We start from the raw sequence: 288,358 nt of genomic DNA, 5'->3' as shown, positions 1-288,358 counted from the left end.
TTGCCTTTATTGATATCAGCCCTATGGCCTTTCCCTTTCTGATACATTCGAAAACCTTTGAATACACCTTCCAGCTTCCATTATGGGTACCTGAAGATAGAAGACATTTCAGCCTTCGATTTATTTTAGTTAATTAATTTTAGGCTTTTCCTCTGGTAAGGTGGTTCACAAAAAACAAACAGGATTAACAGGCTTTTCCAAAGCAAGTAAGATCTTTGGTTCTTCCATGTGCAGTTTTCTGTCAGGTGTCTGGGATGAGCAGGGACATGCATCTTTCTGCATGTATTAGATCGGGCTGGTGGTCCATGATGGTTCAACATTGCACCATATATCAAGTCCAGTGTCAGGAAGAGGAACAAAATGCCAGGGCCTCAGCCAGGACAATCTTCACAAGCAACACCAGCTGGCAGCTTCACTCTCCTCAGGTGCTTCCCAGGAGCCCAGGAAGTCTTTTATCACCTGCTCCAGGAAGTCTTTTTCAGGTGAGGACTCAAGCTTTCAGCCAGAAGGGGATGGTGTGAGGAGCAAATAAATAGGTCTCAGGGATGTTCCTTAGACATAAGAGGTTGGGAAGTTGCTTCACTGAGGTATGGGCGTGGCCCTTTTACTGTGGGAGCTCAGCACTTTCATTACCTTCCCTTGCTTCTTCTTATAGTGTCTTCCATCTGGCAAGCAAGTAAAGAGGAAAGTTAGAAGATCACAGGCAATGTGGTCTCCCTGGGCACCAAAAAAACCCATCAGGCATATCTTCATCCTGCTCAGCTGCTGCCTAAACTTTGAGAGAGACATGAACTAGGCAAGGGGTTTGTTCCTCCCCTAGCCAATGTGCTGCCCTGGAGTCTGTTCCCTTGCCTCTGAGTCAGATTTGAGTGATGGCCAGTTCTTAGAATGACTGAGGAAGACATGCTTCCCTGGGTAAAATGACCATCCTAAAGTTAGTCTTACACTAGACTGTGAGAGGCAACCAAAGATGGTCTTCAGCCCTCCTTCCCATGCCATCTTGGGTGACAGCCCTTGCAGCTGTGACTCCTAGACACCTAGTAAAAAGGCTTTTATTTCTTTCCACTTCTACCTCTCTTTCAAGCATCCTTCCTGGTGCCACATGCATGACTTCTGTGTTGGTCTGCTGAAATAAGAAATGGCATTGGATAAGTGGAATTTAACATCAGACTGAATGAAGAAAGAGCAGTTAGTTGTGTGATCCACTCTGCTCTTTGCTCTCTTGCCTCACCAAAGTTTGAAAGCAATAGTAGGAAGGTAGGAAGGCTGCAGATCTGCACTGAGAAGGGCGAAAGTACTCATCAAAGGATAAAATTTGTCCATCCCAAAGCAAAACCAAGCTGCACTCCTGCAGCAATGAGAGAGGGACCGAGCACCTTCCCAGCATGCTGACACAGGGCTGATGAACATCGTGCTCCTGAATTTGTAGTTCCGACCAAGAAATTCCTGACGGTAACCTGCCAGACCACGACACAAGGTTACATAAAATGTGTTTGCTCCTGCCCCTAAATAATTTCCAGAAGCCTGACTGTAAGCTGACACTGATTTATTAATTGGACTATGCTAATTATAAGACACCCCAGAGGGAGAGTAAGGAGAAGGTGTGCTCTCTTGGGCACTGAGAGCCTTGTGACTGGCTTAGTTTCTGTTTAGCAACAGATCTTTTTGCCACAGTTTCAGACTGTGGAAGCTGCAAGTCCTTTGTGCACAGGGAAAAATGTTAAGGGTCAGCTGTGGTTAACCCACAGGTAGCAGTAACAAAAGCAGGTATATGTCCATCTCAGTGAACTGCAGAATCAATTACACATTCATGATAGGGGCTTGTCTCATGCTGCAAACTGGGGTGTCACAAGAAGGGGTGACAGATGCATGCTGCAGAAAGTTGATGTGTTTTGTTTTGTTGTGTGCTGCTTTTGTGCTGATAAGGTTCTCAGAGGAAACTCTTGCCACCACAGCACAAGTTTGAAGCCTCTCCTGATGAGCAATGGACAAACCTGGCTTAACCCTGACATAACCAAGGTCAGAAACACATCAGGGAAATTCACTTGTGTGCTGTACTTAAGGAATCTCTCTGATTTCCTGAAAAAAAGTGGTGTATCTCTATTTCAAGTTGGGTTGGGTTTTTTTGCTGTTACTCAGTGGGACCTTAAAAATACTGACCCATTTGTTGTGATCAGTCACTAACTGGCTGTTTAAATTAAAGAACAATGGTACTGGTCAGGTGGCTTTCTTAAATAAGAGAACCTGGCCTTTGAAGTATGTTAGATGCTGCTTGCTTCTGAAAAGTCAGGAAGAGTAAACATGAGAGCAACCACAGTGGCTGCACATTGCCTGCATGGATGTGGACTGCCTGCTGGGAAAGCCTGTGGCTGTGGTTCTGCACAGTGCTAATGACCTGGGCAGCAGTTTGGTTTCCTTCCCTGAGAGAACTGCACTGGTCTGGGTGAAGAAAGGTGCAGAAACATTTCCTTGATATTTTCATCTAAAAGATGGAGTTGATCTCTAGGAATACATTATTCACTCAAGCAACAATGTCCTTGGTGCCTGCCTGGCCCAGGCTCTGTGTGTTTGCAAAGTTGCAGATCAGATGAGTTGTCTGTTTCCCAGAAGGAGGTGAGGCAAAATGATGAATTAAAAACATTCTTACATCTTCAGGACCCTTTCTGCTTTGAAATAGAATATGATATTTGGTAGAAGAAAGTCAGCTCAGGGTCAGGCTTTCCTAGCTCTATCTAGAGGTAGCTTTGATCAAAGCTATCCTTTTTTTTTTTTTTTCTTTTGTGAATCAAAACCACAGGCTGTAAAATATCAAACATTGGGATAGAGTCTGAAAGCAGATAAGTCTTCTGCTCAGCTCAGGTCACAGCCATCTTTGTGGTTTGGGGGATGTAAAGAACATCTTGATTTTGAATGTTTTGGGCGGAGCAATTCTGGAGTGGGAGGGGCTGAAGGGACCACAGGTGGTCACGGACACAAAGCTAGTCTCAGAACTGCTGCAATTAATTCAAAGAAGGAATTTTCTCCTGACTTCTGCTGAAGGGTAGTGATGGCTGGGGCAGATGTGTCCTCGTTCATGGTCCCTGATTTGCAAAAAACCCTGACATTTAAAGAGATGAGATGAGTATCCAGGAGCCAGAGGACTGCTCAGCTCCTTCACCCACAGAGTGATCTCTGCTGACCTTTTCCCATAAGGGAAGAATGGGAAACCACATGTGCTCCTGTAAGAGGTGGTGAGGATGTAGTTGCATCCTCTGGGGACCTATTTTCTCCTCTGCAGGTGAGCCTGCCCTAGCCTGGTGAATTGATTACTTGCTGATTTGTTGAGAAGGCTGGGAAGGGATCCCACTGCTCTTGGTGATGTTGAGGTGATGTGGGATAGGACCAATCTCTGGGATTGTCCATCTCTATGTTTAGCCAGGCTTTGCCTTATTTTATCCAGTCATCTAACATATTCTTCTAGACTCAGAGAGTCCATGTGATATTATTCTCTGAGCTATTTTACTGGACAAAAGGGAAAAGGCACAGAACATGAGAAAAGCAGGAAGAAATAGTAAAGGGAAATCACTTATGTTCTGGTAACAGAGGTCTGCTCTCTCCTTCTAGGGAAATGTCTCTGTTTATCTTTTTGTAAATTATCCTCTTTCCCAAGGAAAAGCCTCACATTCAGCTATGCCTTCAGTAAGTGGAGCAGTGGAATGTTGTCTGAGGATGAGATGGTTGTTATCTGGGCCATTAGTGCTAAAAAGAGTCAGACCAGCTTAGTAAAGAAGTTAAATACAAGTGCTCTATAATCTTAACTTTCCTAATTGGAGCTATATTGTGACCTCCGTTGTGAGACCATCCACATCTCTGCCTTGGCTCTGACTGTCCCAGCTTGCAGCAGTGCCTGGCCATGGTTCAGGTGGAACAGTAGGCAAGGAGTACTCCCAGGATGTGTAAACAGAGAAAAGAGTTCTGTTGTTTGAATGTAAACTCTGCTGTGCTGCTTGCCCTCTAGGCCAGACAGGGAACCTTGGCCCGCATTATTTACCAGCCCAGATAAAGCTACTCAGATTTCAGCCTACGGTCAAGACCTATTGGAGAAGTAGTGCCTTTGAGTCACACTATAGAGTTGGCAGAGCATCACCTTCTCTACTGAGGGACAAGCAGCAGCATTTCCAGCATGCTGCAGGTTTTTGGGAGGGAACTTTGGCAGCTGAGATATGGAGAGCTGCAAGTGTTGGTGTAGAGTGCCACGTGCCATCCTCTGGAGGCACACCTTGGCATTCGAGTCAGAATGAGTCCTCCTCTTCTTTCTCTTTCTGAGTCACCGCCACAGTCTATTTCTGACTTGTACTTTAGGAAGAGTGGGTTGATAAGAATGTGATAAAGAGGTCATAGCTGGTACCAAGGGGTACATACCAAAATGTTTTCCATAACTAGATCAGTCCAGTTGGGCTTATACATTGTGATGCTGTTGTATACCCTTAGTATGTTGAGGCAAAAGTCCGGCACTCTCTGGGTTCACTGAGGCAAAAAATTGGGATGAGATTGAAATTGCCACCAGTGGTGGAGCTTTTTCAGGTCCCTTAGTGCCTTGTCTGCGAAAAACATGTGCCTGACATAGTCCCAGAGCCCAGCCTTAGCTTGGAGAAATCCTGAAGTAATCCAAGAAAAATACATCCATTACTCTCTTGCCAGAAGGTGACTCTGGAAAGAGGAGACTGACTACTATTAGGTCACTCGTAGAGGGGTTCAATCTTTCTCTCCTGTATATATCAGGTAGATGGCAAGATTCCTCGGCTGGAAGTTCCTGGATCTGTCTATAGATTTCACAGTACTTAGCTTGAAGAAGACGACCGAAATCAAGTGAGAAAACCCCTCCATCACCCTGGCTAATGAGGTGGCAGCTGTAAGACTCAACATTCCAGTCCATCTGCATCAGAGGTCCTGGATAAGAGGAGGACAGGTTTCTGGGATCTAGTCTTTTGGGGAGCAGGCTACAGACTCTCTAGGGTCTCTGCCACTGAGGCAGCACAGGGCCAAACAGTCTGGAGGAACTGTGAGAGGTCTCAAGGCTTGTGTCAGGTTTTCCTCTTGGCTGCTGGTGGATGCAGAAGCTGGTGGTACTGTCTGCTTTTCAGGTAGCTGCTTTATGGGAGCTGAAAGATAAAACTACAACACGAGAAGAAGATGATGGCTGCAAAGATGGGTCGCAAGAAGCATGGTGGGACCAGAGTTTTTGAGAGACCTCTATGGTGATATGAGTCCTGGTGATACAAAATGTTATTTACAGTGTTTGAACTCGGTCTGATGGCTGTAATACCCTGGCTAAGCACAAACTGCATTAAAAATGGCATTGAGAATAACCTTCAGGCAGTGGAAGATCTCTGCCCACTCAAGGAATGAGAGATTGCTCCTCATAAAGATATACCTTAATGCAGGCCAATACAGCCTTCAAAGTGGTGGTCACTGGGGCTTCCATTCTGCTCCTTTGGAAAGGAGCAGAGAGCAACTGAGAGGCTTCAAAGTGATCTATCACTTTAAAATTAAGTGATGTCTCCTCAGTTCACAGGGGAGCTTGGAAAGTAATTTACCACCAATAAAAAGAAGAACAGAAAACAGCCCTGAGAGAGGCAGACCTCTGAATGGGCTCTGCTAATGCTCTCCAGCTGTGTATGCCGTGGCCTCGGTGTTCAGTGTCAGCAGAGTCCTCTCAGTGTGTCCCTACTCTGTATTCACCCCACTACCACCATTTTACCTTTGAATGTTCATTTACACAAGCCAGATCAGGTGTGTACATGAGCTGCCCCCTCAAGAAAAATGACTGAAATTGTTGTTGATTAGGCTATAACAATAAAGAAAGAAGGTGGCTGAAGGGTCTGAAAGACAGATAGAGAAGGCAGAGCTGGAAAACATCAGGCAAAGCACAAGGTGAGATACTGATATGCCACGGCTAAATCGAATCCAAAACACCTCCCAACACGCACAGGGGAAGGTCCTGCAAGAGACACCCTTAATTTACTAATCTATCGGAAATGATTCTTTCTAATTTTGGCTCAGCATTGCTGCCTGCACGTGATAAATGTTCCTGCGTGGGAGTGCACTGAAACAGGGAAGCAGATGCTTGCTGGAGGGGTAGCGTTCGGGCAGCGGATGTGACCCAGCAAGGAGGGGCTGTTCCTGGGCTTCCCATCGGGGCTCAGCAGGCTTCACTGCGCCCCTGCTGCTTTGTCCCGAAGCTGGCTGCGGGAACAGTGTGAGCCTTCCTGTCAAGAAACAATGGGGAAGGGGGGTCTGAGAGTCTCAAAATGGATTCCCTACCATATTAAGGGAGTGCACTGGGACTTGTGCTCTCACGGGGCCAGTCAGGCACTGGTTTTATTGGAATAAGAATTGATGTTAGGAAGAAGGAAAAACATTTATGTTCCGTGTCAAAAGCGTGCAATAGAAACACAGCATGCCAAGGCGAGAGCCCTGTCCCCAGTGCAACATACATCTCCTCTTAATTAAATCTCCTGCAGCCAGCAAGCTTCATTCAGTCCCAGCAGTTAGCTGCAGATGATGTATGAGGTAAGCCCTTCCAACCCACCCACTCTACACTTCTCTGCTGCTCTGTGCTGGTGGGCTGCTCAAGATAATAGCAATGCCAGTTGCAGGGGAAAAAGGCAGAAGAAATTGGTCCCTCCACTGGTAAATAAATTATTTACCGTATCATTTTTTTAGATCTGCTCCCTTCCTACCCTCTTGGAAGTAGTGAGAATGAAGAATTTTAAACCGTTAGAAGGTTTGGGAATGACTCCTTCTGCATCTGTACCACTGTACCACTTTTGGATTTACTTTATTTATTCTGACCCAAGGCTTCCTCATCCACAGCCTTGGAGGAAATTTGTGTTTCACAACTGATTCTGGGAACGGAGAGCCAGTTTGTGTGCTTTGGGTCAAGAAAGGGTCTCTGAGCCAGCCAGCCACCTTCACTGGAGCTTCCTCTCAGTCACAGAGGCCAAGGTCTTCACCTGCCTGTTACCTTACATTTTCGAACACCAAGTGCATACCACAGTTTATGCAAGGTCAGATAATCTGTCCTGACTTTTCGAAGCAACACTGTGTTTTGGAAATAATCCCTTTCATTTGATGAAGAGCAATGTTGTTCTGAGGTAGATGCAGCATCCTGTCTCCTGGAGGAGAAGTATGGAAGCAGCTGAAACCTCTTTTCACCAGTATTGCACTCAAGAAACTAAATTCCTCTTTTTCAGGGGTCAAATCCATGGCTTTGGCTCTACTTCCTCACTGTCTTCTCTGGCTGCTTATGCAGTTTTTTCCTGCCTGCATCACACACACAGAGCCTTTCCAATAAACCCTGTGAAGCCCTCTGTGCCATGCTGGACATACTTTTCAATAAGCTCACATCTAGTTTGCACCATGTTGTCTCTGGTCCTTGTGTTCTGGATGGAACACATCTAGACAAAGTTCAGGAACACTTTCCAGTGTCAGCCAGTCTAAGTCTACCTGAAACAATAGTAAAGATAATTAGAGTCTTTTTATCGTCCCCATTTGCTGCCATTCTTAGGATCAAAGCTCCTGAAAGCACCTGAAAGCTATATTACTCTGACATTATGACTATTTGGGCAGATCCATTTTGCATGGTGGTTACAATAGGACTAGGCTAAAGATCTTATGCTTGCTGAAGTCTGCAGGTGAGTATTTGCTGGTTTTCATTCATCTTCTTTGCCTTGTTCCTAATGGAAGTCTGCTTCTCACAGGATGTAAACAGCATGCCAGATGTTTCTGCAAAGTTAAGGCAATTAATTGAACCAACCACTCCTACTGCCCAAACAATTTAAGGTAGTTTTTTGCTTTTGCTATTATTGCCTTGAAATAATTTCCTGAAAAAAGATTGTTGTTCTCAGTGGGAATGAAGAAAAAGAGACTCAGAAGAAGGTTTGGGGCAAGCAGATTTATTTTTTTTTAAATAAAGGTTTAAAAAGCTACCTTGGTCTTTCTTTTTGGGTGATTCCACTGGAGTTTAACTCTTTCCCTCCAGTGGGGATACTTTCTCGTTTATGTCAGTATTAAAATCTCACTTGTTCATCCACTTTTTGAGTGGCAGAAGCAAGGCAGTGTAGCACAACTACATTTCTCTGCTGTTAGATCTCATCTCCAAATTTGATGAGATTCGTAACCACGAAGCATTACTGGTTTTGTACTTGCTTCTTTTAAGCAGGTGCTGAAAAACAAAAAAGTACCATTTCTGAAGGTTATGATAGGACTGTAAAAACTGATACCTGCAGAGAATGAATCATCCACCCAGCTTATACATCCGCCCTGGGATAAGAAGCCCATCTGGAAAGAAATACACCAGTTTTCTCAGTTTGGATGTATGCATGTCAGATGATCCATCAGACACGAGGGAAAGGTTCACAAGCAAATCCAATGTTATAGACTTACAGCTGTTACACTGGCATAGCAATCTAGGCTTTGGCTTTTCTGTTTTCTTTTTGCTTTTGAAGAATCCATCAGTTGTAAATGTGGATTGCACTGGTGAGGGGAAAGATGAAAGGAGTGCTCAGTCCAGGGAGAAATCTGCCACCACTAGGAAACTTAACCTCAGTGCTCAGGTAGCAAAAAACCCATCACCTCTTCATGGAGGAAAGGGATTGCCTGGTGAGCTGAAGCAGTATTAGAACCAGGTTTGTGATTTTGAGTTTTTTAAAATTGATAATTTTTTGTATGAGAAAGCTGCACATTTGGTGCACATTCACAAAACTAAAATAATTGCTTGTGTATCTTCAAATGAAGATAAAGTGAAATCAAAGTCTCACTTTGGCCTGTGCCCACCTTCTGTGTCTCCATAAAAGACCTCGCAGCTCCTTGCAGGCTCCTGGAACCAACTGCTTGGCTCACAATGCCCAGCCTGATTCTGATGCTCCTGATTTTCCTCACTACTAATGGGCCAAGATGTGACAAACCTATTTTATACATTATGCGAACAACAGCTAAGTCTAGGAGAAATCCTGAACAAGAATATAACCTAAATGGTAAACCAAAGGCAGCCACATGAGGGAGAACAACCACATACCTGTCTGGGTTTTCTGGTGGCTCAGATTTGTCTTAGGCTCCAGTTCCCACCCATCACTATTTGTCACACCGAAAAACCCCAGAGCTAAAGCAAGTATGGATAAGAACAATTTCCACCAGGTGATTGAGGACCTCAATCGCAGCGTGAGTGTCCAGGAGCAGTGAGGGCCAGACTTAGGTCCTCAATAAAGGACAGAAGCCAAGAGTGGTAACACAGCCAGCAAGGCAAGGGCTTTGCAAACCAGGGCTCTGGAATCCATACTCACACCCAGGCATGGCAGGCCTAAATGACAGCCAGGTTCAGCCAAGAGTGAAGATCATCAGGCAAGTTCGTGGTGACATGTCCAAAGTCTCACTGCAGGCAGCAGTGCAAGGCCTTTGGACCATACCTGCCTTGCTATGCCTGCTTGGGAAATGAGTTCATGCCTGCTCTGTGGTCTGTGCATTCCTTCCCTGGCCTTCAGAGTCATTGTGCCCTCTCTTAGGTGTAGAGTAATAGCAGAACCAGTGATGAATAATCGGAGTTAATAATAATGCTTGCCTAAGGTAGTTGGTGCACTTTGCTCCCAAATAACTGGAAAACACCCTGAGTGCTGGGGACACGCCGTGGCTGTGCAGCGCTGTGAGATTTAACAGCATCTGACAACAGCCAGCCCCCCTGGCAAGCTGTAGGTTTCAGCCAGCCATTGCTGATCCCCCTTTTTTTTCCATGGAAGTGCTGAGAGTCAGCTAAGTAATGCTCTCCCAGGGACTGAATTTCCCCAGCGGCGTGCAGACCAGAGTGGATCTATTCCCTGGGTGCTCACCCAGGAAGTCATTAGCGGCTTGCAGGCAGAGGTCGATCCCATTACCATGGTTTTGTAACGCTTTGTTGAAAAAAATAAGCCAGTGCTGAAGCTGACCTTGAATGAAAAATAAGGAAAATCCGTCATGTCTGGAGCTTGTCTCTTTATGGACTGAAATATGCTACTGTTGGGATGCCTATTTCAGGGAAAGCAATTTAGGGAAAGGAGACAAGGTGGGAGCAACATTTTGGAGGTGGAACAATCTCTCATCAATGTGTTGTCTGCCCCTAAAGAAGAGCATTTCTGTGACTTCATGTATCCTCTGCAGTATGACTGAAAGACAACTGGAAAAGGACCTGATTGAGGCCTTGCTCATAGGTGTGATGACCTTTGTGCAGATGTTCTGGCTGTGAGTGTGTAGCAATCAATTGCACTCATGGACAGCCTCCATTTCTCTGCTGGCAGGTAGTACTCATTTTGGTGGGTTTTGTTTAGGGCTGAGGAGAGTACTTTCCATGAATGGAAAGTAGATTCTTTCAACCAGTAGATCCTGGTTAACTGGTAAGCACTCAGACAAAAACAGAATCCGAAAGAAGTCAAGTATAGTATCCAGCTACATAACTTGCACAGTAATCCGTGTTCCTTCTCAGTTGATTTTTCTTCTCTCCTCAGTTTTAGTTTTCAGAGTACAAGTGCTAAGCACTGGAGGTGGTTGTGGAGAGGGGGAAGGCTAAGATGTCTCTTGCTATGGGCCCATTTGTCTTTTCTGTGGTTTTGATGGATTAGAGGCAGCTCCAGTCCAGATAGCTTCATGGTGTGCAAGGGGATTGGAAGAAAGACACGTGTTGTGGTTGATACTTGCACAGCTTTAGAGATGTCTCCTGGTGTCACTAGATGCTTTCTCATCCACATCTGGACTTCCTCTTTTCTGCCTAGAGGCTCTTCTCTGCGACGGCCTCTATTAGGTGAGTCAAAGCATACCATTCACTTCGGTGCCATAATGCAAATATAAGCTGCTTCCTGCTAAACGTGGGTCCATTTGCTTCCATTTACGACGAATTAATATTTTCTTCCGTGCTGTGAACGGTAGCACTAAGCATACAGCAGGTATGCTGCTAATTTTGTCAACAAAGCTGGTTAGGGAAGGAGATAAGAGGGAAAAGAATGAATCATTGAAGGGAATAGCTGGCTCAGGCACTGCCATGTTATCATCGCGACTGCACAGCAGTTGCCGTGCCTACTCACCCACTCCGCATGAGGTCCATTTGGACCTGCAGAGACACACTGTGACATGAAACTGTCTTTCCTTTAGGCTTCCCAGAAAGCTCTGGGCACAAATGAGCTGGCAAAAAGGTAGCTCGGTCACGATCTCTATCCACTGGGAACCTGCAGAGTGTTCCTGACAGCCAAGTGCTGCTTGATCAAGTACACAGAGGCAAATGTAAGGGCTAGATCCAGATGTAAAGCAGGTTAGGAAAAGACAGAAGGTACCTAACTCTATTACCTGGGAAGGAAATTAAATCCTGGGACAGCTCATTTGGTAGATTCTCCAAAGTTCATGCATGGAGGACAGGTATCACTTTCTACATGATGCTATCAGAGGAGATCTGTCTGAAGGGGCACACTGTTATGGGTGATTAGAGAACAGGGTTTGAGCAGCTGGCATAAATGGGAAGAAAATTGAACACTATTTGTTAGTTCTGAATCACCGAAGATCTCCGTAATATTAAGGTGAATAAGTTGTAGTCGAGTTCTTATCATCTCACCTTAGCATTTCCTAGTGCTGCTACTGCTCGGTCCTCCCGGCTCCCGAAATTGATGTATTAGATATTCCAGATTTCAAAGTGGTGCCCACCCACACATGGTTTTAACTGTGTAAAATTGTCTTTGGCAGTAAAGAAAGGCTTTATTCCAGGACAAACAAACCCTTCAGCTCAATCAGAACAGCTTAGAGATAACCACACAAATTTGCTCATGTAAACAGCAGCAGATACTACGTGATACCAACCCAGGTCCAAGTCCAGTACCTCCAAGTTCATCTGCAAATAACCTCGAATTGCTGCAGAAGTGCAAAGTGTTGTTTGTTTTTGATAAACAGCAGAGCAAGTTTCCCTGTTCTTTATTTTTCTTCCTCCTTCTCATCTACAAGTTAAAAAACAAGGAGGATAAAAAGAGCATCCTAAGGGGGAAAGTTACCACATGCTGCTGTCAGTGTTAGGAAAACAGTACTGAGTCACACAAATAATTTTAGATGCTTCTAAATACACTATGCTCTCAGCAGGCAGCCTTTCCAGCTATAATCTCACCGGCTGTCCCTAATTCTGGGCACACAGTATACTCCACTTCCTTCCTGGTTGCAAATGAGTCAGAATTTCTCTCTGTTGCTCACCTGAGCCAAAAGGAGTTCACAAGCTCAGCGCTTGCACACTAATACACAATTAGAGGATGTATTCCCTTTCTCTGTAAAAAAAAAACCCTCTCACAACCCCAAACAAAAAAATGCAAGGTGCAGTTGGGATTCCCCACTGAAATGCTTTAGCTGCAGAGCAGTTTTGGCTATCTTGGTGTAGTAAACTGGGAAAGCTGTCTGGGCAGCCTGCTTAAATTTTGTTTGCTATTTGAGGAGATGTCAGCTCTCAATGGCAAGAGGGTTGCCCAACAGAGTGGACAGCATGGACACTGGAGCCCCCCGAGACTCAAGCCATATAGCTCTCATTAGCTGCATAAAAAAAGCTAGGAGCAGGCCTCCGAAGAAAAGAAAGTGGAAAAAGGAAAGACTCAGTCCAAGAGCCAGGATGAGCTTAGAAATCTCAGGAGACTAGCTCCTGCTATGATCCACGGAAAAATCTCAGCTGGTTTTGTTTACTTGTTTCATTGGTTGTTTTTTAAATAAATAATATTTTAAGGGAAATTTGAAAAACTCTGTCAATCCCAATATGGAAAAAAAAAAGAAAGGCAAAATTCAGTCTTAGGTGAAGTGATGCATTTGCCCAATTCTATATTTTTATCGGATTAGAAGAACTTTGCTTTATTTTTGTCTGTAGAAGTTGGCTAAGTGAAAGCACTCCCAGATCTTGCTTTCATTTGCTCCTTTTCTCTCCTTCTCTATGCACCCCCTTAAATATAGTCTTGTCTACTTCTTCCTTATATTTAACCTATATGATTCTTTAGGTTTATCCATATTTGTCCCTTTGTGCTTGGTATACACAAATACCTTTCATTGTTCTCAAAGAAAATCAATAAAAAGCTAATTAGAAAAAAAAAAATCTAGAAAACTGTTATAGGTTTTATTGTCTTTGTTTTTCAAGGGCAAAAGAAAGGGGAGTGCCAGAAGTAGAGATGTGAAGCGAAAATCAAGGAAAAAAATTGAGAACACACACCAAAGAAAAAGAGGAAAAAAAAAACAAAGAAAAAAAGAGTAATGCTAAGGGGAAAGATGATCTTGGGTAGTAGTAAGCACTCTCCAGAAGAATAATAGGATCATGACTCAGGCTTATGACTTGCTCTGTCGTCAAATGCGGACCAATGAAATGGCAAGAGGGCAGGTGAACATTAAGCCATGGTAATGCACAGAAAGAGCAAGAGGTCACCAAAGGAGATTTAAGTGGCTCTAAGGGATATCAAGAGCAATTTATTATGAAAATATGTTCAACTTACTTAAAAGAAAAAAACAGCAGTAAATGAAATGTTGTCCAAGTGTTCTCAGGGGAAGGAGAAGGACAGATGGCAAACAGACCCAATAGCTCCCTGGAAAGGCTGGAAATTGCTGATGGAAATGGCAATGACGAAAGAGCAGGTGATGAAAAAGTAGTGCATCTGAAGACAGACTGAGCTCCATGAGCAGATGGGACATTGGGTACCCGCTGGCAGAGGCTGAAGGCACACTTTCAGCAACTGTTTCTCAAGTAAAGTGAATCAGATCTTGCCCACATTGTGCACAGACTGAACCGGGAATGTCCCTATGATGTCTACACATTATGTGGTCCTGTGAGGCTTCCATGTGGGGTCACGCAGCTAACCTTCATCACTGAGAGCTGAACTGGCATTGAAATTCTTTCTCAATCCCTGTTTTGGAAAAAGCTATAACAAATTACTAGAAAAATATGTTATATCTTTTCAAAGGAAAAAGATACCATTAGCCCCGCAAAGAGCATATTGGGTTTGTATGGCCAGGTTTTGGTAGTGGGAGGGCTACAGGGGTGGCTTCTGTGAGAAGCTGTCAGAAACTTTCCCCATGTCCAACAGAGCCAATGCCAGCCAGCTCCAAAATGGAACCTGCCAAGGTTCCAAAATGGATCCTTGCCAAGGCCAAGCCCACCAGTAATGCTGGTAGTGACTCTGTGATAACATATTTAAGAAGAGGGGAAAAAACCTGCTGTGGAGCAGCGGCAGAGAGAGGAGTGAGAATACATGAGAGAAACACATCCCTGCAGAGCCTAAGGTCAGTGGAGAAGGAGGGAGAGGAGGTGCCCAGGCATCTGAGCAGAGATTCCTCTGCAGCCTGTGGTGCAGACCACGGAGAGGCAGCTGTGTCCCTGCAGCCTGTGGAGGTCCATGGTGGAGCAGATATTCACCTACAGGCCATGGAGGACCCCATGCCAGAGAAGGGGGATGCCTGAAGGAGGCTGTGACCTCTCGCTCATCCTGTGCTGGAGAAGGCTCCTGACAGGGACCTGCAGACCTGTGGAAAGAGGAGCCCACCCTGGAGCAAGTTTGCTGTGACCCCATGGGGGACCCAAAGTGGAGCAGTCTGTTCCTGAAGGACTGCACCACATGGAAGGGACCCACACTGGAGCAGTTTGTGAAGAACTGCAGCCTGTGGGAAGGACTCACGTTGGAGAATTTCATGGAAGAGTCCCTTGTGTGGGAGGGACCCCATGGTGCAGCAGGGGAAGAAAATGAGGAGTCCTCCCACCGAGGAGGAAGGAGCAAGAGAAAAAACATGTAGTGAACTGACCACATCCCCCATTCCTGCCTTCCTGTGCTGTGGGGGAGAGGAGGTAGACAATCAGGAATAAAGTTAAACCCTGTGGAAAGAAAGGGTGGGACAGAAGGTGTTTTTTAAGACTAGGTTTTTTTTTTCAGTATCCTACTATAATTTGATTGGTAATAAAATTCAGTTCATTTTCCCAAGTTGAATCTGTTTTGCCCATGATGGCAATTGGTGTGAAATCTCTCCCTGCCCTTATCTCAACCCATGAACCTTTCAACATATCTTCTGTCCCCTGTCCAGCTGAGGAGGGGAGTGATAGAATGGCTTTGGTGGGCACCCAGCATCCAGCCAGGGTCAACCCACCACAAAGAATTTCTGCTAAAATATGAAAGACAAAAGTACCCCTAAACATTGGTGGCAAGAGCTGAAACCTTTCTGATCACCTCAAGTGCATGATTAGAGCATGGAAGGCATAGGTATGAGCTGGATACTTTATGTAAGCAGTAGTTTATATAGGGAAGTGTTCAGAGCCAACCCTACTCAACCCCACCATTGTGATGACTCAGTTTTTACATTGCCACAAGAATCCTGACATCAAGATAAAGGACTTTTTAGGGAGCAGCACCAGAGCCCCTTTGAGCATTTCCCACCCCACAGGACTCGCTCTGAACAGAGTCCCTCATGATCACAGATCCCCCTCACAGCCTTGCAGCTCTCTGTAGCCAGGGCACAATCAGCCACTGTCTCTGTCACTTGGACTCTGTGTAAAACCTGCTCTAATCTGCTCATGAACACCTCTGTGTGCTGCAAACCTCTTCCTCAATGACCTCTGCTCAAGATCTCATCATTCTTCCTAGTTGCCTGCAGAGACAGAAATTTACCCCAAAGAGCTCACAGAGGAAGGAAGGTACTAGGGGATAAGCTGAAAAGTTGCCAGCCAGTCCAACAGGAGCTTAGCTTTCTGACATATGTATGTTCAGAAGAGATAGTGGAGGATGAAGGACGTATTTTAGCTCCAACATACGGAAATGGGTATTTTTCATGTCCTTGTGCTTAAAAAGAAATTCCAGTAACTGAACCCTAGACTGGGTTGTTGCCTAAAAATTCCTGTGCATTGGGGTTCTGGCTGAGTCTGGGTTTCACCAAACCCAGCCCAGTGTTATTCCATATGGAAATGATGCAGGAGAGAGGCATGAGATTCTGCTGGCAAGCAGGAGGCTACTACTCAAGGCCATTTTCCATATCAAGCAGGCAAGGGATTTTGAGTTAGAACATCAAATAACACCAGGCAAGTGCTTTAGAGACTAACTGGAGGCCACAGAGGTGGAACAGACATCTTCCTTTCACAGTGAGATGCTGGTCAAAGAACTACTACACTCTTGTGGAGACATAGGACTGAGACTGCTTTTGGAGCACAGTAAATCCTTCCTGTCTGTGTTTTGTGTGTTGTGGTTTCTCTCCAGGTCAGGTGGTGCAGCACAACCCTATGCTGATTTCATTTGTTTAGATGTTAAAAGTTGCTCCAGCTAGATGTGGACTTTTTTTTCTGATGTACCAGTGAGCTGACAAGAAAATGGCCCAGCAATCACTCTGGGATAGCAAGCTGTATGGGAATTGATTGTATTACAGCTATATTATAGGCTGCACTGGCTGCAGTGCCTCTTATTATGATTACCTGGTGCTTCTTGTAAGAACCTATTCTGCTCGCATCTAACTTGGTCAGAATATCAAGTCGAATTCTCAGTGTCACCTTCTGCCTTGGGATGAATTTTTTTTCAGTCAAAGCAAGCTTGGCTAATTCTGAAAGTGAGGTTGGGGAAAAATATGTCTCTTGCCCCAGCTAAAAAAAAGAAATAAAAAACTTCTAAGGTTTGTGCTGTGATTTGCAGTTTCTAAGGAAGGTTGTGAAAAAAACATCCCAAAATGTGGGATGATAGGTGGATGTATAAACTGCTGGAAACGCTCAAGAACTTTCTTCTCTGAGTCTCCATATAGGGTTGGCTGACAAACCTTCCCCTGTGTTCATCAAAACCATGAGCTGGGGCAGATGAAATGAAAGTATAAGTGGGTAGCTGAAATTTTTCAGAAGAGAGTCTGGAGTGTCATAACACTGACCAGTGGCTTGATTTGTCCTTCGCTTTGTTGTTGCAAACATCTGAAATGGTTGTGATGAAGATTTCAAAATAGGTGTGTATCTGGCAGGAAAAATGGCAGCTCAGCATCTGGGAAAGCTCTGTGCAGCAGAGCACAAGGGTAGTGTTCAGGTCCCTGTGCATTGCAGCTTCTTCCTTCATTTTGAGAATTAGGCATCAGATTTAATCAAGTTGGAATTACTGCCTCTTTAGTTATCTGCATGCTAAGAGCTTCTCAAACCTCCCTGCATCTAGCAGAAAATGGAAAAATCTAGTTCACAGAACAGGACTGGAAACCACTTCCCCTCATGCTCTAATTATATCATAAAAATGGGAAGCATTTTTTATTTTTATTTTCTAAGAAGTGCTTCTCAGTGTGATTGATGCCTCTGTCTTGGAGTGGTTTTGTGCATTATCAGGGCACTATCACTCAGTAACAGATGGAAACACAGGAATTATTTCCATTTGTAATGGGAAAGAAAAATCGTTTTGCCTTTAAATGGTGCAGCATAAGAAAATAACCAAGCCTACATTTTTTTCAGGCTTATTTTTTGGGTGCTTTTTGATGTGAGGTTGAAGAATGCTGGGATGAGAAGCACTGTGCCCATTGCTGGCCTGTGGTGGTCATAGATGTAAAGGAGAGCTTCACACTTTGCTGTACATCCTTGTTGGTGACTTTTGAGATGTGGAGCAAGAAGGAGTGGGTATCATGTGGGTGAGCAAATGCATAATCCATTTTTCTCCAACTCCATTCTACCATTTATTGCACCTACAAAATGGACAAGGTCAAAATCCAAGCCTATGCTTCCACCACAGCATTCACTGAAAATCAGCCTGACTACCACAGCAAATGTTGCATGAATCCAAAATCCTGTGGAAACATTTTAGTGCTGCCAATACATCTATGGTTAGTTTGGGAGATTATATCAAGTTAACCAAACTTTCTCCTATGGTAGATCAGCTGGCCTTGAAATTGGGGGAGATTATAAGTGTGATATGCCTTAACAGAAAATGTTTCGATGCTGCCCCAGGTGACAGTCTCAGAATCAAGTCAGGAATGATAGCAAAGGTTAGACTGTTGTTAAAAGTACAGAATAGCATAGAAGAGAACAAAACAGAACAGATTAGTTCAGTCTGAAGAGACCTACAGTGAGCATCCACTCCAACTGCCTGACCAATTCAGGGCTGACCAAGAGCTAAAGCATGTTGTTAAAGGAATTGTCCAAATGCCTCTTAACCACTGACAGTCTCGGGGCACTGACCACCCCTCGAGGAAGCCTGTTCCAGTGTTTGACCACCCTCTTGGTAAAGAAATGCTTCCTAACATCCAGTCTGAACCTCCTTTGGTGCAGCGCTGAATCATTCCCATACTTCCTGTCACTGGATACCAGGGAGAAGAGCTCAGCATGTCCCTTTCCACTTCCCCTCCTCAGGGAGTTGTAGAGAGCAATGGGGTCACACCTAAGCGTCCTTTACTCTAAAACAGAAAAACCCAAAGCCACTCCTTATTGAGCATGCCTTCCTTATGTGAATTTATTAAAAAAAAAAAAAAAAAAAAAAGAGAAAACGTAGTTACCAGTAGTTTGCTGGTAATTATCAGACTGGAGGGGCTTTAGAGATCCACCTTCAAGGGATGCATAGCAGTCTAGCTGCCATTTCAAATTTGTGTTCATGATTTGGACAAAGGTCAAAGTGCCATGCTATTTAATTTGTGGGGCCAGATTACAAGAACTTTGACTTGATTAGAAATTCAGCATGAGATACTGAACTGGAGAGAAGGTCTGAAATCAAAGAGATAAAAGTTTGATTAAAGACAGGTGTAGCACTTTGCACTTCAGAAGAAGTCAAATTCTTTGCTAGCTGGATGGAATTAAAAACCTCGTGAGCATGTGAGCATGATTTTTATATGAATGGAAAATTACTGTCTTAGCAGTACTTCAGCAAAACATTTGGGGGTTCTAGAAGAATGTGGACCAAATGTGAGCTGTCAGTGTGATGCTGCTACAAAAGCAAAGCAGGACTCAGAGATACACTAACAGCATTGTTGTCTGTCTTCTAGCAAGTGTTCCTGAAGAGGCAAAAGAAACTGTCATTCAGGAGGAAGAATGTAATACATTGCCTAGAAAATTTATCCTCATCTCCATTAAATATAAAATTTCCCTCCTCCCGTGATCAGATGATGGTGGGATTTCTTTGGCTTACAGAGGTTGGACAGGTAAACTATGGATGTCTTCACATCTCTTCAATCCTGTGAAATAAAATCACAAGAATCTTATTAAAAAAATGATTCACAGTAAAAATAAATGTAAACCTGCATCTTTAACAGCAGACATTTAAACAGTCACAGGAAAACCACACCAGTATGGTTTGAAGAACACTTTGTCCCGTGGACTTCTTGAGTCAAGACCAAACAGTCTTTATCTTCAGTTCCATCTGCAGATTCTGGTCTTCCTGCAGGGATTTCTTCAGAACTGACTGCGAGGATAACAGCTTGCTCTGTGTGCACCTTTCCTGGCAGATCAAACTGTTCTATGTAGAAAAATGGCAGGTTTATGGTGCTTCAGTAGGAAGGGTGTTTTTTGATCAAGTACATTTTTTCTGGATCACTGTGCTAAAGAAGATGTTTTTCTTGGTTGACATTGCATAGATATAACAATGAGAGGGAGAAGGAATTCCTGTGACACTAACAGTTCGCCTTTTGGGCAAAAGGTGTGTTGCAAGCCCATTGTCTACTGCTTTATTTACCTGGCAGTGGAAAAATTTTCCCCTTTTAATGGCAATAAACCTTAAAAAAACCCCACAACCACTTCTGTATAAGCTGCAGAAGACCAAGATGCAGACCTGTGTCTTGAAGTGGGGGAGGGCTATGAATTGACACCTTCCTTGAGAGTCAGACCTGCAAGGCTCTTAGGCATGGTGTAGGAGCAGCAGGATGCTCTCAGTGACATCACACGTCCCAGTGTTCATTATTACTCTTGTAGCAGCTCCAGGAGCTGATGTGAGTGTCTCGGATCTGTTTTTTACCTGAGATATGGTATGCCATATATTCATCTGTAGAAAGGCTGTGGGTGAAAATCTGGGGTGAAGTGTAGGTTACTCTCTGGCTGAAGTAAAGTTTGAGTCCTGACTGTCTGTGCTCACACATAGATCAGCCTGGAAATGCACTCAAACCAGATTAAGCCGATGAGGCATTTCTGTTAAAATTTATGAGCCTCTTCAAGCTCCCAGCCCATTCAAAATTACTGCATTGCTTCACCTTTTCTAATGTGAAGCCATGAAAATACATTGGCAGCATCAGCTAGAACATCTTCCCTGGCAAAGCAAGAGAGGGATGGCAGCAGATACCCAAACACCTGAGTCTTGCATCAGCCAATCTGTGGTGTAAATATTTCTGCTCCAGCCAAGCAGAGATGTGTCCACTGAGGTCAGCTCTGAGTTCAGCCCTTGGTGTGCCATCACGGGATGGCAAAACCCAGGCAGGGCACCTCCCCAAATCCTCTTGTTTTTCAGGGAGGCAAGGGCCTTTCCTTGGCTCTCCCTCATTGCCACAAGAGGGCTCTGGAAAAGCAGCCCAGCAGCCCTCAACAAGCAAATGTGCCCTCCAGTTTGGACCTTTAAGCTGGGCTACACACTTGGAGGAGTCTGTAGAAAGGCAGCTGAGATTAGGTTGGCTAGGAGCAATATATTGGCAAGGCTCTGGAATAATCCACCAATTTTACACCTGCTAGGTGTCCACACAGGTGTTGCATGTCAGGACAGTAGTAGAATCAGAGTGGCTTGAGTCAGACAGAGGAGTCAAACAGAGGTGTTAGTGCCTGCAAACAGGGACTTTACACAGGAAATCTAGAAGAAACCATCCAGGGTGGAGACCCTGGCTTCTCAGGCCTGATGCTATTTGTTCTGCAGTGGTTTGGCTGCAGTTCTCCATTTCCACACACAAGCCATGGCTTAGAAATGTTATGTTCACAGCTCAGACAGCGAGGCCACAGCTGGGCTTTGACTGTTCTTATGCCTTTTCTTCTGGAGATTGATTTCACAGAGCAGCCAAGGCACAGACCAATATCTGGCTGCACTGGACTTCCTCACCATGGCAGGACAATATGTTGAATGATGACTTATGCACCCATGGAGAAGAAGCTTACACCTAGGTGACTGTAGTATGGTCTAGGGCAGGAAGGAAATATGCACCAGATGCCATTTTAGGAGTATGAGTTTGGGAGAGGAAAATATATCCTTTCTTTCTCAACCTTCACACTCCAAAAGTAGGAGAAACTTGGATTAAATAAGTGATTTAAAGCATATGCATGTCACTCTCCTTCCTGTGTCTTGAACACATCAGAAGATGTAATGAAGTCATAAATTTGATACTTAGGTGGAATACTGAAATTGAAGACAACAAGTTCTTTTTCTCACTTCTCCCCATTGTAATTTAGTTCAATTCACTCATTCTATAGTAATTTAAGTAAATGACTGGGAAATTATGAGCTCTTTACTGAACACCATATTGTGGTGATGAATTCATTCAGCTTTTTCTTGAATGTCACAGATGTTTGCAACAAATGAAAGCCCAGAGTGAGGTGGACTCGCTCACTAGAGACATAGGCTGAAGAGGAGAAATTCCCCTCACTGTAGAAGTTCCTCTTCACTCAGCAGACTTAAAACTATTTTCAAACCCTTTAAGCCAGGTGTATTGGGGGAAATACCAACCAAACAGGATGACGTGACCAAAGATAACTTTGCATGCAGAGTTGTTTAAGAAAAGCTCTTCTGTCATGTCCCAAACTGGTATCGTGAATAAGATGATGGACAGAGGAGGAAGATGATGGATAGAGGGAATGAAGGCAGGCAAGAGAAGGAGGGAGTCTTGAACACAAGACATGCTGTCTAGATGATCTTAAGACATCAGAAAGTGTTTGGAGCAGCACAGGGACAGACCATATCTCAGCAGTGGCATCTCAGGAAGATGAGCTGAGAATGAGACCTCCTTCAATCGTCATGGAAGTTGATAGGAAGCTTTCCACTGAGTAATGCTGTTGTTTGTGTCACCTACAACATAAAACCTGCAAGGTTAGAAGGAAGCCATTCTCATGAGTTGGAAAACTAGCCACAAAATCACCATCTCTTTTGGAGCAGGGAACTTCCCCTTCAGAGGCATGGCCTCTGGGATGCCTTGTTAAGGAGCAGGTTGGTGAGAAGAAGGGACAGGTTAACTCTTCAGCATTTCAGCATCCTGTGTCATTCTGAGAGCTGTGTTAAATTGCTCCCTTCTCTCTTCTCTGAGGTTTTCCTGTGGCTAATTAATTACAGAGAGAATTCAGAGGCCTTTGTGGGTAGTTTGTCAACTTTGTGCTATGACTCAAGAGGAGTGAACCTCAACGAGTCCTGGAATGTGGGCTGGGCTCCGTGAGGCATTCCCAAATTTGGTAGTTCATCTGGATTTGGCTGGGACACTTTGCATCCTCTCTGTATGGCCAGTCCATCTTGCTTTCGAGGCAGCACATAGCATGAATCACGCAGCAGGCAAAGAGAGCGGTGGCAGCCATCATGGTGTCCCAGGGACCTTGAGCTGTTTTCGTGTTCACCAAACCGGTGCAGTATTGCAGCATCTTTCTTCTGGCTTGCCCTTGACATGGTAAAGAACAGCAATGGACAGAGAAATTCAGGGTGTGATTCTTCCTTTCTTTCTATTTTATCTACAATAACAGTGGTGACAAGAATATGAAAACCCAGACTTGACATAAATATTCTCCTTCTTTCCTAATAACCAAAAGACTGAAGAGATAGCCTAGTATGAGCATACCTTTGACCTCCAGACTTCACTGTAAAGTCCAAGACTACACAAAACATTAGCCTAGAAAAAGCCATGTCTTTCCAAACAACTGGTGCGTTTTTTGTCATGACATGGGTTCATCTCCTTACCATCTGTTCAGAAGCCATTTCTCCAGGAAGGGTTTCCTCCTGCTTCTATATAATCTTGTAGCTCAGGCTCATGGCATTGCCAGTGTGGAAATTCAAAATACTCAATGTTCAGCTTGCAGGTGTTTGGTCATAACTCACCAAGTATCCCCTGGGGAGAGGCTGGCTTATTTGAAGAACCTCAGGTCTGTGGGCAAGCTCAGGTTGTTTCAGCAGGAACTGGTCTTATTGTGGTTTATTACTATGCAGTGAGCTGGAAGAAATGATGGGTGACTTCAGTGACCGATCATACAGGCTAAATAACAAATGCACTGGCACTCAGATGAAGTTGAGGGTCCACTGCTGGGTACACATCTAGCAGATACTGGAGAAAAAAATAGGTTTGTAGATAGTTCACAAGCAGCAAATTGGTGAAATTATGCCAGAGGGAATTCAGCAAGCCCCATTCCTTGTCTCCCCCAATTACTTGAACAACGCAGTCTATGTTACATGTGTTTGCCTTCTGCCCTGCTTACACCATTGCATAAATCCAGCTATGTGAAACAGTCTTAAAAAGGAAAAGATTATAAGAAACTCAAATTAAATAGCTGGTGTGTGAAGGAAATAAGGATGTTTAAGGATCAATATTAGGGCTTTGGGAGTAATTCTCATTTGGGGGCTTCTGTAATTTTGGTGCAGTATAAAACAATCTTTTATATGTGAGATTTTTGGATGTGTTTCCGTCTTGAAATTTTTAGTCTTGGACCTCAAAATCACAAATAGGAAAGAGAGGTGACAACGGGAGGCTTAAAACAAGAATGAAAATGTGTTTGTTTGTACCAGCAGTCAGCTTCCAGGCTTTAGATTCAGCCAAACCCTGACCATCTCTCTGAGCAGACTTCAGCTGACAGTCACTGCTGATTTGGGCTAGTTGTGGCTGTACTGTTTGCACATGGTAGGGCTCGAGTAAAATCCCAGTTCTCTGTATGCTCTTGGCTGCCCTTTCCCCATGACTGAGCTTTCTCACAGGAGCCAGGACTTTTCCATCTTTTTCATACTTGACTTACTTGTGGGATCCTGGAGTTTGCGAGACAGATCCCTGTGACTTCTCACTTGAGAGTGCAAGTGTGACAGTCCCTGGGGAAACAGGAGCACAAGACTTGGATAAAGCACCAGCAAGAGATGGTGATGCTGGTGTGCATGGAACGGTGGCTGACATTTGAATGTACGAGTGCAGAAGCTCATGTCTGAACCCTGAACCTACTTTCCAGTTTCCTTTTAAGGATGATTTACAAAAGCCTTTGAATGGAATGGCATTGTCAGAGGGCCATTTCAACAATGTGGCCTCATATTCAGCTTCTTAAGGTGCCAAGAGGATGGGATGGGAACTTGAATGTGTAAACAATCCATATGTTAGGGGAAGGTTGTGAACATGTGTTGGGCTTACTTTCCTGGTGCATAATTATTACAGATTTTTAAGTACCAGCGAGGTTGCACAATACCTTAATTACTGTGTTTAGATAAAGCCTGCTCATTGTAGGAGTCATACTCTCTGGCTCTACTTTCTCTTCAAGGTGTAATTTAAACTGTTGTTACTGAGGTGCATGGGTGGCCAGCATGCACCAAAGTTTTCTGTATGGTTCATACAGATCTTAAATGGGCGTTCTTCACCCTGCTTTTCAAGGTGCAGCACTTTGTGAGCTTGTGGCCTGTGAGTGTAAAAGTTGCCAATCCTTTGAAGTAGAAAGGAGGCACATCCTTATACATGTGGTGATTCCTATTACAGGCACCTTTTGGTTGTTTCCTCTTTGTATCTGAACCGTATGTGTTTCTGCACATACTTGTACTACCAAATCTGATTGGTATCCAAATTGTTAGGGGAGTAGAAGGAAATTTTTAGATGAATCTGAGCAAGATTCTAGGATGGTCCACTACAAATATATCTGGTACCTGGTGGTATACCTGAGTCAACTGTTTGTTTTTCCTTTGAAAGCCTGAATGAAATTAAATCAAAACAAAACAAAAAGACAGACAGAGAGAAAACAAATGGATTCAGTTTCACATAAACTCCATGATGCAGGTCTGGGAGAGGGGATCATTCCACCTGGCTTCAGGGATCTGCAATCTAAGGTTGGTGCCAACATAACTATTGGTAAGAAGGGGTCATTGTAGGAAGTCATTTCTGTGAACTTCCTCCCCTTTTCAGGGACTTGCCTCACCCAACAGCAAATCTTTTGCAGATGAAGAATTTACTGCCCTTATCCCTCCTCATCACAGTCTTCAGTAAAATTAAATGTATAAACCAAAGAACCTTATTCTTGTTTCAATCCCTTAACTCCACGCTGAGGATGCTGAAAGAAGGTATCTGAAAATGAAGGATTGTCAGGTCGTTTCTCACTTCTCAGCCTTGGGGAGCAAGTGGACAGAGCTGTGTCTAAGGAATTTTGGCAGGGGGATCAGTAGGCAAAAAGGAATGCAAATGAGCTGTGGCAAACACCTCCTCATAGAGATACCCATGGCTGGAGTATCTGCGTTGGACCTCAAGGACGTATTCCAGCTTCTCTCAATCACATCAGTGCAGTCAGCCACAAATAGACTCAGCCACATCTTAGGCTCAGTCAGAGGAGCTTAATAACCACAGTTTTGTTGCTTTCTCTGTAGCCAGTCCATGCTCAGATCCCAAAATGGGCCATTTCTTAGACCACAGCCAGGTAGGAGTGATTCCCTTTGGGGCTCCTCACTAGGAATATGCCTTCTAGACCCTACTGCATGGTATAGACCTAAATAAAACATTGGTGTCTCACATCATCTCATGCTGTTTGCTTAGCTGTCTCTTCCCTCAGCTATGTTTCTTCTAGCTGAATGAATAAACAAAGCCACCCAGTTTAAATGCCTGTGTTACAATTTTTATCTGAGCAGGAGAGTGTTTCCCAGTAGCTATAGCCACGTGCACAAGAGTGAGGACCTGTGGCAATTAGCAAGTATGGGGAGAGAATATTGGGTCATGTTGAGGCAGGTTTTTCAGTAATTGTAGAGGGGCAACAATTAGAAGAGGCAGGAGACTCATTAGATATGCTAATCCCCCAGAGTAGGCAGAGGATTGCAGAACAACCTTCCAGTCCAAATGATTGCTCATAGCTCATGGTGTGCCTGAAGTACAGTGAAAAAACCTCACCCTCTTCTGAGTGGCAACTCGTATGGTACACATCAGTGACGGGGCTGGGGGAAGCAGTGTGGGTCTCTGACTTTTAGTCACAGCACTCAGCTTCTGCAAAAGCAAAGGGATCCCAGAGCAAAGACTGCCATCAACACCTCCTCGATGATTTCATTTGTTCCTCTTTCCCTGGTCCCTTAGTCCCCAGCTCTGTTGCCCTGTGGTGACATTCACAAACTGCAGTGCTGGTAGGTCTCACAAGCAGGGCAGATGCAGTCAGCTGGGATATGAGAAGAAGATGATGTACAAGAAAGATGCTGAGGGAGCTGGGCATGCTCAGCCTGGAGAAAGGAAAGATGTGTGTAGTGGAGGGGTCTAGGTGCTGTCTCTGCCAAATGGGGGACTACAAGAAAGATAGAGTCAGACACTTATCCATGCTTAATGAAGACAAGTCCCTCAGCCCTTCAGTTCTCTCCACATACGCTACATGCTTCAGGCCCTGACCATCTTGGTGGCCTCTGTTGGACTTGTTCCAGTTTATTGAAACTTCTCTTGCACTCAAAACTGGACACAGCCCTTCTGATGCTCCTTTATCAGTGTGAAGCAGAGAGGAATAATAATTTCTCTCATTCTGCTGGCTGTGCTTTGCCAACATTAGCTGAGAGGCAGTTGGGCTTCATCGTTGTGAAGGCACTCTGCTGAACCTGTGCTCCACTTCTTGTCCACCAGGACCCTCAGGCCCTTTTCTGCAGAGGTGCTTCCCAGTCTGTCCTGGTACAAGGGGCCAAGTGTAGGAGTCATCTCAGGTGTAGGAGTCTGCCCTTGCCTTGGTTTAACTTCGTAAAGTTGCTGCTGGCACAGTATTCCAGCCCATTGCAGTCCCCCTGAATCACAGCCCTGCTTGCCTGCCAGCATGTCAGCTGCTCCCCCTCAGCTTGGTGCCATCCTTGAAACTGGAGAGAATATGCTGGGTCTCATAAATCCTGCTGATGAACAAGATGGCTTATGTATTGGTAGCCCCTAAAAACACAGATCTACAAGAGGTAATAAATATGCCTTTAGAACAAACTTTTTTTTTTTTCCCCACAAAGCAGGAAGAAATATCTATCTTCTGGAGGTATGTTAAAAAAAAACTACTTAGATTTTTTCAGAGCCACAGGATCCTGAGGCCTCAGGGTTTCAGATGTTGTAGGAAATGACATGAGACCTCATTACATGTTAACAATTAGGCTTATAGTTTAACTACATGCCTTTTGCTATTTTCTAGTTTTATAGTCATCTGCTCTTAGTGGGATTACTATATATCCTGAATATATTGCACATGGGCTACAGTGATGCGCAGTGGGGTCACAGGAAGGTGAAAGCTGTTTACCATGCCACTGCCCTGACCAGAACTGGTTCCTGTGATTTTCACAGGACAGGTGGTTTTTTTGTTCTCCATGAAAGAGTTTTCTGGGAAGTGTCAGTGCTGCTGTTTTGAAACTTCAGTTCCTGGGGATCTTTGGTCTCTTTTTGTTAAGAAAAAGTCTAGTATCACCAATGGGCTTGTTCATATCCCTCTACAAAAGTAAGATGCTGGTTCATGGTAAAGCTAATGAGGGGTACTCTACCAAGGACATTCCAAAAGGAATTGTCTTTGCATGCCCTGGGATGCACTTCATCAGTGTCTGAGGCACTGGCCACAGTTAGGACTGCTGCATGAAAAAGACAAGCAAAACTAGTGCTGAAAAGAAAGATGTGAAGCACACTTTGCTGGAGCATTGGTGGTTGACCACAGCTAAGTATGGAGGATGATGCTGCACTTATGGATGCTAGCAAGTTTCCTAAGTGCCTGGCTGGCACATCTAGACCAGAGTTAAACACATGTGGAGTCAGGAAGGAATTTCAAGTCAAACTGGATAGCAAAAGCAGGATGAGGATATTTATTGTTTTGCCTTCTGTTACAGGGATGTGGTCTATTTACTAGGCACAAATGGGAATTCCACTTAACAAATTTCTCCCCCTTGCAGGCACTGAGGGCATTGGCAATAACCTTCCTCTCTCTTGCTGTCTTCCTCGAGTAGGAAATTTTGTTGCTTTTGAGGTAGGTTCTTTGGGTAGAGAATCTTAAGCTGTCTTAAGAGCATTGGAGTTGCTCTACAGCTCATGGAGTGCAACCCTGTGTTCCTATGAGGACTGAATGATTCCTCAGTGGTTGCCTCTGACTGCAGGAGGCTGGATTAGGCAGCCCTAGGGCTCCTGCTGTACATCTACATCAAACCAAGCAAAGCATATCACACTCTTGTATAATGGACAAGTGCAGCTCTTCAGAATCAACATCAGAAAAAGTTATGTCTTAGGGGGTCCCCAAGACCAAGCTACCAAGATCCACTGCCAACCCTTGCTGAATTGCTGCAACAAGAACAAGAAGTACCTTTGGCTATCTCATTACAAGCATATAAACTGTTTGCAAAGTTTTGTCCTGGGCTCTAGACCATTTCCCAGCTGTCTGATGACCTGACTGGAATGAAAATTTTAATGGCCTCTAGAAGAGATCTTCTCACAGATTTTGTCCAGATGGAGTGACAAACGTGTTACAGCACGCGTAAGCCCCCTGTGTTTCGGAAGAGAAACGTGTATGCCACCAGGTTTCCAGACTGACAGTTCCCAGTCTGTCTGCACATCCTCATCACCAAAAAAAAAAAAAAAAAAAGGAAAAAAAAAAGCCCAGATGCTTCTTTGAAAGGCAAACAGGTATATGGCAGACTCCATCTTGTGCAATACCTAATAGAAAGTCTGAGCCACCTCCCAGAAGATGAGTGTCATGTCTCCCCACCTTTGATAAAACATTGTTGACAAATAGCAGGTTTGCCATAATTAGAAGCATAATAATTAGGAAGTGCAGCTCAGAACCAATTCAGGCGTCTAACTCTCTCCAGCTGCTATTAAAGCTGATGTCTCAGGCAATCAACTGCAAATGGGTATTATTTTCTAATTGAATCCACAGCTCCCTACATGTGAGATGTGAATGAATGAGGTAAACACACGTGCAGCCAGCAAAACTCGCAGCTAGCTGTAGTCCCTTCAGTGCCACTAACATGGCCCTCATTCATCCCAAAAGCTGTGGGGACCTTGCTACAGTTTTCCAGAGGCCTCAGGGTCCAATACAGTTAGCTAGGGAAATTGCACCTACTTTCCTTCTGATGTTTCGATTAAGGGCCTGCTTGAAGCTGCATGGATATTCTGCAGGCACGGGGGACTTCAAAAAATATCTGCAAGCCATGCAAAAGGACTGAGCTAGGAAATATGGAATAGCTATTCCAGCCTGACAAATCACTCCACCTGCTTTATCTGGTCTTCGCTGCAGCCTTCATTCTGGTGGAGGCTGTCCCGCCTTGTCAAAACTCTGTCAGAAAGGAACTTACAAGAGATGTTACAGTGTTGTAGTCCCATATCAAGCACTGTGGGGACATTAGCAGCACCAGACTGGTCTGTCCTGGTTGGAATACCCCAGACATTCCCCACAGGAAGTCTGCCAGTTCATTCTCCACATGTTAATGGACAGAGGTGTTAATCTTCACTCCTGATAGAGCTGTGATGCTTGTGTGGATGCAGGGCTGTGGGATTAATGTCACCTGACTCTGGCAAGTGCCTCATCCCTTCTGGGAGTGGTTTAGAGCACAGCTACCGTGCCTCTGGTATCCACCAGCATAACACAGTGATGTTTGAACAGGACAAAAAGAAATAGAATTACATGGCAGGGCAGCTTCTGAGCCATCATGTATAGTGTACCTTTCTCCCTTCCATGAGAAGTTCTCTGCTACCTTGTTTAGAAAATGTCTTGCTTTTCTTTCATCCTATATTTGTCTGATATCCATGTCCAACCTCAAGATTCTGTTTTGTGTTTGCCTATAAAATTATAAATCTCAGCTGTCAGAAACCTTCCTTCCATATGGATGTATGTAGATGCGTGAGGTCTCTTTCTAAGCTAAGCAGATGAGCCTCATCCACCTCCCATTGGGAGAGAGGTTATCCAGCCTGCATCCTACCATTCTTGCCACTTTCCACCTCAATGCTTTCTGTGAGTCAGCAAGCAGTGTGTGACTCAACGAAAATACACGTAGGGCAAAACAGCCACGAACTAAATTCAGTGCTTGCTAAAGAACATGCAGGTGTTATTCTGGGGATCAACAAACCTTCTAATGATGGTACTGGGTGGATTCTGGCCAGAAAGGTGTGCTGCGCTGAAGAAAGGTGGGAGGAGAGCCTGGAAGCAATGCAGCAAGATTTGGAAAGAAGAGTTGGCTCCACAGAGGAACATGAAGAGCTATTACAGGAGGACTAGGTCTGTCAGTACTCCTAAATGGGAGAGCTGCACATCTTGGGGGCAGTACAGTGGCTTATGCCTTGGAGTTGTGCTCTCCAGATCAGCTGTAAGGTGCTACCATTGCTCTGAAATGGTCAGAGACACCTAGAACCCATCCAGCTCCCACGGTACCATAGGGCCCTGCCAGGCTTGCTGAAGTCAAAGCACAGGGTGCCCTGTAAGCAGGGAACAGAGCCTGAGAAATCCACAGGAAAACCCTTTTCGTTTAGAGGCAAGCAAGTCAATATAGAGAAAGACATACAGAAACAGCTGTTTTGGTGAGATACTGGTGTAAAGGAGCTGATGCAATCACCTCAGCACAGTTCCTCCTGGCTTGTGTGAGTGTTTCCTCAACACGAGGCATACATTCAGAGGGCAACACCACTCCCTTCTCTACCCTTCCCATGCCCAGGAGCACTTCTGACCGTGAGAAAGTTCTGACATGCAAAGAAGACTCCTGTAACAACGCCTTGCTTGCTGTCAGCTGAAAGCAAGTGACACCCTCTCTAATGACTAGTTTCAGAAAGAAAGCAAATACACAAGGATGCACTCACCTGTCCCAGGTGATCACTGCTGTCTCCCACGGGTGAAATTGCTGGGGTTTTTCAACATACCTGTTGCTAGCCGTATCACCAAGGTGAAGTCACACTCCTAGCTGGGGGATCAGAGGGACCTTAGGGACAGGTGCTGCTCTGAACATTATGCATCTGGGCACTGCTGTGTACCACGGGGATATTTCCCAGAGACTTCCCAGTTCTTTGGTAGAAAGGTGCAAAATGCCTTCAAGACGATCCACCAGTGGGAAATGGAGCAAAAAGCAGCTCCAAATGTTTCTTTTCCCCTGTTTTTTGATGTTGCTGCCCCATAGACTAGAGTACACATTGAAGTCCCTAATGCCACCTTTGCTGCCTGTCCCCCAGTACTTGGTGAATTGCCCATGGGAGGCTCTGCCTGGCAGAATGTGAGAGAGCCACGTTGCACATGTGAGGGTGGTTTAGTAGCCTGGCTTGTAGCATCCAGAGGGAGTGTCTGCCTCTGTCGATAGCATTTCCAAAGAAAGGAGCCAAATCCACCCACATGGGTCACGGAGACTCTGTCTTTCTGCCACATGCCTTCCCTCTCGCCCAGCCCTGGCAGGGCCCTGTTGTTCCTCACGTGTTGCCCTGTGTGAGGAGGAGACCCGGCAATGCCTGTCAGGCTCTGCAGCCCATGGATCTGCCTTCAGATCCAAAATATCTGTCCAATCCAGCCATTCTGGGAGAAGGACTTGGATTTGGTCTTTGATTTGGTTTGATGGGAGGAGTGGGAATTGTAAAGTCAATCCAAAATCTGTAAAGTACCATAATGGGAACAAGAGGATATATTTAAAAAAACAAACAAACAAACAAACAAACAAAAAAACACCCACCAAAAAACCCACAAAAACAAACAAACAAAAAAACCCCAACCAAAACCCAAAACCAGTTGCAGGCTTGTGGTTAATGAAAAATACAAAATAGAATGGAGCTTTCTGGTCAAATTTTGTGATTTTTTTTTTCTCTGTTCTTCAGACTTCCTGTGTTTGTTTCCCCTATGGATACAGCTTTGTGATTCTCTGTAGAAATAAAATCATTGTCATTTCAGCATCCTCTCCAGATGCTGAAATCCCCCCCTCCCCGCCCGCCTTTGCTCCATCCTCAGAGGTTGGTAGGCACTTGTAAAACACAGAGAGTTGAGAGTGAATGCCAAGCAGCTGACTTGCAGTGTTTATTCATCTTCTCAAAACCTGAGGCTTTTAAAGAGATCTTCCTTCAGGTCTTCCAGCAATCCCCATGTGGCTTTTCTTGCTTTGGGTGTGAACTCAAAAAAACTCTTCTTTTAGGCAGGGTGTATGTGCTTTGAAGCTAAACCAATAATTACCTTAAGGGTTTAAAGTGCTGATCTTATTTCCGCAGAGGGGGCCACACATATGTACAGAGTCAGTCAGGAGTGTGGGCTGGAACAGAGACCATAGAAGTGGCCAGGCAAAGCAGTGCAGAAATCTCAGCTCACAGCAGAAACCTCTCCCTCTCCCTTAGATCCAGATACAGCAATGTCCTTAACTATGAGTTTAAATTAAAGCATCTGTGTCAATTAAAGACAAACCCATGCTCTAATGAGCTGCAAACCTTGGTCCAGCAGAAGTCGGAGTTGCATGTCACACTGCTCTCTGCTTTCCAGAGAAAGCAGCACATAGGGCAAGAAAATCCTCAGTATCAGAGCACAAAACTGTGTAAGATCTCAGCATCCCTGTTTCTTGGTTTAATTTGGCTGAGAAAATACAAGTGAAAAAGTGAGAAACTGTTGAGCATGACATCCAGGGCCTGTTTCATTGCTTCCCCCATCTTCAGTGCATCAGCTATTATGGCAACTGGGACCAGTTCCTTGAGACTGGAAGAAAGCACGTGCCACTCCTGTCTTCAGGAAGTTATGGGGAACTAGAAGCCAGCCAGCCTCACCTCAACTAATCCTGGAAATAATTTTCAGGCTCATGAAGGACAAGAAGGTGATCAGGAGTAATCAGCACAGACTTACAAAGGGGAAAGGGTTCTTGACCAAGCCACTAACCCTCTGCAATGAAGTGAGGGCCAGAGCAGGGTGCCATACCAGCTGTACTGCTTGTGAGCTCTGCCATGTCACTTGTTTGCATGACTTGTGTATCTTTGTGTGACAGAGAAGGCAATGCTGGGACCAGCTAGTAGTAGAACCCAAGGGATGAGACTTGAGATGTTGATGCTGTGGGGAACTGCTCGCAAAGGGCAGGGCCTTCCCTTCACTCATTTTGCAGTGAACATGAATTGTTCATCTCCACTTTGCCTCCCCGACACCTTATTCCTGGGGCTGGGGCATGACTGCTGCTCTGATGTGTGCTCTGGCAGTGGCAGCAGTTCATCATGGGAAGTGGAGCAGTGCTTGGAGGTGCTTTTAGCCAGATGGACTTGAGGAGAGCAGACTGGTAGGAACTTTCCCAGGGGACTTCCAAGATGCCTACAAGCTCGTCAGACAGCTCCTGATGGCTGTTTGCCTGCAAGAAAAACTAGCCAGCTGCTGCATCTCAATGATTTTACTGCTCCAGTGTCAGTTGTTTCTTCCTTGTCTTTCAAGCACTTCTCTCCATTGAGTGGCTTTCCTGAAAGGATGACAGGTTTTCTCCTGTGGTGGAGAAACCTGGGTATCCTCTGCCAGCCCCTTCCCAGGCTGTGCAAGGAACCTGAGACACGCACACAGAGCAGACTGACACCAGTTCAGCCTCTTCTATTTGGTGAAAAGAAAGTGAAACATCACACCAGACTGGGGTTTAGCCTTCTTGCTGGGCACAGAAGAACCGCTCCTGCAGGTGAAGGAGTGACTTTGTCCACTTGGGTCCCTCAAAACTTAGAAACTTTCCTATTATCCCACATTAAGCAACAAGTCCTGGCTTTGTTTTGAGAAGTTCTTTCCTCTCAGGTACCCTGTCCTTGCAAGGCCATTAGCTGGGGCATCCTGCACTTTTGCTGATTTACTAGACAAGGTTTTGGAGCTAAATTACTGGTTCTGTGCTGTCTTGACAGCAGCACGGTGGCACTGAGCAGTGTTTGCCTGCAGATTCAAGGGACGTGGATGGCACTTAGTTTATGTTTTATTTTTCTGGCTTTCAATTGATTGAATCTAGTGAGAACAAGGATGCTGTTACCTGTCCTGAATGCTGAGCTGGCAGACCAAGCTGGCTTCACAGATCTGGTATTTTTCTGCTTCCTCTAGAGAACGTGATCTGGCAGTGGTGGTGCTTAAACAGCATCAGCCAGAGAAAAGACAGTGCAAGAGACAGCTTTTGTGAAACAGCCTATGACCCACATTGGAGCCTGCTACAGAGATGGGAGGTGTCCAGGATCACCACGTTTAGGATCATGTTTCTGTTTTTTCTTTCACAGGCACAGTAGTGCATACACAGAAACTTGTTATACAGGAAGCAATGTCCCTAGCACTGTCAGACTTGCTCCATTACCAAATGACAGCACATATGACCCACACGCTCGATCCCATTCGTGCAATTCCCAAAAAAATCCCAAGCATTTTCACTGGGAAGGAACTGTTCATACTTCAGCTGAAAGGACAGAGATGTTTCGGGCAGAAGTAAGGGTGTTTCAGAGCTGGGAAGAATTATCCCATGAAAAAACCATCCATTTTGACATCACCCCCACCACCCTTATTCTGACAGAGAAAACAGGCAACGAATGCCATGTTGAACAGTGGAGTCAGCTGGTCCCACATTTCTCAGCAGGTATCATTTTTTCCAGTCCTGGACTTCATTTTGAAGAGTTCAACGAGGTGAGAGCACGCTGAAATAGACATTGATGATAAAATAAAGAGGAGGTTGTACACCACAGCATAGGCAGCCACTCCAGAGACTGGTCACCTGTAAAAAGGTAAAAGAGGCACTTCTAACGCTATATGATAGATACTCCATCTTCAAGGAGGCAGTCTATCTCAAAAGTGGGCCTAGAGATAAAATCCACTGATGCAGCCAAAGACAGTGCTGGACTTAAAAAGATCATGTAATTTACCCTTGATTTCTTTTAATTTGCTTTACCTGGAATGGAGGTAGTTACTGCAGGTATAGTCCGCTAGGGATTCATGAGGTGCCAATCTTTCCATACTGCTTTCTCAGCTGCACTCAACCAAGCAAAAATAAAGATGTGAACCTCAGGCAGGAGCCCTTTAAAAATACCTTCTCTCCCTTCACTTAAACAAGCATGCTCCCTGGTTGTTGCACATTACTGAGCATTCACCCACCTTCTTTCTCCAGCACTGATTTTCTCTACATTGACCAAATTCTGTGCAAAATTTTGAGTAAAATTTGCCTTTGTTTCTCAGGTTGTCCCACCCCCTCACTGCTTTTGAGTTGAATCCTGGGTTTGGGCACCCATTGCTTTTATGTCAACCCAGATGTTGTCCAGGTGCCTCGAAGAACTGAAATGTCTTAACTGAAATGAAAAACAACTTGTTCATTAAGAAGTCATGCCATATTTTACTTAAGACTTTCATGTAGCACCAAGATTTACTGCTGGAAATCACTGGCCCACCATATCCATCTTCTTTGTCTCATTTTGCATGTCAGGATCTTGAATCTTATCAGCAGGGCAGCTTGTGACAAAAATCTAAAGAGAGAGGTGGCAGAGCATATAACTGTAGTCTTTTTGTAAAAAAACAGCAATGTTTCATGCACATGGGAAACATAATTTTTCTGACAGTTAATTTTGGTATGAATCACAGCAAATCCTTTTTTTAATTTTCTGATTTTTCTGTTCAAATGTCCTTGCAGGATTTCTCTTGTACATGTCCCCCAAAGGCAGAGATATGGCAGTGACTGCCAGGACTTCAAACATGTGCTTACCCAGTGTTGGTTTTGGTGAAACTCTTGAGAACCAGAAGCGTTTCAGATTTCTTAGTAAATATACATTTTCCAATGAAGCTGAGTAGCCGTCTACATATACCTGAGGTGTCATTAGCACACACAAACACACCCATACACACTGATAATACTCAGGTACTCATACAGTAATTAGAGAGAGCTATTTTCAGATGCACAGAGATTTATTTATTACACCAGTGGAAAATAAAATAAACAACTATTAAGAGCAACCCAGTAGAGCTCTTTTAACTCTGCAGGAAATATTTGTTCTTTCTGACAGAAGGAGAGGTTTATACTAATGCTTAAGCCAGTCTCCTAATACAATCATTTTGCTTCGGTAGCTAATTTCCATGATACTTTTAGGGCCAAAGTTTTGCTGCTTAGGTTTCATTTTCTAGTGCACTCAACCTTTAGGGTAAATGTGGGCAGCTTACAGGCTTGTGAAGTTACAGAGTGTTTAGGCTGGCAGAGAGGTCTGGGGACCTCTCTGCCCCTCTTCTCCCTCACACCCTCACAGATGGGTCAGGTCTGATGGTGGATGGTCCTCAAGGATGGTTATGCCACCATGCCCTCAGGCCCTCAATCCGGGGCTGTCCTGCTCTCCTGCAGCAGATTTATTTCCCCCTACCTTGTCAGGGTTTGCCTTCATATCTTTTCCCAAATCTCAACTGGCCTCTCGAGCACGGGCTGTTCCCTTCTCTTCTAGATCTAGCAACTCTGACTGGACTGCCTTTCACCTCCTTTCTCTTGACTTTTTGGAGAGGAGCTATGAAGCTGTTGTAGCACAAGGCAAATTGCAGTCCACATCTATTCGAAAAAAGAAAAGCAAGGAATGTCAGAGAGACCACCACTGAAATCTGGTCAGTGGTGTGAAGATCTGAACCCAAGATGCATTTAATCTTCCACTTCTATCTGGGCAAGGTGTATTTTCGCATTTGGACAGCTCTGTACATAGCCTGATTTTTCTAATACGTGAATCATCTAGGTACGCTTGTTAAAAATGAGGTCATTTAATTGAAATGCTAAATATGGCCGAGGATTCAATTTCTATTTTTACCACATCTGTGTTTAGGACAAATAACATTTTTCCCTCTCTTGATGGTGAGCAGAAGGTTGGTCAGGACATATTGCATAGGAGTTTTTCTATCACTTAACAGAGTTTTGCTAGAGTTTTTCTACTACTTAACACTGACAGAAAATTCACTGCTCTGGTTTGCGTAAGCTCTCCATTACTGTGCTGTTGTTTCAACACTTCAAGCCCAGATTTCATTTTTGACTGTGAAAGAAACCAAATTGTATTTAAAAAAGAAAAGCAGAAGAGCACCTCAAACCTCATCTGTGTACACTCAGACCTGCCTGCTTGACTGTGCAGACCATATCTGGCAAATGGTGACCGAGGAGTCTGGGAAACCTGTGTGGGGAAAGAAAGCTGGGTGACTATATTTGTGTGACTCCTTTCTTCCTCACTCACTGAAAACACAATGCCTCTTGATGCAGAAGGTCTGCCTTGGTGTCAGAAATGGGTATGCATCTCTCGTGTTGTACAGAGGGGCTCTGCACCCAGGGAGGGGTGCATATCATCTCGGCCAATGTCACACATGCTTTTTGGTTGCATGGGGCATGTGCCTGCTGACTCTCAAGAAAGAACAAAAAAAAGATCAATAAAAGCTACAGACATCTAACCCAGTGCCTGAGATGCATGGGGAGAGACGGGTATCATCAAATTCAACATTTCCAGCCCAGATCCTCAGCACTTTACCGAGACCTTTCAGATCTGTCTAGATCAGTGGCAGGACCAAGACATCCATAGCAGATGGATGCTAAGCAGGAATTAATAAAATTGCCCTTAAGGAGGAAATGGTCAACAGGGTTTTGATGTTCTCAGAATGCAAATTTTTGCATTCAACAGCAGGAGTGTCTTAAATTCAATGGAAGCCAAACCCAGACAGCTCATTTGGGCAATAGTATTGGAGAAATCACAGGCCAAATGCTGAAGAGGGGTTTGCATAAAATGTAGCATCTGAAGCATGTGCAGCTTCCTCCCAGAGCTGAATATTCTGAAATCAAACCAAGTTCTGGAACTCAGATAAAACCTAAGTATCACATCTACTTGCTTCTGTGTGTCAGAGTGCAGATGGAGGGAGATGAGAGGACATGGACTTCTCTCCTGTCTGGGACTACAAAGTTACTTCCTTTTAACGTAGCTAGTTTCCTCTGCTTCTCTCAACAAGGATCTTTCCGATAAAGGTGACTAAGAGAAGATGCTAAGTAAAGGAACTGCTTGAATAGCTGGAAAGAGCAAAAGACCAAAGTGTTGGAGATGTCTTCCCAGGTTCTAGAAGTGATGCCTGGACACCAAAACTCATCATGACAAACCTGATCTGCACAGGAGTGATGATGAATCCTCTTTCTCAGAGAGAAGAGTCACTAAGACTTCGAATCATGATGCATTTCCTCTCATTCTCGTCTGTTCTGCGCAAATTTGCCCCTATCTATAAACCCTGTATATAACTCCTACTGTTGTGATCACAGGCATATGCAAATATGCAGATGCAGACAAACAGAAAATCCAGCCCTACTGCAGGTAACAGGAATTTCCACCCCAGCAACAGCAGCTTTATTAATTCACCAAATCACATTGGTTCAGGATTAATTACGCAAGCAATGATAGCATGCATGGACTCTACAAAGCTTGTTAATGATTCATGTGCATTTTAGCCTCTGGGAAGAAAAAATCAACAGGAGCTAGGGATGGTGCCTTCAAATCAGAGGGGCAGTTCAAGCAAAATGGCATAGCTTTCTGCCTCCTTCCATAAGCAATAGATCTTGCTCTGGAGGACTTCCATAGGGCTCATAGATACACTCCAAGATAAAAAGAAAACATTGTGGGTTTTTGGTGGTTTGTTTGGGGTTTTTTTATTATGCAATTTTGTTTGTAGTCTTACAACATTGCTACTTTTTCCTCACAGGCAGGAAGTCCTGTGTAGGTCTGTGTAGGTGTTTCCAACATCTCAAGCCCACACATTGACGAGACACTACTCAACCCATCCACCCTCTCTCTACTAAGGGCTGGGGAAAAAAATGCCTATCAAGAAGTAAAAGCATGAGGCTAACATGTTCTCTTATTATCCCAAGGTACTGTCCTGGCCTCCAGGTGTGTGGGACTGAGGGAGTTCCTGAAGCAGAGGCTCTGCCTTTGCAATTAATAGCCCTTGATGGATATTTCTGTCATGAATTTGTCTAATTTTTCTTTGAACTTGTGTGAGCTTTTGGCATGCACAACATCCTGTGGTTCAGCGTCCATGCATTAACTATGCACTGTGCAAAGACGTCCCTTCCTTGGAAACTGTCAGCTAGTGTCATTTACTTCTCCTGAGCCCTGAACCATTCGGGCTCATCAACATGTGAGCCAAGGAGCATAGGCCTAGGTGTGCTCTGAGACGCTTCTCCTACAAGAAATTAGCCACAAGCACACACACAAGAACCTCTGTTGGATCCAAGCTAAATTTTATACGGAAGGGAAAGTCAACATATTTTTAAGACAATTGATCAGTTTTGCCAGCTTGGATCTGGACATCACTGTGGGTGTGATTCAGTCAAGTGCTAAGACTGTGCATTGCTCTGAGTCTACATTTTTTCCTTTTGTGGTCCCACTGCCTAAGTCAGCTTTTGCAACAGGAATCAGCTTGTGGAATGAGTGTGTCAAGGGCAGTATCACCAGAATATTTACAGATACTAGAGAAGGCAATCTTTGAGCCGTGAAGGAAATTGAATTGCAATGAAACATTTTATTAAGAACATTCTCTTCTGAAGGAAGCCCGATTCCTGGGCTGCATTTCTGGGACCATACAGAGAGTCCTGGTAGGTCACTGCACTTGCAGACTCCGTAACCATAGGTGTAACATGAGTCAGAGTTGTCACATCCATGGCTTGCTGATGGCAGATTGAAAAGGTACATGGTAGGTGATTTGAAATCGTAGATAAGGATAATGATTATGATTATGATTATGGCTTAATCCTCTTTTTGCAGACTAAACCTCATATGTTATTGGTGCCATCAGCTACAAGCAACCCCTGCATAGCAGTTGCAATGCACTGTGTGGTAGTAATGGGCCAAGTGCAAAGCTGAGCTGCTGCAATACTCTGTCCTACTCCCATCAGTATAGGACTAGGATCAGGCAAAGAGAAAGACCTACCGTAGAAGGAGATTTGTCAACAAGCCTAAATATCCATTCCCTTCGGAAAAGGTGGTTTTCTAGGGTAGTTAAAAGGATTAGCCTGGCTTTCACAGGTAGACCTCATGATATCCTCCATGTCCCTGGCTTCCTCTCCACACAGTTTCTCTGCCCTTTCATTGTCTTATAAACTGTTGCACTGTTTTACAGAAAACTTGTTGTAAATCCTAATCCATTTACACAATCCAAGAGATTTTACCATGCCACTGATGAGGATTCATCTATCACATGAGCTTTCTGGGGCTTTCTGGGGACATCTTCAAGGATCAGGCCCTGTTGACATGCATTTTTTTATTTCTCTATACACAAGGCCCCTTACCAGAGCCTGAGAGACCTGTGCAAGGATAACTGCTTTTTGGGACCCTGAGTTTTAGGGGGTTTGGGTTCTGTTTTTAATGACTCAGTTGTTTTTCCAATAGGTTTGTGAATGCTGTGCTGACTAAACAGTGTCACAGATGGGATGAGTTATGCCAGGGAGAGCAGGAGATGTCCAATTTTGGGATTTCGTATTCCTGTCTCCTGGTGAGCCTGGTGTGCCTACCTCACCTTGAGGTCCTGCCTAGCTCCCACAGAAGTTTAAAAACAGTGTTTTTAAAATAGTTCTCACTAAAGGCAGAGCAAAAGACAATACCTCTGTAAGAACTACCCTCAACCTCTGTGCAATTCTGAATTTGGAGAAGTTACCCTTACTGGACAAATGGGGAAAGTCAGGTAAAGAGTCAGGATATGACGAACTGAAAACACCCAGCAAGCCATAATGCTGCCCACAAAGGAGGCAAGACTTCTAATTTCAGCCAGCACTGGTTATTTATACTGGTATCTGACCCAAAGCAACACAGGCCAGCGGTAGAGATACTCCAGCTGTAGCCAGAGAAGCCAGTTTATTTGCATTAATAGTAAACCTTCAAAAAAGCCTTGCATGGAAAATAGTGTTGGTTAAGTGAATGAGTTTTCTACTGGTCTGAGGAATGCTAAATTAGCCACCTCTTCCCAGCTTGTCTTCCCCAGCAGGTCAATGTGGTTTGTAACTTGAGTAACACCTCCAGCCTAGGTCCCATCCACAACGCAGGCCTCTTTGACTGAAGTGTGGTGGGGCTTAACTGTGATAGTGTTAAAGGCTAGCCTCCAGCTAAGCTGTTTTGACATCACAAACCCACTGTCCCAGCCCAGGGCTCAGCACCCTTACACTTGTGTGAAGGCCTGTGGGGAAGGTCGAGTTCCAGTAGTTCCTCAGACGCTTTATCTTGCTAACGGTCTCACATGAGATGGGCAATAGCAAACGGCCAGTGTCTCAAAGCAGGACAGCTGAACTCCTGTTGTGGCTGATGCAGAGGAGCAGATATCTGCATCGGATGATTCATCTGAACAGTCTTAGGAAGAATGAGTCACTGGCTGGCGGTGGCTCGGTCTGTCCCTTGCCTATGACATGTTGAGATGGCAATTGCAGTTTGGGCCTTCAGTTTCCCCCACGTCCACAGATGGATCTTTGCTGGTCTCCTGAGGCACAGCCTGAACTACCTGTGCTTTGCTGCTCTGGGGGGGACAGCAGCAGCCTACAGGTCCCAGCCATGACTAATTTCTGGGTACTGCCTTCTCCTCCAGTGCTGAGTTTTCCATCCTAGGGTAGAGAGGGATAGCACACACTAGGGTTTGAAGGGAAAGAAGGATAAAATGAAAGATGAATTGAACCCATGAACCAACAGCTCACAGGACTGGGAGGGGTCTCTATCTTGCAGGGCCTTTACTAGAGCCTGCACATTTCTAGACATGGCTAAGCATTTTATGTACTTTAATTAAGTAAGTGAGTAATAAGTCTCCAGTGACTTTTACCAGATGTCTGATTTAATTACCTGCATATGTGTAAAAAGACTAACCTGCCTGATTTTGATGAGTGGCTGGGTGCAACAGAACATTGCTAGGAGCCCTGTCTTTTCACTTGTTCAGCTTTGAGTCAATGCTGTGACAGGGACTGAATCTGCCTCTGCATGGTCCTAAGATTAATCAGCTGATTTTATTTTTCTTCATAACCTTCTCTTTCTTTTCTCTTCTTCCACCTCTCTTCTTAGCTTCACAGCTGCTCTTTGAGGAGCCATGTGTCGCTCTGTTGCTCCATGCTGCATAAGGAGCTGGCAGATGTAATCCTGGTTCCTTTGCTCCATCATCTTGTTATGGGTTCCTTTTATGGTTGTTACTTCGTCTAGCCTACAGAGCAGCTCTCCCATTATCTTGGTGAGACTATTTCAGTGACTGTTACGCCAGTGATGTCTATCATTACTCTTCAGTTATTTTCCCTTGGGCAGGAACAGCTGTGGCAGTGAAGACCTCTTAAAGCTCAGTTTTGTTCCTGTGCACACATTTCTATGCACATCTTACCTAGACACAAGAGCCTAGCTGTCTGCATAGAGGCCTGGTGCTGGCATGTTCAAGAAAGTTGTGAAGGTATGCCTGCAGCCAGCAACTCAGGTGGTTTAGAAAGTGCTGTAAAGTCTTGGTGCTGTTGGAGGCCAGGATGAGGCAAAATCAAAGGAAAATCATCCAGAAGAGTAGGGAGATGGAGCACATGGAAAAAGAGAGTGTCACAATGCACTTCAGAGTACAGCCCAGGACAGTGGCTGTAAACAGGCTGAATAATATGACACCTGTAAAAGAGTGCTTATTTCATATTTTAAGTGACTCTTGGATAACATTACCAACTCATCAGTACAAGAGAAACTAAAAGCCACCTTCAGGGAATGGTGATATATCTGTACTATCTCATGACAGCAGTTAGAGCACAGAGCTGCAGCACTCTGGAAGCCCAGATTCCCTCCAGCTTTCCCTCAGTTCCCCTCCATCTTGCCTTGAGGTACATTGTTTTGAGGGACAATTTAACTTGCAGTGTTTTTCGGCATGCAAAAAACACATCTGTCCCCTTGTGTCAGGACAGACCCTTGCATGTTGATGATCAGTGTGTCAAGGTTGCAGAGAGATCTTGTGTGTCAAGTCAAGAAAGGGAAGGATACGTCTGCCTGGCTTCAAAAGGGGGTTTACTGTTAAAGGGAAGTGGTGACATGGGACGCTTCATCCTTGGAAGGGTGCAGTACACAAGGACACAGCAGTGTGCAAGAGCATGAGCACCTTTTAGCTCCTCTCAATCTCCCCTGTTCCCAGAACCTTTAAATCGGTTGCACATATTAATTAAGTGCGGCTCACACACCCTATGAGGCAACTAAGTGCTACTTTACTTATTTTATTACAGATGGGGAAACAAACGTGTAGAAAGGCCTGCTGACACGTGGCTTCAAATCCTCTGGCAGAACACAGAGTTTGCCCGTCTTCGCTGTGCTCTCTTGGCCACCTTCCTCCTCTGTTGCTCCTCTGGGTGAGATGAGCCCCCTCCAGCTGCACCTTCCTTCCCACTGCAGAGGTGCCTGTCTCCAGAGCGTGCTCTAGGTCCTCCTCACGTGTCGGTGGCTGAGCTGAGGGTGAGCCCCATGAGGTCTCAGTCACTCCCACACAGTCTGCTTTTCTCGCTCAGAGGAGCAGCACCCACCATAGAAGGCAGCCTGTGTTTGGTCCGTGCCTACCATGAGGGGGCCTGGTGAGCACCAGTGTCGCCCGTAGAGGCAGAATAATTGGTTGCACTGATTAATTCTGGGCCTAGTGGGGGTCACATATTAACAATAAACTGGAAATGCCAACTAGGCTGTGTTCATTCTTGATTGATGTGGCACGATTTAATTAACCCAGGCTTATATTTGAGCACTGCCCATTAGCATTTGGTGTTAAAAACTCTCTGAACTGCCTGAGCTTAGCAGCCAGCTTAAGGAAGTCATTTGACAACTAGTCAGAAGATTTAATTGTGCCATTATGTGCCTATATATGGTACTGAGTGCCATTTAACCATTGCCCTTACTAGCTGATTAATTACTAGGCCCAAGTGAATAAGTGTGAGAGCTCACTACAAGGCTCTCCATGGCTGAAGCAGAGACAATACTGTGTTCAAGATGAATGCCAGCCTGTTTGTGTGGCACGCAGTGGATAAGTTGGGATCTGCAGGCAAAACCTGTTTGTTTTACTGGAGAGGCAGAAAGAATGAGGAACTGGCATGAGCCAGAGAGGAGCAGTGCATGAGGTAACCCAAGAAGCTTTCCAGCTCCAGGGCTTTTTGGAGAAAGAGGCCAGCACTTAAAATAGCTAATGCAAATGAATTTCAACACCAACAGACTATCCCCAGGGAAGGGGAACATTTTAAACGACATATTATGGACTCCTGTGAGCCGAGACTGCCAAGACATCTCTTTCCCATTTGCTTTCTAGTCCTGGGCTCTCGGGGTGAAAGAGGTGGGTTGGTTCAGCAGCCACTACGGGGACTGAAGCTGCTGTGATGAAGATCCCACTTGGGCATTGGGGTAGAGACCGAGGGACCAAGGGCATTGCAGTGGGGCCCTCTTGCTTGCCAGCTAAAGCTGTTGTTCCTGCAGGCGGTCCCACTCTCTGTGTTTCACCCATAAACAATGCACCTGTCGGAGTCTGTCGAGCCACTAGCCTCAGTAGGTCTCCTGGTATCACCAGCTGACACCCACCATGGGGCAGAACCAGCTCCAAACATCCTTGCCAAACATAAGCAGGTCCTGTCCCAGGCACGTGGAGGAGCCCAGGTGGCTGCACAGACTGTGGGAGATGGGTGGGAGTGGGGTGCAGCACCTTGGGGCTGGGGCCAGTGCACTGTGGAGGTGTAGTGATAGCCTCCCACTTTGAGGATCTGACCCAGAACCTAATGAAGAAGCACAGGCTGGAGCTGGCATGTGTATGAGGGAGGATTAAAATTTAGCAGGTTCCTGCAAAAGCAGGTAGGTACACATGCACATGTCTGCTGGGCTGGACACCTTCTCCCCATATGCCTTCAACTTTCCTCCTCAGATAATGTTATCCCTCCTTTAATTTTGCTGGAAGGAAGCAGATAGCTATTTGGCAGGTCACGAGAGAGCTCAGCATCTCCCCGAACCTTCAGCAGCCCATTTCCGGCTGTGGTTTGATCAGGTTTCTATATTCATCACTGTGTTTCCTGTGGGGGCATTTCTGATAAGCTCTGCACTTCACATCCTGTGGTCTCCCCCCTCCTCTGGCACTCACAGGATGTTCGCTGCACTACGAGCAACAAGGGGCTGCTAAATTACTTGCCAAAAATGAGTAATTTCTGGGCGTTGTGGGCATCATCCCAAGGATGGGATGAGTGGAGTGAGCCGAGACACTGGCAGGCAGGGTGGACTCCAGGGGCTGGGGTCTGGAGGTTGTGCCAAGGAATTGGTGGCCCTACAGACTGAGGGAGGGCTCAGGAGCCCATGACTTCAGCCCAAATTTTGCTCAGTCCCTCTTGGGTGTCCCTTTGATTCGTCTCTGTGGAGGCACCCTACTCCTGCTGCAATCGAGGGAGTTGGGCTGAGATGAAGGTTTCAGTCTGGACTACTAATGTACAAAGGGAGAGGCAGAAAATTGCAGGAAGCAGGGATATAATGCAAAGAGAAGAATTATGACCACATTTTCAGATGAACCCGATTCTCTCCTGGCAGGTCCATATATCAGTGAATTCCACTGATTTCCTTTCATTGCAATTCCAGCAATGTTATTTAACAGTAGAGCTAAAAGTCATTTCCAAAGGGAGATTTAGGGAATTGATATGATTCTCAAATTGAAGACTGGGGAAAAGCATATGACTTGCTCACTTAATTGACTTTCAGTACAATTTTTTATTTCTCATCAGTGAAAAACCACCATCTTCCTTTGAAACCTATTACATTCATGTGGGATTTCCTTGATTTCTTTCTTTTTTAATCAAAGCCCAAATTTTGTTCTGCTGTGCCAGTGTAAATCCAGGCCGGCTTCATTACTGCTCCCAGATGTGGCTGAGTGCAGTGGCTTGTATGTCAGTGACCCGAGGCACATCTGCACCCTCCTGCAAACACTTCGCTATGCACTGTCAGAGCCTGAAATGAGGAATGGGTTTTATCTTTGCAAGTCACTAGGGAAGGAGTTTCCCAGATCTGGACCTAAGTAGTGGGGCACAGTGTTAGGCAGTGGCTCAGAAAGAAACCCAGTCAGCAGTTTGAGTTCCCCTGCTCTGGAGTGAAAAGAAACTTAATAGAATGGATGTGACCAGACTTCAACACAGGCTGATCTTAGGGACAGAGGGAAGGGCATGAGAAGGACCTGGCTCTTTTTTTGCTTTATGAGGCTATAAGTAGCTGTAGTTCACCATAGGTACTAGGGTTATAGGCCCATATGAGAAATGTCATGCCAGAAGTTGTAGTTCCCATTCAAAAAAGAGGAAAACATCATGAAACAACTTCTCCTTTGTCGGAGATGATCATGGGAAGAATCAAATAAACAACAGCCAATTTCCAAACAAATGCAGTCTCCCAGTTTTCCAGGGTGTAACAAATAGCTGTCACACCACTCAAAATCTTGGCGCAGAGTGCTAGGGACTTAGCTGGTGCCAAATATTGTAAGCATTTGTGGAGGAGTGTACCTTGGCCAAGGGAGCCACCTCTTCGGATGGGAGCCAGGGTGCAGCCAGCTCCGGCACGGGTTTAGCCACAGCCCTGCCTTGATCATCACGTTTCCAGTCCAGGCAAACCTCGCACCCCAAATCCCTTCAAAATCTGTGACACAGGGCCTGGCATGACCTTCAGGGTGGCTGTGGATGGTTTCATGCTGGGCAGCAGGGTTCTGCTGTACGGAATGGTGCACACAACCAGGGCATAGGCAGGGGACTGGTGCCTTGCACACGTGGGGCACAGGCACCTCACCGTCCTGCCGGACCCTGCCAGCACTCTGGGCTGGGTCCCACACGCTGGGCAGGTGTGCCCAACCTCACCTCCTGGCTTGCCCGCAGAGCATGGATTAGTGCACAGACACCAGTAATTAGGGCCATGTGCACTGAAAACATAAACAGGCCGTTTCATCAGCACCCGGCCCTCAGCCCTCGCTGTGGTCAAATGCCTGGCAAGCCGCTTGCTGAGATGTGTGGCCTCCTTCTCCCACGTTTTACAGCCTGTGGGCAAGAACCACACTATTTGTTTGCTGGCTCCATCGCTCACAGGGTTTTCCAGAGGCTGGGAAGAGCCAAAAGAAGGTGGCCCTTTATAGCTGCCCTGCTGCAGGGGGCTGTGAGCATCTTTGGGGTACACAACAGACAGTGCATGGGCATGGACATTGTATAGCTGTTGGCTAAAGCTAAATGTCCTCCATTCAGCAAAAGTAGAGCTGGAGATGGGTCTGGGATAACCTGGATGTTGCCATGTGTCGGTACTGAGTCAAACTGCACACTTTGCAGCCCTAAGGTACCTTGTACCTTTAGGGAAAATAAGTGCAATCTTCCCCTTCTCTGCCCCTCTCAGTGGATTCTTCCTGGGAGCCCACCATGCCTTGTGGGTAGGCTCGGACTTTTTTTGCTGCCCTGCACCTGAGCCTTGAGTGCTGTAGCCATTGGCTAGAGGTGTTGAGACACTTAGCTGAATTTGGGATCCCAAGAGACTGCAACAAAGCATGGTGAGAGGCAAGTAAGCCAAGGACTGGCTGCAGGGGCCAGAGGCCAGCCAGGGGCCAGAGGCCAGGCCTTTCAGGAAGCCACAGAAATACTGCACCGGGAGCCAGAGAGACAGGCACGCAAGTGTAGCTGGGGACAGAGGAACAAGCTGTGCCTTTGGGCAGCAAAGGGAGGTGAAAGCAAGACTTGATCTGGTTGTAGGGCCAGTCCCCTACAATATCCTTCAAGATGTGATGGCTGAGGAAGTACAATGAGTTGGACGTGGAAAATACAATTGGGATGGACATTTCACCCCTGGGAATTTCCCTTGGGCGGTGGAAAAAAACCGACACCACCATGCATAAAATGGAGCAAGCGTGTGACTATTTATACTGCCACCCAGGGCTGTTCCTGTGCTTGGGATGCCATTTCTGCTTGCTGCCACTTATCCGTGTTTCTCATCTCTCCTTTTCGACTGTGGTTCAACACAGTGCTGGTCCTGGGTTTGGAAGAGGAGAGGTTCATGCCAGGCACAGCGCTGAGGTTGCAAACAGCGACCTGGTGGGCACAGTCATTTGAGCATTTCTGAGGTGCTTTTATTTTGGGCTACACGAGTGTCCTGACTCATGATAGTACCTTTCCATAGACGGGAGCAATGAAAATCAGTAACAGCCTGCTGAAACCCATCAGCAGGCAAGCAGAACAAGCTGTCCCATCGGCTGTTTTTCCTTTCAGTTTCCCCAGAGGGAAACCTAACTATGGGATAACGGCTTCACAACCCCAGACCCCCAGGCTCATCTTGGAGCTGCTGGGGGTCAAACCTCCCTGCAGAGCTCAGGCAAGGCCTCCAGGACCTTCCCGGTGGAGCCTGGATGATAGTGCCTGGGACAGTCATAATTTTGTGCCTTCAAGGGAAGCCCTGGGCTGAAAAGCTTCCCTTCTTCCAGGTTTTTTCACACAAGAGAAGCCCAAAGCATCACAGCTCCATGGCTGTGCACATGTGCATCCCAGAAACAAAAGCTCTGCAGTCAGCCCTGACAAACCAAAAGTGGGTCAGGTGGAAATGCGGGAGACCAGTGACTCATCTTGTGGTTGACTGGGCAATTTGGGAGGAGAAAAAAGCCGCCGTCTCTAGGAAATGGAGCACGTTTCTAACCCTTTCTTTCCTCTGTCCCTAATCCTAACACCTCTTCCATCAACAAAATTATAATGCCGGAGTCAGCCCTTAATGCCAAAGAGCACTGTCCCTCAGAGGGAGCACCTATGGCCCAAATATGCCAGCAAGGCTGAATATCTGTTTGAGTATCTGAATAATCACCCTACACCTGAGATGGGCATTACACTGGTCTGGGTGTGTGGGTGTCCTGGCTTAAGCAGATGCATCCCCACACCATCCCACGCTGACCTGGAGTTTGCAGGGCTAAGGGAAGGGGGAAGGGGCCACGCTGGCTGGTGCAACTCCAGAGAACATTTCTGCTGGTCCTGGGTAACAAGCAGACAGGGTGTCAAGGAGGGACACGTCTTCCCTGACACTACCTCTGTGGGTGGAAAGGGAGGGGGGGGAGAGGAGGGCTCATGCAAAGCCAGGAGATTACAGCTGCTTGTTAACAATATTTGCTCATTACAATCAAGCAAGCAGCGGTCATTCATGAGCCCGGCCAGCCTTCCCTGCTGGGACTTTGTGTCTCATGGCCGGTGACCACAGCAGCTATACAACCTCCCTGCCAGCACCTGCAGTCACGCCAGAAAACCTCCTGCTGAGCCATGAACAATGCAGGATGGCATAGCTTCTGGGGAAAAAAGGGACAAAGAGGACATTTTGCCTGCCAGGGATTTCAGACTAAGGAGGGGATGCTGTGGGAAGGCAGGTCTGTAGCCAGCATTGCTGGGCAGTGAGGAGCCATCTGTGCTGCTGTGACGGTTAGATGAGGATGAAGAGAGTGTGTTGCAGACAGGGCTGACCCTTGGCTGTGTGGTGGCAGGTTAAAAGCTGAGCCTGACATGCCTTGAGCGGATGCAGTGATGAAGTGAGGCCCCTCTGCTGCCTCCCCTCTGGCCCCAAAACCCCCTTCACTGGGGACAGCTTTCAGACAAGGGGATGTGGCCACCACCCACTTCTTCCTTTCCAAGGGGGTAGGAAACAACACTAATGCAAGACAAGTTTCTCCTTGTCAGGGAAAAGGAAATGGGCTAATACAAAACCTGTCCTCGCTGGCTAAGCGTGCCTTTGCTCCCCATGCAACAGGCACTGGCAATGCTTAAGCGTATCTGTGCCCCAAAATAGCACTGAATTGGTAAGACTGGGGCAAAAAGTCGTGCGTACAGTTAAAATCACTGGTTCATCCCAGTCCCTTTCCCCATGAGAGCCTGACACAATGGGCACACACACACCAGTGCTTGCTGTATGCCCTGGTTGCACTTTGCTGGGGAGGCAGGGTGCTTTGTGCACATGGTTTTGGTGTTTCAAAGTTCTTTACAGTCCCTAGTGCTTTGGAGTTTTTCTTCCAACAGGCTCAATCAAGGAAGTTCAGTAAAAACGAGTGGGTGGTATTAGAAATTCCCTGATGGACAGAACAGGGTAAGATGAGATGGGACATCTCAGTGATGCAGGGTGGGTGGGCTTTCTCAACTGTCCTGCAGCAAAGGTGAGAGGGACATGTGTAACACAGGGAGGAAAGGGTGAAAATGACCACAACAGATTTGATGAGAATTAGAAAGCTCAGCTTTGCCCTGAGACCTCTGCAGTTTTTCCCAAGCACACAGAAAGAGAGAAGAAGGAAGGAAGGAAGCAAAAGAATATCCTTTCCAATTTGCTCTCCAAATACAGGGAGAGAAAGTCAGGCAGGTTTTCCCTTGGCCCAGGACATCTGCAGGAGAGATACCACTGTGGCCCTCAAAATTTTTCTGCAAAATAGTTGTGTGACCACATTTACAGAAATTTTGCTTGCAGATGAAAGTGAATTTTAACAAGGCCAAACAAACACAAGGGGCAACTCTGAAAAACCCTTCAGTCAGAAATTTTCCTTTTCTCTTCTGACTTATACCACACATATGAGTCCAGGAGGAGTTTGGGTGGAACTGAAACCAGCACATGGTGCAAGGGGGTTGCCAGGACAGCCATAGGTTGCAATTGCACCGCTGACATTTACCTCAACGGGAGACCCCAGGCACTAATCCTGATCAGTGAGGTTCCCTTAATGTGGTGATAACCCTGCTGAGGTCCTTGGTTTGGGCAAATTGTCTCAGTTTCCCATCTTCAAACAAAGCCTCCTGGTGGCATCACTGGTGCTTGCAGAGGGGCCCATCCCTCCCTCACAAAAATTCCCATGAGCCCCTATTTTATTGGGACAGTCTCAAGGTTACTTCTCTCAAAAAGTGTCTGGCTATCTTTTTAAGGCAACATTTGAAATTATAGTTCAGATCAACTTCTACAGGCAGTGCATTCAGACCTAGGTCAGTTCCACCAGCTGGGTGTTCCTCTATTCAGGAGAGCCCCAAGGATGCTGGTAAGTTGTAGAATGTTCCAAAGGCAGTGACTGGGGCTGTCTCTCCCAGAAGGTATGCCAGGTCCTTTCCCTGCATGAGGAAGCCTAGTAAATACTGGGAAGGAGGTGGCCATCCCCAGGGGATCCTGTGGTTACAGACCATCCCTCTACCCTTGTAACAAGGCATGTGAGATTAACACCAAGCAAAGAAGGTTCACGTCTGTGGTGTAGCAAGGGCAGTGTCTCCCAAAAAGGCTTCCAGAAGTGGCACAGGATTGGAGCAGACAGCTGTGAGGCCCCTAGTCACCAGCTGGCCACACATTGCTGCATAACTCACTCTGGGGATTTGGTCTTGCATACCTTCCCCAAAGGATGTCAAACGGAGGGCTGGCAGTTCCCCTTTTTTCCTTTTTTTTGTTTTTTTTTTGCTTCCTCTTCTGTGCAATTTGTCACCATTGCTCTGCCCTTTGGAGAGCCTGTGGGGCCACATTGTCTGCACCCCTTCCTTCTGCTCACTTCATTTCCTACATCAGTCTTTCCTCACACCCAGTACCATTACTCACCACACTCACTCTCAGCCGCTGAGCAATGGTCACACCAAGGATGCTGAAAGAGAGAGAGAGGGAAAGTCTTCATTTTTCAAAAGAAAATTACAAAAAAATACAAACAGAGAGAGTTCACACAGGGCAAACAGCTCTGCTGTAGCTTCTACCTGCCAAAATGGGGGGGGGGGGTGAAAAGAAAAGCCACTGGGCTTTGCTGCCTTGCAGCTCAAGGGGGATGTGGTGCGAAGGTGGGAGAACCTGGTGTCGTGGTGCCCACACGTGCCATGCCTTTGACTGGGGCAGCAGGTGGCTTTCATCTGGCATGGCTGAAATTGTTTTTCTTAGCAAGTTTGGCTCCAAAGGAGGCAGACTATTCATACTGGCCTCTGCTAGCTGCCAGCTGTCATGGCAAAACAGATGGCCTTGTCACTGGAGCTGTGTATTGGAGACTGACAGCACTGATGCTGAAAACAGGCGAGAACGACCCCCAGACATGACGTACCCATTTGTGTGTGTACATGACTTGTCACATCCATATATTTTGCCTCCTATGCAAAGTGTCCTGTAGGCTATCTTTTAATTTTTCTTTGCCTTCAGAGGTGATTGCTTGACCACTATTCCCTTTACTATCAGTCACTGTGAGGTGTGCTGGCAGCACAGACCAGCAAAAACGTGCGTGGGCTTCCACGTCAAGCCAAACTCTACAAAAACAAAACTTTCTCTTTGCTAATCATGTTACATGCCATGAGCTCACTGAGCTGGAGCTAAGAGCCCAGAATGACAGAGCTTGAATGACCAGCAAACTGGGGAGCCCTCACTTCCATAAATCGCTTCCATGCCCTGAGAAGAGCATGGTGCTATATGGTGTCATCCTCAGAAGACGATCTCCTGACACAATTATTTAGCAAGTCTTGATGGAGAGGAGCAGTCTACAAATGCTGAGTTCAAACATGTCAATGCATCCTTCGTGTGACAAAGCAAATTGTCCTGCAAAAAGAGAAATATTTTCCTGAATCTGTTAGGCAGAATTACACTTTAATTTTATTAGGTGATTCAGTGCAGTACTGTTAGGCCCCCAAACAGGGCAGCAAGTAAGATGCCATTTCTTCTGCTCCCATAGCTGGAGGGGGATGGGTTTGAAGGGACTGACTCTTCCAGGACAGAAATGGAGAAGAGCAGTGAAAGAAGGAGGTGGCAGGTTCAAAGCAAGCCCAAGGAAGTGGCTCTGGCATAATGAAGCAGTGGAACTCCTCCCTGCAGGATGTTGTGGATGCTGAACATTTGCATGAGTTCAAAAAGCACCCAGGCCTATGCATGGAGGAAATACCTATTAGGGATTATTAGGGGCACAGATCCCTGTGCTGGGCTCAGGAAGTCCCCCAGGCACATTGCACAAGATGGGAAGAGTCGCCTGAGAAGTACTGGCTCACTTGCTCAGGTTCATGCTGTTTCCAAGTTGCCTGAAGCAGGTTAGCTGCCCTTGCAGCCAGGTCATTCATCCAGCTGGACTTTTTACATCTTTTTGTTATGGCTGGAGCACAAACATCCTTTGAGTGTTCCCCAGGTTATTGGACTGGCTGGGGCATCTAGTAAATGCACCTATTTAGCACATAGTTTTACTGTTTCTGATGTTCCTGGTGTTCTACTGCTTACTGTCTTTACTGCTTTTTTGCCTTATTTCTGCTGAGTCAGTGCTGCTGGTGCTTGACAACACTCCCAGGGTGGCTTAAATCCTCTGGCTGCTCAGAGAGTCCCCAGGTCAGTGATGGTCTCTGGCTGGCAAGTAGTCTGTTGGAGTGTGTCCTAGTCTGCTGGGGTTTTCTTTTCCCTTTATTTAATCCACTGGGCAAAGCAGAGTACAGAAAAAGTGAGCTTCCTGGAGAGATTTTCAAGGGCATAAACTCTTGCCAGCAAGGCTGTGACATGTGCCTATTGGTGTGCGTGCCAACTGCTGCAGAAGTTGATTTCAGCCATGAGAGCATATGTTTGGCAGCAGCCTGAAAGCCTGAGATCTCTGCTGCTTCCTCTGTCCCTGATGGAGCTATCAAAGCAAAGGCAGCAGGATCAGGCCTTTCTCACATAAGGTCATTCTTTTTTTTTACAGAAGACACCTCACATTGGCACAGGAAGCAAATTGAAGAAGGCTGGGAGAGTTGTCCAGCCCCATTTCACATTCCTCCAGAGGCACAGATCATCACCAGTAAAGGTCTCCTATCTGCCTCCCCCACTGAAAGAAGGTCTAGCTTTAAAGTTCAGTGGGGACACTTGGGGCAAGATCCGTGAAACCCTTCACGGACACAATCATCTGACGCACTTTTGGATGTGAGTCAATGCCTGATGCACCAAGACAGGAGGTGAATCAGTCACAGGGCTCTGCTGGGGGTGTCTAGGAAAAAATCACGGCAGCTGCGGTCACTTCTGACCCCCTGGGCCATCCACACTTGACCCTGTGGCTGCCTCATCTCCGGCAGGGGACAGCAGGGCATGACAAGCCAGGGCCACGCGTCCCCGCCGGATTTGTGTGATCAGGCCGCAGCGGGAGCTGAGATCATCTGTGAGGCAGGGGAGGGAGATTAACTGGAGGCGCAAAGAAGCCCCACAGGGATTTCAGACTTTCTCCTCTTGCCACAGCTTTCCGTGGACGGCTGTGCTGCTCGGGTCTCTGGGATCCTCAGCTGCTGGCACAGAGGCCACGAGAGGGATGTGCGACTGTTTGCTGTGAAGAGACAGCGCTCAAGGCAGAGCCTAGACTGGGAGGCTATGGAGAAGGAAAAAGCCTGTCTTTAAACTTAAAGCTCATTTGGGGTTTTGCCTTGTCACAATTATGACGACTGCTTCTCTGTGCCTCAGGAGTAATTTCTGGGTTTAAATCTTCCTTTGATTTTTTTGTATACAGTTGACATTATCTTGGTCCCAGGCAGGCACACAGATGCATCAAACTAAGTGTGGCCAGTTTGGCTCTAACTGCTCTGCTCGGAAACTTTACACTGAGAGACACCAACATTAGGAACAGATACACATAAACAGGACTTTCAGCTACACTTCTAGACTCTGAACAATCTCCCTGTGTTTATAACCACGGACGTGCTTTATTTCCAGGAATGCATCCTTTTACTTTTGAAACTTTATAAACTCAGAGCACACACTACTGTTGTAGCAAGGTGTTCCCCTGATTAACACTTCACGTGAGCTGATGCTCCTCATGTGGCTTTGACCTTGCCAGCTGTGACACTTCCAGTTCCCATGTCCTGCCACCTGGGTGACTGCTCAGCATCTCCACGCCTCACAACAGGGCACTGTCGTGTTGAGAGAGCCTCCGAGGAGCCCAGCTCCTGCCTGGCCCACTGCTTGAGGGACAAGAGCCCAGGTTAGTCCCTGGTTCCCCTGTTCCCTCGGTGCCTGCCATTTGGGCCTTGGGATCAGGAATGGGTACAAGGGAGCTGCCTGAATGCAGCTGCACCTGCTGTGCCTGTACAAGAATAAGTGCCAGACAAAAGTCGCCCCTCCCTCAGTATAACGTGGAGGGGTGTCCCAGTTACTGCTGGCACAGAACAACCTGCATTTCCACTGCTGTTTCAAAACTCATACAGTTACCACTGTTACATTCATAAAAATTAGTGGGACATTTTTCATTCATAGCCTGAGTGTATGAGTCTGACACTATGTATAAATAGGTTATAGTCACACTTACATAACACTGCCTTATTTATGATCTTAAGCCCAAGGGAGAAATGTCTCATCCACCGTCCTTTCTTCCTAGCGAAAAACGTCATTCAAAGCTCAGCTTCAATCCTATCACTGAGGCCGGATGCTTAACCAAACACTGGGAAATTCGAGAGAGGCATTTCTCTTTCAACTTGCAAACAGTGATGTCCCCAAAGAAGGCAGCTGCTAGGATCTTCGTGCCTGTAATTAAATACTGCACCAGGGCTGGAAAGCTTTCAGGAGTGATCCCTGTCTTCACAAGCATGTGGAGACAATCTTTAACAATATATGTTAAAGACAAAATGTTACAGGCTGTGTTAAAAGTTAAAATGCCACATCCCTGACTGGCTTCAATCTAGTTTTCAAAGCAGATCCCTTACACTGAGTCTGTTTAACAGCAAACTGAGAGGAGAGGATCAACTTGCTTTCACAGATTCACTTCTCTGGCTCTGCTGCATCCCCAAATCCTGCAGCCAAAGATATGACTAATCCCCATGGCACTTAAAATTCTGGGATTAAGAGACCCATGTGCCTGTTTTATCCACCTCACATACATCTGCTTTATAATCCGTGGTTGTAATAACATGACCACAGACCATGTGTGTCCTGACACCTGGGGAAAGCTTCAGGGCTTTTGTGGAAGGCAAGAGACCAAAGGGGATGGACACAGGTTGCTGATGGGGTCTGACAGCTGGCACAGCACCACAGTTGATAAAAAATGACAAAATGCCAAGGACAGCTCCTGCAGATTCTTATGTCAGGAAGCAGCTTACAGGCGTGGGTTACCCTGGTCTGCCAATGCTGCAGAAACATTCAGCAATGACCCTGCATCCAACAAACCACCACCTGATTTGAACCACATGCTGGAAGATGCTGTGCCCAAGGGATGAACAGACTGGCTCTGCACCTGCTGGGACCCATATCAGAGCTGGTCTCTGGGACCTGGTGCTGTTGTGGGGTGATATCAAGGGGCAAGTCTGCCACATCTGTGGGATCATTGGTCTCCTAAATCCTTCAGAAAAGGAGTGATGCATCAGATCTGTGCGCTCTTATCCACCATCCAGTCCTCAGGAATCCCACCAGCAGCTAACCTCCAAACCCTGCAGTCACCTCACACTTCCCACCACAACCAGACAGGTCAAAAAGAAACAGTTTTGGGGAGGGACCCTCCCCGTTTCTGCAGGTAGCATTTAGGCCTAATGGCACACCCCTCACCACACCACCTGCCCTAATTAACTGCATGATCTAACCATCTAGCAGAATGTGTCGATCTTCTTAAAATCCTTCTGCCATTCACTGACCATCCTGGATCAGACTTCACATTTCTGAGGGCTGGAGCTGCCCTGACTTTTAGAACTAGAGATGAGGAAGTGGCAAAAGGCAGGGAGGTGACAGAGAGGGGGGAAACCAGACCTGCAGCAGAAAATGGCTTGGGCCACTTTGTATCCTGATAATTTGACTGAGTCCTGCCCTAATCGCATTTGCATGATCATAAACCAGCTGTAGCCATTGAGGTACATGGAGCACCCCACTGTTGTTCTGAAGAAGAGCTCCTTTGCTTTCAGGAAGAAAGGCTGCTTTTTCCATCTCCCAATCTAAATCAGATCAGGGGCCCACTAATAAGTCTCCTACCTAGTGTTTTATAGCTCTATCTGATACTGCAGGGCAAAAGCAACAGATTATTTGTCCTTCTTGAGATAAAATCTGTAGGGCAGTTCACTGGAGTGGGGATTACACACTGAGGCCTCAGCAGAGAGCAGAGAAAGCAGACCTGGCAAAGCTCCTGGCATTTTTCATGCGCTGTTGAAGGCTTTTGGGTTGGCATGCGTGTCTTCGGATCTTGAGGCAACAAAGATTGTGGCAGGGTTCAAGCAGCCTGGTGTGAAGGAGCAGGGATGGGAAGGGGAAGCACTTCAGCCCAGTCTGGGACAAGTCTTTCCTGGCTCCATTGCCTCTTGCATCAAGCACATACAGTGTTGTTGAAAAGCCCTGAGGGACTGTCTGTTGAAAACTAGATGTGGGTGAGCTGCTCTTCTGACTGCCCACTAAGAACCGAATTTTTTCTTGATGCCTTGCAGGACAGGGTGATGATCTGGGACGTGCTTGCTGAAATATGCTGTTGTGGCCCTGGGTTTAAAACAACGTCTGGGACAATGTGAAACTTAGCCATGAGAAGTCCCTGCAGAAGGGATGCAGGTGGGTCTAAGTAGCTACATGCCCTCAGCTGCTCCCAGGATGTCCCACGGTAGGCAAGGCGCTGCCCTGGAGCTCAGGTTGCTCACACGCTTTTGCAGCTGAGGGACTGGAAAGCACTGGAAATGAACATTTTCCCCTCCTCCACCTTGTCAGCCAACCTTGCATAATTTCCCCTTTAGCCTCCCTAGACAGGTTCATTACAATTCCCCTCCATTAATATGCAAATATGCCCTAGAGGAAAAGAGAGCCTGAATGTATTAACATGAATCTTTTAACTCTTTCACTGCTGCACTTCCTTTTGCAGACAGGAGGATGCATTCCCCGTTCTGGAAAGCTGAGAGAAAGAGAGATGCCGTGAAAGGAGAACTGAAAGGTGCTGTATGAGGACAGAAGGGAGCAAGGACCCTGCGGCACTCCGGGAGGGACGGGTTTTGTCGGTAAGTGCAGACTTGCAAGTTGCTAAGACCTTGATTCCGCCTTTCGTTTCTGCCAAAGGCTTCCTGCACATGCCAGGGCAAATCACTCAACCCTTTGGCTAACTGCTGCGAGCTGTCAGAGGAAGGTGGCAGCATCCTTTTGCTGGGACCTCTGCCACGTGCCGAGAGTAGTGGGGATATCCCTCTGTGCTGTGTCTAGTCCGCAGCCGTACGGACTGGCTGATCAGGAGGACAGAGGGAATCAAGCTCTTGGGAAAACCCCAGCATAACAAAACCCTGGCCAGTGCTCCTGGCCAGTGGCACAGAAGCAGGCACATCTGTCAGGTAGCTGAGGCTTGCAGCGTGATGCAGCACACCGGGACCCCACGTGTGCACACTGCAGCCAGGAGCCAGGGGAGCAGAGACAGGAAAGCCTGGAGAAGCCCAGAGGGCTCACTGGGCTCAGCAGCTTAGAGGTGCCCACAGCAGCTATTGCCCACCCGGGGGGACTCACGCTTCAGCATTTCTCTGGGAAGCAAAAGCCTTTAGGTAGCCAAACAAATTGGTATCTATTGGCTGACAAATTTACAGCCTGGCTCTAATTTGGTTTTCACTGCCACAGTGAGATGAGGTGTAAATTCCTTTTTCTTAATTCATGGTACATATTGACATTTAATCATCCAAATATGTGCCTCCTTTGACAATTCATTTCCCTTCAGCCTCCTTCAACAATTGCCTCTTCTGGCCAGGGCCCTATAAAAGATGATTCCTTGACTCTGCTGGAAAGGAAATGAACGGTCTCTTGCTCTGCCTTTCTCTTTTCTTTTGGTTGTTTGTTTTCCAGCAGCATATATTTCAGTTTGTACTGTGCAGATGCTGTTTGACAGGAATATTAGCTTCCACGCTTCTTCAGGTTTGCAGAGTCAAGACATGAAGCTCTATGGCCTTCTCACATCACCATCCCCTATCCCCAGTCCTTTCCACACTCCCTGTTCCTCCACCCCACCTAATTGTGTTGCTTTTTTTGTCTTATGGCTTCTACCTTGCAAGCATTTTTAGTGGCTCTCATTTTAACACCTCCTTAAACAAAGTTAATTAGATTTCCTTCTGAGCTAACTCCAGTGAGGGAGTTCACTCTTTATCCTGGCTGGGTGGCACTGGCTTGGTTAATTTTGGGCACTCTCACCTTTGGGTTCAATTCCCTCAATTTTTATCTCTGAGCCACCATCCCCAGCAGAGCATCAGCTCCAGACACGACCAGCCGGGAGCATAGCTGTGGGAATGCCTGGTGTGGGTGCACAGTGGTATTTCCATTAGCCAGGCTGGGTGGAGTTTATTTTCCAGGAAGAAAGAGCCAAGAACCTGCCACCTCCAGACAGCCAGCAGGAAGGGATGAACAATAAGGAAAGGGTTCAGGAACATAGAAACACTTGGAAATCTCCACCAGCTGCACATGCATACACATCCTTCCACACTCCATCCTGCCATAATGTCCTGCATCAATGCTCATGCAAACATCGAGGGACAGCAGCCCAAATGCCCCTTCCTGCATGCATGCCAATATTGCCTTCCTCTCCCACCTGAGATCAGTTTGGCCCAGTCACACGCTGGATCAGAGAGGGAAAAATTAGGATGTCAGGCCCTGCCCCCAAGGACACATGCTTTGTGCCCTTGGTTATCCAATTTTAGTGTAAAAGCTGGAATGAATAGTGCAGAAGGCATTGCAGACAGCAGGATAGCTTGTCACATGATAGTGGCCAACATCTGCCCAAGAGGAACAAAGAAAACAACATATTTGGGCATCAGCTCTTGAATAAAACTTTCTAAGACATTTCTGATGATCCAACTCGAACTCAAGTCATGTTGCTCTGAGAGCATAATTTTCAATTAGTTTGTAATGAGATTCTCAGTTTGAGTTTTTTGTCTCTGATGGCCTTCTCTAAAGGAAGAAAGAATGTCCCCGGCATGTTGCTGGCCAGCCAAATTCTGCTTTATTCAGTAGAAATAGGATTTTTGCTATCCTTATGCTTGATGCAGGTTGTAATGGGAGACAATTAGCCTTCTACCCCTGCTGTATTAGGCAACAGGCTCAAATGTATTCCTGGAGTGGGATGTATTGCACAAATGGCAGACGTGTTTCCCCCATACCTCATCTGATTCGACTTGGCTGGCAAAGCGTTGGCACAGCACACAAAAGCCAGAGGTGCAAAGATGAGGCTGACTCAGATGGAGGGGAGAACCTGACAGCAGTCAGAGAGCAGAGTGTAAGGGAGAGGCGGCAGCGGGACACAGGAGTGTCACCAGCCATAGCTCTTGAACGTGCACAGCAGGTTGGATTGCACCCAGGTAGGCACACACCTGGCGCAGGTGTTCCCCTGCCTTGCCCAAGTAAACAGCTACCAGGCACGCAGTGCAGGGGAAGTCAAACTGCCTGTTCAAACACTGCCCTCTGTGAAAAGTAGTGATGGGGCAGATGGGCTTGAATATCCATTGGGCCCTAAAACTCACCCCCACCATGTCCAGGTCCACACTGACCATCAACATTGTCCATCTGAGCACCTGCAGGTCTCTGAAGCAGATTCACCTGGGACTGGCCAGTGTCTGTTTGCAGGGAACACCCCATGCACAGTCACTGTCATGGGGGTTTTCAGCATTGCTTCATTTGAAAGCAGCCCAAAAGAGGACTTCTGGATGAAATGACTGCTCGGTGTTTGGGTGTTGGTTATGGGGAGACTCCCTTGGGACCCTTCAGGGCTCCTTTGGCTTTTAGCTGAGTTCCATGTGAGGAATCCCATTGAAGAGCCCTCCACAGGGCCACTTCCCAGGCAGGGTGCTGTAGTATTTTTAAGACTCTGCAGCTAACGAGATCCAATTTTGTGACAGGGAAAACGTGGCCTTGGCAGATACGTAGTCAGAGGGACACAGAGGGACCCTGCCAGAGCTAACAGTGGGGCCTGCTTAGTGCCTGCCCCCCGCAGCAAGCATTCCAAACAAAACAGAAGCAGCGGGACAAAGGGAGAAATAGAAGCGTGCACAGCGTGTGCCCGGCCACGCGTGTGCGCCTCCGTGCGTGTGCTCCACAGCGTGTGCCTGTACACGCGTGTGCACACGAGTGGGCGCCTTGCAGCGTGTGCGTGTGCCCCGCGGTCCGTGTGTGACCCGGGGGAGGGGGTCCCGGGGAGGGGGTGACAGCCCGCTGCCCTGCGGTGACAAGGCGCGCTGCTCGCGCCCATTCACGGCGCGGGGCGAACATGGCGGGGCGGGCGGGTTTCTTTTTTTTGTGAATGGAGGCGGTGACGTCGCCGCTCCCGCGCGCCGCCCCCCCGTCCATTCAAGGCGGGCCCGGCGCGGGTGAATGGGCGGCGCGCGGCGGGGCGGGGCGGGGCGGGGCGGGGGCGCGCGCCGGCCGCCGCCGGGTAGTAGCGCTGCGGCGCGGCGCGCGGGGGTGCGCGAGCGGCGCGGGCGGCGGGCGCGGGGCGCGGCGGGCGCTCCCCCGCCATGGTGGCCACCGAGGGGCTGCGGGAGATGGAGGGCAGCGCGCTGCGCCGGCTCGTGTGCCGCGACGAGGCCGGGGCCGGCGGCGCCGGGCGGTGCCTGGTGCTGGACTGCCGCCCCTTCCTGGCGCACAGCGCCGGCCACATCCGCGGGGCGCTCAACGTGCGCTGCAACACGATCGTGCGGCGGCGGGCGAAGGGCGCCGTGAGCCTGGAGCAGATCCTGCCGGCCGAGGGCGAGGTGCGGGCGCGGCTCCGCGCCGGGCTCTACGCCGCCGTGGTCGTGTACGACGAGCGCAGCCCGCGCGCGGAGGCCCTGCGCGAGGACAGCACCGTGGCGCTCGTGGTGCGCGCGCTCCGTCGCGACACGGCGCGCGCCGACATCCGCCTCCTGGCAGGTACCGCGGGGGAGGAACGGGGCGGCGGGGGGGAGCCGGGAATGTCCGATGGGACGGGGCCGCGGGCAGCAGCCCCCGCCGCCCCCGCCTGGGAATGGGGGTCCGGCCTCGCTGCGCCCCGAGCAGGGCGCTCCCGCTCTCCCTCCTCCGGCGGTCCTGCCAGAAGTTGGGAGCCGGCGGGAAGGTTGGGGGGGCCGCGCCCCCCCGAGGCGGTGCCCCCCTGCGGGTGGGATCCCGAGGCGATCGGCAGCGCCGGCGTTCCAGGGGCGCCTGGGTGCCCGAGCGGAGCGCGGTCCGAGCCGGACTGGGGGGAGCGAGGGGTGGGACAGGCCCCGTGTCTCTGCCTGGGACCGGCCCTGGGCAGGGCTGGCACAAGGGACTCCGGGAGGCCAGTTACAAACTCAGGTGGAACTGGGGAGGGGGATCCCCCACTCTTTGTTTGAGTTCATCCCCAGCCCCGTGGTGCAGAGAAGGCGTTTATGCAAGACCAGATAGCTGCTGTCACGCCGATGTCCCATTGCGGTGGGCAGAAACCCCGGGAATGCCTTTTGGCACTACAGCAGGGATCAGGGTTTCCCCCTTCTGCCGTGTGTTAAATGAGAAGCTGTTCGCGTTTGGAGCTGCTGGTCCTGAGAATTGCCGTGAGGTGGTTTAGAGGAGAGGGATGCTCAGCCGGGGTTCCTGCATGAGCTCTGTGGGGCTTTTTGTTTACAGCCTGAGAGTCAATTTATTCTTTGGTTTACTTACAGCAGGGGTGAGGATCTGTATGCAGAGTAGCAAATCCATTAAGAGGCTTGATAGATGGAGTAGCTCGCAGTTCTGTTGTACGAGATACAATAAAAACAGTAGGAGCTGTTCCAAGGATGTGATACGATGTACTGCTGTGGAAGTGCCTGCACAGCAAGGGCTCGATTGGGAGCGGGCTTTCGGGTCCTTCACCGTGAGCCGCCGTGGTGCTGGGAGCCATGCATGTGGCAGGAAACGCTGCTCTGCTTCAAGGGTGGCCTGTGTCAGCTGAGAGCCTCTGGTGCCTCCGTGGTTTTCATGGGAGGTTGTTTGGGGTTTCCAGTCTTTTACTTTTAAGGAATGGGCACCTAGAGGCTCAGTCTTGGCACTGTAGGCTTCTTCCTCGCTCACCACAGAGCTACTAAAAAGATCGATCTTGCTCTGATTTCACAGGAGTCGCACTAACCCAGAGCTGTGCATGCCCAAATGCAACTTCGTTGGGTGTGGGTCACGATGAAGACCCAGATGTGTTCTGTGCAGATCAGGATGCTCCAGGTTCCCTGTGGAGCAGCCTGGCTGGGTGTTGCTTGGTGGTGGGCACCTGTGCAGCACAGTTCCTGTTCCGGGCAGCCAGAAGCTCCACACCCCTTCATGGAGCTGCTGGATGTAGTGCTTGGCTGAACGGGTGTTAGGTCTCATGAGATACACTGAAGAGAAACATCTTTGACTATTTGAAAGGGTCTCTTTTTCTTTTCAAGGTGGGAGCCCATTTCTGCCCATCGCCCTAGGCAGCTTCTCCCTCTCAGGGTGGTGGGATGTGGGAGATACAGGGATTTTAGGACCGGATCCCTTAAAGTTGTCTAACAGGGTCTCTTGGTTTTGGGTGCTCTGTCAAATCGAAGCAGTAGGAGTGTAAAGGGATGTCAGGCCATGGAAATGCAGGCTCTGCAAACTGTCCTGCCTGCGTGGGAGGGACAATGCAATGCGGTGATGCATATTCACGGTTCTGCTTTAAGGTACTAGAGCCCTTCCTTGAGTGGGGGGAGGAAACCACAAAGGACACTGGGATGCTGGTAGTAGTGGTCTCTAGCTGCCTAGGGATTCCTGGGCTGCTTTGCTTGAGATGCTTGCATCCACTGGTCTTTTGAAGGCCTTGTTTGGGGCGGTCTCAGAGCTAAGCCTGGACAAGAAATACGTGCCCTGCTGTATGTGCTCTAGTAAGCTGAAATCTGCAGGCATAGGTCCTGCAGTTGGGTTGAGCCTTCAGGAACCATCCTGGGAGTCACGGCTTGGACTAGCTGGAGTCCTGTGGTGAGAGCAAAATACCTGATTTTTGTTGATTTTAAGGCTCAAGGTCAGACTTTACACAGATGTCAGGGTTGTTGATTTGACTTGAATGAGAGAAGCAGATCTCACCAGAAGCGTTTATTTGCAGCCAACACTGCAGTTTCCCTGTCCTGGGAACTCAGTGAGGTTTGCTCTTGTTTTGCCTGCCATTGGGAAGATCTGAGGTCACCTTTGCTTATCCCTCTGGCAGCAGGTCAGAGGAAAAAGGTGCTCTATGTTCAGCTTGCTCCCGTGTCCTTGAGAGGCAGCAGACACCTCTGGAGGGCAGCTTTGCTGTGGGCTTAGCTTCACTGTACCTGGCTAGTGCCAAGGCTTCCCTGCTCTATTGTTTTGGGAGCTCTGGGCTGAAGGGTCAAGCTGGGAAAGCAGGAGATGTGCCTGTGCTTTGTGACAGAATGATGCGTCCAGGGAAGCTGGGAATTGAAAACAGTCTTTGGCCTTGAAGCAGTTTTCCCATTTAAGTCTGAGGATGCTGGTAACAAACCCTCTGTTCATCATCTTAGACAGCAACGTTGGCCTCAGTCTGGGGTTTTGGCCAGCAGTGTGTAGGGGACTAAACCCTGGACCAGAGACTTTGGGTAGCCAAGATCATTGCAGAGCTCTTGGTGCTCTTGCTCCAAGGGAGTGGTGGGGCCTCAAGGATTCCCCCCTTGCTGCCAGGAGCCTGGTTGCTCTCCTGGGGCAGGAGACCACTCTCCATTACTGTAGCATCATCTAGTGGCCAAGGGCATGGTGAGACACGTCAGCTCCAGCTGTGCTGTTTTGCAGTACAGTGAGTGTAGCCTGGGATAATCCTTTTCTCCTCTCTTCTTGCAGGGGGCTACGAGCGCTTCTCCTCAGAGTACCCTGAGTTCTGTGCAAAAACCAAGTCCCTGAGCAATGTGTCACCCCCCACCAGTGCTGAGCCCTTGGATTTGGGCTGCAGTTCCTGTGGGACCCCTTTTCATGACCAGGTATGTGTAGAAGCCCAGTGCTTAGCTATTTTTGACTGCTCCTTCCAGCAACGCCACCTGGCCCTGCTGGAGTCTCTTCTGTTCTCTCTCAGCTGAGGCCTGCAGAGCCAGAGCCCTGCTTCCTTTCCTCTCCTGGGACAGCATGGTGGTCCTCCTGATCCCAGGGTGTTTGCAAGCCCTGGGGAGTGTACAAGCCCAAATCCTGTTAACCCACACCTGCCTGCTTCTGAACAGGATGAAGAAGGGGAGGGCTGAAATAGGTTTAACAGCTTGGGAAGGCAGCCTCTGCTCCCTCTTTTGAGGGCCCTGGGTCAGGTGCCAGGTTCCTGCACAGTTCAGGGTCTCCAAGCCTCCTGGATGTGTGTCCTGCCCACAGCTGTCCCCCGGTCACCCCCCTATCTGTTGTTTTTCTCTGTAACAGGGTGGGCCTGTGGAAATCCTTCCCTTCCTCTACCTTGGCAGCGCCTACCATGCTGCCCGGCGGGACATGCTTGATGCCCTGGGCATCACAGCCCTGCTGAACGTCTCCTCAGACTGCCCCAACCACTTTGAGGGGCACTACCAGTACAAGTGTATCCCTGTGGAGGATAACCACAAAGCTGACATCAGTTCCTGGTTCATGGAGGCAATTGAGTACATCGGTGAGTGCCTGTGCAGAGGAGTTGTGTCCATGTGCGTTTTATCGGGGGGGGTGGTTCCTGCCTCAAAGGCCTCAGCCTTGGGCTCAGGGGGGACTGGTGTCTGGCAGGGTCCAGGCCATTGTTTGCACTGGTGGGAGGGAGGTCAGCCACCCACATGCAGGTTTGGTGAGGGTTTGGGCTTTGTTGGGTCTCAGTCTCATGTCTCTTCCCTGTTGCCCTCCAGACTCAGTGAAGGAGTGTTGTGGCCGGGTCCTGGTCCACTGCCAGGCTGGTATCTCCCGCTCAGCCACCATCTGCTTGGCTTACCTGATGATGAAGAAGCGAGTCAAGCTAGAGGAGGCCTTTGAGTTTGTCAAGCAGCGCCGGAGCATCATCTCCCCTAACTTCAGCTTCATGGGGCAGCTGCTGCAGTTTGAGTCGCAGGTGTTGGCCACCTCATACACAGTGGAAGCTGTCAGCCCCTCGGGGACGCTGCGGGAGCGGGGCAAGGCCACCTCCACCCCCACCTCTCAGTTTGTCTTCAGCTTCCCAGTGTCTGTCGGTGTCCATGCCACCCCCAGCAGCCTCCCATACCTGCACAGCCCCATCACCACGTCGCCCAGCTGTTAGCTCAGGGGCCGAGGCCAGCCAGGCAGATAGCGCCAGGCGTGGAGGGGGCACACGGGCACGGAGCCCTGTGATGTTAAGCAATAGTGCCGGACACTGCCATTCACCCTGGACTCGACGTCTTTTTCGTAGGGAAATTTCTTACCTCATCTTGGTTTGTTTGCTTTTTATTGTCATGTTTTGAAAGCACGAAAGTTGTAAAAGCCACAAACCCTGACATTGTCCAGGCTCTTTGGGGGAGGAAGAAAAATGGTATACTGGGTTTCCTCAAGTGCCTGGTCTTCATCTGTTTCCATCCATATTTTACTGGCTTGTTTTTTAAAACAAGATGCACCTCCCCTTCTCCCCATGTTTCTGCCCCTAGCTCACCCAGGGTGAAAAGGGAGCCTACCCTCTTTTTATTGTGCAGCAGTCTTCCCCCTTGCACAAAGAGACCTGGGGGTGTGTGGGATGGGTGCTGCTCACCTGAGCAGCAGGTAGACTGGGTGACAAGCAGAGCTGCAGGCAGGGCCATGGGGCCAGCAGGCGTGGTTGGCAGGGGGCTGCCTGCACTCAACCCCAGCCCTGCCAGTGGCTGGGGAGATGAGGCGGGAGCTGGCAGGCACCTGCCAAGTCACCACCTGAGCCCGTTCCAGTGGGGGAGAGCAATCTCTGTGGTTGGGAAGTGGTTTGGAGGGGGAGATATAGTCTGAAATGCCTCTTTTCTTGCCTCTGTGGATCACTGGTTTTTGCAAAGCCTAGGTCCAATCTCCTGTGGCTTTAAGATGAGAAAGAAGGGGTGGGGGGCAGCAGTCTGGGCTCCTTTTGATTACTTTTGTTCAGTTTCCTTTCCACCCATCCCACTGCTGCTCCTCTTCCAAAAGAAGAATGATGGAACACGGGTGGGCTGTAATGGAGGAGAGTAGCTGCTGGGTGGAGGACAGGCTGGCCCAGAGATGTCATCCGTTCAGCATTTTCAAGCTTTCCTCCACCTCATGACCAGCGTCTCGCTCACCTGTGCAACATTTCTGCAGCTTTTGGTCCAAGCCTAGAAAATGCCTCATCTTCAACCCACCTGGAGCCTTATTTCCCACCCTACCTCTGTCCTTCCCTTCAGTCCAGTTCAACACACAAGATGCCTGTGTGGCTGATGTACATATGTATGGTTTTGTTCTTTTTTTTTTCTAGAAATTAACTTTTTATTTATTGCCTGAGGGAGGGAGGAAACATTGTTTGGAGAAAATAAAAATAAAACTGTTTTCAACAGTTGTGGCTGGAGCAGGTTTGTCCTTAGACCAAAACAGAATAGCAGGTTTTTGTACACACTCCACTTTCACAGAGCAACTGTTAAAAATGTATTTATTGAATTTTAAACTATTACAAGTATTGCAGATCAGACATTTAGCCAAGCACATTTAAAGATCAAACTCAGTTGTTACAGAGATGTTACCTAAAGTCCACCATGTAGGTAGGCTGAGAACCTGCCCATCGTCTTCAACTTTGAGAGAGAAGGTAAAAGGAGGAAATAAATAAATGATATCCCAGCTCCAGGTAATTGGCAACCAAGAGAGGACACATACAGGGCTAGTTACGAAAACAAGTTATACAAGAAAAGGTCTAGAAATTCAATCCCCCAGGTACACTGCCATTTGGGTTGCCAGAGAAAGCAATTAGGAATGATGATGCACAAGCTCATGGGACTGCAGCACAGAAAATCCCCATTTCAATTTCCAAAGCTGAAATATCTGCAGATGTTAAGAAAGTGTCAAAATTATCTTGTAATACAGAGACTCTTAATACTCTACATTAGTAATTAATGGGACCAACACTAAAAATTGCCACCAACAGGTCCAGCAAGACCGAGACATCAAAACCAGTCAGATAATACAACCTGACAGGCATATGTGTTAGTGCAACGGGAAAGGCATCTGCTGCTCATGTCCCCCACTGATTCAGGGCTCATTCATCTTCCTTCAGAGATTTTAACACACAAACACTGTTCCCTGACCCTCTGGGTTTCACATCTCCCATGTGTTCAGACAGGTGGGGACACTGCCACTGCACCTCTCTGCAGGTGTCCTGATGCTCTCTGAAAGACCAGGAGAACACGCTCTGGGACTGTGTCAAACCACCACCTCTGAACAATGGATTCAAGTCTGTGGAGGTTCACAAGCCAATTGCTACCTGAGGCAAGAACTGAACCTGTGCTTTCCCATGTCTTCCCTCTCCGGGCTGCAGCATAGCTTAAAATGCTGCAAAAATACCTTAACATGACTGAAGCATGCCTTAGATGCCTCTGCTTTTAGATTTCTGAGCTAGATTTTCTGTGGCAAAGCAGCATGGAAACGGAGAAATCCCACTGAAAATAAATTCACACATTTCCTGACATTCAGCTTCTGACAATGATTAGCAATGTTCAAACTAATCTGTTTTGTGGCTGGACCCTTCCTTTTACCCATCTTGTAAAAACCTGTTCTGGGCAATTTCTGTTAACAGTCCCATATGGAAATTCTAGGCAGTGCTCGAACTGTGCAGGAACTCTGATGTCACTGCAGGGATGCAGGAGTCTTTTTTGAGATTTGCCACTGTTAAGTAGTTCCCAGAGGCTGTGCAGTGGCACATGTTAGCCTTCCTCAGCACTTCAGGCATTCACAGGGAGCAGATGTCTCCTGTAACCTACAACAAACCGTAGGAGCAGCTGGTTTCCAGAGCCAAGAAAGTGTCCTTCTCCAGAAGGTACTCTGTCCCATAGACCACACTCCTTTTCTGTGTCTGCTGCCCACCAAAGCCAGCAGTGCACAACCTTTTGTGGGGCTTTCTTTTTGCTTCAGTGTAGAATTTTGGGGTACTCTGGTTACCAACAAGTAAAGTGTAAGTTTGCAGGCAAAATAAATTCCTGCTATATAATGCAGTGGGATTCAATTGCATCACATGCAAACACTCAAAACAGAAGTTAGAAAACCATTAGCTCATTCCTTGGACTACAGACCAATAGTGACTGCAACATGGTGGAACTAGTACAAGGGGTTTGTAACAGTCTTTGCGGAGCTGGGATCAAACACGACTGGTTGGTAAAAATAAGGACTGGAAAATAAAATATACCTTATTAAGGTACTGTACTCTGCTTTTAAACCTAACAGAAGTTTTGCTGACAGCATTCAGATTACAATGTCACTCTGCACCAGGTATCTAATTCATCAGTCTCATAGAAACAGTTTCAGCAATGGAGGGCAGAATCCTCCCTTGTTTGTTATGTGGTGAAGTTTCTTTCGTTTTTGCCTATTAAAATCCTGTCTCAAACTGCACAGAAGTTTCAAAATGCTGCCTCAAAGGGACACTGACAAAAATCAACAGGCCTGAGAGACAAATTGACCCTTTCCTTAGCACACACAGTGTTCTGTCCTAATGGGAATAGCTCTTTCTAGAGCCAGTGAGAGGTGCTCAGGCTCCTCAGCCTATGAGATGGCTTAAGCCCAAAGTGTTCTTACTCAGCTCCTACTGTGCCTCCACTGGTGACTCAATGCTGCAATTAAGCACCCCATTATCAGGGGACTGCACTTCTCAGGAGGTGAAAAGCTTCACTTCTCAGGAGGCAGCAGCTGCCGGGTTATGGGGGCATGGCATTTTTAAGGTCCCACTGAAGTCACCTCCCCCAGCTAAAGCAGCGGCATCTGTACCATTAACAATCTGCCAAATGCAGCTCTACCACCAAAACCACAACCAGGTTTTTCATGGGTAACTTTGATACTGATGGGCAGATCCTCTCTTTGTTTTAAACTGTAAGAGGAGCGACAACAGCATACGCTACTCCTGCACAGGTTTCTACAACACACAGACGCATCGTCAGGCCTGGGTATTCCTCTGTGTCTGGCCACAAACGGATATGAGATCACGTGATTACAAGACAAAAACCACTGCAAAATTATTTCCTTGCACAGCACCTTTACTCTGCACAGAACATCAGATACGTTAACACTGGCAGTTCAAAGATACTGGAAAGTAGAATCAGAGAATCACAGAACATGCTGAGTTGGAAGGGACCCATCAGGATCACCGAGTCCAACTCCTGGACACCCCAAGAATCACACCATGTGCCTGAGAGCGTTGTCCAAATGCTTCTTGAACTCTGCCAGGCTTGGTGCTGTGACCACTTCCCTGAGGAGCCTGTTCAGTGCCCAACCACCCTCTAGGTGAAGAACCATTTCCTAATATCCAACCTAAGCCTCCCCCAACTCAGCTTCATGCCGTTTCCTTGAGTCCTGTCACTGATCACAAGAGTGAAGGGATAGGTACCTGCCCCTCTGCTTCCCCTCATGAGGATGTTGAAGACACCAATGAGTCCCCTTAGTCTCCTCTTCTCTATGCTATTTTTATCCTCTAGAAGTTCAAGGCTGCAGAAGAAATCCAGACTAGTCATTAGTTCAATCAGCACACAGGAAACAACAAGCATGAACAGCATCCGGTGTGGGCTTGGTGGGGTTTTTCTTTTCAGATTTGCTCTTGTTTTTGAAAGATGTAAAGCTTTTAACTTCCACACCCAGATTACCCATTTTGCTCACCTAAGCAGCACAGCTGTTTCACCATTTAAAACTATGTCTAACTGGGGATGGTGAGCAATACTCGCTCTGGCTGCTATCTGAAATCCTAGTGTAGATAGGCACACCCCCTCATTCCATTATTAACTAAATTAAAAACAAACCCCAAACTTTAATGGTGAATACAAAGCTTCAAAGCCTAGTGGTGATCTTTGCAATCCTAACACTATGAAACAAGTAGCCAAAATACAAGCACCCGATTTTATCAATGAAATTTGTTTAAAAGGACAACTAGGCTAGAGCCTGGCTGGGACTTTAAAGCTACATATTTAATCAGGTCACAAAATGAAGTGAGAACCATATATCCACTGCCAGCTCAACAAAAACAAAACTCAAAGTTCAAGATCTGTTGGAGTATTGCTATTTCTAAGGTTTTCTTAAGAGATACTACAAACAGATGATTTCAGGTAGACATATTGCATCAAGTGACTGATTTTACAGTGGGTGAAATTCCTTACGAAGGTAACTTGTTTCAGCATTAATGCCTTAATGTTAAAAACGAAAATGTTATGTCCTAATGCTGAAAGTGAAAAGCTCTTCAGCTTTATTTTATCCAAACATGTCAGCAAAATCCCACTTGTGAGTAGCACATATATTTTTATAAATTAAAAGCATACTATTCTGTCATTTTCTTGCTTTAAGAGGGATAAAACCTGAATGCATGAACTGGATCATCAGATACTACATAGTGCTGGTTGACAGGGAAATGTACAGCGTGTTGTGTTCAAAGGAACATTTTTTCCTCCAGTTGTTACGTGGTCAGCACTGAAGCACATGTCCTGATATTGGCTGTTAGGAAAAAAATTAACAGGTCTCGATATTCAACCTTCTCTGAAACTGTAAAACACCACAAAAAAGAAATTGCTTGCTACTTTTGTTAAGTGCATGTCCATCATGAAGGGGACTTTTGAAACTGTTTGATTCTGTGCTACGCAATGCTTAAAAATAATTTTCTCCTAACCCATAAAATAAACCTGTGAACTTGGGAAGAAGGGAATTAGGTGAATAAATCCTAGCTTTGTTCTCTGGTATACCTGCAAACAAATCCACTCGTCAACTAATATTTTAAAATTTTGTTCTCATCAAAATGTAAAATGGATATTTAAAATAATTATTACTTTTTTAAAATCCCTTAAGCTCTGCAACTGTGATGTCACACACGAAGATGTGACATGAAACTGCTATAACACACTCTCCCTTACCAGCCTGAAACCCACTTACCGGGTCTCACATTACAGAGGAACATGAACTAGATATGCCCTTGTGTATGAAATCTTCTGACTTTTCACCTGCTCTCTCCCAGAAACCCATACGCTGCTCTAACTGGAGAACATTTCACAAGCTGCACGTACTTAATAGGAGCCTTATAAAATGTTCTTTTAGGGATGCCAGCAGAGGACATGGACCTGTTTTATGACGTTCTTCCACGCACAAGAGCTGGTTTTACCCTTGCAAACACTTCCCAGGGCTTCCCCCAGAAAACTCACACAGAAAAAGCAGTGAACTATCATGATTTGTCTCCACTCTAAAGTTACACTCACTCATATTATTGTTTGCTCAGAGGTGTGCAAAAAACCCCTATATTGAAGAACTTGACCTAGCCCCTCCTCAGATGAAATTTATATTGCATTGTTAATGATTTTAGTCGACTCGACTTTTGTGCAAAATATCTTCAAGAAGGTTCCGGCTCAACTTCAAAATACAAAAGAAGAATAAATAGGATCTCTTGACAACAGAAAATGAATGATGTATGCTGAAAAGAAAATGATGGGCTTAATGCAATTTATCTGCAAATAAAATAACTAGAATAGTAGTGTCTGAAATTTTAACATGTGAGATGGCACCGATAAAGATTTCCATTTGCACAATAATGTTCCCAAGGTCTAGATCAAAACAATATTATTTTACACGTGGTAACTGCAGAGAGTAGGAGCCTGAGATATGTTATTAAAAGGCAGTCCCTTGTAAACTTTCCTCAAGAGGAACAGTAGCAATTGAGTATGCAAGAGTTACTCGTATCATATTCATCAAGACAGCAATGCTTTATAAAAGACATACAGCTTATTTCCAGGTTGTTAAGAATTTTATGATACTGATTTTCTGAAACATGTATCCATCCAGTCCAAGATTGAAGTCACATCCTTCTTCACTGCTCTGAAGCTACTAGGTCTTTTGCTCTGCTGCTGTTGCTGTCTGTGAGGGAGCTTCTGGTTTCACAATCTGGTATGTAATGAGATATTCTGGGTATGCCTGAAAGTAAAACAAGAAGAGAAACAGTGCTTTATGCAAGGGTACACTCAGCCAAGTTCCCGTTTTTTCTGCATTTCACTAAACACTGTCTGAGAAAGGACAGTGCAAGAACCAGCTCTATGTTCACAGCGTGCAGAAGAAAAAGTGGATTTCAAACCTCACCAGCAATAAGTGGGAACTGCTGAATGTAGTTAATACTTTGGTTAATATACCAGTAGAAAGGAAGATGTTTCTTCCATGCAGGCACTGCCAGAAATTCTGTGTGTAACAGAAATTCAGAGTTACTCTCCTTGTTAGCTAATCCTACACATCAGTCAATGCCCATAAGTTAGTCAAAAATCTCAGAGAGTCTTACCCCAAAAGGCTCACTAACTTGCCATGCGACCTGCAAATTCCTTTACAGGCAGTAAAACAGTTGGCCTACCCAAAGCACATAACCCAGCCAGTCATCTGTCCAGTGTTTTCTGGAGACAGCTGGTAGGCGGTTTTGTCCAAGAACAAGGCTAAAGTTGCTGGAGGGCAGAGCCCCATTCAGAGGAACCTAGACAGCTGAGAGGAGACTGGGCCTACAGAAGCTTCATGAAAGCCAGCAAAGGCAAATGCACCTGGGAGGAAGTCCTTGTAACACTGCAGGATGGGAAGCCACTCTGCTGAAAAGGTGCTGGGGGTCCTCGGGTGACAGCAAGCTAAAGCAGAATCAATAGCATGTCCTGGCAGCAATAAAGGCTACCAGCATCCTGTGGGACATCAGCAGCAATGTAGCAGTGACTGCTGTTTATTCAGTACCCACTTGGCCACATCTAGAAAACTGCATACAACTTTTGGGCCCTCCAATACAAGAAAGATGCCAACAAGCTGGAGACAAGTTCAGCAAAGGACCAATAAGATAGTCAGGGGGAGAGAGCACAGGATAAACATGAAGAGGCTGAGGGAGATGGGCTTGTTCAGTTCAGAGAAGGCTTTTTGGGACCTCAAGGCAGTCTTCTATTACATATGAAATGGAGAAAACAGATTTTCTGAGATGCACCGTCCAAGAATGAGATTAATTAAGACAGGGAAGATTTCTATTTCATACAAAGAACATATTATTTTACTGTGAGGATAAGTAATCAAAGGAACAAGCTGCTGTAGGAGGCTGTGAAACAGTATTCTCTGAGGCCTCCAAGACCTGCCTGGTCAAAGAAAGCTCTCAGCAATCTGGCCTGGATTCAGTGTGAACAAGAGGCTGGCAAGGGAGATCTCCCAATGGTTCCTTTGAACCTGACCTTAAGATTATATAATCTTATCACACAATCATAGAATGGTTTGAGTGGAAGGGATCTTTAAAGATCATCTAGTTCCAACCCTCCTGTCATGGGCAGGGACACCTTCCACTAGACTAGGTTGTTCAAAGCCCCTCCAGCCTAGCCTTGTATACTTCCACAAGTGGAGCATCCACAGTTTCTCTGGGCAACCTGTTCTAGGGCCTCCCTACCCTCTGAGTAAAGAATTTCTTGCTAACATCTAACATAAATCCCCTCTTTTAGTTTAAAACTGTTCCCCCATGTTCTGTCACCGTACCTGTATAAAAAGTTGCTCTCTCTCTTTTTTATAACCCCCCTTTAGGTACTGGAAGGTCCCCTGCAGCCTTCTCCAGGTTGAACAATCCCAACATTCTCGGCCTTTCCTCACAGGGGAGGTGCTCCATCCCTCTGATCATCTTTGTGGCCCTCCTCTGGACCCACTCTAACTTCCTATGCTGAGGACTCCAGAGTTGGCCACAGCACTCCAGGCAGGGTCTCACAAGGGCAGAGTACAGGGAGAGAATCACCTCCCTTGACCTGCTGGCCCTTGACTCTTTTGATGCAGCCCAGGATGTGGTTGGTTTTCTAGGATGCAAGCGTACATTGTTGGTTCATGTACAGCTTTTTGTCACCAGATCATTCATGTCCTTCTCCGCAGGGCTGCACTCAGCGAGGTTATCTCCCAGTCTGCACTCACATCTGGGATTGCCCTACAATTGCTAAGTGCAGCACCTTGCACTTGGCTTTGTTGAACCTCATGAAATTTTTGTAGGCCCACTTTTCAAACATGTCCAGGTCCCTCTGGATGGCATCCTGTCTTTCTGTTGTGTCAACTGCACAGCTCAGCTTCATGTTATCTGCAAACCTGCTGAGGGTGCACTTGATCTCACTGTCTATGTCACTGACAGATACTAAAGAGCACTGGTCCCAAGACAGAGCCCTGAAGGATACCTCTCATCACCAGCCTCGACCTGGACATAGAGCCACTGATTACAACCCTCTGGCTGCTCCATCCTGCCAAATCCTTATCCACAGAATAGTCCACCCTTCAAACTTGGAGATAAGGATGTCTCGTGGGACAGGACAAGTAGATGACATTGGTCCATCTTCCCTTGTCAACCATTGCAGTCACTCCATCACAGAAGGTCACTAGATTGGTCGGGCATGATCTGTGCTTACTGAAGCTCTGTTGGCTGTCTTGGATCAGCTCCTCGTCTTGTATGTGCCTTAGCACTGCTCCCATGAGGATATGTTCCATGATCTTCCCAGGCACAGGGATGAGACTCACTTGTCTGTAGTTTCTCAGGTCTACTTTTCTTCCCTTTTTAAAATAGGAGTGATGTTTCCCTTTTGCCAGTCGCTCGCTTCCTTGCCTGATGGCCATGACTTTTCAAATATGATGGGAAGTCGCTTGGCAACAACATCAGCCAACTCCCTCAGGACCCTGGGATGCATGTCATCAGGCTCCCCAAACTTGTGGCTATTCAGTTTCATCCAGTGGTCCTGGAGTCACCCAATACAGTAAGCAAACCACTTTTCTAGAGCCAGGGTCTAGCTGAGTTATTTAGATTAAATATCAGCTTCTGAAGATTGCTGTGCTACTCCAGCTGCCATTTAAGGGTAGTCTCTGTCACTGCTGGGAATACAGAGGTAAAAAACCCAGAATCCTTAAGATGTACAAGAGCCCCAGAAGTGCATTTGATTGCGATACTGCAGTAATGCAGTGAAATGGAATGGGAGAAGGAGAGCCTACTGAGAGAAACTACAATTCTTAATAGGCTCTAGCAGTGCTCCACAGGAGAAATCAGGGAATTCTGCATGTTATAAATCAGAGCAGTTCAGTGGATGTATCTAGCATTTGCTGGCTAGATACAATTTATTTCCACATTTAAATGAAGAAAAAATTAAAAATCTAACCAACCACCTAATCACACCACACTTGGGGTCTGGAAATCAGTCACATCCCCTCTCCAGCTCCAAGCTCTGTCCCTCATAAGCCCAGTCCTTACTAACTTACATACCTGTTCTCCCCTATAGATAACGTATTCAGCGTATGCAAGTCCATTCACGCTTGGTCTGCCGATAACAGAATGGTGCCCTGGAGGGGCATGAGCCATTTTCATTGTGCTGAACTGAAGAAAGGATTTTCCAAGGGTCACTCTACAGAACAGCATTTGTCTAAAAGGAAAAAACAAAACATAATTTTTCAAATATCTTACTAGGAATTGTATGCTTCCAGGATAATTTCAGTCTTTTGAGTTTATTTTGTTACAATTAATTTCTCAAGGCTTTCTAGAGAAACACTTTTAGAAATCAGTTCTAAGATGGTATAAAACCTGTCCCAAGAAATCTTTCATGACACACAGAAGGGAAAACACACACTTTGTTTAGCCCTCACATGAAGGCCTGTTCTAGTTCACTTTAAATAAAGCTGTTGAAAGAAGCCGAAACTCTCTGTGTGTCTATCAGCAGGGTATGGAGAGGTGTCAAAGTGCTGGAAACACGCTGATCTACTCCAGTACCAAAAAAACCAACTGATTAAGTCCCGCTTGCTACCTCCAAAATTACGTGACCCACAGTACAACACCGTACTGCTGACCACCACTTTGCACTGCAGTTTTGTTCTGAGAGTGCCTGGAGTTTAATTGCTGTTTTTCCCTGACTCTTCATTTTCAAACTTGCTGTTTCAAGCCTCTTTCCTGACCACAGCTCACTTTGATTTATACTCACTGCATGCTTAGATGTAATTTTTGACCTTCCTGTGGGACTCGCTGCATTTATATCCTTTTTGTTCAGCCTGACAAATGGAAAACTGCATTTTTCCTGGCATGACCAAGCTCAAGAGGCCATTCTTTCCCTACAAGTCATCCTGTGCCAGGATTGTAAAAACCAGGACAGACAGAATTACATATGGGGAACTCTGCTGGACTCATACCTGTGGCAAATATAACAGGACCTGTCTTTGTGTGTGGGACAGCCTGTTCCTCCCCCTATTCCGTACACATATTGGTTGCTTTTTGAGGAGTTTTCGGCAAAGTAAATTCCAGCTCCAAACATTCCTCCAATGTATGCATGCCTTTCATCAAATCCTTTGTGAATGATAGCATTTATAAAAGGAGACCCTAGAAGAGAATGACACAAAAAGATATATACTTGTTAAGTTTTATAGTAATACAGGACTCCATGTCACAAGAGGAGTTTATCTGCCTAAAATAGACCATTAAATACCAGAAAGCGTGCTCAGTCAGCTGGAAGGGGGCGATAACCAGCAGGATGCAGTGATGTGTGGGATTTATCATTATATACCAAAATCCCACGTGTGACTCATATCTTACTCATTTCACAGATCTCATTAAAAGGCTTTCCCCCTACTCACATTTCAGTGCAATTTATCTTGTCAGCGCACACCTTCTCCAGCAGTCAGTACTGGTTAAGATGGGGCAAGATGTTAAGACAACCATACCCAAAACCAATTTCCTATACAGAATCATAGAAGAATCTAGGGCAGAAGGACCTTCAGGCAACTGTCATTTGTAAGCACTTCTAAAGAAATCTTGCTGAAACTCATGGCTGGTTTTGATTCCTTTCCCTGATGGCTTGCCTAAATCAGCACCAGGGTAAAACGCTTTTACTGTGTGATGCTCTCCTCATTCAGAAGATACCATGTTTTTCTAACAGCAATGTAACATCCACCCAGCAGTTTTACTGGAAATGACTAAGATACAGCTTAGCAAAAATCCTTCCTTTTTCTTAAAATAACAACAACAACAAAAAGTATTTTTTTATCTAGTGTAGCTTTTCGAATTGCAGTAACCATACAGACTCCCCCATGCCCAACGCACCCTCTGCCTTTCAAGTGCAGATATATAGTTATTTGTGCAGGATGGTGACACAGCAACATTACTAGTGCCTGTGGGTCCTTGCAGGGTTTGGGTTTTTCTGTTAAATTCCAACACGTACAAAGAGACACTACTTCCTTACCATGAAACAACATGCGCTCGTTGTGATGGTTATGATTCTCCTCTGAGACCTCCTTCTGCCTGTGACAGAATCTCTCCCGCAACTTCTTGTTCACTACCTTTTGAATCTGCAGGGGTACAATAAGTCCAACCATACTTGAATTGGAATTGAAATGGAATACAGTTTCACAGAGTTCACATAAATTCGACAGGGAAACTGAGGGCAAGACATGAGAAGGGTACAAAGAAATCCCCAGCCTGTTCTGCACGCAAGGCTGAAGTCTTTCAAACAGCTCTGTAGCACCACTTACAAACAGTCAAAACTAGTGTGAAATTGCAGCTTAAGTTGCCAGATTTAAGGACAACTTTCAGGCTGTTTCTCTCGAGGCCTGAAACACCATAAAGAGCTAGAAACTGTCTGAAACTCCTTCCCTCTCTGCTTTGAGCTCTGTTGACCAATCTGGTCTAGCTTTTTGAAACTTGCTGTCTAGTTTAGGTTTATTTTTTATGAAAAGAAACAACTTTTGAGGAAAAAATAAGGAGATGTGCTGTTTGATCTATGTTGAAATTGTTTTAGCTACATGCTCATATTACTGCGGTTTCTCTAAAGAACTTTACCTTTGGCTGGGAGTGGGATGGAAAGCAAAGTTTACTTTGGGATGTATGATCTACTGGATCAAGTTGCAAAGGATCCGCACAGGTTTACTTTTCAAACAGATAGGCACCATGGGTTTCCTGGAGCTCAGAAACCAAATTCTGTTCTGATTTCCTCTTATTTCCTTCTCCCCCAAAAAAGCAACCAGAAACTGTACTTTCTCTCAGAAAGACAACACTCTATTTTCTGACATACCAGGGCTTAGAAAACATATTTTTCTAGTTAGCAAAAGCAAAGAAGGAGGTGTCAAGATGGAAGATTGTATAGGGAGATAGAAACATTTATTAAAAGTCATGATCCTCCTTTCATACATCCTCATCCCCTCCAAATCTTCTTTAAAGAGATAAGAAAAGACTACACTGAGAAAAAACCAGATCTGAGTTGCAAAGTCAAATACAGAAGTTATAGACCTCTGAAATTTATTCAGGTTGTGAAAGAGTCAGATTCTTCACCACCTCTGCCTTCAACATCAGTTCTTCAGATTCTTTTAAGAGTCCAAGTGGACTCTCCCTCATTTGATGTGCAGAGCACACATTTAGTCTATTTTTAGCATTTAGCAACTGCTTTAACTCTGTTCCTGAATATTATTTCAACAAAGAACTTTAAATATAAAAGGGTGATCCATTAAACCAATTCTGCCTGCTGGCATAGATACTAACATAGCCTATGCCATAAAATTACGAGGTTTTGAAACTTACCCTGATGACATTGTACCTATTGAAGATACCACCAGCATTTCCACCATCCCGATGCTCCCGGATTGTACTTTGCATCTACATAAAAGAACACACCTGAATGTTCAGCACAAAAGTTTGCGAGCAAGGCAAAGGTGTCCATGCAGTGCCTCAGAATATCACTGACAACAACGGGCAATCTTGACTGAAAATTAATTAAAATGTGTAAAAAAACCCTGACAGTTTTAAACTGAGGTACACCTTAATTTCTCAAGCACCCAACATGCTATACTGTTCCACGGTAGAGAAGTTTGATGATGCAATTATCCAGTCTTGTAATAAAAAGCTACATAGGAAAGAGGAGAATAATGGCACTTGCTATCCAAATTATATACAACTAGAAAATCTGCTTTAGATTAAAAAAACCCATCTTTGAAAATGAATATACGAAAGGATCACTTTGTAGTAATAACAAATGTGATTTTAATGAATTTAGTTTGCATTTCTTAGTGATAGGAAAATGCCTCTACTGTAAATTTTCCTATGTTGTTAGCCGATCCTGAGAATTTTAATTGTTTCATTGTGCCTTTTCCAGAGGTATTTATAGCTGCAGCAACAATATTTAGTAACAGTTCAAATAAACATCCCAATTTACTGTGGCAGACAAGTGACCCTTTCTGTCGGAAAAGTTTATAAAAAAGATTTGCACGAACTCTAGTTTATGAAGTTACTAATAAAAAATATTCCTGGTTTAACTGGCACAAATACTAAATATCTAGACTTTTAAAAAGAATGTGCTATAGTGTAGGAACTTCTGTGCTATAGTGTAGGAACATGACACAAATAGCAAATGCACAGTAAAATGGAGTTTCTTCCAAATACAATTCTTCAGGAAGTCTCTTTTCTGTTACAATTTTTGCTTTCAAAATGGTATCTGCTTGTAGTTTACTTAAATAAAAGAGCATGTGTGTGTGGGAGGCAAAATTGCAGTCAATTCTCGATTATCCAAGAGCTGTTTATCTGGGTTACTGATTAACCAAGCCACTGAGACAAGAGAAAACAAGCTGGATCACTTGCAGAAATAGCTTCAGCACAGAAAATGTCCAGAGAATTGTAAGGTCTTGATCTCTTGGTCTTTATAAACAGCTTTTGATTTTTGCAGGTCCACCTCTCTAGGGAAAGCTGTGGAAACTCTTCCTATGAGACAACATTCAAAACATGACGACAACAAATTGTAATAACACTAAGTGAGCGAACAGACCACTCATTAAAAAAATTGGCAGGACACAGCAAAATAATTTCTATCATTGCTCTATGTGAAAAGACAAATGAAGAGGCCTAAACTTCATGTCATCTCTATGCAATTCACACACCAAAGCCTATTTCATCACTTTCAAAATGTATTGCACACTTTAGCTCTGACAGGTTATAAATGCAAAGAGAAATATACAGCCACTGAAGCATTAAGAAAGGGACTTGGATTACCTCCTCTTCTACGGACTGATACTCCTTATCATCAGGAGCAAGGTCAAGGAGAATGGTCCCCTGACTCACACAGTGGAAAGTCAAATAAGGATTGGTGCCTGCAAAGAGAAGGAATGAAAAGGAGCAAAAATCAACAGGAAAAATCAATACCAGCTCTATTTGTATCCATTACCATTATTACTCTTCTTAAACAATCCCAGCACAGCAGGAAGTGCAAAATAAACACAAGGCAGAAGCACAGCCTCAAAAAGATGAAAGGCCTTTCGTTAGCAGCAGAGGGTTTAAGAGAGAGAAGAAAAATGCATGCGGGACATAATTGCCCTTTATTGCTTCCGCTTTCAACAGAAGCATCTCACAAGTGTGGGGCAGCTAAAACTCCATCAGGTCAACCCTTCAGGATAAAACTGGCCTGTGGGTAGGTACATAGGGCAAACCAGTCCAATAGCTCCTGCCTGGGTGAAACAGGGTCCTGAGAAACAGGCACAGCTTCCAAGGCTGCCTCAGGGGTGTCCATTTCATGGAAAGGCAAACGATCACTTGGTCCTCTATCTCCCCTATATATTCTTTACCTGTCACAACCCACTCAGCCACCAGGTCTGCCAGCAAATACACTTTCCTGGCATCTGGATTCTTTCAAGTCCTGGTGACAATGCCTGCGTTTAGAGAAGGTGACTTCTGGGAGCCTGTTGTATGCAACAGTTAGACTAACAAGTAAAAGAGCCATATTTACCTTGCTGCCCTCCTAGAAGTCTCTCCACACCTTTTATTAATTTGTGGCGGTGTCCATATGCATTGATCCCAATTTCTTTAAGCTCCTCATGCCCCATGTCTGCCAACACATCCAGGGTTATCTGGAAAGAGCAAAGACCACAAAAATCACTCACCAAACCTGGTCCAACTTCCAAGGCTAGAGACATATCACTTAAGAAAATGTACTGTATTCATGGTGCAACCAAGACCTTATATATATATATATATATACATATATATATGTTTAATGGGTTTTTTTCAACTTCTAATTGCTGCCACCTTCTGGCAAACCTCTCCCTAACACAGGACCGTGCCCAGCTGCTACAGAGTGAAGCTGTGCAAAACTTTTACTTTTCTTACAGTAATTAACAAGAGCTGGTTCTCATAAGAGGTTCTCACAAACATTTTTACTTACGTAGAAGGAAGATGCAAGGAAATGCTGGGACAAATATGGGAGTATTTTTGAAGCATTCAAAGTTTCACAGTGTTGTGCAATTCATTATTTTCACTACACAAGCAGAAATTAATATTCTATAAGCTTACTAATAAACGTTGTTTTTCTCAGATCAACTTTGTTATGGTGTGCTATTACTATGTATCTATATACACATGTGCACTTGCATGTGTATCAGACCAGTGGGTCAGCTATGCTAAGTCATGCTCAACTACTCCACTATTTTTGGAAATAATTAACGTTGTGAGGACATATACAACTATTCATTTGGTTGCAATACATGAATACATCTACAATCACCTGGTAAGGTTTTAAATTCCAAGGTCGTGGAGATTAATGGTGGAAGCAAAAAGGTAATAAAACATGATGCCAAAAAAATGTTTTTGGAAAGAACAGGAGATAAAGGCTAAGTGAAGTACTGTGCACTATAAATCAATTGTGCACTGCAGTGATTTTATGAAAACAAGAAATATTTCAACTGGAGGAGATAACTGCATAAAATCTACTTGAGAATTTACACATTAAACTAGAATGGGGAGTTCAGCAAATAATGGGAAACAGTAGAACTTGATTCAAAAGAAGTTGTATTACTAGCACAATTTGAATTGCAGGTATAAACTCTGTCCACTACAAACTGAACATCATTAATTCAAAAGAAAGCATCTCAAGCAAGGAACTAACAGATACACTGAACATCTGTCCAACTGAGTAGAAAACAACCCCATTGGGATCGTTGTGGAAAAGCCACTGCAGACATTCATCATGTGCAGCAGAACATTAAAAAATACAGAAAAACCCAAATACTAGAAAGCATCAGGAGGAAAGTAGAGCCAAGGTGAAAAAGTGCACACAAAGTTACTGCAGTGCTTGCAAAAACCAGCTTAAAACAATAAGCTTAAAGAAGATGAGCTTGTTTTTACTGTAAAGAAACTTACAAGAGTACTGAAATGGTTTCAAAATGATGAATATAGTGAATCCGATTTGCATTATTAAATCTTATTAGCCAGGAAAAATCTTAAAACAGGTTAGGAGTTAAGGAAGCAAAAGTAGAGTAAAACCAGCAAGGCAACAGGAAGGTGTGAAAAATAATAAGACGAGAAATATGAGAAGAGTATAGGTAGGTTTGAGGTTGGTTTCCTTCTTAATTAAAACAGTTCAAAATTAAAGAGCTTATGCTTCATATACAAGAGGGGAAAAAATTATGTGATATTTTAACTTTGGAGAGATATCTCCTAGAATATTTCACAGAAATAGTTGGAACTTCTGTAAGCAATACATTACATTTCAAACCTTTTTTTTCCTGATCCCTCAATAAAGGATTAGCAGCAGAGGCTAGAGGAAAAAATAATAATCACATCCAGTCTCTTGCACTTGTACCTTTCACTTCCATCATGAATCCATGCAAACAAATTTATTTAACTGTAATATCTTAAATTTAAGAAACGGTACATAAAAAGAGTCTACAAATACATTACAGGTACTTCTGCTCTAAAACATAATGTAAGGTTGAGAAACTGTTACATTAGTTGTACTCCTTTCCTATATTGTGAAATATTGATAAATCGCAGAGTTTTTTCCCCTACCTCTTAATGCCATTTGAAACTTGTTAGCCCTGCAAAACCCAGTTAATGTGACTATGCCCTTGCAAACTAGATTCTTATTTCAGCATATAGTCAAACTGGAGGGTTTCCTAGATCTAACCAAAGTACCACATGCAGCACTACAGGTGGTGAAAGGTTCTGCTGGCTATCAAGACTGCTGAAGGACAAGTGCAGGTTACATTCCAACCTAACTTTGTTATATGCATCACGTTCAAAGTTCACAAGGTCCAACATAATGTTCAGAATACAAGTCACATTGGTAGATATTACACAGGTTTCTCAATTTTACCGTAATGTATCTGGCAACTCATTTGCAGAAAACTGAAAGAAAACTTGGGCATACTTATTTTTCTGTAGATGTGAAGTTGGAGTTTTTTCTTTCACTTTTTCAATTACAAAACGAAAATGTTGCTCAAGTTTATTAGGTTAGTTTACCTCTTAAACATACAAACAGAGATGAGGCTGGCCATTTACCTGTTCTGTCTCAAAGATGTCCCGAAGGTGTTCAAGACCCAGGCTTTTTAGGAACTGGGTAATGTTCATGTCAAGACCAGAAACTACAAGAGAAGAAATGAGTCTTTATATCCTATGCATGCGAATTAACAACAGCCAAACCAAACCAACCAACTTAAAAAAATAATCAATACCACTGATTTTTTTTCTCTCAAAATTTCATACTCTGATTCTTTTTACAGTTTGTCTATGCCTGTAACAAACAATCCACTTCCACTGTGTCAAAGTTCTGTGTAAAGCTCATCGCTGTTCCCTCTTCAGAATGAACTATTAAAAGCATAAGCCATCTCTGACAAATGCAGGCTCATACTGTTAAGAGAAGGAAAGGAAGGGTGGGTGTATTTTTGCTATGTGAGCACCCAGATGCTGACCTAAAGCATGGATACCAGACACTAATTAGAAGGTTTAAAAGGACTTAGCAAAGTCCCTCAACCATCACAATCATAATTCCTTGATCAAAATAATTCTTATTGGATTTTCTTTATAAAATCAACAACGAACATCTGGGTACCTAATCGGATCTGCTTTTGTAGTCAGACCTAATCACTGACAGCAAACACAGATGAACAGTCAACAGTGCTCCTAGCAGACCATGTGAAAACAGAGCAAGCATCAGACACTTTAAAAATGTAGGTAACCGTTCAAGCTGCACAGTATTTTCTGGCTAGTTGGTAATGCTTTCCAGATAAAGCAAGGCCTGCTGTGATACTAAACTACTGTATTTCTAGCAATGTAAACTTGTCCAGCAGCAAATGCACCTTCTCCTTCCTTCCTGTCAGTTCCTGCTGCTCCATCACCAGCATTTGATGCCCCTCCTACGGCTAGTTCTGCCAGTGGCCCAGTGAGGTTATCTATACTGCTGGCAGCAGAGAGGCAGGACGGTGTGGATGCTGGTGAGATCACGGAGGCACTAACAACAGTAGCTTGAGGTTTGAAGCATGTAGGCAAAGCTTCTGGAGGCATCGCATCTATCAGCAAAGCTCGGATATCGTCAGCCTGGAAAACAGAAAGAACATCCAACATAAGGTCTCCTACTATCACAAGCCACCAATTTCTGGAAATAATTTTCATTTTCATTTGTTTTAATTGATTGGTCTCGTCCCCATTAGAAAGAAAACTGCCAACTGTTGTTACAGGGGAATTCATGGTTGCAAGAACATTTTGATTCACTGCTCAGACATAGGTGAATTGGGTTCTCTCCATTTTTTAAAGATATGTAAGAAGGTACACCTAATTTCCTTTCTGACACAGTGACTTTATAGGTGTTAAAGCCAGGAAGAACAATACAGCAACTTGACCTGAAATCCTCCAGAACCTAGGCCAGGAAATGCCTTCTCATAATTTCTCTGTCAGGCTCAACTTCATCTGAAGCACTCTGCACTGGAACAAGGTTTCAATGGAAAGACTACCACTGCCTTTGCTAAAATCACATCTCATAGTGTTAGAATAGGAAAAAAAAAGACATGAGCTCAGGAGAAGTATGAACTTAGCTAACAATTTGATTTAGCCTTTACTGACTAAATAAAGACAGACCCTCATCTTTTAGAATTTCCCCCTTGCAAGTTCTTGTAGAACAGAACAAGACATCCTTATTTTCCCTCAGAGAAACTAAACAATTTTCATATCCTTCATCACAAAGGAAGTTTTCTAAAGATCAGATTACTCTGGGGGATATTTCTTGAACTGTTCATAAATAAATCAATGACCTTAAAAGATACTCGCAATGTAACTAGACACAGCACCCAATCTGGATGCGTGATCTATTCCATCAAGATTGGTTAACCTGGGACATACATGTTCATGTAAATTTATTAGGCTTTTCAAGCAGCCACCACTAATAAGAACATTTACATATGTCATTTTCAGAAAAAGTTTGACAGCCACCTACAAATTTCAGAATGTTGTTTTGGAGTTATTAAAAAAAAAAAAGGACTGAGGTAATGTGGAGGCACCGAGCATACTCATCCTCTAAATGATCCCATTTCTCTAAAGGCCCATCTGGTGTTCCTCCTAGGTTCAAAGAAATGATCATCAACAGTATACAGATTGACCATCATCAGAGACATTTCATAAAGTTTTATTTCTGGAAACGAGATATTGATCCCAGGATTAAATCCTTAAGCAGAAGCAAACCTTGAATCACAAGTCACGTTAAGACCTCAGCCAAAGGAAAATGCCTGCACTGATGAGTAAAAAGATCACACACAGGCATTCTGGAGATGCTCTTCTCTCTCCACCTCAGCACAATGAAAGCTGAGGACCCCCGATGTCATGGAACTAGAGAAAGGAATTTAACATGCAGAACAAATCCTAAAGAGCAGACTGCGGCTGGCATGCTAACATGAACTTACTGTTGCCAGGTCTAGTGGTGTCTGACCCTCTTGATTCTTCATGGTTGGATCTGCTCCATGAGCTAATAGCAGAGCACAGAGCTGTGTCCTTCCTTTTTGTGCAGCTTCATGCAATGGTGTGAATGCCCATTTATCTGTTGCATTTACACATGTATTGTATTTGATCAAGAGTGCTGCTATATCCACATGCTGGAAAACAAGAACATCTTAATCAACATGACACTGGTAAAACATATATGTCCTTTTTCATGCTGGAGGTAACAGTGCCTAGAGACCCCTGTAGTTTCTCTTTCCTTTAACTCCTTCTGCCTTCTGTGTCTATGCAGCAGCACATTTCTTCAGGTGCCAGTTTATATTGCAGCTCCACAGTCATCTGGATCTGTGCACTACCAGATCATTCACCAGTACATTAATTACTGGGGTCAGGCACAGAATTATATTTCTGTCAAATCACCCCAAGTACACAGCATGAAGTTTGTGTCAGCTGCAGAAGCAGACATGATACTTGATCCTGCATTAAAAAAAATATTTAGGGACAAATTTGAACTAAAATTTACAGGGCTGCAACATTTGTGATACAACACTAGAAGCTTTAAAGATCAACGTGTTGTGCTACTGTCTGTACACAGAAGAACATGTACCGTCTGTACATAGAAGGCTCCATTGTTGTACTTTCTTTCTTGCAATTTCTTGCAAGACTTTGAACGTATCTGTGCCAACACAGATTAATTCTTTCTTCAATCACATTTTATGAAAGTTGTAATTGATAAAATGCATTATGAGTGTCATAAGGGACAACTGTTTTACATGGGCTATAAAAGTAAATGAACTTATAACCCTACACTTCCAACAATATCCTATCCTTAGAGTCTCCCAAGTAAAAAGAGAATGGAAAACTGGCAAATGAAATTTTTGCCTGCCTCCGACTAGTAGGGGTTTTTTGTGCAATACAGCTAAGAAATAAAAAAGCATATAGTCCAAATGAGTGGGTAGGAGCATGAAACACTGAAACACTAAAGCAGAAGCACAAACACTTGCCAGTGGATTTCATTTTTCCCCTCAATGGCAATTAAATGACTCTTTGTAGCTCTCACAAAACAGTGTGCTTTCAGAACAAGTGTGGTTTGAAAATACTGGAGAATTATTTTTCCTCTCTGCAACTTTCAAACTTTTAAAGCAATTGTTGTTACTGTGATTTTTCTGTTGCAGGAAGACCTATTGAGGGTCACACAGTATGAAGTACTGGATGGGAGAACTGAAGATACTTTGTGAGGAACAGGCAGAGCCTATGAAACCTGCCAGCTATGAACCTGTGAAACCAGTACTCATCTCTCTACCTCCCATCACAGAGATCTAAACAGGCTGATGACAGCTCAGAGAGAAGTGTGGGATGCCACAGGAAAGATATACAGCAACTCTTAACTAAATAAGCTGATGGAAAAGCACTGAACGCTGCCTAGTTAACTCTTCTTAGAGAAAGTAATTAGGTTGGCATTATGAATTTTAGAAGTGATAATCAGCTCAAATGAATTTCTAACATTTATCTGAGCCAGTAATGGAAGCTTTGGTTTCATGTGTTATGTGTGTTTTAGTTTCCCATGCCAGAACATGATCTTTGCAACAGAATTTATCTCTAGATCTAAGCAACATCCTCAGAATTAATACTTACAGCAATAAGTATATGATAAACAATATTGCTTGGTATTAGGACCCAGTAACATAAAAGAATTCTGTGTTGCATTTCTAATATTTCATCCGGATTGGGAGTTTTTGCTCTTTAGGACAATGGGAACACAGACTGACCTAAAGAACCAATGCAAATTATGTAGAACGAGTCTCATTCACGCTCTTCTTAAAAACAAGGTGAAGACTGTACTTTTTATTTCAACTCGTGGCTCTATTATGGTCATCTCTTCCAGATTTTGCTGGTCTTGTACCAGGCCAGGTAGTAACAGACAAAGCATATCATGAGACCATCAAAAAACACTACAACTTTTTGAGCTTAATGTCTTCTGTGTGACTGCAAGCACACTGCTAGGAGCTTCTCAAGCACTGTCTCTGTACAATTACTTGCACAAGATTTCTTCCTCACCTCATCCACAGCTAACAACTGCTTATAAGGAATCCACCAGGCATCTGTGCAACCGGTACACAGATGCTCCCTTCTATATGGAGGAAGAAGGGCCTGCCTCATCCAAAATGGCTTCAATCTGCCACTGCACCCCCACTGCAGCAGATGGCTTGCCCTGAAGGCCAATCATATTATGAACTCAGTAGCCCTTCAACCCTGTAGCAGTAGCTTCCCACCAGACACCAGCTGCAACAGACTTCCACTTCCCTATCATCACCTGCCCACGATCCCCTGGTATTTTTCTCTTTCTTCCATCTAAGTCTTTCAGAGACAACTTGAGCTCCTTTTTGTTTCAAATGTCACTCCAAACCTAACCGTGTTCAATCCTATGCATCTGCTTGCCTAAAAGCTATGTTGTAGCGATCTTTCCAAACTGCAGCCTTTAACTGCTACAGCACACCTGAACCTGTGTCTTATTTAGATCTGTAGGACTGCAAACAGGATTCAGCAACTTAGCCCAACAAATATTTCACACCATCAAAACTGGAACTATTTTCACAGGAAGACAGCTGCAATACATCTAGCTTTGGATATGACTTCAAGGAGTTCCTTGCTGGTCTACTTACGGCAAGAATGCCTGCACCTACCCCATAGGATGCTGCATTGTGTAGGGGGATTAATCCTCCTTTGTCCTGGGCATTAACATCAGCACCATGCTCAAGAAGGTATTCAGCTACTTCCAAATTGTTGTAACCAGCTGTAGAAAAGCACAGGAAAAGAAATCTGGTATTAGGACGGTTAAACTAAAGAAAAACATTAGACAGAAAGGCTAAGGCAATTTTTCAACTGCAAAAGTTCCTCTTCCCTAGTAACTGTATTACCTCCAGAAATACAGATGCCACGTTTAACTCTTGTACAAGACAGTTCTCTGCAGAACTCTTCCTATACCAGTCCTGCTTGAAGGATATCTGTAGCCCTACCACAAACATACAAGCCACAAATATACCACAAAACCTGGTGAGTCACCCACCTGCAAGGTGTAGCGGTGTTGAATTTCTTCCCTGGGTGTCTCTGCAATTGATATTTTCTTGAGTACATAACTTCTGCACTCGTGCCAGGCACCCCTTCTTGGCAGCATCTAGCAAGGCAGCGTCTCCTCGCAGTAAGTCCTGGATATCTGTGTCCCCTTCTTTCACCAAATCTAGAGGAGTGTTCCCATCTCGATTCTTCTTCGTTGGATCAGCTCCATGCTGCAAAGAGCAAAGCCAAATGCTACTGTCACAATCATGAGCAGAGCAGTGAACATAAGTGTGTAGCTATTTCATGGAACAAGATAGAAGGCAGGAGATTTGCTGGCCTACTGTCATGAAGTAACTGCACATGAGAATAAATTTGGGAGGCTGAGGTCTAACAGCACTAGTCTGAAACAGCTGTATGAATCTCAACTCCACAGGCAAGAATGGTAATCCTCTGCAAGAGCTGCCACTGCTCTGCTTGCAACTGAAGTACGTTCAGAACCATGTCCTGCATATAGCTACTTCCTACTGTCACAGCAGGGACTGAAGAAAAGCCAACTGCAAGTACTTTGCTGCCAGTCCTCCCCTTCTCCTGAAAACTGGCAGGAATCAAATGGCTGGCAGAGGTATTTCCTCAGCACAAATTTCTGAGCTAGCAAAGCCAGGCTCCAAGTTTGACTAAATGCCACCCTGCTACTAAAAGGCACTTGTTTCAGAAGGGAATTAGAAAAATACTCTTCTCTACACATTCCCATAGATAACAGCACCATCTTAAGCAGTTTACAGGTCCTCAAATGCAGTGAAGAAAAAATTCTGGTGGACAAGTGGAGGTGGATGACTGCTGGAGTATATCTGTGCTGGTAAAACAAGCAGATCAGGCAGTGATAAGAACACAGTACTGGAGCATCGGGAGATGAGAAGGGGAACATACAACTATACAGAGCATATGGTGTGAGTCATGTCCACATTCACTTTTGTGGGAGGACAGCTCCTTCCCTGTTCACTCTCAGCAGCAGTGGAAAAAAACAAAGATAGATAAGGCAGAGGCAGCTGCTGGCACTGTATTCCCTGACTGGCCTCTCTGGAATAATCAAACAAGTGGTCCAACCCCTGGCAACAAGTCTGCCCTACCATTTCCCACTGGACATGCTGGCAAATCTGTGTCAGTGTGAGCCACAGGGAATGAGCTGGGAACGTGGAGAACTGAAGGAATTAACTGCCTTGTATTTGGAAGCAGCACAACTATGCTCAGGGTGTAAAGGATAAACAGCAAGGAACAGAAAGGGACAGAGTATTTATTACACAGAATCAGTTCCACATCTGTGGTTCTTTTAGGAAAAGAGTACTCTTTGCACAAAGCCCTTTAAACTGCAATGACTTCTCCAATATATGACCTTAAATCCCTCAATTTAATCTCTTCAAAATTGCAAGTATTCAAATATGCTCCAGAAAAAGTATCTAAATGAAGAGGCAGTGTCTTCTGAGACTCCTTCCAAGGCATAGAAACAAATGAAGGTGGTAATTTTAAAGAAAGGTGATGAAAAAAGACAGTGTCTCCAAAATGCCAGTATATTTTTGTTTCCTTCTTCAAGCAGACCACGAGAGAAGGAGCACAAGTCAGGAGGATTCAAGCTCAACATACACAACTCAGCAGAACTGACAACACTGCCAGCTGGCATAAGAGACGCAGAGGAGAAAGCCGGTGCAAACTGCAGTGTGAGCACATCTCCACAGACACCCAGAGCCTTTACAAATCTATCACCTTAGGGGCATATTTTAGCTCTTGTGCAAGAGTGATTTAAAAAAAATAAATTTCAGCACTTTTCTATTTCCCGTTGCACATCCACTCAGGATCCTTTGCACACAAAATATGGCTAAGTTCCCAGTGGAATGATCAGAAAAGGCCAGAGACCTCCAGTGTCTATAATCAACACTGTGCTTATATCTTCTGGTTCCAGCTGTAGATGTGTTTCAAACTAACTAATTTTTCAGAATAATAAACAAGGTAGGAGGGAAATAGCAGGGCTTTGCAGCAGCAAATGAAAGGTTGCTGGGGAAGATCCTCATTATTTTAAGACTATCCATATTCTGACTTACTCCTATATTAAATGTTGTGCTTCAGAGGGACATAAGTAGGCAAGGCTGAAACCAGGAAATAGGATTGACAAGAAATTCTACTCTAGCACCCTCTCATCCTCCCACGACAGGATATGACCTTATGTTAAGAAGTTTCTCAGACTCATGTTTCTCACTGGAAACATCTCTGCATTACCTCATGCTTTTTACAGGTTCTTCCACTAACTATTATGAATATTTATGCCACAGTATATTAATATGCATTTTCTCCAGAAGCTTGATAAATTATACATTAACATAACAGTTTTAAACTTCTCTCATACCAAACACCATTTAGGACCCACCTTCAGTTATTGCTCTGTAACACATTTGCATAAGTATTAACAAAATTTACTTAAATGCAGTAACTGTTCCAGAAAGGGATGCATAGGACAAGGTGGGAGTTTTGTATTTCTACACTGTTTTTTCCAGTTTGAGAGTCTTGTCCTGCTTGGCTAATAGTATTAATACATGTGCTCCAAAGAGTACCTGTACTGATGATTCTTTGTAAGTGAATGGCATCACACAAGAAACCATCTGAAAATGGTCAGATGAAAATTGATTCAAAGATACCATAAGAACTCACTGACTGCTATTTGCATTAATTAATCCTCAGAAAAATAAACATACATGAATTTAAGGACTGTTGTACTTTAAGCTCAGATGGAAATTAAGCACCACCTTCTCAACTCCTCCCTCTGTCCCCCCACCCCAAAACACAGCACTTTAACAGCTACTGAGAAGAAATTAACTTTACCCTAGCTAAAACCAGAACAAATACACATCTGAGAACTCCAACACATACCTTTAAAAGCAGTTTGCAGATTTCATATTTTCCTTTTGCTGCTGCTTCATGTAGAGGAGTGAATTTCCACAGGTCTGCCACATTGACAGAAGCACCGTGCCTCACTAGGAGTTCAGCCACTTCGTAGTGTCCATAAGAACAGGCGTTGTGCAGGGGTACTAAGCCACTAATCAAAGAGAAAGTATTAACAGCTAAAGAGAATAAAATCCAATATGCAATCCTATAAAGTTCCAGTAGATAAAACTCCCACTTTCACCAGACTTTATTGGTATCTTTCAGTCTTTCCAGTTCTCATGGGTTTATTTTTCTGCTATTAAAATATCAATTAAACTTAATTATCCTCCCTCGGTTCTCATCCATGAGACTTTTAAATACTTAGCAAGCCCAGGTGTTACTGCTTCCACAAGCATGTAACTTCAACAGCCAAAAACTAAACTGCAAGACTCACTGTTGTTCTGAGCTGGGTACTGAGTGTAAATTTCAGAAAAGATATAACACTTTATAGTGTCTGAAGTACAGTTATTAGGTAAGCACTGCACACCTGATAGATAAAGAAAGATACCCAAACATTTCTTTCAGGAAGAGTCTGAAAATTCAGTATGGGAAATTAATTATCCCCCACCCTTAACTAATATATTGGAGTGAAAGATCAAACATAATCATGCTACATGACTGCTTTGCAATTAATGCAAAAACCTGTAAAATGGTTCATATAATTTAACTGAATATTAACTCAATAAATAACTAACTTAATAATAAAAGCTAACTAATAGAATTAGGGAAATGACCATAGATAATCCTAGCATTTTACCCCATGCTATTCAAAACAAATTTTACATCACCTAAAACATGTCAAAGGCTGCTTTTAAGCACAACAAAATCTCCAAAATGGGCAAAAGGGAGAAGTATCATGCACTACAGTGTACGTGACAGTGGCTTTGCCAGAAAGCAAAGTATGCCTCAATGGTCTATGGATCTCCCTGCAGCACAGGAACGAAGCAGAACACGAAGAAAGGAAAGGGAAAAATTTTCAAGAGAAAAGCGTGATGGTTACTGAGACCTGAGCAAAATGAATACGCAGGATATAAGTCTCACACTAACAGAAAACAGTATCTCATGGAATTCAATGTACCCTTTATCTTTGGCATGCACATCTGCTCCATGGTGCAACAGATACTCCACCACTGATACACGGTTATATCCTGCAGCAAAGTGCAGTGGTGTTGAATGACGGCCTTCCAGATCTCTACAATTCACATTCTGAGGGCTGCAAAGTTGCTGCAAAGACAAAAACAGCCAATATCTAGTACAGAACTAAACCAAACAAATAGAAAAACTCCATAAAACCAAACAACAACAACAAAACACCAAACAAACAAACCCAAAAGAAAAAGTCTAAACTACCACCTCCAAAGACCCCAAACCATTTATTATCATATACAAATTTTCAGAAGTTAAATATCAGGAAATTTGTTTCCACTTAGACAAAGTTAAAAAAATAACTACAATAAATTTATGGCTGAAAGAACCTCTATAATAAACAAGACTTAAATGATGGAAGCAGTATGAAGAAGCTCTTAAGGTATTAGAAAGGGAGAACCTCTACATCATCAAGTACCAGTTTCAAGGTCATTTAATTTTTTCCAGGTATGTTACCATTTCCTGCCTATGCTGCCTTCTGAAATCTAGAAATATTGAGCTTAGCAGTCAGAGGAGCTGTGGTGCACAAAACTGCTGCTGTTTGAATATTAATATATGTCATGCTGAAGCTCAAGGCAGGAATGTATGCAGAACCATCTATCTGCAGGCCGTTTTGCCCACACACCAAGAATGAAAGACAATATCAAACCTTCCTATGATGTTGGGAGTCTGTGGCCTGAGCCTTCACCTTCAGATTAAGGATGGCTTAAAATAAGAAGTCTGCTACCTGTTAATAGTGTTTGCTTGCCTTCTGATTGAATCATGCACATGAGGTTTGTTTCTACTAAACTGATTCTGCACATCACAGGGTTCACTTCAAAGAATTATGGCTACACCTGAGTCCACCAAAGACATGGCTGTGTGAAGGACTGGTAAAATGAACAACCAAAAACTCAAGAGAAACGCACTTCAACATTTTTTATGATGTACCATTCACTTGGCACTACATCCATGACTGTCATAGCAGAGGCTTCCACAAGCCTTCCACAGTGATGCAAAGTGGAAAATTAGCATGAATTGCTCAAACCTACCTTCACAGTTTCCAAGTCTCCAGCTTTGGATGCTTCTAACAACCGATAATCCACATCTGATGTGCGCACAGGTGTACTTTCTACACAGGGAAAAAGATGGTTTAGGATTACTTAGGATAATTTAGTTATATTAACTTGTGCTCAACATATTTTTCAAACTTGGGGGGTGGAGTTGGTTTGTTGTAATCTGTAAAAATGCAGTTGGGGTTGTTCAACAAAACAGCTGAATAAGGACTCTTAGTTTCAGTGTAAACCAGTGAGTTTTCGACTCTAGAGCTGACATTCTTCTCTCTCAATCCACATAAATACATTCATGTACACATTTTAAACAGGTAATGCTATCTGTGTAACCAGCTACATCTCAGGAGTGAGTAGACTTCAAAACAGTCCTTCCTTGTACTGGTGTAAAATGCCTTTTTTTTTTTTTTTTTTTTTTTATCCTAAGACAAAAAAGTTGAAAACATTGGAGGAAATGGAGTTTCTAGCAACCACAGGTCTTCTCATCTATCTAGATATGTGCCTATCCTTGACTACCTGCACATCTCACGGTAAGGTGAGTTACTTCCTCTGTAGTTGCTACTGATGCAATTATTCTTCTCTGTACTTGCAAAAATTCAAATGTAACATGGGTAAGAGGATGCAAACCCTTAAGCACTTACAGGAAAAAAAGTGGCACCCTCTTTAAACATCTATTCACTTTTTCAATGGAGGATATAAACAAATTGTTATCTACACAGTATCCAAAGCACTTTTAACAATAAAATCTTTCTCTGGTGGACAAGTGAGAGATTTGAAGTAAAAGTCCAAACAGCTTAGCAAGTATCAGTATTTTTCTGCCAGTAACACTCTGCTTGTGACTGCTGAAGTATGGAGTACTTAACAGGGAGGCTGATGAAGGGAAAAAGGTTTCCCACATGCTCAGCAATATTCCAGTTGCCTTGGAACTTGCTACCAAAAAAGCCCCCAAACTCCCTACATGTACCTTCCTACAACCTCCCTGTATAGCAGTATGCTTTAAATCTACAAGAGGTTTATTTTCTTCCCAATTTGCACAAAGTCACTGAACTGAGCAAGGCTTTTTATTTATGTATTTATTTATTTTCTGACAAGTATCACACAGGGATAGATGAGAAAACTACTGCAAGTCTCTTACAATGAAAAAGAAATAAGATCCAAAGATGTAAAGGGAGAAACTGAAGTTCAAATACACAATCCTTTATTTTTACCCACCACTTAGAATCTGTTGCACTGCTTCATTTCCCATCTGTGCTGCTGTGAAGCCTTGTAAAGAGATGATGGAGGGATCAGAGCCGTAACTCAGCAACAGCCGGCAGGTTTGCAAGTGACCTGCTAACGCAGCCCTGTGCAACGCTGTTTGACCAAGTGTGTCCAGTGCATTCATCTGAAAAATCAGCAGCAATATAAAATAAAACACTCTTATAATTAAGAGCCTGCACCTGCCCCTGTCCTTAACTAGAAGAATTTTCTGGCAGACAAATTTATCTATCAATTCCTCTGCACTGCTATTAAACAAAACCAAATGACAAAATAGGTAAACACTCCAAAGGAAAAATAATTTACCATAGATATTTTCCTGTCTTTTAACAACAGAGGTTATTTGTTTGCAGAGCTAGCAGACAACACAGGATCCCCAAAACCATACTTAAAATAGCGATCAAGCTTTTGACAAATTTGATGAAGCCGATCTTGTGCAAGAAAACCAAAACTATCACAGAAGAGGAGAAGGATGTAAATAGTTTACCAACAATTGAAAGATCTTCCAGCTTTAAGGAAATTACCATCTCTCATTCTCAGATGGAGAAGTAACTCAACATTACACACTACCAAGTATTAATGCAAAACAAAGATGTCCAAATAGGAATTCTATGAAGGGTGGGGGAAAAAAACTTGGATACAACAGTCCACTTCCTCCTTGGTTTTTGTGCCTTTACAGAAATGTTAAGTATAACTGGATATAATTCTACTCAATACAGGATCGCATAAACAGGCAAAATGCAGTATTGCTTTCAAAGAGTATGAGATAATGGAAACATATCTGTCTGTCAAGATCTAAAAGAGTACCTAAATAACTAGAAGCATCTCCACTGGTACACTATCAAAGAAAGGAAGAGAATAATAGAGAGCTTTAAAAAGCGGAAAAACACCCCTATGAAAATAACCTTTCAAGAAGATACTCTATACCTAGCAGCAATTCATTACAAATTTAAATGCAAATGCCCAGCAGCTTTTTTACCACTTTATGAAACACAGAACTACTCTATATTCTCTGCAAGCAACTCAGAACCTGTTATCTGTTTCCAAGCCCACAGATTGCAGGCTGTGAACTGCATGCATAATAGACTTTGTTCCTGTAAAAACCCCACCCTTTCTACCTTCTCAAAACCTTTGTGGTAGCAGCAAACAAAGGCTTTGCTTCCTATTTATCACCTAAAATGCAGCACAGAAACCCTACTATATTTCCACAAAAACAAGTGAAAAAATATTTGGAGTAAGACACATATCCTAAATGAAATTTAATTAGAGGAGTAACTGTGTAAAGCTCTACTACCAAATAGAGTAAAAAAGTAAGTAAAATACCTGCAATACTACAATATCAAGCCACAGGAAAGAATAAAGAACAACCAATTGAATAAAGAGAAGCATGATTCGATATTGTCTGAAACTATTTTACAGACTGGTAAAGCAAAAATTTCTCAGATCACAAACCTCTCTTGCAGGAAGATGGATAGGAGAACAGTTCTGCTTTCTTCTAACTGTGCTCAGCTCATGCCACTCTAATAGGATTGCCCTAAAAGTTTTGTTTCAAATAAAAAACTTACTACTATCATAAATATTAAATAGCTGGTGAATGTCCCAAATCCATCATTTTGTTCAGATGAGGATCCTCACCTGCTTCAGGACACTGGATACCTTTCTGCACTGAGAAGGGCCCAGAGAAAAGCAGAAGTCTGGGGCTATACATGTTTAGTGATGGCAAAGGCAGAATGAAATGAGATTTGTGAATTCTAGAAGTAGCTGATAACAACGTTCATCCAAGAAAGAAAATCATAAGTAATGTCTTCTTTAACACTGAATCCCTGTGTTAAACATGCCTGTACGTGCACAAACTGTAGAAGCAACAGCAGCAAGGCATTTCACACTGCAGAACTTGATACTGACTAAGTCCCTGGAAAAAATGTTAATATTCATTTGAAAAGAACACTGTCAGAGTCATCAGAGCCTTGATCTCACATGTCTTATCCAGGTCTCCTTTCACCTCTAAATCATTATCTTTGCCAACAATCAATTCTAGAAGAAATACCTGCTTACTTCTGAGAGAAAAAGGGCTGCAGCTGACAGAGGGATGCATGCACTAAATGCAGCTGCTCTTTACTTCAGGAGCAGAATTATGCTTTGTAGGGCAATTTCACTGGGAATGTGTTCACTTTGGAGCAGGTCTTCTCTCACCAATAACGCAACACTTGTCTAAAACCAACCAAAGAATGTATTCCAATAAGGTTGGGAGCAACAGAATTTATTTCCAAATGAAAATCAACTTGAGCACTACAAACTGAAATACAAAACTGAGATTAAAGTCTCATAAAACCCAAACCTGGTACAGCATATGCTTGGGTTAACCTATGTTTGATACAAGGTCTAAAAACATAGGCCCTTTCAAATTCAGAGCTCAAGTTTAAACCCTATTTGACAAAATATAAAATATCCAAGGTGTACTGCCTTATTTGTGCACCAGGAAGGCAAATTGTTCCAGCTGCACTTATCAAAGATGATAAATATTCATTTGGTCCCCTTTATAAGCAGTCTGAAATTAGAAGGCTTGCAGCTCTGAATTATTTTACAGGCAAGTTTTCTGCAAGGAGTTAAAAATGACAGGATTGACAGCTTTTATTTCACAGGACACCGGCTTTCAATCTGATTTCTTCACCTTTTAGCACAAAAGCAGTCATTCCACTGCTCAAAACACAACATAAAAGCAGAATGCAGTTATCAAATGGAGAGTTTTTAAGTAAGGCTTTTCACAGAAGGATAGTGTCCTATACAGTATTTCCCAATGTAGACTTCCTTCTGTTCTTTCCTTTCATCCCCTTCATTTCCTTTTCCCCAATCTGAACCGACGCAGTAGAGAAATGGAAATGGTCATGTATCATCAGACACTGCAGAGATTTCCCGTTCCCTCACTGGTGCTCTCCTGGAGCAATGTACACACTTACAGCAATATTTCCTTGGTTGCCAGGCACTTGTGGCAGCTCAATAGCTGGGACCTGCTCAGGAGACATTTTTTGCAAGACCTCATAATCATATCAGCTTTCTGTCAATATCAAATGCTCTAAATATCCTCCTACTCCTTGATACTACAGCAGCAAAAAGCAACAGCTTCCAAGCACTGCAACTTTCTTTGTGAGATCTTTCTGGAAGATGTACACTCTAAAAATCACAGGTGAAACTTGTGCTCTGACAACTGTTCCAGTATCGCAGTATCATTCCCTGCAGTGCAAGTGTTCTAACTGCTCTCCTGATGCATTAATTCTGAAAACAAGTTGCAGTATGCCTTGTGTCTTTGTGCATTGCTAACAATAAACATAACAGGAGTGAAGAGGCACTGGTGACAATTTTAAGCTCTGTCAGCAGGAAAAAAAAGCAGCAAAAAAAGGGTCAGTTTCACTCTGAAAGCTCTTGCGTGATCCAGTCAGATGTTCCACAACTGCCTCTTCTGCATAAAAGCTTAAGATTAATGTCAGGATGTTTGCATGTCTCAGCAGTGAGAAAACATGAACCACTCAATCACAATAGATCACACAGTTCTTCACATTGTTAACTGTCATAGTCTAGAACCTACTTTATGAAAGGAAATTTAATTTCACAATGCTTACTGTTTACTGAGAAAATTGTACCTCTATCTGAAATGTTGGAAGCAAATGTATTATACAATACAGTTATTAAAAACCGTTTCAGTTTGTTGTGTTGGTCTAGACAGATGGTAAGCATTTTCAAATCCATGATCACTAAAGGTTGACAACATGCCACTCCAATGCACAGAAACATCTGTATTATGCAAAGATCCATAAAGCAAGATCCTCCCAGCAGAGCAGAATGAAGTCATTTCTGCTACCATCATGAATAGGTACACTATCTCTCTGACTTGACCTTAGAAAGGTTCATTTTGTATTGAGGAAGAATGGTTTCAACAGTATCCTTTAGAGGTGTATCATAGTTAAAGAGCATTCATGACATCTCCACACTTGCCCAAGATAACAGTGAACTTGCACACGCAAAGGTTTTTCTTTCCAGCAATTGTTCCGGTTCAGAAAATACTCTAAATCTGTTCTTCTGCACTACTAGAAAGCTGAATGTCTTTCTGAACACATTAAATTTCCCACGTATCTGTAAATTTGGACAAGGAGTTTGTTTTAAGAAAAATTCAGCTATCTAGCAGTACAACAAAACAGGATGAAAAGCACTTTTTCACCAGCTCACCACCTTCAAATTATTTTCTTTTTAAACAAAGGATTTTGATCATCTTCAAAGATAAAACTGTGGCATTTGAAGATTTGTTCATTGTTCTAATAAAAACTGTTTATGTTTGAGGATTCTTTAAGTATCCTCTGCTTTTATTTTTCATATGTACTTTGAGGATATTCAACATCAAATAAACTGTGGTGTGAAATGCTGTCTCACACTGCAATTGAGGCAAGCAAGTAAAAACTGGATATGACAGTTAAAACCACAGATATTTATGATCAACATTCTTGAAGAAAATTCGAAGAAATACCAAGCTTTCTCACCCGTGCTTTAGATGTACAATTGACAGTCAACTTCTGCAAACTCAAACAACAAGCTAATGAAAGTATCTTCCATGGCACACGTATTGCTTAGCAATAACACGCTGATGTGAAAGGGATGTGCACAAAGGACTTCTTTACAGTTCAAATTACGAATCTAGTTTATGCTGTCAGTAAGGGCCAGCATGACACACCAAAATAAGCAAGTTGTGGCTTTAGATTAATTCTTGCCAATACTAATGATCTTAGAAATCCTTCTGTAAAATAAGTCTAGATCAAGCACATGTTATTCGAGCAGTTCTTCAGTGTTTATTATCGTCTAACATACTTCAAAGAGCAAATATACACAGTGATAAAATTAAATCCAGCTCCAAGACCAGGAATCATCTCTTGTTCATCCCCAAAAAATTCCCTGAAGCAGTCTTTGCTACGCTACGCTCCTTTTGCAGAACAAGAAAAGGCTAAGCAAACATACATACTTCACTTTAGCCCACTTTTGCTGTCTGACTCAACTGATCCTCAAGAAAACAGCAGGATTTCCTCTCTATTGCTAATACAGTCACAAATTATTTTCAACCTTCAGAACTTTATATGACTTTGTCTCCTAAATCTATTACTGGTTATTTTGTGGATCAGCTGTCTGCCTTTTGGCATGGAATTTCAGAAGAAGAAAGTTCCACTTTCTTTGAAGTTCCAATTACGGATCTTTTTCAAACTATTCTTCTCTCTATAATCAGTAGTGGTTTCCAAAAGGTAGATTAAAGCTGACTTGCACAGTACCTCTCCTCTGAGAGAAGAGATGGTTGCAAAGTAAAAAAAGACATAGTAGCTGTCATCCATACACACTTCAGAAAGTATTTTATACGGGATCACATGTGAAATATTTTATATGGAAAAAATTGGGATTGGTTGAAGAACTGAGTGTATCGGAAGTGGGAAGGCTGCTCGGTGGTTGGTTGTCAGACAGTTTTGTTTTACTATTTGCATTAATGATCTTGGCACAGAATTGTGCTGAAGGGCACAAATAGAAAAAATTAGCAAAAAAAAAAATGGAGATTCTCTGTGCACTACAAGATTAAAGAAGGAACTGAGTACTACTATCTCATGTCTATTAAAAAGGCAAACATGATCCCAGTATGCATCAGTCTGGCATTTACACCAGAGATATGGAAGTGCCACCATGGAAGGCAGTGCGAAATGAATTCCCTTCTTGTTGCCTGAGCTCCAAGATTTCTTCTGGTGCTAGTAAAGAGAAGGGGTTATAAGTGTAAATAGGAAATGGCAATGTTCCCTTATGAAGGATGACTAAGTGTTTGAGGCTTTTAGCCTACCAAAAAAAAGGTTTAAAAGAATCAGTTTGTTAACTGAAAAATACCTCATCAAAGGAAGCATCAAAATGGAAAAGATGTATTTAAAACGCAGAAGAGTGTTGTTTGAAGCTGCTATTGTAGTGGGACTAGATCCACCAGCTTTTATATTGTAAAAAATACAACTAAACATGATCAAACAGCTTAGTACATCTGGTTACGTTTTATGAAGCAACTAAAATTTAAGACACAAAAAGAGTAAACATTAATAAGAAACTTCCAGAAACACAGCAAATCAAAAAAAAAAAAATCAAAAACCTGTATCACACTTCAGGGATTAAAGCTATGAAGTCCCAACAATCAGATACAAAGAAATATCCACGTTAAAAGTATCTGATGAAATGAATGTCCACAGACAAAGCAAGAGGTCAAATGATATATCCAAGCAGGACAAACATTTTAGAGTGATTAAATATGCCTAGTTAACTAATAAATACTCTTGAGCATATCCCATCTAGGAACTTCAAAGTGCCTCATAAAACTTTAATGATCTACCTCTCATTAAAAATTATGATTGCATTATGTACCATTTTACAGCTAAGAAACTTCGGACACTGATAAAGAGGGACCTGATCCCTTGCAGTATGGAAATATATACTTAATATTAACTTCAATTGGTCTCCTGCCATGCACTTAAGTGCTTTGCTAGATCATAAATGTGAGCAGCTATCCTCAGAATAACACAGGATACAGGATATGAATGAAGAATGAGGTTTAATGACCGCCTCTATTTGCATAGTGTCGATGGGATAAACAACAGACCACAGCGCTCAGCATTTTTCTGTAGATAACTGTGGGCCACTCACCACCATCACTCTGTCCACAAGTGACTCACAGATCATGATTTAGGAAATCCTGCTTCAGGATATAAAAGCTATCAAAAGAACATGCTACTGACAAAACCAATAAAATTGGGCCTTCCAGTAAGGATGACATCTCTGAGCTTACTCCTAACCTGACTACACTGAGCTAGATTTTCAAGGGAGCACTAATTTAAATACTCAAAGTATAGTAGCAGGTTTTCCAGAAAGCCTCAGTGCACACAAACTACTTGTATTTCAAAGCAGGTAGTATGTTGGTATCAGTACACTTGAAACTCCAGCATGTCCAGTTCAGTGCCTAACCAAATACTATCAGTACCCAATTCCTGTGCAAAATCAGATCCATAAAGCCATGAGGTATCTATTCAAAATATGGCAAAATTAATTTTTTTCACTTCCAGTGCATAGGTATGCTACTAGGGGTGAATCTGGGAAAATAATAATGAATGGGTTTAATGACTATAAGCAACATCTCTGGCCCTGCCTTCCCCCTTGGGAAAAATCTTCTAAGTTACCACTGCATGAGGATTCTCAAATGTGAAACTTTGCTATAGTATTGTTAAGCCATTTTATGATGCCATTAAAGTACTGTGGAAGTGAATCAGATACTGAATTCTTGACAGTGAGAACTCATACAGGCTTATAAAATAAAACCCAATGATTCAAAATAAAAAGACATAGTATTAACTATGTATATAACTGCATTGCTCTTACTTCTATCACAGCAAGAGTGACATTAGCTTATTATTGCAGGTATATTTCTTCATTTCTAGCTTCCTGAATGACAATGAAGACTTAAAAAGAGTAATCTGAGCCCCTTTAAAAGCAAAAATAAGGAGATCATTTATATTTTAACCAATGCAAAGAAAGTATCCACCAAGAAGAATTTCTGAGAAAATTAAGTGGGTAAGTATATCATTACCATAAATGTCAAGTTTGCTGCTCAAACTTGGAAAAATATCATTCTAAAATACTTCTGAAAGATGCTTAAACCACAGTCTAAATAAAGTTATACTTTTGCCTTAAATAAAATACATGTAAGTATATTTACCTTTGCTCCATGCTTATGCAGAACTTCCATGACATCATTATGAGCTTTTTCAGCTGCAACATGTAAAGGTGTCATGAAGCTAGGGAAATAATAAAGAAAAAGATATTAGTTTTACACTCCTAGTATGACAGAGTCCTTTGGAAAATTCAGAAATTTCAGAAACCTACTCTTTGTTTTTCTCATTAACATTTGCTCCTTTCCTGAGCAATAGTTCTGTAACTTGCTTCCGCTTGGGATGCACAGCAGCCACAGCACAGTGCTGCAAAAAAAAGTAAATATAAATTATATTTCAACTACACCGATGACAAAGAACTTTAAGATACATTACTTAATCTCTTAATTATGCTTCTAAAATCAGACGACAAAATTTACAAACAAAATCCATCATATTTCTGCTGAAAACTTAACGTACTGAAAAAAATACAAGCTAGTGATCAATGCTAAATTATTCTACTGAGAAAAACAATTTTCATTTTAAAGCTATTTGTCACTTACAAAAGAAAAAAAAGGCAGTATGGTCCCAAATACATTAACCAGCTATCAGGACAAAGCTGACACAATAATATACAAAGGAGGTAAAGACAAACAGTTTGAAACAGCCTAACTTTCTGCAGAGGTCTTCTAAAGGGATCCTTAACATTCTGCTGCTCTTGTCAGATTCACATGATGTTGTTGTTGTATGCTGCTTTGTTCCTTCTTTTACTTCAAAGTGTCCTGAACTTGTTATTGGCTATTTGTGTTATGCACCCAACTACAGATTACATAATAAGCAAACAGGTTTATTAATAAATTTCTCTTACAGTCTCTTTTTTTCCATGCTGTGAGCAAGACAGACCTTTCACATAGGGCTTTTCAGTGCTCACACCTGCCCTTGTGGGACACAGCCCGCACAGCCCTTTGCTAGGTGTAACTTTTCTCCTAAATGTGCTATCTGCCAACTGTTTCTCAAAAATGGCTCTACCAATGCATTCCTGAGGCCTGAGATTACCAGCATGGCTCCAGATAAGATTCAACAGCAGGCTTTAAAATCAGTTCTGAAATGTTTGTTTCAAGTTTGGACGTCTCAAGATAGCAGACTATGAGAAACAGGAGAAACTTTTGGATATTTCTGTTTACATGTTTACCTATGTTTTAAACCAGTAACCCCAAAAACCCCAGATATTCTCCTGGAACAGAGTTCCCTAAATTTCTAGTAGCAAAACAACAGCCTTCACAATGAGATAGAACCCCAAACCCAATGCTAAAAAGCAGCAATAGTACTGATAACCATCTTTTGCCCAGTTTCAGCTTTCACTAAGTAACTTCCACTCAAGCTTTCTGTTGGTCAGGGCAGGGCACATCCAAGTTTTGCAAAGGCAAGTTTTGTAAATAAACACAAAGATCAACATCTGCTTTGAAGAGTAGCAGCATTTTTAAGGCTTTGCAGATAATATCCTGTCTGTATTTCATGCCAATATAATAAACAAGCCCTAAACCACACAAAAATGTGAAATATTGCCAAACTTTGGAGCAACACTGAAAACAACTCAGGTACTTGTTTCGGCCTTTGTGGGGTAATAGGGCACAGACCCCAGTGGTCCACAGTAAAGAATATCATGCTTAGGGCAGGAATAGCTCAGTTAGATTGTACATAACCTCATCCGATCCTGGAAACTAAATCCTTCCACTTGGACTAGAGACCACTTGGAAATCTCAAATACAGGAGGCAAAAATTGAAAAATCACAATCAAACACTTACTGAACAATGGAACAAATACATCGGTAGAGCTAAAATATCCCATTTGGCCCAGCTGTCTCTGCAGAATGAGCAGGCGGAAAAGAGCAAAGAACATCACAGGACTATGAAGTGATCATTACACAGCTCAAGAGAAGCCACATAGCAGCAGCTGATATACTCAGGAAGAAAAGGATAACATCCTTGCAAAATTTCATACTGCTTTCACATTCAGCCTATAAATCTCTCTTCTCTATCTTGCTTCTAAGTTCAGGCTAGGATGCTGAGTCCTCCACAGAGGAAACAGACCATACGGATGCTTGGTACTCAACACACAGTGTTCTGATCACAATCACAATGTCTGTAACACCAAATATGCAGTTGTACGCCTGCGGCTGAGACCTACCACTGTGAAGAAAATGTTCCACTGGAATAAACTATCATAACTATAGTGGGTTTAATAATACCATCAGTCCCACTCAGCTTCAACATCTTCATCTGAGATACTGGCTGTGTTCTTTGCCTCCACTGCTTCTTCAAACAATGAAATAAGAGCAGGATACTGCCAGAAAAGCCTCAAAGACCTCTGTTTCCATAGCTAATGTGGCACTGTCAGTATTATTCTAATCCTGTAAGACCCTGTGATATACACCTGTTTTCACCACAAGTTTATATACCCTATGAAGAAGATTTGTAATCCAAGTTTGTCCATATAAAACATGAAGGAAACACTGGACCACAGGATAGAATTTAACCCCTGAAAAAACACAGCAACTGACCAACAAAAAAGAGAGTGATGGGGAAAAAAGAAAGAGAAGTGAAAAAACAAAAGGTGGGGAGTGGCTAGAGGACTTCTGTAATCTACCAGAAGGAAGAAAAAAGTGATAAAATAAATTATATGGTGTTTTTCTATAACAGTGATTTTATTTTAATATATTAAGTGTTTGATGGCAAATCCTCAATCTCAGATGATGAATGTATTTTCATAGTGTAGAAATAAAACTCCTTGGCTGCCAAACTACCACCACATTTATCATGAAACAAATGGATTGACTTTATAATCTCACCAGTGCAGTCTCATGAGACTGTGGCTGCTTAAAATTAATGATCTCCAAAGCAAGTGTCTTTTTCACTTTGGCTAGGTCTGCCTCTCTGGCTGCTTGCAGTAAAGAGTGTCCTTTAAATTCATCTGTTAGAGGAAAAAGATGCATTTAATATTCAGCAACATGTCACATTTATAAATGTTACAGGAGAAAGGTAGCTATACTCAATTATGAGGAAATAGGAATGCTTCTGCATGTCTTCAGGTAGTAGCTGACCTGGACACAGAACATAAAACATGTTTTGCTGAAACCAAAGGGACATTCTAAAGGAGAGGGGAAGTGATTCCTTGAGTAAAATCCTTATAGCTTTTCCCCCTCTTATCCTCCACCCAACCCACTTGACATTAAATGTGTGTGTGACCTCTAAATTATCTATGTATGAGTTCTAGTGAGCACATGGCATATTCTTCAGAAAAAAAGCATTACAGTAGCTTTTCAAAAACCCTGTTGTATTCACAATGATAACAAATTCACTGTAAAGCCTAAATATATATAATATATAAAATTATAAATAATAACAACAACAGTAACAATAATACATCCATAAAATATTAAACTATTGGTCTTAAAGAAAGCTAACTGGATAAGCATTTGAAGCCAGTCTGCTACAAAGATGAGACAGGTTTTGACAGCAGATAAATCTTTGCAAGTAAGAAGAAGTATTTTCTTATGTTCACATCTTGTTTAGGTCAGCAATTAGTTCACTTTAGTTTTAAATAACTTTGAATTTGAAAAGGAATGAGAGTGTTTCTCTTAAAATACACATATGAAAGGAGGTTAGCAAAAATGATGTCTGACCCTGGGAACTAGGAAAAAAACCACCTTGATTTCAGTAAAAATATCAGTATTTTTCTTTCCTAAGCAAGTTGGAAAAACTAAGCTTGTTAAAGAGGGGTTTTCTTCTCCCAGCTTTGTTTTAACTTCTTGTGGTTTTGTGGATTTATACATAAAAATAAATATTAATGACTTCTAAATTTTAATTTCAAATATAATTCAAATTTCTTTGTAAAGAAAGCATTACTCAAAGCACAAGTACAAATAAATCCTGAAATAACAAATATAATGTAATTTTATTCCCAAAGTATAAAAATCAAACAACTCAAGAAGATAAAAACCATGATATTTTGGGTATGAAAATACAAGATGTCCCATCAAGATACTGTCCAATCTGACATATACAAATAGTCACATTTGTATACAAATTTCAGCGGATATTAATGGACATCAGTCTTCCCCCATTACTTTTGAGGAACTATACATAGAAGTAAAACAAAAGTTTAAATAGATTATTTTTTACATTTTGGAAGTTTCCATTTAAGTGCAATAAAGAGCCTCAATATAGAGGCTCCTGTCTGACTGACCTGGACTTCAAGCATTAAAAAACCCACAGTCACTGATTCAGCAGCGCCTTAATAATTTTAAACTTAAGAAAACCGGGCAATATCACAAACAGTATATTAGAGGTACCTGCATACCTCAAGGTGAGTAGCACAGCTGCAGCTACTCTACTGCTTTGCATCCACTTTGTGAGGCTCAAGGAAGCTGTCCTGAAAGGAAAGCATCCCTTTACACCCACCACCAACTGCCTGCAGTCTGAGAACACTTACAGGTCAGTCTCTCCCTGAGCTCAGGCGTTGGAGCCATATCGACCGCGCTCTTGCCGTGGCAGTTGACCAGCGTGGGATCCGCGCCGTGGCTCAGCAGGAGGGAGCAGACCTCCACGCGGTTCTTGGAAGCAGCCTCGTGCAAGGGGGTGAACTGCCACAGGTCCATAGCGTTCACACAGGCACCATGCTAGCACAGCAAATAAAGCCTTGGATTAGTAAGAAATCATCTCCTACAACTAAAAAGCTTACAAATTTTCATTTTTCTAAAAAAAAAAATTGGTTCTACTCTTTCATATATGAACACATACACAAAAAAATTAATTAAAATACAAGTATACACAAAAATACTGTTGAATCCTCAAAAAAAAATTTGGAATTTCTGTGTAAGATAACTTTTGCACAGAAATATTCAAATAAATTAAACTCTACTATCAGTCCAAAGAAATTAGGTGGGGAAAAAACACATACACTGTTCCACACAAAGACCTAAAGTTGCAGGTTTCTGAAATGACAATAGGATGTTTGAAACCTGTTACTCCAGAAAAACACAAGTCTTGTTTTTCAACTCTAGTATAAACAGTTCATATCTCACCTAATACCTGAATCTACAGTAATTGCTTTCCATCCTTTTGCTTACCTTAAGCAGCAGCTCTGTAACCTCGTAGTGTCCATATGAACATGCATTATGAAGAGGCACAAGACCACTGCATGGAAGAAGAAGGCAAATGACGTTTATTTAAGCAGCATTTTTAAGGAAAGAGGAACAATCTTCTCTCTACTGAGATGAAAAGATCAAGTTAAAGCTAAACTATTTACATAAAAATTAGGATTCACAAACTAATGGGAAAATCTGACTTTCCAAACAACACATTACTTAACATTGACATTAAAACATGGGGGTTTGTTGCTTGGGGGTCTTGTTTTTGGGGGGCTTTTTTGTTGTTTTTTTGTCTTAACAGGCCACAGACGTTTAATCTCCCATTAAGATTTGCATTAAGTGGCTTTGACACGATCTTTCTTGAAGCTATTAAGGAGGGGGAAAAGTTCCATTCTGCATTCCATTTGCTCACCAGTGTTCTGCTTCTGCCTAAATATGAACTCCTGTTTAAAATGATACGTGAAAAACAAAAGTCCCCAGATAACACTAACATAACTACTGGGTATATTATGAAGATGTAGAAATATCCATAGAAAGTAGACTCAAATTGCTGTTCCAGACTGTGGAATGAACTGATTTTACTCCATTTTTTATAGTACAACCTATTTAACTGTTCACGATACTTCTAAGAGAGTCCCTGTAATTTTTTGTACAGCTCTGTTACTGCAGGCCATAGTTAAAAATGACACTAGCAAAGTAAATAACAGGGATTTGGTCATAAGCACAAGATGTAATAAAAAAGTCATGCACTGAATAGGAGATGCAAATAGGGCAATTATCGCAGAGCTAAAAATGAGTTCAATTCAAGCCAAGCAACACAGGCTACTTATGGATCAACTATGCACAATATACTGAAAACAATAATTAACCCTTCCCCATTTATGAAAAATACAGGGAGTGATTCCCAGAATTGCAAAATCAACTCAAAGAGCATTAGGACAGCAATTAAGTGAACTTAATTTTAAGGTATTTGCTCTGAGAAGCAACACTGCATTTGTCACAGGAGAGGGAAATTTGTTTGGGGAAATTTTCCAAACTGTTATTTTTCCGTCATCACTTTTCTTAATTACAATTTATGGGTGCAAGTGAGGGACAGAGAGAAACTATTCAGTCCACCAAGCACCTCTTCCAAAATGATGGTCATCTCAAGGTCAGTCATCAAAGACAATCACTACAGCAATGCACCCGGTCACTTCTGCAGCATTTCCTCACCTTTCTTCTTCTAGTACATTGCAACTTTGTGCATAACAATTGTAAGGGAAAGAAAGGACCAGTGGAAAAAGAGCTGCTTCCTTGGCAAGGCTTCTCTTTGGGAGTAACTGGAAGTGGTGACCATTTTGAAAATGCAGCTCAGTGCCTAAGGGCTCTCTTTGAATTGACCCCATTGAAGAGAACCTAAGAGGTCTACAAAATCGATGTAACTTAATTTAGTTCCTTAACTGTAAAGTGACACCTATTTATAGCATTATTTACCAACAAATTGTGTATAAATAAGAAACAGCAAGGTAAAACAAAACACCACACTGATTGTAAATGTGTGATGTCACTGAAAAAAAGTGGGAGCTTACTAGGATGTTAAGACATTTCTAAATACGTTTGGGTTGATTTAAAGTTTAATACAGAGCAAGCATATTGGTTTTCCTTTCGTTTCCTTTCTTTCCGCTCCTCTCCAGCACCCAGTTCTAGTTCAACTTAGTTACTTTTTACACTTTCCAAGCAAATCATTCAAACCTCATTACAGCATTTATGCTGGAATTTTCTACCAACTGATGATGAAATTTTTGACAGGGGTAAAATACTTCAGACTTGCCTAACAGTGCTGGATCTAGCTGAATAGGTACCATATAGAGCTTTATTGTGGGATTTTTGTGGTTTATTTTCTTCTTATGGCTTTTGTTTTTGTTTTTTTTTACTTGTGTAACATGTCATTATGCATTTCACAACAGTTCTGATTTTAAAAAGCCATTGGGGTGAATGGACGGACTAAAGTGCTACAACTAGTCAAACTTCAAGAGTTTAAGTGCACCGAGGACTGGCTTGGAAAGAAAGGAAAAAAGGAAAAAAGCTAAGAAGTTGATTAAAAATCTTTTAACACTAGGCTGGACTCAGCAGAAAATGAAAATATAGGAAGTGCCTCAAGTTTGCTCCTGGAGACAGAAGATACACTCATTGATATCTTACTTCTATGGACTCTGAATACAAAATGCATGCCTTTAACCAGGGACCAGGGGCTTAATTTCTACAATGTTAGGACTAAGCCCTTCTAACAGACCATCATGAAAATCGTCACCTTACAGGTCAGAAACACTTGGCTGAGAACAATGCACAAAGTGTATAATTCCAGATTTCTGACAGTTGTGCACTTCTTGTAATATCATACATAACTACTATCCTTACTGCAAAAATAGAATAGCTTAGTTTCTACTACATCTTGATTTTTGCTGGCAGCATCAATCAAGATACATCTCCAAGGACCGCTAGTTGTGAGCACATGAGTATTACTGATGTTACTTGGAATTACATTCATATATATGCAACAGCATAATGACACTACAGATAGGCTTTTCAATGCACATTTTTCACTAAGCCCCCGTATCTCCCCTCCACTGCCTTCTCTAAAATAATGCTGTTAGTCCATGATTTCAGAGGGTAGTCTGTGCACGGAAGTAAAGAACAAAGATTGGAAAAAAATTTAAAGGTGTAAAAAAAGACCTAGAACAACTGCAATCACAGTCTGTTATCAGGGCTCTAACAAAGGTTCATTTATGATGAACCACACACAGATTTTGGAAGCAAGTATCGCATCCTCAGCCAACTATTTGAGATTATGCTGTAACACGAACCAGAGAAATAAATCTTCATCTTGATTAATACAAAATCTCTGCTGCAAATAGATAATAAATCAGTTAATTTTGCATACCCTTTGTCCTTTGCATGCACATCGGCACCATGCTGAAGCAGAAGCTGGACTATCCGAACCCTGTTGTAGCCTGCTGCTAGGTGTAAAGGAGTGGACTGTAAAAGAGATGAAGAATGGAAGCCACATAAATTTTAACTCCTGAACATTCTGCCATTGAAGTACTGTTAGTTTCTCTTACACATTGCGTCAAGATAAGTTACAGTTCCCTTCTATGATTAGCCAAATTAACAAATACACAGCACATGCAGGCCCCATCCTGTTGTCAATCCAAAAAAATGTTCCTTAAGTTGGGAAAGAATACAGGTATTCCTTAAGGCACTAACAACCTCCTAACTTAATTTAAATTATGGCCCACCTTTGGCTTGTTTGGGGATTTTCTGTTTGGTTCTTTTTTTTTTTTTTCCCCTCTTTCTCTTTTTATGCCATAATTTTAGTTTTAAAATGCTAGAGTTTGGGGGGTTTTTTTAACTCACAAGTAAATTTATACAGTTTAGGCTGTATACTCACTGCTTACAAGACTGCTTGTATGTACACTTGTTGCAACAAATGCACAAGAAGCAGACTGCAGAACAAGAACTAATGCATTTATCCCAAAGCAGGAATGTTTGTCTTCAGCTCCTCACCAAAAAAGTAGCTATATGTGTTGTGTACCGTGCTGTGGTAAGACACAGAGCAAACTGTATGCAGTTTGCAGTTTCCTGCAAAATAAAGATCTGCAGCAGTAATGCACCTTGCTACATAACAGAGCAATAACACCTTTCTCCATAGATAACTTCTACAAATTTTAACTGAAAGCTTTTGAGTTGACAACAGTAATTCCCCTTGAAGTTTATTTGAAAAAGCTTTTTATTATGAAACAAATGTTGTGTGCTGTGTCAGTCTGAAGGGACTGCTTTATTATACAAATGGATAACACTGTTTCCTCCTTCCCAAGGCTGAGAAGCAGTGGATTTTAAAGCAATCTTTGTTGCAATTTATTTTGTGGCATGCAACCAAACAATACAATTTTATTACAGTAATACCCCATACATAAACCAGCTTGAAACATGGGAAAATCTACATCTCTCACAGAATTACACCAAGTACAGATTTACTGTCAGCATTAAAACAGCGTTATACAGTATTACAAGTGAGACATCACATTTCACTATTATTTCCAGGAATACACATTTAGTATGTCCGTAACTTGGAGTAGTCTGTATTATATTTCAATAAAATCTCAACACATTGCTACTTTGCTCCAGAAAGAGTAACTACTTTGGCACCTGCCAAGTGTCCTGTGTATCACAGTGAGGACAGAGCTTGTACTATCAGAAATGACAGCACAGGGCATCTCTGAGAAAAACATCTGGATAACTCAGTTAATTTAGGGAAGCAGTTATGCAAGTTTCTGTAAGACCCATCTTCAGAATTATCTATACGCAAAGTAAGGACCTCTAACATCCCTAACCCAAAGATCCCCAAAGTATTTCCAAAGTACAGAATACCACCACCAACAAAACATGTTGCACCTTTTAAGTATTTGCCCATTCAAATTGTTAGGATCTATTGCTCTTTAAGAAGCTTCTACTACTGAATTAAAAACTTACATTGATCCAGAAGGCATTACATTCTTTTTACATCTGCCCCTATTATAAAAGAGCTGGCTTCTGCATATCATAAACACTAATGAAAATGTGGATAAAGATGATGACACTATTGACATTAGCAGAATATTCCAGTACTGTTTATTCTGACAATTGTCTTGGTTTGGTTACTTAATCAAGCTTTATCAATCGAATTAGTAACTCAGAAAACCTGAAATGAATTTGAAATGGGCTGCAGAAAAGTAAGTCTATTGAAAGGTCTAAACTCCAGAAGGAACTGGAGCAAGCACTACATATTTGGACCATTGCAGGATCCTTTAACCTCACTGTGATTAAACTACATCCATTCTTGTCTGTATGCCGCTTCTAAAACAATGATGGCAGACTTCCAAAATGATGCTTTACTCATATTAAACATTATTAACAGAGATGTTCTCAATAAAGATACATCAACCCCAGAGTCTTGTTCACTCCTTAAAATTAAAAGAAAAACTATTACGACTGAAGTTGGAACTGGGCACTTTGTATTTCTAGGATTACTAGACCTACATTTGCCAAATAACTTTATTAGGGAAGGAACCCAAAACATTTCAATTTTATAGGTGCAAGACAACATAAGTGAGGCAAAACAGTGTCATACCAAATCTTTAGATAGCTTATATCCCCACCTTTCAGAGGTGAGTTTCTTCCTTCTCTTTGAGCAAGGCCACACAGACAGCCCAGTCCCATGAATGAACACAGCATACCATGTCTTCCCCAACACACCAGGAAATATTTAGCTGCAGCCGGGCACCTGACATTTGGCCTTCTGATCCTCAGCAACTTCAGTGAAGTTGCATCCCATGCTGTGGCTGCCTCTCCAAGGAGGAGTCAACTGATGCTCCCTGCAACCATCCCTGGTGACAGGGCTGAGATCTCCACTGGTCTGTGTGCTTGAGTCTGCAACTTCAAACCATGTATCCCATAGGAACGCTCAGTGCTGGAGAGGAAGGGAGTTAAGAGGGCAACAGAGACCACTTGACTGATGGGCAAGGAAAGTGAACACACATATGTAGGTGTGCAGAAGAAGCAGTGATCCTGGAGGGCTGCTCCCCCTGTATGCACAAGCCAGCACTGCCAGTTGCTCATCAGTTTGGCTAAATGGCTCTTATAAATGTTGTCCTTATATATGCTTCAGGAGGGACAAAGCAGGAAGGTCCTACCTTTATGATTTTTTTAAGAACTGCTTTTCCTTTCTCATAAGAAAATGAATTCATTAGTATTATAGTTAATACTTAAAAATACTAATCTGGAGTTACGAGGTTGTATGCTAATTATAGAACTTTGATACCTAAAAGACAACATTGTGCTACATGAGCTACTTATTATATGGGATTATGAGCCCTAAAAAAACCCAACAAAACAAAACCAACCAAAACAACAACAACAACAACAACAACAAAAACCCACACAAAAAAAAAAAAGTGAATGATGGCAGTGGAGACTGGCTTTTAAAATTAACATGCTATTTAAACAGCACAAGAGAAGTAGAAACTAGCTATCACAAAAAGCAGTATTGTATACTGCACCTGCAAGGTATATCAAACGAACTACTTTATATTAAGAAAAGAGATTTAATTAAGCTATCAATTAACCCTTCTTCCCATATCTTGCAATACTTGGCAAAACTTACTAACAAAAATCCCTAGAGGGCACTTACCTTCCAAGACTCACATTCAGAGTTACCAAGCCAATCACACTGTCTTGCTTGCTAGTTTAATTAAAAAGAGCATAACTCCATTTTTATTAAGTAAAGTAGGCCCTCATGCAAGGTGCTCACATCATTTGAAAGTTTTATGGCAGCTGTAATTGAGTCAGAGCAGGTACTATGCATTTCAAGGAACATCACTGTACACAAGATGGCAATCGCTGTCAACCTGTATACCTACAATTTATACTAAAGCAGGTATTTTTGCCTGCAGTCTTTTTGATAATGTGCTGCCTGGGAATACAAGAAATGCGTTTTTTAGTTTTAAAAAATTGAATATACAGCAGTTTGATACTATTTTCAGTGAGGCTGAGGTATTTTCACACTGCTTCATTACCAACAGCTGATTTATTGACCCCTGTTTAAGGTCATCCACCTTGGACTTGCTGCCCCCTGTTCACCGGTCTCAAACAGCAAGGGGCCCTGAGGAATCTCCAGCACTGCAGGCTGCTGAGCAGCTTCTACTGAAATCTGGAAATTGGTTTCAACAAATTGTCCACAGGCAACGTGGGTGGGAGTGCTGGCTTCAAGCTCCATCCGCTTCCCTCCCTTATCTTGCTAAAGAGTCTTCAGTAGCTCTTAGATGGTAACGCTGCCACTGCCTCAGAAAAAAGTTTCATTTTCAGATTCAAATTGCACATTTTAAGGGCAACTTTAAACCAAGGGATCTTATGTAATGATCTTACATTATGCATTATCTGCATGATTAATAACAGCTGCAGGAACTGTTTTAAGAACTAATATTCCCTGTTCTTGCTTCCTACCAAAATCTTTATATAATTCCATTTGATAACAATCTTAATCAATGCATTTCTCTCATTTTCAAGTTAGCCATCACGAAGGCTATTAAAATCAACAAATAATCTTATTACATAAATGATGTCTCATCATACATTTTACTTACACTACATGGTAATTTAGAATTAAATAAATTAATTTAACCTTCTACCAGAAAGACATTCGTATAGTAAAGAGGCAATGCCCTGATTCTGAGAGCCAGTTCTGGCCCTGACATATTAGGACTACTCTCACACTCAGAAGGTCTCCACAAGGATATGCGCCAGTACCTACGGTTCTTACACAAACAGGCAAACAAGTAACACTTGTAAAAAATATCTAAGGATACTTGTATGCTTATTGTTAACTCTTCTACAACACCCTGCTGACAAAGGACATTTAAAATAGAAAGAAAAAAAAAGGGGGAGAAGGAGGGATTTTAAAATGTTTCATGTAGACTTTAACATATGTGACCTTTTTTACCATGTCTATAATTATCTCCAGGTTTGGTAGATTTGGAAATTGCAGGTATGCAGGAAATTCCCATTTAACATAGGCCAAACAAAAAACCAAAAACCTTTATTCTAATCAGACCATACTGCCTGTAGAGAACAGTAACAATAAAAGTGTCCTAAAGCATTTGTAGTTTGTCTTACAAAATCCCTTCAGAGGAGTGTTTGACCTCCTCTGAATGAAGGGAAGAGCAGAGGGGTTTCTAACTGTAGAAGGGGACCTTCGTTTCACAGTTTTGCACAAAACTGCTTTGAAAGATGTCCTGACTCCTCATAAGGCAAACAACTCTCTCTTCACCACGCTAGAATTTATGACAGAGTCTTTCTTTTTAATCACAATAGTCTGTGCTTGATGCTGCTCTCTTACAGACATCTCTAAAATGAACTGCATCAATCATGAGGGTACACCAGGAAGACATTCCGGATGCAAGCGAAGTACCTCCTGTCACCACTTTATCATTCTGATTAATGAGGTAAGAAAACAAGTTGCGACAACATCGCAATCTTGCAGACACATTCCTGAACTTTTCCACTGTGGAAGTTATCAGGCTTCTCAGATACCAACTTGCATTCTAATTTTAAAAAGTGTACCCATCTTACACCTTTATTTTTAAACGCAGTTTTAAGTTTTCCAGGGAAATAGCTCATCAACATTTGTTTGTATGGTGCCAAGCCTGGGTTTATATACAAAATATTTCCTTCTAGAAACACAGATTTCTAATAACTCAAAATAATTATTTTATATTCACGCTACAATGCTCTTTCTTACCCACCAAGTACCACAGAAATAAAGGTCCCTAGCCTTGACTGAAGTTTCATGCTCTAAACGAGCAAGAAAGGGCCTGTGCTGTTCACCATCCACACAGTTTGACTTCAGCCACCCAAATCATGCAGCTTCCTTGGTAATTTCATAGCATAACTAAGTTATTTAAATTCATGGTTGACAATTATGCTTTAGGGGCAAACTTAATAGACGCTGCTCCATGAAAACAAGTAACGTCAGACTGCTGACTGTAGATGAGCTAGCTGCAACTCCAGAGATAAATAAGCACAGGGATGAAGAGCTTAAACCACTTATCTAAAAAATCCTAAAACAAACAAGTAAACAAAACCAAAACCCCCTACAAACAAACAAAATTCCTAAAGATAAGGATCATGAAATGCTGTGTCCAGTGGTAATTCTACTGCCTCATCTTAAGAACACAGCCTGTAGTACTTAATTAGACTGATGAACAGGACAGGTTTAGTAAAGTAAAACTCAGGAAAACACCATGTCACAAATTTAACAGACAATGCTTCCATGAAACAACAGCTAATGGTAGGGAAAATGAACTGAACAGTTCACCAATTCAGAATCTGCAAGTCACACTGTATCTTAATTTAGAGCTCTGGTATGTCAGATGATCTCTTGGCAGGTGTAGGGGTAGAGGTGGTAAAGAACCAACTGTTTTGAGCTGTAAACCAGCAAACACAAAACCAGCTTGATTTCACAGACACAGTAGTGCTAGGGTAGAGCATCACTGGGCAAGAATGTTCATAAACCGTAGGAAATTATAAGAGTTAAAAAAAAAAAAAACCAAACCAGAAAGCGAAGACTAAAAATACTGCAAACACCAACAGAATACGCCCTCACTTGGAAAAGTTTTACTTGGGTGACAGACCCGGACTCTTCTACTCCTCATATCCAGTGAGTATTCCCTCTATTGCTTCACAGGGGGCTGTACTGTCCACTCTACTGACTACTAAATGTTTCTTTAGTAGATCTGACCTTTGAGAGACAACACAATTTTCTGCCTGCATGTCTGAACCTCAAAGACTGCGTGGCAAGGGTTGGCATCAATTCTACGCATTAACACGGTGACCCTGTTGTACTGCAAGTTGGAGTAAGTGTTGACAAATAAGGGGGCAGGAGATTTATGAGAGAAGAGCTTTTTCAATCACCTACATACCCGGAGTAGGGAAGGATGAACAGGATGACAAGCATAATTTTGCACAGAGGTAGACAAAGAAATAGCTGGAGTGCCTCTATCTCAAGGTTAAAAAAAGGCAGAACAGGAAATGCATGCTTTCACTTTTCTGCTCAGGAACTCCTCCTGGTAGCATATAGTGCCACCACAGAAACAGTAGGCACATGAAGGCCAACAGGATATGCCTAAAAAGCAAAAGAGGGTAAAGGGCAAAGACATCTTTCCTAACATGAGAGAAGCACTGCAGGACCACACAACAAAAAAAAGTTTCATCCACAGAGGCAAGCTTAAGGTGGATGTTTGAAGATGACCGCAAAAAAAACCTTACTAAATTCCAGAAGAAAAACCCCGTCTCCCTTGACCAGCAGGTTTCTTCAGACAATGACACCTGACTTGCAAAATTATAGAGATTATTATATTTACACCAGGATGGCAGATCCTTAATCCACGTAGCTAGCTCTGGAAGTTATTCTCTTAACAGTAGCTATATAAAAAAAAAGAAAATAACTCAGATTCATTATTCATTCAGGGCTAGGAGAGACACTTAAATCTTTAAATGAGAACACTGTTGATCTCTGAAGGATTTCACAAAGAATAGGTCCTGTAAATGGGGCACTAATGATCCTTGACCTCTTCCTAAACAAGAATTAAAATGCAACACCTCCTCCCTCCCCTGAAACTCTTCTGTACTTGCACGTACCTTGACCTACCACCCATTTGGCAAAATAGTTCCACAGAGGATGATGTGTCAAAAAAGCTGAGCAACCTCCCTCACAGAACCAAACTATTCTCAGAAAACAGAGCCTTACAAGAATCTCTTCCATTTCTACATGTAAATGATGAATGTTTAGCTGAGGATGGAACTGCAATATGAAAAAGAAATTCTGGAGCTTCCACCATGAAGTAGCATTTGTAGTTTTCCCAGATTCAGAAGCACAGAATGCATCTCTGGCAGCACTCAATGACAGAAGGGGATGAACTTTGAGATGGATTATCAGAGAAGCAGAGGAGTATACACCATTTCTTTGGTGATAGATGCTGGGAATGCTTTGGTGACAGCTGAGGGAATAGTGGCTTGCTGAGCTACGGAGAGAAGAAATTACAGTAAAGAGCCACTCGTCTTCTCCTAAAGGAATGTTGCTGATGTTACTGAACACTTGAAAGGAGATTTATGCTGCCTTGAAAGACATGGTAGAACACTACACAGAAACTACTTAGAGTATCATTGTGTCCAGCATGGCCATTTTTGTTGCTTCTTTTCATCACCTAGAATCCATCAGAAATTCAAGTCTGAGGTGAGGCACTGAGGCATGACTGGCTCTTGCTGAGGCCAAGGTGAGAAGAAGAAACTGGGCCAGCAAGGTTAACTGAAGTCATCAGAGGGTATTCAAACCTATAGTAGTCCAAAGAGCAGCTGGTAACACCCACCAGCCAGAGAACAAACTCATCTGGACTGGTGGAATGAGAACACAGGCACACAGGATTTTCTCAAGGCAACAGCTGGCAATTCTTATTTGTTAAACTGCACACTGGAAGCTGTGATTCAAGTTTAGTGCACAGGGAAGAACAGATGCTACTGATGCTGGCCTGAGCAATGGGGCCCACGGAGTGAAGTTTCTGCAGTTTTTGAGAGCACATTAGTGCCAGGCAGCACAGTTTGCAGCCCAAGTCTCAACCCATCAATCCTGTCAAGCTGCAAATGCTTATCAGTCCAGGAGAGCAAGATGAGGTAACTTCCTCTCCTCTTCCAGCACCATGTATTTTTATCCATGCTGTCAGGCAGTGTCAGAAGCCTTAGAATTCTGTTCTTTAATTATTTGTTCAGGCTGCTGTTCCTGCTTTTTAAGGAAATATTTTTGTTTTGTTCTGGCAGCACAAACAAGCGTTAACAAGAGGTTCCTGTCCAAACAGTCACGCCAGATAACTGGAGAAGGCCTGCATACCAACATTAAAGCAATCTGAAGATGATGCACACTGGAACATCAGGGAACCAAAACTGCTGGGTCTTTTTGCTGTTGCAGTCTCCTTCCACTTGCTATCATAATCTTCAGAGTCATGGAATATCCTACGTTGGAAGGGACCCATAAGGATGATCAAGTCCAACTCTTAGCCCTGCACAAAACAGCCCCAAGAGTCATACCATGTGCCTGAGAGCATTATCCAAACGCTTCTTGAACGCTGTCAAGCTTAGTGCTGTGACCACTTCCCTGGGGAGCCTGTTCCAGTGCCCAAAGACCCTCTGGGTGAAGAACCTTTTCCTAATATCCAACCTAAACCTCCCCTGACACAACTTCAGGCCATTCCCTTGGGTCCTGTCACTGGTCACCGCAGAGAAGGTATCAGGGTCTGCCCTTTCTCTTCCCCTCACAAGGAAGTTGTAACTGCAATGAGGGTTCCCCTCAGTCTCCTCTTGTCCAGGCTGAACAGACCATGTGTCCTCAGCTGCTCCTCATACGGCTTCTCCTCCAGACCCTTCACCATCTTTCTTGCCCTCCTTTGGACACTCCTTAATAGCTTAATGTCTTTCTTATATTGTGGTGCCTAAAACTGCCACAATATTCAAGGTGAGGTGGCCTCAGTGCAGAGCAGAGCAGGACAATCCCCTCCCTCAACCAGCTTTGCCTGATGCCCCCCAGGACACGGTCGGCCCTCCTGGCTGCCAGAGCACTATGACTCATATTCAACTTGCCATCAACCAGGACCGCAAGTCCCTTTCCACAGCACTGCTTTCTAGCATCTCATTCCCCAGTGGGTATGTACATCAACCTTTTTCCCACTACTGTCAATTACAATCTTCTATTTCCCTTTTCTTTTTACATATCTTATTATTTTTACCACTTCTCACATTCCATCTTTACATATTTACTTTGCTTCGCCTCCTTCCCCTTTCAACTAGAAAGTTTAGTTTGTAAGATTTTCACATTACTAAGAAAGAAAAGCTTCTTAGAATACATTAATTTGACCATTCTCTTAACTAATATGAATTCAAATCAGCATTTAACTCATTTTATTGAAACAGGGGTCAGAATGAACTCTGTTAAGAACAACACTTGCAAATTGATTGCATTTCAGCTCCAATGCTCCGTATAAAATAAGTATTTATACGTTATAATTTGGAATCAAATTAAAACATTAAATATAAAATAATTCATAAAATTAAATACACAAAACGTTCTTTTTGCATTACAGTGATAATTTACAAATTTTAGAATTTAACGCCTTTATAATCCAGTCAAACAGACTTCACTGTTCCTTTGAAGAGAAGCCTTGGAAAATACAGGAAAAAGGCAGAGAATTTATCTTGTACTTCCAATTGAAAAGTTACGGTTATTAGAACATGAATATTCTAAAGAATTTAATCTGTAAGAAATAAGTTTCTTTTATAAGTAGACACATATTACTTGGAAAAGACTAATCAAATCACTTCAATTTTCTTGTTCATCAATGACACATCTATCATCAATTACAATGCCCTATTTTGGCACTTTTCTCCCCTTTTATCACTCATCTGCTGCCTCCTCAGTCAACTTAAACAATACTTTCAGAAATGGTTATGTAAATAGACCTCTTCTTGCACAAAAGTATTTGCAGTTCTTTTCATTTAGAATTAAACTGATCCTCCAAATTATCCATACAACCTCTAAAGTCAACTATGGGTTTGTATGAGCAACTGATAACTGATGTGCTGAGAGAAATCAGACAGCAAGGGTAGAAAACACAAGGGCTTTGGGTGACTTAAGAGGTGAAATGTTTGGATGCTATCAGTGCCTGTTCTACAGAGAAGGTGCCTAGGAAAGCCACAAGGGTAAATGCAACTCCTTTGCTGGTATCAAGTGACACCTGATGCAAAACCTTGCAGTAGAAGTTGTCTTTAATAGCAGCTATAACATAGTCTCATCTACAGGGTAAATGCTTCCTAAAATAATCCAGCATGATGCACTAACCTTCAGAAACTGAAGCAGTGAAAAAAAAAATGGCAAGATTTTTAACAATAAGCTAAGAGTGGTAGGCAAGAGAATTATGTCCTTGCAGAGAGTATAAAAACTACTAACAAAAGCAATACTGGAAATGCCGTGCTAAAGCATACCTTCTGTTGGGAAGGGTTTGATATAGTGAAGAAAGCCAGCATGATCAACAGCAAGCTAAAAGAGTTTACTAGAATTAAGAAGACATCAATCAAAAAGCCAAATTTACAAGCTGAAGAAAATAACAAGGACCACAAATTCCAGCAGTTTAGAGGTAGAAATACAAGTAGACCTTCACTTAAGATTATCTTGGTACATGAAGATGTGAAAGTTGCAAACTGATCATTAATGCACATTTTGGGGAACTACATACAGGCCTGTTATGTTGATGTCTGTATAAGGAAAAATACAGGATAATAACAGCTAGAATTAGTAAACACAATCTGCTTGGGAAGAGTCAAATAGTGCTAAGGAGAGTTCCACCTTTAAAACTCTTGGAGTTTTCTGAAGCAGTCAACAAGCATGTGCATAATGTTAAGCAAACTGATAGAGGTTACATGGGTACTCAACAGGTTTTAAGTAAATACTTGCCAATGGTTTATATGGAAGATGACGTTAGGTCATCTTCCAGAGATGGGAAACAGTGTACAACTAAATGATAGATGCCACAACAGAGGAAGGCCACAAAGTACTTTAATATCACATTCAAAAGTGAAAAGCAACATGAAAGCAGAAGAGTTTACTTCTCAGTACTTTTCATGTTCACATATAGGGATTTTGAGAGAGAAGTGAAACCAATCATAGAAATAGCACCTACAGTATTCACTATAGTCAACCATCAACAGAAGCCAAATGCATCCAGTCCATGGACATTTCAACTCAAAATGTAACCTCAGCAAGCTCTGTGAAGGAAAGGGCTCCACTCTCAAGATCACGGTAGAAGAAATATCATCAGTACTCGACTTCTGGATGCTCTGTGTTAGAGCCAAATCTGGAGCACAGCTTTGAGTTAATGTACATAAAATATTACATGGCAGCTCTGCCCAAGTCTGCCAGTTTGACTTGTGTTCTCTTGACAGTAGATGGATAATAGCATAATGCAAGAAGTCATCTCCTGTGTGAAGCTAATCATCAAGGGGAAAACAGTTCAGGTATAAAAAAAAACCCCATACCTTTAAAACATTTGAAGGTTGCCTGAGAAGCACACTGATCAAGAACTAAAGCATAAGATTTCCTGAATTTTACAGAACAATACAAAGAGAACGACTACAGAGAAAACAATTTCTTTCCAGTCCTTCAGTGCACAATTTCTGTTTGTGGACATGATAGACTACACTTCAAATAACAGGTGAAAGGATACTCACTGAAATGTTTGAGGGAAAATGTTTAAGATCTCATAACAGAAACTTAGAGCAGATGGATCAGTTTTACATCTTATTCAAAAGGTATCATCTTTGGCTATAGAGGGTTTTAAGTGACACCAGGGATAGAAATTCAGCCAAGTTATCTACACTTTACAAAGTCTGCAGAGGGATTATTGTGCTACTCACTTTGACCACACTTGGCTGATGAAATAAGATGGGATCACAGCACAAGAAAGTGCATAAGTTGTCACTATTTCTAACACGCATGAAACCTGGGAACTATCTTTTTTTTAATAAACAAAATGGTGTTTAAAAGGCAAAATATAGTTGTGGTCATTTCTGAATGTTCTTTTTTATGTGTACTGCGCTGGTCACTTCTGCACTAGGCCCAACTCAAACATTACAGCACTTGCTTTGTAATCTGTTTGTAATGTTGCAAATGTCATCTTTTTTTACAGTGCACTATTAACTAAATCCAGAAAGTACCTCTAATTTTGGATGCAGAATTCAATTTAAAATATTTAACCCGGCCTAGTGAAACATATACCTGCCCATGGCAGGGGGATTGGAACTAGATCTTTAAGGCTGCTTCCAACCCAGGATATTCTATGATTCTATTTGTCAATCTACATACTCACACTCCTAGATATACCCTTGATACATGTGTTTCACGAAACACATACAAGATCAGTGCCAGCAAAGACCGCAGCGTGTATAAGCCATCAGCCAGGGCCAGCTTTACACTAGCAAACATCAGCTAACAGAGCACGTGGTTATCACTTATTTCAATAACTGCAGCTCCACAATACTGTAATCATGCATCATGGATCTTCTGGCTCATATTTGCAGGACCACAAAGGAAGGACCCAAAATCTGCACCTTTCCCACCCACAAAAGCAGTGCTATTACTTCATCAAAACCAAGCTGACATTCATGTTAGTAAGCAGCAAGTGAGCAGATTTAGCAAGGGCTTGCCCTTCAAGTTATTATGGAATAACTATTTTGGATTCGTAGAGCTGTCTTTTTGCTGAAATAAAATTACATTTTTTAGTTAAACAATTTTTTATATTTTTGTTTTATTAGATTAATTAAGGAGAAAGTACTCATTCTGAACCAAGAATCTACAATCAACTGTTACTCTGTATGCTGTGTGATTCCATCGCTCCTCTCCTTTGCACTCGTTATTTTTTTGTTGTGGATATGCCTTGAGAGTAGTCTATATTAAGACACCACATAAACAAGGTATACCAGCAGAAAAAATTCATAAAATTTTGAGAAAGATGAAATGTAGATTGTGACAATAAATATTACATGTGACAAAAAAATCCAAACACACATGTAGAGTCCATACTGAGATTCAGACATACCCTTAAGCATGACAAAAAAGGCTTTGCATCAGGTATCTGCTCACAAGCCTTTTGCTCAAATATGCAGCTTTCATCTGTACAAAGGTATATTTTCACAAGATAATTTCTTCCAAAACATATTCCATACTCATCTGAATATAATCTCTATGACATAGATCTACCGAACAAACAGACCTGTACGTTTATGTGGTATTAATTTTCATTCCTATCTGTAGCACAAGAAGAACACACATAACTGTAAAGGTTTACAGTTTCACTAGCATACACTGTGTTCACATTTTGCAGTACAAGGCATTTTTCTTCAGTCCTCAGCTCCTAAAGCCAAGATGATTACAAGAGAATCTAAACCTCTGCCCAGGTCTGTAGGTTTAATAACTGTAAAGAAAGAGCTTTCGAAAATATGGATCAATTGTTCCATACAGACTCAGAAACTGGAAGGCATACCAATTTTCTTTCAACCTGCAGGATTTTTCATGAAAATGGCTGCGAACCATCAGAATTCTGGCACAGGGGCTGGCAAATTCACTTAACCAGCAGCAAACTGGAGACTCCCTGGTAAGAGGAGACATAACTCACCTGATCTTGTTAGAATTCAATTTCTATTTATCAGCCCTTTGTTTACAGGCTGATCTCTCAGTAGAGAGAAAGAAAGAGGAAGCAAGAGCAGGAATCTGCAATTCCACCCAATATAATGTTACCTGGTGTCAGAGATGTGCCATAGCAAAAGCTGAGGGGCACTTGGTCCTCTTCACAAAACACACACATGCAAGACTCTGCACTGGTTACTTCAGGCCAGGGATGCTGGTACTCAGCACTGCATTGCAGAACTTCTCAGAGCTGCACTTGTTACATCTGTGCCCTGTGTCACTGAACCCGAATCATGCCACGCATGAGAAAAATAAACATCTCTATGGCAAGAAGGAATGGTCAGAAGAAATAGCCTCAATCAAACCCAAGAGGTAAGTATGTCTCCTTGACTCACAAAGTTTAATGAAAAGGCCTGATCCTGATATTCTGGATCCAGGGTTGTCTACAGCTGGTTTGGAAAGGCATGACAACAAAGGCATTGCAGAGGCATAATACCAAGTAAGTAAGGACTGGTACTGTGAGCTATTAGTGACTGAAAACTGCTAATAAACAAAGAAAGGGGAACTACAAGTCAGAAGACCACAGTGAAATTAAGTGAAGCAGGACCACGTGAATGCTAGAAATGGCCTTTTAATTATTAATTTATCAAGTTTTTTTCCATGGGATCACTACCTTATCCACAGTGCTGGATGGTCCTGTGCTTGGAAAAACTGAGATGCATTAGTTCCTAGTTTCTGAGGAGCAAGACAGTGAGGGAAGGTGCAAGAAAAAAACAAACAGTGTAGCTGTGGAGGAATTGCATTCTGTGCTGCCTTCTGATAGTAATTCTTGCCTCGAGATGAACTAGTACCAAAGACCAAGCTGTCACAGGTAATGCTATTGTATTCTGTTTTTCATAGGGTTGATCCAAAATGTAAACAAAAAATGCAGCTGCAACAAATCAATGGAAACTTCGAAGTAAAGTACAAAGTGTGCATTTTATTTTTCAGAATAATAATTTTTCTATGCTCCAAAGAGCTCAAAATATCAGATATTTGCACTACTTCAAGAGGTGAACTTTGAAAAGAGGACCAAACAAACTGGTTTTTCGAGTAACAACTGGAGGAGTTGGGTTCTCTTGCAAGAAGAAAAGATTTTATTCAACTGATACCTGAGTACTTTAGTGCCAGCCTGATCTGAGCACGTGTAATGCAGTACAGGTGCAGCATATTATATACCAGCAAAAATCCAACTTCAAAACAAACCCCAACTTCCTATTGCTAATTACCATGTCAGCTGGTAGTTCACTTTGGAAAGCTATCAAGAGCAATGTGGGAAGACTTGTCTTGTAGAAAAGAGTTCTCATCTGAATTGCTAAAACCAATGCCTCCTTATTAGCTCAGATGCTTCTACATTTTTAAAATGGAGGCAACATCAATTCCTTCCTGAAACACCTTTCAAGTGTTCACAACAGCTTTCCAAAGGAAATGAGAGAGCTAAGAGCTTCTACTCAATCGGCAAGCATGACACATTCGATTTTAAACCTGTCTCTTGCCTACTGAAGCAGTGACTGTTGTAAGAAGTCAGAAATGTTAGTTTCCAGCAGTAGAAATAAACCTGGCGATTTAAATAGTCAAAAAACAGGTTCTGAAAATTCACTCACAACTGAGTCTTGAAAAAGATACCCCCTGAGAAAAATATTTGAGGGAAAACAACAGGGGCTGTAAAGCTGTGGCGCCTTGGCTTTTTAACAGTACGAAATTCAATACCATCTGCTAACTTCAACACTATAGCTTGTCTTCTAAAAGTCATTACTTCTACAGATTATGTAAAGACCAAAGAGTCTAGCAGAGCTCACAGGCAGGACTCAGTGAAGTTTCCGACCCATCGGGAGTAACACAGGTGCCATGCGTTTTGTACAAGGTTCTGTTTTGACAGAGCAAATACTTTGCAAAGCAACGTGAACAAAAGTGACGTAACACGCCAATTTTGTGTTACAAAGACCACCACATCCTAACAATTCTGTGAGCTTTCAGTCTCCTGTTTAAAAACAGAAAATCAAAGCAAGACTGTCACGAAAAAAATATTATTATATTTCAGCTCAAGCATTGCTTTTTAAAAAGCAAATAGGACAATTTCAAAAGAATAGTTTTTGTGAAATCCTACCTTTGTGTAATACTCATTTGCATACACTGTACTATATAGCTCAGTACTCATGCACTATTATTTGTGCCCTCATATGTATTCAACAGGCACATAAGCCAGTTCTTACTCTAAAAATCAATCATTACCCAGCTCAATGAAATCATTGTTCCTGAGATATTATTGTTGATTTTCCTTGGTCTTCAAAACAAACCCCCACAAATTACCCAGGTCCGTGGTATGGAGGAATGCTTTAGCTGACATATAAAATTGCTCTTTGTTTTGCACACAATCCTTCATTTTTCACTCCAGAAAATAATTTCCAAAGTAGAAACAGAGAATAAATTCCCTCTTCAGATAACAGCTCAGAAGGTTCAGTAACGTGAGCATTTCTACAATACCCATAATCTCTCTAAACAGTGACCTGGAGAGGAAGAAGGAAGTTCAGTTTTCATTCCTATTCATTTTTGACCTCTATGCTAAATGAACACATGGAGCAATGGTTATGAGCACCAGCTGTAACTCTTTTAGCAGCAAGGAATCCTGTCCAATAGGAATCAGACCCTGGCTGTCAATACTTCTCAAAAAGGCTACAAGCAGCACCCAGAATGCAGTAAGTCTTTTTTATTTCCATCCTGAGCTGGTTTCAAATCAGCAAGATACTGTCAAGAGCTTTCCACCTCTCTTACCTGTTCTATGAAGCACAACCTCAGAGCAAATGCGGTATATGATAAATCCAGAACTCCAATGTTAGTATACATGGGACACAGAAAAAATCCCCAGGGGGTGGGGGAGGGAGGGAGGGGAGAAAAGGTAAACTACATACAATTGCACCCAAAGTATGAAAAAAACCCCAACCTACCACCACCTGCTAATACAGAAAAACTGTACTGGAACTCAATTTCTTCACCAACAAAGCTAAATGTTTCACAGCAGTGCTGGACATCTCAGAAAACCAAGGAATGCACAAACTGGAGAAAGGGTTTGTGGGTATAGCTGTACTGCAGAGTAAGCATGATGCTGGAGAATCTCGGGCCAATCCGCAGCGTCTGCACTTCCTGGTCCTGACAGCTGCATTAACTCTGTGGCCCTACAGTGTCCTAAGTTTGAGGCTTGAATACTCAGAGGATCTTCAAAAAATAATTACAAAAAGCATCATGGAATGCAAAAGGCTACTTCCAAAATGGACAAATTCTCAGCTAGTGTGAATCACCATAGGTCAACTAGAGGCAGCTACACCAGCAGAAACTTTCATTTACAAGAATGCTCTACTGTAGGCTGAAAGGTTCACTTAATTTGCAGCACAGCTTAAAATGATTAAACACCAAGTGATCTTGCACTAGTACAAGACCTGAAAGCTTTGCTTTACAAATTAAATACTTAACAATTATATACCACACTTGCTACAGAGCATTACTTCATCTTCCACAGCTTGTACACATATGGTGGGGGAAAAATATATCTGGTGGACATCCTTTTTAAAAAGCTAATTAACATCAATGGCAAGTCATCTTAAAAGGAGTTTCAATAACCAGTGTACTTAGCAACAACCAAACACAAAACCATATTTCCAGAGTGTCCACACTCATGAGCTTTAACTGCAATATGCTTTCTAAGCTTTGGGCATAAATTTTCAAACTAATTCAGAGGCTGCAATAACAGATAAATACCTTCTGCTAGCTTAATATGAATTTTAAAAGCTTAATTTTTTAAAATAATTTTTACTTCAAAATGATAAATATTCAAGAAAACATCTGCAAGGGCTTATTCCTCACACTATTGACAGAAGTCATAACTCTGCATTTGGCCTTAGATCAACAGTGATAGGGACTCAATTACTCAGTAACGCACTGCTGTATTCCACCATGTTTAATTTTAACACTGTGCACTATTAACACCTAAATACGCTCTTATTTGAATGGTAAAGTCTTGAAAAAAAGAAATTGCATAAATATGGGCAATATGTTTAATCCTATAACACGAAACGTGTTTCATCAGTTCCAATACTGCTAAACTACATAAAGCCCTTGTTCATTTACCTGTCCTCAGATCATAAAATTACTTGTTTTCAAAACCTGGAAGGTGTATAAAATTTCAATGAGTGATAAGTGTAAACAAGCAAAAAACTGGTTGGGTTTTCTGTCACATAGTATGTATCATAGGCATTACAACTGAGAAAATATTTTAATATGTGTATAAAAAAAATAGGAATTTCTGTACAGTGGAGCTGTATTTTTTATATTCAGCAACAACATACTTTTTAATCAAAAGGAAGCATAAACTGGCCTATCTTCATTGATTTCAGTGGAACTGGGCTTTTCCACAACAGCTCCAGAATGGGTGGAGGTTTATACTATGCTCGAACATGCTCCACCAAAATAAAGAAAACTACAAAAGAAAACACTACTATGCTTTTCTCTCCAAAAGTGAGAGGTACTGTTACATGAGAGAGACTTTTTTAACAGATGCCTATTAAGAACATTCTGGTACACAGCAAAAAAAAAATAAAAATAACCAACATTTGTAAATCCAACGGTCTAGACAGACTATCATCTTGATGCCTAAAACATCAAAAATCATAGGATCTGCTTCTCGCTCCGTATGTTCTTCCCTCCTCCAGTTTCAGCCTAATCCTTAATTTAACTCATTTAAACATCCCTGCCAGAGCAAGTCAAAACAACACCACCATATTTAAGAAAATGCAGAAGGTGTTCAGCATAGCAATACAGTGCCAGTCTATGTGGCAGGGCAATAGGAGCAAAGCCGAGTATCAACCACCTAGCTCAATGTTCAAATACGAACAATAACTTTCCTCCCTTAGTTATTTTATTCATCTGCAACAGTATATTTTGGTTTTCTTACAAAAGGTCTTAAAGTTTCATTTTAGATGTACACCAGGGTTTGATATTTAAAAGACATACACGGAAATCCACGTCTGCTAACCTGTCACAACTGCCGGTGTCAAGTATAACAGCATTTCATTTTACAGTGAAAAGGCATCATAGGTTTTCCCCCCACACTCTCTTGGTTTATACACCTATGCTTACCAATATGTTTAAATTGGCCTTTCTTGAATAACTGAAACATGAAGCAGGCATTAACTTACCTTACGCCCATCACTTGCATGGCAGTTCACATTTAAAGGAGTCAATAAAGCCATCAGTTTTTCTTCATTACCACTCCTGTAAATGGGGAAGAGAAGATTGTGGAAAAGGGGAGAAAAAAGGACAGAGCTCTCTGATATCCTGATTCTTAGCAAGTATTTTGCAAAGTATAATATATTGAAATATGTACTCTGCCAGGGAGAATGTCAAATGGCTAAAGAATCTTCCAAAGATTTAAAAACCAAGGGTAAATACTGAAAAGAATACTAGATTTGCAATTAAATGCATTACAAAAGACCATGCATAAACACCTCAATTTCTCCCCTTAACCTCATTCTTTATTTCCTTTATCTAATTTTATGGATCCTCTGAAAGCCATTTGCTGAAATAAATGTTCTGGATTTAACATATTTTCATAGCATATGGCCCATAACATTTCAAACAACTATATACCAATACCCAGAAATTTTTCAGAAGGGTTAACAGTCTATATAAAATGGTCTTGTGCAGTCAGAAGGAAAGATGAAAAGCACGTTTGCAATATATGACTGAACTTTACACCTTTTGTATAGGCTTCCATATGCTCTGTTCTGATAAAGCCTATTTTCAAAATACATCCTATGGCAGCAGTAAAAACCAAAAGAAAAGAAAGATTCCAGTATTTAAATTGCCCCTAAAAAGAACAGTCACAAAACGATAAAGAGGATTTAAGCAGCTTAAAGCAAAAACTCAATATTAACCTTATAACCACCATAGTGGGGGATTTCAATTACATAAACAGGCTTTTATATTTGTACCAGACTGTAAAGTCTGGAGAGATTTATGCTAATGAAGTGGCTTGCTTGCATCATTTCACGGAAAGGGAATGACAAAACATTACTATTTTAAAAATCCCTTTTTCCTCGCCTGTTTCCACCCCCAAAATATGCTTTATATTCTAAGCAGCACTCACCTAGCAGCTTCCAGGAGTTCGTCCTTCTTGTATTCACCTAAATGATTGCAAAATATCATGCTGTTAGCATTTGGCAGAAGACAGATTAAGAAATGCAGTAGGAAGCAAATACAGAATTAAAACAGAGAAGAGGAGAAAAAAGCCCACACCCCGCTGGGTGATGGAGCTGTGACGTTAGCCAGCTTGTGGAGGCAGCATCACCAGTACCTTGGAGACGGGCAGCAAATTGACGCATCTTCTTGTCCAATCCTCAGATGGAAAGGCTTTCTTCGGACAACCAATGACTGCGAAATCTTGTGTCCAGAAACACAGTCCCGCTGATAACAGCATGTCAGCTGAAGACAATGTCCCCACCCCCTGCCCTATTCAGTATGTCACATTATACTTGGGAAGCATAATAAATTCCAAGACAAAGCAAGGCAGTGCGGCTTTTGAAAAGGTACAAATTACTGATCACCAAAAGCTCTCACCTGCATATTTGAATGGTAAAATTAGACTTTACCAAGTTCTTTAGAAGAGCAGGGATTATTAAAAAAAAAAAACAACACCACAGATATTATATCATCAGCCACTTTGCACATATGAAAATACAAAAATTACATTTGAAATAAAAGCACAGACAAAAGAGGATGAACTCTTCAACAGATTTTGTTATGACACTGAGATTAGAGATAACCAATAGTAATGTTAAAGCAACATTTATATTTGAAATTCTTACTAAAAATAGACAACTCACAGGGATTGTTGCACCACAGGGTTAAAACTGCATGTTAATATATTAAAAAGAGCATGGGACAAAATAACCTGTGAAAGTAAAACAGTATTCTACAAAGCTGAATCATGAGGATATTGTGCAATAAAAATGGAAGGGAATTTCAATGCTGAAATTAGCTTTTCAGAAGCTTTAAAAAGTCACAGAGTAAAGGGTTTCCTATAGTCAAAAGGTACACGGCTTGAAAAACATACTGTATTACCATCTGCCAGAGAATTAAAGCCTCTAACCACAATGCTATAAAAAAAACAGGAAGAAGAAGCTATCATGCAAGAAATAAAAACCTTTGTGCTGCCTCCTATGTGTAATTGTAATAAGCCTCCAGAGAAACTCATTACAGGTGAGGAAAGCCACTGGGCCATGGAAAATGCCAGATAAGACTGCAGGTAAGCTGGAAGGTTCATCTGAAAACAACATCCCTCTACAAAGAACATCTCTAGGCTGTGGGAGGAGGGTGAGTCCTCATCCATCAAAAAGGGCTTGGTATTCCCCTCATCACAGCTCCTCCAGTTAACAGCAGAGGGTGACATGAACCACAAAACCAGCCCTCTCCTTAAGCAGCCCGGTTTATTTCAGCATCCTGCCTTCACCCAAGGGTAAGGAGGAAGAGGGTGAGTATACACAACCATGCACTTCTGCCCCATTTCCTTGGATGTAGCTAGGGAATTTTCAAAGGCAGCATCTGCATCTCATCACACTGGCGATTCTTTCTTTAACAAGTGTGTTTAATTGCTTTCTGAAACGTGTTCAGCTTTGGGAATTCACAACAACCTGCAGCAAGGAGTTCCACCATGCAACTGCCTCTCACATAATGGATCTCTTAGCAGAGCAGTTCTGTGTTGCTGTACCCCAGTGATGGAGCAGGTAAGTTCAAAGCAAAGGTGAAATGGCATTTCAAATACAGGCCATGAAGGTTAATTTCGCTTTTGAAAGAATTTGTATGTCTGTCGTAAGAAAAGACTTCATTACAAAACAAGTAAAATGACACGGAAATATGACTGCCTTTGACTTGCTACCACTCTCCAACTTCATCAGAAAGAGGTCCTGACCACCATAGGCAAAAGCCTTTTCTAAGCTATGGTACACGTTCCCCTTTTTTTATTTTAATGAAGATAAAATACTGGGCACAGTTGTGAGTGTTTCAAATCAATGGTAAGTGAAAAGCTCTGGTCAGCATGTGAGGAGGAAAAAGACCTTTTATTACTACTGCATTACTTGTGCAACAATCTCAAACAGCTGGATTTCTTGAAGTGGAGTTATTGGCCTGTATTATATCAACACTTTAGGGATCTAACCAGATTACAAAACCTGTTTGCACATTCTGGTTTGAATACTATTAGGTTAGACAAGTGTAATAACATTTTTCCTTCATGCTCAGTAAGTTGGTATTTTAAAACACAAAAGCCCTTTCCTCAACTACCTTGATTAGCAGAAGCATTAATGACCAACAGAAATGGAAGACTGTGGCTCTTGATTTAGAAATATCCCACTGTGTGCCTAATTAAGTCACTTACTTTCACTAAGCAGTACTTTTTTTTTTGCAAATCAACACCTAAAATTATATAAGCACTTAGAGCACGCCATCGGCCAAGTGCACTCCATGGGCTCTGTGAGATAAAGAGGAGCCCCTTGACCACTTGAGCTGTCAGCTGGTGGGATACCACAGAGCCCAGAGAGGTCTGGCTGATGGTTTTGGGGAGAAGCAGGTGACACTGCCCGCAGGACCGACTGCTGCTGGCACAGGCTGAGCTCCCACCAGAGGGCTCTGCCAACACAACCAAAGCCGCTTGGCTACGAAGCTTATCAAAGGCCATCCTGCAGCAATTGGCCACAGCTACCTAATAAAATATTCATTTGCAAAGCATTTGAAAACAAACCATGTGTGCTTGGGCAGAGATGAATGTCAAGTTCTGAGCTGAAGTACAGGAATACAGACCATCAACCTCACATAATACTTCTGTTGAAAGAACATCAAACTGACTTTAACTAAGCTCATAACACAATTTAAAAAGCTCCTTTGGGCAAGCTAGGATTTATAGTACTGCAAAAGGGCATCTGCAGAATAAAGTGCAGGTAACAGCCTCAATTAGTCTTCCAGGTCTCTTAGTAGTTGCTAGTTTTGAGAGAAAAACATCCTTCCAATTAGAGTGTCAATACAGAGGATTTTTGGCAGTAATATTTTAGACAGCACAAAGTTTTTCTGCCAGAGGTGTGAAAGTTAATGTTAGACCTTTCCACAGAAGACCAAAACTGAAACACAAGGCTGCAAACAGTTTTCATCTCATTGCTGTCCTGCCCCTCTACCATATATCAGCTCAATCTGTCCTTGCTCAACCTGTCCTATCTGTGTTTTATGGCAAGCCCAAACAATTCACAGCCATACCACCAGATGCATCCTGCCACGCAAGGTAGGTGAGAATTTGCCTGCCTTCTCTGTACAAGAGCGACCACTGACAGCCCAGAAAGACTGCCTCTTCTTGGCCCAGCAACCCACACAGACAGCACTGGACTAGCTCACTTCTGCATGCTGGGTAGCCCAGATGCAGTTGTCCAGTGAATTTTTGAAGGCAAAGACAGGGTGTAAAACCGAGAGCAGAGAACACTATACCAAAGCAGAGTCCCTGTTCCTATATTGTCAGACAAAAGCTGGTAGGTAAGCAGAACCAGCTCAGTGTCTGGTGTTCATGGCACGTGATCAAGTTCACTGCTTACAGCTTGCTCAGTATCCTTTAAACCATGAAGTTCTCTACTTGGTCCCAGCTGCAGATCACCAGTGCTGTTCCATTTACACTGGAATAAGAAGGTCACCACTGGTAACCACAGATAATCAGTGTTTCAAATCACAGTTACCACCAGGCAATTAACTAGTCCTATCTCTGTTCCCCTCCCAGGAGAAAACCAATTATCTCCAAGACCTGATCAGCTGCTGCTACTGAGCCACTGCTGTACCTGGCCCTAGAAGCATTTTGCAGTAGCTGATTACCAGCAAACGCTTATTAACTATCAGACATCAGTGGCTGCTTGCACCTGGTGGTTGAGCAGATCAGTAGCTGGAAGCTCAATTGAGATCTCAGTGCAAGACAGAAGACCTTGCCTTGCACCGAGACAACCTGCTGGTCAGCAGCCACTTTGAAGCCATCCACGATAGATGAAAGGCACCGAAAAAGAGCGGAGCGCTGAGCTGGAGGCAAACGTAGACACATGCAGGAACACTGTATTTGGGAGAATGAAAGACAGCTGTGCACCAACAGTGACAAGCTGAAATCTTTACAGGCTCCTAATATCATTCTTTCATTTGCGCTTTCCAGCTTAATGATAAAAGCTGCAGCCAGAAAAGCACCACCAGCCTGTTGCAGACAGTCTCCATGAGCCCTCCTCTACCATTAACCTGTTCTTCCTGATTCCCATTTACAGGATGCCATCTTCCTATTTTTGTGAGTATCGATGCCACATAATTATGTGGTGTTACATGGGGTCACACTAAAGGGCAGCGTCAATCAATTCCATTATTTGAGAGTTACAAGGAATAATCAGTAAACCCACTTCAGCTTTAATTCACTAGTAAACTTTAATTCTAAGCTTATTCGATGAGTCTGAAATATGATCATCATATACAGATGTGTTCAAGACAGAAAAAGAAATCCCAAATTCTGGGGAAAAGATAACATAATCAATTAATCTGTACAGAGAAATAACCCTATTTCACTCTCTCCCAAAATCCTGAAATTTTTTTTGAATACTGCAAGCTGAAAAACTTATCTGAATGCATGGCATAAACTAACAGTGCTTTTTCCATGCATCTACACTCAAAACCAAGGTGAATTCCTCTCCTGCCTCTCTGTACGCATCAACTAATACAGAAAACAGCCAGAGCCAAAATGTCAACCTGGACAAAGCAGGTTTTGCTTTAACATACTATAACATGTCAGTTTCCCCTAAAAATTAATGTCACACAAATTAAATGAAGCCATTATTATCCAACATAATGGCAGAAAATAATGGGAACAAAAAGGATTAACATATTCTCAATCAAAATGAAAAACTAAAGAGGCTTTTCCATATGAACCTGCATATCATATGGAATCACAATTTTAAATTTAAATCCCCAGACTATTGATACAAACAGTGAAAATTTTTACACTAGCCAATGGTACCCTGCTTCTGACCTATGTCCCAAAAGGATGTGAGCCTAATGAACGTGCAATCCTGGCCACAGCCTGGGGAGGGAAAATTAATGAATATCACAGAACCACAGAATGTTTGAGGAACTCTTATTCTTTCTTGGCAGCTGCAGGTCCTGAGGTCTAGCAGCATTGGAAGTCGGGGTGAAATCCTGCTTCATTAGAAAACATGGCAGCTCTACATTTGACCTCAAGTGTGTGCTGACCACAGCTTGTTATTGGCTGCCTCCCCTTAAACCCTGAATTACCACTTTTGAAAATACACATCCCACATGAAGATCGACAAGATCTTCATGAACAGTCCAGCGGATTCTTTTTTCCCAAACAAGAATTCACAATTATCCAGTAACACAGAGGACATGGCCTCTCCATCAGAGCTGTAGAGACAGCAGATATCACAATCTCTCCCTTTTCCTCATTGGAAAGTGTTTCTGGTGCCTTTACAACACTGTACTCTGCTAGCACAGGAATGCATCGGGCTGCTCGGAAAACAGCAGAGTCCTGATGCAGCTGCAGGGGCTGAGACCATGTTTCTCCATCAGATTTGTTACTTAATCCAGCTCAGCCTATGGCCACCCAAATGAGTCCTTCAGAATGAAGAGCCTGAACAAGATGGTGCTGTGACAGGGAAATGGAAACTCTGCATTTGAGCTGCCATTGCTACAAAGAAAGCAATCTATGCACCAAAATCCAAACTGAATTTAGCAAAGAAACTCTGTAGAAATAAATTAAAATATACCTTTTCCCTGACACTCTAGGACTTAACAGATTTATGAGTGAGCAATGAGCACACTTCCACATATGCCATCCTTTTTAATCCACTGAAGTCTTTGGAGCAATACTGAAATATTTTAACAAATATTCAAGTTATACTCAGAGCACAAGGCTTTTAGTGCTCATCACAGACTACTAGGGTTGTTGGGGGGGTGGTGGTAAGTTTTTTTGTTTGTTTGTGGTTTTTTTCTGTTATTGTTCTTTTTTAAAAAACTCAAATTTTATTTTCAATATGGCTGCTTTTAGACAAGTCCAATCATACTGTTAAAATATTCACCAACCCCTTCTTCCCCATATAACTTTTATTACATGTAAAGCAGCAGCTGGGACTAAAATATGGAGTTAAATTAAAGCAAGAAAGTATTTTTACTTTTACCATCCAAATAGTGCAAGGTTGTAGGAATAACTGCCTAACAAAAAAATTTGGGAAGTCATTTATAACTAAGTACCACAAGAAACACATGAGCATAAATAGAAAACCCCAGTAATTTCAGGGCTTATTAATAATTATATTTCCTTACTTCCCACTTGTTTAGGGTTAATTTCTTTATGCCTCTTGCACTTCTCCACTCAGCTGTTTCTTACAAGTAAATGGGCTAATTTTATAAGCTGTCTAATAAGCTCAACCAGGAACACAGCAAGACCCTAATTTTAAGCTCTTGCCACAGATGCAAAAGACCAAAACAACTCTTGTATACAGAAGTGACAGAAAAGCAACTCAGGAGATAATGCCTTCAAGTACAAGTTCCAGAAAAGGAGGAATATTACCCAGGAAGAAAGGTTTGGTGCCTTGACTTTGCCACTTCTGTAAGATGAGTCGGGCACTGTGCATGTGGATTCAAATTAGCCATTTGTAACTGAAATTTAGAAAAGGCAAATGACTCAGCTAATAATGAAGTACTTTTAGGGATATGTTTTAAAGTGTGGGTGGAAGTTAAAGAAATAAACAAACATCATTTGGTTTTGACCACAACTCTACCAAACCACTGAGCTAGCAGCATCCTGCCTGGAACAACTTTCAGTTAAGTGGACAGAGCTTGAATGCAGAGCACTCCTGATCTATTCTTCTAGAGAAAAAAAGCTAGACTCTTCTAAGGCCTGTCAGAAAGCAGCACATCAGAAAATGTGCAGCTTTGTATAGTGGAGATTGGCAAAACTTCTGCTAGGGTCTTTAGTGATGGAAGAGATTCTTGTCTATTAAAGTCATCAATTCAAAGCACGTCTACTACACAAGTATATACAAGATACAGCATTTAAATGTCATCTTCATATCTAAGTACGCTAACTGCACATTATGGAGTTTGGTCACTAAGAAGGATTAGGTAGAGTATCAAAATGAGTCTTCAGTGCACGTGCAGTTATAGCACCTTTGAGTTTACATTTGGCACATAACATAATTCTGTTTCTCAGAAGGGTTCTTTTCAGTGGTGCTGACCTGTTTATTAAAATGATGCTACCAGATTTCCTTTACCATATTGTAGCAGAAAGACAAAAAAGCCCCTTTGTTAGAATATTTCAAGTTTCTTAACTCTTAAATCACAAGATACAAAGATGAAGCTACATCAATCCTAAAAGTCAGAGGAATTTTCCTAAATGTACAGGGAAAGGACACAACACATGCACTTCAAGACAATAACGACAGTGATGGCAATAATAGGAACAAAACCCAAACCAATAACAACCGAACAAAGCAACTAAAAAACCCTACAACCATCCATCATGTGCTAATCCATATACATCATTTTACTTTCAACAATGCTACCATACCCTACAATGTATTTTCTTCTGAAAAAATAAATCGGACAAAACTTTTAGAATTCATTCTCTTTAATGTATCTGCACAAGTAGTTTTCTTTTTTATATTAGTGCATGCTGTTTATGTAACCATGCACACATCCACTTTTTATTCACAGTGTGAAAAACTTATTTTCAATACAACTGTACTATTACAGAATGCTGTAGTTACCTTGAAGACACACCAGAACTTTCATCTGTCATGTCTTCAGACTGAAATTGGAAAAGTTAAAGAGATTGCAGAATATCAAGGAACTGTAAAGAAAATCCGAACCTTCTTCAATTCCAAACAAACTTGTGTGAGGGAGAAATTGAAGGGGCTGAGGCTCATCTTTTCATCAAAGTTCAATACTCATGAGATCTCTGGTGAAATTAGATATGGATTTGATTGGTTTTTTCCCAGAGCCTTCCCCATTGCCCACCCCTTTCATGCCTACTGCAAAGGCAACATTCCCATGCTTCTCCCCTTCACCCCTTGTATTAATTCCAGCTACCAGCAAAAACAATCATCCACTGTAATTCCCACTACTTCGGCCATGCTCAATTAATAACTAAAAAACTGTTCCATTTTTTTCAGCCACGACTTTTTTCTCAATTCTGTAGTATGTCTGCATAAGCATTTTCTCTCCAGGATTTCTAGAAAAACTTTCCAGAGGAAGACAAAGGACTAAGAAACTCTCTTAGTAGACCTGAATAGAGGTGGACAGATAGCCAAGCTGCTTTCATATTAGTGCATTCTTTTCAAAAGCCAGCTTCCTCCCCTTTCCTTCCAAATAATATTCACAAATGACTAAATTATGTGACCCCCAGAACACTTTCTAAAGAGAAACCACAGAAATACCTGTTTATAACTGGCACAAAGCATGGAAGAAAACTAGCAAGAAAAAAATTAAAATATAACCCTCAGAAAAGCTATACTGTATAAAAGCAAGCTCCAAAATTATGCTTCATCATCCAACCTTTCTCTGGAAAGAACTCCAGAGTGAATATGGGCAGACTAAATTTTGCAATTTCTCCAGTTTTTCCACTGCAGATAAAACACACTAGCAAGCTGGGGACACTGTGTCTGAAAATCTATAGCTAGATTTAAAACCAAAGCATTTATTTTAAACAAAAAATCTATATTCTCTTAGCTACAGCAAATATGACAGATTTTGTACTAACAAATTGTACAGATTTAAAGAAGTGGGTTTTTTGAATGTTTGCTAGAAAATGAATACGAGACATAAAATGTATATATGTGCCAAAGCATTTTTTTTTAACTGAACAGTACAATCCTTCCTCTGTACATCTGAAGCTGCCCCATATATCTAAACTTACTCTACAAGCTTGAGAAAACACAGGCTGCCACCTCATAAAAAATGCACGTGTGTTGCCATGCTTGCCCTGCAGCACATACCCTGGAAGGAACTCAAATCCGGTTAAATCACTTCTTTCCCTCCTAGACAAAAAACATAAAATGCTTCCTCTGCCTGCTGGGCCCTGGAGTAGTGAGCAGAAGGGAGAACTCCTTTGTAACTGGAGGAAACAGAGCAAACCTGTCCAACACACAGCAGTGAAACTACCTAACTGTATTTTGGAAGTTAACAAAAACAATTATCACAACATTATCTTATTACCAAGAGCAAAGATATCATTAAAGGGGAAAAAACCAACCAACCAAGCAAAAACCAGCACAAAGAGTCAACATTTATACAACACTTAAGCAAAGCACAGCAAATAAATCCTTACTAAGAGCATAACAAAATAGAGGTAATAGATTTTGTTATAATGAACAAATCTGTCATGCCAAACAGGAAACTAATCTGTCACCAGTTCAGTTTAAACAGTTTGAAAAATATTCATTTCATAGAACAAAAAGAAGGTAACAAATAACCCAACTGATTTTCCGCTCATATTAAGGCCATGTAACTCAAACAATTTTCTCTTGATGTTGCAGGCAAATTTTCCCTCCTTATGGGTTTTTTTTGCCAGTTAAGGGTCAAAAGACAGCTGGAAAATAAGGGAAAGTTCAGTACAAATCTGGGGGAGAAAGCAGACAGCGGCATGACTGGAAAGAGGATATGTGGATTGATATGAAAGAATCATTCTAATACCCCAGAGTAAAGAGCAAAAGGAAGGATGACTTTGAACATCCTTCTCCTCCCTTATCCTTCTTATCAGATCATATGATATAGAGAATATATACTTAGAAGCAATGATTCCATTTGTTTTGTCTCATTTTTACAAGTTATCTTTTAACACCTTTTCTGAACATGTCTGCATGAGCAGTGATCAGTCACAGTAACTCAACTCAAGCTTCACCTGACCTGAGCCATGGTGTGGGCTCTGCATATTCACTCAGGCAAAGAGCCACTCTGTGCCCTAATGTGACTACAGGTGCATTGTAGAAGGAAAGAAAGCTTGCATTTATAGAAAATGTTCAGAAACTAAATCTGCAAACTGTTGTCCTCACTGAAAACTACCTACTAAAACACTAGCTGGGGGGGAAATTAATTAATTATGTACATTCAAGTATTTTATGCTACTCCTGTTGGAATAACATACCACAAGATGGAAATACAGCAATAACAATATCTACTGCTAATATGCAGGAGGTCTATCTGAGAAGAGTTAAATTATTTACTAACAATAAAAGAATAATTAAATACTACATATAACTCAACTTCCGTAAATATTTTCAGTTTCTTGTGTCAACCTTATAGTTTTAAATGCTTTATTAGTTAAATTACTGATAGAACAAACTATTTCAGTTAGAAGGGACCTGCAAGGACAGTCCAGTCCAACTGTATGACCACTTCAGGGCTGACCAAAAGCTAAAGCACGGTGTTAAGGGCATTGTCCAAATGCCTCTTAACCACTGACAGGCTTGAGGCATTGCCCACATCTCAAGAAAGCCTGTTCCCATGTTTGAAACCCCTCTCAGTGAAGAAATGCTTCCTAACATCCAGTCTGAACCTCCCCTGGCACAGCTTTGAACCATTCCTATGCATCCTGTCATAGGATCCCAGGAAGAAGAGCTCAGCACCTCCCTCTCCATTTCCCCTCCTCATGAAGCTGCAGAGAGCAATGATGTCACCCATCAGCCACCTTTAACCCAAATTCCTTAGCTGCTTCTCAGAGGTAACAGGTTTACACACATGATTTCTTAAAAAAAAACAACTTCTTGGCCTAAACACCAACATGGTTCACTGCAAAGACTGGAAACAGAAAAGCGCCACAGGAAAAAAGGAGTTTGTTGAAGGACAGAGATACTAAGTTGTCAATTAAAGAGCTCTGGTTCACCAGACTGCAGTCATTATAAGAGCATTCCTTCTTCAATTTTTCATTTATGCACAGTAAGTTTCATCACATGCAATACAGGGCTGCCTGTTCAAGAGATAGCTTATGAAAGGAGACTGTATGGAAAGCAGTCACCAGTTATATCCAGCTGGACACTGTTCATACACCACACCCATGTTATTGGTATTGCATTGGAAAACTAAGTACAAGGACTTGACTGTCACAGGTATATCCACAAATAAAGCACCTTCCAAAACAGATGCTCCCTCTGTTGCAGGCCAGAAAGGAAATACATAAGCTGCATATACCCTCAGCATGACAGCTCTGCAGGTTTCTGTGTAAACCTGCAATAAAAGCTAGTTTAATTGTGTTCTGTATGAAGTAGGAAAAAATACTGCTCTTCATTTTGACTTACTTCCAGAAATCTCACTGGATTTAAAGACACTGCTTACCTCAAATAACTTAAAATATAACTGGACAGAAAGTATTCCTACATTCCTCATGCATCACAACAATTAATGACCTTAAATATACTCAAGAAAATGTGTTTAGGTTATGTTCTATTTAGGTAATGGGATTAGCAGCAGTTCCTAACCCAGTCTATTTTTCTAATGCCTTTATTTCAAAGTTATTCCATAGAGCTCATTGTTAACTTTAAAAATGTGGTATTTTTAATCTCCATTTGACCTAAAATGAAAGAAGACCATGCAACAGGTAATGCAGGCTCTCTCTACTGTGCCCTAGGAGTGTTAGTTTGGCATGAGCTAACTCAGTATTACCACTCCTTCCAGAGAGCACATACCATCAAGGAGAAATCATACTGTACCTTCCCCTCCACCAGTTTAGGATTCCCGCTTATCTGTTTCTATAAAAGTCGACTTACTGATGCAGGAAATGGTGAGATTATTACTGAGAGAGCTTGCTCCCTGACGCTGACTCTCCTTTTGCCATCCTTCAAGCACACCTCAGCAGAGCAGAGCAAAGACAGGCTATAAGAGAACTGGGTCTGTCTTCAGAGAGCAGCACAATGAAAACTGCAGGGAGGAAGAACAAACGCCCAGAGAAAGGACAGCTCTCGCTGGATCACACTGTGCCATTAAAACAGTTCCAGCGGTAACAACCTTTACTGCAATCAAAATGGGTTTGGATTTAGATGAAGGACACAAGACCGAAAAGGAACAGGCAAGGAAATATTCAAAGGGAGGGCGTATTAAAAGTTTCTGGCTTCCCTTTTTCCATTCAACAGTCACACCAGCAGTCCTGACCCTTGGCAGTGGGCTCTTACAAGAGTCATCCAACAGTGCAAGATGTCAGTCTGCCTCTGGTTTTTGTCAGGACAGTCTTTATATTTATCATCTTGGTCCAAATAGAATGTTATGCTTAGATATGGAAGCCCACCTCATTCTTGAGCATACAGATGGTGCTTCTCAAGAAAACTTCCCTTAGTGGTGTCCTCCAACAATTTGAATCTTACATGCAAGTACGGTACTTTTAGCTTTTAGGGAGGGATTCCTGGCCAGCAGCTAAGAAGGGTCTCAGCAAAGAGGCACACTCCTTTTTTCCTCCCTTTTTCTCACCTTCTCCAAGATGCTCTTAGCCTTAGCAAAGACAAAAAATCCTACCTTTCCTACAAATCCTACACAGCCACATATGGTAAGAAGCCACAAAGCACACAAGTCATAAATTATTTTCCCTCTGATCTGCTTGCTCTCCAGGAGAAAAACACTCATCTACCATCTTGCAGTAGTGCACACAGACAAAAGGAGGAGGATTCTTGAGATGGAGCTACATTTTCCCTGCCAGTGAGCAGGAAGAGGTTTCTCTGCATAGCTCAACACGATTTCAAAAGAGAGAGAGAGATCCCTGAAAGGAAGATTTACTGGGTAATTAGACCAACAATTTCTAGAACACTGATGAGAGTTCTCATCTAGCTCCCTGAGGATACTGCATCATTTGAAAAGACATCACTTAAAACACCTTTTAGATTTGTGGGGAAGATCAGCGATACTAACACAGAAATGTTATTCTCTCCATTCTTATAAAAGCATCATACTTAGTATATAAATATGTTGCTGGTTTGGATTTCATGTCTTATTTTGGTCTTTCCAAATCCCTCTGATTTTATAATCAAGCATTCCTTTTTTTTTTTTTTTTGTATATATATATAAAAATTTTCTTTATCTACTGGAAAAGTTGCTCACAAAAGATTTATGGTTATGCTAAAAAGTATATAGAATCTGCACCCCTCCCTTCAAAGCAAAGGTTATCTTTCTGTCAGATAAAATAAATCCTTCACTTCCAGGGCAATGGATGACAAAAAACTGACTAACAGAATCATATACAAAATAATATATTCCTGACAAAATAACATCTCTTCACACAGGTCTGCTTTGCCTACGTTTCTAACAAGAAACCTGCTTAACAAGAAGAACTCTACAACTGCAAAATGGACACCCAAGTTTTTGGATGGTTCTGCTAACTGGCAGCAGTCTCTCAGCATCAGATTACCTGTTACATTTCAGCACAAAATTGCCTTAAACATGTGAAATTTACTCTGCAGGCAAAGGACTGCTGAAATGTAAACTCCCTGCACTCACCCCTGCAATAGCCTGGCCACAGAAGGAAGTCTTCCCTGAAGGAGGTTAATTCAGACTGACCACACACTGAAACGAGCTCTTGACTGTGCTGTTTAACAGTGGACGTAAGTCAAGATGCCAATGCAGCCTACACCCTGCCTCCTCCTGGGCAGACGACTAGAGAGCCTACCATTCCAGTGGAGCTGACAGCAGGAGTTCAGGCAGGAGCAGAACACACAGCAACTCTGCTTACGACTTTGGGAAAGTCAATGACTGCAAAAGAAAGTATTTAGCTACAGAAATCCTGGTGCTTAATCCCCTAAGAAGAGTCTACTAGAGTAATAATTATTTCTATAATGAAGTAGCAAGAGTAATATGATCATCAAAAATTGCTAGTAAAAATATTAGTAAAGGCTGGAATTCATTAATAAAAAAATAAGATTCAAATATAGTCAGTTCTCAGCTATTCATAGGGAAGGTTCTCAAGGCTCTGCCTTCCTTTTCCACTGCTAGTAGGAACAGAGCTCCTAAAGGAAGGTGCATATTTTATTGAGTCCAGCTCCCTGCACAAATCTATTCAAAAGCTTTTCAGAAATGAATAGCCCAATTTCCCCTGATTTGATGACATGCCATGCTGGGGTTTTTGGCCCTTATGCCCTTTCCCATGTTACCTCCCTGAAAGTAAAAGTAGACCATGTATAGAAAATTGGGTATTCTGCACAGAATCAGTCATTTGTCATGAGAAGTGGCTACTTTAGGGCTGACAGTGGTAGATATGAGGATCCAAAAGGTATTCAGAGGTACTGATATGTATCACAGGATTTTTAATGCTGTCTTCCCAACAAGAAGACAAGCTCCTCTATCCCATACTAGTTTATTCCCCAGAACAGTTGGCAGCCTTGCCAGTCACTTCTATCATCTGGCTTGGTTTATGTCACACACATAGAAAGAGGTAATGATTTTGTTGAAGATGGCAGACAGCTGAGAGTTGCCCAGAGTCCACTACTTGTGTAAGGACAGAGCTGGCTGCCCAAATTGAAGGAATAAACTGAATTCTGAATTTATGCCAAAATGTTCTTGCCATTTTATATAATAAAGATCAAACAGACAAGAACAACATTGTATTCTTAAATGGTAAGCAAAATCAAATTTGCAGAGCACCGGAGATGGATCATGATGTTCTATGACCAATAAATAATCAAATTACGTTATGAGCTGAAAATGCTACTGAAACAGTAGAAAATACAGAAGGTTTCATTTCAAAACACAAAGGAATGCTTTCAAAAGAGTAAAGTGCTTACTTTTCAGTTGACCAAAGGAAAATAAAAGACAATAGAAGGGAAATATGCCATTCAAAACATCTGTATGCTACAGAACAGGCAACTATTTAAAAATATGTTCTGATGATGACATTTCAAAATATATGCTTGAAAATAATATAGTGTCAGTCCTCTTATCTCAATGCAGTGTACAGTGCAGTACTCCACTGTATAAAGCCTCTATTCAAAGAATAGATACTTAACCAAAAAGAACAGTATCTATGAATAACAGTCTCCTGGAGATATCTTTGAGAACTTTTTTTGGTTTGTAAATTATTTGAAATGGTCCTTAGGTATTGAGACATTTATATAACCAGTCCCCTTCCCTGCGTCCTCCAAAAAACCTCAAATCACTGCTTGTACTCGTTGCAGAGTAAAATTTCAGGCTTGTCTTTCCTCAACACCTGAAAAATTATGCTGCTCTCTCTGGAATATAACACTTTGCTCTTCTGGCAACACAGAAGCCATCAGCCACCAGTCAGTTTTTCAGCTTCCCTTGGCTCACTCCCTGCCTCTGGACTGGTACCTCACCATCTTAATTTTGCTCTTTGGAGACGCTTCATCTGAGAAGCTCTATACACATTTCACTGCTGCAGACAACTAGCTGCAATTTATGGATAGAAAAGACGTACTCCTTTGTGAAGAAATGATGTGTTTTTAATGTTTTACTCATTCTTGCCTTGAACGCTAGCTGAGGACAGAACATCCTTCTCCGCTTGGCAGCACCGGTTTTCTTCACACCAGCCTTGCCTCAGTTTTTAATCAGGATGGCAATACAGAAATGTGGAGACAAAAGAAAAATAGTAGTATGTAGAAATGGAAACTGCACAACATCGCAAAAGGAAAACAAGAGTTGAACATGCTCCTTCCTATCTGCACACCATCCAAGAGCACTGAAGTAAACAGTACATCGTTTTTATTGAAGACCTGGTAAGAAATCGCCATAAATTTACCACGACGGGTGACATTGCTAGTTCAGTGCCTCCTTTTAAGGGGAGATCGATTCAAGCAACTTCAGATCCACTTGCTTGACCTCTACAGCAAGTACAGGTCAAAAACAATTCTCAAGGAAAGATGACAGATGCAGTATGTGACAGTATTGGAAAGGTAAATTACCCCAAACAAATCTTTGATGCAATTACTGATGGTTAAAAGGAAACCGCAGGGTACCTTATCCATGCAGATACATGGAGAATTATTAGTTCAGATGAGGATTAGTATAGGTATTGTAAGAACAATAAAGAACCTGAATGGAAGACACATCTCATTATCCTTGAAAAGCAAACCACTGAGTTCAGAGTAGGGGGGCAGACTACTCTGTGGTTTGAATTATTTATTCCTAGTAACTTCAATTTAGTGCAAATACCTTCAGTTCATGCACCTGTCTGGCAGGGTTGATCACTACATTAGCCACAGCAATGTCAAGGCTGCCGTTAGACTGAATTACAACAGCAAGGTAACAAAAAAAAATAATCATGAACCCAATCAAATCCATCAAGTTGTGATGTGACAAAGGAGAGACAAGTAATCCAGAACCATTAACATCCACACTGTCTGCCCCCATAGAAAGAACTGAACCAGGCCAGACAAGGTTATGGTGTTCTGCTTCAGGGATATATAACTATAACATTAATTTTTCTTCAAATGTGCAGCAGGCCAGGAAGCCTTTCATACACCGTAATTCTTTACCAGTCCCCACATCTTTTGCATATTTATACAGAATAGCCATCTTCTTTTTCCTTTCTGGAAAAAAAGAATTTTACTCTAGTCTGGCAGTGTAAAAGAATCCTCAAGGTCACATTTGATGATCCCTTAGGCCACCAAAGTAGTAACAAGATGATTTTAAATGGATGAAAAATCAATTCACTCTGCATTTACTTACACCTCTTAACTTCAGTCTTTCAAGCTCTTTTCCTTCTCATCTGAACTCTTCAAATTTTATTGGTATTTTTTCACTCCTGTGAAGCTCAGGTGATAAAATGCCTGTTCCAAGTCCCAAAAATAGTATGGTTAGATCACTCCAAAGTATGCTTAACTTTAGCATGCATGTGAGCAGCCCTACTGACCTTGATATTCTCATGTCTAATGCATTTTATTGAACTGCAGCTACAAAGAAGGGCTATCACATTTCTAAACCACAAAAAAAAAGTGCCTTGTTCTTCAGCTCAAGCCTGCACTGTGCTGCCATGCTCCACTGCAAACATGTACCTATTTCAATAAATGTCATATCGTCATTGCCCTCAAGGAAGACCGTACTACCTGCCTATAGTATCTCTAGACCCCTTATTGCATTACTCATTAGCCTTTTTTAGAATGCAAAAACCAAATCTACTTCATGAATCTGTTGTTTAAATCCTGTCATTTTGCCTTTTCAGCAAGGTAGACTGGGTAGCACAAATCCCAAGGGACACTCTGCAGCCACATAATCAATTGCTCTACTTGGTACCATTATCGCAGCCAACCTTCCTTCCTCAAATGGTTTACACACACATTGTATAATGGTGAGGCACCACAATAATAACAATAATAGAGTTATCAGTCTATCTAAAGCACTCGGCACTCTATGGGAATATTAAGCAACTGTGAGTACTGAAATGTAAAAATCTGGACTCTTTCTGCACTTGCATTGAGTACCAAATCCACTTCACTTCAGACAAGCTAGGACAACCACTTCTTTCAACTTCCATCTGATACAGACTTGATTCTATCGAGCAGTTTCACTCCAAATCTCTATAACCTCTCCTTGTTTACCAAGCAGAGGTAAACTTCAACCCTTTGGAGACCACCAGAGGTGGAGGAAAATAGGGGAAAAAATAAGGACTTGTTTCAGATATGACTTTCTTAAAGTACATAGGTACTTAGAAACATGGAAGGAAGCTGTCCTGGAGAGTATGACAGGCAGAGAAAAGAAACAAAACAGGACAAGAGACAGAAGAGTTACAGACAGGAATTATTTTAATATCAAGAAAAACATTAAGAATCCTTCAGGTGAATTAAGGTGTTTAAGTTTGGTGTGTAGCAGACCTCACTGAATACCATCAGCATATACATGAACAGAATAAAACATTAAAAATAGGGACTTGGCATCCAAATCCATTCCAAACACTTAAGACACTCTGGACTGCAGTCATAGAACACTGGCCACTGACATACTGCATTGCTACAGATGAAGTTCTTCAAACTACCTTCACCACTAGTAAGGCCCTGCTCAAGGCAGTCTTTCCTCACAAGACTGTACCTGAGAAGCAGGGCTTGTGAACCCTATTCATCTGACAGCTGGGATACACACAAGCATATATTCATATGGCAATGACAAGATCACAAGGCAAACATATTCAGGACCTGGTGACATTCCTCAAAGTCTTCACCCCTCTAAACAAATACCTGCAAAGACTGAAGGAATAAGAGCAACAGCAGTATTGCAACCCGCAGCACAGAGCTGTGCTTAAGCAATACACAAACGCCAGCAAATTCATACTGATGCCATTCCTCAGCTTGTTAAAACAGCTTTGGCTGCTTCAATAACGTAGAATAGCATTAAACATAGCGTGGCAGGATCAAATGAATTAGGAACAATAAATCAGGCATTAACAGAATGAAAAGCAAAGTGACTGAAAAAAACTAATCCTCTAAGAAGAATGTATACTTGGCCACACATAGAAACACCTCCCTGAAAGGCTGAAACTAAATTTCACCAGTATACAGAGGAGAGGGATGCTATTGCCTACTGAAGGCCAGCTCTTCTGACATGCCCAAGAAGGCCAACAGCAAAGTATGCCAAGGGACTGTTTCAAAGCTGTCTCCTAGTGCTAATAAACATAACCTTTACCACAAGCTCTCCCACTGTATACTTCTGCTCAGCACATCAGGGTGAGAAGTATGACCGTGTTTATCTGCCTTCCCCTGCCTATCCTCATACAGTTCAACAAGCTTCCTGGAGCAAGGATCGAGAAGAATGTGATGCTTCTAAATGCTGAAATCTGCATTTGGCAATGAAATGCCTGAGTCTACACCGAGTGTGAAACAGTAATTTCATGTTAAGTGCTTCCTTAATTTCAAATGAATATGCCTCTTACAAGAGGAATTTTTTAAAAATCACCCTTGCTAACTGCTTTATTGTTCAAAGCACTTCACTAACAACGACTTAACTCTATACACCCTATTTACATTGAATGACTGTGGATTTAGAATAGGTCTTTAACAAACTCATGGCAAAGCAGAAATATTCCAGTTTCATTTGCTTTCCAAACTTTCGTAAATACTACTTAGATTGAAAACTTGTTGGTGTGCATTTGCATGACTTCCTCAATTTCCACCATTTTAACATCTGGTAGCATATTCTTGATACCTAATTGGTGCCCTCAGGAAGTCAACTGAAAAAAATACTTCCTGCAGCAATGAAGTGTACAACTTTCAGTTGTAACCTGATAGCAAGTTCTTTGGAAGTTTAGGAAATGAAAATTTTCAAAAACAAAGTTCATTCAAAATGAGGTGGACTTCCACAGGGGAAGCTAAAGGCAAATCACTGAATCCAGTGCAAACATCTGCCAAATTTGAAGTTCCTGCACCAACCATAAATATATTGAAACAATTCAACAGAAATACTCGGTTTCAGACACTAAGAAAACTACTTGTTCTTACTTTGTTGCCATTAAATCTTTTCTACTTTTTTTTTAACTGCAAGAATAATCAAACACCACATCAGGCTGCCAAGAGAGCTTGTGGATTCTCCATCCTTGGAGCTTTTCAAAACCTAACTGGACATGACCCTGGGCAATCTGCTCTGTCAACCCTGCTTTGAGCAGGTGGGTTGGACTAGACTGTCTCCAGAAGTCCCTTCCAATCCGAAAGTTTCTGTGACACTGTGACACCAAACCAGATTTTAGATTTCAGGTCTTCAAACTATGAAGTATGAAAAACACAAATCCATTAACTTTGATGGTAGGCTTAAATGAAATAGTAATAAATGAATCTCAGACATTTCTGGCTCTCAGGCAGTTTAATTTCACTGTTAAACCCAAGGGCAGTGACAACTAAGAAGGAAGAAATAAGATCAAGCAGAATTGTTGAATTAAATCACTTCAGTGCTTCTATTTAAGTAAACTTTTCTGAACAGACCCATAGTAAATTTTGATTTAAACAGCACAACCTGAGAACACTTCCTCACTTTAACTAACAAGTATGGGAAACCAGGACAAGCATTTATGGGGTCAACAATCAGAAAACACAAGAATATTACAGCAACAAGACAGAGACTCAAAATGAGGAGACATTTTTCATAAGCCTTTAGAAAATGTATCTTGTAGATCACACAGTATGCTGACACAAATATGATGCAGCAACCTCATGCCAAATAATGTCTTGGACACGCCAATGATGTTCTCAGAAGGACCATGCTGGACAAGAGTCAGGCCACCTAAGTCTGATTAGAAACTGATTGTCTTATAGTAAGCATTCAAATATACTACAATTGTCTTGTAGTAAACATTTAAATTTACTGTTTTGTGCACCTGGCCTGCAGCAAGACTAAAATATCTACACAAAAGCAAGACAAAAAACCCTATCCTGTACAAATTTTCATAGACTTAACACTTTTTAGTATCTTTGAAGCAAGTATCACAGACTTAACACATGGTACATAGAATACTATTAACACAGGGAAAAGGAGAGACCTCCTGGCTAAGTATGCTGCTCCACAGAAAGCAGCACAAGATACAGCGGGACAAAGGAAAAACATAAGTGGTAGCATCACTTTGAGCCCTGGGAGGTGGACCTGGGATAAACTCCTCACTTGCAGCATCTTTGATGATACCTGAGGTATTCAGAGAACAATTTGCTTCTCAGATTAGGATTGGTTTGGGCACACTGGTAACTGTATGAACACATCCCACCTCCTCTGCAAATACACTGGTCTCTGTTCTCTTCTTGGGATTCCTCTGTGCTTTCGGCATCACAGTATATACCCATTATGAATGGCTCTATAGAGCCTACTAATCCTAAAAAAGAGAATAGACATGGAAATGTCACAATAACAGACAGGAAACTATGTGCTTCCTAGCAATATCCCTTGGATAAAGGGAGTGGAAGGACATTTTAGAAGCAAACTCATGAACTTTTAAATGACTATTCTGGTTGTAACACCAAAATCCAAATATTATTTACTAAAGTACTTTGAAGCCTCTGGAAAATGTTAGAGACTTATTGGGGTAAGAAGAATGCCAGGAAATAAAATTTCTGGTAAGTAGTCACACAGCATGACATTTTCCTTACCCATTAAATGCAATATTTGATATCCTCAGCTTTATTTCTATTTGCTCTATAGAGAGAGGTAAATGCTTTCTTTAGAGTAGAAAGTGCTACCCCAATTAGCATAAAATTTTGCTTTTAACATTATAGAAGTTTTTGCTTAGTTAAGTATTAACAACCATCACTGCTGCAATGCCAAATAAAATTTAGGTACATTTTAAAAACTATTACCAGACTGTAAAGCATAACGCAATAAAAATGACTGAAGTTCACAGTAGTCAAAATGTGTATGCGCTGAATGTTAAATGTGTATACCAAAAATGCACGCTGACTTCATGCACACTGACAAATTACCATTACATTCTACACTTATGTCATCTTTGAGGAGCTGACTACTTCATAATGGCATAGACTGTGTCTTTAATTACAACTAAAACTCTCAAGAAAAACTCATGAATTATTGCAGAACTGAACTACTCAAGGTTTTTAGAATTATATGTTTCTTCCAAGGAGACATACGGCCTGAGCAAACAGTATCATTATTCACATGGAGGAGTCATTCTTTTGAGAGCTCAAATCACAGAAATTCAAATAATATTTCATGTCTAACTTCTGGAGAGGTTTTTCCTGTAGAGATAATGTAAAATGGAAAATCCAAAATTCATGTTTTAAAAATATTTCCAAAAAACTACATGTAAAATGTGAAAAGCTAAGTTGCACAGTTTTGAGCTAGAGGAGGTACATCCATTTTTATACTATCCCAATTCTGATAAGTTTTAACATGAAGATAGCCATTTGCAAATTTAGGCTGTTTTACAGTGAGAAAAAAGAGATAAGTACTTCTCTTCACATAAATATGATTTTGGGAAAAAATTACAAATATATTGCAGAACAATTACATGCTGGATAGAAGCAGAGTGACTGATATATTCCCATCATGGACCCAGGGGGCTTTCTGGAATGGACACTGTTAAACAAATGAGGCTAAACTCCAGATGGCCGTATTTCAAGTTATCCTGACAGCACCGTATATATAGTACAGCAGATGCCAATCATTACAGCAGAGGCTCATTTTGGGAGCTGAAGTTAACCCTGCATTTAACAAACTTGCATCTCAACATGACCAATAGGAGACTTTGCCCACCTAGCTTTCAAGCTGGACTGCATGCAGGAGTCAAGGTTTGGGCAGCAGGAGGTGGTGCTGGGGTAGCCTCTCAGAGAAAGGACCAGGGTTTGTCCTGTGCTGGACACAGCCACTTAAAGCTGGCTCTGATAGAACCAGTGCTGACCAAAGCTGAGCCTGTCAGCACTGTGTTGGTGGTGCCTCTGCAGTGATATATTTAAGAAAGAGTAAAAAACACTGCACAGCAGCTGTGAGAGGGGAATAAGTGTGAAAGAAACTGCCCTTGCACACAGCCAGGTCAGAGAAGGGAGAGGGGGAGAAGGTGCTCCATGTGCCGGTGGTGAGATGCCCCCTGCAGCCCCAGAGTAGATATCCACACTGCAGTCCATGAAGAACCCCACACCACAGCAAGTGGATGTGCCCTGAAGGAAGCTGTGGAGAACCCACACAAAAGCAGGTCTTTGGCAGCTGTGCCTCATGGGGAACCACGCTGGATCAGTTCTTGAAGAACTGCAGCCTACTGGAAGGATCCAAGTCAAAAAAGTTAATTATAGAATCTATATTACAGAATATTCTAAGTTGGAAGGGATCCACAAGGATCATCTAAGTCCAACTTCTGGCCCTGCACAGGACACCCCAAAAATCCCACTCTGTGCCCAAGAGCATTGTCCAAATGTCTCCTGAACTCTGTCGGGCTCAGTGCTGTCACCACTTCCCTTGGGAGCCTGTTCTGGTGCTCCACCACCCTCCAGGTGAAGAACTTTTTCCTAATATCTAATCTAGTTCCTAATAATCCAATCTAATATTTATTCAGGAAGGACTGTGGGGGGAACAGTCCTGGGTGGGACTGGGTGGAGGGAACCTACTCCAGAGCAGCAACCAAATTAGTAAAATGACGATTAACAGGTTTTAGTCAATCTTTCAGATGTCCAGGAAACCCTGAAACAGACAAAGAATGTCAACCCAAGTTTATATGTAAAGTAAACTGAGGGTACTGGACTAATTTAAGAATTGTTCTTAAAAAGGAGAATGCCCAGTTCTTTTATTCTCCTTTTAACTTTAGGATTAATAAACATCTCCAGAGTTCACTATATACTACAACTACATGATTAAAGAAATACGAGACTTGTTCTAACCAACAACTGGAAATAAAAAAATTTTTAAAAAAATTTAAAAAAACCCAAAACCAAACAAACAAAAAAACCAAACAAAACCAAAAACAACAAAACCAAAACAAAACAACAACAACAACAACAACAAATCTACACATCTGCTAGCACTGTGTAGGTTTTCCTCAGGTGCCTGTATTTGCATCTGTTTATTCCCAGAAAGACTCTTGGTTCACCATCCTGACAAACACCACAGAAAATATTAATCCTGTAGTGATGAATATCATTATTCAAGGCAATACAGATTATTTTTGATTGGTCTGAAGATCACCAGCTTCCTATGCTCATTGACTCCTTTCTCTGTTTTCAGGAGCACAGAGAACAGAGCTTCTTTCCAGAAGCTTCTCCTTTATTTCCACCAGAAATAAAGGAGAGAGTTATTAGCTTTGTTTAAAATGGTATTTTTATGAAATTCCAAGATAACAACACTGTCTAATTATTCTAATTAAGCCCACTGCTACTTTGCTGTAAATAATATGCTCATCACAACATGTACTTTATAAATCTTAGGCAAGCCCTGTATTGTTGCCTTCTGGCTTGTCAGGTCTGCCTGCCTTTTCCATGTGTCAGCAAGTAAAATGGTCTGTGGAAGTCATGAGAGATATCTAATTTTTAGGGGAGGCACATCAGCCAGAAACAAGGTCTATCAAATAGAAATATGAAAAGAGAATAAGGAGAAAGGATACAAGGAATAGTCACAAAAAAGATACTGCAGGGGACTGAGAAAGGTGCAGGGGAGAGACCTGGTGACATGAACTTGGCTGTCAGTTTGCTCCTTGCACAGAGCCAACCCCTCATGTCTTCCAGTGTCTGGACTTTGCTATGATGATCAATGCTTGCAAGTTTAATTACTATGGGTGTAACTTTTTAGTAACTACTGACAAGCAAAGCTTTGTAGAAACTTGCTTCAAATACCTGTATAAATGATAATTGACCTGAGGTTTTAATAAGGGAGGTAAGTTGGTTTGCAGAGATGGACCATTATATTTGTGGGTCAATTAAATACCAGTCCTACTTTATTTTTACCTCTAAAGACTTTATCCAGACTTTACACAAGCATCATTGTCCTTTGTTCTGTAGAGCCTAGGGTACCCCTCCCAAGACTCAAAGTGTCCTAACTCTCACAGACACAGCTATATAAATTGCAATTTTCAAAGGAATAAGTTTGGGGATATAAAACTAATTTCCCTATGAAGTACTAAGAGGAGACAGTTAAAAACAGCTTCCTCATTGACACACTTCTCTTCAGTCAGCGATATACATGCACAGAAGTATGGGAAAACTGAAGGGGAAAAATTAACTCACAGGTTCTCTTCCAAGTCCTCAAAGCGAATGGAAAAGCACTTCTTTTATCTACTGTGATAATGTGAGGGGGCAGATTTGGTTTTATTTTATAAAACAGTTCTTGTTCACTGAATTAGCTTGTGTTTCTCACTTCTAATCTAGGCTGTAACTCTGCAACTTGCTCCATGTCATCAGCGCTCAAAAGATCAAACTTAGCTGACCTAATGACAGAATTTCTGCTGCCACAATTCATTTCCCAAGGTGCTTAATAGGACTAATACATGAGTCACGTATGGTCTAATAAGCGCTTAACATTATGGAAACACTTATCACCCAAAGCAGCAGGATCTGTGGAGTGTGGAACAAAGCAGCAGAGAAATAAGCCTATTATCCATAAAGATGGAAGCCTAATCTTAAAACATTGCAGACTAATAAAGCATCAGGGCACAGCCTGTTTTTGTCGTAAAAAGGAAATTATTAGACTACAATAATCGCAACATAGGATAAAAACTCTTTTGTCCAAGTTTTGGGCCTCTAAGCTGTTGCAAGGAAAAGTAAAAGGCCATCAATATCTATCTATATGTATCTATAACATACCTGTAACAAGTTTCAGCTACTCTGTCTCTAAATTAGCACTAAAAACTATTATTCTACACTGAATAAAAGTGTAGCTGTCTCTGTGGGACAGAAATACAGAAAGTATTGTGGATTTTTGATACACTGGATTTATGAGAGACAGTAGCATAGCACACAGACCTTTATATTTTATGGTCTACTGTGTTTTAACTCTAGTAAGTGTTACAATATAACAGAGTATGATTTGAAAAATCATGCATTTCCAAAACAAAAGAGTTTTGCTTAACTTATAGCTTGCCAGATATGTGAAAATTTTCCATTAATAATGTGGTACCAATTCAAAATTTTATGTCTTTGTGCAAGACTGACAATAGAGTAACTATTATGTTAAAATTAGAAACTGTTCAATGCTGCCGACCAAGTAAAGCACTTATTCATACCGTTCTTTTAAGCATAAGAATAGTTGCATTGCACTACAGGGGAAAGTTATGAAACATATGATTAAATGCAACTAAATTAGGTAAAAATCACAAAAACAACCCCGTAATTTTGAAAAATCTCTAAAGCATACTGGAAATAAATAGGTTTGTGAGACATGGAAAGTTGAGTCTTGTTTTGCCAGAGTTTGTATTTCATGTATGAAAAACAAAGGAAGACCAGAGTTGATGCATTTTCAGAGATGACTTCTTACCTCCCAACGAGGTCATGCTCTTTAAAATCGCATCCAAAATTATTACATAGAAGTTTACCATAAATCTTGACAAGAAGTCAATTTTTGCTGTATTATAAATTAAACAAAAAGAAAAATTGATTGAACTCTAAGAAGAAAAAGCAACAATGTTCATTTCTACAAAAGGGGACCAAAGATATAGACAGTTAGTAAAATGTTCTGTGCCCCTCTTGTGTTTCTTGCAGTAAGGAGAAATCAGCATAGGAAGACTTCCAAGGCTTGTGGTGTGCACCTTAATTAGCAGAGGTTCCTGCCAATAGCACCGTGAAGAACCACATGCTCAAAGTGGAAGAGTGCATTGCAGTGACTGCAGGAGGTTGTGGGGGAAAGTTAAAGAGGAAAGAGATCTCGTGTTAATCCCAGGACTAAAAGCATTTCAGATATGAGGCTCCGTTTCTACAGAAGACCAAGACAAACATCTGGCAGCCAGGAAGTATGTTGGACAGACACACAAAAGAAGAAGACTCACATGAACACACGTGGTTTGAAGGGCAATCCTGCCTTTTTATACCTGAACACAACACTTTCATGAATAGCCATCAAGGATGCTCAAAGTTATGAAAGCTCAAACACCACATTAAAGACCTCTCCCTACAGCTCAGAAATGTAACTTTAATTTTTAAAAGAGAAAAAAGCCACCTGTGTTTCTTTGTCCATGAAGACAATAAAAATACAAAAATAATGGATCTGCCTGCTCATTACTATGATCAGAAATACCACTTGGACCTGACTTACTCTTTTACAACCACAAATTAGATTTCTCCTAAAAAAATTGCTTACAGAAAAAAAGGACTGTAAATAAGTAACTTGCTTCATTTTATAAAATCTGGAACAAGGCTTTCTCTACTCACAAGATGCCGACTACAGCCACTGCTCTCATGTCACCCATCATACACTCCAGAGCAGAACAGCACTCACTGGGACCTTCACTGGAATGGTCTCCATCTTCCCTCCAGATATGGACAGCATTATGGCCCTGCTTCAGCATGCAACAGTCAACTACCTGAATATACCCCAGCTTAATCCCAGATCTTTCTTGGATCATAACTAGGGTGACTCAGCATCTGGCAGGACTCAGCCCTAAGGACACATGCAAGAAGAAATTAGTAATTTCCATTTAAATGCTAATACTTATTCTTCCCAGTGAAAATTGAAGTATAACAAGTGATCTCTCATCACACAGAAAAAGCCTTGATTGTTATTTAATGATTACAACGAATTGTTAGAAAGCATGAAATGAAGCTAATAAATCTTCCGTTGAACCTGACACTTTCAACAAGCAAAAGTACTCGAAGTTTTAAAAAACAGTTCTGTCTGATTTTTTTCATCTTAAACTAAACTTTCCACATTCTTCAGTCACAGATCCACATACTGGCACCACACAACCTGAAACACCTGGCTACTTAAATAACTTTTTTTAAGATTTCTTTTTAGTGCTACATATATGTATAAAATACATTATATTCTACAAAATTCAAGTTTGTTCATCAGCACTATTCACTGCAGCACCTGTTTGCCTTTCAGGGATAAATTAAGAAATAAGACAAACACTATGGAAGTAGATTTTTTTCCTTTCTTACTCCAGCCTCCTAGGAGGATATAAGTACAGTTTGGTTTGTTTGGGTTTTAAAGCTACGTTCTGTTTTAAGTAAAGATAAGCCAAGGATGATTTTTATTTGACAATTAAATAATTTTAACCATTAATTAAACAATTTAATATTTTTTAAATAATAGTTTGTGAGACTACCTTTTCTTTCTCCCCTGTAAAAGAGAAAGATGAAGCAAACAAAACCTCATGAAACTAAAGCCTGTGACTTTTGAAACAGGAGTCAATACTTAGATTATTTGTAATAGTTTCAATGAATTAGTCACCACTGAAATGCCTACTTCGTTTAACAGAAACTTACTACTTTATTCATAAACTTGTAACACTAAAATATCCAGAGAGAAGTGTCCATTCTTGAAGTCTCTTCATGCACCAAGGAAAAACATTTTTGACTTTAACTATATAAAAACAATACTGCCATCACCTACCCTGAGAACTGCCTGTTTTTGTTGCTAATATAAACATACATGTGCATATGTGTGTACACATGAGAATTACAACACTCCCACATGCTACAGCCCCAGTATAAAACAGCATAAACTTTCTCCAGAGTTAAAAAGCATATGTAAAATACCACAGAGGCAATGCAGTTCTATTTCAATTTTATGTGCAGTATACTCTAACTAGAGATACATGCACCAAGGCATCATGTTCAGACTCCATACAGTGCCATAGTCAACTGCAGAGGGGCACCTGGAACATTTCTAGAAAGAAAATGGAGTCTCTGATAAGCTCAAACTATTCTTTGCAACCTGTCCAACAAAGAAGAGATTACAAGTAGTTGCCTTAGGTTACCTCCCTCCCCTTCCTTTCTTTCCTCCATTGATTGACACAGAAGAAGTTGGGTGGATAGCCTCAAGTGTCTGGACACCAGGCTCACATCATGGCACAAAAGATGCACATCAGACCTGTGGTGCTTGGCCTCTGTGATGGAGAAAGTTATATGCTACTAAGTGTAAGCTTCTTTTATCTCCTTATTCATCTCTGAAAAATTTTGTACAGCACAACAAAGAAACAACCCATGGCCACATGAAATGTAAACTGCATCTGAGCCTGTTGAATTAGATCACCTCATCACGTAAGTCAGGTCAATTCCTTTTCCATTACCTACTTCTACAGTTATAAAAGTCCTCTATGCCATGAAATTAATTTTGAAAGACCTCAAAGTAGGTGGTCTAAGCTCAGCACCACATGAAAGTAAAACAAGCTGCACCCAAGAAATACTGGACCCTTTCCAATACACCAATTGTAGACAGAGCTGGTAGCAATTCTGATAGCTGCTAGGAAACTAAAGGTTACTTAACAACTATGATTTAAACACCAGTTTCCAATTGTAACTCTGCCAACCTTGAATCCTTCAGGCTGAAATTCTTCTTGCTTATCTCGATCTAGTTTTTTTTTTTTTAATTATACTAAAAGAAATGCATCACATCTGTAAGACAGTAAGTGTTTGTGCATTATGTATTTGAACAAAATACAGGATTCTTCTACCCTCTTTGAGAAGAAACCTTAATATCTAGGCATTTCAGAGGAGACACTTGAATGACCCAAGAGTTCTGTCACATTTCAAACTTAAAAGAAATGCCTAGTATGGCAAATCTGATAAATCCAAATCATCTGTCTAAACTGTAGGTTGTTGAAGACTGCAACTTGGATTAGACAGATTCAGGGAAAAGCAAGTAGACACCTAAGCAAATAAGGGAGAGGAGTAAAGGAGAATGCTGGGGAAAGTCTAAAAAAGATGATGCTACAGGTGTCTATTTATATCAAAACATATTCCCCTCCGCTATCTGGTTGACTTCCCATGAACACTAAACTCAACTTGCATGTATGTGCATTTGCTATGGCAATACTGCTTTCAGAGTAACCCTGATTCCCTCCCTGCATTCGGTATACGAATAAGGACAGTACAACAAACTAAATCTTATCTGCAGGACACCTGCTTTATGTAAAAATGGGAAAGCACACAGGAACTGCTGGAAGGAGCAAACACAGCAGTGGAGTTCCATGCACGTCGAGCAGTTTACAATGGAGCCTCTTAGGATGAAATGGGATATCAGAGACAAACACACAAGCTGTGCTTCAAATCCAGCAGAAGAGCAAACCAAAACTTGGGGCATGGAAGTCGCAACGAGCTGCAAATAAACCCACAGAGCACTGTCACAACCTGAAGTGTAAATTGTCTGATCTAAGAGAGAATTTTTAAATATATTGTTAAAAATTGATTTCCTACTACACAAGAGAAATCACAACCTTAAATCTTAGGTTAATGAAGGAACAGGGACTTGAGAACTATCACAACAGTTTTGAAGGAAATAAAAGTTACACAAACAACAAGTGAAGACATTTTTAAAATAAAATTTGTACAAAAATTCTCTTAGACTTTTAATATCTCATAAAGAAACAAAAGAAGCAAAAAGCTTACTTCTTCTTTCTAAACATTGCCATTAAAACACTTGATCATTTACGCTAACAAAATTTAACTCAGGTACCCAAGTTCCTTTAAATTTCAGGAGTATTAACTCCTTGGCAAAGTCTTACCATTGAACTAAAGTGACATCAAGCACATATGTAGTACAATTAAAGGGGAAACAAAGTTTCTGACCCAACGAGGTGCCCTATGCCACAGAGAACTCGAATTGCACTTCTCAGGTGGCAAGAACAAGCCCCCTTTCACCACAGCAAAACTGGCAGAGCAGCTCTGTACAGTGAGAGTGCCCAGCACAGCCACACTGTGCAGTCTTGATTCCTCCCCAGAGCACAGTCATCCATCCTGTCAAATGAGGCAGTGGGGAACAGTAAGCAGTCTCACAAGCAGAGTTTGTGTCCTAACACGTGCATAAGAAGGTAGAATTAAGATTGTCTGCCTCTCTCACTTTCTAGTCAGTATATTTTGCTTACGGAACATTAACATTCTTTCCGATTCATCTGTTCAGCTTGGCAAAAATCATCTTAAATGTTTTGTCCACGCACTCACAGACTGCACAGATTTCAGCTGTGACTGGCTCATCGCTTTCAATATTTAAACATGGCTTCATTTTTAGAAGAAAACAAGCATGAAAGACTGCTCTAGAAGCTACAGTACAAGAGATAAAAGCAATGGGAACTTTTGTATGCAGGAATTATCCAGCTATCTAAAAATTTTTTTGTAACAGTTGCATGCTTGCTTACAGACTAAGTTACATATTAGAATCAAATATAATACAAAAACCCTACATTAAAAGAGTCACAACTGCAGCATGGCTATCCTACTTACAAACAGAACCAAACACATGAGAAGTTACAGAATATAATATTCTCCATCCACTCATTTCTTACCATTGCACATGGCTTATTATCACAGAGTATACAGTGTGAAAAGGCCATTTTGGTACAACAACCTAAGAAGTTATCCATGGACAATGAAAGAATGTAGTAGAGATCAAAATAGTATTTGGTCTCAGGACAGGAAAAAATTGCTATTAATAACCAGAAATGTACAACATAGAATATAAATAAAAAAGACCCAACAAACAAATCCTAAACTTAAAACCAAACTTAATTACCTAATCAACATTTAGAGAAGAAAAAAATTCAGTAAAGTATAAGACTGGTCAGTGCTCAAGGCAAAGAAATAGAAAGAAGATGAGTGATTTGATGTACTATGAAAACAGAAGTGCTTCTTACACGTTTCTGCAACTGTTTTTCCTAGGGCAGCATGAAAAATATATTTTGGGCTCTTTACTTACAAGCTATGGAGATCTTATTTGTTATTCTGTCTATCTGAATAACAACAAACCTTAGGAAGAAAAGCTTCCTTTCAGTTTGATGTTGTTAAATTTCAGTGTGTAGTATAGGCTAAATGAATTTGTGTGCATCAGGTACTAAAGTTTTCGAAGCACCCACAACTCTATATAACAGCACAGCTGAAAATCACAAAACAAAGACTTGATAAAGGTGTTTTGTGAAAACTTTGAAAAGTCAAATTTGTTTCTCTGACAACTTAAATAGTTTTATTCCATTTGAAGAGGTCTTACTAAATATTATTAAACGGTTACAGCAGTACAAAGAAAAGGTGAAATAGTGAAAAACCTGGTAAAGGGGATGATATAAATCAAAACGATACTTTTTATAAAAGCACCAATCCTAAATCCCACAGTCCTTCTTACTTGACTAGCTACACAACAGACTAGAAACTTAATTCCTTGCCTAAATCAAGGTTACAAAGAGGAATGATATGTTGCCTGATCTAGGCTGAAAGCCACATTCCAAAGAAGCTACTTCAAGACACAACTACAGACAGACAAAAGATAAGGATCACAGCACTGAATGCTAAAATATGGAGCAGGAGAAATGAGAGACGCTCTCATTATCCTAAAACTAAACCCTATGAAATGAGCATCCAGAGCTAAAGTTACACTAGGAAGAAATCCAAGCACATAAAGACACAGAAATGTAATTCAGGCATCACAACATATACACCAGCTCACATAAATCCTTGCACAAATCCCTGAGTAAGAGATTAAAGAAATTATGCAGCTATGGAATCAGAACCAAAATACTTCAGCCACTTAAAAGCAGGAATAACTTGTTTCCTTTATGATAAAACACACTGCAACTTCTGTTAAATAACCTACCACATTGAAGGAAATATTTATATTATTTAATTACCAGAGAAAACAGAAGAAGCTAGAAGGACTTAAAAGAAACTGATGGAATGGGCAATAAAAGGTGTAGCCTAAAGGAGTAGTGACAAATTAAAACAATAAACACTGCATGGATAATACAAATCATCTGGAATTATACTGGAATATAAGCAACAAACTTAAGAATTCAGAATTGCTTTAGAGACTCCCATAAAACATTGAGCTCTTCTGCAATCAGAGAGGTCATAAAAAACAAACTTAGCCCGAATAAAACCTGGGGTAACAAAACGCCATGAAAGGTATTAAATCATCACTACAGAAGTCAATGGGATGTTATACCAGAGCACAGTGTTCAAATCAAGATAAGCTATCTTGAAATAATAATGCAATGCTGGAAAGTGGAAAGAGAATCAGCAATTCCAGCAGCACCACCAAAATGCAACTTCATTTTCAGCAAGGTGAAACTTTGTATGTCAACAGTCTAACAAAGAAGGGCTCCTCTTCTTGAAGGGAAACATAGCATAAGTGCACAAGTATGGCACAGCATCTAGAACAAAGATAGGACTATTTCTTCCTTTTCCCTCTCAATGTGAAAAAAGGAAATGTGAAGAACTGAAATGTGACTGTCAGAACTGAGAAAGGAAGGCATTTCACTCTTGGCTTACTAAGCAACCTGTGCACTTCTTTCAGAGAAGCAAGTGAGAACTAGGCCACACAAAAAAATGAGATGTTTTGAAACAATGTATTTATAAATATACCAAGATAGTCATCATTATAATATTCTGTAAAAACAGAAGACAAGATTTATAAATCCATACAGTTAGAGCTTCTAGGAGAGGGCCACCGAAACGGTACCTTGTTCTAGGTCTGTGCCACAAGTGCCTTTTGCCCACATCTTTCCAAAGACTGGAAGAGCATTCCTAAAAGAAAGTTGATACTCCTCATAATTCCCCAGAAAATAGATTTAAAGTACCACGATGGACTCCAAATGTAAAAGCACCCCACTACACTCATACCAGTGAACTGGAGCAAATGGTTTGTTTCCTCCTGTTAGGTCTTGGTAAAAAAGGAAGAGTAAACCTACCTGAATGCTAAACAAGTAACAATCACAAAAACATACATTCAAAGCACAGACAAGTGCTGGAAAAAGCCCTTCAGACCTCTTGCTTCAGGATGTATGCCAAGAGCTCATATCAAATAAGGCAAAAGTTTTCTGCAGGGCAGGGATATTCCTCAACTGCTCTGGGTTTCTTGCTCTTCTCCCTAAGGCAGCAGATCCCAGTGCCACTGTCAGAAAGGACAATGACCCAGACAAATGGGTAGCCTAAACCATTCTAGCAGCACCTGCCCTCCTTTACCATGAAAAGGTTTCTCCTTTTGTACTGGCGTTCATTACACTGTTTCTTAAAGGTGGAAGCAAAACCTTGTGCAAATTATCTGATTTCAGCATACACTATGTAGGAATTAGATCGATTAAACAAGAGGGGGAGGATGTTGGCACCTCCCAAAATGAAGTGCTATTGTCTATCAAGAAAGCCTTCAATATCCTAGGAGTACCTGAAAGGAAATAACCACAACCCAGAAGGAAACAGTTTAGGATTTGAGACAGTCAAGCTCTTTGTTTGCCACAAACAAATCAAAATGAACTCAAAATAAAATAATTTCCTCTCTTCCTGCTAATTTTAAAGTGGATGACTTGTACCTAGAATCCATTTTCCATTCTTTAAAGTTCAGTAAACTTACTGTAGTGAAATACTAGATTTTTCCCTTCCTTGCAGGCAAATTATGCATAAATGGCAGTTCACTTAAAAAAACTGTGCAAACATATGTCGATAAACGAACTATGCACCCTACTTCAATTAAAAAGTTGACATGACAAATAGATGAAAACATGAATTCTCAATGACAGCTCTGGCAACCTTAGCCCAGCTGTACTTCGACTCATCAAGCTATCCTTCACATCCTAAAAACACATGTGAGAAATGCTCAATAGGACTTCACACACTTTGTTTGTAAAAGACATTATTTCCATAGTAAGTATGAAGATCAGAGTCTTGTTTAACTTTGAAAATTGATTCTATTAACAAACAAGACATTATTTCTTACTGAAGAAATCTTCCTTTAATCTGGAGATGCAGCAGTTTCCAGACTTTTTCCATTTTGATCTGTTTCAAGGGAGTAATCCTTGAGACCAACAAAAACCAACCTCATAAAACAGTGGCATGGAGCAGTCACAAATATATTATCCAACAAAAATGCCTTCAGGTCCTGCTAAGAGCTTTGGAAACTGCTCAAGTACAAAGACCGACCATTCACATTGAGAAAGCACTTCTGAATAGCAGACAATATGGGGAAGATGTAGCAAAAAGGCATCACTGTGTGAAAAAAAAAAAAATCCACAAAAAATCATTCATATAAATCATTCACAATATTGTTGGCTCTTCAAATAGTATACAAGATATAAAAGGATGTTAATGTTTAAAGAGGCAACAATCTCAGGGTAAGAGAATAATAATGAAGACTAATATGACTTGTGAAAGCTCCCCAAGGCCCTGTTCTGGATGGGAGTCCCATAGTGCTGTGTACAGCAACACAGTGATGACTCCCCACCTCAGAAACCACACACCCAAAGGCAATTAAGCTAAAATAAAATTAACTAGGATATTCATCTGATGTGTTTAACAGCTCTAGTTCTTATACGTGATATGTTTTTGGAGTCTGTACTACCACTTCAGCCTTTGAGAGAAAAAGAGGATTACAATCTTTTTTCTGGAAACATGATTCAGGAACAGTAAGGGATGCTAAGGAAGAAGAAACAAAATATTCACCCTCTCAATCATGAAGTGCTTAGCTCACACAAATGCTGCTTATCCTGCAGAAGGAGAAAAACAGACTGCTTTCTAAGAAGTAAAAAGCAGATTCCTCAATTATGTAACTTTTTCTCTTTAAGAAGCTAGGTACTAGGTATTTAATTTCTAAAAATTCTCTTTACAAAGACATTTTCAATTTCCATCAAAATATTAGCCCTTCCTTTGCATTATGTATTCTTTACAAAACACATATTTTCAAGAGGATGTTGCAGGAAAATGGTTGGAAGTCATCCCAGAAACTACTGCATTATATATCCTTTCTGTAATTCAGGTGAAAAAGCTAGTATACATTATTCTAGACTGGAAGGCAGAAAAGAACAAGTCATTGTGGACTCAGCATCTGCTGCCAGAACAGGAGAAATGCTTTTAATGCAGCAGGAATGTCCCTTTTAAAACGCATACAATTTTTTCTAAAATTTAAAAGATTTAATCAATTACCAACAAGTTTTCTGTTCATTTTTGCTGCACTGGAAGTCAAAGGGAGACTATAATCACAGTTCATTCACAAAACAATTAACACAGATGCATGAACTTATGCAAATATTTTGTCAAAAAGTTTTAAGAGGTACCTTGTTCTTCAACAATCAATACAGTAGCAATGTGGAAAAGTCTATTATGGTTATATGGTCTATGGTCTATTATACTTCCTAAGAGGAAAGGCTAAGAGAATTGGGGCTGTTTAGTCTGGAGAAGAGGCAGCATTGGGATGACCTAATTATGGCCTTCCAGTACCTGAAGGGAGCCTGCAAGAAAGATGGAGAGAGATTTTTGTAAAAAGCTTGTAGTGATAGGACAAGGGAGAATGGATTCAAACTGAAAGAGAGTAAGTTTATATTAGATATTAGGAAGAAATTCTTTACTGTGAAGGTGGTGAGGCATTGGGACATGTTGCCCAGAGAAGTTGTGGATGTCCTGTCCCTGGAAGTGTTCCAGGTCAGGTTGGACTGGGGTTCTGAGCAACTTGATATAGTGAGAGGTGTCCCTGTCCATAGCAGGGGGGTTGGAACTAAATGATCTTTAGGTCCCTTCCAACCCAAGATGTTCTATGATAGACACAGATAGAAAAAGGAACCCAAAATAACAATGAAAACAGCCTTGACACTTATGCTGCTTAAAGATGCAAATATAGTAACAAATTACAGACTGCTTTCAGGATCACTCTGCTTCTAAAAGCTCTAAATATGAGCATTTCTAAAATCCCGCTATTCAATATTAAATACTGAAAATTAAGTTAACATATCCTACTCATCCTTAATCCAGTAATACCTTTAAGTTCTGATGCACCTAATTGCAAAGTACTGCTGTAGCTAAAGATTATCCCCCGCCAGATAGATCCTAAGAAATCCCTTAAGACCCCTTTTTCCAGAGGGATGAAGCAAGACCGGAAGGTTACAACATATGGAAAATGCATGAGAAATTGCAGCCTAACAGAGACATTAGAAAGCAGGGCAGCACTCAGAAAGACATAGCTCTTAATGGGTAGTTTCCATTTAAATGGCATCCAGTGTCAGCTCTCAGTTACCATGCATCACACGGCAGCTACAGCCAGAGCCAAACCCTGTTTGCACAGCTTGGAACCCAGGTGCACAGCACAGAGAGCCCAGCGTAGCCAAGAGCCACCTTGAGGACAAAGCTGATAAAACCAAATGCTGATTTTCTTGCTAGGAAGAATAAACATGTACAAAAATGACGTCTTTTTATGAAGAACTACACACTTATATAGCAACAGAAGTTGCTCTGTGCATGTGTGTCTATATGCACAACATGGTAACATCCACTGGCTGCAGAAGCCTGTGATCCCTGGAGACTCATGTGCAAGGCATTAGGGGAGGGGACAGGGACACAGGGCTCTTGCTGCCCTTGGCAGGATGTTCTCAGAGGGCTGCTTCTAATCCACCTCCACTTGTTTGCTATGACACACTGCCCTCTCAACTGCCTAAAGCACAAGCTTGTCTAGTGCCCAGAGAACTCAGTGAAGCAGACATGAAATCACCACCAGAGACCTTCCTGATCTTCTGCTACCCTCTGAAGTTGCATAGCTTGAAGAGCAGCTTAAACCCTGGAACCCCCAAACTGTGGGTATGTCAAGTTGCCCACAACTAAATGTCATATATCCATTAGCACCTCTGAGGTACTGTGACTCCCTGGTGCCCTCTCTATCTTCAGCATCTGTACAACTGTGCCATTAACAGCCAAAAGTCAGATTAACCTGCTTAGCACAGCTAATACTAGTGTTAACACTGTAGGAACGTGTTTAAACTTGACACTGAGTAATTAAAGTAAATCATATGTATTTAAAGTACACTGTTCCAAAGGCACTCAAATCACTGCAGCGCTGTAGATAATTATGTATAGCAGTCAGCACACTGAAAAAAGAAGATGAGGAAATGTTCCTGACAAAGTGAAGGGAGCTGGTGTGCTCTGAACATAATCTGAAGAAAGAATAAGGGTGTTGCATAGCATATAACCTATAAATTAAACTGTCAATAAAAAGAGAGAGAGACTAGGGAAAATAAAGGCAGAAGAAAAACAGCTATTTCTTCAAATGAACCTCAGCTGCTGAATCCCTCTCTATAAATCTAATTGTATATATTTTAAAATCCAATATTACTTTGTTCTAAACATTATTTCCTAGATGTCAGAATCAGCAGAGAGGACCACGTATTTCTTGAAACAAATTTGACAGGCTACTATATTATACTTTTCATGCTTACTGGTATGCTACAACAGTTAATTTATAAAAAACCAAAGGTCTATAAAAACAAAGTTATATCTGTAGGATATTTTCATGAAACACTGTTTTGCAGCTAATAGCCTCTAAAAAGGAAAAAAAATGATGGATGAAAAAGGGTTCTACCCAAAATGACTGATGAAGAAGAGGAAGGAAAGGGCAGCATGTGAATCTGCAGCAAAATATAATGTAACTATTGATCTCTGCAATAAGTAGCAGGTTGTCTTTCAGATCACAGGTACTTTTATAGTTACACAAACGTCCTTGCTTGCTCTACAGTAAAGGTCTTAAAACAATTGACCTGATTTTTGGGGTTTTTTAAGGGGTTAGGGGCTCCTATTCAATCTATCAATTAAAAAGAAAAAAAAAAAACACATAGAAACACAGTCAATAATGAATGACGTTAAAATAGAAAACTATAGCATTAGCATAAGTAGAATAAGCAAACCTACAGCAGCACAGCAGATTAATGACAGTTACAACAACACGAAACCTGGTAAAAGACAGTTTTAAAATGCTCTTACACAACAGAAAACCTGAAAAGGCAGAAGGCTCTTATAAAGCTGACCTTATGCACACAAAATGAACTACAGGTAACGCTGCTGAGAGATGTATGCATCTTACCCGTGAGTACAGCTTTTGCTGAAGGGTCTGCCAGATCCAGCGCAGATTTCCCATCGGTGTTCCGAATGTTTGGATCAGCTCCGTGCTGCAGCAGCACTGTGCAGGGAAAGCAGAAACAGTATCTTACCTCAGGTATACACAGGTTATTTACTGTTAAGTGTCTCCTCGGCATGATGTAGGCATAAACACACATTGCACAATTTTCTTTATTTTTCCTTCTGTTGTGGTTTTTTTTTTTTCCTCTCTTTTTTCCTCTTTCCTTTTTTTTTTTTTTTTCCCCTTCTTGTTAAGCACTGCAGCAAAAGATCTTCTCCGGACTAAGGCTAAGTTGGTAAGTTAAGATATAGTGAGACCACATGACTTTGCATGGTAAACATGAACCCTGAATCTCTTGCAGTACTCGGTTTTGGGTTCCTCCTGACAGCTATAGCTGGTATGCTGTGCAGTCACTGACTCACACTGGGAAGTCTGCTGAGGAACCTGCTTCTGCCTTTACTACCACTACTGCTGCTTGTTACCACTCCTATTCCTTTTCCTGCTGAATATCTATCCCAAGTCACCCCGCCTCTGTACATCAGTAATACCCCCCAGTCTTCCAGAGGCTCATCACTTGCGGAGAAAATCTTAACCACGGCACACTGGCTCACCTTCAAGAACTGTAACAAATAAGGTAAGATGTGTAACCTGGTACCCTGCAGACTGGATGTTCAGAGGCTATTATTCTCACTGGTGTTTCTTGTCCCTACTAAGCCTATAAACACATAAAAGTTCAAGTACATAAAAATTCTTAGAATGCAATATGCAGTCATATGGATGGGAAGGCACTGATACAGTAAATTGCCATCAACTAGAAAATATCATTAAAAACCCCCACTATTTCACCTGTAAACTCTTTTGATCAGAAACAATATAAAGAAATTTGGATCACCATCTCAATATCAAGGCATTTCCTACAGAACTGGAAAACAAAGCCCATGGCAACATTAGAGGGCTGACAAAAAGGTTGCAAATGATATGCAAAATAAGCACAACCTATTACAAATTCAGAGCAACAGTTACATACTCATTTTGCACAAGTGTGAAAAACAGGACAGTACACAGAGACTCAAGGTAAAGGAGACAAATAATAAAAACCAGTAGATATTTATGGTTGCTCTTATAACCACACCTGTTGAGATATAGATGGACTGAAGAAGTCAAGACAAAGAAATACTTGCAAACACTTTTTGTAACTAAGGGTGCAAAACCACTTCATTTCTGTAGGAAAAACACATAACCAATTCAGAACAGAAGTAATCACTGATATTATATATATATGTGTATATCTATTTCACTTTAATCAGCAAAACCCTTCTCAGAATATACTTTTTTCTAAATTAAAAATTTAACTGGTAGTATTGTTTTTATTCAAACCTCTTTTCTTATACATTTCTGACTGTAAATTCTTGTCACATTGTCAAATTACATATATTTTAGCTTACAGGATGCAATGCTACATGCTTGCCCCTAAGCTGAATTTTTGGAGAAGTTTGGTGCTTCAATGAAGTAAATTGACTTATTTTATGCTTTGATGAGAAGGTACAATTGTCTGATGTTTTTGAAAGAAGTAGGAAGATTGGGCTTCAGTGGTTTTTTCTTTGGTGGTGGTGTTTTTTTCCCCCATGTCAAGACAAAAACATCAAAATGGGGGAAAAATAGCTAGCACGTGCTTACAGAATCTTGTTAGGATCTGGCACCTACGTTTCTGAAGATACCATCTGTGCCATACATGCTACCACCCCCTTCAAGATCTTACTCACAGCCAGGTTTGAGACTGAGCCAGCCTCTCAAGCCAGTCAGGCACACTCCAGCAGGAAGAGGTGAACAGGACAGTAGGAAGTACAGGAACTAAGTATGGAGAGACAGACTCGATATGTCCTGTCTCTATTCTTTTGGACCCTACTAGTGAATTTACATACCTGGGGAGAGGGCAGCCATTTGTCCCAAGAGGCATCAGGGTAAGAGTAGGACTCTAAAAGAGGATACCAGCAACCAAGTGTCTATCAAGAGAAAGCAGGTAGTACAAAATGATGAAATAGCACAGCACTGGATGAGAAAGCAATGAAAGATTCACAGGCCAAAAGGCCTGGGACAAAGAGCTGGGGAGGAAACTGAAAAAGAAGATGTGGCAGGGGAAGAGATAATAGCTCAAATAGAGTCCATGAAGCAAGAACAGAGGAGAGGAATGACTGGGATCTGACCAGGGTTTGGAGGTTTGGACTAGCATGTGAAGCCAAGTTGAGGCAAGAAAGGTGACTTTGAAAAACAAGAGGTAACAGGTATAGGAGTCTCAAAGGGATCTGCAACTGCCTGAGCCTGATGTTAAAACTGAAGTACATGCTTTCAAGTCTCTTGATTCTTCAGTCCTGAACAAACAAACCAAGAGCACTTCCCTGCTACTTCTATTGGCACACACGGATGATGACACCACAGTACTGCTTTCAGCTCCTCTCCTGGTTAAAAGGACAAAGGATTATGCAGCCTATGTAACCTGTTCATACACGCTAATGAAGCATGAAGGGTTTGGGCACGGTTTACAACTTACAATTTCTGTGTCCGGTCTTTAGTTTTTTAAAACTCTAGACAGATACATTAAAAATTTACTAGAAAGACTTAAGGTGGTTGCCTGCAAACACTTTGAATTACTGACAGCCTGTGGAATGCACACTTAAAGAGGCCAAACTAAGTTCAGGAAAAGAACCTATCAGAACTCAATTGCTGTAACTATGAGACTTAACCTTCTTGTCTCTGCAATCACTCATCCCACTTGACATAACCCTTCCAGCCTCTCCAACAGCCAAGGGTATGGTCCTACAGACAGTGCCCTTATTCAGTTCTAGAAACACATCTACCCTGTGAAATGAAGTCAATAGCCTCTTGAGAGAAGAAACCAATCATATAAATAAAGATTGTATTAGAATGCATATGAACAAAGGAAGAAAACTCAGGTCACAAAGACAATCTTACTCTTGGCATTTCCTCTACTGACTATTGGATTCTAACCTTTCCATACTTTTTAAGTACATAATCTCACACAAAGGTATCCCAGTGAGCAATGTTGTCATCAACAAGAATTAACGAGAGAAATCCAGCATTTGATGTTTAGCCTATCGGTGTAATGCAGCTGTACTTCTATATCTGGCAAACCACAGGTAGCTTCTAATTGAATGTTCTCCTGCGTGTTCAAAACCTTTAACACTTTAGCCCAACACAAAGTCTCTTCTAACCACAGGATATTTGAGATCTAGACACAGTATGTCTCTCTAAATTTCCTTTTCAATACACCAGGGATGTGTAAAAGTGTCAAGATAGATCTCCTGTGTGGGAAAAAAACATTCCTTCTATAAAGAAACACAGCAGAACAAGCCATTCTAACTAATTGTAGCTATTTTGGATTTCAAACACTGCACACTGGTTTTAGGGGATGGTTTCTGAGTGGCCTGAAAAGGGAATGTGGCAATAGCTGTTAACAGGCAAGTGTAAGGGTGCTGTGCACAAAAATTAACTCCTGGAACTTTGTTAATTACCATATTTGGATATGCTGGTTTATTTCCTCCTGACAATGAGGACATTGAGATGTATTTTTCTGTGCTGCAGGCAGCACCCTTAATGATCTAGCAATACCATTACCTGGCTATCCCTGCCTATTCTACAGACCATATTGTACGAAGAGTATAAAGAAGCTCTTCTTTTTACTGAATCTTCATACTGCATATGGACATCAAAGTCTTGTAAGTTTAACTATAGTACAAACATGGACTGGTTCAGAGTTGTATTTTTACCCTCACTGCAACTGCCAAAATACTTCAGTTTCGGATCTTCACATACCATCTGAAATGCCTTATTTAATTACACTGCTATTATACCAGATCAGTGCTAGAGACAAGAAAGGCCATATTCTTCCCACATTAACAAAAAAAAAAAAAAAAAGTTACTGTATTGCACAGAGTATATAATACAACCACTAATCATTTCAGATTACTGCCAACTCACTACAGCAGGATGAATCCTAAAATTGGCTCACAGCCTCCTGGCATAGGTATTTTGAACTGCGAAGTTAACCAACACAACCTCACTTGGCTGTCAAATTATAAACCCACCAAGAACAAACATTTCTTCTTCTAGCAGTTTCAACCTTCACATTTTCAGCACCAAGGTATGGCAAAGATTTCCCTGGTAGCTCTACATCAACAAGAGAAAAGTAAGTTTTTTAAACCAAAAACAGAACAGAAAGAAGTTTTTCTGCACAGAAAACATCACTCAAGTACTTAGTCCTTCCTCCTTCATACTACCTCAGTTAAAAGTCCACCAGAGGAAAACACTTTAGATTGGAAAACATAAATACAATGGAAGAAAAATAAATTTGTTTCAATATTAGGCACAAAGATCAGAATAGTTGAGTTATGACTTCTCTAGGCCCAACATCCACAGCTTGCTGACTATCCTTACAGGAATGCTGATGGAAAAGTTCACATTTGGTTTTGAATCAGATGCATGCAAATACAAAAGAAAAGGGCACATCTAAACTTTTGACTGCTGAGTGAAAAATGCAAGAACAACAGGCAAATTTTCCAGAAGCATCTGTACTTAAAGCTGCCTACTGCTTTTAATTACATTTCCAGCATTCCTCACAGCTCTACCACTGCTTCTTCTCTCCCCTGTTCTTTTATCATTGTGTCCCACTGCCTTGTGTCTGTGGTCCCTTCCAGCTATCCCAGCTTCAGTATATACTCTTTCTTTCCCCTTTTAAACTTCACCTTCTAGAGATGATCTCCAAAGATCCTTTTCAAACCATTTTACTGTAGCTTTATCTACTTACTCCCAAAGAATCAAGGTACAGAGAAAACAGCCTCCTTTGACCTACAACATAGGCACTATCTTCCATCTCTCTAAAGGACACTTTTAGGGCAAGTCAGTCTCTCACTAACCTCAGGTCCCAGGAACACTCACACCTCGCAGTACAAGTCCCATGTAGGACATGTTTCCAAGTTATACTTGACGAGAAATATGATGTGATCATTCATCTCCACATTCCGAGAACATCTAGACAACACACTGGAATTCAAAGTATTAATTTTTTTCAGCCAGTGCTAAATGCATCTTCTCCTTTTCCTGCCCAGGTACTATACTTCTTTAATTCAGACTCCATAATCCCATTTTGGCAAGTTAACCAGACACATAAGCCTTTTGGCCAAATGACCATATATAACAAAAGCTGTAGCACTCAACTCTTAGCTTCATAAAATTGAAAGATGAGATACAGTTAATAACATTAACCACAACTGTATCACTGATTAACTTCTGCCTCTGTAAGCAAACCCAGACTTGGCCTTGTGATTAAGAAAAAGGCTATATTCATCACCCACCAGAATTACAAGGTGAAAACATGAGAGGAAGTATCACTACAGAGGCTGCAAAGAGCTCTAAAGGTTTAAGTATCACTACTAGACCTGATGACATGCATGGCCTCAAACATCACTGCCAGCTTAGTCAAGAGGAGTTGGGGAAAAAAAATGAGAGAAGAAGGTCCTATGCTCTTGACTGTCCCTCTATAGTGAAAGCCATCAAAGCTGAATGAAGAGAGGATTGTGTAGAAGAGAAGCTAAGCACACCAAAGGATGTAATTCAGAATCAGAACAGGGTAGAGCCAATAACCAGACATATCCAGAACACTGCGGATCATTGGTAAGAAGACATGACAACCAGGTGGCGGATCAGGGACAGGATAGGACTGCATTTGCTAGGAGAATGACAAACATGAAGGAGCATGAAGAAGAAAAAAATGAAAAATAAAGGCAGGATGCAATTAAATCCCAAAGGGAATTTGGGGAGAAATACAGTAGAAATGTTCATGGGTACAGGCTGGTCAGGTAAGGAAAAGTTGCAGAAAACAGAATCTCCAGCAACAAAGGTGTCTGCAGACATTTAACTGGCGAAGACTTCAAAGACCTGCATCACTGAGTTGCTTTATAGGGTTTTATTGCTCAGGTGACAAACTGGAGTGGACTTTCCCAGGCTGAGAGCTGCTTTTACCGAGGCAAAGGCTAAGGACCTCACTAAGCGGAGAAAATACGTCCACCTTGTCTCAACACCCCTGGGACAAAGGGGCCATGCAAAACAGTGCTTAGCTAGAAGGGAAGTAAAGGAGACTCCAACTACCTAGCTCCAGAGAAATAAGGAGCATCTCTAGCACGATGAGAACAGACAACTCTTCAAGCAAAAGCAGGAGAGCATGTAGCCTTTATCCCACCTTTATAACAGTCAATAGGAAAAAAAAAGAAAAAAGGACTGTAAAGAACTGTAAAGCTGCTCCCCTGAAAAATAACACTTTCACAGGCTATAGTTTCACAGAATCACAGAATGGGTCAGGCTGGAAGGGACCACAGTGGGTCATGAAGTCCAATCTCCCTGCTCCAGCAGGGTCCCCTAGACCACTTTACTCAGTATTATGTCTGGATGGCTTTGAGTATCTCCAGAGAAGGAGACTACAACCTCTTTGGGCAGAGAGACCTGTTTCACCCAGACCACACACGAATTACCTTGCCCACCCCTGTGCTTTGGGTGGCTGCAAATGTTTGGTCAGGCAACAAGGTAAATTAGAAAAGTGATCACTTGCCCAATCCACTTCCTCATGTAACGACATGGCATGCTCTGGGTGGCACAAGAAACAATGGTACAGGGACACATGCTAGTGACAGGAATTGAAAAGGAATAATTTTGTGTTTCTAGTTGAGTGTATCCAGCACTACCAGACAAAGTCCTGGTAGGTGAGTGTCAGCTGCAAGCACTTCCCATCATTTTGCCTTCTCTACTTCCCTTGTTCAGGGTATCCCAGTTTCCCAGACAAGGGTTCATTCCCAATGGACCAGCATGTTGGTTTTGTTCTTTGTTGGGGCCAGACAAAGCAGGAGACAAATACGCCGACTGTAGTAGTATGAAGCAAAAGCTTACAAAAGCAACACTAGGCTCCACTATGCTGAAACAAAAAATTTCTAATTGAATTAGAATGGTGTTCTCCAACAGCCTAGACAGAAATAAGAGTTCTGACAGCAGGAGAAAGAAGCAGACAAGTAGAGGGGAAAAACTGACAGAGTTTTGAGCAACAGTAAAGAGTCAGGGACCGCTGCTATATTAGGAACCAAGTGGGAAACACCTGTGAAATGCCTCAAAGGAATTAATGCATGGTCCTCCAAGAAGGTGACAAGGTCACTGACACAGCTGAAGTGTCTCTACCAATGAACACAGCATGGGTATCAAAGGTGAGGAGCTGGAAGTCACTTCGCAGCTGGAAGAAGCTATGATCTAATCACTATCACTGAAATATCGTGGGAAGGATCACACAACTGGAGCAATCAACAGCTAAAAACTGTTCAGAAGGCACAGGCAAGGAGGAAAAACAGGTGGTTGACCTCCATGTAAAAATAAAATAATATTAAAAAAATGGATTGACTCTAGAGAGCCACCTTGGAAAAACAGCAATGAATAAGTTGAGAGCTTATGGGTTAAAATTAGGGGCCAAGCCAACAAAAGAAACCTCATGGCTGGTGTTTATTTACTGCAGGCTACCTGATCAAGGGGAGCTTGCTGATAAAGCGTTCTTACTTCAACTACAGGAGGTGTCGTGCTTGCAGGCTCTGATCCTGCTAGGGGACTTCAATCACCCTGACATCTGCTGGAAAAGTGGCACAGCAAGCTATAAGCAGTCTAGGAGACTCTTGTAGTGTGCTCAGGATAATTTCTTAATCCAGGTGACAGACAGTGCAATTAGAGGGGAGGCATTATTAGACCTGTTGCCTACAAACACAGATGAACTATTTAGGGATGTCAAGACTGGTGGCAGACTGAGTTGCAGTGGTCGGGCCCTGGTGGCATGAGGGATATGGGCCAGGTGAAGAATAGAGTAAGGACTCCAAATTTCAAGAGAGCACTCTCAGTTGTTTAATGAATTAATGGATGGGACCCCCTGGGGAACTGCCCTGAGAGACAAAGGAGCTGAACAGAGCTGGGCAGCCCTTTAAAGACATTTTTCTTAGAAATCAAGAGGTCTCAGTTCCACAGGTAAGAACTCAAGCAAGAAAAGCAGGAGACACTAAGGATCTCCTGGTCAAACTACAGTGTAAGAAGGAAATGCACAGGCACAGGAACCAGGGACATGTAGGCTGAGATTATAGGGATGCTGCTCAGATGTGTACAAACGGGATCTGGAAAGCCAAGGCACAGTTAGAGCTGAATTTGGCATAGGATGAAAATAATAAGGGCTTCTACAGGAACACTGGCTAGGAAAAGGAAGATTAAAGTAAACATACCCCCCTTGATAAGTAAGACATGAGAACCAGTAACAACCGATATGGAAAGGCTGGTAGGTTCTCAACAGGTTTTTTTACCTCAGTTTTCAACAGTAATCTCTCTTCCCACATCTCTCAATTCCCTGAACCTCAAGACAGGGACTGTAGAATGAAATTACATCCATTATAAGGGAAACTCAAGGTTGAAGGTTCAAGGCCACCTGAGATGCCTGAACATACATCTCACTGGGACCCATGGACTGATGTATCCCTGGGTCCAGAGGGAAATGGCTGATGTTGAGCTCAGTAAAACTGAGAAGTCATGGCAGTTGGGCAAAACTCCAGTGATTAGAAAAAGGAAAATATCACACTCATTTTTAAAAAAGGTAAAAAGGATGACCCTGAGAGCTACCAACCAAGCAGCCTCACCTCCACGCCCAGTTAAATCATGGAACAGATCCTCCTGGAAGACACATGGAATACAGGGAGTTGCTTAGAGACAGAAAGAGCAAATCGTGCCTGACTAATTTGGTAGCCTTCTTTGATGGAATGATTGCATCAGTAGACAAACGAAAATCTACAAAAGAGCTACAGATTCATCTGCCTGAACTTCTGATAGGCTGGAACAGGTTATCCAAGGAAGCTGTGGATACATCATTTGAAGGAAGTGTTCAAGGTCAAGTTACCCAGGGCTTTGAGCAACCTGATCTAGGGAACGTTATCCCTACCTGTCACAGGGGAAGTGGACTACACGATCTTTAAAGGTCCCTTCCAACCCAAACCATTCTACGATTGTAATTCTGCAGGCCAGTTCTTGGAGATACAGAGTTTTAAAATTTATACAAATGCATGGTCTAAGTGGTCATTTCCAAGTAAAAGAAAGCTACCTCTAGTAAAAAAAGGATACTTTGGCCAAATGTGGCATAACCTAGATAAAAACATAGGACCTGCTTGCATGTTTCCATTACCTTGTCATCAGATGAACAATAGCAGCAGCTGCTGGGGGCATCAATATATGCAAGGAGATCACATACAGATGGTTTGGAATATGCTTCTCCCAGCAGAAGCATTTCTTGCTTTATAGCTGAAATGACCATTTGGTCCGTCAGGGTCAAGGATAACCATATCAAACATCTCCCTTTACTGACACAGGTCTGATCTCTGAAAGGCAAGTTCTCACGTGTCCATACGCTGCAGTAACTGCCCCCAGTGCCTACAGTAACAGGATGCAATACCAAATTGAGCAGAGGCCCACTAAAAGATGAAATGAAGACAATGTTTAGAGGTCAGATTCCTTCAGCTTAGCTGAGCAATTCACAGAAACAGGCTTCAAGGCAGCAATGGGAAAACAAAGAAGCATCATGAGCAAGGTCTACCAGTACCAACTTTTGGCTTGTTTGTTTTGAAGGGAGAAGGATCTAGACAAAAAGAATATTACAAAGTATCACTTTAAGAGGACTTTTTTCTATTTTCATGCAAACTCTAATTTTAATCAAAAAGACCCTTTTGTCCTAGTCTTTTCATCGTTTACTTTCAGACTTTGCTTAATGAAGTTTCAACTTCTTAGCAAGACAGCCTGACTCCTGGTCTATATATACATACCATAACCTTACTTCTCAACAGACTACAAAAGACTTCAATGTATTCTAGAATTCAGTTGCCAGTAAATGTTCCAGAGATCAGATTTATCCAAATGAAGTACAGTAGAGAGAAAGGATCTGAACCAAACCACCAAAACCACTAGCATGATTGCAACAGTAACAGCTCTTCCAGCAGGGGAAGAAGATACCTTTTTTAAAGGTTCCTTTCTCCCCCATGATTGCATGCAACTTTTTCCCCATAAGTAGGTGCATCCTGAGTTACACACTCCCGATTAACATGCTCTAGGAAACCCTGTTTGAGCAGGGAGGTCAGACTGGATCACCTCCAGCGGTCCCTTCCAACCCTACCCATTCTGTGATTTTAACTATGACTAGTTTTCTATGCGTAGGAAGCACTTCAGAACTGCTCCCTGGTACACCAGTTCTGCCTCCCTCTGATTAAATATGCATAGAAAGAAAGAATATGCAGAAAGTTCCAGAGCCCGTAGGCAGCACAACAGGCTGATAATATCCTTCTGCCCTCAGAGAAAGAGCCAGAGTTGGTAGATTGCTCAGCCTACATGAACAGCAATTCAAAGCCTTGATCTTGCCTGGACTTAATGAAGTAAATATTCCTGTTTCCTTTTTTGGAGGTAATAGTTTTCAAGTTAAAATTCTCCATTTCAGCTAACAGAGAGGACAAAAGTATATGCAGGTTGTGCAGAATGCAGTCTCCTAGGGAGCTTCTAGAAGCGTAACTGCAGTTGTTTTGTTTGCTGGGCTTTTTTTGCATCACGCAAGAGACGGTAAGTGTTCATTCCAGAACACTTCCCCCAAGAACACTATCTGCACAAAAAGCTGTGTAATATAAAGGAAACTTTGGGAGTTCCACAACGAACCTGCAATTTGTAAGAACTCCAGAAGAATCAGTTCACCAGAAAAACCAATAACCAAACAAAAAACTTCCTTTGAGCTAACAGGCAATGAAAGACAGTACACTAAGCACTTATTTAATCCCATTTATTCGCAGCCATGGACCATGAACATGCACTCCTTTTTCACTGAATCACATTGAATCATGGAATGGTTAAGTTTAAAGGGACCTCTGTAGATCATCTGGAACAACTGCCCTGCTGCAGCTGGGCCACCTACAGCCAGCTGTCAAGGGCTCTATCCAGATGGTTTTTCAGTGTCTCCAAGGCAGGAAACTCTACAGCCTCTCTGCACAACCTGTGATTAGTCGCCTGCTGGTAAAAAGTGTTTCCTGGTGTTCAGAAGGAGCCTCCCATGTTTCATTTTGTGGCCATTTCACATAGGGGCTTAAGAATCACACCTAAGTGTGTTCAAGAAGTAATCTGAAGCTCACTTGTTGTTAGAGTGCAAAATGGAACAGAAGACCCTTTAATCAAAAGAGTTTAAAAAAAAAACCCTAACAAAAAAAAATTTAGCCTATTTGTAGATGGAATGGATTGAGGACTCACTAAGTGACAACTAAATCATAACCCTTTTCCTTGCAAGCAACAATTCTGCAACTACTTAAGTTTCTAAGCATTTGGTTTAATATACTATTTATTGAACTGCTAGAAATCTTAATTGTTGCCCTACTGTCTGAGCAATTCATGTTTTCATCTATATCCCAAGCTGAAAGCTGCTTTAAGGACAAGTCTTCATTGCTTGGTCCTGATTTCACTTTTCTCTGAACAAATTCACCTTTCTACTTCAAGATTTATTCAAATAAATGTCAGCTATAATCCTGACATCCCTTTTGACAGATTAAGAGCCCCGCTTTTAGAGTCCTTGAAAAGCAAAAGCAGTCTGTGAGGCAAATCAGGTCAATATATAGCATCCTAAGAGGAAAAGGAATTGAGGAGAGTTCAGAGAAACCAAAGTTGAATTCCAATCTCCAGCATATGCTTTTCTTCCATTTCTTCCAGGTGAAGTTTTGCGGGGAAAAAGTCCTAGGGGAAGTCAGTTATAGATTGCCTGTGGAATTAGCTATGTGGCTATCAGAAGGCATTATTTGCCAGTGCACCAAAATCTAACACTTGGGAAGCAACATCACCAGAGGAATCTTAAAAGTTTCTTAGAATCTGTCCTGGATCTACCATTTTCCCAAAACACAAGAGATACGCGCATAGTCAAAAACTGTTTCTCTTCTTAGCACCTGAAGAAATATGGATTGAAGAGATTCAAACCCTAGCAGCAGCTCTCAGCCTGCCATTCAGTGAGGTGAGCACAAGGTAGGGAAAAAAATCAACCACCAAACCCCAAAACAACTATCACATTCTACAAGTACAGCCTTTTCCAGAGGTGAATTTCAGTGCCTACCAGCTTTCAACAGCACACAACTCACATATCGTGGCTTAGTCACACACACCCTATGGAACAACACAGAGTGACATTTTGATGTGATTAAGAGCTCAAACTCTTTAGATTAATGAAGTCCCAACGTGCCCAGTAACTTTTGTATATTTTGCCTAAAACTTGAGCCTTGCATCAATTTTGTAATTCTTAAGAAACACAAGTAACACATGAAATCTTAGGATGTCGTGGGTTTATTCTGGACTAAAGCTGAGTACTAAGCTGATCAGTTAAAAAAATTGCAGCTAAAGCTATGAGTTAGCCAGATGACAGAAGTATTCTCAAAAGTTCTGTTTACGATATAAAATGAGGAAGCTAAAAATACACTAAGTTCAAACAGACACAGAACTCTATTAACAACTGACTAGTCAGTAGTTGTATGTCAGTCTTGTAAACTTCCCCGGTAACTATCTTAGATCACATTATTATGTAAAAGTAACATTGCTGTCGATTTTTAAAGCCCAGAGCTATACCCAGTTTTTTTCTCCAGAACTAGAACTGCTCACCACCGTGTCCTACCGATACAGAGCAGTGCAAGTCTTCACGTATTTAGCACTAGGTCCTTGACAAGCAAATATTCTACACTGTAAAAATGTCAGTCTGTCAGGTGAGATATCGTCAGTGTTGTAGGTCTCACGCTAGGCAGTGGTGCGTGTTACATCAGTCTGACTGGGTTCTTTCCCTGGGTCACTTGTGTTCTGGGCCATTCTTGTATTACGCCCCCAAAAAAGAAAATAAAACAAATTGTTGCAGCCAGTTCCCTCACCATATAAAAGTTCCGTATCCAATACCATAGCTAGGTCAAGAGCACAGAGCCTAACCAAGGAACTGCTCAGGACTGCTTGCTTGGACAAGACATCAGCAAAACATGAGGAGTACCCACAGTGGCACAAATAACACAATTCACATCAATTACTTAAGCCCTTTCTAGAAATAAATACCTTCATCAAAGCAACACGGTGCATTTGTAAAGGCTGAAGTGAAGACTACCTGGAACAAGAAGCAAGTGCTCAGTATTTTCCGTAGGCTTCAAGCACTCATAATTCATTTTGCACACTTGCTTTACGTCGCAGAAAGACCACATCATTAAAAAGAAGGTATCTTCCTTTGTTCACTATATGACAAAGATTTAATTGCCTACACATTTTTGCAAATAAGACCTTTATATTCTGTAGTAATACTTTAATCAATATTTTCTATTAGTCTAAGAACACATCCAAGAATTCTGCTGGAATTTGCCCCACTCATTTATGCCTTAACATCTATACATATATCTAGAGATCATTTATAAACCACATATGAACTGCATTAAGACCACATGGTTCCGCTGAGAGGCTAAAAGCAGATATTGCTACAGTAATCAGAAGCACAGTCCCATAAGATTAAATATTTCTGCAAGATATTTAGAAAGCTGCTCTAAACTGGTATTGGACATCTGAGAGCAGTTTCTATGTCTGCAAGACCACTATCTGTTCTGTAACTCTGTTCTGAATAACATGCAACTTCCTCTTCCCCTCCCTCTCAATTTGCTAATAGTTAACATCAGTACTTCTGAAGACCTCAACTTCCCATAAGCACCCTATAACAAGTTTTCCAATAGTGTTTTGTATATTATCACACCACTTCCTTCACTGTAAGAAATCAGATTCTGATTTAATAAACATTGTAAAGAAACATCGTAAACTCTTTTCTTGTCCTCCACAGATTCTCCTGTGCCAAGCAAGCAAACAAGGAAAAAGTAGTTTTCTTGATACCTACATTTTGAAAAAGAAATAGGACTGGGAAAAAGGTCTAAAACCTACAGATAGGTTGTAATATATTAAATGTCAATACAATTCAAACCCAACAGAAAGACAGACAGCTTTCAAATTATATAATGATTTCATGAGGTTGAATTTCAATTAAATTTTAGCAATACAAATACCATAGTCCTTAAGGACTGTAAGCAATACGGTAACATGACAAGCTTTACAAGCCTTCAGCACCATTAGCTCCAGATACAGAGATATTTTTATTGGCATAGCCCTGCAAACAAGACTTCCTTAACTAAAATAAGGCTTCTTTTCACCCAATTTGTACAAAGCATCATACTGTTCTAAAAAGTTTACTGTTGATTTCATTTCTGAACAGGATTTAACCCGAGGATTAATCCAACTCAGTGATTGGATTTCTTAAAAAAAAAAGATAATCTGTGGTAGGGTCCTTCCACCTTACTTCAATGATCCACTCATTTCAAGGTTCCTTGCACTCCAAGACCTTTCTTTGTTGGGTACGCATTGGTGACTGACACTGCTCAGACAGATTTCTCCAAAAGGCATCTCTCAAAGCTACATGAGCACAGATGCAAAACACCAGCACACAGTAACTCCCGTAGACTGCACTACACCAAAAGACCTGTCTGCACACAGATGTCACATACTGAAGAGGTATCCTTCACATACAGAAATTCATCCATTTCCCTCATGTCCTTCTGTCAAACTCCACCAGGGAGCACTGCAGTTGTATATGCCATGGTAGTGCATCCCAAATAATTTTCTGTAGTTGCTTTTGACAAAAGCCCTGTTGTCTCACGCTCCAGTCCATTGTTACTATGACAACAGTATTACAATGCCTCCCAATTATCAATGTATGATTTCAGTCGTGCGTTCCTCCACCCCCACTAGCTCATAGAGAAGGCAGCCTTATTCTCAGATCTCTTTCAAAAGGGGAAGTCCAAACTACAGAGCAAGAACTGTAAGATTCAGCCCTAGAAGCTCTCATTTCTAGGGTGAATATTAACATTTAGAAGCTAACATAGCTTGAACAAGTGGTTAGAGGACATGAAACTATTTAAAACCATAAACAAGAACTTAATTGAGAGAGCAAAAGTATTCTTCCACTAAACCTAAACCATCAAATTTTCACCCTGTATTTCCTATCATGCAAGGTTCTTTTGAGAAAGACACCATGAAGAAACAGTATGAGAAAAAAGGTATATTAGGTGTTTAAGCCACTGTGCATGCACAGGATTTAAAACCATTTGCTACTTAAATGGGGTTCCACACAAATGACATCACTCACAGAGAAGAAAGACACCGAAAGAATTCATAACCTGAACAGGCTGATGAGCCTGCTTCCACAACAACAGTTTTGGCTTTGAACAATGAGTAGCTGAATAATAAAATAAATATAGCCAGGATTTTTATTTTGCATATCTGGACAGATAATACATACTTTTAACAAGGACTGCTTGGCCTTAAGCATATCAAATCACAAGGCACCTTTTCTCTTATGTCAATACTAAATGCAATCAACAGACAGGGAAGCTCCACACTGTAGGGACTAATTCATGTCCTCTTAATGGAGCAAAACTAACATTTCTGGTAGACAAAAACAGTCTAAAGTTCTTCAGATTGTCCTACAGCTTAAAAAAGTTCAAGTACAAGTCACTGTCTCCCCACTACACATTATGAGCTGTCAGTAACAGTAGTGCTCCAACTCTGTAATTCAAAAGTCAAAGTAGGAAAATTAACAATATTAAAAATCTTTTGCTATAAACAGCAGCAACAGTTAAAACATTTTACACAAAGTATTTGAAAGTACTTACTGAAGAGTATTTTCCAATGATTTTACAAGCCTCTGAATATCAGATACCTGGGATGTCTCTTTGAATCTGTTTCCTCCTGGAATACCAGTTCTCCACAAGAGTCTTTAGGAATTCAGTACATCTCTCCAACAAACAACATGTATAACCAGATCCCAATGGACCTCAATTACCAATATCCCCTCTAATTCTTATTAAGAAGCTACTAGTCTTCTTACAGGCTTCTGTCAATCCAGCAGCTAAATCTATAGTCAGTGTAATTATTTTTCAGTTAAGGTACTAAAGCTTCTCCCCGTCACCCCACCATCTCCTCCAAAAAGAACACAATTCTGCTCTTTGATAGCACTTGCTGTGATTTGGTTTTTTTTTTACTTTTATTATTTTTCAGGTGGTAAAATCAGATATTGCTTTAACTTTTAGAGCAATACAGTTCCTCTGCTTGGAAGATAAAACACTCTGAGCAAAGAACAAAAATATCATAACCACAATAATTTCACTATTTGCTGTAACTGCCTTCTCTGCGAGAGGACCAAACAGACAAGTAGTTCAATGACTGGGCACATTACCATTTCTACAACTGTTTTAAGATTTGCTGTACACTAGTTCTACTCATAAACTACCTTCCATAGGTGTTTTTTTTTTAATCCTAAGAGAAGGTTTATCTGCCCTGCAGGAGGGGTCACATGATATTCTCTCCATATCTTTCAGCCTAAAGATGCATAATAGCAGAAGGTAACAACTAAGAGATTCTTCTCATTCCCCAGTTGTAAGGAAACACAGCAGGGTGGGGAATGTCTTGACACGACTACAAAGAGGTATTTAAATTATAGTGATTGCTACATTAAGGGCAGGACCTATACACTGGAAAACCTGATAGCTTAAAAAAGTTTTAGCTTGCTTGCTTGCTGTATCTTTCAAGTCCTCTGGTCAAAAAGAAACAACCTGCACCTTGACAATACTATTACATCCTTCACAGCACTGGGACAATAAATTCATTGTGCCACAGGATCTTTGCAGTAGATTTTATAAGTAGCCCAGAGGAAGTCAGTAAAAACACTGGTCTTAACTCAAATTAAGTAATTCCTGATGAATCCTTAGCACTGCACGAAATAGAAGTGATTTTTAAAAAACTTTTACGGTTTTGTACAGTGATGGAGATTTTCAGCAGATAGAACTTTTTATTTCCCTAAAATTACTACAGTATCCTGTAGTATATTATGTAGTATATACAGTATGTCCTGATCCATAAATCGCAGCATCATCACAGAAGATGTTCATGGTTTGCATATCTTGAAGGATGCCCTTAAAAACTAAGCAGGTGTGTGACAACTGAGATAATATTTAGCCTAGTAGCCCTATACATATCACAACACTGAACTGGAGATCCACCTGGAAAAAAAATAAATCTCTGCAAGAACAGCTACAGCCTCTGCAGAAACAAACACACTGAAGGACAAAGCAAACCCAGACAAACTGCATAAGCACAACTTCTGTAGGGTTATTTTTAGCCTATTTTTTTTTTTAACAAAAAACCCAAACGAACCAAACAAAACAAAACCAAACAAACAACACACACCAAAAAACCCTGTGCTGTACAAACAGTTCTAAAGGAGCTGTTAGTACTCAGGAAATACCTTGAACCTACTCCTGTGCACTGCTCAGCAACCAGAAAAGCCTAACCAGAAAGAACATTAGGTTACCCTATAAATCTACTTCACCCAGTTTTGGTGTCTGTACCCACCATACCAACCACTCAGTCTTAAAATAATGGGGGGGAAGTGGAGGCTGGGGGCACAGATACTGGAATATTCATCAAGATAACATAACAGAAGATTATGTTTTTCAGCTTGGAAAAGAGACATTTAAGGGGAAAAAAAATAGAGGTCTATAAAATCACAGAACATGTACAGACTGAACAGAAATGACCATTCACTAATTCTCATCTAAGTCCTGAATCATTTGCAATAAAAGTCAACAAAAAATCAAGAACAATGTTTTCAAAAAGTGGGTTGTTTTCTTTCAGCAAGACTATTAAACTGTAAAATTCTCTTGCCACAGAGCACCTTCAAAGCCAGAAGTACAGCACCATTTGAGTGAATTGGAGCTTTCAACTACTTTTTATACAAGCTGCTATGCAACACAGTCTGGACGCAGTCTCTACCAAGTTCCTAAACTGCTCATTGCTATGAGAAAAGAAGGATACATTCAAGGCATTCATAGTCTCTGAGCATCATGGGCTACATGTTATTTTTGGAAAAAAGTAAGCTACCTGGATCTTCATCTGAAAGTCTACACTGCAATCAGATTAAAGAAATAGGTAATTCTTTCTCCCCAGTCCAACATGCAGAACAGTCACTAACCCAACATCAAAGCATTCCTCCAAACACACTTTGCAGAGTTCACTACTCATTCATTATTCCATGAGCAAATACAACACTGAGAAACAAAACCAATTTTCATTAGCTCTAAAAGCAATTCACAGGCACCGAAAATGCATCTTCCTGACAGATAAAGCAATCCTAGAAGTCATAAATACTGGAGGACACTAACAATTGGTTTCAATGCTGCAATAAATTTAGTCCCAAAACTGATTACATAAAGCAAACAATGCTTTCAGATGGATTTAATTACTTAGCAACTAAACAAATTTGCACTGACTGAACGTATTGTAAGAGATGGCCAGCAAACCAGCTGCTTATCAAGATCTACTCTTGCAGACCCAAAACACAACAGCAACAGCCACCCAAAAGAGCCACAGTCCGTGTTCCTCCCAAACTCAGCATATTTGCATTCTCTCCCTACGCTCTCCTATGACTGTGATATCCAACCAGTAAAACAGAAGAAAAAGAACTCCTATCAGCCATTTGCTATCTACCAGTTTCCTGGGTGGGTGGAAGTTTGTGCACTGTCTGATGAGTTTTCGTCAGTTTATGTACAGTCCTTATTTCTACATAAGCTTCCTGGGGCAGGGTTTGTGGCTACTACTCTAAACTCAGCTGTACAGCTGTGCACTCACAGTACCTTTAGCACAAATATACACTCTCCATTCCAAGGCTAATGTTAGACACAAGCATTCTAGTGCTGTAGCATAATCACTATTTTGCTGATCTTCCCAAACTGCTTCAATGCCTTGAGTTTTCCTCTTAGAGATCATTAATCATGAATGTGCTGCACCTCTGCTCAATTATCACTTTTTCCCTTTTTGGCCTGGAACGTGGCCAAAAAAGTGTTCTATGCTAGAAATGATAAAGAAAATATGCAGCCTGGGGTAGCATGGAAGAAGGAAAGAAGAGAATATAAAGTGGAAAATTCTCACCCATTATATCATTTGGAAGAAGATGCCAAGAATAGGTACCCAAAAATGAGGCTAGATGACTAATTTCTACATAGTCTATCACTTTTCAGACAGATATCCAAGTTCAGCAATAAATTCTAGGTTATGCCAGGATTTACAGACACTGTTCTTCAATCAATGCTTTTTAAAAAGCATGCCTTGCTTGTTTAAAAAGGAACACTCTAAGGACATGTTCTTCCATTTTTTTTTTAATTTTAATTTTTTTTCTATCATATCTGCTGCAACAGTCTACACTTAAGGTGTAAATAGCAGTACTATACAATGTATTCCAAAAAGCTACTCAAATATTCCTAGTCAGAATTCATGCCCTAAACAATCATTGTTCCATTATCCCTGTGTATAATGTATTCCTTCAAAGGATTTTGAGATTAAAGCTGAAGACTTTAATATAAAAGTTTTATATAAAATTGTTAGAAAGAAACAGGAACTTTGCCGAAGACACGCCTGCCCACTAGATATAAACTGCAAGCAAACTCACTGCAAACATGAAAGTACAGACTCCTTTGTCTATACACATGTCCCATTAGTTTTATGGAATCAACTAAATCCCAAAGTAGCATCACACTACGGTACATATTAAATCTGGTGATGGTGACACTGCCTTCAGCAAGAACTCGCACCTTGACAAATAAAATATCTGACTGAAATGTAACATACATGGCTAACTGTAACTAAACTGAGCACAACAGCATCATGCTTGCTTGTTTAAAATAAAATTTTTTAAGATACCAGAAATTCTTACAAAGCTACTTGCAAGCAGATTGGAGAACTGCATCTAGTGGTGCAGCTCTGTTCAGTGCTTCCAAGGAACCCTATAACTGCAGCAGACAGCTGAAGAGCTTTGGGATTTGATCAGCAAGTGCCACATGCTGAACTTTTACATATACATGGATCATCCCTTAAGTCTAGCATCGACATTTAGAGTCACAGATCTAATCTGTGCACAGAATACAGAATGAAGTTCTGTGCAACACAAGCCATAAAACTTCCTTTCACCAAACCCACAACTTCATGCTGAATCACAATGAACTTTAAAGGTACCATCAGTTCTTCGATTATAGAAATTAGATCTAAATAATCTCAAATTACTGCCAGCACTGTACATCAAAATTGATGTACCACATAATCTGCCCCTCAATCTGACCTGCCCAAACTCCTCCAGAGAGTATCAGAGTCTTCAGACAGATCACCCAAAGCAGCAGTACCCGTGCTGCCCCCCACCGCCAAATCCTAAAATCTTCTGTTGAAACCATCTTCCATCCTATCACCTATAAACACATATGTCTGCTGCTGCACCCTCTCCTGCTTTAATATAAGGTTTTAAAAACTGAAAAAGACAAATCTTTTCCAAAGCAAACAAAACCAGTGCTTAAGGTCACTTTTCTAATCTGTCTCTTACTGTCAACCTTTCTCCCATTTAATTTGTATTTTCAGACAGCAGTTCCCAAACCCAGGCAGACTCCAGCACTGAACAGACCAAAGTAACCACTTCCTTTAAGTTCCATACAAAACTCCAGTTACTGACTGGAATTAAGCTTACCTTTTCATCCAACATTATCACAGTAGACTGTTACTGGAATCTACTGTATCAATGGATCGCCTTCCACAGTATTGCTAAATAATCAACTACACTTAATTTCTAAAGAATATTCTCCACGTTTTACTTTGCACACAGAGATAAAATGGGGTCCATCACATCCCTTGTGAAAAAGAAGAAACAGACTGAAAAATTATATTTGTGTGTCCTCCAACTTTCTCTCAATTTTTGATATTTATTTTTAAGTAATGACTTGAGTATTGCAATAAAGCTAATGCCAGATTTTTTTTTCTGTAAGTTTGGCAGCTTTCTCTGCAAGAACATAATGAAAACTTTCAGTAAAAAAAAAACATTTGAAATTCTGAAAATTGTGACTTGTTATCTGGATAATATTTAGAACATATAGTTCATATTCTTAACTGAAGTTCCTAAAAGTCAGGCTTTCCTTTACACTTCTGATAAAAACCACAATGCCGAGTAGATCATTTTACTCAAGCTGGAAGGTGTGAGAAGAGCCAGAATTGATATATAATCTCAAGAAACTGATGCGAGTGTAAAAAAAAAAAAGAAAAAGAAAAAAATAGAAGTTCCCATTTAGAAACTAAGTCATACTAATTACACTGCAAAACCCCACAAAAGTTATAGACAACCTGACTGAAAAGCTCTTTATATGTTCTCAACACATTTAAAATGATTGAAGTGTTCAATTTCATTTGAAATTGCTTTGGCTCCAGGCTACAAAACACATACTGAAGACAGATCACCACCATGAACAATGGTGTCCTATAACTTGCATTGGAAAGCTCCAAAGGACTGGGCTGTTTCTCCACACTGCACAGAATGAAAGATTAACCATCCCCCTAACCACTAATGCAACATATAGAGTAGCTCAAAAAGCAAAGACTTTATCTAGTAAAACTAGTTTTCTTGAAAGCAACCAAGAAAGACAAACTTATATATTCAGATTTTAAATACTGTTATTTAACAGGCAAGGAGACTTCACCCAACCACTCTAGGATTATTTTTCAGAAGCAAGTTCTGCAAAACTTGTACTATACACCATGAAAACGTAAGTCTTGAATTACTACCACTATACCCACCTGCTACTTTAAAAGAAGCTAGCTTTTAAGAACAAGCAATATGTTTTGTCTCAAGTTCAGCACATAAACAATTACAACTGCACAAAACATATCTGGTAAAATTGCAACATAACCAGTGGCAGATACTTACCAATGCACACATCTATCTTGCCCTTGATAGCAGCTTCATGCAAAGGAGTGTAGTTCCAATTGTCTCTGGCGTTTGGGTCGGCCCCTTGACACAGTAACAGACTGACCACTTCTGCGTGACCAAAGGAGCAGGCGTTGTGAAGGGGGATCAGCCCTCCATCATCACGGGCATGAACATTGGCTCCTGTCTGTAGCAAGTGCTCTACAACATCCTTCCTTCCAAAACCTGTAAGAGAATATATTTCTGTTCATTTGTCTGGCAAAACAACACAATTTAATATTTAAAACCATTCACTGTTCCACTGCACAGATACCAAACTACATTATTCATGTCCTTCTTACACTTTTTAGTTCAGTTCACCATGAAGTGGAGCTATACTCACCTGCTCCAACAACAGCTGGACAATTCACTTACACCCATGGCAGAGATGAACTGTGTTGCATTACAATTACCTGTCTGGTTGCCACTCTACCTCATTAAGAAGTTTTACAACAGGCTTGCCATTCTTTTTCAAGAAAAGCTTATTATGAATTTTTAAAAAATATATAATCTAAATGTAACTAAAGCAAGCATCTTACATACTATCATCTTGATATAGCTCTTCATCTAGGAGAAAACCTCACTTTAATAAACCCTGAAGAACAGTTCCAGTGCTCAAGCAGAACAACCTTATCTCAACCCAAAATACGTTCTTGCTCTTTTACAGAGTCTGACAACTTCCAACTGACAGATAAGTTGACTCAAGGCCTCAGCTGGGACATAATGCCTCAGGAAGGTCTTGGCCTAGGCACATAGCCTCTGTTATGACCAAGGAAGACACCACCACAAAGCCAGCATTATTAAACTAATACACTTCAAAATTTGGCATCACTATGCCAGGCCCCAACACCTTTAGCCTCTTGTCTACAATGAAACCTGGAAAGGTTCCACTGCCCAAATCTGTTCCCTATTGCCCCAAATGCCTTAGTACAGCAGTCTCTAAACTTTTGATTAAACATGCTATCAGCAAAAAAATTTATAAAGTCACATACATGCAGTGCTGTGCTGTTGCGTAGATTATAAACATGCACAAAAATAGAAACTTTAAAAGGCTGAGATAAAGATGAAATAATAGTTGACTTTAAATTTCCATTATATTTAATAATAGCACAAGATATATTTTCTTCCTGGGCCCCAATGAAATATTTTGCACACTCTACTTTGGACACCACTGCCTTAGAGGACAGGAAAAAAAAAATCAAGCTCAAGATGGACAGTTTGAATTAAAACACAAGTGTTCATTTTCAGACTAGGTTTTATCTCAAAGGCTGGACTGCATTTCTTATAAACCTCAGGGCTAAAAGCAGTATCAGTGTAGATTTTAAAAGAGTGTCACTTTAAGAGTTATTGTGTCTTCCGATAATCATGTATACCAACCAGCTTAGGGATGAAGAATCCCATGTGTACGAACTCTGTTTATGAAACAGCTGAATTAAATGTTGCAGCTTATAGATTGTATTAGTCCACAAAACACTATCAAAAACGTAACTAAAGGCACTATGTCACTTCTGGAAGACATACACAAAGTTCAAGGGGTGCAAAAAAGAAGCTGTCGGTTCTTCTCCAGATGACCATGTAACACAGCACAGCAAAATGCTGCTGTAACAGTGACAGAAATGGTTCTCAAAAGTCAGCATCCTCCATCAAAGGCAACAACTCATGCACAAAGACCTCTCAAATTGGAATGTTTTACCCCAGAGTTGCAGTCCCTGAACAGGACCTCCATTTCAATGAACTAAGGCCCCTTTTTACCAGAGCAGTGCACCAGTTACAGCTATGCAGACATGTAACTTGGAATTAACAAGCTTTTCCCCCACAGTCCATACGGCAAGATCTCTAAGCTAGATCTAGCAGCTTTGCATCCACATCAGCTTATCCAGTTAAGGCAAACGTTACAACTTGACATCCAGCGTTCAGTCAAGCTGCAGGCTGGCCTTTCTGCAGGAATTTACACTGTCTCCTCAGTGAGGCACTGAGTCCTTCGACATACTTTGAAGGACAGAAGTTTTCTAGAAGCTGACTAATGCAGAGCCAAAACAAAAAAAAAAAATTCCCCTTTTACCAAGGCTTGAGAATTCTGACAACAGTTTAACAAAATCTTTATTTCTGCCTAAAGAAGTATTCTTGTATAAAACACAAACAAGCAGATGGAAGAAGCATCTGGGGAAGACACCATGGATACAAATACAGACACTCACATCTAGTAGGACTGTAGCAGTTCACTCCTCGGTTAATCCCATGTGGTAACACAGCTCAGGGGCTCCAAGCTAGTAAATCCAGCCTGGTTACTTTTCAATCTCTGTAAGCAGTCCCCCATTCCCACTGTACAGAGCCCTCAGCTGTTTCAGCAGAAATGCTGGACCATTACAAGTTCAGCAGCTGCTCCACAAGCTGCTGAGTCCCAAAAGCTGCATGGAGGGGCCCACAACCAGACTGACATCCCACTCAGCAACACAATTTTAGTCCGCTATTGCAGATGAGTCAAAGTGTTCTGGTATATTATATAGAGATCACTGCACATTAGAAATTTCACTACAGAAATGCAAGTATGTGAATCAGAACTAGGATTATTAAAAGTGTATTTATTTATCATGACAAAACTGCTACCAGAAAACATATTTTTCTTAACTGAACCGCCAGCAAGGCCACTACTACTGTAAATCACTGCAGCTTCCAGCACGAAAACTTTTTGTTTGTTTGTTTCTGTTATAAAGCAGTCAAGGAACTTCACCTGTAAGTCTCTAAATAGAAATTGACAACTTAAAAGGGTGCAACAGCAAACAAAGCATATCTGTTCCCGGAGTAAAGCTAACAGGCCTGGGACATAAAGAACAAGAACTAAACCCTTGAAGTTCCCACAGTCATAGTGTTTGTTTGACTGGTAAAGGAAAATTGAGTAAGACAAGAATTAGGTAAGGATGCTTTCAACTAAAGAGTGAATCAACAGATTTTATTAGCCTTTAGTTTTTATATACTGAACTATTAAAAACAGTGCTGAAACCACCTAAGCATTTGGTTTACATGCACCTATTGTCTCTCAAGGAAAAACCATCGGAGTATACCTGAAAATCAAGATTCCTTTTCGAACTGTTTAGTGTTGTAATTTTCAGGACTACACACATACTTCTTCAAGGTATTGCTGGACATGGGGTCATTGATAAGGGTATCTTTGAAAATGCCAGAGATAAATACCTTACAGTTTTGGTGAATTACCTCTTCTGTTCAGTCCTCAAAAAGCACTGTGAGGCTGTAAAGTGATTTTATCCCACCATACCACCCATCTTTCAGAGAAACAATTATGGGAACAGCTTCCCCACCACCATCTGCAAACCTAAGATGCTGAATTGACAAAGTGCCAGAAAGTCTTTAAAATTATCACATTACCCAATCTGATAAAGCAGTTGTAGTTATGAGAACTCCCACAGTGTCAGGGTCATCTTTCATTAAAAAAAATAAAACAAAACACATGCAAAGCCATTTGTGACAGATGAAGCACATACAATTCAGCTTAAACTGAAGCAACTTATGTGATGTTATTTAGGATGAATTTAAAGACACTACTCTTGCATATTTCCATTGCAACTTTAATTTACACAGTCTAAGGAAGAGTTCCTAAGAAAGGACCTGCAATCAAAGAACCCAAAAGACAATCAAATAGTAGGTTCCTACAGAAAACATCCAAAACCAGAGAAACCACAGAGGAGTCCCATTTAAAGGGCCAGCATGCAAGCTTGTTCTGATGAGATTCACCTGTCAAGTTCAACAGCACACTCATGGACAGGGTCTCTTATCAGCTTGGGTTATTTCACACAGGTAAAATGCACAAGCTGTGCCCTCATTTTAGCTTCTTTACACAATTCAGAATTCTCAGGCAGGTTGTAGTACCTCAAAAAGCATTGTCCAGGAGAGAAAGGAAGTAGTAATCCCACTATAAAAAGGCAGCAACAAGGGTTGAAATTTAAGGGTGAAACAGTTGCCAGCCAAGCCAAAGAAAAGGGCAAAAATTCAGAGTGACTGACAGGCTCTTGATTTCTCCAGTCATCTCACAGAAATAACTGACAACTAAGGCTTAGTGAAAGCCAGGAGCTGGACACAGCTATGAGAGTTTTATATAAATTTATATAAATTAAGGCACAACAATTCATAGAAAACACCACTTAACTAGGTCTCTGCCAATGTTGTATTCTTGTCTTTTTTTATCAATTTCAGCCTAAAGTGACAGGTACAAATTGGAAAAAGGTTTTAGTTAGCAAACTGGCAGCTTGAAAATTAAGCTAAATAAAACTTACAAAAAGCCATCAGACAAGATGAACACTACTTACTACTACTGCCATGACAACACATCCTGCTCTTCCGTCACAACCTGCTCTGAGACCACAAGCTTGTCACGTCCCATCTCTTCTTGTGGCATTGAATCAAAGGAACAAGAGGCAACTGGTTGAGCAGGCTGAATGACTGATGGGAGAGGCAACACAAGGAAAGTAACCGGAGCACCAGTTGATACCCTCTGTTACACACTCCTATTAGGGCTTCCACCTTAAACCTCCCTTCAGTTAGTCACAAGCTTTCACATGGTAACAGTTTACAATCAATTTCTAATAGCCTCAAAAGATACAATTCCTTGCCCAATTTCAAGACCCATTTTCAGAAAGTTTGGTAAGAAAACCCAACCAAATAAATAGATGAACACCCCTCTAACACTGGAAGAATGCTTTCCCCAGTGAGCATGAGTAGTCAGTTTGATCAGTTTAAGTACAGCTGTACTGCTTCATCTGCTGCCCAACTACTGTCACTTGATCACAAACACAGCATGAATTCCTCCAAATGCCAATTTCAACCTCTGCAAAGCTGCTGTTATGTGCAGAGTTTGACTTATGACACAGAAGATTTCTAATTCTCACCAGGTATTTTTCTTCTTCCTTTCACCTGCTTGGTCTTAAGAACACAGTTACTCCAAAAGAAGTTAAGTTTCATAAAAGTGTAACACACTTGTGTACAGCACACCTGTAGGTATTACTGTGACCTTAAGCAAAGCAGGAAAGATGCTCTTATTAAACATAACCCCCCTTGTCAGAACACTAAACAGAGCTTATACGAGAATACAAGCCCTTGAAGTGGAAGAGAGTGTCTTAGAGACACACGACCTTTTGAGACAGAACACAATTAAACTGAGTGATTTAATTAGGTAAATTAAAAAGCCTTCAAGCTCGGGAAAAGGGCCAGCTGGTTCAGTATTACCAAAGGTCTGAGATTTTGCATTTATATCCTCTTGTAAATTCCTTCAAAGGATTTTTAAATGGGAAGGAGACACATTGCACAAAGTATTGGAAGACAATTGAAGAGAACAAGTTATTAGTCACAGATGAACCAACCTGAACTTCCTACAAAAGAATACACTTGTGACACTAACAGAGTTCAAGTATTACAAATGCTGCAGAACCCACATTTTATCTGAATTCCAAAGTCAGGCCAGTAATTCACCCCTTCATCTTTTTTCACATGAAAACTGTACATTCTGCAGGCTCTGATCCTGAAAGACTGCCAGGATGATTCCTAATTGACTACATGATTTGCATTCTTCATTCTGTCCATATGAATCCAGACGAAAATTATTAACCCTGTTTTAAGTTGCATAATTTTAAGGTAGAATTAACCAGTGACTTAGCTTTACAATTAACCGTGTGAGTAAGGTCAGACCTCTCCTATGGTGAGGATGCATCAGATAACTGCAACAAGTTGAGTCAGAGTAGTTTAAGAATGGTATCTCAAACAAAGCTTTCAGGGCAATTTAAGCTAATTTGTTGTACATTGCACCACAGGTGGAGTGATAGATTCAGGTGTCTCTGCATAGATTGAAAAGTGTGTAATATCAGCTACTTCTTGCCATTTCCTGGCTCTCCCTCAAGGAATACTCAGTAGCTTGTTATATCAGTTCTGCCTCCCCAGTTGATTATCTCACTCACACATGTCGAAGCATCTTGCATTTTTATCATTAACAGCTTGCTAGCTGACAAATCAACTTGATCAGTTCTCTTAAACTCTGACCACTGACTGTTTCCCAATCCAAGTGAGATCCCTTTGCCTTCAGGACTAAAGCTGTACACTCTAGAAATTTTCAAAGGAATGGTTATATAAGCCAGCCTTCACAAAAAGTTTTGACTTCCAACAGTTATTACTAGTGACATTAAAAGGATGCTTACAGAAAACTGCTCTCCCTGAACAGCTTTTTGCCATGACTATAGATACAAGCAAAAAGAAAACAAGGTTTTCTGTGCATCACTGATGTTCTAACAAGTCACCTTAAATCAGGTTTCTCCAAGCCTGAGCCTGATACTGCAAAGTATCACTCCACTCTTTGATCTCAGCTCCATATCTTCCAAAAGCCACTCCTGGAAACCTTCACCCCTTCCTTAGTACAGAAGTGGGTATTAAGCCACAGTTCGGCAATTACTCTCTATATTAGTACTCTCTATATCCTCAGGTTAAACACTAGAACAAGAATAACTGTAAAGATAAAATAATGTGTTGCACAGCAACTCGAGGGGGCTAACTTCACGATCAAAAAGAAGTTGAGCTTCTCATTAAAGGAGTGTGGAACTGGACAAACTTATGACTGGGGCTATATGAAGAAACTGGCTTGGACTCAGCTAATTTCTACCACGTCCATCCACCTAGTCATTTCTGAAAGAGATGCTATTACTAATGACTTACCAGCAAGGACTAGGCCTAAAAACATATGAATCAAGGTGTCAGCAGCAAATACATATATACCCTGTTTCAGAAGGGAAGAAGCAAGTCTGTTACCAAGCTGGTTCCAGGAAAAAGCTGGGATTTCAGACAAACACTTCACAGGAGTTCTCCCCATTCAGGCATATTAAAGGTAGAAAAGTCACAGGAAGTCAGCTTTTGTATGTGAGTGCTATGCATGGAGGATGACACACAGAGCCACGAAAGCATCACTGCCAACCTGCTTCAAACACAGGGGAGCAATACAGGCACCCCAACTCGCAGACCACACAATGACCCACAGAATCCGGATCTAGGCTGAGAGTGGAGTATCCCACATGAAGTATTTCTAAGATGTGGTACATTATCACATAGACTGCAATCATCCAACCATTCTAAAAGTCAACAGCGTTCCCCAGAGGGGGAAAAAAGCTACCTCCCACATACATACAGGACAACCAAATCATTTGATTATCCAGACAAAAGAGGTATTTTGTCAACTATGTGACAACAACATCATCTTATGCAGGATTGGCATGACAAATTTTTTTCAGCTAGTGAGGGGCATATAATACAGTAAACAGTTTCATGATCTGGTGAAATAAACAATGACAGTTAAGATCTTTCTCAAGGAAAAGAAGTAATACATCTTTAGATCAATAGAGTGCAGTGGAAAGGCAAGGGAGTGATATGGTTTGCCTCATTCAACCCAGTTTGAAAAAGAGAATCATTAAGCAGAACACAGGATATTCCAGTGAAGAAGGTGGAAAGTACAAGAGGAAGCAAGCTACTTTTAATACAACTCCAGTTATTTAATGAACTCCTTACCACAGGATGAGTTTCTAATAACATGTCGAAACTGGGTTTTGCTCAAACAGTTGCCGAGCTACGAACTGCGGGAAGAGTACTCAGAGAAGTATCATATGAAGAGGGCAAGTGTTTAGCTCTTCCCCAGACATCTGCTTTCGGCCACCAGTATGGACAAAACACTGACACAAACATACCTTTGTTCATGCCTAGTATAGTTGCTTTTTATTTTTTTTCAGTTATAAGCAAGCTAGTTTTCATTGAAATAAACTGAATACAAAAGCTATGCATTCATTAATATCTCCACTTAATTTCTTTCCTTTTTTTTGTGTTTTAATTCACTCAATCCTTTCAAGTCTGCAGAAATTGCTTCGTGGGTGCTGTTGGACAATATCCAAAGCTTGCACTGGTACCAGAGACTCAAACATCCTGCAATCCACACAGCAGTTGACACAACACTAAGTTTTCCACTTTCCAAGCACGTCTTAATTCTGTAAAAGAAACCCTCGAATCACTTCCAAAGGAAAAGCTGAACACCACATATCCTGAAAGACAACCAGAACTTCAAGAGATGCTCTGCTAGAATAACAGTCCAGTTGGAGAACGAAAGAAAACGATCCTTTGTTCAACCTCTTTCTGCTTGCACCCTGATTTGGCCTCAATATTAATTCCTGCTAAGCAAAGCAGGTCAGTTTTAGTCAGCACACTACCTGACATTTCAACACAGAGTTGAAAAGTTGATTCCCCTTTACTCAGATCACTTGACAATTCAGATATCCCAGATAATAAAAATGTGGATAACACTGTTGCTTCAACATCATGTGGCCATGCACATTTTATCTGGGAGTGAATAATGCACAGATGACTCCAGCTTCTAGAAACAGCTTCAGGTCTAACCCCAGCTTTTAAAATAATTGATTACAGATATTTCAATTCTCACCTTAACCCAGTTTATACACGTGCCAAGGATTCCGAACACTCTCAAAAGTCACCCCTTTTACAGTCCTTCTGCCATGAGAAAGGACATAAAAGAGATTTTGAAATTAGAAACCTCAAAAAGTTCAATGGAAGCCTGAACTTAGTACTTTTTACAAGAAATTAGAACTGGAGAAGTTGCCCTTCTCTATTACAGTAAAAGTAACTTAACTGCCTGGCACTGCTGCCAAAAACGACATCTGAAAAAAACCAGACTGAGCTGAGTGGGGAGAAGTACCTGGGGGAGGGGGAGGGAAGAAAAAAATAAAATCCTTCTAGCCCTAAAATTGGGAAATGAAGAAGAAATTAGAAGAATTCCTCTTGCACAAATCTCAAGATCAGAAGCAAAACTCTATTATAAAGAGTTTAGCTTTAACAGGTTTGAAAAAAGCAGTTTAAAATATTACATACTGCACTCTGAACCTCCCGTTCCCCTAGTGAAGGCCATACAATTCACAGCTAGGTACAGCTCATAAACATGAACTATCAGCCAAAGCACAACTTCGTACACAGTAGATTTCTATGCTCAAAACCAACGAAGTTTTATTTTTCCTTTTGCCAACAAAGGAGATGAAATCAACACATTGCATTATTGGTAGATGAACACTGCCTAAAATCAGTTGCATTCAAATAACATGCTTGCTTATAGGCCTTTCCAAAATACAGGACCTCAAGATCTCTGTAATAAGAAATCTGCCTAATACTATTACATATCAAATCCACCTGGATCAGACATGACCTGATTTGAGACAAAATAGGTATCTAAGTCTCCAAATCTAGAAAAACAGATACAGGAATTTGTTAGGTACAAGAACTTCACCTGCTGTTTTCCTTAATGCTACAAGGAATCACCTTCCACTGCTATTACACTAACATCTTATTGACGCTATCAACTTTCGAAGCCTTACCCCCTTAAGTTTTGTCCATTTCTTCCCTAATGAAAGTAGAAGTTACCACTGCAGCTTCAGCACTACAGTCTGTACTAGCACTGAAGTTACAGCCTGAGATATCAGAGTTTTAAGGGAAGCAGCAAGGTCTAACTTGAAGTCTAAACCCAAAACAAGTAGAACAGAGTCAAGCCTTTCAAAACATTGAGAACTTCAGGTGTACACGTGCACTTGGTACCAGCAGTATTGTTCCAGGGTTCACCCAAATTAAGTCCATCTCTGAGCCCCAGAAGTTCACTGTATTTTAAACTCCACTTGCATAATGCCATGCTTCACTGGTAGAGCTCAGGGACAAGAGAAGAAGGAAAAGGAAATAGCTCGGGACCAAAAGTTCCCTTAGGGGCATTGCGAAATGCCACTTGTACTTTGAAAACAAACGAAAACAAACCCATACAACCTCAGAGAGCATTATCTGACTGATAAATTGTACAGCACCATTTAGATTCCAGGCAACATCACGCCATAAAATGTTCCATTTTGTTATTGATTTCAACACAGGGTTTTAGACCCCTATGCCAGCATTTAAGTACTGACCACTCAATACAGTCTTATTACCTTAATTTATGTGTACTGCTGCACCACTTAAAGCTCAAACAATATCTGTGCGCTTCAGTACGTAAGGTCCCATTCTGTGGCACATATCAGAAAGCCCTCAGCCTGACCACAGACCTAGCAGTTGTACAAGTCCTGAGTTAGGGTTGATGATTTAAAACACCTTCCTTGGTTTACTTTTATTGTGAACTTTGTGTGCCTTGTCCTCTCAGTGATCATGCACCTTGTAAAAAACGTTCTTTTTATGAACTAACACTAACCTGTAACTAACACTAACCCTTACGTGACAACTAGTAATATTTACTTCCAGGTAACTTACGTTGTTGGACATCACTGTTAAATTGTTTTTATGACATTAATTCTGATCACAATAACTTTTCTGCACAAAGAGGCATATTCTTTTCTGGACACATCTGTAACTTTTATCAAGTTCAATTGTTCCACTTCATCTCTTTCCCCAGCCCACCTGGGCCACGAGATATGCAGAGATCAATCAGTAGCTATGCCCAAATGGAAGGAAAACAAGTTACAAAGTACAAGACATCAAAACTTCCTACCAGATCCACGTGCATCGCAGGGGTCCCTGAGCTGCTACAACGTACATGAAACCCTTACTTAGAGCCAACCCTGTCCTGGATTTGTTCCTCACTTCCTAAACCCACGTGCACAAGTTTGCAGCAGCCCGTGTGCCAAACATAGAGAACACCGTCCATACTTTTAAATCGTACGCTCTCTTTACCCCTCCAGGATCTCCTCTCCCACTCGCCTCACCCAAAGGAAGGGGATTTAACAGCCACCACCCCGCAGCCCGTAGCGAAACGCCGCCGGGGCAGCGAGTGTGTACGCTCACACTCTTCTCCCAGTTCATCCCGACAGTCGCGTGGAACCAGGTCGCGCCTGGCCCTCCCCGTCCCGCCCGCTGTCACGACCCCGACCCGGCGCGGGAGGCCCCGGTACCCACCCGCGGCGAAGTGGAGCGGCGTGGACTTGCGCCCGGCCATGTCCTTGGCGTTCACGTTGCCCGTGTCCACCAGGCGCTTCACGCGCGTCACGTCCCCATTCCTGCAGGCCTCCAGCAGCTCGCGGAACGCGCCGCTCGCCGCGCCCGGGCCCGCCGCCTCGGGGCTCTCCGCCGCCGGGCTCGACGCCGCCGACGACGACGCGGACGAGGAGGAGGACGACGAGGAGGAGCCGCTGGAGCTGCTGGCCGAGCCCGGCGGCGGGCCCGGCACGGCGGCGCCCGCGCCCTCCGAGCACTCCGCGGCCGGAGGCCGGTCCGCGTCCGGGGGCGCTTCGCCCTCGGGGCCGGCCAGGCTGTGGCGCTGCGCGGCCGGCGCCAGGCTGGGGCTGCGCGGCGGCGAGGCGGCGGCGGGCGGCGGGGAGGCCGGCCCGGGCGGCGGCGGCGGGTGGTGGTGGTGATGGTGGTGGTGCTGGGAGCGACGCGGCGGCACCGCCGCCATCTTCGCGCCGCCCCGCCCCGCCCGGCCCGTCACTGCGGCAACGGCGCCGCCCCGCCCGCGCTTCCGCCCCGCCGCCAACCGCGAGCGCCGCGCGCGGACGTGACGCCCGCCCGGGGCCCCTGGGGCGGGGGCGCGGTGGTGGCGGCGGCACCGCCCCGCGCGGGCCGCGCGTGCGCCTGACGGACACCGCCGGCCGTGCCGGGCACGGCTATCCCTGCCGGGCACCGCTATCCCTGCCGGGCACTGCTGGTCCTGCCGGGCACTGCTGGTCCCTGCCGGACACTGCCGGCCGTGCCGGGCACGGCTATCCCTGCCGGGCACGGCTATCCCTGCCGGGCACGGCTATCCCTGCCGGGCACGGCTATCCCTGCCGGACACTGCTGGTCCCTGCTGGTCCCTGCTATCCCTGCCGGGCACCGCTATCCCTGCCGGGCACTGCTGGTCCCTGCCGGACACTGCTGATCCCTGCCGGGCACTGCTATCCCTTCCGGACACTGCTGGTCCTGCCGGGCATTGCCGGTCCTGTCGGCCGTGCTATCTCTCCCGGGCACTGCTGGTCCTGCCGGGCACTGCTATCCCTGCCGGGCACTGCTGGTCCTGCCGGGCACTGCCAGCCCTGTCGGCCGTGCTGCCCATGCCGATCGTGCTGCCTCTGCCGGGCACTGCTATCCCTGCCGGCCACTGCTGCCCCTGCCGGCCGCGGCGCTCGGTGCCAGGCGGGGCGGGGCGGGCGCTCCTCAGGGGCGGCCCCGGTGGGCAGGGCGAGGGGCGGCGGTGCCTGCGGAAAGCACCCTGTGGACGTGAGGCAGCTCTCCTCCGGCTGCGACACCTGGGTGTGGGCAGCTGCTGCTTCGGAGCCGCCTTATCGTTTAATTTCACAGCTCCGAAAGGGCTTTGCGAGCTGATCGCAACGCCCCCTTGTGTCAGATCCAAGCTCTGCGAGATATTTAAGGGGCACCGGTGCGCACCTGTCCAGCTCACCGCTGGCTTTCCACGGTTTGTGTTTCACCATCCAGCTGCTTTTGTGGCAAAAGTCAGTGACAAACAAACAAACCACGTTTCTTTACGGGTCGTGCGGGAGGTGGGTGGGTTACCCGGCCCCCACGGGGAGCCAGCGCTTATACCGGCACTCACCACCTCCCCTGCCCGGCAGGCAATCCACTCGGCAATAGGATCATAGATTGTTAAGGGGTTGACCTAGACCATAAAGATCATGCAGTCCCAACCTCCCCTGCCATGGGCAGTGACATGTCCCACTGGACCAGGTCACTCAAGGCTTTATTCAACCTGGCTTTGAACGCTGCTTGGTTTCAGTACAGCTCCTTTCCCAAAGCCAGGAAGTGATGGAGTGAAACCAACAGGAGAGCAAGCTGACGGAGAAATCTAAATGCAGCTTGGCAGTTCTTTAAAAGTTTATTAGCTAAGCTGAAAGGCCACTTCTTCACTCATTTCAGAGACGAAAGCAGCACTGGCTTTGAGCCCATTCTCCAGAGCAAGGCAGTCACTGAAAAGCCACGTAGAGCAAATGACAGGGAGAGCCAAGTTGGGAATGCTCCATCTGCTCAGAAACAACAAAGTGCAGAGTGGTGGAACAGGAAGCCAAGGGTAGTCAGGCAGAAGGTGACTGTCAGTGCTGAGGGTAAGAAAGAGAAATCCAGGGATGCTGGAGACTGAAACAGCCCCTTAAGGCCCTCCATGGAATGAACTGTATGGGCATAACCAGCAGCATTTAAATAAGGATTTTGTTTGGATTTGGAAAGCAGCAGGAAACTGAGACCAAACTTCTCCTGGCTTTACTGGTATCTAGGGAGGATATAAATACCAAGTATGGTTTAAGTCAGAAAGCCCCAGTAACTGTCACCAAGAGATCTCCAGTTCACTTACCTTAACTCTAATCTGTGAGCAAAAGGGAGATTCCACTGACGGGAATAATATCAACAGCAACAATTTCTGGAAAATTTTCTGTGCACCTAGTGGGGCAGCAGCCACGGGTCAGAGAATGGGGAGAGTGATGAGGAATTCCTGTTAAAGGGATTGAATATGGCTCAGGCCAGACAGCCTCATCCTAGCAAACAGATCTGCTTTAGTTGTTTGGTAGCAAAAAGGCCTTAGGAAGTATTTGCGTAGCACTATGTGACATGCTGAAGAAGTGCTGATCAAGTCTAATACTGGGAGCACAGAAAATCAGGAAACTGGAATTCAGAAGAAATTAGGGTCTGGTCTAGGCCTACTAAGCACCTTTCTGCCGGTGATGAGAAGGTAGGCATGAAATCAATCCCCATGACTAGTGGAGCAGTAAATGAAGATCCACTTAAATGTGCCCAGCTCAGTTCTTGTTTGTGCCGTGACTTTGAAGGCATGGGCCTTGACCAAGCACTGAGAGAGCTCAGCAAGATTTCCCTGACACCTGAAGCTGGGCAGCTGCTGCTTCACAGCCGCCTTTCATTTCAAAACTCCAAACGGACTTTGTAAGCTAATTGCAACATCCTTTTTATCAGAACCAAGCTTTGCAAGATACTTAAGCAGCTAGAGCATAAGTATGCACTTGTTCAGCTCACTGATGGCTTTCTACAGCTCACATTTCACTATCCAGTTGCTTTTGTGGCATCAGTGGCAAACAAATCACATTCCTTTACCCACTCTGTATTTCCCATAAACCAATGCTACAGGCAGCAATACTTTTATGAAATGTATTGGTACATAAACACTTGTTCTACTTCCTGAAAGATTTTAATATATGCAAGTAATATTTTTAAGATTTGGGATTCATGTTGGCCTTAGAAATTCATTGCTGGTTGTAGGATTGATTAGGATATGCTATGCTCTGGGTCAGCCTTTCCTGAAAGCTGTGAGCAAAAGGCCAAAGAGTATTTGAGCAACCTGATCTAGCTGAAGATGCCCCTACCATGGCAGGCAGGTTGGACTGGATGATCTTTAAAGGTCTCTTCCACCCCATACTCTTCCTGTGATTCTATGAAAGCTGTGCCTAGGAAGGTACAAGACAAACATTTAGCATTTACAGTATGAGACCTATCTATGAGAAAGTGGGGCCTGGCTCTGGATTTCATGGGGTGTGATGCCAAGCGATTCTGGGGATGCACCTCCTCTTCAGACTCCTACCTTTGGGTGGAGATCCCTATCCTACTGCAATCCCAAATTTCCCCAAGCTTCCATCCTCCTACCTCACATGTACAGCAGCACTGCTCCCTTCCAGACAGATGAGGCAAGCAGCAGGGCTGTTCACCTCAGCCCTTCTCTTTCTTCTGCCCAAAGCATGTCCAGGATCTCTTCAAGTGCCGCCATCACCATTTGTATTGGCTGAGTATGCTTTAGGCTAGATTCATAGCATTCCTGAAGAAATGCTGGGCAAAACAGTGTGGAGAATGCAGTTCTGGGCAAAATTTGCTCAGGATTTCTACTTAAGGTTGAGAGGAACATGCAGAGGATCTTCAAAAGCATTCCATGAGCCCATTGCTTGTTCCCTGACCAGCCACCGAGCCCTTGGAAATATGACTTCTTCAACTGCTGCTGAAGCAGAAACCAGAGGTTTTTACCATCTGTGTGTCTGCCTAGTATAGAGGGCAAACACTCTCCCAAGGAGATACCAGCCTCACTTGGCACTGCTGCCAGAGCCCATGACTTTTGCACTGTCCCACAGCGCTCTCTGCACCCACCTGCCACAGTGGCTTGATGTTTCTGTTGAGCTGATTTAGGTTCATGTCCTGTCACATGCAGCTGATTACATTTGCACCTCTTGTCAAGCAAAGCCCAGAGTCAGGTTCTAAAATACTGTAGATAACTCAGTGTCTTTTACCTGACCCAGGAGGAAGGTGCTTTAGATAGAAGTCTTATTAATGATGCAGCTGCAGGGCTCAGTAAAGTGGAGGCACTTCAGATTTCATCTGAATAATTAAATCCCATCAATAGGACTTTCCAGGACCACTATTTAAAATTAATAACTTCAAATGCAATTCTGGTGTATAATGGAATCCACTGAAATAGGATTTGGTTTTTGTTTTGGTTTTGGATTTTTTTAATATAAAATGCTTTATAGCTTTGCTGGCAATTTTACAGCCACCTGCCTCTCAGCCCCAGCTGACGACAGCTAGAACAGGGGCTTGGGGTGGTTTTTGAATATTTTTAACCTCCGAAAAATATGAAACGGCACAAATCCCAGCATCCAGCATGCTGGTGCTCATGTTTAATGGACTTCTAATAAGCTGAGAGGAAGTGAGGAAGTCTTGTTTGGAAAAACATGTCTCCTCTGCCTAAGAAGATGGGAAGACAAGGGGTCATCTAGGTCTGTACCAAAAGCCAGTTCTCTTTTCTGAGAAATAAAATCTTTCTTTTCCACAGAAAGTGTGTCACACGCAACTGGCAGCTTTAACTGTGGTGAATGTGTTGAAGAAGCCGAGGGACAGCATCTCTAGCTGAAACCCTCACAGGCTGCACACCCGAGCGGGTATAGTGGGATAAAATGTAAGGTTCATAGGAAAGTACCAGAGCTTTCCTCTTTGGACAACAACCTTCAAGCAGTACTGGGGACATCTTTGTGCCACATCCTCTTCATCATAGTTTTTCCAGCGTAGCTTCATTTACCACCTAGAAGAGCTTATCAAAGTTTGATTAGTGCTGCATGACTTTTTTCCTCCTCTTCATTATTCTGGGGAGGCATTCAGTTACTGCTGCTTTGCATAGTTTGTGATAGGAGGGTTGACAGTCAAAACTTACCCTACTTAGGGAAAAAACTTTCCCTGTCTGTCCTTGCATGCTGCCAGAAAGACATGTTTAGTACAGGCCATGACCTCTAATAGCAGGCAAATGGAGATAAGCGCTTCTCTCCCTGGTGTTTTTCAGCTGGCTGAGGCAAACAGCTGCTTGAAGCATCCCTGGTGGAGGGGCTTGTCCAGTTTTCCCATGGGAAATGAGGATAATGCAGTGGCAGGCTTTTTGGTCACATTTGCTGCAGATCATAGAGCAACTGGGAGCCTGCCCTGGCCTTAGAGAGGATCTGCAGTGCCCCTGGGCACCATAGGGTGGATGGCCCCCAATAATGATACTGCTTTCTCTGTCTTTACCTGCACAAGGCACCGGAAAGAAGAACATTGGATGCAAATTTAAAGCCAGGGTCAATTTTCCCTGCAGAGACCTCTTATTTCTAGAAACACTACCTTGATTTAAAAACGTGATTTTGATAGCAGCTGGCTGGGTGGGTTTGCATGTAGAGAGGTGGAAATGAAACCATCAACCTGGTGTCACGAGAGCAATTGGGCAGGGGGGTGGGAGAAGAGAATGACTCTTTCCCAGTGAGGAATGAATGTGCTACTTTTGAAATGAGTAAGGAGAGTGCTCCTTTTGGTACACAGAGGCGGGCTACTTCCCATGTGATCTTCAGAAAAGCAAAGACACAAAAACTGGGTTAGCACAAATAAAAGATGTACTGACCCACTGCAGGGATGCTCTGAAAATAACTGAGTGCAAACCTGGAAACTAGTTCTAGATGGGCACAGTTTAGCAAGAGGCCATGAAGTATCTCTGTTTCCCAGAGACAGGACCTGACATCAGTCACCCAGGAAAGATGGGAAGAATTTTATCCCCAGGTTTAGGCCCTCTCAGCAGAGCCTCATGGACCATGAATATCCCTGCATACCTGTTCCCCTTGGGCCCAAGAGGCCCTGGAGCCAAAACATGAATCCAGACCCCGGGACTGCCTCTTCTGGCTTTGAATTTGGGCAGCTCCTGATTCCTGCTCGGAGATGAGTTTTACCTTCACATAGCCAGACTCTCTCTCAGGCCTGTGGGCTCTCCTCGCTGTTGTTTGTATCCTTTGTCTGGCTTCTCCAGTCAGCACTGCAGGTTTTTCACTATGCAGATGATGTGCTCAGAAAGGCATTTAACAGAAACCTGGTGAAAGTTTTTTAGGACTGAGAGGGTCTGAAAAGGTTATTTTATCACTGCTTGTCTGTTACTGATGGGAAAGACAGGAACTGAATCTGAGCCTTTGCAATCTTGTAGTTTTAATAATTTGTAAATTTAATAATTTAATGCGGTAACTGTGGCTCAGCACCAGTTTGGTTCAGCTCTCTCCTCCATCCCAGGTGGGAATACAATTAGATACACAGGGCCATCCAAAAGGGAAGGTATCGTTCTTATAAGAGCTCTCCACAATAAGGAGGAGAATAAAGGCTGTGAAGCTGGTTATCCTGTGGACTACTTTTCATTTAAAATGCTTTTTTTCCCTCTTTGTGGGTCTGAAGTAATAGCTTATAGCATGCTTTAATGTTATAAGGTGATAAGGTCAGAGGAAGCAAACACTTTCAAGCTCCCAAAGCAAGCCGAAGTATTCAGTGCTGTCACAAAGACAGTGACGCTTTAAAACCTCTGAACGTTTGGTCACGGTGCATCGCTGGCAGTTGTAAAGGTAAAGTCACACAACTCAGGAAAGCTGACTGTCCACAGCCTCCGTCAGCCTGTCTTGATGTGAAGGGGCTCTGCTTCCCCCTTGTAGCAGCGGTGGAAATTTCCAGGTCTATTTCTCCGACCCCCTGGAGCAAAGCTTGGCTGAGGAACCTGCAGAAGGCAGTGTTTAGCGCCTGGCCAGATGTACGCAGCACAGGAAACAAAGCACGGCAGGAAGGTGGCAGAATTGCTCCGATTAAACAGAGGACTTACAGGCATTCACACTCTCCCAACACGGAAACACAGTTATTGAATGGGAAGGAAGGTTAATCTCGTTTTCCTGCTGCGCTGCATGATAAAAAATCCCCTTCCCTTGGTGCAAAAATGACGCGGAGCAACACAGCAGCTTTCGCCGTAACTCGGCGGTGAGCTGTGCCGAGCCGGGCGGCTCGCAAACCTCTCAGCAAGCCCAGGAGGCAGGGCGAGACCCCGGGGGCGGCGGCTCCTGTCACACACCGGGGTTCCGGAGAAGCGCCGGCACCGCCGCCTCTGCTGCCCCGCTGCCTTCAGCGCCAGGCGGGCTCACCCACCCCACCGGGGCTCCCGAGGGACCGCTTCCTTCTCGGGCGGTGCCGGGGACAGAAGCCGCGGGCTGAGAGGCTCAGGCCGGCGGCGGGGACCTTTCCTGCCGGCAGGAGCGGCCGGTGCCCGGCGGGCAGGGGCGGGCTGTCCCCGGCGCGGGGGCGGTGCGGCGCCGCCGGGGCCGGGCCGTGACCGCGTCCCGCCTCCGGCGGGGCGGTGGCAGCGGCGGCGGGGCGTGCGCGGGGCGGCGCGGCGGCAGTGCCGGCGCGGAGCCGCGGGAGCCCCGAGCCCGCCGCGGCGGCGGCAGCGCGGCCGCGCCCATGGCGAGCAGCAGCGGCGGCAGGTAGGGTCGGGCGGGGCGGGGGCCCGCTCCCCCGGCCATGGCTCAGACGGAGCCCCCGAAGGCGGTGCGGCTGTGGCGCGACGCCGCCCTGCGCGCACGGAAGCTGCGGGGCGGCCCCGGCGAGCCCGAGCCTGAGCCCGAGCCGGACGCGGGGCCGCCGGGGGGGCCGCCGCCGCTGCCCCTCGCCGCCGCCGCCGCGACTCGCCGCCCGCCTCCGGCGGCCGCGCTGGGGGAGCTGGAGGCGCTGAACCTGAGCGGGCGGGGGCTGGAGGAGCTGCCCGAGGAGGTGGGCGCCGCCCTGAGCGGGCTGCGGGTGCTCAGCCTACGGCGCAACCGGCTGGCCCGCCTGCCCGCCGCCGCCCTGCGCCACCTGGGCCGCCTGGCCGAGCTCGACCTCAGCCACAACCGGCTGCGGGGCCTGGGGGACGGCGGGGCGCTGGCGGGGCTGCGGGGCCTGCGCAAGCTCAGCCTCAGCCACAACGAGCTGGGCGCTGAGGGCCCGGGGCTGCCCCCGCGGCTCGCCGAGCTCGGCTGCCTCGAGGAGCTCGACCTCAGCTTCAACCGCCTGCGCCGCCTGCCCGAAGGCCTGGGCCGCCTGCGCCACCTCCGCACCCTCGACGTCGACCACAACCTGCTGCCCTCCTTCCCTGCCCAGCTGCTGGAGCTGGCCGCCCTGGAGGAGCTCGACTGTTCCGGCAACCGCCACCTCGGGGCCCTGCCGGAGGGCATCGCTGCCCTCCGCCGCCTCAAGATCCTCTGGCTGAGCGGCACCGGGCTGGCGGCCCTGCCCGAGGGCCTCTGCCAGCTGAGCGCCCTCGAGAGCCTCATGCTGGATGGCAACCGGCTGCAGGCCCTGCCTGCTGGCTTCGGCAGGCTGCAGCGGCTCAAGATGCTGAACCTCTCCTCCAATCTGCTGGGGGAGTTCCCCTCTGCCATCCTGGCGCTGCCCAGTCTGGAGGAGCTCTACCTGAGCCGCAACCAGCTCACCCTGCTGCCCCCTCGCCTCTCTCAGCTCCACCAGCTCCGCACCCTCTGGCTGGACAACAACCGCATCCGCTACCTGCCTGACTCCATCGTGCACCTCCACAGTCTGGAGGAGCTGGTTCTGCAAGGCAACCAGATCGCCATCCTGCCTGAGGGCTTCGGGCAGCTTTCCCGCGTCACCTTGTGGAAGATCAAAGACAACCCCCTCATCCAGCCCCCCTATGAGGTATGCATGAAAGGCATCCCCTACATCGCAGCCTACCAGCAAGAGCTGGTCCACTCCCAGCCTGCCCTCAAACCCCGCCTCAAGCTGGTCCTCATGGGCCTAAAGGATGCAGGAAAGACCCTGCTGAGACGATGCCTCATGGAGGAAGATGGGCAGAGAGGGGACGTGGGAACCCTGGAGGCAGGGAGCACCCAGCCCAGAGGGTTTCCTGGGAAGCATCAGGACGTTGGGAAAGTGCCAGTTGGGTGTTGCCCCTTCCCTGAGCTTCAAGATGCTTCCTCAGCACGGGTACCTGTCACGCAGCAGCTGGAACATCTCCCTGTTGAGCAGCAGGACGTTCCTTCTCACGCCCCCTCTCAGCGAGTGAAAGGGCAGAGACCATGCCCTGCACCGTCGCTGCCACCAAATGCCCCTGAAGTACCATCAGGACTAGGACTGTCAGGAGGCAGCAAGGGCATTGAGGTGATGGACTGGACAGCGGACGCAGAGAGGGGCTTGACATTCATTGTGTATGAGCTGGCAGGGGATCCAAGTTATGATGTGATCCAATCTTTCTTCCTCTCTCCTGGAGCCTTGTATGTGCTGGTGGTGAATTTGAGTGCCTACGTCCCTCAGCACTTCTACCCCTCTGTGGGCTACTTCTTGCACTGGCTCAGTTCCAAGGTGCCCCATGCTGTGGTGTGCATGGTGGGAACCCATGCTGACCTCTGTGCGGAGCGGGAGTTGGAAGAGAAGTGCCTGGACATCCATCACCAGATTGCTCAGCAGGAAAAGAGGGATGCTGAGGGACTCCAGAGCTTAGTCCAGCAGGTAGATGAGGCTCTGGGGCAGGACTTCGACCTGCGCTGCTCCAGCCCACACGCTGCCTTTTACGGGGTCTCAGACAAGAACTTGCGGCGAAAGAAAGCCCAGTTTCAGTACCTTCTCAACCACCGCCCACAGATCCTCTCTCCAGTGCTGCCTTTCAGCTGCCAGGACCGTTGCCAGGTGCGTCGCCTGCGGGACAAGCTCCTCTCGGTGGCTGAGCACCGGGACATCTTCCCAAACCTGCACCGGGTGTTGCCCAAATCCTGGCAAGTGCTGGAGGAGCTGCACTTCCAGCCACAAGCTCAGCAGCTGTGGCTTAGCTGGTGGGACTCGGCCCGGTTGGGCTTGCAGGCCGGCCTGACGGAGGATCGGCTCCAGAGTGCCCTGTCCTACCTGCACGAGAGTGGGAAGCTGCTCTACTTTGAGGAGCACCTCACCTTGAGGGAGTACGTGTTCCACAACCTGCCACGGCTCATTGACATCCTCAATGTCTTCTGCCAGCGGGATGCCACTGTGCTGCTCCAGAAGCTTCTCAGTGACACTCAGATTGACGAACTGAGGACCACTCAGCTCCATCATTACGTGGAGGGCTTCTTGCTGCATGGCCTCCTCCCTGCCCATGTTATCCGTCTCCTCCTTAAGCCTCACATCCAGAGCCGGGAGGATCTGCAGCTCATCCTGGAGCTGCTGGAGAAGATGGGGCTATGTTACTGTGTCAACAAACCCAAATGCAAGCCCTTAAATGGGGCGGCTGCTTGGTACAAGTTTCCCTGCTACTTGAAAAACGAGGTGCCCCATGCAGAGGCGTGGATCAACGGCACCAATCTGAGCGGACAGTCCTTCTTGGTTGAGCAGCTGCAGATTGAGTACAGCTTTCCATTCATTTTCCCACCCGGCTTGTTTGCACGCTACAGTGTCCAGATCAACAGCCACGTGGTTCAGCGGTCAGATGGCAAATACCAGATTTATGCCTACCGGGGAAAGGTGCCCGTGGTGGTGAGTTACCGGCCTGCCAGGGGAGCTCTGCAGCCAGACACTCTGTCTATCGCTAGTCACGCGTCCTTACCAAATATCTGGACAGCTTGGCAAGCTATTACGCCTTTAGTGGAAGAACTGAATGTCCTGCTCCAGGAATGGCCGGGCCTGTACTACACTGTGCACGTCCTCTGTTCAAAGTGCCTTAAAAGAGGGTCACCCAACCCACACACTTTTCCAGGTAAGGCACAGCTCAGCTTGGGGGTTTTTCCCCTTCTAGAAGGGTGTCTTACTGTGTCAGCCTTAGCTCCCCTTTTTTTTTTTTTTCTTTTCTTTCTGCTATAACTCCTTTCCCCCGTGATTTGAGTCATGAGAGAAAATATTAGGGTAGCTCCAGGGAGACAGGCTTAAAATAACCCTATTCTGAGATGAGGCGGGTGTTACAACCCCTTTTGTCTGTGCCTTTTCTCTCTGCTTTTTGGGGTTTGGCCCTGAAAGTTGGTGGTGCCATTGTTGAAAAGGCACTGACCTGTCCTTCTCCTTGTTTTGATTCCTTTGAATGGAACTGTGCTGGGTCGGGTTTTTTTGGTTTTTTTCCTAATTCATTTTACCCTGCAGCTTCCACTTGGGACTATTTGTAAACATGGATGGAGATTCCCAAAAGATCGCAGGTGTCCCCCACCCCCTCCTTCAACCCTCCACCCCCCAAACCTGGCCTGTGCTGCAACCTCTCCAAATGCAGGAAAGCCCCTCCTGGTGCACAATGGCAGCAGGAAGCATTCCTCCCCGAAGAGAGGGGGATGCTCCATCTTCTTTGTTTAAGTGTCTCACCTAGAAATGATTCCCGGACTGTGCCTTCTGGAGCTATTATTGAGAGCAATTATTTTTCTTCCACTCTCCCCTAATCTAACAAAAAAAGCATCATCTCCTTCCTCTGGCATGTGACTAGTTACGGTACTTTTTAAAGCTCTCACTTCTAAAGCCGTGATTTTTATTGGTGCTGTTTTCCAGCAGCAGCTGTTTTACTTTGTAGGTGTACAGGTACTGCCTCCTAACTAGTGTCCTCCTTTCTCCTCTTGGCTTTGCTCTGCGGCTTGTGGGGGCCATGGGAAAGGTTCTTTGATGTGTAAATCTGCATGAAATCAAAACACACTCTGCACTGTAAGCAGTGCCCCAGAAATATGTATTTTTACACACACATACACCCATGTTGGAAGTGTGTTGGACATTATTTACAGGTAGCCTGAAATTGTGGGGGGAACTGCAGTATAATTTGAGTTAAAGCAACTAATGATGCTGAATTGATTCATAAGCAAATGTGACTAATAAGGCATGTTTTTTGGGATTTGGTTTCTTTTTTCTTTTTTTTTTTTTTTTCCTCTGGACCTTGAGAATAAGGAGATGCTGTTTGCTCCTCAGCCTGCATCCTGGTTGCTTTGATTGTATCTCCCTCTAACTGTGCTTGCTTATGTAAGAGCCAGTGAGCTGGGGGGTTGAACCCACTCTGAGTGGTATCTCGCTGCTGACGTGGTGCTTGAGGGAATGCGATCTGCTTTCCAAAAAAAAAAAAAAACACACACAAACAAACTGGAAAAAAACCAACAAACCGAAAAAAAAACCCAAAACAATCCAACAACCTCTCAAAAAAACCCACCAAAATTAGTCAAGAAAGCCAACTATATGTGCAATGTGCTGGTATAACAGGCAGCTGTTGAAGGCTCAGTTTGTGAATTCAGGTCTTCAGTTGTGTATTTCTATTTTTTTTATATTTGGTGAATGTTTTTGGCTATTTCTTTTTTGCCTGTGAGTAGATGATGCATTAACAGTGAAACTTTGAAGAGGAGCCAGACTGTCTGCAGGCAATTGGTGTCATTGCTGACCAGTGACAGTCAGAGCAGGTCCAGAAGCATGAGAGGGGCACTGAAGTTAAAGGGCCTTTTTCTTTGGGTTTGGCTGTGCCATATATGTTTCCTTAGAGGTAAGAAAGGGTTGTTCTCACCTGGGAACCAGATCAGGTGTGCTGGGAAGGGAAGGCATAAGTAAGCATTGTGTTGAACATGAGAGGAGCTGGGGCTCATGTGCCAGGTCTCCGAATGCCACCTGGGTGATGCTGCCTGTGGAAAGGGGGTTGCGGAATTTCTGAAGCACTCCAAGTGGGGAAGTCAGGCCTTGCTGCCAGGAGCACAGGACAGCATCCCAGGTGATCCTGCCTTGGGGCAAGGGATGACTGTCTTAACATGGATACTATGCGAGTCTAACTGGGAGAACAGCAGACAAGCGTGTTTCAAAGGCAAGGCTGATCTGTGGAACTGCTGAAGAGCGAATAAAGGCTGCAGTTTATTGAGAAGCCTGCTTGTTGTCTCGGATGATGCTTAAATCTAGCCCATCTGTGATTTGGAAAACAGGAAAAATGTGAACTGTGATTTGGCTTGGAGAGGTCTGTATGTCTGCATTTAATCTAAAATATTCTTTGCTGTGTATCTGCTCTATGAATAAAGGACTGTTTAAGAGCCCCTAAATGGCAATGGTGAAGCTCAAGACTTTTTCTACTGATTTTGTTGATCAGGAGGTGTGCATGTTTAAAGTCATGCCGTCAAGCTTGCTGTCATGCAAGTGAATCGTGGTTGGTGTCATTTTTGACAAGGTGTAGGAAAGAGATGGTTCTAATGTTACGAAAATATGTAGTGAGGGAGATGTCTGTTTCTTTCCAAGCTCTTTTAGTGAAAATCCCTGGCAATTCTTAAATAGGTCTGTGGGCTTTTTAGGACTGCACTGAAGAACTGCTTTGCAGCCTGTTGACCTTAATAAGGGAAATATTTCTGTGGAGACACTGCCAAATTTGTGCTCAAAAATGGAAGTGCAGTCTGGCTGTGTGTATGGTTGTGCAATCTGTGTCGTCATTCATGAAACTGATGGTGCATTCTTTGGTCATCCAAAATTTTTATTGGAATCCCCTTCAAAGAGGGGTCTTGGTTGTTCATGTGTTGAGGATTAATCATTTCTTTTCCTCTCCTTCCCTTTCTACCCTGTCCCACGCAGGCATGCTATGACTACCACTGATAATAAAGAAATACCCTAGGAACAAGCTACTTTGTATAGAAATGGTTAATAAGAATTGAGATTTTGGATTCAGTCTTCTGAGGGTTTATTACAAACAAACAGTGAATGAAAGTGATACAAAAATGCCTTGTTAGGGTCCTTTTAAGGAAGCTTTTGCGTTTGAAACAATTTTTTAGCTGGGTGAAATAGTAACGGAATTGGCATCTGAGCTGGAATCTTAGTGTGCTTTGAGGCTGCAGTCATCCACTCAGCTTGGAGAAAACAACTTGGTGTGTTGAATTTTTTTTTTTGCTTTACGTTTGCACTACATATAAATGAAAGTATTCTTGCCAGGCTAAGAAAGGCATATCCCTGCTTGGAGTGACCAACAAAAATGGTTCACCAGTCCAAAATGATGAGAACTCAGTTAGGTTGTCACAGGCATTGTGAAATGCTCAGATTTGTATGTGATGTTCTTTTAGTCCCTGGACTGAAGGGCTTTTAGGTTATTCATGTCCCATAAGCTATTAAGTGACTTGGGATTGGGGGGTGGAGGTGGTTTGCCATCTGTCTGATAGTAGACACGTGTGCTTTGTTTGGACAAATGTGACTGGATTTTCCAAGCCTGCATTCATGTGCAGCTGCTAACTGCCTTGCTGCTGTCTCCTCTTGCCCTGTGCTAGGCTGGGTCTGGGCCACCCCAGGCTCATCCAGACTGTGGTTTGTACAAGGTGTCCTGAAGTCCTGTGTGCGATTCTGTTGGTGTTTGGGGTGGAGGGTATTATGTTTGATTGGTGGTTTTCCTTTATTCCTGCCTGTAAAGTTGACTGAATGAATGTAGACATAAGAAAGCCAGGGTCTGTGTCCATTGTGGAAGAGGGGCAACATGCTTTCACAGGACAAGGTGATCTGTATTTTCACAGAATAAAAATATGACAAAGATGGAAAGCCACAGGCAAAGATATTGTGAGAGCCTAGCAGTCCCTCTCCAAAAAGGTGCGCCAGAGCAACTGGGGAGCTGTGAGAGATGCTGGAGGACTAGCAAGAGGTCTCCTGTAGAGAGGAAGCGCACATCTCCCACCTGCCTTGCTTTCCTCTTCTTGAGGTATCAGAGCAGGGAGGAGATCACAAGCCTCTACTTTGCCTGTCTCCCACATAGAAGGTGAACAGAAGCAGGGATCGTATGCCAGTCACCTTCAGGGGTTCAAATGGAGATCCAGTGTAGCTCCCCTGTGGGTCTCTCTGTCATGGCTAGAGCAGAGTTAACTAGGCCACCTTATGCATGTGATTCAAAGTGAGCCATGCTCACCATCCCCGCATTGGAGTCAAAAGCAATCAAGAACTCCCTTGGTGGCTGGGATGGAGTCAGGACATGGAGAGGTGGAAGATCCCATGATGTGTCATGCTGTCAGGTTACCCATAGAAGGTGAGGCAAGAGCAGGTGAGACTGGTTTTGTCAGAAGGACTCAGAAGTTGCTCCAAACTCTGAGCTGCTGTTCAATGAAAGGCTGATGTCAGGTATCTAATTGCGCTTTGTAGTTACATTTTAAGCAGCTGAGGTTCTTTTCACAGGCAATTGCAGTAGAGTAACACCTGCTTGTTATAGATCGTGATGCTAGCATTTGACAGCCTTCTGTTTTCCCCATTTGAGGGTGGAGTCTTTTTGCTTGACTTTCAAAGTAGTTACCATGGCTTCTTTGAGGCTGTTGTCACGCTATCCTGCAGGCTGTGGCATAATCAGAGACAGTGTGGCAAGACTTCAGCGCTGTGTGAGCTCTGGACGTGGGTGATCTGGGTGGCAGGATGAAGCTGAACAGGGCCCTATGATTCAGGAGAAGAGCAGTGTTGATTGGTTGCTGGGCTTGGAGAAGCTAGTGTTATTCTGTACCTCTCTTAGCATGGATAATTGGCTGAATGAACATGAGAAAGTTAGGGTCTGTGGCTATTGCAGAAGATTGGCAAAATGCTTTCACAAGTAAAACTGTGTGATTCTGTAGCTCTATTAGCATGGATAATTTAGTTTATCAACTAGAGCTGATTTCTGTGCTGCTGAAGTGACAACCTAGAGTGGTGTGACTTGCTCTAGGTACCAGTGTAGAAGCACAGTAGTAGCCTCTTTGCCGCTTAGGCAAAGAGGGTTTCTTAAGAGATTTCCTTCACGTTGAGCTGTGTGTTGCAAGGTGAGCATTTGAAGTCCCCTTGCTTGGTGGCTGTGACATCCTCTAATTTACGAAACACATTGAAAAAGACAACAAATATTTTGTGGTCTTGGAGGCAGAGAAATTACCAGAGGAAGAGTGTGGTATGCATCGTGGATGGCTGCCATGGGTCTGTGCCTGGTGGGGTGTAGTTGTGGGAGCCAGTCTTTGGAGAGAGCTGGAACAGCCAGTGCAGAGCTGGGCTCGTGCCTGACCATCTAGCTTGGAATGGGAGGGAATGTGGATGCCAGAAGACAGGCTGAGGTTTTGAATTGCCGCCTTAAAGCTGTTCTGCAGTGTCTGGTTACTTTGTATTGTGTCATTGATTCACGTGTGTTTGGGGGCTCGTTTTTTAAAGCTCTTAATATAGAACTTGCTAAAATTACTTGCAATTAGAATGGCAACATGCACATTTAACACTGCTTGAAGAAATCCTCTTCCTTATGCAAAGAGTTCCTACGCATTTCTGATAAAGGAAAAGTTTCCTGGTATGTGAGCTCTGGTGCAAGAAAGCTCTTCTGGTTTGTTCCTTAAAAACTTGTCTTGCCCTGACCTGTTCCCCATGGGAGTCATTGCTGGGCTTTGAGCCTCTGGACTTTGAGCTGCCATCACTGAACCAGGGTAACACTAGATTTGGTTGAGTGGATCTTTTTGGTTTGATTAGTGAAGCAAAGGAGAGTTCTTGGCCTTCAGTGCATTACTTTTTTTTGTTTTGTTTGTGTTTTTGGTTTGCATTTTTTATTACAGTCGCTGAAATTTGTCTTTGTAGGAAATGACCTATAAAAAGAGATGCTCAGTACCAAATGATTCTTTGTTTCATTGTGTAAGATGTGTTTAAAGGCTACTGACTCCGGGGGTGAGATGAAATGTTGATGTAGGTTTTCCTCTCTCCAGAGTCAGTTGATTACGTGAGGACTGATTTGTGTGCTGCTTCAGCATGCTGCGGACACAGGTGCCGTGAACTGTGCTTTGCACCGTCTTGTGTGCAGGCACATCTGGTGGTGTGGTGCCTCCTCCTACAAATGTTTCAGTGGGACAAGTTTTCCCGTGTAAGTTTGGTTGAGACTTAGCATGTGCTTGATCCACATGCAGATGTATTACAGGGTCCTTTTACATCTTGGGAGAGGATGGTGGAAAATCACCAACAGTGCTGAATCGTGGCCTTTTGGTGATGTGAACATGTTACTCGACATTGGGATAGAGCTGTGAAAAAAACAAGTGTCAGTTTAAAAACAAAATAAGAGTGTATCTGGTATGTAATTCTTCTTTATGCTGTGGTTTCTTGTTACTTTTGCAGTATTAAGCAGGCAACTGTGGTAGCCTAGCATGCTTTCCAGTTAGTAATTGGCTAGTAATAGTCCAGATTATTTGTTTGGTTCTTGAAAGCAATTTTTCAGGGAAGAAGGGGTAAAATGTATTTAGTGAAAAGTTCCGTGTGGGGTTTGAATTATTGGAAGTCATTGGTGTACAAATTTTTTTACTATCTTCCCCCTTCTACCCCACTATGTCCTGAGCAGAGGAAGAATAACTTCTGTAGATGTGTAAAGAAAACTGTGGTCTGGGAGAGACCAAGATGATCAGTTATGTCTTTTTCTCTCCCTGTCCTTGTTTATGCTATTTACACTTGTCATGCAGATGTGGACAACTGTGAGAGTAAGCAGGCCAGCTGGTGCTAAATAAGACCACCTCAGTTGAGCTTGTGGGATGCCAGTATAAGGATGTGCTTTTTAAGGAAGCACCTCTTAGAGACAAGGAGCAGGGAGGGAGTGCCTGAAGCACTTTGTCAGTTATAACAATCAAACTCCTGCTGCTGCAAACAAAATATGTCCATGCTTTTGGCTAGCTGTGAACACATGGGTCTGAGACAGCAATGCAGATAGTAGGGATCTTGGTCAGCTTGTTGTGGTTTAAGCCACACAGTGATCTTGCCTACATCAGGAGAGCTGATGGGATTCTGGTGACCACAGTGTGAAGGAACTGTGTCTTATACAGAGGGTGAGGAGGCCTTGGTGTTTTTAGAAGCTGTTGAGCGAATGCAGTTAACAATGTTCAGTGGGAAGATCACCTGAGTGTGGCCTTTGTTCCAGCTGAGCAGCTGGGAGAGCTTTGTCCTCTAGCAACTGCTTTCTTGGGAACCAGATGTAAGAACTGGGAACTGGGGGGGGGGTCAAGACCTGTGAAAAAACTGGCTGCTTGGCTTTGGGAGCAATGTAATTTGGGATGTTCAGATGGACCATCTTTGAGGGCTTATGGTTCTGCCTCAGCAGGCTGCTGAAGTCACATTATACTTGTGGTATTTTCCTGGCCAAAACTTGGTGCTGAATGCACTGATTGGGCTGCCAGCATGGTCAGTGGTAGTGTGGTTTCGGACTGCTGCAGGTTCCATGGTTAGGGGTGAGTTGCCTGTGGCCAGTGGATGGAGGCTGTGACTGCTGGAGTGCTTGCCTGCTGGAGGTGGTTGTGGTTTAAAGTGAAACCTTAATTTCAGTTTTGTCTTTTATTCCCAGTGGTCATTTTCAAGAGCTCTGAGCTTCTCCCAAAGGTGTACAGAGTATAGCTGCTCACTGGTTTTGGCTGTGGCTATGTGGGACTCCTAGGGGATGGGTGTGAAAGTGGCCTAGTACCTAGAGACTTCACAAAGTAACATTAATTTTGAATTGACAGTTCTGCATGGCAAGCTCTGCATGGAACAAACAAGAGCATTGAGGTGAGGAAGATGCTTCTGTAGGATAGTCCATTAAACTGAGCACTTTGTGAGGATCAGACTAAACTGAGATGTGAGGGCAAGTGACATTCAGCACAAAATAAAGCTGCATCTCAAATCCCGTTCAGACCTGCCCTGTTTTGCCACGCGCTGACTCAGATGTGGTGCTTGAAGACTCCAGGAAGAAGCTGCATTGTTGTTGATCTAGGTTACATTGAATTGTGCAAATGAGATGATGGAAGACTTCTGCTGGGCTTTTATTCGTGGGGTTTCGCAAGGTTGTTTAAGTGCATTTCTGTAAGATTCTGTATGAAAGCAATACCAAGATATCTTCCCGTTTACCCACTTTTAGGGTGATGCTTGCCAAGAGTCCAGTTTAGATAAGCATTTTTATTTGTGTTACATGAGGGAACCCAGACCATTCTGGGAAAGCTCCATCCTCCTTCACTTTCTGTGGAGGTTTCAGGCTCTTCCTGTTATGGTGTAACAGGAATAAAACAGAATGGTAGGACAGGGATTTGTGGGCCTCAGGCCCAAAAATGGCTGATGACAAAATTAATATTGCAGGCTCTTGTCCTGACAGAATGCAAGATTATGGCACACTTCACTCAAGACATCGTCTCTTGAATGATGTGTACTAGTAACTCTCCAGTTTGCGTGTGCTGAATTCCTCTTGGAGCATGTTCTTTGCATTTTTAACAGGTGTTTTCCTCTCCAGTAATACACAGGGAGGAATGGACAATAAAGGACAGATCCTACCCTGCAGCAGGTAGGGTTGTTGATGAACATCCTAAAAATGAATTGTCTGTAGTTTCCACAGCATCAAAATCTGTTTGGCTTGAGACAGAGGTGCTTGACCTAATTTGTTTGCAATGTGTCTAGCTGTTTCTGCCCTATAAAGCCACACAGTGGGAAAATATTGAAGGTGGACACAGTTATTGGGTCTTGCTTGACTTTGAGGGACCTATGCAGTGCTTTTGGTTCCTTTGTATCACTGCAAGGCTGACAGCAGAGGACTGCTAGAGAGGCTGATTTGTCCCAAACCTACCCCAAAACAAGTGTCCTCATGTTTAGGAATGCCCCTTGCTACACGGGTAACATGCAGAGAGTGAGCTTCTGCAGCAGAAGAAATAGGCGTCTCTGTCATGTGGTCTCTGAGACTTTATGGTGGACACAGCAGAACAGCAGAATTGTCCTGAAGTACAGACCATGAGTCTGCATGGTGCAGCAGCACTCTGCTGAATCTCTAGCTGTTGTTGTGGAGCTCTCATGCTGACCACTGAATACCTTTCTCCACTCCCTGTGGCCTCTTTCTCATATGCAGTGGTCAGGTATGGACGGCAAGCAGTTTTTCTCTGAACAGATAGTGTTAGAAGGCAAGGACTTAGAATATGCTGAGCTGAAATGCACAGGCTGTACAGCGTGGAGGATGGAGAGGTGGGGACCTCTGTGTGAGACTGGCTCCCTGATGTCAGTCTTCGAGTATTTATTCCCACTGCCTGTGTCTGAGCAGTTGAGTTTTCATCTCATTAAAATTCTCAGATTAATCGAGATGATCAAGAATGAAGTACCAAAAAATGGGATAATGGCTGATGATAGCAATCCGTTCTGATACACAGTCATCTCATATTGACCTTCCTGACATTGGAATTTGTATCTTTCCACTCTCTGTCTGTATTTATATTGTGTATAACTCACCAGTCTGTACACATGTTCTCCTCTACTGCATTATGGGGAAAATAGCATAATTGTCTGTTAAATTGGTAATCTTTGCACTTTTCAGGATTACTTCCTCAACAGAAAATAATATGCAGCTGTACTTATTGTGGTGTGTGACAGGGAATGTTTCAAGTTATTTGTCTTATTCATTTGGCTCTTCCCCAAAAAGAGCAGAGCATCCGGGTCCTTGTCTATATGGGAGCAAAGAGGACGTGAGTCAGCTACATAACTTAGTTGTCCCCTCACTTTTGTAATTCTTCATCCTTTTCCTTATCTGTGAAGTGGGGAGTGGCTCACAGGAGCGATTACCTTCCTTAGCAGGAGGATTTAGTCATGAAGGGACCCATAGGAGCTGGAGCAGATGAAATAGAAGTGTTGCAGCTGAGCTGCTCAGCACATCTCCGCTGAGAGATCTGCAGTGTGGGAGGCGTCTTGCAAATTGCAGACTCGCCCAGGAGTAGCCCAAGGGCATGGGAAATCATAAATCCAGGAAAACTGGTATCTGACTGAGCAGCAGCTGTGTGGTCCCACACTCTCGCTCAATGATGGGGAGCTGTTCCTGGGCCTCAAATGGTTTTAAAGAGCACTGTATGTTGAGAGAACAGCTTCTGGCTTGGCCTTCACTGCCTGAATGTGGGCTTTGAGCCAGCCAGCCTCTGTCCCACTGTTAAACTTTCTGAGTGACTCTGTCTTGCACCACTGTATTGCTGAGCAGCCAGACCACGAACAAGCAGTGAGAGCTGGGATAATCAGTTTTGTCTCAAAGTAGCCCCCAGGTAGTCCTTTGGATGGGTTGGCTTTTTTGGGGAAGCCTCATCTGGACTGTATCTTCTGGAAGCCAGCATGCTATATCCAGAGAGGAGCAAGCAGGCGGACCTGTCAATGCTGCCAGAACAATCCAGGTGGAAAGAGATGGAAAAACTTATCCTGTTGATATGTCTGTGCTACTGCAATGAGAGGAAGAGATGGAGGATTTTGTGTGTGTTTCCTCTCCTGGTCTGCATAGTGTGTCTTACCCCCTTACTGTGTGTGGCTGTATTTTTGCATTGGGTTTGCATGGCAAGGTTTTGGTATCAGGAGTGGGGGGCAGGGAGCCCTGCAGGTGTTGACTCTGAGATGCCGCTAGAAGCTTCCCCTCTGTCTGACAGAGCCAATGCCAGATGGATCCATGACGGACCGATCGCTGGCCAAGGCCGAGTCCATCAGCGACAGTGGTAGCCCCTCTGGGATAACATTTAAGAAGGGGAAAAAATCAAAACCCTGTGCAGCAGCAATTGCAGTTGGAGTAGGTGGGTGCCTGAAGAAGGCTGTGATCCCAAGGGAATCCTGTGCTGGAGCAGACTCTGGGCAGGACCTGTGGACCCATGGAAGAGGAACCCACACTGGGGCAGGTTTGCTGGCAGCACTGGTGACTCTGTGGGGACCCACACTGGAGCAGTTCATGAAGCAGCCTGTGGGAGGGACCCCACACTGGAGCAGGGGAAAAGTGTGAGGAGTCCTTCCCCTGAGGAGGAAGGAGCAGAAGAGACAATTTGTGAACTGACTGCAACCACCGTGCTGCTGGAGAGGGATGAAAGTCAGGAGGAAAAAAGTCAAGAGGGAAGTTGAGGCTAGGAAGAAGGGCTGGGTAGGGCAGAGGTATTTTATGGTTTGGTTTTATTTCTCTTCACCCTTCCCTGATTTGATTGGTAAAAAATTAAACTGACTTTCCCAAGGCGAGTCTGTTTTGCCCATGACAGCAATTGGTGAGTGATCTCTCCCTGCTCTTATCTCAGCTCTTGAACCTTTCATTGTATTTTCTCTCCCCTGTCCCATTGAGGAGGGGAGCGATAGAGCTGTTTTGGTGGGCACCTGGCATCCATCCACCCACCACAATTTGATAGGCAGAACTGCTGGATGGGGTTGAATGTGCTGCAGCAAAGGGTGCTTGGTGGCAGGTTTCCAAACCAGGGAGTCAGCAGCAAGCACCAGGCCTACTTACACATGTTGTGTAATCAGATGAGTTTTCAGCTCCCTGTGCATTTCTCTAAATCTTCCTTTTGAACAACCTCTTTCTGTGCCCAAGAGAGATTTTCATGCTCTTATTTCAGATAAGTGGATGCACACACTAGATATGGAAAATTCCCGTATCCATATGACTCTGGTATATCAAAGTGGCTAAACTTAGAAAATCTAACAAAAAAGAGCTTCCCCTTCCTGTGATCTGACATAACATTTCTTGGTCACTGTTATTTTTACAATGGAACAGCTTAAATCTATTTTGGTTGGGCACTAAGTGATGGCTACAGTGTGAAAGAAGAAATTCATTTCTGTGAAGTCAGACGGCTGTGCTGCAGCTTCAGGGCTCTGAGGGCAGCCTGCTCTCGCTGAGCATGTGCCAGCACTGTGCTGGGGCCCCCTGACAGTCCTGCTCAGCTCTCTCAAGCCCTACCCACTCAGAGAGGGTCTGCGGGGCTCAGAGCTTTGAGGGCAGTTAACTTTTTCAGCATCTTGTAATGAGTGGGAGTGGTGATGGATTTTAACACACACGCAGACCCCACTACCTTACTTATCCTCCAAATTTTAAGAGGACAGTGTAGGAAAGATATTGTTTTACTGGCACCAAAGTGGAGAGACAGCTGCACGCACGATGGGAGTTTGTGGGACCTAGTCATGCCTCTGGTTTCATAGGTCTCTATAATACATGGACTTCCTTTTACTCTACACTGTTAGGACCAGGACTGAGCCATCCCTGTCTGGAAAATGCACTGGTGTAATCATGCTCTGCTGGAGCTCCTTGAGCTCTTGTTGTCCAGCTTTCAAACTTTTTTACTCATTTTGGGTTTAGGTTTTTGGTTGGTTGGTTTTTTAAGCCATCTCTTTTGTTAAAACTGACTCTGTGGAGCTTTTAGCTTCTATTTTATTATAGCTGACTGCTCTGCTTCAGCAGCCTTCTGACTTGTTTCTGAACATCCCACACCTGCTTTCATATTGAGATGGACTGAAGGCAAGCAACTGGGGTGTTGGGAAGAGACACCATTGCTTGATGGCTGCAATATCCCAGAAATCTGTGAAGCAAGAGTTTATGTCTCACTTTTTTATAATTTTAAGCTTCTGGTGGGCAGTTGTATAGAAAGATTCAGTGGGTGAAAATGGAGGCGATGGAACCCTCACTCTGAAACTTTAGTCATCTCCAGGTACTTTTGGTCAGGTTCGTGATAGTGCGGGAGGGATACATAGGGAATGAAACTTCAGTGTTCTTTGTCCTCACTAAAAGGTCAGTCAGATCTCTGTACCTGAACCTGTGCTGTCAGGAATTTTGGGCAAGGAGTCTTGCTCATGCTGTCACGTGAAGGATCATGCTGTGATCTAGCATTGGTGACATTTTCATGACAGCTTGAGTAAGGGAGAGGTTTGTGGTTTCTCAAAGGAGCATGCGTGTGCCCTGAGGGAGCCCTACAGGCACTGAGGTGATCATTACTGGATTTTGGCAAGATCTTAACTGATGCTTGCATAGGCAAATAATTCAACTCAGCAAGTAGCTGCTGTGGCCAGTTTGCTAGGATGAGATGCTGAAATAAATGGTCGAGAGTTGAATCTTGTGCATGTCTTTTCCTAAACAATCTATTTGTGCCTCCAAGGCTCAGCCAAAATAAAGACTTTTTTTGGATGAAAGAAAAGTTTGGAAACTTCCCCCAGGCTCAGGAAAGAAAAAAAAAAGGCGCCTTTCTCTGTCATCTTTTGTAGCTACCATAAAGCTTTTGAAGCTGCCTGTTATTTTTAACTTTTCCTTTCTCCTTCTTTGAAAGAAATCACATCTTCTCTGACAAAAGAGTGCCTAGCACGTTATGTACATACACACATGCACATTTTTGAGTGCCTGCAGTGAAGCTCAACATATTGTTAAGAAAATTTTGTTCAACAAGGCACAACCATACTGAAGTTACTCACATGGGGATCTGATTTAAAGAAAAAGGTTGAAAATAAATAAATACACCTCCCTCCCCACCTCCCAACCATTGGGTTGGAGAGGGTGTGATGAGAGGAGATGCTTGATGAGCTGGTTTGGGAAGTGCAGTAGGCTGGCTCTGAATCTGTGACTTGGATTTCTGGCCTAGCATTTTGCAGGTGCTAAAAATGTGCTTCCCCTTAAAAGCTGGCAGCTGCAAGTGTGGTGGGGTGTCTGGCAAGGGGAAGCTGAGCAGCATGGCTGTTCACTTAACTGCATGGCTGCTCCTGCCCCTGAGTAGCAGAGTGGATGCTGGCAGCATGGCCCTTGTAGTCACCCAGCCTCTAGTTCATTGCCAGAATGGCGTGACAAGTTGTCATGTTTTATGGCAGACCTATGGCCGGGCTCCAGGTCAGAGATTTATCATTGTTACCTGTGCTCCCTGAAGTATTTAGTGTCAGTATTTCCCTGAAACAGCACCTCTGGTTGAAAGCTGTGTTGCAAAACAGCCTCTGCTCTGCAGCTGCTGTATTGTACAAGTTCTGTGCATGATTCTGCTTCTGTGGTATATACCAGGTGTACCCAGCCCCATCTGAATCTTGCAGGTGAGTGTTGGAACTGGGAGCTGCCCCCAAAGTTGTGATTCTGCTGTAAACGGCATTTTTTGCCACTTGCTTTATCCTCGTTGCATAACGCAGCGTGATGCAGATAATCCGGTTGTCATTACAAAAGGATTTAAAACTCCTTTTCAATCAGAAGTCATTTTTAATAAAGCTTTGCCTTGCTTGGAGGACTCTTCTCTTGGCCTGTGTGTTTAAGAAAGATGCAGGAGGCTGAGGGAGGTGGGAGGGAACCAGACCAGGGAGAAGGGAGACAGGTGCTTCTCTCTGGCTCTGAGGCAGCTGGTAGTGAAGTCCAGAGCTGCAGGACATGTTTCCACTAGCACCAAGCATGCAAAATCCTTATGTGTGCAGATAGAAGCATCTAGTAGGCCTGTGCTTTCTCTGAATTTTTCTCTTACAGAGTGAACTTTTGGTGGCAGGGGACAGAAGGAAAGGCTTGCTCTAGTCCAGTCTGGTTTATGCTCCCCCTTTCAACCCTCTGTGTCCAAAACACTGGTAGTCTTCTGGGGCCTCCTGCATCTCAAAACAAACTGTGGTCCTGGACAAAGTGCAGCAGGGGAAGGAGTGCTCTTTGCTTCTCTTGTAATGGCTATTTGTGTGTGACTGATCTTATTTCTTTGGCTTTTGCTTTGCCACTGCATTGTGTAAAATGCACTGTCTTAAAATAACACGTGAACTCTGAGTTGCCCAGAAACATGTCCTCCTCCTCTCCTCCTGTATGCTGGCATTTTGCCCACTTTCCTGGCAGCAGCCAGCTTTTGAGCTGCCATACCTGCTTCACCTCCCCTTAGAGCAGGCCTAGTAGGGGGCCTGAACTCCAACACTGAACGACATTTGAGAACAAGCATCCTGCTGCTTCATGTGTTTTTCAGTCCCAGTAGTCCTCACTCTTGGGATGTCTCAACCATATGCTTAAGATGTCCCTGAGTCTCTCCTTTCTGATCAATCAGTTGAAGTAAATGATTGGGAAGTCTCAAGGCTGTTTGTTCCTAAGACAGATCCCTTCTGAGGAGATTGCTGCTGGGCATATTCAGAGGAGAGCCAGCAAGCTTGCAGTTCAGGTGAGTTGGTGAAACATCTGAAGGAGAGGGGGCGAGGGCTGTGTTGCAGTGACACTGATAAGTATATCAGAGTTATGGTGGAAATCTGCCTGGAGAAAACCTGGAAGTAATACAGGTTTACAGCACAAATAGTTAGGGGACCAGGAAGGAGCTCAGCTCTGGGACAGTTCCATGAGGGAACTGGCATCTCCTGGGAAGGTGCTGGGGAGAAGAGCAGGCAGTGGAGGAGTTAAATGTTCTCCTGTCAATACTGCTGCCTCCCTGGGATGCTGATGAGTTCTTTACAGGCCCCAGGGCTCTTTCCTGTTTCAGTAGCAAGCATGACTACCATAGAAGTGATTTTTAAACAGCAAAAATGGATGCTGCAGTTTACTTTTGGGCACTGAGAACCTAGACCAGATGGCACTTAGCAGGCAGTGAGCTCTGCAGGAGTTAAGTAGCAAAGCTATTGTTTCTGAATTGGCATGATTTACCGTTGGAAGGCATTCCAGTGGCAGAATAAAAAGTAGTAAGGATTGGTTTTGGCAGAGATAGTAAAACAGTCTATAACATTAAGTCCATAAGTAAGCACTTTTCCTTGGGGAAAAGGTATTTTTAAGCAAAAGCTAGCTATTGTGTTGATTTACAGTTATTACTTGTCACTTGTTTGGATATTAGGCAACTAGAGGGTTCAGAGAAGAATGGTTAAGTTATTGGAAGTGCTAAAGAGTCACCACAAAAATTAAGAAAAAAAAAATATTAGTTCTCATTCCCTCTGGAAAAGGGAACAGATAAAAGCTGTTAATAGTAAAAGGATAGACAAAGCTTTGTTCTTGATCATTGAGCAATACAAAGCCAGCAGCTTGCTCAGACTTTGAATACAGCAACTTTGGTAATAACAAAGATATTTAAAACCAAACAGAGAAGTTTTGAAACACAAATCAGTTCTCTACATCTGTTGGCACAGGGAAACTTGGGCTCTGAGCTTTGTGGAGTGCTGCTTGGGCACTGCCATGTGCACCAGCAATGCTTTTATAGCAGCCTTACGCATGAGACCAGCAGGGGAGTTGGCCAGAGGTCTCGATGCTCTGCTCCCTCTGATTTTAGCTGTATAGCTTGATGCAAATCTACACTAAACTATGTCTGACAAGGAAGAAACACGTGACTAAGGATGTACTTACAAAACTCCAGTGTAAAGGAAAAAAAATATATGCAGAGAAGCAAATTATATCTGACGTCCTTGTAATTAAGGAAACTTCAGGTTCCTAGTCAGCTAATGCCATACCTGTGGTCAGCATGTAGTGTGGAGTTTGTTATTAGCTGGTAGAAAGTAGGTAGCTTTGTAGGAGAAGCGCCAAGGAGGCAGTTTGTTTCAATTAAGCGTGAGCTTAGAATAAATTCTGTGATGTGCGTGCACAGACCAAATTCCGCAGTTAAGTGACTTCAATGAAGTGACTTCAGTCATGTTAATAGATTAAAATGGGGATTAGTTCAAACCGGTTCAATAAGCAGATAAAACAATTGATTTATCATTTGAGCATGAGTGGGACCTATGGTGTTTAGGCTTTGCTCCTTAGGCTAGTCAATGATGAAGGGTAAAAAAATGTTCCCATGCTTAAGTGGGCTCTGTGTCTGTTCTGCTGAAAGCAAATGTTTTAGAGTGACCAAAATAGCTTTCCAGAGGAGTATTGTGCATGCAACTCACCTTAAATGATCTGGGAGAGAATACTTACCACAACAGGTTTGAAAATACAACTCCTTCCAATTCAGTTTGCAGAACACACTGAAGCATTGGAATGGCCCTCAGGCAACAGCAACTCATGGAGCCAAGTTACTTTCACCTAGAAAGGAGTTTATTTAATTTCAGGGAAAACTGTTGGGCAGGACATGCACATGCACGTCTTGCATGTGTGTTTTGGTTTGTTCTCCTTTTTCTTGGCTGGCAAAAGGCAAGCAAATAATAAAAATACAAAAAACAACAAGGTTACTACAAAGGAAACTCTGTGTCTTTCACTCCGGGGCTGGACTTTAGTGAATTTCTAGAAGAAATGAATTTCATGGCCAGGATCCTACCTTCCGCCATCCTTCAGCCATGGCATGTGTGGACATCTTGTGAGGAAGGAGCAAGTCAACAGGGAAAAAAACTTGTCCCAAGTTCTCTTCCAGCCTTTGTCTGTCTTCAGCACAGAGATTTGTGTCTTCAGGAGGGCTTCAAGACACTTTGCCAGTAAATGGTGTGGTCTTTTTGTGAACCCTTGTGTTGCATCAGGAAGTTCTGCAGCCTGTGTTTCCTTTTGCTTTTCTTCAAGTGCACCACACAGTATCCATGTCGAGGCTTTCTGGTGTTTGAGTTGGAGCAGGCAGAAAATAATCAGTTCAGGGTGCAGTATTGTAGCTAGATTATTGTGAGGAAAAATGTCTTGCAGACTTGCCTAATTCTCTAAATTTAGCAGAAGGGCAGGCAGAGGCCTGGCCCTGCCTCACAAGTTGCATAAGGCTGGAAGTCAGTGGGACTGAGTCTTGTAATCCCTGCTCCAGGGGCTGGCTTTTCACGTGGCCAGCTACTGATGTGTTCTGACCCAAACATAAGAGTCAGAGAGGTAGCAGGATGCTGACCAGTCCTGGTAGCTCCCTGCAAACTTCAGTGAACCCTGCTTGTTAACTTTACTACATTAATGGCACTGAGAGCTCATTTACACTCCTTTTTTTTTCCTTTAGTGGAACGTGCATTGTGCTGAATATCTGGATGAAAGAGGCTCAGCATCTCCACTGTGATGGAGGTGTAATAGCTTTGGAATTACTGTTTAGAGAGGTGGGCTCAGACTGGTGGGAATTGTTGCTGTTTGAACTGTCTGCAGCCGGTGTTGTCTAGAGTTCAGGTGGGTGCTCTGTGTGCCATCATCCCTCGCTGTTATTGGGTGAGAACAGACAGGTTGGGGCTGGCTGCAGCTTTCTCCAGCTGGTGCCTTGCCTTGACAGATTGAGAAAGTGCTCATGGCAGATAGGGCTGAAGGGGTGGAATTAAAAATAACCAAAAGGTAGATTCTGGGCTTGGTTACTCAGTGACAGGCCTGTTTCTATTCTGGGATGAGGATAATTCGCACTGAGCTCATTACACCATGACTCTCCCTTAAAATGCCTTGACAGTCAATTTCGTTCCAGCTAATAAGGTCCTAAAATGTTAATGAGGCAAATCAATTTTTCATGGCTTTGTATTGCAGTCATCAGAAAGTGCTGTGTTGCAACCTGCTAATTCAAGAAGCTTTTTAGATATTAGAAGGACAGCAAAATATTCAGCAATGTGGAGGATGCTTTGTTTTCTCAATTTCTCCCCAGTGCCTCCTCTCATTTTTCTAAGCCTTTATGCTGTGCTATTTGCTTGTTCCCTTTGGTCCCATCCTTTCTCCGTTGTCTGCTCTGGTCACTAATGGGAGGAGGTGGCTTGCTCCCACCTTCCCCACTGCACAGGGAGAAGGATGGAGTGCCCAACAGAAAAGGTAGAGATGAAGCTGGACAAGGGAAGCTACTCATGCTGAAATAGTACTTGAAGTACACTGAGTTTGATGGAACAGAGTGGAAAAACGACGTCATGTTCATCCCCGTCCCTTATCTTTTTGGAAGGGACAGTGGAGTCAAAAGTCACAGCCTTCTCTCCTCATGGCAAGTTGCTGAGATGTCAGTGTTACCTGGCATAAATGCTGTCTGTGCTCAGTATTTCATGCTTGCTTGAAGAGGAGAGAGAAGATGCATTCATTGTGTAGCCACAAGGTTGGTAGATCAGTTGCCTGCACCGGCTTAGGAATAGGTTAGATGCCAACCATCCTTGATTTCTCTGAGCTGCTTATTTGATACTGACAGAAGGACTCAAACTTTCATGACTGCTCCTGGAGTTATTTTGAAGGAGCTGTTTTGATCATTTTCTACTGCTCTCCACATTCTCGTTCGTGAGTATGCAGATAGGAAGTACCAAATAGTGTGATTTGGGGAATGCATGGGGTTTTTTTGTTTTGCTTTTAATTGAATTACAATTCTAACTATAATTAACTTCTGTTTGCCTGAGAAAAAGATAATTAATGTTTTGGGACAAACATAGATTTTTCCAAGTTTTATACTTGGAAACCTTGTACTGTCACAGTGGGAAAGGGTGATCTCAAATAACTCCTGAGGGGATATTAGTGTATAAGTTGTAAATTGGTACTTCAAATAATTATCCTCCTGTAGCTACTGAGTCAAGCGTCCCGGATGTTTTCCACATAAGTCCTCCACCCAGAGGTATGCTCAGTTCAGTGCCAAAGGCTTCACTAGAGCTTTTGCAACCACTGAGGTGTGCCAATGTCCTCTTCTGCTGTGACAGTGATGGGTTAAGATCTATCTGACCCTATAATGACTTGGGGAAGGAGGAGGGTATTTAACCCCCTTAAGCCTTTCAGACCATAGCTGGTGTTTGTGTGACTCTTCCCTTCCCTGAGTGGCTAAAATTAGAGTTAGTGATTGCCAGGTACAGCATCTGTTTCCCTGTGTCTCCTGGACAGGCCCTGCAGAGCACCTTAGCCTTTGACACAGCCCCAGGCTTCCTGCCAGGGTAATTAGTCTGGTAGCTCCATGGGTAGGAGATAAAGTGCAGGGTGATCTCAGCTGCTGTGGGAAGAGCTGCCTGGGCTTGAGCTGAGTGCAGCTTCTGCAGCAGATTTGGGGTTCCTGGCCTGGAAAAGTACGGCTCTAGGTCCTGAAGCTTGACTTGTCAGCTCCAAGCTGAAAAGCACTACTGTCTGTTTCCAGAGGTTGTTTTGTATTTTTGTCATCTCACATGAATTAAGAGCCTTGGGAAAACAATTTCCTGTGTAGCCAGCTGGGAGAATATTCAAGGTGAGCCGTATATATGTCAACAGCTAGAGCTGTGAGGCCTGGAGATGAGGTGATGGCTCAACAGACACCTGGTCCTGTGAATGCAGGAGCTGGAAAGCTCTCCAGTGCTTGGATCAGGCAGCAGCTCCATGGCTGAGCCTGCCCCCTCTGGCAGTTGTGGTGCTCTAGAGTGGAGCTCAGCACCCCCAGGAGACTGCTCTGTGTTCAAGGAAGGTGTCATTGTTGACATATTTGGTCTTGAACCCTTCAAAGGAGAAATGGCAAATTGCTGTCAGTTTCTTTTGCATGTTTTGGAAAGCTCTAACCATCTCCCTTGCTCTCTATATCCTTTTCTCTGTGCTATTGGCTTCTGTTCTTGGGGACTTACCTCTGCAGGCTAGCCCTTTGCTTTGCAACTGGCTGCCTTTCCCACTCCACATTTCCAAAGCAAGCTTTCTTTTTGTTTCTCTTTTTAAACTGTATTAAATCCCAGGCTCATTTGTTCCTGAGCATGTGCTCATATGCTGTACCTGATGGGTGGTTCTGCTCACCGGTGTGCCATCGTGATCAGTGGTTACCAACAGAGTTTTCTTCTCTGTTTTTTTTCCCACAGCAGTCTCTCGCTAGGGTGCTTTCACAGGCTGAAATTTTTGTTGTTGTTGGTTTTGTTTGCTAGTATTAAGCTTCTTTAGCTGGGACTACAACGTAAGGCTAATGAAATTTTTGTTCATAATGTGCATTTCACCCTGCTCTGCTCCCTTCTGTGATTCCTCTGCTTTCAGCTTCTTTAATTTTGCTATGTTTGTAGCCAGGAGAACAGCCTCCAGTGAGAAGAAAATTAAATTCTAACTTGGAGGTCTCTATCCAGTCCTCTGCCTCAAGCAGGCCAAGTAGATATGGTCGCTCAGGACTCCAGAAATAAATCAGCTGCAGAGTTCTATCTTCCTGGGGAATATTTTTGTGCGTGACATGCAGGCAGTGCTGTGAGGAGCATATTAAAAATTCATACCAGTACAGAGCAGTATTTTCTGTGCACAGTGCTTGAGAATAAGCTTGTGCATCGTGTACAGCAACGTTTGTATGAAGCAAGTAATTAATTTCATCTAAGCAGAGACTAGCAAAGACAAGATTTAAAGGGCATGGAGTAGAAGCAGGCTTGTTGAGAGACACCATCTCCTTCCCCCTCCTATTGCCAAGACTCCTGGCAGATCTCTTCTCTACCATAGAGCTGACTGCAAGATCCCAGCGTGTGAGGGCATTGCCTCTGCTTACAGCAAAGGGGGAAATCTGTGCATGTGGCCATTCAACTCATCCTGCCTCTGTGACAGCTTTGATCTAATTGTGTAAGTGCTCTGACTATTGAACCTTAAATCAACTAACAACCAGGCAGAGAAGCTGTAGCTTCTCCAGCCCCAGTCTTTTTGCAGTTGTTTGGATGACAGGGGGTAGGATTGCATGCAAAGCGAAGGGGTGTCCTGTGATCCGGGTGTGTCATGTAAGCCCTGTTTTCTGACTGCTGTTGGAAACCAATCATGGGATGCTTTTGGTATGCAGGCAGTGTTGAAGGGTTCTCTTCTCTACTTTCCTGAAGGCATGACTACTGAGAGCTGTGCTGAGAGATCTCACAAGCAAAGATTAGTCAGAGGAGGCTTGACAGAGAAGCAGTTGAGGCTGAGATATTTCCTGTCAACTCCCCTTGCAGTGGTTGCTGTCTGAAGCCCTTCAGCAAGGAGGCAGAGGGAGAAGGGATTTAGGGTAGGAGAGCATATGAGCAGTGGGGTTGCAAAAACCATGGTCGGAGCAGCTCTGGGACATGTGTTAGAGTGAGTAGGTCAGTGCTGAAGCAGGGCAGCTGTAGGAGCAGCTTGGTTTTGGCTGTCTCATGCCCCTGTCATGAAGCATGGGCGCTGTCTCTTCAAGATCTCTGGCAGGCTGAAGAGAGAGAAGCAGCACCACAGAGCCAGGGCCATGTCCTGCTCATCCGCTACTTGCTGCAGTGTGTCCCAGTGGGGCCCAGACAGCAGCAATGACAGCATGAAAATGACAAACATCATCAGGCTGATACTGTGCAAATGTCTTCTCCTGGGAGCTCTAAGAGAGAGGAGATGGCATGGCAGGCTGGACAGAGTGTCTCATCCTTACGCCCTTGCTGCAAATTCTTGATATGTGAACAGGGAACCTTGTGCCACTTAGCACAGCCATGGCAGTGGGAACTGTGTGAAGGCAAATGATGGGATTTTCTTCCTTGTATTCAAAACCTTACTCTCTGTTAAACAGCCAAGTAGGCTTACAGCTGGCCTTGTCTGGCTGCCAGCATGGAGTAACCAAACACTTCTGCAAGTACTCTCTTTTCTTGCTGTCAGCCTCCCTCCTAACTCCCTGATTTGTCATGGGTATCTGGCATTTCACGGGTATTTCCTAAGGGTCAGTGAAGCGTGCTTTGCAGCAAGTGTGGGTCTGATGGCTGGCATGGGCTCTGAGGGAGGCATCCCTCCCCAAATCACAGTAAATCAAGGACAGAAGGTATAATGTGACTGACTGTGTACTTGACCAAAAATTGTGGTCTCATGCTTTTCCATGTTTCTGGGCATATACGGCAGTAGAAATGTCTTCCTTGTGCACTGAGTGGTGATACACAGTTAAGCTTTGTCTGGCACATGCAGTTATCCTTGCTGGCTGCAGGCGTTGGCCTGGCCTGGGAACCCAGTGCAAGTGGCTCTAAGTTGGATGTGTCCATTCTGTGATAAAACAGTGGCAGTGAAAAACATCTTGCTGACATAGAAATATCTGCTTCCGGTAAGCTGGCTAATGCTCTGGGGAAACAGGCCTTTCTGGTAGAGCTTTGAGCATGGCTGAAGGTTTCTTCCTGCCGTTCCCTGTGACTGCCCATGTGTAGCAGGTTTCTTTTAAATGGTGTGGGCAGCGTGACTCACTCAGCCCATCTGCCTGGGGGGGGAGTTTACAAGCCAGCTTATATATGCTGTGGCCAAACTGACCATGGTAGTTTCATATCTGGGTCTTAGTTTTTGTCTCAACCTTAGCCTGCTGTACAGCACATTTTACCCAGTTGTGGAGACCATGTTTCTGTGCCAAAACACCAGGAAGGTGGCCATGGGACAGATACACCTTTTCTGCACTATTTGTGCCATTGCAAATGGAGATGCAGCAAAGGAGCATCTTCCAAAGCATCTGCTCTGTTTACAGGTGCTTTTAACCAGGCTTGGCAGGTGCCTCCCTGCTATCAACTGAACTGGGACTTAGATGCATGTAAACATCAGGCCTTGGTCAGCAAATACCCAACATTAAAGTGCCTTTGCAAACTGGGCTCATGCTCTCAAATCAGATGAATCATCTTAAGTGCTGCAGATTTGTCTACTGAAAAGTGATGTTGTTCTTCACTCAACTGTCTTAGTCTTTAGCCTTAAGACGAAGTAGTTGGAATTTTGGTTAAAACCTTAGTGGCTTCTGTGGAAGTTAACATTAAAACCAAGTCCATGTCGAGACTAGGATAAGCTTCGTGGCTGTGTGTGCTGTTGCAGGCAATCTTTCAGAGAGGGCAGGCGGAACTGAAGTTTCCAGTAAAATTTGTGACATGGTCATGGAGGAATGTGCAACCAAAATACAGACTGGGTAGCCTGTACACAGGGACAGAACAAGTGCTGCAGACATGAGCTGCTCCAGCTGCATTTAAACTTTGCACTTAAACCAAGCAAACACCACCACATGCTAGGCATTTAGCTTTTCCTTTTGCCTCAATCAGTACAATACTTCATTGGATCTCCTCTTCCCCACCCTACTGTAGCCCTGAAGACCTCTATTTCTAATCTCCTACAGTTTGAATAATTTCTGAATAGAAATGTGAGGTATCTGAAACCTCCAAGAGATTCTGGGCCTGGAGAGTTGTGTCCAAGCAGTGTGTCTCAATGCTTGTTACAGTTCTAAGATTGCATATTGCAATCGAATTTACATTGGCTTTTATTCAGCAGTGATGTGAAATGTGATTTAGACAGTTATACCTGCTTTAGTATTGTGATGAGTTTGTGCAGCAAAGATGACCAGTTTGCGAAGAGACGGGGATGAGAACACTATAGTGGAAAAGCAGTGGGACATCCTGTAGCTGAGAGAGGGAGGAATAGGAAGGATGTACAGGTAACCTTCTATCCACTTGGTGCACGATATATCTCATGGAGCAATTGTGAGAAAAGCCTTTCTCCTGGGGAACAGTGTGAATGACAGCAGGAAATAGGAGTGGGGCTGCAGGAGGTGTGGATGAGACTGTGGACAGAGTGAGGTGAGCTTTATCCCAGAGGCAACCTAGAGGGGAAGGTAAAACCATAAAGAAAAGGAGGGTGACTGAAGAGCAGAGGGAAGGGATTTGCCTGCAAATCAGGCATCTGTATTACCCTACAGCAATCTCCTATGCTTTAGAAATCACCATCTAAGTATTTCTGAAGTGGGAAGATGGAAATCGGAATGAAGGCTCAAGCAGACAGACCAGTCTTATTTCACTCCTCTGGTTTAAGATCTAATGGATGTTTGCCCTGTCTTTAAAGCGCATAATGGTGCACTGATTTTATGACTCATCTTTCAGAGATAGTGTTTTCAGTGCAGTTAGCAATACTGCAGTTTGGAAGTCAACCTGGGATTGGAAACTGGGAATTGCTGGGACGTGGAGCCCTGTGGCGTACGTGCTTGATGGAATGCAATGCTGTTTTCAAAGGGTGACAGCTCATGTAATTGAGGACGCTGCCTTGCAGACTTAACTTTGAATTGCAAATTGCCATCACGATTCTTCTTGTTTGGGAGAAGTGTCTTCCTTGCTCAAAAGTTGCTTTGCCAGTTCAGGTTTGAGTGTAGGTGTGAGACAGGGGAGATACTCAAACCAAATGTGAATTCTGATTGCAGACCATGGGGGCAAACTGGAATTACTGGCCTTACAAGTGGGGTATCTCTCAAGGGGAACTGTGTGTGTTCCTACCAAGCCCTCCCCTCTGTTTCCATGATATGAAATAATGTGCTTTGGAAAAACCAAGGCATTTCAGATCTGCTGTTTCATGAAAGTGAGAAGAGAAACTGTGTGAGAGGGAAGGAGCATTTGTAGGGCTTCAGGTATGATGGGGCTGACTGTTGTGCCATTGCTGCACAGGCTGGGCAGTACTTCTGCAAAGTGTGATTTCTTTACAGTTTTTCCTGGGGTGCCTGACAATCTCAGCTTAGACACAAGGAGACATTTTCTGATGTTCTTTAACAGGAGAGGAATTTATTGCAAGTGCATTTAAAAATAGAGGAGTCCAAGGACCACTTGTCTTGACTGTTTTAGTGGAAGTGGGGACGGCTCATGGTGGCTGCTTGATTGACGGGTCCAGAGAGTTTTGTGTGCACCTGTGGCTGCAGCCCACTTACAGCTGGCCTGCCTCTATAAAGAAAGTCACTGACTGAGCCACTTGTGGGCTGGTGCCTCTGCTCTGGGTAGGTCTGTTAGCAGCAATATAGGCACACTCAGAAGAATTGAGCCCTTGCTGGGCATGGATGCTGTCATCCCATATTGCCTTTGAGAGCAGACCCTACCTGCCAGACAGGTATCAAGAGGTCTTTCTACTGCTATTGGAGGTCTAAGCTGTGGCTGGACTATGCTGAGGATGTGGCATATTGATGGCTGGGGGATCTGCCCTGCTGAGGCCAGTCATGTGTGGAGTGGAGCCAGGAGGAAACTTGATTTGCTCTGAGCGAGCTATTGGGGAAGTGTTCCTCAGAGCTGGGCATATCTCAGCACCTGGCTTTCCCCTCTCACTGTGCTGACCTGTGTCTTGCCCTGAACTCCATGCTGCGAGGGTGCCAGCAGTGGGGAGCTGCCAACTTGGCATTTGGGCAGCGGAGCTGACGCAATTCATTTCACAGAGGGATACCATGCGTTGTGAGAGCCTTCCCCCCCGCCCCAGCTACCGACTCAATACAGAGCTGATGTCGCCTCCATTATGGAGGAGCTGACAGCTGGGAGCTGGATCCGCATGCTCAGCAGACTGTAGTATAGCAAAGGGCCCTGACAGGATGCAGCAGCAGTCCTGTGGCAGTTGTGGCAAGTGCACCCAGGGAGAGGGGTGTTAGGGAATCTTCCATCTAGATGCTATGAATCCCTAAGGAGCTATTGAGTCTGAGTGCAGTGATTCGAAACAGAGACAGGAAAGATGGCAGATGCTACATTTGTGGCAACCAGCGTGTCTCCAAGCTGTAAGCACCAGGACATTCACCGTGGCTACATGGATGGGATTGCTTGGGTTGCAGGACCAGTAAGCCCTCTTACAGTGCTCACTTGCATCAGTCATGGATACTTACTTGGGGAGGGGAGGGGAGGGAAAGGGCATGCTAAAAGCAAAAACTGCAGGATGTGCCTTGCTGATGGTTAAATATTGTTGTTTTCCTTTATTCACAGGAGAACTGCTGAGTCAGCCAAGACCGGAGGGACTGACGGAGATCATCTGTCCCAAGAACGGCAGCGAGCGAGTTAATGTTGCCTTGGTTTACCCCCCCACTCCTACTGTGATCAGCCCTTGTTCCAAGTGAGACCAGAAAACAGACCTATTCCCCTGTCAGTAGACTCCAGAAAGACTATGTAAAACATGCCCTTGCTAAGCACTTTTTTTCTGGAAGGTAGCAGCCCCACAGCCAGGGGACTGTTCTAATTATTCGTGGATATAGGCAGCCCACGCAAAGGATAAGAAGTACAGTGAAATGGGCTAAGGTGTTCTCTGAGCTGTGTTGCAGCAGATGCAAGACACAGAGTGGGCAGGACAGATCAGGAGATAATGCAGTCATGAGTGGGTTTTAGTAGGATGGGACCTTGGGAGATTTCTGTCCACCCACTGATCCAGACAGGACCACCCTCACAGCCAGGTCAAATTGCTAGGTGACAGTTGGATGACAAAGATGGAGGTGCTACCACCTCTCTTGGACTCCAGAGTTACACTCTTCTCCTGGGACAGAACTGTTTTTCCTTCTGTCCCATCTGTGTCTCCCTTATTACAGCTTGGTTTTCATTGCACTGAAGATGCACTGCTGGCTTGTGTTCAACATGTTCTCCCCCAGATCCCAGGCCAGCTGGACCCCAGGCTATGGTGGTGCATGGGGTTGTCCTGTTCTAGGTGTAGAGCTGTGCACTTGTCCTTGTTGAATTTCACAGCACTGTTGTTGACCCAGTCCTCCAACTTGGTGAGGTCCTCCTGGACAGAAGCCCTGCCGTCTTGTGTACCTATAGCCTCTATGTCCTGCATTCCACAGCGCGGGAATGTGCTTGAAAAACAGAGATGTACTGTGGTGGGAACAAATGTGAGTGGAACAGTACTCACAAAAACAGCCAGTGCCTTGGCTTTTTGACGCATAGATTAGCTTTCAGAACAGAATTTCAGCCACGGTCTATTCTAATTGAACTGGTACAAGGGAATTTGGTAGGGCGCTTAAAGGAGCAAGCTGAGTGTCTTGCGGGTGGCTGCTGCTGTACTGTATGTGAATGCCTATTTCACTTCGGTGTCTGACAGGAGCTTTAGATGCTGTTCTCTCTGTTCAGTACCCTCCCATTCCAAAATCAAGTATCTTGATGGAGAATAGCTTTGGTTGATGGGTGGGTGTTGGGCTGTGTGTGAAGGTGATGTTGAAGTGCCCACTTGGGGCAGGAAACAGGGCTGCTACTCTTGATAGTGAGCCACAGGTCACTACTGCCCGTTCATTTGGTCCTTCTGTGTGTGTACTTGGCACATCATGTTTCTAACCTAAGGCTGCAGTTTTTGTTGTACTGTGCTGGCAGGCTGTGCTTGTGCACTTGTCCTCCTGTCCTCCAGCCTGCCTTCCACAACGTCTGTTAACTGTGTCCCAGTTTCACAGTCACTTTGCTGGCAGGAAACTTGTGTTCTCAAAAAGGCCTGTGTTACTTTTAAAGACCTCACCCTCCCTATTTAGAAGTCTAGAAAAAATTGTGTGTCTTAGATTATTCATCACAAGCATTATGAACCCTGCTGCTTGTGCTACATTACTTTTTCTTTATCCTTTTCTTTTCCAGATAAACCGTCAGTGCTGGTGCCAAAGGTTTTCCACCGGGCAGAACATGGCTGATGCTCTGCAGTGCTCCCATCTCTCCAGTTGTGGAGTTGTATGCTGACGGGGATCAATGGGACTTTGGACTCTGAAATGCTGTGGGGCAGGGGCAGCTCCCAGGCTGGGGCCTCGTGGCTGGAGTGGATGCAGTCATCTGGAGGCTGGGGATCACAACGAGGCATGAAGCAAAGTGATTGCTGCAGATGGCAGGGCCGCTGGCCAGAGGGAAAGCACTGGGGATAGGTTTCTGTGGACCCATTGATTGCGTGTTGAAAAACCATTTGGATCTCATGGTGAATGTAAAAATGTTCTTGGTACCATTTAATTCAGACCTGCTTGGAGGAAAGTATCTTGAAATGAGCTGTAGCTGGATTCCCTGGATTTGTTCCTGGACAAGTGAGTTTTGTGGCAGTTGGCCAAGGCTTTGTTGGGAAGTGGGTTGGTGCTGTGAAACCTTTACAATTGCTCCATCACAAAACAGTTGGCTGTGTCCCATGCAGCAGACTTGGGCGGTAGCTGGCAGAGCGGGAGGAGAAGCAAGGCTGGGAAATTTTTCCTGCCTTGTGCGTTCACATACGCTGTGCCATGAAGGTGGTAAGGATGTGCTGTAATCACACAGCGATGAAAGCAGGGCAGCCAGTTTGCCTCTGGCACCTGCCATTTGGTCCTTATCCCTAGCCCCCAACAGCTTCTGATCTGCCGTGTCTGGATGCTCTGGTAGTGCCATTGTGGTACTCTTCATGCACTGTGTCCACTACAGCAGTAAAAATCTAGATCTTGGTCCTCCTCCTAGCAAAGCCACTCAGGCATCTTTGTGCAGAGATCTGGTGAAGCAATGTGTGGGCTGTGTTGTACAAACTGGCCCTGATCCCTTGGGCTGATCCTATCAGCTGTGCTTCACGAGCAGCCATTCTCCCTCTCCAGATATGGAAAAGGGCAGGCTGAGCACCGGCACCACAGTGCTGGTATCTCCTCTGACTGGATGGTTTTGAGGACTTCTAAGATGTTGCTGTCAGTTTGTGCCCTACAGCTGAGCCCTGGTAACTGTGCTGTATGAGTCCTGCTCCATGCAAATATTCGATTTGGTATAAATCAATAGGAGGCAGGTATTTCCAGAGCCAGGATGTCTTGATGAGATGTGGATGAAGGTCTGAGAGATGAGGGACTTAAAATACATGTGTTAACCTACAACTCCTAGCAATTTGGGGTGTGATGGCAGATCTGGGATGGGTGGTACTAGTCAGCAGGCAGTACCCACCAGGATGTGAGCTGGCCAGGCCTGCAGTCAGGGCAGGACAGTGACATGCATCCTGCTGGAACCTGCTGCTGTGCACAGATGATGTTCCCCTGGCTTCTGATCCTTCAAATACCAGCCTTGTGTGCAAGGCTGCAAATACCCCCCTTGGCAAGAACTTAACACTGGGAAATGAAGGGCACTATTCACTCTAGCAGGAGATTGCAGAGAGGCCAGGTAGAAGAAATCAAGCCATGTACCTCACTTCAGGGGGGAAAAGCTGCCAAATGAAAGCTGGCAGCTCAGTCAGCTTCATGTCTCTTCAGGGTATCGTTCCAGCTTGGGAGGGAGCTTGGGCTCAGATTTCATATGTTGACCTGCCACCTCTGGCAATGAACCTTCTTATGCCAGTGAGAGTAATTAATTGGTTGTGCTTCTGCGTTGCTGTGGGTAAACTGGGAACTCAAAATTGCCTGTGGTGGCTGGAGTAAGTGGAAGGAAGGTGAGATCTTTGAATGGTGTCGGGAATAATGCTGGAAAACTCTCTTGTCCTAGGTCTTGCTGCCCATGAGACATGAAAGGCCCTGGTACAGGCAGAACTTGTGTTAGAGCATTCCTAGTGTCACCTGCCATGCTGGGCAGCCTTCTCCTCCTGTTTTGCTGCTACTCACCTCTCTTTCCATTCTCCATAGGAAGAAACTAGCGATTTGTTGCTGTGACGTTGCGTGGAAACCACATTGTAAAGAAACCACAAACTGGAATCCTTTTCCAGCCGGAGGCCTGTTTCCCAGTGTGCCCATCTGGTCTGAGATGCGTGAGCGCTGAAGGAGTGAGAGGACAGAGCAGATGTCTTACAGCCTGCTCCTTGGGACTGCAGCCCTCCAGCCGGGCTGGGCCACCTCTGTGGGAGCACGGCACTAGCTGGCCTTTGCAGGCACTCAGTCTGGCTGCTGTGCACTGAAGCTGTAATGCTGGGAGTGTGGCAGTATGGAGGTTGATCTAGTTGGGTCTATTTAATATGAAACGGTGATTGCTCATCCGCCCACTGTTTAGTAGCTGGTGTAACTGTGTTTTCATCTGAGTTTTTTTAATATGCAAAAGCCATTTAATTTTCTATGCAGTTCAAAAACATCTCCCCTTTGCAACTGCCAGGTGGGAGATCAGTGCAGGAGAACCAAGCCAAGTGGCTGATAGTACTTTTGATTTTGCTGTCACTGTCTTTTAAGGATGCATCCTCAAATCCTGTGCAAAATGTCCCTTTGCTGAGCTCCTGCCTTGGATTCCACTCAGATTCCTGAGCCCCAGGGATGCAGGCCCTGTGTTTTTGAAGAATCTGTCATTTTTCGTGAGATAAGCCACAAGGAAAGAGGGCTTGAATGTACTGCCCCAAGAGCAGATACCTGAGTTTAAAGCATGTGTTACATTCCTGCTCTTGTCCCTGCTCGGAGAGTTACCGAACTGTTAGAAATGACTAAGGCCTCTGTGGAGCACCCTGCAGCCTTTACTCAAAGTGTATTATAAAGAGGTCAGAAAGGACTGGGGACTCAATTGTCTTCCTGTGGAGCTGACAATGAATCTAACCTTTTTGGAATAGGAGGAGAATCTCCTGGTACTAGATGGCTACTTCACTTGAGAGGACTGTGCTGGTTTTGCTTATTGGTTTGCAGACCCATTGCTTGTTGACCAGTTGTTTTCCTGCTGAAACTGGTGCACACAGGTTTGGAGGCAAAGCTGGCGAGCTGCTTTGCACTGCAGGACTTACAGCAGCTTGAAGATGTCCTGGAGTACTTTGTGTTACGCTCTGAGACAAAACCTGGGATTCAAATCTTCATCCGTCCAAGTGAAATTCCCAGGATAACAGCTTTGCCTTCTGTGTGACGTGAGAAATTGCGTGTCTCTAAGCAGCATACAGATCTGTAGAGGTGAGTGAGAGAGACCCCTAAGGATGATGCTGCACATCTAGGTCATCTTAGGGCTTGCAGGGGTACTTGGAGGCTTCTGGCAGCTGTAGAGGGTCCTGGGTGGTGGGACACTTCTGCCTTAACTGTGCTAAAGGCAAAAAGGTCAGAGAAACAATGTTGTTTCCAGCCTGCCACAAGGCCAGGATGCCTTTGATTAGTCTCCTTCCATAGCAGTGCTGTTCTTTCTGCATTCTGTCTCTGCTCTGAGCTTGGGGGATTCAGCTTTAAAAAGTTAAACAGAAATAGAGACTAGATTGGGGTTTAACATGCCTTATGGCCTCTCAGATCAGATGGAAGAGACTGGGGGCTGCAGAAGCATGGGTTATCTCCCTTGCAGCGTGTCCCCTATGCCACAGTTTCATGGTGGCTGTGAAAACTCAATAGTATATTTGGGTGCTGCTTTCCCAGGAACTCAAGATGTGCTTGGCTGTGCTGTAGCACTGGAGCTTACGTGGGGCCCCTTCCCCTTTGTACCTCTGAGGCAGTTAATATTTGTCAAAGCAGTAGAGGCTCCTCACTGTGAGGAGACAGATACGGTTTTGTCAAAGGGAACTGCAAATGTTATTTAGGAGCTCACTAAGTGAGGCGAAAACCCACTGGCTCGCTCCTGCAGAGCCAGATCCCAGAGCTTGGTTCCTCTCGCACCTTTTGGATGGGATCTTGGGCCGGCATCCTTGGAACAGCAGTGTGGGGAGGTGGAGATGCTGCACTGCAGTAAGCACAAGAAGAGGCAAGCAAGTGGGCCTCAGTGTAGCACTCATCACACGCTTCATGGCTCAGTTCATGGACTGTAACTGCAGGTATTCATATAATCTACATCACTGGGCAGGACTCTGCGCGCACACACACACATGCATGCCCAGACATACACGCACTACACCCACACTTGCCCACACATCCTCGCCAAAATGACTGAAAATAAAAGTGATCTCAATCTCCAGGAGAGTCCTGGCTGTGTGATTTCTTTTTGCTCTTACAGTGCCTCCTTGGGCTCTGCCTCCAGAGTGGTCTGCACCTAGGTCTTGTAGATCTGTGCTGTTAGCAGAATCATCAAGAGATTTGGCATTGAGTGAATCTGAGAATAGAGCCCCTTGTTTGGATTAGTATCAGTGAACCAGGGCCCAGTCCAGCAAGGCAGGTGATTTCTGGCAAACAGCTTTTTCCCCCAGTGCCTTTAGGGTGTTCTGTGGGTTTGTGATGCCAGCTCTGTGCTTCACATTGGTACCATGTGTGCATTCTTGTAGAGCTTGGTTCCCTGCAAACCCTGCTCAGGTTCGTAGCAGGGTTCGGAGGCAGAGCACTAAGATAGATGGGCCTCTGCTTGGCAGCAGGGGCGTTAGCGGCACCACTAGGAGGGTGAATTAAAAAAGGGAGCGAGTCCCCTCCCCCTGCTGTGGTTTAACCCCCGCTGGCAACTAAGCACCACACAGCTGCTTGCTCACCAGCACCCCCCGGTGGGGAAGAGAGTAGGGAAAGAAGTAAAACCCGTGGGTTGCGATAAGAGCAGTTTAATAATCGAAACAAAGTAAAATATAATAATACTAATGATAATAATTGCAATGAAAGAGAGAGGATTAAAACCCAAGAAAGACAAGTGCTGCACAGTACACTGTCTCACCACCCACTGACCGAGGCCCAGCCTGTCCCCCAGCAGCAATCAGCAGCTCCTAGCCAACTCCCCCATCCTCCGTTTTATAAACTGGCATGATGCTCTGTGGTATGGAATATGCCTTTGGCCAGTTCAGGTCAGCTGTCCTGGCCGTGCTTCCTCCCCAGCTTCTCCACCTACTCATAGGAAACTGAAAAGTCCATGACTTACTTAGAGAGTTAGGACTACTGAGAAACAACTAAATCATCAGTGTGTTATCTACATTCTTGTAGTAAATCCAGAAAAACCACAGCACTGCACCAGCTTCTAAGAAGAAATTTAACTGTATCCCAGATGAAACCAGAAAACCCACAGTACCAAGCAGCTGTGTGTGACCCTACTTCCACCACCACTCTCATCTGGAGAAGACAAGACAATCCTCTGTGGCACACACACTGAACACAGTAATGCTACACAACAGGTCTAAGGGAAGGGATATCTGCATCTGTAACAAGGTGCTGGCATGCCAGCGTGAGACAGGAGGCATGACTGTGGGTTGGTGGTGGGGCCCCAAACCACAGCAGGGCAGAAGAAAAGATCCTAAGCTGCTTAGTGGCTGGCAGATGTAGAGGTATCAGCACGGTTGCTTCAGGTGGGTGACACACGCATCAGCCTGCATCACTGAGGGACGCTGAACTGCAATTCAGGGCTGTGGGAAGCACCAGCAGAAAATTAACTGTCCTGTGATGAACAGAGAGTCCTCTCTGCTCGCCTTCACCTCCTGGCCAAGAAGACCCAGAGGGCTCACACATGTCTCATGTCACCCACCCCATCCTGCTTGCTGACACTGAATTAAGGGATGTGGGGAAGAGTGGGCAAGGCAGCTTCCCCGGCAGGAAGGGGCTGGGGGCCAGCTGAATCGCCGTGGAGGCCATGACCTGGCTGCCCCCATCCCGCGGGTATCCCAGAGCCGTGTTTAGGGTGCTCGGCGCAAAGTCAGTCTCACGAGGAGGAACATGGCAGCACAGATGAGGTGTCGGTCCAGCGTGTGTTTCCCGTAACACAGGCAGAGCTTCCAGAGAGCTGCCGTGACCCCAAGCCCAGGGGGCACTGCTGGGCAAAAGCTCAGGAGGAGCGAGGCAGCAGCATGAGGAGCAGGTGCTGCTGCAGGGGAGTAAGGCTGGGGGCTGACGGGACAGCCGGGGACGAGGCGGCCCGGGAAGGGGGAGAAAGTGGGAGGCGGGTCCGCGAATCTGCTCGGCTCTCACGGAGCCGGCCGAGCGCCGGCGCTGGCGGAGGGGCAGCAGCACCGCCCAGGGGCGGGCCCCGCGCTCTGCCCGCCCCCGCCGGGCCGCCGTCCCCGCCGCGGTTCCCGCCGCTGCCGCCATGGAAGAGCAGAAGGAGAACTGCCCGGAGGCCGCCCCGGACGAGGCGCGGGCGCCGCCCGCCCCCGCAGCCTGCCCGCCGGTGAGTGTGCGGGGCGGCGGGAGCGGTGCTGGCCCGGCCCGGCCCGGCTCGGCCTGGCCCGGCCCGCCGGGGGCCCGCACACCCCCGCCCGCCCATGGCGGCCCGCCCGGCCCGCCCGGCCCTGCCCCGCTGCCCCGGGTTCCCGGCGCTCGCCCCTCGGAGAGGCGCCGCCCGCGCCCCGCAAAGGCCGCGAGTAGCGGTCGGGAGCCCAAGTGCCCCGGGTTTTTCGTCGTGGTTTATTGTGTCCCACTCTGTGGATTCTGGTTAGTTTGAAGCGTCGAGAGAGACCCCTTGATGCTGGTGAAGGCTCTGCCAGCTCGCACCAGAGAACTCGTTTTTGGTTTTTTTTTCTGTTGAAGTTGGGATGCTCGTTCAAGTTTTGTCTCAGAGAGATGCACTTCGGCATGGCAAAAGACACGTGCATTAGCATCCCTTTACTGTTTGTTGCTTTTTAGGAACATCGTGTTTCAGAGCAGGCTTCACTGTTGATTTTCTTGCCCATCTATAAGCTAATTCGCTCAGTTTGATCACAAGTGTAACAGTGTGATGCTTTACTGTATCTTGATGCCAAGACGATCTGTAAAATGCTCTGGGTTTTTGTTTTGACCTTCTTCAATGACTTTCTGATTTCTCTTTCTTTTAGGGTAGGCAGCATTGTAGGATCAATGATCAAGAAACTAATGGCAAAACCTCAGCTGCCAGTTCAAATGACTTCAGTGATCCTGTTTACAAAGAAATTTCTTTAACTAATGGTTACATCAACAGGATGACCAGAGAAGAGCTCAGAAGTAAACTTGCAGAGTTCAAGCTTGAAACCAGGTTTGGCTCATTTGTGAACATTTTGATTTATCTTTAAGAACAGTAGAGCCATAAAGGATGATTATTTTAAAGTTTAAAAGCTCAGCACAGAGTGAAAAGCAAACACAGCACCAAACACCAGTTGTTTTCCATGCAATTGTGATGCAGCTTTTATTGTAGCATTAATGCATACTGCCTAATATATGCTGTCTCAACTGGTAACCCAAAGAAATGAAAGAATATCAAACTGTAGGATACTTCTCATATCATGTCTTTGGTCAAGGGGAAAAGAAGAACTGCAGTCATTCTCAGGTGATGTTGCGGATCTTCAGTGTGTAGAAAACTTGCTTCAGAACATAGTTTTATTTCCTGTTACCAGTATAGTTGGGCTACTTGCTACAAACTAGAGAAGACAGAGACTGTAGGGGAGAGACTGTTCAGAGGGGGAAAAAAAGGGATTTAGCAGAGATTGATCTGAACAGAATCAAAGGAAAAAAATTGGTGTGAAGGAGGGGAGTGCAGCCTGCTACCTCCAACATATCTGTCTGCAGATGTTCTGACTGCATATTTTTTTCAATTCTTCCTTTGGTTAAATTAACTTAGTGCCTCAGGAAGAAAAAAAAATTATCATTACCTGAGAAAATTTTCAGTAAAACAGGTTAGATTTGTACAGCTATTTGATAGTTAATGTGATCTAAAAGTAAAAAGCAGAATTCAAACAGTATATGATATGTTTGTGGTTTCCTCCTAGGTTATTTTATTCAACTGTAAACACAAAAAGCTTTAAACTTCTCTTTTACCTAAATGTGGTTTCTTTTCTCAATATATCCAGTTAAGTTAGTCAGACTATGTCTTACCTGTAAACATCAGCTCTAATTAGAGAGTTGAGCAGATTGCCACACACGATCCCTTGAGGGTATTGTGATAGCAGATTGTCTCCTCTTTTCAACTCTTTTTATAAGTTTGATGAAGAAAAAGGTAATTTCCCCCTCCATCAGCTCCCCATACTGTCTCAGTTTTGAATGAACTGCTCATTGAATTAAACCAGATTAAAAAACCAGAGTGATGAAGTTATCTCTGCAGAAGCAGCTGATGTTCTCAAATGCAGGTTTAGTAGTTAGCAGTTTTATCCTGTGGATCACTGGCCTGCTTTTCTGATAATACCTCTTGCTACAAGTATTTCTTACAGCTTCTCTGATTTCATTTGCAACGCCTAATTTTGAAAATAACTTCCTTCAAAAAGTAGCTTATCCTTGTTCATTCTGGTTTGGTTTGGTACAGTGGCAGTTCTGGTACCTGCACTTGCATATTATGTTTGTATTAAAAACATGAAGTAACTTTAATTGCTTTCTGCTGTGAGTTTATGTATAGCCACAAACCTGAAAAACAAGATTTCGACCAGCAGGTTTTTCTGACAACTGAAATCTTGAGCACTTTGTTTTAATTGAATTCAAAGTCTGTTTAATTAATTTAAATTGAGAGGAATTTAAAATGTGGGGGGTTTAGCTGGGTTCTGCATTATCTGTGCCACTGAGGCAGAAAAGACCTCGTGCATGAGCTACTTCAGGCAGAGTGCACAGGGAAATACAAGTGAAGCAGTGCTGCTCCCAGGGCCAGAGGTCATCTGGCAGCAATCTACAAAGACTTGGGCTTTGCAAAGGCTTTGGCTACTGAGTCTTGCTGAACTAGAGGTGACTGTGGATTGTCTCTGTGCTGTGCTTCCCGGTCTGTCCCTGGTATTGTCTTGATGTGTTAGTTGCTGGGGGGTATCACAGCCAAAATATCCATTCCAAATAATGGATCGTTAACTGTATGATCAAGTCGAATTCAGGCTTCATAAGTGCTGGTGTTCAAAATGAGGTTAATAAATTATGAACTTTCAGATGTTAAATACAGCTTCAGTTCTGCAGTGGGGAAATAATTAATTAAACCAGAGTGCGATCTTTGTCATTTATCTCTTCAGAGGGGTGAAAGATGTACTGAAAAAGAGACTGAAAAACTATTACAAGAAACAGAAGCTGATGCAGAAGGAACACATTAGCAGAGAGAGCTGTTACGACTACATCTGTGTCGTTGACTTTGAAGCAACATGTGAAGAAGGAAACCCACCTGAATTTGTACATGAAATAATTGAGTTTCCTGTTGTCTTAGTAAACACACGTACCTTGGAAATAGTAAGTGATCTAGTTGCTGTGTTGGTTTGCTGTTCTTTGGTGTAACTTCTTTGCATCTGAAAGTCTATTATTAGTTTTTAGGTAGATGTTGAACTTTGTTAAAAACAACATACTTTTTTCCGTGAAGAGCTATCCTCTGTGCCTCTTAAGTACAAACAAAACTTTCTTTCTGTTCTGAAAGCAGCTGGAATAGATCATTCTCCTGTTGTTGACCCCTTCTGTTGATGTGAGCTTCTCAGTCGTCCGTGTCTGTTCTCCCCTGGCCTTCCTTTACATGCTTTAAGATCCATAAATCTATTTCTAGGAATCAAGGTATTCATCATAATCAAAAATTAGCAAATTCTGTGGTCCTGTGTGAGGCAGTCCGGAAGACACTAATGCAGAGGTCTAGAAAGTGAGGTTGAGTGAACTCCACTTATGTCAGGCTACACTGTTTCTACAATGTACCTGACAGATTGACAGCTGCATAACTCGATTTTAAACATACTTCGTAGGCATTTGGCAGCTTCAAGTGCTCTGTTGCTGTACAGCTTTCTTCTAGGAGAAACTTCTTGCTGAAGTGACTCAGTGAAACAGAGGATGTGCACACACCTCTGACTAATGGTTCATTTATCAAGAACTAAGAGGAAGAGGATTTCCAGTAATCACTGTGCTGCTGCATTAGAATGTAGCTGCGTGTATGACTAATTGCAGAAAGAGGATTATGCAGATTACTAAGATTGTTTTTGTTACCTTTAGAGTGGTAGGAAACACCACGTCTTCTGTCCAAAAGGTTTTGTGCTGTTGTAGCAGCAGGGATTTGGGGCTCGCTTTTTTCCATGAAATCTGCCTGAGTCTTCACTCCTGTATTGCTCAGTTTCCCAGAGTGAGGTCGTGTTTATCTTTGCCTGGCTGGCATCCAGAGGTGTAGAACTTGCATGCAGCCCCTGAGATGTGCAGCCAGTTGCTTTCCTTGAATTGCAGGTGAGCCTTTGGATACCACCTAAAAGACATAAGGCTCTGCTCATGCCTCTCTTTTCTTTTTCCTTACTCCCACTCTCCTTTTCCCAAATCCTCCCCTTTTTTGCAGTCTGCCCTTCTCCCCTCTTAAATCCACATTCGTGCTCTATGATGCCTACTGGCTGAGAGGAAGGACGTGTTCTGGTTGGAAAGCCATCCATCCCATTAGGAATCTGATGGTGGCCAGTCAGGAGGCTCATACTGGCTCAGGAGGTACACACTCCCTTTTGCATCCAGCAGGACAAGTAGCTGCTGTTGCCTTTGGGCTGTAGGCAAGCCAGAGAAATGTTGTGTTTTGGGCTACACAGTGTGCTACAACTGAGCATTTGATTCTCTCGTTACAGGAGGATACCTTTCAACAATACGTGAAGCCAGAGATTAATCCCAAGCTTTCAAACTTCTGCATCAATCTGACAGGAATAACCCAGGTAATTTGCACTTTCATTTCTTAAGGGAAAAATATGAAAAAAAGAGTGATGTGTTGTTGATGTTTTCAGACTGGTAATCTTAAATGGTAATCTTTCATATGGCTATTTTTCTGTAAGGCCTGTTCTCTTAATCCTTGTTTTTTCCCCTATCCCAATATCACATAATTGATTTCACTACATTGGTCATTTTGTAGGGAAAAGCACTCACTTTGTGATTCATGTGTAGAAACTTAGTCTTTAGCAGAGGAAAGCACCTTTTGAGTTGCATCAGTTCCTTTTCTAAGATTTAATTCTAAAGAGTCTAGAGTATTAGGATGGCAATTGCCTGTGGTCAAATAACTTGAGCAGGAGCCTGGGAAACAACCTCAAAAGGTTCCAATCAAAGTTCGGCTGCTGACTAACCTCGTTACCTTTGCAGAAGCTATTAGGAGGTCGGCTCTTCTAGTGATGCTTTTGTGGTGATATTTTTAAGTTTAGACAAATCTGTACAGTTGTCTTTTAACGTGTAATCTGGTTTTCTAAAGATTTTGGTAAAGCCAACTTTGTAAGTACCCATATACCAGTATAATTTTTACGCTTCACGCTGGTTTGCTTTTGGGTTTTTTTTTCCTGAAAAAATGTTCCTTGCTTTAGGGTTGTTTTTTTGTTTCTCTTAGGACATTGTTGATAAAGCTGATACTTTTCCTCAAGTTCTGCAGAATGTCGTGGAGTGGATGAGACAGCGAGAGCTGGGAACAAAGTATAGCTATTCCATGTTGACAGACGGGTATGTCCCTATGCAGCCTTCAGCACAACCTGAAACTGTGAAACCGTGTTTAATATTTGTGAGAGTATTGTTAAAGCTGGATCAGGACACTGACATTTTGCTGTTTTGTTTTGACTGAAGCTTTTGGGAAAACTGAGCAAAGATCAACTAAACAATTGGAAACGAAGCTTAAATCCATCAGATGGCGCTGTTTCTTTCCTAGCTGTCTGTACGCAACGAAGTGCTGTTGAACAGACTTCTGATGCTTTGCTGTTGCTGTAATTCTTCCTTTATGTCTAGCTTTCATGTGGCACATAACACCTGAAAGTATCACCGTGCAATTTCAGTCCTAAGCGACTTCCATGCCCTGAGGCTTCAGAGATGTGTGGTGTTCGTGCTGTAGTGTTCTCTGTGAGTGTTAGTGTTAATGTTAATACGTCCTGCATATTTTCCCAGAACACAGTAATGGATTGTGACGTTTATGGAACAGGGAGGAATGGCTAGCACAGAAACTTCTGTGCTTTGGCTCAGGGGTCTGTGGCTCTGGTGGGTCCCAGCTCTGACAAGGTTTGTGTGTGAGGGATTGACTGGTCCCTCAAACTGCCACCTGAACTTGTTCTCTCACAAGGTCTGTATGGAAAATCAAGTCCCCTAATGACTGCAAAACGAACAGGTCATGAGATCTAGACACGGCTGTGATGCAACATTGTTCTTGTGATCTTAGCTTTGTTATATGGTGGAATACAGTGTTTGAGCCTTGTCTTTTATAGCCTGACCAGGGATTCTTTTTTGCAGGTGATGCTTGCCTTTTAGCTGTGAAACATTACTATTCTGTTAACATACCTGCTTTCCTCCTTGAAATGATATAAGTAGGACAGGGAGTTTTTAACAGGAGCTGTGTTTAGGTGAATGATACCTTTTCATGTTTGCCTGCAGTAGGAGTGCATAAACTCAAAACTGGAGTTCATGAAAAAAGAGCATGTGGAATCTTAGTATAACTTTCTAACACTTCTGTCAAGTAAAACACAGGTAAATATTCTACAGTGTGAGTAGTTTGAAAAATAATGTATCGTAGTAGATGAATGGGTACATAACTAGAGCTTTTTAACTAAGCCAACTAAATTACCAAGTGAGAACTTATTTTTGGTCATGAGACCTTTTTCTCAAAATTCCTGAAGATTTAGGCAATTCCTATGAGTCACAGGCCTTTTCTGGTTAAGAACCCATATCACTGAGATGTTGTTGTGTCCATTGTGAACAGTGAAGCATTTTAAAAAGCTGTCACGCAAGACTTGAGGTGTACAGGATAGATCCACGTACACTTTAAAAATAAGAAGTTAACATAATGCCATTCCAACTTTAATTAATTTAAGGAGCTATGGTGAATTCTATTTGACTAAGTTTTAACCTGTGATTACATTGCTGTCTTTGGAAACAACAGTGAATTTTAAAAAGAAGATGGTAAGCAAAACTGGTGCAAGACTGGTTATATTACTGAGCCTAAATGTCTCTGGATATCCCCTCCAGAGGAATCCTCTCACTGAAATTCCTTTAGGAAAATAAGTGCAGTGAAATCTCTGTCATATAAGTGAGATTGTGTAAACAGCTGAAAGAGATAAGGAAAGAATCTTTATTTTTGCTTGAAGCTTACAAACTTGTTGGGGTGGTTCTCTTCAGGAAAGCAGGCCACAAGTGCATAGGATTACAGTTTCATCTTCTCATAAAGATCTGGTTTCTCATACAGCTAAGTGCAGTGTTGTTTTAATAATGTACATGAAGTTAGAGAGATGTGTGTGTACCCAAGTAATCAGGAAAATTTAAGGTGTCGCTTGCTTTCCCCAAGGGCTGCATAAGCATCTAATTTATAGGCAGTTTTTGGAGTAGATGTGGTAGGTGGAGTAGTGGGCATGCTGTTTTTTGTTTTAACATCCTGGACCTGAAACCATCCTAATGAAAGTCTTGCTCATGTCATTTTTTTTTCCCCCTATGATTAACAAATTCATGTTAAAAAAGTTCTTTACCATGACTATAGCAAAAGAGCTTTTCCTAACCTGTTTTCCTTCTCCTGATCACCAGAGACAAGACAGCTTTTAGTGCTACAGCTATGCATTATATCGAGTATGGCATTATATATTCCTAATGTTTTTCTCTTTTGACTTTTTAAGATCTTGGGATATGAGTAAATTTTTCAACATCCAGTGCCGTATTAGCCGTATCAAATACCCTTCTTTTGCCAAAAAGTGGATCAATATTCGCAAATCATATGGGAACTTCTATAAGGTTTGTACAAATTGTTGTTTCTCTTACGGGAAAATTTCGTTTCAAAGTCTAGAATGTCCTGTTGTGCTTGTCATCTCTGTGTAGTATAAAATTATAGTACTTAAACCAGTTGCTGGGGGTCTGATTTTCAAATGTGTTTCATGTCCAGATTTCACTTCAGTAATTGAAAATCATATAATCTACTGCATTTTGATTTTAATCTTGTTTTTTAAGAGTTAGGATATGCTCCATGGAGGATTGAATAAAAACATCTTACTGACCCTCTTGGATCAAGCGTGTCTTAAAGTAGTTCAGCTGAAAAGACTCTATATTGATTTTTCAATTATTTTTTCTGGTTTTCGTGTAATACACTACAGAACTAATTTGCACCACTACCCTCAGATAATCTTGACTCTTGACAGTATAACAGGGACAGAGAAAGATTAGGATATATCTACAGTGGAATCAAATTGTCAGGAGAAAAGTAATACCAAGTTCAGTGCTGGACCTTATTGTTGCTTTCTGTCAGATTACCGTAAAATGAGTTGTTGGAGATTTTAGCAAATTCCTAGTCAGCCTACACTAAACCAATTTTTTGAATGTGATTTCAGCCTTGCTGTTGATCTTCTTTTGAAGAGCTTTTTCATACTAAATGTAACCTCTAGATGAAAAAGAGGTTGACATTTAATAAGAGAAGAGCTTTACTTTATGCTGAGCAAATATTACAGGGTTACTCCATTTCTCCCTCTATTATTGTGCCTTCTCTGCATGATGGTTTCTGTTGGAAACATGCTAGGACACAGAACAGTTTTGTTAATCCTATCAGCTTTAACCTAGACAAACTTTCTTTTTCCTGCTCTATTAAGACATCATCAGAGGCAATGAGGATTGTAACTTGGAAGGAATCAGTTTTTTGTGATTTGTTTGTTTTTTTTAATATATGTAAACAGTTGTAGCATTTATACTTGTTCAGTGCTTCTGTTTAGCTATTCCATGCTGCTGTTGAATCTGTTGTTAATAGATGAAATCGATGACAAGGAATGTTCTGTAGCTTTCCTGTGGAATATCCCACACCCTGCAATACGCGTCCCCTGCCTGGTTTGTTTGTGTTATTATTAGAGTTGCATGCTGCCAGGTTTTGGCAACTGTGCTGTTGCCATTCTGCCTAGCTATTAAATCCAGTAGTATGGTGCAATATCTTGGAACTTGTCATGGCCCATGTTCCCCCACCACAAACACCACCATCACCAAAAGAGACGGCTGAAGTTTTCATTTAAAGTTATCCTTTGTTTTTCTTCGATGTTTCAAAAGAACAAGTATGTATTTAGTAGTTAGCTAAGAGAATACTCGGGGCTTTAGCTGGTGTTGCACTTTGTATGGGTAAGTCAGTTAAGTGTCCATATCTGTTCATGCTGTTGGTCATCCGTGGGCTGCTGTAGGTGTTGCTGACCTGTTCCTGTGGTGGTTGGAGGCATTCAGGAGCTTGATGTCAGTGAGAATCAGGAGCCTGGTGCTTCTTTAATCACTCAGCATTTAAAAGGAAAACCGAAATCTGATTCCCTCTGCAATGCCACATTGGGTGGTAATTTGTTTTTTATTAAGATTGTTAAACCTGTTTAGGCCACAGCTTCCACCCTTGCCAGTGCAGGTGCATCTTGAGCTGGTGCTGGTGAGAGGCTCTTGACATCATCCTGAGTCTAGACAAGCTCCTGTTGACTGTGTCTCCTCTGTGAAAATGAGAGTGTCTGTCTCACCAAGGTACTTTGAAGTTAAAGGGTTAGTGATTTGACAGAAGGCAACATGAAAGTATATGTGACTTAAGTAGACTTAAAATCTGCATGTGTTTCTACTGCACTGTGTTAGATTAAAAAGACTTGCTACAGAAATTAATCCTTGAATGTTCCTCACTTTCTCCACCAGGTTCCTAGGAACCAGACCAAGCTGACAATCATGCTTGAAAAGCTGGGCATGAATTATGATGGGAGACCTCACAGTGGACTTGATGACTCTAAAAACATTGCAAGGATAGCTATAAGGATGCTGCAGGATGGCTGTGACCTGCGAGTGAACGAGAGGATTCATGGTGGACAGCTGATGACAGTCTCCTCCTCAGCCCCCTTAGAGGGAGCCCCTGCTCCACAGATGCCCCGCTACAGAAATTAGCAGTTCAGCGGTTCTGCCTCAGGAACTGCCCTCAGATACCCACAGAAGACTGAGTAGAGCTTATTAAACAGCCACCTCTGCCAGCTCGTCTGCCATGCAGAATTCTAAAGCACCTTAACTAACCATCTCCATTGAAACCAAGAGGAGTGTGGAAGCTCTCTGAAGCCTGTTACAGCAATTTTTTTTTTATACCAATGATTTTTGTTTTTTCAAACTTTGCTAGAACTAAGGGTGATGTGCAGAATCCCTAAGCTTTTGAGAGCACGTAATTTAAACACCTGCAAAGATGGATTGCTGCCGTTCCACCCCAGCCTGTGGGTAGTATTTATTCACTGTGCTGTGCTCTAATCATATCTAGCATCTGCTTATTCATTGCACACAAATAAGCCATTGCTGGAAGAACTGAAATAGCAAGTGGTCGGGCTGGCCTTTCCTGATAAGGCACTCTTCCAGGAGTTCCTGCCAATTTTTTTTGGTTTTTTTACCAAGTCTAGGAGAAATGGGAGCATGCTCATCAATTCTAAAGCAGTAGAGAAGTACTCTGGTGTTCAGGGCTTATCTTTAAGGGATATGTTTGTCTCCTTCCCCATCAAATAGAAGAGCTGGGAATTGAATAAAAATTTTGTTAATGCAATATGATAGTATTTTTTTTAACATGTATTTTAAAAGAGAAGATTCTTCAGATTTTCACTTTGAGGATCACATCTCCTACTCCTGCTATACTCATAGCTGCCCTTCATTTAATGCCACTTTTAGACGCTGTCAGCCATTTGGGCTTAAACATGAGTGAAGTAAAAGTAAGTTCAAAACATGCCAGATCGTCAAAATCTCATGCTCTGTGATTATTACATAAAACAGGAAGCTTCTGGTTCATAGCTAAAAACATGCTCAACTCTTTTTGGTATCTTCTTGTGCTTCTGCCACCTCTATCTCAAGATCTAACGTTGGAAGATTAATATAATTTTATTAGTAAAGGCCACAGCTAATTACTGACAACTTCTGCTTACTTCCCAGGCCTCAGATAGGATGATATTCAAAAGAGGCCAAAGTGTTAATTTGTTTTGTCTCCATGCACTGTTACAAAGTTACAACATTAATGTGATCAGCTTTGCATTAGAATGGCTTGCTCTGAAAAGCAGAATGATGCATTTTGGTTGCTCTTCATCAAAAAAAAAAAAGTTAGTTTGCTATCCCTGTATTACTGTTCGTTCTTTCTACCACTTTAGATTCAGGAAGCAAAATAACCAGTTAATAAAGCTTTGTTAAGAACATTCACTGTTGACTAATCAAACTTGTCCCAGCCCCCTTTGCTCTTCTGACTGTTAAATTGCATCAATGGAAATGTGAAAGCTTTTATTTTAAATTCATGTAAGAGGGAGAAGTATTGGCTAATTCTCATTTGCTTCATATGTTTTCTTTCCAGAGTCACAGATCTGGACAGTCACAACTGCTTTAACTGCTTTAGAATGATGTTCTTTTTTTTTTTTTTCCCCTGAAAGCAAATACTTGTTCTACTTGTAGAGTTTTGTTGAACTTAAGAGTTTCTTTTCCTTCTTTCCATCCACATTTGATGGATTTTCAGAAGGGTAAAATCCAAACCTCTGATGTGCTCTACTCCTAAAATACCATTTATCTGTCAGCCCATGTTTTGTACAAATTCTTATAGATGTACTTTTCACCGTAGCAACCATAGTATTCTCTTTTCTGAATAACCGTGGTAATTTGCTACTTTTTTTTTTTGTCCCTGAGTTACTGTGTGCAGGTTTCTATGATGAAAATGAGTGTAGCTCAGCAGATCTCCCCTTGGCATGTTGGCTGCCAGAGACTTTATCACTAGTCTTTTATTTACAGGTCTGTAACCAGGCTCGCAGTCAAAGGAAAAACTTCTGCTTGTTACAGATTATACTACCGGTTGCATAAGAGCTTTGTAATTTTACATCGTTTATTTTAAGTACAGAGTTGTTTATTTTTGTTAAATAACTTCAAAAAGATATTTTGAGATAAGGCTTAAATATTAATTGGTTTCTGTTTACTACTTGAGTAGGTTGGTGGGGTTTTTGTCAGTGAGTTGCAGAAGTCAGTAAAATCATTCCAGATGCTATTTTGTCTAAGTTGGATTAATGTAAGTTGTAACTATTTTCACAGAATATTTGAGTCTGTGATTTTGAGATAAAGTGAATTTTAACAAAGTTTGCTGGCTTGCTTGAAATGTAAACAAACTTATTAAAATAATTTTGCATTTTGAAACATGTCAGGTACTGAATTTGGTCTAAAAAGCGTGAGATGATTTCAGCAGTCTTGGGAGTCTTGGTGTCAGCACAGCTCATGTTGCTAGTCCTCTCTGGTGGACAAGCAACATTGCCATGGCTGGGTGGCTTAAATCTCTTGCATATGACTAGTTCACAGCACTCAATAACAGGATAAATTTTCCTGGATGCATTCTACCACAGGGAAAGGAAGCGTTTGAGAGAAAAAAAAAGTGGTATGGTGATTCTGCTAATGATGCTTGTGTTCAGCCAAACTGTTTTTTCAGATGGATCTCATTTGTTCGTCCAGAAAAGCTTGCTGAGTGCATCTGCTTTCATGAATATTTTAATTTAATAGAGGCGTCATCTCATGCTGGAAAAACTAATTGACAACTATGAACAAAACAATCTCGTTTTTATGCAGCAGAAAAGCATGCAGACATTGCCCTGTTGATAGAATAAGAGCCCTTGTTTTGTTGTTGTTTTTTTATGTCACATTTCAGGAGCTGTACTTGAGCAATTCTACCGCTACTGCAGACAGCCTTTGTAGAACAGTAGCAAACTTTAAACAAAGGAATTGCAGGCTAATTTCAACATGAGTGCTTTCAAGTAGGTTTCTTAATATGTATTTATATGAATGTGAGAGGGTTTCACAGAATCTTGGGGTTATGTTAGGCAAAAAAGTTTCTCAGACAGGTTAAAGAGCAATAGCCTCACTGTCTCGATGAGCAAATATCTGAGCAAATTGGGAAGAAGAGGTCACAACAGTTTGTACCCCTTCCATCAACCTCCTAGTGAGGTACAGCGACAGGGGCAACTCACAGCAGGTCGATTGTCCACAGAAATTGCTCCTGTGTTTGTCTTATGATAAGGTAACTTAATAATTGAGTTTAACAAGGCGGCTGTTTCCGTATTTTGTTGGAAATTACCTCTGCAGTGAGAGGAGGGGGCTGTTCTCAGCAGTGGAAGTAAGTAAAAACCTCAGTTTACCTTGAGCTGAGTTCTTGGAAAGCTCTCAGCACTTTACTGAAGGTCTTCTTCACCACTCTGGTGGCCTTGCAAAAGCAATGTTTTTTTCACTCATTTTCCCTCACCCTATCTTCCCATGGCTGTTTTTAAGTCCTCCTTTTCCCTTTTTATTCCACTAATGAACTTTTGTCTCCTCTGGAAAGAATTTTGTGCTAGGTAAGATCTTTGCATGTTCTGTCTAATCTAGGGGAAAAAAATTACAACCAACAGGCCCTTTATAAAAAAAATTGGAAGTTTTACCTGTGGAGGGTAGGTGTCAGGAGACCCAGTTACTGACTGCAGGCTTTTGAAACAGGCAAAAATGTAAAACATCAGTCTGTTGCAACCAAGTCCATTCTAGCCCTCTCTCAAGTACTTCATGTTTGGCAGCCCCACGGGTAGCAGTGGTGGCTTACCAGGAGGATTCACCAGATGGAGATACATGAAGCAGGCAGGTGATGGTCAGTACACGCTTCTGCTCTGCCTTGTGCTGAGCTGTGGCCTTAGCTGCAAGTATGGATGCAGACAAGGCTTTGCAGGTTGAGAAGCTGCTTCCCTCTTAGGTTCTTTCTGGGTCGGTCATTTCACATTCACAGCCTCCAACACTTGACTGGCTTTTGCCCTCTTCAAATTAGAGGACTTGGTGGGGTGGGAGAAAAGCCTGAAGTAGCTTAAAGGGTGTGTTCCATAAACAGAAGGGGTGTGACTTCTTTGCACAATGTGGCCTCATATGAAAAAAAGTCTTTTTCAAATGAATGACAAGAGCCTTGGACACCTCTTTATGGCAGAGGTGACCTCTGGGTGGGTTCTGATTAGGGAGATGATTGCAAGGCTCAGGAACTGTCTCCTCTGTGGCCACTCACTTCACAGGCACCCGTGGGTAGCCCCATGCCCTGCTCCTGCAGTCTTAACCTGGTGTGGTCATGACTGCACATCTTAATTGTAAAGCTTGTGATGCTGCTTGCAGATATATGATGGGGGGGGGAGGGGTTCTGCCTACTTTCCTGGCTGATTTTGTGCTAATGGTGGTTTTCTGCTGTTTGAAGTGAATGGTAGCAATGGTCTCGCATTGGTGTAAAGTACTTGCAGGTGATTCTGACCTCCTGTGCTTATGTTCCCTGTTTCAGTGATGTTGATTTTGAAAGAGCACATGTAGCCAAATGGACCTCTGTTGAACCAGAGGTGTCCTGATAAGCCGGAATTGCTTCACTGTGGCTTGTGTTTAGGTTTGGGGTGGTGTGCAGGTCCCAGGCTGCAGGCCGGCTGTGAAGTGTGACACGCCTTTCCAGAGAGCTGCATACTCAGCAAAATGCTTTATGACTGCAATCAGTATGATTTGGAGGTCTCCTTGCTTTATTTCATAATTCCTAGCTTGAATTGATAAGGAGTTGAATACTTATGGTCTGAGCAGCATGAAACCATTCTATATGTAATTTAGAGATAGGTCTAGCAGGCAGCTGTATGAGGCTCAATGTGCTTCCCTTTCTCACTTGCAAACACTTCCATTCAGCCATATATGAACCAAGATGATAGAGACCTAAAAAGAAGGGAGAAGGGATACGTAATTAGCCAATCTAGGCAGGTTATGCCCAAAAGGTGCTTGTAGTTTTCCATACAGCCTGAGTGTTTAACACGGTTGAACTTTGAGAACAGGCTCTTTGGGATACCAAACACCGTGTACAGAGAGGGTAACTGACTGCTTCTGTACTGCATATTCTGGCTGTATTTAAGTACAGTCTGGGAGATAGCATGGTCATATATTGCTGTAGTCCACAAAGAGAGGGAAGACAGAGCCAGCCACTCATGTTGGTGATAGCTGTGCTCCAAATGGGAGTCTGGACAGGAGACCTCCCCACCTCCTTTCCAAACAACACAACTCTGGTTCTGTGAAAACCAGTCAAGGGGAAAAACAAGATGTAGATTATCCAGTAGTCTTGATCTGCTGCTGGGATTGTTTAGTTAACTAGGAATTTTCCATGTGATTTTAGCCACAGACAGGGCCTTCAGGTCAGCTTGACTCCTCAGAGGACTCTCTTTTTTGCTACTGGTAGAGAGCTGTTCCTACCAACAGTCTCTGTGATGTATTACTTTGGTAAGTTAAGCCGTGTCCTGCCAGAATTAATATCCATAAAGCAGGTCACCACACCTGTCAGTCTTCAGTAAACAGGCAGACCTGAAGATAAGAGACATTTATTTGAGCTGAGAAGCCTGGGAGGGGCATAGCTGAAAGAGAAATCAAGAATCCAGCATTGGAGGGAGTAGTGGTAGTGCCTGCAAAGCCTGTCTGTTGGTGCTGCAGATCTTTGGGAGCAGTTTCCTTCAGCTATGCTGGTGCTTTGTTTTTCCTTCTGTTAATCTGTAGTCACACGGGCATGCTGTTTCTTCAGACCCCTCTCAAACTTCACATTTGCTGTATTTGGGGCCCGCTTCCCTGAAATTTACTGGCTCACTCCATGTTCTTTCTTGTTTTGCTTACATGAAATAGTCTGTCCCTGACCCTGCTTGTACTGATTTTCTAACCAGCCTTGTCTGGAAGCAGCTGTGCTCTGTGCTGGAATCCTGTCTGCACTGCTGGCCTAACTGTTAGGAGCAGGTCTTACGGAAACCTCAGCAGATCAGGGACTGCTGCCTTGTATAGTGTGGTGTTGCAGTTCCTGAATGCTGCAGCCATTTAACAGACACTAACAGTAGGGAGGACGGTGTAAGTAAATGGAGAATCTCTTGGCTTCCTTCACAAGTCATGGCAAACAGCTTGTGGCGAATTCTCGTGGTTTATTGGCTCTTTCATTCATGCATGCTACCGCATGCACATCTCTGGAGGTGCTGCCATCAGCAGAGAGTCTAAATCATGGGAAGGACAGGGTCATTTTGTAATTGAATGCCAATTAAGTTAGATGTGTAGTGGGTGACTGATACTTGTTTCTGCACTAGAGCTGCATTGGTAAGTGTAGCATCATGTGAAGGAGGCAGAGTGACGCTTGACAAGACTGAACAAGTAAACCTGTTCAAATGCTTTTGATTTTTCTGATAGACTGTCATTAGCCTTCAAGTGTGGAAAAGTTGTGTTGGCCTTGAAAGAGGAAAATTATGTTTTTAAACTTACAAAAATCCTTTAGAAGTTTGTAGTTTTAAGAATCGGGAAGATGAAGAGGTCTACGTATGGTCTCAACATAATGGTGGGAAGTTTTCTTCCACTGTTTAGTCTGGGAGATGGTGATGTCCCCTGCAAGTGTTGAATCAAGGCTTCCAAAACGAATGGTCCTCAGACAATGCTCTTTCACTGTGAAAACAGAATCACTGTAACAGCCTATGATTTAGCTCCCTTTCAGGCAGAAGAAAGAAATGCTGCCATCCTGGCCTCCAGCCAGGAGACCTGCCCACCTTGGTGGATACCGGCTGACATAGACACTGGAGCTTTTTGTTTTTTGGTGACATGATTTGGCAGGGAGTGAATGAACTGATTCTGTCTGTGTGTCAGACGTTGGCTGATTCTGTCTGTGTGTGAAACGTTGCCGTAGATGTTGTAGTAGATTGTGTCAGACTGGGTGAAACTTCTGTTTTGAACCGAGGTAGCCATGCTCAAGATTGTAGAGCTCCTTTCCTGAGCCAAGAGACCACAGACTAATTCAGGCCCCTCCTGGTAGCTGTGGTAGTCAGCAAAATACTCTGTAGTGGAAACATGAGCTTTTGTGTCTGAGAGGTGTACGAGCACAGGGCTTGGCTGTGTGCTGGTGGGTATATAGCCAGTTTGTGTGACTGTGTGCATACCTTACATGAAATGGCTTCACAGCTTAACAACTGAGCCGGTGGCTGCAGCCGCCTGGCCACTGCTGTGGGAAGCTTTCCATCCGTTCCTTCTTTTCTGACTTCTGCATAATATTTTTAAAGTTGCATGAAATCTCATTGGGCACATCCCGCAGCTCAGACAGTTCCTCATGCTCTAGAGCCCTTTGTACATATAATCATATATCTTCTAGAATGTCAGTGTCTTGAAAGGGCTCCTCCCACCCCTAATCTTTGAGTTTTGGAGCATGTGTAGAATGGACTGAATTGTCTTTGTGTACTCTAGCTGACCTTTGTTCCTCTATCCACACCAGCTACCTTTCAACCTGGCAGACAACCACTGCTCTGTTCACCTGTGGTTTTTGTGGCAGGATGAAGTGTCTATAACATACCTTGAAATACAACTGACTGCTTTTTGTCCCCCCCTTTTGCTTTTCTATTCCAGCTTTCCACTCTGTCCTGCACCAGCTGTGCTGTGTGTGTCTGGGCTACAGCTTCCCTTTTGTTTTTCCTCTTTCTCCCTCTCCTTCTCTATGTTGTGCAGAGAGAAGAATGTCATGCAGATAACCTCCCAGAGTATGTTGCAGTTGGGCTGAGCCCTATGGTTGCTTTCGGGAGAGTGACAAGTGTAGTAACTTTTTTTTCTCTGACTGTGGTTTGCAAGCAAAGTTGCTGGCCCTGTTCTAAAGAGGGTGAAATTCAGGCATAGAATGAAGTTGCTGTTCGAGTTTATGCAGTGACTAAGGAGAGTGCTAGGAACAGAAACTAGCTGCCTTGTCTCCCCAGCTGCTGTCTTCCCAAAACCTTCTTTTCAGTTTCTTTTCAGCAGACAATGTCTTAATGCAGGTTGCCAGCAGAGGAAGAGGCTGTGCCACTGCTGTTGTGATTTTGGCTGAGCTGCTCTTGAAGACAGGCCCTTGCCTGAGAGGAATTCTACTTGAGCTCCTGGTCTCAAGCTGGCTCTGCATCTCATCTCTGGACAGGCAGGATATATCTTCTGCAAATGCTTTCCTGAGCAATGGGACATTGCAGTCTGCCTGCCCTGGCTCTAGGCACTGAGTCTTCCAAGAGCTCTGAGTGTATGCAGTCACTTGGGCTGACAGCATAAAACCCTGTAGACTGTGTTTGTGATGACTGCAAAGGAACATCAGCAATTGCTCTTCAGCCCTTTCATGCTACCAGGAGTTCTGAAGATTTGTGATGGACACACTGATATGAATGGAGGAGGAATGGGAATATCTAGAAGCACCAGAAAGAAGGCATTAGTGGTGTATGAGAATGACTGTGCTGATGGCCACATGTGTTAGCAGGTCATCAAAGTTACAGCACACCTACAGCTCATAAAATCATAAAATGGTTTGGGTTGGAAGGGACCTTAAAGGTCATCTGGGTTCCTGCCATAGGCAAGGACACTTTACACTAGACCAGGTTTCTCAAAGACCCATTCGTACCTGGCCTTGAACAGTTCCAGGAATACCTAAATGGAATGAAAAGGGACAGCCTAAAGCAAGACAAGACAGATCTGAAATCTCAAGGCGTAAAAATGTGCTGGTTGAATAATAAAGGAATGGGATTGGAGCAATTAGTCATTTAGATAAGGAGACAAAAGACAGTGAGTATATCCTGATTCACAGAGCATAAACCCCAAAATAATCCTAATCACAGGTCAAACTCCTACAGGTACAGAGAGCCCGTCCAAGGGATGGCATGGGAGAAGGTGGCTGGCATCTCATTGGAATTGATCTTGGAATCAGCCTAGACCCTTGCATTCCAGACTGAACATGTGAAATCATGTTATAGCACATGTGATTACAAGTACGTGAGTATGTATAAGTGATCAGTTTGGGGTTAACGAAGTCACTCTTTCTGTAGTCTCCTCTCAAGCTTTGCTACAGTTGTTTGCTGCAGTGTGGCTGCAAGAACAGCAATCCATCAGTGCACAGGCAGTGCTGGAATGCAAAGTGTTTGTTCACTCTGTCTTATGCTCTTTAAGAATTAGACCTGTAGGGCCTGCTGGGAGAAAGATTTAGTTACCTAAACATAGGTGTCTAGTGCCCCCTGGTATCTTAGCTGTCTGCACAAAGCTTGCAGACATTGTGTGAGACCTGCAGGACCTGCTGTCTTCTGAAGAAGCAGCTGGAAGCCAGCCTGGAGACCTGAGATCTCCATGAGCACTATTGCTCATCCCTGTGTGTGGGCACTGGAATGGTGCCCCTGGAGCAAGTCTGTGGCTATCAGCTTGATAGGAAGAGACAGGTACCACCAGAAGATGAAGTGTCCTGTTGGTCTTTGCTGCCACTTTATGAGACTTAGCTGGAAGGTGGAAGCTGTGCTGCTGCTGTGCAGCATGTGAGCCTCCAGGACCCTTTGCTAGTGGGACAGGGTTTTCATGCAGCCAGGAGAGGAAATGCAATTACGAGGCCAAGATGTCATTTCCCAAACGTCAAAGACTTTGGGAAATGGAGATGTGTTTCCCTTTGGCTCACTCACTAGCCTTCCCAAAAAGCACAGAGGAAGACAGCTAGATCTGGATTCAGTTGTTTTGTTTCTGCACTTCAGTATAAATGAATAATGACAACTGCTCTATGATTGCTAAGGTTGGGATCATCTTCTGCTATACTTTGCACTTTGCACAGGAGTGGTGGACGAGCTGATCTGAAACTCAATTACTTGCCAAAGTCCTCAATTGCGTATCGAGGTGCTTAGCCTTTGGCCTTTAAAAAGTCTTGGACTGATTTAAAGTTGGGAAGAGTCTGAAGCGCTTGCTGAAGTGAGGAAAGTATGGTGCTTATGTTTTGCTAGTGGGTTGGTACATGTATTTAAGCTGGGATGAAGGAATTTCAGCTTTTCAGAATCTTAGAGCTAAATGCTGCACTCAGGATTCCTGGTCTTAGTACATACAGGGTCAGGTGTCACTCCCTTTCAAGGTAACTTTTGCCTGCCAAAGTACCTCTGTGGTCGTCTGCACAAACCATGAAGACTGTTGCCTCCTTTCTGCTGGTGGAACATGAAAAGACACTTTCTGCATGAGCAGGACAGAGCTCATTTCTGTGCAACTGCATGAGAGCAAGTGGAGCAAACTGGAGCACTAAGCAGTGAACCCAGTCTTGCAAGACACTGAGACACAGCTGAGTATAGGTGAAGGGTTGTCAAGATAACTGGCTCTCCTCTGCAAAAAGAATGCAAAAAAAAAAAATAGAAAGAAGATATGAGAAAAGAAAGAGTTTCCTTGCATTTTATTTTCACATTGTAAATTTGGAGCAGCCAGTCTTTCTGGGCTGCCTTCAGCCCCATCCTTCCTTCTGCCCAAAAGTAGTTTTTCTGTGATCAGGAACAGTCTCTAGCACAGAGCTCTACCTCTGGAAAAGGTAGTACAAGGCTTCAAAGGGATGTGCATGCAACACTGATAGCACAGCATTAGCCTCCCCCACAAGCATGGGAGTGCTTTGATTTGATTATTTAGCCAGGAGAGTTGGAAATGGCTGTGAGACTGTGGAAGGCAGAAAGGGACAGCACTGACCACAAACAGAGGGACAGCAGTAAGAGAAGCACATCTAACGACAGGCTCTCAGCACCGTCTCCAGTCTGGTCCCTCGGACAGGCAAAAAAAGCCCACTGGAGAAAGAGGAAAATCTCCCAGAGGAAAACAAAAATGCAAAATGGATACAAGCAAATACATGCATAAGCATCTGCAAAAGGAATAGTGAAACCTACCCACATGCTTCACAGGCAGAGTCCTCTTCCTCTCTTTGGGCTGTATCTCCCTTCAGCCTATGGGTGGGACTTTCAGGTACTGCAGGCAGCAGGAACACCACCCTCGGCACAACTCATGGGCAGGGAGTTACAGAAGTACAGGACTGGCAGACAGCTCCTAGGCTGAAATGTGTTTTGCATGAACAGTCCGTACTGTTCTGCATAACAGACATCAGTAAACAGAAAGGCAGTTTGCCCACACTCTGTTAACAGGTAGCATGGCTAAGGTTTGCCAGAGAGTTTGCTTGCAATGAATAATTCAGCTAGTTCTCTTGCCCTTAAATTTAGATAATAGTGCTGCAGTCAGAGGCTTTCCAAGTTTGGCAGCCAATGCTATTGTGGACTTGTCTCTGTGTTTGGCCTGGGGCCTGCACTGTTTCACAGGTAACTTTGACCTTGTGTGACAGCATCACTACAAACTGGTTCCCTTTCTACCTGGAAAATCAGTCACAAATTCTTTTGCCAGGTTGGCAATACCAAACTTGTAAAGTAGCCAATGTTGTTTTAGAGGAGACTGAAAACAGAGCTGGAGGCGGGGATGCTGGCTGCAGGTCAGCATCCAAGACACCTTCCCAGAATTCAGCCTGGTGGCACTTTTTCTTCCCCATTGCCATCTTATACTTCCCAGGGGTATTTGTTCATGGTCCACTGAGAACTTAGTTGGCACTCACTTCTTGGACTCTGAATCATCTCAGGATTTCCGCAGGTAGCATTTCCACTCTCTTTGCCTTTTCTGGTGACTGCAGGACACCCTCTGTACACAAAGCTATAGGTTTAATTCCGGTTCATCTTAACCCCTATACTGGCAGGCTCAATACAAAAAGAGGTCTTCAGTGAGTGCTAAGGGACTCAGAAAACAAGATTGCACGAGATAGAAAAGAAAAGGACTTCTGAATAAATTGTATTCAAATGTAATTCTAGCATAAACTTAAAACCCAGATGCATCTTTGCCAGTGACTAAGCCTTTTCTGCAGTCCATATTCCTATGGATTTGGTGTCCACAAGTACACCCTTTCTCCCTGCTTCTGCCCTGTCTTCTGCAGAAGCTGTCAGCTTTGAGATGTAGCAGTTTCTCCTTCAGAATAATCACACCTCTGAGGACAATTCCTGGTGGTGCTCATCCAGCTTCACTCCGGTTTTTGAATGAGACAGAGTATCCTCGATGTTCTGGAGCTACATGTTCTTTGCTCTCAGGGTTTATTTCTCCTGCTGAGCTCACACCCACATGACAGGAGTAAAGGAGATGGTTGATTTCCCCGTGTTTGGTGTTTGTAGCTTTGTTTCAGAAGCACAGTGTCCAGTTTGAAGAACTCCAGAAGAAAGATGTCAACAAACTGGAGGGAGTCAGGCAGTGATTATATGTAGACAGGCCCCAAAAATAATAAGTTGGCAGAAAACCACACTCCTTACTGGTAAGGCAGAAAGAGTCCTTGGACAGGGTGGTTTCTGTTATGAATGGTGTATGTGTGATGGACAGAGACATGCCTTTCTTCTGAGCCATAACTGCAGGGGAGAGGCAGGGTGTGGGGAAAAAGTGCTTTTACTCAACGTACTTCTGAGCTCTTGGCACTGGGGAAGTGTCCTGTCAGATAAGAAGGGTCTGAATGTGCTCTGAGAGAGACAGGACTGAGGAAAGAGTCAAGGTGGGAAGTGGAACTTAATAGTTTTCCTCAGTGCCTGTATCTGGCCCTTTTTTAGGTGTCCAAGGTGACTCTAAGTGCGTTTCCAAGGTCACCCAACAAAGACTCAGAGGTGAAAAGGACCAATGACTTCCAAGTCATGGCTGGTGCTAGTAGCCAATTCTCCAGAAAAAGCAGGGGGGTGCGTGTAGCCATAAACATTACTTAAGATGCTCAGCACAATTTTAACTTTTAGCATTTCCTGAAACTTCTGAAAAAGCACCAGTTGTTTTTTTTCCCAGGTTCCTAGTGCTTCTTTTTTTTCCCAGCCCTAGGTTCTTTTCTAAACTTACTAATGTTTGATACCACAGGCTCTTCATTTGTTGGTGGACTACTGAAACAGAGAAATCCTTGCTTTACTAGTATAAAGAAAGTCTCTTGGTCTCTAGCAAGGAAAATATCAGAAAGTACTGAAGTGGTGTTTACCCTACACAATGTTCCAATTTTCAGATATTTGCAGTCCCTGTGATGTAGAGGCATTTGTAGAGGCATTGTGTTCTTACTTTTTTACTTTATGAGAAGCAGCTGAGGATAAATTTGTTCATTGTGCCTTGCTCAAGATGTCAAATAACTGGAAATGTCTCTGCAGTGATGAGGGTCTCACCTTAAGAAAGGTCATTGTATATTCAGATGTCCTTTTCTTCCAGCTCTAACTGGAACAAAATGTCAGCCAGTGGAGTTCAGACGGTATTTTGTGGAAAGGCAAGCACAACTAGCAGTGGGAGGTGAAAAGCACAGATACATCTGAGCTCAGCAACCTCAGAAAACAAGTCCCAATGGATGCTTGCACCATTGTAGGCATTTTCACCATGGTTGTCCATTGCTTAAGACAGCTGCAATAGTTTCTGCTTGTATTGCTGAAAACACCCTCTTTAAGGATTGGGCTTAACAAAACACAGTATCCTAGAAGGAAGCTTTGAGTTTCAGGATTATTGAGAAATTAAAGGTCAGTCCCTTGTCTGTGTCTGTCCAGTACAAAGTCTTCTCTTCAGAATTTCTTTTCTTAGTGTTGCTACACAAGGCTGTAGGGCTCTATATACTTTTGAAAACTTTTGAGAGCCTTTTTCTGCTTGAGTAAGGCCTTCCAGTTCCTGGCAAGCTGTGCTTGTACTGGATTCTGCTTTACCTGGTCAGCTCATTGCTCAGTGTTTGACTCCAAGGTGGTCTGTATTTAGCTTGTCCTCAGAGCGACACAGTGAGTCTCTGAGTGGGGAAACACACCGAGGTCTCCTTGCTCAAGAAAGAGCTCAGAGTTGAGAGTGGAGAGCACTTACTGTGACAGAGGCAAGCCATTGGTTTTACAGCTTGGACACACCATCAGCTGCATACATAGCTCCTCTGTGGAGGTCCTCTGCGTGATCCTAGTGTCCTGTGGTGGACAGAGCAGCCCAGCTGTGTCCCACACTGCTGTGCTTGCCTGTGGAGCCAGCCCCTCCTAAAGTCACTGTGGGGCTCTGGCACTTGGTCACATCATCTCAGATTTGACACCAGAGCTTCCTCCCCTGCCCTGTTCCTGGGAATGGGCTGAAAACTGCTGCCACGGGCCATCTGGTTGCCAAATGGCATGGAGGAGCACAGGAATCCTTGATCTCTGTACTTCCAGCCTGGCTTTTCTGCTCACAGGAGCCAGCAGTAACAGGGACTCTTTCACCACCAGTGGTCCTGCACCAAGTCACTCTGAGTGTGAGGTCCTTAGAGGAGAATTCCCACTACTGGTATGTTCAGACTTGATTTTTGCTTCGGAGGAAAAGTTTCATGAGTGTTTTCTGCTGCGGTAGACCAAAAGCCTACTGCAGCAGTTCCATCCTTCCTGCGGATTTCTGACCTTCCCAGGAACACTGTTTGACCAAGGCAGACCTGACTGCCAGAAAGACTATAGATAACTTGTCCAACTCTCCTATGCCTGTCTCACAGTATCATGGGCTGAGAAACTACCCCAGCCTGGGCTGCTGGAGGGAGGAGGGGAGAGCTGAGCAAAAGCGACCGTGCTGCATGCTTTCCTCTTCTCTCGCTTGGTTGGTTGTGTAAGTATGGGAGGCAGCGCTTCTGCGGAAGCAGCGACTGTGGGGTTTTTTTCCTCATAACTTCGCAAAAGCTGGCCCTGTTCCCATGTTTGCATAGTTCTGTCACTCTCCTAAAGTGCACGTAAGCCAAACATACAGGCGCTCAATTAAACACAGACTGCTGGCTTTTGCGCTTTTGCACGGCAAAGATGTTTTATTGAAGGAAATGTAGTATCCTCATTAAATAAAAGCAAAGATGGGAGACTTTAGCTAGCTTGGTACTGTGTCTACTTAGCAACTTTGGGGGCTGAATAATTAAAAAGCACGTGTCTCCTTGGGCAGGCACTGGCTGAGAAAGCAGCACGTTTGAATGAAAAGGGAGTAGTTTTGCAGCCATTTTTAACACTCCTGAGGTCACTGGCTTTCTGCACTCCAGTTTTACAGTCTTTCAGTGTACACAGTTCATGACAACACTGTTTGGAATAGCAACAGTTCATATGGCTTTCACTAAGGGAGACTGAACTCTGAAACATACTATTTTTAAACAGGATTTAGAAACGCAGGGGCAGAGGGGCAGGGAGCAACACGAGGTTTGATTCCCTATATGGAAGATGGTGATACTCTGACTCCAGCATGAGGCCATCGGATGACTTCATGGGTAAAATGCCACATCTGGAAACCTTGCCAACAGGCTTAAAACCTGGGGATCATCACCAAAATGTCCACCATGGCACTCATCTCTAGTGAATGCCTTTGCCTCGCAGCATTCCTCTGCGGTCACATTCAGGTCCGTCAGCGTGGGGCTGGGCTGGGAGCCCATCACACATCTCTCGCTGCAAGAGCAAACCCAGAGAAGCGGTGCTGCTCCTTAAAGCTTGTAGGACTGACCTTTCCTGTTCAGACTCCTCCTCAGTGGTCTTGGGTAGATGTCCAGGCTTCCCTCTTGTCTGTCTCCTTCTAACTTCTGTTCTTTCTGCACTCAGCCAGTTGTTCAAAAGGCTGCCTGAAGCCATACTGGTGTTTTCTGCCTGACCCCTCAGTCTGCCCACTACTTCTTATATTTGACAAGTCATGGCAGTCAGGTGAAGTCCCAGGTGACTGGAAAAAGGGAAGCATTCTACCCAACTTTAAAAAGGGTAGAAAGGAGAGCCCTGGATCTACTCAGCCTCCCCTCTGTGCCTGGAAAGATCCTGGAACAGATCCTCCTAGAAGCTGTGCTAAGGCATGTGGAGGACAGGGAGGTGATTTGGGACAGCCAGCATGGCTTCATCAAAGGCCAGTCCTGCCTGATCAACGTACTGGCCTTCTATGATGGTGTGACTGCATCGATGGACAAGGGAGGGGTTACATGTGTCATTTGTCTGGACTTGTGTAAAGCCTTTGACATGGTCCTCCAAAATATTTTTCTCTCTAAATTGGAGAGAGATGGATTTAATGGGTGAGCTGTTTGGTGGATAAGGGATGGTCATATCCAGAGGGTAATGGTCAGTGGCTCAGAGACCAGATGGACATCAGTGGCAAGTGGTGTCCCTCAGTGTTTCAGATTGAGACCAGTGTTCTTTAATGACTTAGATGAAGGGATCAAGTGTACCCTCAGCAAGTTTGCAGAGGACACCAAGCTGAGCGGTGCAGCTGACACATCTGAAGGATGGGATGCCATCCAGAGGAACCTGGACAAGCTTGAGAAGTGGGCCCATGGGAATCTCATGAGGTTTAACAAGACCAAGTGCAAGGTGCTGCACCTGGGTCAGGGCAAACCCCAGCATTAATATAGGCTGCGGGATGAACAGATTGAGAGCAGCCCTGCTGAGAAGGATTTGGGGTGCTGGTGGGTGAGAGGTTGAATATGAGCCAGCAGTGTGCATTCACGGACCAGAAATCCAATTGTATCCTGGGCTGGCATCAAAAGCAGCACGGCCAGGAGGTCGAGGGAGGGCATTTTGTCCCTTTGCTCTCATAAGATCCCACCTGAGTACTGCATTCCAGCTCTGGGGTCCCCAGCACAGGAAGGACTTTGACCTGTTGGAGCAACTCCAGAGGAGGGCAACCAAGATGATTAGATGGAACACCTCCTCATATGAGGAAAGGCTGAGAGATTTGGGATTGTTCAGCCTGGAAAAGAGAAGGCTTCACTGACTTAACTGTGACTTTCCAGTACCTGAAGGGAGCCTACAAGATGACAACTATTTACAAGGGCATGTAGTGATAGGACAAGGGGGAATGGCTTCAAACTGACAGAGAGTAGGTTTAGAGGGGATATTAGGAAGAAATTCCTTACTGTAAGGGTGGTAAGACATTGGAACAGGTTTTCCTAAGCAGTTGTGGATGCCCCATCCATGGAGGCATTCAAGGTCAGGCTGAATGGGTCTCTGAGCAACCTGATCTACTGGGTGGCTCAAAGGGCAGCCAGCTGGACACCTCTTTTTGTGAGGCTTTTGCTGTTTGTAGGAGAGCTGGTTCCTCTGTACCAAGGCCCAGCACATCGTGTCCTTGCACATCTTCACAGTTTGCCATCTCAGCCTCATGAACTAGCTGAAGAGAGATGCCACTTCTTCCTTGCCCCTTGGGAAACCTCGCCTTCCTTGTTTTTTCAGGCTTCTCCCCTCTCTGGGCTCAGCACTGATCGCTGCCTGACTTACTTGGATCAATCTTCATAGTGGAAGGCCTGTGGATCTGTTCAGATTAGCTCCATGCAAGACAGTGGATTCAATGCTTTAACAGCATCACTAACCTGACATTGCTGGAGGTAGGAAAATGGTGGGATGGCTGCCTCATGCACCCTGTGTCTGCAATGGGCTCTGTTCATTTTATCTCAGATGGAGGAATAGCTGGCACATGTTCTTGTTAGCCCATGCCATGGAGGCAGTGAGAAGGAGGGCTGTCTTCTCCCCATCTCCCTCTGGGAGAAACCAAAGAAATTTAGGATTCACACCGAGGGGGAGGACAGGTATCCCATGAGTTCACAGGTGTCTCTGGTGTGAGGGTTAACAGCTGAGGAAAGGAAACTTGCAGCAACTGGAGAACATGTGACTGCTCTCAGAAGGGGAAAGGTTTGGAGCCAACAGGCAGTAATAAACCCGCCCTGGGTGAGGAGGAGCAGGCTTAGAGCCTTTCCAGACACTGGGGACTGGAGTCCCAGTGGGATTTTAAAATCTCCAAGGCATAGGTCCAACTTTGAGGTCCAGCTTGGGTTGTTCTGCCAATGCTGTGAGTCAAGGAAGCCCTGGACTCCAGTGCAGTACCCACAGAGACATTTTTTCCATACTAATTCTTCTGTTTGGTTAAAAACTTCCCTGAAGAGCAAATGCAAGGCCTAAGTTGAGTGCTGAGTTCGTTTCAGTGGGGAGAAAGCCAGAGCTCTGCCATAGGCAGGCACTGCTCCCTACAAGCCTTCAGGCCTCTCAAACACCCTTGTAGGGAGAGGTTTGCTTGTGCCACAAAAACTACAGGAGTTTTACTCTTTCCTCATCCCAAACCAGGATGGAGGGTCAAAGAGAATGGGAATCGAGGCTCAGGGGATACTTTGGGTTGGATTTCTCCACATGTTTCATCATGCAGTTTTGAAACACTGGATGTTTGGCCTTTCAAAAATCTTAGTTTTCCTCTTAACCAAGCCATTCCTTGGACCAGCCTTTTCTCTTGAAAACCTTGGTCCTAAACAAGTTCACATTAGATCATGGGGAGAATTGTTTGCCTCCGAAAAGGCAAAAACTAACTCCAGCAAAACCACAGTTAATTCTGCTACCCTGTACTTAGCACAGCCACCTGAGGAAGGGCTTCTTAACCTACCCTGTGAGCAACTTTGAGAAAACTTTGTCTTTCATCAGGGGTGTTTCCCATGGGCCTTCTGACTTAGAGTGGCATATTCCTTACTAAATCAATTTTGGCACAACAGGGTTTGCCTCAGCTAAGCCACAGAGTTACTTTGCAGTTCTATTACAACCGGTGTGACTGCGAGCTGCTGGCTGGCTTCTGGTCAGGGTGTGTCACGTATTTTTCTCCTCCTTCCCTCAGGGGAATGTGATGGGAAGAGCTACTTGCTGGCTGGATGAGAAATGTGCATCTTACCTCACCCTGAGGCATCCTTGTCTGTGGTTGCTGCTGTGTCTTGGGCAGAGAGTGACCTCTCACTAGTTCCTCACTCTGCTCTACTGTGGAGCACTGTGGTGGGGTAGGATGGCCTTGGTGAGCCTGGGGAACTCTGCTGTCCTTCTGCGGACCTGTGAGGGCACATGGTGGTAACAGGAAGGGCCTCACTTCCATTTCCTTCAGTCTTGATCTCCTGTCTTTCCCATTCAGTGGTGCTTGAACATCTCTGCCTGTCTTCCTGGCTTAGGGCTCTTTCTCCAGGTGCCTTCCTCCTCTACCAGCCCACAGCACACCCTCTCACCAACCTGCCACTGCTCTCCTGGTGGTTGTGCATTGGAGGTGGCAGGAGGAAAGAGCAAAGCCACAGGGGAGAATCCAAGCGAGGTTTCTCCACCTTTCCCTATCAGCCTTTCCTAGTCTGCCCTTCCTGTCCCTCGGCATGGCTGCCAGTCCCTCCCAAACCACTGGCCTCTTTCCATCTCCTCTCCATAAAGGTGTTTAGCTGTGCCCCAAGGTGCTGGCTCTGCCCAGGGCACCTTGTCTCAGCAGGCTGGACATGTGGACAGAGTCTCCCCTGAGGCCGTCCCCCTCTTGCTCTAACACCAGGGCTTGGTTCACGCATGAGGCTTGCTGGCCTTTGCCCCTTGGCCAGAGAGACCCGACAGTCACAGGGAACAGGTGGCACTGGAAGCTGGCCTGGAAGATGATTCCCATGCAGGCAGTTGGGCTTTCCCTAGGGGGCTGCCCTGTGGAAAGTAAAAGGCTGTCTCTCTAAGCAGATGTGTTTGGTCGTGAAGGCAGCGTGGCCACAGGCAGATATGCCCCATATGTTTAACTGTGCCATGTTCTGCTCTTTAGCTGCACGCTGAACACTTCCTCAAATAAATGAAAACTAGAGCAGCATCTTCCTCCCTTTCCTGGTCATGCTGAAAGTTTGCAAATACTTTGAAATAATTTTAGTTTCTAGTCACAGAGTGAAATTATGAGATCTGCTTTTGGTGCTGTAAAGCAGGAGCCAGCAAAGTGCTATCAGCAAAGAGAGATGCTCAAACACTTTGGAGGAATGGTTTATGAGGAATGGAATAATATCACCAGAGATCTGCAAGGTGTTGGATGGCAGACTGGATTCCATGGAAAGAAGGCTGTGGTCTGTGTGCTGAAGTGAGGGTGGGGTAAAGGGGAGTTCAAGACGGCACATCTCAATGGCAAATGAGCGCACTCATTTGGAATGACTTTTTAGGATTTTGCCCTGCAAAAATTAGGAAAGTGGTCAAAAAACAGGGCAGGGAAAATCTTGAGGTGCCACAAATAAATGCAGTATATTTTGGAGAAAAGCATCTGGATCTGCAGTCCTGAGGATGGAGGGACTTCCACAAGTCAGCAGTGACAGGGCACAGGCAGGCAGGATGCCTGCACGTTACGTCCACCAGGGTCAAGATTCGCATGCCACAGAGAGAAACTTGGCTTGCTGTGTGCTGGATTTGCTGCCTCTGTGTGCTCCTATGGCACCCTACAGGGTGAGCTGCCAGCAGAGCGACAAGGGGAGCAACTGCCCACAGTGAGCCAAGGGCTCTTTTAGTCTGTGCCCAGGTATGTCTGCTCAACTAAGTGAGGATTAAGAGGGACGATGCCTGCCCATTGTGGCACCCTCTGCAGTGGTAGGCACAGGACCAAGCCGAGGTCATTCGTGGAAGGGAGAAACACTCCTGTGGACCCCAAGGTGTTTCCCAACAGCGGTCACAAAGCAGCAGGATATTCAGTGGGGAGGTTGAGTAGGTGCAGGTCCACAGAGTGAGGGTTACGTTTGCCTCTCCATGAAGGCACTTTGAGTTGCACATACCACACGATGGCCTCACCTCGCGGCCTCGTGACATGTGGCCTGCAGGTTACGTCTTGCCTGTTATTAATAACCCCGTCTTGATGTCTCTCCACGATACTCCTGCGAACAATTTTTTCTCCTTCTTCAAGCCAGTTATTGGGTGAGAAGCCAGGCCCCTGAGCAGCATGGCTGTCACGTTTCTCACGTCACGGCATGGTTTGCCGCTCAGCCTGCATGGCAGCAGGAGTACCCAGGTGCTTCGTGCCACTTAGCTGTGGACAGGAGACACCTCAGGAGACACCTCAGGAAACCCCTAGGGCATGGCTTGCCCTTGATAGAAGCGAGGATGGTATGATGTGCTCCTTTAGCAGCAGTCAGTTTCCAGAGAGAAGCTGAGGCAGGGAGAGGAGACCAGGAGAGGAATAGGACAGTTGAAATGGGGATTTCTGTCAGGAAGATTGCCAGGGGAGTACAGGGAAAGAGGGAGATAGTAGCATGAAAGAATGGCCTAGGAGAGTCAGAGATGACCTGAGTTACTGTCTGGCCAGAAGAGGACTTGTCTCTACCCTGCAAACCTGTCCCCACCCCAGTGTCCTTTAAACATTCAATTTCTTTTTAACTGTGTGTGTTTTCAGTGTGAGCTGTACCACTAGGAAACAGAACTCCCTAACCCTCCCAGCAGGGAGGGACAAGTAGCAGTGACCTTCTTCCCTCTGTTCATCTTTTCACAGAAAGGCAGTAAGCCACATCATGCATGTCAACTTAAAAGTATAAACAAGCCTAAGGTATGGGAGGAATTATAAAATCTAGGTCAGGCAAAGAATACTGAATCTGCCCTTGGAAGTAGATTTTTCCAGCCTCCCAGTGATAAGGCATTGGGCAGAACTCTGTTAATAATTCACGCTGTGAACATTAAATAGTGGTATCAGGTTACATTAGAAAGTAGTGTGCTTTTTGTTGCTAAACTAATGGACTTTGATTCCATTGCCATGTCAAATGCCTTGGAACAGAAATGGTTATGGTCGTTTCTTCTTACTGCCAGACCAGTCTGATGAAAACTCATGGTTGTCTTGGCAGAGACAGATTCTGTCCTTAGCCTCTGCTGGTGACATTTTTTTGCTGCTAAGTGGCATGAGCTGGGTCAGAACCTGCGTTGGACTCTGAAACTTGAGCTTGTAATTTCTTTTTCGCCCTTTGTTCGTTATCAAGTTTCTCAGCTCCAGCCAAGACGTGTTCTACCAACGATGGCCTTGTGGCTAGACATGAGGTTTGCACGTGCAGAGCTGATATAGGTAATTAAAAAATCATGCAGAATAAAACACCTGCTGCATTTGCTGAACTGGTTCTTCCTGGGCTCAGAGGAGTAACAAGCAATAAACCCCTATGAGAGCCACTAACCTCAGCAGATCTGGCTTAGATCTCACACAGGGAAAAAATTTAAAACGTAAGCAAATAGTTTCACAAAGTCATTTGTTAGAGCAGAGCTTTAACTTTAAACTGCTTTAGCTTTAAACTGATGATAGAAAAGAAATTTAAAATCAGAGAACAGAAAGAGAAGGGAAGGGTAGGCTATGGAATAAAGAGAAACTTATTACCAATTATTCGCGCAGCTTTGAAGGATAAACAGTAGATAAAATTCATGTTGACACTGCAGAAAATAGCACAGTTAACTTGCATTGGGTGGATCAGAGTTTGTATTGCTGCCTGAAGGTATGGGGAAGAGGTAGACACTCAGTATATCTGGTTCAGGTTACACATCAGCATGAGGTCAGCAAGTCTCTGATGAAAACGCAGGAAGACTAAAAGTGGTTCATCTCCAAAACGTTTTGTCCTGGGTGAATTTCTGTCCTCAAAAGGAGTGCCACTAGAAGATATGCTTTAATCTCTGTAAGTTTGGCCCTGGGTGTTAGGGAAACTATCCAATCTGACCATTCAAGCAGTCACACTCCCAAGGCCAGAGTGCTGGGACCGAAGCCCCTTCAACAGCAGGCAGCTCCGGTGAGCTGACCAGTGCCTGGCTTGGCTCCCCAAACCCTGTCACTCACAGTCAGACCAGGTTTCCTTACTGGTCTGACCCCAGGTTTGCCATAGCAGAGTCACAGATGTCTCATTCCATAAAGCCATTTATTCATGGCACAGTAACACAGCAATAGTCCCAGCTGTTTAAGTCTCAGCCTTAAAAGAAGACCCCCAGCAAAGAGCCCTGGGCTTTTATATCATCTCAGGCTCCCAGGCACAAGTCTTGCTCTTCCTCCTGAGAGCTCCTGCCCCCTTCTCCATGTCCATCCACCTCACTGGCATTGCCCCTCTTTATCTCCTTTGTTATCCAAAAGATTGGCAACTCCCACCTCCTGCTGTGCCTCTCACTGTCCATTCACCTGGCTCTCCTCACCATCTTCCTGGTTGGCAGTTCACAGCCTCGTGTCTTGGGCTCTCACCCAGAGCTCAGTCTGCATCTCAGTCTGCAGCTTGCAAACCGAGCTACCTGGACCAGGTGTATTCCTCAACAGGGGGTTCAAAACCAGATTTCCAAACATACTTCCTCAGATACCCTCCTTCAGCACACAGGTTAACCAAGCTCAGCATGCGTGTTTGCCTCTGGCTTTGTAATCCCAGGTGGGCTGGCAGCACCTCTGCCCTTGGCCCCCCGGCTGCTGAGTGGGCAGTGCAGAAGAAGAATGGTCTGTGAACGTGCCAAAGAAAGATGCCCACTGCAGGACCCGTGCTTAGTGGTTGTCTTCAGCACATCGACATTTGAAAGAGGAAACCAGAAGCAGGGACACCCTTGGAGTCCCACTTACCATGTGGAATGCTGGTATGTCAGCTCCAGGCCTTTGTGCTATGCATCTTTCCCTTCGCTCTTCCTCCCCTGTTTTCATAGGGTGGATGTTGAGGCTGTCTTCCAGCACTCCCGGGGAGGAGTAATAATTTCCATGTAAGCTACCATGTTGCCAGTAGTGCTCGCTTACTGCAGCCATTTCTTCTGGGAATGCTCTAGGCTGGCTGCACAGAGCACGCTAAGAAAGCGATTCCGGAAGAATCAGAGTAATCATCAGGGAAAGATATTAACAAAACTACATCTTGGCAAGCTAAGTGAAGCAGGGAAGGCTGTCTGGCAGGTTAGCCGTGCAGTGCTTAGAAGAGAGCTATAGTCTGGCCAACTCTGCAGCTCAAGGGACCAGGAGTGGTCAAACAAAGGAGCTTTTACTAATTCTGTGGTGTGGGGCTTGTGGTACCAAGTTGGGAGAGCTCTGTGAGCCGTAATGGAGAAAACAGAAATGGTCCCAAATCTGCTGAATAGGGGAATGCCATCCCAACCATTCAGAAAAGAAATTGGAAGTCCTTTCAAAGTAGTACAATGCTAGAGAAAGCCAGTCCAGAAAGGTCCCAGAGATCTAATTATAGTCTGCAATCAATGCTGCTCTTATCTGTGCTGCTAATGAACATACATGAAATGAGCAGTTTTGCTGCTCCAGGGCTTCTTGCAGTAGAAACAGCAGCTCAGTAATAACTAGCAGCCTTGCATGATTAGGGCTCACTTTGACTTCTCCCAGTTTCCCAGCCTTTGGTGCGTGCCCTTTGGAGATGTGGGGGGCTGTAGCTGAGGCTGTTCAGGATGGGTTAACCAGGTCAAAGCATTGGGGAGGCTCTGGCACATGCACATGTGGCTCCATTAATGGCACATGGAGAGCCAGATGATGAGGGACAGGCCTCCCAAGAGGTGAAAAATGCCATCTTTCAGGATGTGAAAGAATCCCTGAAACTTAATTGCACAGTGGAAAAACCCCTTTCAGGTGCCAGCTTACGTTCAACAGCTTCCTCATGGAAAGAAAAAGCCCTGATCACCCCGCTAACAGCACCTCTGTGTTATCAGATCAGCTGTTCAAGCACACAGCAAAGTGTTTTCTGACACGGGCGATGCCAGGCACTGCCTTTCTGCGTGCTCAACAGAAAATACATCCTGCACCTATGGCTCTGGTCCAGACAACACCTGCCAAGTGGGAGGAGAGGCTGCCGCCACCATGGAGGAGTCGCCTTCACGCACAGATGGGAGAGGCCAGAGACAGTTCTCTGGCATCTGGTTGTTTCTTTTTTTCTGGCATTCATGTTTTTCCAAACAAACAAAGCACAAGCTGTCTTGGCCTTGGAGGACTTGCAGCCTTTCACTAGGTACTGCAGAACAGTAGGTACTGGCTGCAGTGAAAATAATGACCAGAACTGAGAGAGTCCCTGGGACCAGACAAGAAGAGACTTCTGTGCTGGGGTCTGAGCTGGGAACCAGCCTGGAACTCACTCCAGCTTTGTCAAGCATACTCTTTTCAAAAAGCATCCTAGAAGCATATGGTCTCAATTTTCACATGGTTGGTGGCATTTCTTTCCTGCATTGCCTGAAGAAAGCTATTTGGATGATTCATCCCCACAATTCAAAAACTGCACCAGTTTGGAGTGGTCTGGTCCCCCGGGGTGTATTTACAGCTTGGTCTTTTGGGCTGCAGAGCTGCTCTGTACCAAGGGAGAAGAGATCATTCTCTCCAATCAGTTGAAAACTTTGAGTTCTGGAGATGTCTCCAGGATTAAAATTTGCCAGTCTTTTCTCAGGGTCTATAATGCAGCTGGAAACCCCCCCTTGGTCACTGCTCACCCATTCCTCTTCCTGGGTTATCTGCACCTTGGAAAAATCTGGCTTCTGATTCAAGTTCAGATGGGTTTGAGGATCCTACTTGTTCTCAGTGCCCCCTTGGCACAAGACGCTATAAATTGTATCTGAGCTTTTCCTATAAGACCATATCCAAACATCTTCCTTATTCACCTCGTTAAGGAAACAAAGGCAATCCAGCCCTAGAATTTGGAAAGGAGGAAGCAGCCAAACACAAACACAAGCAGCAGAGCTGAAAAGCAATGTCAGAGCTAAAAATACAGTTCCAAGTTAGCTTATGACCTCCTGTATATTTTAGAAGAAAAGAGCCTTTTCTTTTGTTTGGCTGGAGCTAGAGCTGGGAGGACACTTACTTAGACTAAGTTGTACAGAACTGGCTCACAAGTCTCTCTACTTGCAGCTGATCCTGGGAGGATATTCTCTCAAGCAGGCAAATTGAGTGTCAGAAATGCAGATTCCCTGAGGGTGGAGCTGCAGGATCCTGCCAGGTGGGTGCTTTTTCCAGATTCCGGCAGATCTTTTATTTTGTTAATTACACAGCTGAGCTTCGGCCTTCTTTCTCCCTTGCTCTTCTTACCCATGATAGGGCAAGATGCTTGTCATTGCTGGGGGTGGGGGCTTTGCTGTAAGGAGCTGGCTGATGGCAAGAAAAAAACTGACAACTCCATGCGATGTGCTAGACAGCTATCTTGTCTCTACTCATCAAAGGGACCACTTTGGAAACAAAGGAGACACAGAAGCCCGGGAGGATTGGTCAGGACTGATCTGCAGCCCGTTCCCAGCCCCATGAAAAAGCACGGCTGAGGTTGACAGGTGGCTTAGAGGTGTCCAAAGGAACTGCACCTTCTGCAGTGTGGCCATGCAACTGCAAAGTCTGCGAATCAAAGCAATGCTTTAATGCAGCTGTATTAACACAGAGGAAACTTGAGAGCCTGTGCTGTCTCAGCTCGGCGTGGTGTGCAAGCATGCTAGCACTCTGTATCCCAGACATTCATCTGTGAGGCAGGATTTTCAAAAGCTAACACACTCCAGCTGCAGCTTTGATGGACTTAGCCCTTCCAGCATGTGGAAGGCAGGAGGAATGAGTGTTTTTGCTTCCTGGCTGTCTAACCCAGCATGAGGGGCTTGTCCTAGGCTCTATAGTGCGAGACCATGTTCTCCACTCCAGGAGAGGCCTGCAGCCTGGATCATTCACCTGAAGAAGACTACTAGACCAGGCATTATTTCTGAGTGCTTTCTGTAACTTGTCTTGCAGCTGCACTGCTGTCTGGTAGGATGTGTCTCAGAAAGCACGATGAATTGAGTGGGGTCCTTTCAGCATAATCTATAATTCTCATGTGGTCCCCTGGTCCAGCAGCAGCAGCAGCAGCAGCAGCAGCAGCAGCCAGAACTGACAAAACAACCTGTGTCCTGCTTCCTCATCCAGTCACCACCTTAGGGCAAAGGACTGACTTTTCCCAGCCCAGCTGAGCTGTTCTGTATTGTCGGTGTGCCAGAGGAGGATGGCAACGCAAGCTCCTGGTCCCCTCGCACATTCTACAGGGGTTACTGTAGCCAAGGCAAGGCCCTCAGAGATCTTTCCTGGCCAGCACATACTGCTCTGATTTCAGAGGGAGCTTCTCCAAAGTGATCCTGGGTTGCCAGCTGGAGCCATCTCACATGGTGCCAAGCCCCTACGAGAGCCTTGGGTTCTGACTGAGGGTCCCAAGCAGCCTGAGACTGTCGTGGGTCCCCCAGGTCTCAGAGTGAGCTACCAAGCCCTGTGTGCAGTGCCTCTATTTGTTGAAGTAGTTAAACATTAAGTTCAGATTGATGCAGATAAGTATGACAAGTTTTTTTGTACTGAACTGTTAATAAATACTCAATTTCAGACTAAACCATGATACATCTTAGCAGAAATAACACAGGACAGTTTTGCCTGAACAGAAATCATGTTCCCTTGCAGTAACACCAAAACTAAAAAAAAGGAAAAATTACTAAAATGCTTAGTCATCCTGCTATTAACCCCCAGTGAGTGCATCCCTGCTGGTTTTATGACTCGCTGTTTACCAGCACCAGGCTGTTATTACAGGGCATTTAGAAGCATTGAAAGATTTGTATGTAAGAAATAAAAAAAGATTTGTTGTCTAAGAAATCTTGTTGACCACCAACTTAAAAAGTTAATGTGTGCCTGCTATGATTGCTTACATGGCTATAAAGCATTCAAATGATAATTGTTCTCGTCTCTGAAGTGAAGTTTCTCTCCTGCAGAAGCCTCTGAGGAGTGGAGGGTTTACTAGATTTATTTGGGTTTAGTTTGCCTCCTATTGTGAGTTGATCTCTCAGAGACAGCTTCTTGGAGAAAGTAAAGCTGGACTGTGACAGTCCTCAGCCCGAGAGGGAGACCTGTTCCAACACCTCATACCCCGGTGACCAAGTGTGTTGTTGAGTGAGGAATGGAAGGTGCCACATCAGCTACCCTGAACTCTGGCTTGTAACACCATCAAGGACATGTTCAGCCGAGCTCATGGATGAAGAAACACTGCATTTCTGATGGTCACCCAGATGCCAGTAAATCACAGCAAGTAGGGAAATGCAGGAGAAGTAGCACCTGCCAGGTGTCCAGGGGAACACCACGTGAAAAGGGAATGGTTGTAAAACCCTCAGTAAACTGGGGAGGGCTATAATATTTCTTCCTATAAAACTGTCTGTCTCCATAGTGCTGGAGTGTCACCACACATTGAGGAATTACACTCCTGCTGATAATGCTCCAGTTTAGTTCTGGCAGGGACCATAATGATGGAAAGCAGGTGAGGGAGGTCATGAGTTTCCTATTGCTGAATATTGAGTCCTGGGAAGGAAGCTGGGGTCTCTTTTGCTCAGATTGACCTTGGTAATTATCACTGGAAGGAGGACTGTATGCAAATTAGGGCCTTCAGCTCTTGACAGCAGGGTTTTCCAGCTATTGTATTGGGAATATGGCTCTACCCTTTACTTCAGGGTGCCTTGGGCGATGGTAAGTACCTTGCTGTATGCAAACAGCAGCTGCTCCCTTGCCCCAAACTACACATACTTTAGGACTTGCCTGTTCTGCAATATTTCTGTCCTGTGGCTGCTTAGCTTGTCCCCTCACATCCACATATCCTGGATCTGGCCAGGAGCTGGAAGAAACCAGGTGCTTTGGCAAGACTACAACATTGCACAGAGCTCCTTTCATTCCTGAGAACCATGCCTTTTCCCCCAGGAGAGCAGTGCAGCCCTTGGACAGGGCACAGAGATGTGGTGGCGTCTTCATCATTGAGTTCATCGTCATGCACACAGATGAAGCCTTGAGTGACCTCAGTTAGTTGTGGAGACATCTTAGAGATCTCCTTCCACTTGAACCTGTCTAGGATTCAATAAATAGAAGACATCGCCCAGACTCCCACAGCAGAAATAACTGGAAGATATAAAAGCATTTATGAATGTTTCACCCTCTTCCTATGCCTTTTAAACATACTCCTCCTGGTTTTATAAAGTCTGAGCCTTCCTTCCCCCCACAGACTGCACAGCAGTATCAGAGCCGAGAGGAGATCCATGACTAATGCATCGTCTGGAAGGGCTTGCCCATATCCCTTTTCCAGGAGCCAAAGTACTTAGCTTAGTGACTGCTATGACTTATCTGTACCAAAGGAGCAGGCCAGATGCAATTATTTTTCAACAAAGACACTCTTTCTCTTTCTTTAAGCCTTGTGTAAATGTCAATAACCAGTGTTTAAAGACAGCTAACTGTTTGGCACCCTACCCCTCCAAGGGGGAGGATAAAGACAGGCTAGGCAGCTTCTCTGGCTGCAGAGTGGCAGAACTTTGCTAGGCCAAAGCAGCTTGATTCCATTAAAAAAAAACATGGACATAAATATGGTTTATTGTAATAGTTTAGAGCCAGCTGAACTGCCCAGTAGGAGCAATTCTGTGGAAACTCCAGGGGAGTAACCCATCCCCATCCCTGCTGGCTTTATGGCAAAGCTCTGTGCTGTTCCCAGTGGTGCAGGGTGTTCTTAGTGCTGCTGAGAGCTGTGTCCTCAGCACAGCCTCCTCCCACTACACACAAGTGCCCTTCCCACCCCCCAGGCCACACACGAGCTTGTGGAAGACATTGTGAGATCAAGCTCATGCTTGACATTGGTGATGGTTACACTGGAAGTGCTGGAAGCAGCATCATGGTGTGTGAGAGAGAAAGGGGAGTGCCCTGGATGAGGGAGACACTACAGAGCAGCAGGGAACTCTATGGTTCATGTTGGAAAGGAAGCACCATTTATCCCTTGCCTTATGGTCGTGACACATCCCTCCAAAGACCCAGTTTCTTAGAGAGGCTCCTTTGCTGATGGTTTGTGGAGAGGAAACTGAAGAAGAACTGCTGCCTGCTGTTGGGAAATGACACGTTCTATTTTCCTCCCCTCTCAGTGCTCATGCTGCCCTCTGTTAGCAAGGCAAACACATCTTCCAGAGGTTACTCTCCACTTTGAGTGCCTGTAAGAGCTACATTTAAAGCTAAAGAAAGTACTTTTCTGCTGGACCAAATTTATCTGGATGCATTTACACTCCCATGTTTTGGCAGAGACGTGTTTCTTACCCTCTGCATATTCCCCCATTGTGGGCAGTTTTTCCCGAGAGCATCCTCCCTGGATCCCCCCCTGGCAAACATCAAAAGAAAGAATGTGGGATGCCCACACAGCACCTGTACAGAGACGCAGGCTGATGGCAGGCTGCGCCATCCTCACTGGGTTTGAAAGCAGTCAGCCTCTCTTGGATTTCCTACATTTTCGCTCATCGCCTCCCCACATCCAGGCTGTGGCTCCCACTGTTCTCTGATGCTCAGTTAGCAACAGAGCCTCACTTTCTGATTAAGCAGGGTCATGGGCTAAGCACATGTTGAAACCTGAACTCAAGGACCTTCTTCACTACACGAGCAACCTCAGGGTGAACTTTTTCAGCCCATCACCAGCCCTGCTCTGGAAGCTGGACAAGCTTATATTCCCTGATAAGGACCCCCCTTAGCAAGCCTGAGAACGGGAAGGGAGGAACAGATTCTAACCTGTGGTCTCCCTGTTACATTTAACAAACTTCTTAAACAGTTTTAACCTGTTCTGCCAGGATGCAAGTGCAGAGAGCCTACTCCTGTCTTTGTCACTGTATCCAGGACTTGCAAAATGCAGTGTGCTCTAGAGGAGGTTGCTCTGAAGAAAGTGGTTCAGCAGAACTGCTCCCCTGTAGGACACCATCCCCAGGCCAGTGACAGACTGTGCTTGCCAAAGGGAGTTGTTTGTGGAGCAGGGGAACACCTGCCCTCCTCCCCTTTACCAAACTGTCCAAGGAACACATTCTGGAACACAGAATTAGGAAATTTGAACCCACAAACACAACCAAGATCAACATGACATGACAGTT

General features: G+C 43.4%; 4 protein-coding genes across 7 annotated transcripts; 3 read left to right on the top strand and 1 right to left on the bottom strand.

The window, feature by feature from the left end:
- Positions 1 to 61,274: 61,274 nt before the first annotated feature.
- Positions 61,275 to 67,210, top strand: DUSP4 (dual specificity phosphatase 4). The gene is made up of 4 exons (XM_050338716.1): positions 61,275 to 61,692; positions 64,582 to 64,718; positions 65,140 to 65,359; positions 65,583 to 67,210. Exons 1-4 carry the CDS (start codon positions 61,299 to 61,301, stop codon positions 65,966 to 65,968), a joined length of 1,137 nt encoding a protein of 378 aa, XP_050194673.1. The 5' UTR covers positions 61,275 to 61,298; the 3' UTR covers positions 65,969 to 67,210.
- A 76-nt stretch (positions 67,211 to 67,286) lies between these two features.
- On the bottom strand, positions 67,287 to 203,744 carry TNKS (tankyrase). The gene is made up of 27 exons (XM_050338714.1): positions 203,104 to 203,744; positions 192,097 to 192,321; positions 170,127 to 170,222; positions 131,845 to 131,881; positions 130,895 to 130,970; positions 111,795 to 111,889; positions 108,854 to 108,920; positions 108,217 to 108,403; positions 106,574 to 106,695; positions 103,960 to 104,051; positions 103,793 to 103,871; positions 95,983 to 96,154; positions 94,753 to 94,832; positions 93,654 to 93,799; positions 92,522 to 92,687; positions 89,616 to 89,835; positions 89,233 to 89,342; positions 86,515 to 86,703; positions 84,922 to 85,159; positions 84,125 to 84,207; positions 81,576 to 81,696; positions 80,846 to 80,943; positions 79,385 to 79,459; positions 78,054 to 78,159; positions 77,008 to 77,194; positions 76,094 to 76,250; positions 67,287 to 72,789 (listed from the first exon to the last, which is right to left on the bottom strand). Exons 1-27 carry the CDS (start codon positions 203,600 to 203,602, stop codon positions 72,703 to 72,705), a joined length of 3,810 nt encoding a protein of 1,269 aa, XP_050194671.1. The 5' UTR covers positions 203,603 to 203,744; the 3' UTR covers positions 67,287 to 72,702.
- Positions 203,745 to 210,963: 7,219 nt separating this feature from the next.
- MFHAS1 (multifunctional ROCO family signaling regulator 1) lies at positions 210,964 to 246,234 on the top strand. Of its 3 annotated transcripts, none has more exons than XR_007631886.1 (4): positions 210,964 to 214,159; positions 240,445 to 240,571; positions 242,065 to 242,495; positions 244,026 to 246,234. XR_007631886.1 is itself a non-coding variant. In XM_050338715.1 (3 exons), exons 1-3 carry the CDS (start codon positions 210,964 to 210,966, stop codon positions 242,066 to 242,068), a joined length of 3,327 nt encoding a protein of 1,108 aa, XP_050194672.1. In that variant the 3' UTR covers positions 242,069 to 242,496. The 3 variants fall into 3 exon arrangements, 1 of the variants encoding a protein (XP_050194672.1); XR_007631887.1 differs by having other exon boundaries at positions 240,445 to 240,600; XM_050338715.1 differs by lacking the exon at positions 244,026 to 246,234 and having other exon boundaries at positions 242,065 to 242,496.
- Positions 246,235 to 248,230: 1,996 nt separating this feature from the next.
- ERI1 (exoribonuclease 1) lies at positions 248,231 to 258,728 on the top strand. Of its 2 annotated transcripts, none has more exons than XM_050338717.1 (7): positions 248,231 to 248,349; positions 248,993 to 249,168; positions 251,111 to 251,321; positions 252,665 to 252,748; positions 253,405 to 253,514; positions 255,659 to 255,773; positions 257,673 to 258,728. In XM_050338717.1, the coding sequence occupies exons 1-7, from the start codon at positions 248,269 to 248,271 to the stop codon at positions 257,913 to 257,915; spliced, it is 1,020 nt and encodes a 339-aa protein (XP_050194674.1). In that variant the 5' UTR covers positions 248,231 to 248,268; the 3' UTR covers positions 257,916 to 258,728. The 2 variants fall into 2 exon arrangements, with proteins under 2 accessions (XP_050194674.1, XP_050194675.1); XM_050338718.1 differs by having other exon boundaries at positions 248,285 to 248,349; positions 248,998 to 249,168.
- The last annotated feature ends 29,630 nt before the right edge of the window (positions 258,729 to 288,358 follow it).

This window comes from Myiozetetes cayanensis, unplaced genomic scaffold (assembly GCF_022539395.1).
Source record: "Myiozetetes cayanensis isolate MyiCay16 unplaced genomic scaffold, myiCay2020 scf7, whole genome shotgun sequence".
Classification (NCBI taxonomy): domain Eukaryota; kingdom Metazoa; phylum Chordata; class Aves; order Passeriformes; family Tyrannidae; genus Myiozetetes; species Myiozetetes cayanensis.
The sequence above is the reverse complement of the archived record's forward strand: the minus strand, read 5'-3'. Positions and strand labels throughout refer to the sequence as shown.

Coding starts and splice junctions, on each gene's coding strand:
- DUSP4 (XM_050338716.1), top strand. CDS start 61,299: ATGGTGGCCACCGAGGGGCTGCGGGAGATGGAGGGCAGCGCGCTGCGC. Junction 61,693..64,581: donor CGACATCCGCCTCCTGGCAG/GTACCGCGGGGG, acceptor CTCTTCTTGCAG/GGGGCTACGAGCGCTTCTCC. Junction 64,719..65,139: donor GGACCCCTTTTCATGACCAG/GTATGTGTAGAA, acceptor TCTCTGTAACAG/GGTGGGCCTGTGGAAATCCT.
- TNKS (XM_050338714.1), bottom strand. CDS start 203,602: ATGGCGGCGGTGCCGCCGCGTCGCTCCCAGCACCACCACCATCACCAC. Junction 111,890..130,894: donor ATGCAAGTGATGGGCGTAAG/GTAAGTTAATGC, acceptor TCTCTTTTACAG/TCCACTCCTTTACACCTAGC. Junction 92,688..93,653: donor GTGCATGCCAAAGATAAAGG/GTACATTGAATT, acceptor CTCTTTGATTAG/TGGCTTAGTACCCCTGCACA.
- MFHAS1 (XM_050338715.1), top strand. CDS start 210,964: ATGGCTCAGACGGAGCCCCCGAAGGCGGTGCGGCTGTGGCGCGACGCC. Junction 214,160..240,444: donor CAACCCACACACTTTTCCAG/GTAAGGCACAGC, acceptor CTTTATTCACAG/GAGAACTGCTGAGTCAGCCA.
- ERI1 (XM_050338717.1), top strand. CDS start 248,269: ATGGAAGAGCAGAAGGAGAACTGCCCGGAGGCCGCCCCGGACGAGGCG. Junction 248,350..248,992: donor CCCCCGCAGCCTGCCCGCCG/GTGAGTGTGCGG, acceptor TCTTTCTTTTAG/GGTAGGCAGCATTGTAGGAT. Junction 251,322..252,664: donor ACACACGTACCTTGGAAATA/GTAAGTGATCTA, acceptor CTCTCGTTACAG/GAGGATACCTTTCAACAATA.